Consider the following 288358-nt stretch of genomic DNA (forward strand, 5'->3'; position numbering starts at 1 on the left):
TTCCCTTTTCCCTAACATTTCCCATGTGTGTTTGTCCCCTTGGTAACAGAATTTAAACAAGTCAAAGCAGCAGTTCATTGGGTGCACAGTCAGCATTATTTTTCAGTCACTTACCTCCAAAACCATGTCAGAAACCAAAACAGATTATGAGCAAAGTGATGACCGTGAATCAACACCAGAGGTAGAGGTGCCTAGGAGGCATCACAGGGGTGGTAAAGGTGGTCAGCATGTTAGGAAGGGGCCCACCTCTTTGGCTTATCTACAAGCTTGTCCACTTGCAGTGACATGTTTCCGATACCAATCATGTTATGAATATTGCGAGAGAATCTCCCAAATTCAACACCACAAGGAATTGGTCCGCTTGTTTGTCCTACATTTGCACAATGGGCATGTGAATCTTGCAGGAGTGGACTTCACATTGTCACCCGAGATTTTTGCTCAAGCAACAGGGATATCCAATATTGGAGAAGAGTGGAACAAGCGCCAGCAGTTGGACAGATTTCGTTATGAGCCATATATTAAACCTGTATATATGAGGCACCTAACTGTTGTTTTTCCCTTCAGATTCTTAAGAGACGAGTATGCACCTTTGATGAGGATCATCATTCGCTATTTCACTTGCGAGGGCAGATTTTCACGTTTATATTCGTACCATATCCGTTTGTTGATGCATTTCACACGGGTACGAATGATGAACATTACATTCTTCATGTGTCGAAATATAGAGAGGATGGTGCCCTTGGTGCAAAGAAAGAGCCCAGCACAGCAACACAAGAGCATCTATCATTATGCACTGATCAAGATTGTGGTCATGCATCAGTTGGCACAACAGGGTATTCCATGGGAGGATTTCATTTCTCGTGACTTGTTCACAGTGCCACAGCCACCTCCTGAGGTTGTCCGTGATGAGGGAGGGCCTTCACATCAGTTTGACATTCCAGAGCCCGAGCATGTCAGCTCCCCTCCATTTGTTACATATCAGAGAGGCAACAGGGCCTTATTTGCATCTGCACGGCGAGTATTATCTTCACACCAGGTGAAAGGGGTCTCGCCTTCTTCATCAGCACAGCGAGTGTTATCTCCACCTCATGTGGAAGGGGCCTCGCTTTCAATAGCAGCACAGGTATCGGAGAGAGGCAAGCAGCCCATGATTGAGGAGGGACTGTCAGGTGATCCAGAGATTGACATTATTGACCTTGACATCAGTTCTCTTAGCTCGGAGCTAAAGGAGATCATTCAGCAACAAAAGGCTGAAAATCGCTTGTTGCAGTAGAAGTTGGAAATGGCAAATTGGACAATCACCTACTTAGAGCAGCGCAACAAGCAACTAGAGGATGAGCACACTCTTGATGAGTTACGGAGGATCGATGAAGACCGTAACTTGGCTCGCAAGAGACTCGGTGATTTGACACCCATTGAGCGAGAGGCTATGCTCATCCGGGTCAATACTCATTTGGAGAAGTTGCTGGCCAAGGCAAACATGGAAAAAGACATGCTCTGACACATGAAGAATCACTATTGGGCTCGAATGCATGTGTGTAAAGCAAGAATGAAGGTACTCAAAGGACGGTTGGCCAAGGCACTAAAACGGAGAAAAAGGCCCAATCCCCTTCATATTTTGGCTGAGGCTTCCTTGAAGGAGCATGGCACTAAATGACACACCTTCAGCTCAAATTTCAGAGAATTTGGAGCAATTTTGGTCATTTTTGAATTCTTTTTGGTCAAAAAACAGGTTTTTGCCCTCAACGCGCGCGCTACCCTGAAGATGGGCAAGTCCATTTCTCAAAAACTCAGCATTTTTGGATTTGTCATGACAAATTACACTTGCTCAGCAATTGCCAAGACATTTCATCAGGTTTTGAGCCCTCAGAAAGTCAAAAAAACATGCAAAAAATGACTTTCTGCCACTTCTTGGACACACAGGACGCAGTCTTGGGAGATTGCAATTTTGGAGGGGCAAATGGACACCAAATTGAGAAATTCCACTTGGGTTGGAAAGTAGACATCCAGACCTTTCCAACAAGACTACTTTTGCCTCATTTGGATGCCGGGAAGTGCCTCAAAAGTTGGCTCAAAGGCGCGCTACGCGTAGAGTATTGGGGCGCTACGCATCAGGGAAATTTGCCAGATTTTCACCTACAGCTCAGCAAAACGCAGATTTGACTAGTTTTGACTTTTTGGAGTGATTTTTCATCCTCCTTGATGTAATTGATATAATTTTATGATGTCATGGCACTTATTTATCTCTTCTAGAAGATTCATTCATAAAAAGTCAAAAATTTAATGAATGAATTGGTTTCCTAGCTTATAGAGGCAAGTTGTTTTGACTGCCTAGATTTTAGTGCTCCGTTTAGAATTGGTTGAAACAGCTCCTAGAAGGATGAGCTCGACCCCTAGAGGCAAGGAAAGGTGTTAGCTTGCCTATATTATGTATTTTCTTAGTCATTTTCATGGTTGGACTCTTGAGGGATAAGCATCTATTGTATTACACTTTGTATCTCTGCAATTTTGGTAAAGGAAAGACCAGGGTTTTGCAGGACTATTTGGGATTCCTGTGGTTATTTGTGTTGATGGTGTGTTTCTCTCATGTACTTGTAAGTTTGTTATGTGTATCATTTTCCTACTATTCTCTTCTGCAAATTAAGTAAATGAAGTGTTAAGGTAGAATTCATGGTTTCTATGCTCTACCTTTAAGTTTGCTTAATATCTGTGTTTTCATCTGTTTAAGGAGAACTCCTTGATGGTTTCTTACTCTCCTTAGCTCTTCACCGGTCATACCTATCCATTCACTTCCTTCAAAGGCATCAAAACAATCTCCTACCTTGCCCCAAAAAGACCTCTGCAAAAACTGTGTCTCATCCCCGCACCCAAAATTGTCGTGCTCAGTTTTCCAACAAAACCCTAAAAGTTTGAAATCAAACTTTCCCTATCAGTTTACTAGCCTAAAATCAGTGTTCTTTATTGGTCATCTCAGTCCTTTGAAGACCTTTTTCCGAGATAGACCCGGAGAGAGCCCTCTCCTGTCCTCGTAAGGCTAGCTACGAGGCTAAGTGGTTTGATGTTGCCTTGGATTTTGCCTTCTTCAGCCTGAGGCCAGATTCGAGCGCTAACAGTTGCTAATCCCAATTTCTTTACAATTGCTTCAGAAATCAAATTTACTTGAGAGCCACTATCAAACAAAGTATCAATCTTTTGATTTTTGGAAATGACTTGAATATGGAAAAGCTCATGTCTTTTTCTCTCATTTTCTTCATTAATAACAGATTGAGCAGAATTACTAGTAGATGCTTCAGAATTTTTACCTCTTATACCTGTGGCTACTATAGTTATTTCATCTCCCGAGTCCCCCAAATCTCTCTGAATAGTTGCAACTATCCTCTTCTTCTTCCCCTCGGGCTTCTTAGGTCTCAGCTCTGGATGCAGAATCCAACAATGCTCATCATCATGCCCCTCCTTTTTACAGTGGGTGCATCAAGCTTTGACTTTTTGTGTAGTGTTAGCCTTCCTTGCCTTCCATTTCTGTTTTCTTTTCTCCTTGCTCTTGCTTATAGTGGGTTGGGATGGTCCCCCAACTTCTGGATTGTCATTCTTTCCTCTAGCCTCTAGATGAGTAGCTTGTACAGATACCTCATCTATACTAGTGGCATTAAACATGAGGATGGTATGCCTCATGTAGCTGTGTAGACCACCAATGTACTTCAAAAGAGTCTCTGGTGAGTCTAGTGAAATACCCAACATCAATGCTCTCTTTCTGAACTCTCGAGTATACCCTTGTACACTTTGCCCCTTCAACTGTCGAAGAGTTTGCCAACTCATCATGGCCTGTTGCATGTAGGCCAATGGATAGAACTGCTTTTTTATTGCAGAAACAAAGTCACTCCAGACAGAGATGGTCTTACCATGGCTTTTCATATCAGCTTGGGTTCTACCTTCCCACCAAACCAAGGTAGTGTCTCCTAGGCGTAGGCTTGCTAGCTGAATCTTCCTCTTGTTCGAGTTTATGTTCTTGTTGTGCCCTACAACAACCCCCCATTTCATAACATTTTTTATCACAAACAATTAACATATGAAATGGGTCCCTTTTAAAATTTTAATTGGCATTAATGAATTTGTTCGAAAAAGGTATGATAATCAAATGAATTTGTGAATAAAAACCTTTTTGAATAAATAGCAAGCAATTTTTGGTTAAGTCCGAAAAAACAATCGCAAGATCGCTTGTTACTTTGGTCCTTTCCGATGCGATATCGCTATCGGCCATCGGCGATAGTCAATGCACACACAGAAAAAGCACATGTCTTTTCCCCGATGTGGCGTAATATCGGTGATCAGCTTTCGGCGCTGCCTCTTATGAAAAGCGTTTTAAGCCACCCCCGATGCGATATCGCTATCGGTAGTCGGCAGAATCCCATACATTTTCATAAGACGTTCGGATCTTTTCCCCGATGCGATGTGATATCGCTATCGGTAGTCGGTAAATCATTTGATATACATCTAGGGATCATGTTCGCGCGCTAATACGATGCAATGTCGCAATCGGCATTCGCCAAGATCTCTCCCAAACGATAATATCACTCACATCCCCGATGCGATGTGATGACGCTTAATGATGACCAAAATTCCTAAAAGGTGATTATTTCAAAGCTTCAAAGTTATATTTAAATCCGATTTGACAAAAGCACAGATTTCAAAATGCCGTTAAATGCAGGGATAAGGTAATGCATGCGTATTTAAAGCTTTGCCCCTTCGATTTAACGAACATTTACGATTAGACCTTTGAAAAAATCTGTTGCACGCTTTAAGGGGTCATTCAGTTTAATAACTAAGTAATGGTCATTTATGGAGCTGCAGGCTGTAAAAATCACCATCATTGCATCTGCAGTGCCTTCTCAAATCATTAGATCCGCAGCCACTTTTAGAATTAATCTCACCACGCTTCAAGTAATATATCTATCCTGTTATGGATTGTCATTGTTATTTCCTTGTTACGATTTCTCTTGCATTTGTGTAGAATTCAACCGTCAAGAGAAGCCTGAACATGATGGGAAAGAAATTCAAGAAGGTTGCAGGTTCTACTGTAACACCTGTCTCAGGTCAAGCTGCTATAGTTTCAAAGAAAGGCTTAATCTCAGATACTACATGCACTGGTCTTCCTAGCACTACATGGTAGGGTACATATAATCTGTTAGAGGCTGAGCAACCAGAAAAAACAGTAACTGAGGCTAGTGTGGATGAACTAAGGAAGTCCGAGGCAACTCTCAAAGACTTGGCCGACTCCTTTTTGCACAGAATAGCAGCCAGAGAACAAGTCCTACCTTACACTGATGTGGTACGCTGGGCAATTGAGGAAATTACCCTCACTGATAGAACCTTTCATACAAAGGATGGAAGGATTTTCAGATCCTTCAAGCCTGAGGACCTGAGGCGGATGTATCATTTGCCTGAACCTGAGCTAGTCTATAACATAACCTTTGTGGGGAAGTTCGCGAACGAGAATGAATCACCATCCGAACCTCTCCGAGATTGGAGGCAGAATCCAGCCAAACACAAGCATGAAAGTTCGGGTAAGTACTACAATGCTTCTTTGGCTTCTCCCTATTGCTATGCTGGGATTATGATGTGTAGATTGTGGGGATTACATGACTCTGCTAATATCCATATTGACATGGTTCCCTTAATGGAAGCGGCCGTCAATAGTACAATTATGGATTGGGCCACTATTCTGTCTGATAAATTGGTCATAGCTGTTCGTGAGTTTAGAGCCAAAACCAGAGTCACCGAAAGGAAAATCCCACCCTTTTATTACTCTGCTTACATTATGGATACCCTGTGTTTTAATTCTGAGTTTCCTGTCCTTGGTTGGAGATGGACCACCCATGACCCAACACCCATTCACTTGTACCATCGGAAATTATGGAAGCCCTCTTACAAAGACCATTTGTATCAAATTTGCAATGGTTTCATGGTGCCCGTCCACTATTCTATTTTCGACAGACCCATCCCAAGAATTTCCTATGAAGCTTCTTTTGACCTACCAGCCGTAGCACATTGGTTCGGGGAAGAACATTTTACCTATATTAGAGTTTTTGGAAGCAAGGCTAGGCCACACGTTCTCCCTCTGTACATCCCAGATAAATTGTTAGCCCGGGAAATCTCCTACCAGATTATGTCTGAGAGTGTCACACAAACTCTCAAAGATGAGAAAAAGAGAGGATGGCCCTCTTTTCCTTTAAGAATTGGAGTTTATACGCTACAGAATTACAAGCATGCAGAAAAGGAAGCAGCAAAACTCCAAATGATATCCCTGGCTTCTATTCCAAACAGACTCTATGATCCAAAAAAGACTGCTTTCATTGCCTTGGAACAGGCCAAAATGTCAAAGGTTGTCCATCAAGAAGATCAGTTTGATGACCTGTTCGTGAGTGCCGATTCAATAAGCCAAATCAAACAACTTGCTGCAATGAGATACGAAGATGTGGAGTTAACTGAATTTAATAAACTTAGAAAGCAAAGGTTGCAAACTTTGCCTCTAGATTTATTATCCACAACCCCAACATCCTCCTCAAGCGAGCCTGGTCAGCAGCAAATACATCCACCTCCTGTTACAATTAAAGAGTATGATAAACAACAGGAGGAAAGGCAAAACAAGCTGCAGGCAGAGAAGCATAAAAGGGAGCAGATAGAAAGGCAGCAAAAGGCACAAAAGGATCAAGAGCAAAGAAAACAGAAAGAGTTAGAGCAACAGAGGAAGAGGGAAGAAGAAGAGAAAGCAAAGAAAGAACTGGAAGATAGGCAGAAAAAGGAATTGGAGGAGCAGAAGCAGAGAGCACAAGAGGAGCAGCAGCAGAGAGCACAAGAGGAGCAACAGCGGAAGGCATTCGAGGAACAGCAGAGGATTGAACAAGAGAAAGAACAGAGTAAAGCCCACACAGAACAGAGTGAGCAAATCTCTACCGATCCTGAATTGATTAAAGAATGGAACCAATTCGATTCCATTATCAGTGGTAAGGAAGCCCCCAAAGACTCAGACGCCTCTAAAACAAATAATGCTCCCGATACTACTTCTTCTCAGGTTCTAGAAGGAACCAGCGGCCCACCCATGTTACAGAATGTTGAGGTAATCACTCAAGACCCATCCGATCAAATTGATCTCCAGGTGGAAGAAATTCCTCCCCTAGATATTTTCTACAGCCCAAAGCATAGAGCCGTTGTTAGGCGCTCTAGGAAAAGACGAAGGCTTGATCAACCTTCTATTTCTCCTGAGCAAACAGTCACGGGCAATGTGGTCTGGAAGGGGGAATTAGATCCCTCTGAAGATCTGACTAATCTATCGCAATTTGCGTGAGCTTATTCAGCAGCAACTATTGACAAAGCATCAGAGGTAAGTCTTCTGTTGAAGACTAAAGATCATGAAATATATGCATTGCAGGCAGAAATAATTGAGGCAAAAAATAAGGCAGCGCAGGTAGAGGAACAGTTGCTGGCTCAACAGCAAGAAAACAATTTGTTAACCCAGCAACTGTTAATCGAAAGACAGAGGATAGACCAAAGTGAGGTTCAGAAGGCAAAAGAATTATCAGAGGCATTATCCCAGTTAAAAGCATCAAATGAGCTGATGATAAAATCTAAAGACGAGCAAATAATTCAGCTATCAGTACAGCTCGAAGGTATCAAGGACGCCCAAAGTATTGATGATTTCAGAGCAGAGGCAACTTGAATAAACGGCGCATTAATATCTCAGATCAGGCTCTTGTGCCAACAACTTGTTGACACTGAGTCATTTTGTGAAACATCTACAGTAGTGTGTGAGCAAATAGAAAAGGCCAGGAATAAGCTAGATCAGGCCGAAGATGACATATCAGAATATATTGAGTGGCAAGACACTCCAGAAGGGAAAGCGGCAAATTTATCCCGAATCCATGTAACATACAAGGACATACTCTTCATGGAATGGAACACTCAGGTAATGAAAGCGGAAAGGGCAGCCTCAAGATGTAAAATGATTGCCAGCAACATGATCAATCTAGTCAACGACACACTGTATCTGGCAAACATGATTTCCCAGTGCACACCTGGAAGCATAACAACAGCAAATATGCTGGAGCTGAGAAATTACCCTGATCTGGAGAAACAAGGACGGTTAATCGCCGGAGTAAATACTTTAACCGCCGACGCATACTGGCTCTTTCTGATTAAACCACATTCTCAAAGGTCGGCTCTTAACTGTTTAACAGATGCCCTCCGTTATCTGATTTCCGACATTCAGGATGCCACATATGATGCCCAGCTAACTTCACGCCTCAACACTCCACCAGAAGTAGAGCCAATGCTGGCGATATGTCAGCGAAGGAGTAAAGGCAAAGAGACCTCTGAATGAAGCATCGCCGCCGACTGCCAGATCGCCAGGAAACAAGATGATATTTGTTAATGCCAATTTAGTAGCTTTTCAGTTTTTAGATATTTAGATATTTAGATTAGCGTAGTATTTATAGATCCTTTCATTGTTTTGGAAAGGGTCGTAAAATTTTGTAAAAGACTTAAAGGCTGAAGTTTGCACTATTGTGCTTCAGTCTATATCCTTTTGTGAAACTCGACCGATGGTTCTTAATTTTGCTTAGAAGGCTGTTTTATGCAATTGTGCACTACTGTCATTTGCTTGGAATGCTTTCTGGTTTGAAGGAAGGACCGCAACATAGTGATTAATATACTGGATTGATCAAACAGCTTACATGGTACTATTATCTGTATCTGTCCTCTTTTCTATTATATGAATTGTTGTGTTATTATCTTTGCTATTGTTGAATACATGTATGCAATATAACAGCAAATCTTCATTTCATATCACTATTGAATGTTTTGTGATTTGTTATCTCTCTTACTCATGCGTGTAGCAATAATATAAATGACTAAGTGTAGTAATTCGCTATTATCGCTCTGCATAACTAATTATGCAGAGCAATCTTAAAATGATTTAAACATCTATGCTTTAGTGTTAGAGTCATCTATATGCCTGCCATTAAGCACAGATTATCAAACGCTGCACTTCATAAATCGATAAGTCCCGGGATTAGATTATAGTTATTATATTTCTCTTTTAGTTTAGTTATTTACTTATTACCACCTTATATCGTAAATCATTCATCCATCCCGTTTACTTATAATTCTTGGGAAACTGGTCCCATTATCCCCAGTCGGAGCCACTATCCCAAACGGAAAAGGAGCTGCACTAAGGTCCGGACCGGGTGGTTTCCCCGATGTTGTTGCAACGAATTTCGGGGCATCAACAGTTCTGTACCCTGCAATACACATCAATTTGTCTAATCCAATTGTCCAATTTTTCAACATTTAGCTCTCCATCATATATAGGCAAATCAAATTTAACATCTAACTTAATCAAAGATGCTTTCTTATTATGTACAGGGCTATTAGGAGGTGTGAGAAAGTTTTCCTCTTTCCCCTTTCCTTTGGAGTTGTCATGGAAGTGAGACTCATCTTCTTCTTTCTCTTGCTTAGAGCCTGATGCATCTTCCACCTTTTGCTTTCTAAAGTCTCTGTACATTTCTTCAACCATAGACTTTATAGCTAGGAAACTCTCTATGAATTGAGGGTCTGGCCCCATAGAACCTTCTTCTGACATGGTCTTTCGAGGATAGACTCTTCCAATTTCAGGATTAGTTTCCACCAACTCTCCTTCTCCTAATTTGAGCTTTGATCTTGTGAGCATTCACAGCTATACCAACACAAGCTTGTCTAACCTTACAACCTTAAGCTCTGATACCACTTGATCTGATATTCACCCTATGAGTGCCATCAGTTAAAGATTTATTAAATTAAGGTATTACAGATTCATGTGCTTGTCTGTGTTCTGTGTTATTGAAACAACGGATTGATCAGATTTCCAATACACAGACAATAAAATGGAGAGACAACAAAGAAATACAGTAAGCAACACAAAGACACAAACAGTTTTAATAAGGAGTTCACCCTATTCTCCAAGGCTACGTCTCCGGTCTAGCTTCAGTGGTGGCCTTGTTTAATTGTGTCTTTCAGCAGAGAAATTACAATACAAGGACTCAATATGAATTCTCCTAAAGCAGATTTTGCTTGGCAAAGTGGTTCTTGGATTCCCCAAACCACTTGGAGTACACAGACTCTTCTTCTTCCTACCAGCTCTGTGACCCTTGGTCTACAGTGGAAAGAGCCAAATGTGATGCTCAGTCCGGACAGATTCCTCTATGGGAAGGCTTGAATCTTCAAGCTCTCTGGTGCTCAGCGTTGCCTATGGTCAGCTCGGCCCTCTGTCTCTTCTACTTGGCTTTACTGTTTTCTGTGTTCAGTCCTCCTCTCAGGGTTCACTGTTCACTGTCTTTCTTGGTCGCTTGGACTCTTCTTAATTCTGATTCCAAAACCAACTCTGACTGATTTGACGGTCTTTGTTCATGGCTTTAGCCATTCGATCCCTATGCCTATTCGGTTCCTCTTCCGCCTATGTCGATTCGCCTTCTACAGCTACGCTTGGAGTTCCCTGCGTTCGGTGTCATCATGAACGCTCAAAGGGTGGCCACTTGTCCTCCTCTAAATGGCGCCAGCATGCTTCGTCGGTTCATTTCTTCAGTTACGCCGTGGATGAATCTTTCCTCCACCGTGGCGGTCAAACGGATTCCAAATCCCTTCTAGAACGCGGCTTAATTCCCTGTCGATTCCGCTTCCTCCGTTGGGCGCGATCTCAGCGGTCCAATCTGAGCCCTCCAGATCCGATGTCATACGCACGTTTCGAGAGGTTGACTTTCTCAACCGATAGCGCGCGATCAACGGCGGTTTCCTCTCACCTCTGCTTGCCACACGTCGATCGATGTATGGAATCGCTCCGCTCGCATCCAAAACCTCTTACCGTTCAAGGGCGCTCCGATCAATATCGCCGATTTCCAAAGCGCGGGTCCTGCCTTTGTACTTTAGCGCTTTTACCTTTTCCGCCCGTGGTCCTCCGGTTCCCAACGTGGCCGAGTGCTCGGGCTTCCTCCATTTTGGCCCTATTTGCCCAGCGATATCAAAATCCACCTCCGTTTCCCGATCCGGGGCTCCCAGGGGCTACTTTGGCCTCCTACGCGGTCTCCATGGGCCTCGGTCAGCGCGCTTTGACCGAGGTCCTCGTTCCACGTCGGCTACCATGGCCATTGGTTCAAGGTGTTTTTGATACTGTTTTGGATTTCTTTAGAGATTTGTTCGACCTGATTCAGTGATGGTTCTCGACAGTATTTCTATGGATCCAATTCGGATCACTAAGAGGGAGTGTTAGTTTTTGTAGCATCGGATGTGTTCTAGCCACGAAATTTAGTGGAGAGTGAGATATCCAAAATCCAGAAATTGTTTCTGGAAATTTTGCCTAGAAGTGTCTCAATTAGATTATTAACCGTTTTTTTATATTTCCTAAGTCTATAAACTTAGGGAATATGGTTAATTAATCAGTATTAATTGAGATAAGGTGAGAGTCGTCTATAAACTTACACAAATCAATCCAAAGATGATCCTAGCCATCGATTGTGTTTTAATTTTGGTTGTTGGTGCTCAAACAATGGATTATAAGAGGAGGTCGATTTGGTGATGGGAAAATCGATTTCCATAATAGCAGCAGTCAGTTGCCAGAGTGCCAGAGATCGAAGTAGTGAGTGAGGGGCAGGGACGGTGATCCGGGAGGAGATTTTCCAAATCGGGAGAGGCAACAACAAGTGACAAAAGTGATCCACGCAGAATTAGTGCAGAGACTTCGCAGAGGCTGACGCAAAGCAGTTCGATTTAGCTGAGGAGGTCGATTCAACTTTCAGAGGCCGCGAAAGTCTTCCAGAGTGCCGGAGAGTCACTTCGAGCAGCAAAGGCAGGTTAGAAGGCTTACTCAGAGGAAGTATCGAGCCACACATGTGAGAGACAGCACAAAGGCAGTGTAGAATGGCTCACTTTGGAGTTTGGACAACTAATTTTCTATAGAAGCCAATATCAGGATTGCTTGTGGGGTGAGAAGATTTTCTCTCTAATTATTTCTGTGAGATATTTGTTGATTGGATTGTTAGTTGGGAATCCATAGATTGTACTTAGATATTCACTGATGCATAATAAAATAAAAGCCTCTCCTATTGCACTCATTTTCCCACATTGGGTTTCTCTGGGACTTTTGTCCAAAAACAACGTGTTATTTTTATGTGTGTTAGCATTTCTCAGTTCCATCACTATTTATTTTTCCGTTGTTTTATTTGTGAAGGTTGTAGTGTGTTTCTTTCGATGTTGTCATAGCAATAAACTGAATAATTAAATTATCAGTTAGAAGAAATAATACTAGTTGCTACAATAGGATTTTGGTATTGGAACTTTCACATGCTTCACCTAATTGCGAGGGAGAAAGGGAGAAAGGAGAAATTTTCTTTGAATTTGATGCAATAATCCCAATGAGGTCACTAGCCAAGGGAAACCTAGGGCAAGAAATGGTCCTCGAGCTAGGGCTTGCATTATCTCGAGATCCCACCGTCAGATTTGCTTTAGCTTGCATTATCTCGAGATCCCACCATCAGATTTGCTTCAAATTTGAAGGGCCCCTAGAGCAATCTCCAGCGCAGTTGTGGACCAAAAATCGAAGTATTTGGATGGCCAGATTATGAGATAAGTGATGCCCTAGGTGACCTATGTAGGTTAGTGTTAGACCTAGAAAGAAAGAGAGAAACATGAGAAAAATATGCTTTAGGGTGATCAATTATGGAAGACCAGAGCCTATTCCTTTGGGAGAAATGGACTCAAGAATATTCCAATGATTACGATGGTTTCATTCAGTCAAAGAGGCCTCTAAAACAATTTCGCATGACAACTAGGGCATGAGGAAAACTACTTCAAGGTCTTTATACCTCAATGTGCAATATGTGATGACTTGTCAAGATAAATTTCAATGAAATATCTCTACGAACATTCACTTATTAAAACATGGCCCATAACATGATGCAACGCTAATAAAAGACAAATTTATACCCTTTCATCCAAGAAAGGCAGCAAAATTTCGGCTTAGTATAGCAAAAATCCCAACAACATTTACGTGACATAGAAAAGAATGACAAAATAGCATTAAAAGAGCACTTACATGTGAGAACAAGTATATCCAATCATCATCTACATGTGAGAACAAGTATATCCTATCATCATCATATGCCAATATAAAAGCTCCAAAGCAAAAATCAAGATATCCAAACATCAAAATTCATCCATCCATCCAATTTTGTCCTTCAAAGAGAATAGTGAAAATCTCACAAGAGAATATGATCAATCCAAGTGATGATGATCAAATCATTCCATCACACTTCTATTTATACACTTCCTAATTAATTCGATTTAGCTAATTAGGCCTAATTTAACCCCTAGAATAAAATAATGTGTACAATAACACTAAATTTTGGTGAGAAGCCCACCAAATAGCTCAATAATACATGAATAACCCTCTCAAGAGGGTCGAAAGATCAACTGAGTGAGTCGTTGGGCCTTTGAGGAGGTCTAATGAAGTGCAAAGGGTGTCATCATGTAGAAATGGACTCCCAACATAGTGGACAAGGGGTTGGCCCCTTGTTTTCCAAGCAAAACCTTGTGGTGCTCCCAAGTACGTGTGGGGGCACAAGGTCATCCTCATGGATCTCCAAATGGATTGGAAGTGCTTGTAGACCATTTGTAAGTGTTGGAATGATGACATAAGCCCTGCCTCTGCAGCAAGGAACAATCCTCTGGACCCTGGAACATTTGCCAAGTGTATGGTGCATCTGTGGAGTCAGTTGGGCATGGTGAACCAGATGCATCATCCTCGTCCAAAATGTGGAATAGGAGCAATCAACGAATGTTGTTTGGGATCCATGAAGTAATCTTGGCTATGGTGGAGGCCCATGGCTCTCAATGCTCACCCTACAAGTGCCAATGTGGCCCTCTGGAGGGCTAGGACCCCGTATAGGGAGACTAAGTCCCAAATAGCAATCCACTTGCAATCCTGCATAAGATCCAATGCATCCCCTTGCCCTCTAATACAACAAATCATTAGAATAATAAAGAGTTTATAAGACATGGAACTAGTGGGGCACTTCATGGTAGCATGCCCTTCCATAGTGGGCTTTGGCATGTATAAGTGTCTCCAAGCTCAATAGGGGGTTAGCCAAGGACCCTATTAGGTGGTTTCAATTTCTAAAGGGGTTGACATTTCCATGGTGCATTCTTGCAAATTATTTAGTAATGGAATGGAGTGAAGATCATGGGAAACATCCAGGCCACATGTCAAGTTGCAAGGGTAGCTATAACAGGGGAAGCCCATCCCTGGGTATATAAGTTTAGCAGGGAGCAGACCATTGCACATGAGTTACCCTGGCCTTTTTTTTTCCACCCTTCTTATATGCCTTTTTCCTTTTATTTATTTTTCTTCATAACTGCTCGTGGCTCGAGGTGATGGAATGTATGATGTGTGAGATGTAGTAGTGAAACTGAATACCCCCTTAAGGTGGGGCAGTTCATTGCCCACCAGGGATTGGGACAATCATGGTTCCTTAATGGTAAAGGGGGTGCATCTAGGGCCCATAGGAACCAAGGTGATGGTCATGCGTAAGGGGTAGAGCTCATGTTTGTCTTTTTCCCACGTCCTAAATCTGTATGTCCTGACCATCTTTTGCATTTTGTGGTACATTTCTTATTGAGAGTGGTCAAATTATGCTTTTACTTTTCTTTTTAGTTGCATCAACTTCCGTGCCATTGTTCCAGGCCTGATCCAAGGTGTGGACAAGGGGAGGGGCAAGCTAACCCTATGTGGACCAGGATGAGAAAATAGATGAATGGGGGTAAAATGAGTGGACGGGGAGTGATGTAGGTGGTATCGGGAAGCAGGACCATGCAACCAAAATCGGTATTTCCCATGTAGTTCCAACCCAAAAGCCAAATAGTCGGTAAAAGAGACCCCACGGGACTAGGATACAAGGGTAACCACGAAATTGGGCAATGGCGAAGAATATAAGCTTAACACACTCTGTGCGCCGAATCGCCCCACCAATCTATGTCCAAAAATGCCCATGACAAGTAAGCAAAATTACTCAACTATACCAATGAAAAGCCATACATTTGGGGTCAGAAAGCCCACCTTCAAACATACATTTAAGACAAGTGGTTGAGGGACCACATGACCGACTCATGTGGCAGAGAAAATGGCACATCGAGCTATTTGGTGGCTATAAGGGGCTGTTGGCTTCCGGCTGAGGACCATCTAGGAGAAATATTTTCTCCCATACACACTACCCACAAGTGGTGGGTAACATATGGTTCCAATTGGGACATGAGCTCTCAGAAAAGTGCGCGAAGCTACTCGAACGGAAGGTCATAAGAACACCAACAATCTCTTGGTTATTGTAGACCTGTCACCTGCACATACAAAGACAAAGCACACGGGGCGGCATGATTTTGTGGTGTCTTATGATCACCCATGCTTAGTATTAGGCCATAAAAATCAACACGAAAGAAAAGATACGCAGATTTAATCTAAATGCCACTTAATCTATCATGAGAAATATCATATGATGTTAGTTCTAATATAAAATCAACATGCAATGCATCCTATCCTAACATGCATATAGTAAGGCTAATACTAAGTGTAATCATAAAGCTAGTGCAACCAACATACCATAACATCAATATACATATTCTTGCCAGTATGATTACTCATGTAGCAAATCCCCAATCGAACGCAGACACAATCACATGGAGGATGAAGCGGGTGGGAGGTGGGAAAATATGATTTCCATGCGAGGTGGGAGGAAGTCGTAGGAGGAAAATAAGTCAATCTAAAAGTGCAGGGATTTCCCTGCATGATCACTTTCAAGAACTCCCTATCACAATCATTGTTTACAATATTATGCTTTGTAGATGCCACAAGATCGTGATGAGAAGGAAGTGAAGGGGAAGGGAAAGAAGGAGTGCAACAAATAGGTTTCTCAAGGTGATGGTTACATTGGAGAGGGGAGGTCATGGAGTGATCAAAACCCTGGGGATGTGTCCAAGGAGGTAAAGTATAATCAATGAGGGGCTCTTCCTTGACACTATACTCAGAAGGGGGAAAGGGCTCACGGTCACTTGAGATCACATGAAAAGGGGTGAGGGAATCATTTGATGAAGACTCAAGATGATGAAAAATAGAAAATGGCAAAGGGGAAGGTGAAGTCTCAGCGGGATCCTTTTCCTGAAAATCCAACTCTAGAGGCTCAAGTGATTTGAATATACTCCTAGAATCACAAGGGAGGTAAGTATGAGCAAGGTCCTTATCAATCCTTTCATTGTTGGTATCAAAGGTAGGGTCTTCCCAAAAAGGACAGTCAATCATCTCCAATTTCTCCCTTTCATGCAAGGGAAAATGATAATTCTCCTTTCCAAGGGTATCGATGGATATGTCATCATAAACAATGTCCGATAGAAAGGGAGGAAAACTCTCAACCTCATCCTCCTTGTCGGTGTCATAAATGGGAGCATAGTCAAATTGAGGACCAACAATTTCCCATTTATGCTTTTCAATATGGAAATAACCTCCAATGTCATTTTTCAAGGGGCTAATGGGATCACCTTCCTCGAGGTTCTCAAAAGGAGAATCATCGGGAGCAATATCCTCGAGAAAGGCAAGGTTAGTCTCAATTTCACTTTTCATAGACTCATCCTTCCCAACACGTGTTTTCAAAGTCATCTTGTTCATCATGTGGACCCAATGAGGACTCATCTTCCTGCTCATCACTAAGATCCTCAAGGTTATCTCCAACTCCTTCATCTTGACTAATGAGACCTTCCCTTCGGAGGGCTTCCTCTAGGCTCTCACAAGTAACTTCATTAGATTGGAATTTGGGTCCCTTATACTCTATGAATTTGTTGAGCAACTCAATAAAAGATGAAATGCTTTTAGGCTCACACGAGTCAAGCCAACCTTGGTGCTTGTATTCAATAGAAGCAATAAATAACTCCATGAGGTTGTCTAGATGAACCACACTAACTTTGGAAGCATGCTTAATAATCTTTGTTATGTGGTCCATTACCGTAGATGGATCACCCTCGAATTGTGCCATATTTTTCATGAATTTCCAATCCAAGTCATTTGGGTATCCTGGAACCCATGTGATATCCAAAGCAGAGAACCATTTATGAAGCTTTTTAGAAGCCGTTGATCTTTATATATTGGTATCATGGGAGTCGCCAGGGTGAACTAAAATTGCCTTAACAAATGCTTGCTTCACCCTACAAGCATTGACTTTGAAGTTCAATGAAGAACTAGGGCTTCGTTCTTCCAATGGAGTCATCAATAATGATATGTCAATGTGTCATATGGGGAACAAAACACACGTCTCGTGTCCCTAGCAGCGGCGCCAAAATGTTACCACTCAAACTAGCAAGGGTCCTAGGAATGGGGTGCTATAGGGCAACTACTAGGTCAATGGCACCAATGGAGCGATAGCCCACTATCACCTCAACTAAGGCTCCCTGCTCTTTATGGAATTTCACCGATGGGGGAAGACCAGGTAAAATGAAGATCACAAAGATGAATGGATCAATGATAGGGTGAAAGGAAATCCTAGAATCCTATTCACAAGAGAGGCTCAAATGTATGGCTTACTTGCTTGGAAAGCAAGATGAAAGGCTCTCTAAGAAGGGCTTGGGGGAATTCCAAGGACTAGGGTTTGAGTATATGACTTGTCAAGGAGATTCCCAGCCCCTAAAATCCTTTCGGAAACTTGGATTCCAAGTGGTCTTTATGGATTGATCTTTAAAATGTTATGGGACAACACGAGGCCAAGTGGACCCAGAATTAGGTCAAGGGGATGGAATTGATCAACCAAGGGTGTACTCGACCTAATTGAGGGGGAGAAAGGGATTAAAGGAGAAATTTTCTTTGAATTTGATGCAATAATCCCAATGAGGTCACCAGCGAAGGGAAACGTAGGGCAAGAAACGATCCTTGAGTTAGGGCTTGCAATATCTCGAGATCCCACAGTCGAATTTGTTTCAAATTTGGAGGTAGTTGTGGACCAAAAATTGAAGTATTTGGTTGGCTAGATTGTGAGATAAGTGATGCCCTAGGTGACCTATGTATGCTAGACCTAGAAAGAAAGAGAGAAAGGTGAGAAAAATATGCTTTAGGGTGATCACCTATGGAAGACCAGTGCCTATTCCTTTGGGAGAAATGGATTCAAGAAGATTCCAATGATTAGGATGGTTTCATTCAATCAAGGAGGCCTCTAGAACAATTTCGCATGATAACTAGGGCATAAGGAAAACTTCTTCAAGGTATTTATACTTCAATGTGCAATATGTGATGACTTCTCAAGATAAATTTCAGTGAACTATCTGTAGGAACATTCACTTATTCAAACATGGCCCATAACATGATGCAACGCAAAAAGAACGACAAAATAACATTAAAAGGGCACTTACATGTGAGAACAAGTATATCCAATCATCATCAAATGTCAATATAGAAGCTCCAAGAAAAAAATGAAGATATCCAAACATCAAAATTCATCCATCCATCCAATTTCGCCCTTCAAAGAGAATAGTGAAAATATCACAAGAGAATATGATCAATCCAAGTGATGATGATCAAATAATTCCATCACTTCTATTTATACACTTCCTAATGAATTTGATTTAGCTAATTAGGCCTAATTTAGCCCCTAAAATAAAATAATGCGCATAATAACACTAACTTTTGGTGACAACCCCACCAAATAGCTCAATAATACATGAATAAGCCTCTCAAGAGGGTCGAATGATCAACTGAGTGAGTCGGTGGGCCTTTGAGGAGGCCTAATGAAGTCCAAAGGGTGCCATGATGTAGAAATGGACTCCCAACATAGTGGAAAAGGGGTTGGCCCCTTGTTTTCCAAGCAAAAACTCATGGTGCTCCCAAGTGGGTGTGGGGGTGCAAGGTCATCGTCATGGGTCTCCAATGGATCGGAAGTGCCTCTAGACCATCTGTAAGGGTTGGAATGATGACATAAGCGATGACTCTATAGCGATGAACAATCCTCCGGACCGTGGAACATCTGCGAAGTGTATGGTGCATTTGTGGAGCCGGTGGGGCATGGTGAACCAGGTGCATCATCCTCGTCCAAAAGGTGGAATAGGAGCAATCAACGAACATTGTTGGGGATCCATGAAGTAATCTCAGCTATGGTGGAGGCTCATGGCTCTCAACGCTCACCCTACAAGTGTTAATGTGGCCCTCTAAAGGGCTAGGACCAATATAGGGAGACCAAGCCCCAAATGGCAATCCGCCTGCAATCTTGCATAAGAACCAATGTGTCCCCTTGCCCTCCAATACAACAAATCATTAGAATAACCTAGTAAAAGAGCTTAGAAGTCATGGAACCAATGGGGCACTTCATGGTGGCATGTCCTTCCATAATGGGCTTTGGCATGTATAAATGTCTCCAACCTCAATAGGTGGTTACCCAAGGACCCTATTAGGTGGTTTCAACCTCTAAAGGGGCTGACATGTCCATGGTGCATCCTTCAAGTGGTAAGTGGCAAATGATATAATAATGGAATGGACTGGGCATCAACGGAAACATCCAGGCCACATGTCAAGCTGCAAGGGTAGCTAGAACAGGGGAAGCCCATACCTGGGCATATAAGTGTAGGAGGGAGCAAATCGAGGCACATGAGTTACTTCGACCTTTGTTTTTCCACCCTTATTCATATTCCTTTTTCCTTTTATTGATTTTTCTTCATAGTTGCTCAGGGCTCCAGGGGATGGAGAGCATTATGTGTGAGATGTAGCAGTGAATACCCCCTTAAGGTGGGATGGTTCATTGCCCACCAGGGGTGGGGACAACCATGGGTTCCTTAATGATTGAGGGGGCTCATCTAGGGCCCATAGGAACTAGGGTGATGGCCATGGGTAAGGGGTAGAGCTCATGTTTTGTTTTTGACCACGTGCTAAATTTGTATGTCCCAGCCATCTTTTTGCATTTTGTGATACATTTCCTATTGAGAGTGGCCAAATTATGCTTTTACTTTTCTTTTTAGCTGCATCAACATCTGAGGCATCATTCTAGGCCCGACCCAAGGTGTGGACAAGGGGAGGGGGAGGCTAACCCTATGTGGACCCAGTGGACACATGTGGACCCGGATGGGAAAATAGATGAATGGGGTAAAAGAGTGGACGGAGAGGTGGTATCAAGAAGCGAGACCACGCAACCAAAATTGGGATTTCCCATTTAGTGCCAATCCAAAAGCCAAATGGTCAGTAAAGGAAACCCCATGGACTAGGATACAAGGGTATCCATGAAATCGGGCAATGGAGATAAGAATATAAGCCTAACCCACTCTTTCCGTTGCATTCCCCCACCAATCTATGTCCAAAAGTGCCCATGACAAGTAAAGAAAATTACTCAACTATACCGATGAAAAGTTATACCTTTGGGGTCAGAAGCAATGTTTTAAGACTTCGACTCCGACTCCGACTCGGCTAAGGATCGACTCCGACTCCGAAACGGTAATGACTCGGCCAGATCGATTTCAATGACTCGATAGTTGTAAAAAATACATTAAATATTTATTTTTTTATAAAAAAACATAATTTTAAAGATTTTAAACATAATTTCAAAGATTTTCATTCATGTTTCCAAACACACAGCATTATAATATAGATGGAAGACAACATATGATCAAAGTAGGCTCATGAACCAATCCATTATATCAAAATGGTACCCAATGGCAATACATAGTCAACTGTCATACATGATCGAAGACTCAAAACAAAAAACACATAACCAAGGAGGCTAGAAATGGCCTCTACAACAAAAGTAAACTGTGACGGTGACTAGACTCCAGTACTAGTACTACAGTATTACTAGCTAGTAGCTACTGTCAGAGGAGCCAAGATCATGTCGATCAATCTCTGGATCATCATCATCAGAGTCAGACAGGGGGCCCCATGGCTCCTCCTCATCATCATCATCCCCAACTGCAACTGTAGAAGTGGTACCACTAGCAGGCTGTGCAACTGCAGCAGATGCAAGCTGAGATAGAGTAGATATGCGGCTGCGCTTCTGTCGTGGCTGAGCAGAGGAAGCACCTACAACTAGAGTCCTTGCTGGTTGTGAGACTGAGGCTGGTGGATTGGGATTTGCATTCAACTGAACAGGTTGAAGTTGAACAACATGTTCAAGTTCAACTGATGTCTCCATATCTAAATCTATATCAAGATCCTCATCAGGATCAAACTCTGCTGGACAACTCTCCACTACCCAATCTGATGTTGGATCAATGTCTTCCAACACAATGGGATCTGAATCAGGTCTTTTGTTCAGCAAATGGTTTCGTCTGAGCCGAAGGTTGTATTGGACATAAACTAGATCATTTAACCGTTTTTTATCCGAACGGTTTCTCTTCTTTGTGTGAATCCTCTCAAAGACAGCCCAATTGCGCTCACACCCAGATGCACTGCAATTTTGACTCAAAATACGAATTGCAAACCTTTGCAATTCAGGACAATGGCCACCAAAGGCCTCCCACCATTGTGCTGCAAAAAACATAAGAGTGTAATGAATTAGCTCAACAAAATTACAAATTATATCTAACTTTCAAATTATAAACGATTTAACAAACTTTAAAAAAAAAGTAAAACTATTAAGAATTTGAAAATTGAAATTTTTGTTTACCTGGCTCATCTGCTTCTCTTGCAATCTTTGCTAGGTTCTTCCCAAAGGTACCTGTTGCATTGCTGAAGATATTGGCCTGTCGGTGTATCTCCAGCTGATTAGACTCCAATGGGATCATGCGTTCAATGCAATCAACCAGTCCATCTCTGACCTCCCCCCTCAAAGCTCCTGACTCCTTAGCTTTATAATGATATCGTGGGTTCAAAAAATACTCAGCTACGTGTATAGGGCGATGGAGTTGATTGTTCCATCTTTCATCAATGATTGCCCAAATGGGCCCATACTTTGCCACTCTATCCTTTTATAACGTCTTTATTTGCTCCTTTGCTTGATCCATAGCCTCATAAATGAAGCCCATAGCCAACCTTTCCCCATCCACCAACCGCAACACCTTAACTAGTGGCTCAGCAAGCTTCACAATCTCTGCTGCGTTTCTCCAAAAAGTTTCTTCATGGACTTTCATTTTCAATTCTTTGCCTTCTGGTTTGTTAGACCAATTGCTTTGATTCCATTCATCACTGGAAAACATCTTTTGCAAATTTCTATGTTGGGAAAGCATAGATTACAATGTCAAAAAATGTGTAGCAAATCTAGTGATGGCAGGCCTAATAATATCCTTGCCCCCAGTGTGTTTCCTCATGAGGCTCAAAACCAATGTATGATTGTAGATAAATTTTGTTATGCTTTTGGCATGATCTATAGTGTTTTTGACCCAATCTAATTTTCCAATATCCTCAAGCATGAGGTCTATGCAATGTGCAGCGCATGGGGTCCAAAAGATGGTCTTGTGTTTTTCCTCTAACAGTTTACCAGCAAGAACATAGTTAGAGGCATTATCTGTGATGATTTGAACAACATTAGCCACCCCCACCTCCTCAACAACCTGATCCAATAGCTGAAACAACAAGTGGCCATCTTTTATCTTATTAGATGCATCAACTGATTTTAAAAACATGGTTCCCTGTGGGCAGAAGACAAGAAAGTTTATGATGGTACGGTTTCTTTGATCAGTCCATCCATCTAACATGATGGTACACCCTGTTCTTGCCCATGAGTCCTTGAACTCTTGCAAATACTCATTAATGGATTGAATTTCTTTCTGCAAACGAACCCCTCTTAGCTCATGCATAGTAGGGCCTTTGAAGCCTTTTCCAGCAGCATGTATGGCATCAAACATAGGCTCATAATATGGTGAACGAGCAGCATTAAAGGGGATATCAGCATCATACCACCATCTAGCTATGTAATCACAAGCAGTCTCCCTCAATTCTTTCTTCCAATGGTCATCTAAAGTGGGCTGCATTTGAGTTTTACTAACTTCAGGACCATGTGCATCTGATGGAGAGGAGGGAGTGAAATAACTTTTGATAGTCACATCATCCTTTTTCATTGACATTCTACCCTTTCCCTTATCTTGAACAGAACCAAAAGAGGGAGGAACATATCGGAAAGGGTTGGATGTATCAGTTTGAGGGATAGAGGAAGAACCCTCAAAATCATAATGGGGGTTGGCAGCCATCATTTTTTGTATCTCCCTCTTCCTCCAAATTTCAGCCTGTATGTCTCTTTGCCTAGCATTATCTTCTTTAAATTTCTCAAAGCTGGCCAACAAATTCTTCCTAATCTCCCCAATTTCTGGTGAGGTACATGGGGTAATTTGGCCTCTAATCCCTGCCAAGTGTTGTTTCAGCCTATTAATGCCCCCAGGACCTTCCTTAATTTTCCTATGGCAAAATTTGCATTGCATTTGACTATAAACCATTTCAACATATGCCCAAGCAGGATCTCTTGCTCTAGGTGCCATTTTTTGACTAGGAAATGAAAGCAAACAATCTGAAAATGAAAAAAAAAACCTTGATTCAATGTTCATTTATTTGACAAAAAAAACTCTCTAAGGTTTCTAGATATGCACCTAAAATTTACTAAGCAAAAACAGATTTATAGAGGTGAAAAAAATACCTCCAGGCACAAACTGCCTCCTCAAGCTTGCTCCAAGAATCAGCTCTTCAATGCTGCTCCAAATGGCTACCCAAGAAGCTCCTCACTCCAGCTACAATGCTCCTCCAAAACAAGCTCAAGAACTGCTCACTAACTCTCAAAGAAGACTCTCACTCAAATGCATAAGATTGTTGTGAGTGAATGAGAGCACTTGGGTGTGTTAAATAGGGTTTGAGGGGGGGGGAAATGGACCCCAAAAATCATTTAGCAAATTCATAGACCTATTTGGAGTCCAAACCAACCAAAAAACCATTTTAAAATCCATTAAAGTTTTACAAATCTGTTGTTTGACGTGTTGCTGAGCGGTTTCATGTGACTCGGCCGAGTCATATCGGAAATGGCCGAGTCGGCCGAGTCATGGGTGACTCGGCCGACTGAACCGTTTCCATGGCCGGGTCATAACTTGGGCCATTAACTCGGATCAACCCGGCCGTTTCGGTTTCGAAACGGTCGTTTCTTAAAGCACTGGTCAGAAGGCCCACCTTCAAACATAAGTTCACGACAAGTGGTTGAGGGACCACATGAGCGGCTCAAGTGACGGAGAAAACGAGCACATTGAGCTATCTGGTGGCTACAAGGGGCTGTCGGCTACTGGCTAAGAACCATCTAGGAGAAAAAGATTCTCCCATACACACTACCCACAGGTGGTGGATAATAGGCATGAAGAATATTAATGCATGTTATTTGAATATATTGAAATTCATTTTATGTATTTTAATATTCAAGAGTTGAAACAGTTTTGGATTCGAAGAGACATGCTTGGAATGCAAAGAGACAAGACTTGTCATTTTTTATTCATGTATGGAATACTAACAACAATTAAAGTTTGTTTATAGAATATGTGAGGTTGGAAGGCTGAAATGTTAGACAGTTAGATAGTATGTGAAAGTTGATTGCGTTATTGTGAGTTCTTGTTACCTGGTGCAAAGAAGAGCAAATGTGAAGCATATTTGAGGAGGGGGAGAAGCAAAGATTGAGATGGAGCTATGCAATGTTATAGACCATTTAAACCAATAAATTATAGTTCGTATGTATTAGGGGATTGTAGTTTCCTTTCAAGTTGTAGCTTGATAAACAAGTTGGAGCTTGTTGAGGTAGGAGCTTCCTACGGGTTGTAGCCTACAAAAAATTTGTGGGAGTTGGAGCTCCCTTGCAAGATGAAGGAGAATTGAGGTAGCAACCTCCTATAGATGGAGCCTATAGAAAATCAAATGTAACAAGGAAGTAGGAGTTTGCCTTTGCATCATAACAATAACAAAGTCATGTTTTTCTCCCTTTATGGGTTTCCACTTATATCTGGTGTCCATATGTGTTGATGTGGTGTTTTGGTTTACATATTACTTGTTCACATATTAAATCTGTTGTATATAATGTGTTAAGTTGCTCATTTAATAGTTTAGTTAATCATTGAAAAGAAAAGAAATTTATGTCCATGAATGTACTACACTGATCTAACCGCCCTCCCCCCTCGCCCCTTCCCTTAGATTAGTCAAGTTTCCATCAATAATCATGCATAGAAAGGGTCCAATATAATTATACAAATCCACCTTTATGTGGTACGATGACAATTATTCCAACAAACATGGAAAAAATACTCCATATTGTTGGAAAATGTAACTATGTTCGATCTTCAATAATGTACTTGAGTCATCATGTAATGTACTTGTCAAAAGAATAAAGAAAAGAACTTTTATTATTATTGTTGTGACTTATTAAAGCATGAGTTTCATGCTTGGGTCACCATGTTTTAGGTCAAAGTCCCCATTGAGGTCTTCTAGGATTTATTCTGAGTCTATAGAATTATTATACATTTAAAGAGATCCTTATTGGGCTTTTGAATCATGTAAAAAGGTTAAGTATTGAGTCAAATATGAATTATGTAACCTCCACACCATGTCGGCCTAGAAGAAGATCAAGTCGGCCTAAGGACCCTATTTGACCCCACAAGAATCCTATAAAAGGAAGCTCATCAAATTCATTTGGGGGATCATTCACACACAAGTTCGAGTTCTCTTGTAGTTGGGAAAAAGTGTGAAATTCTCTTGTAGCTGGGAAGAAGTGTGAAGTTGTCTTGTAGCTGGGAAAAGGTGCGAAGTCTGTTGCTGAAGAGTCAAAGTGAATGCGAGTTTGGGGAAGTCTAAGGAGAGAAGGAAAATCGAAATTTTGGTGTTTCTCTTTCTCTATTTCGTGCTCTGGATTGGGAGATCGAAGTCTTCCAAGTTTGTCTAGTGTCAGAAGCTTCTAGTTGTCGTAAGCTACTGCCTAGACAAAGTTGTTGGAAAGAAGTCAAAATTCTGGGAGGCTAACTTGGTGCAGAGAGAAGGTCTTGTCTTGGTCTAGGTGAAGAGTCTCAAAGAATGCTATTGAAAGGAAGAATTATCTTGACTGGGTTTTCCCCTCGAAGGGGGTTTTACCCTGGCATGTGCCTAAATCTAGTGTTTATTGTTTTATGTGCTACTGCTTTTGGTAATTGCTTGATGAACTAAAGAAAGAAGATTTAAAAAAATTGTAATAATAAGAAACATCACAAGTAATTATTAAGAAAAAGAAAATATTTTTCCTTTTTGATTTTCTAACATGGAATCAAAGCTTTGGTGAAGAAGGAAGTAAAAGGCAGTCTCAAGCACTTGATCAAGGATCCATTCAAAGGGGCTATCTAAGGGAAGGAGTCTATTATATTCAAGAAAAATATCTAACTCAATCAAGGGTGAGAACAAACTTAAGGAGCCTCTATGATCCGAACTTAAACAGGGACGCAACAAATTACAAATATAACCATAAATACATAGATGCAGCCGAAATCACACTTCATTTCATTAATATCAAATACTGAAATATGCTTACAAACAGAATGGAAATAAGACTAGCTCAGGTGATGGTAGCTTATCTTTGAGAAGAGATGTGGTGGCTACATGCCTCTGAATTGTGTTACAATGAGGCTCGAATGCCTATTTATTATTGAGAAACAATGGAAAACCCTAAACATCCAAAAACCTAGCCCTAGGAGATGAAACCCCAAAACTATGGGCCTCATTTGAGTAAATCGGTATATCAACTTCCCAAGGTCAGAACTTTGGCATATGATCTTCGTTTGACACGCACAATACCTTGTTAGAAAGATCTATTTGAGCACTACAACTTTCGGGGGCCAACATCTATGAAAGACCAATGTTAGCCCCAATTTTCCCAAAAAAAACGTCGTTTAGGGCCTCAAAACGGCTCTTGAAGTTCAAGACCTGAAAAACTGCCAAACATAGTAAATTGTGCTATAATTAAGAAAAGTGAAAAACTGAAAGAGACAGTGGTGGGGGTCCAAGTGGAATAGGCGAGTGGCCACCAACATCCACTTGGATCACTCTAATTTCAAGTCTTGGAAGAAGAGGACTGACCTAATCCTCAAAAAGAACAAGATATTGGACTTGGTAAGAGGAAATGTAAAGAAACCTACAAAGGTAATGCCAACAAAATGAAATACAGGGAATTAGAATTGGTAGCCATGACTCTAATGGTAGAAGGGATAAAGGATAATCTTGTCCCATTCAAAGCTAACATCGATCATGCTCAAGAAATGTATGAAGCCTTGTCGAAGTTGTTTACTATTAAGAATATTGGTCAAGTAGCAAGTTTGAAGAATGAACTAAGAACTACGAAGATGACTAAAGAAGATATTGTGGCAACCTTCTTTGTGAAGATAGCTAGACTCAGGGATGATCTCTTAGCCATCGATGAGATTGTTCCGAACAAAGAGCTTGTTATCACTACTCTATTAGGATTGCTACCCTCTTGGGGTGCATTTGTTGAAGGCCTCAACAGCTGAAAGGTAGCTCCCACCTTTGAAGAATTATGGACCGCCTGCAGTCAACTAGAACTAAGGATCTCAATGGTTACCAATCTTGAAGGAGTATCAAATGCTTGCAATGCTCATCATAAAGGAAAGAGATCGAAGGGACCAAGGAAGAAAGTTGACATGTCTAAGACAGAATGCTATCAATGTCATAAGAAGGGTCACTACAAAAGCGTCTATCCCGAGAATCCAAAGAAAAAGAAGAGAGGACAGGATCAAGCCAACTTTGTTGAAGGAGACTCAAAGAAAGTCAAGCCCGAAGAACCCGACATTAGGGACTTACACTACTAAGTCCTTTTCTTGTAGCTTTAGATATTTTGTTTTATATGTTTTAGAATTTATAGGTTTTTAACATATTTTGAAAATAAATTTTTGTATTGTTCTATAAGTTTGTAGGTATCCCTCAAGCTTTGGAGGGATCCCCCAACAACTCCCAAAGATAAGTATTTCATGTCTTTTCAGTTTTGGGTTCATGTATTCATTTAGTTTTGATTATACTAAATACTAATCACCATTCTCCCTCTATTGTCTTGATTAGGAAAAACATCTGTAAGAAGTATGAAGGAGGATCTCTCAAGACAAGGTTCATTAAGAAACTAAGGTATGCTTTAAATACATTGATATTGAAAGGATTATTCATTTGATAATCTATTACTAACTTTGTTACGACTAGCTGTATTGAATCATAATGATTCTTGTCTTGGGTGATTCATCTCTTGATAAATCTACCCACCCCACTCATATTTTTAACTGATTTTGGAGAACCCTAGACAAGTTTTGAAAAACCCTAACCGAAGGGTATGTTAATATGAATGTCTGAAAACCCTAAACTGCCTAGGGTGATTGTGAAATGATGTTTGAAGTTTTTATTAATGATGTCATGTTTAGGATTTTGGTATCATCGGGAAATCCTAACTTGTTAGAGTTGAATGATAAGGTCTAAAATCCTGAACCTTTGAAGTTTTGGTGATTGTTGGATTTGCTATGTTTCTACATTGAAACCCTAGCTCATCAGGGTTTGGTGAAATGTGTAAGAAAGACCCTTGTATTTTCTTAGAAATGTTTTCCTTGGTATGGCTGTGTTTGTCTGATCAAACCCTAACGTAATCAAGATGGTTGTGTGTCTAACTCTTATTGATCATTGTGAAGTTGGGTTTGACTAACACATGATATGAAATATATTTGCATGATGATGAAATCTAGGCATGTATAGATATGTCCTTTTTGTCAAAACCCTAGCTTGGTCTAGGTCAGATATATTAATGTTGTTGGACATATGATATGCTTATGAATGATTATGAATTCCTAGATATATGTGTTGACCTAGTTATTGATGGTCATAAGTCTTAGGATTTAATGGAAATCCTTGTCTGAGATTCTAGGATGATGATATTTGGAAATCTAGGGTTTTGTAGCTAAACCCTAGTGAAGTTAAATTGTCTAGTATGTGTGATATAACAATCTGAAATTTATTAAATGATTGTTGAAAATGAAAATCTAGGATTTTGCAGTTAAATCCTAGTGGCAACATTGTCCAGTATGTGCAATGTAACAATATGAGATCTATGTATTTAATGATTGTTGAGAATGTGTAAATGGAATTCTAGGGTTTTGGAGTTGAACCTGAGTCAAAGTAAAGTCTCTGAAATATGATAATTTAAGATTTGTGTAAGATTGTTGAAATTGTGAAAATGGAATCCTAGGGTTTTGAAATTGAAACTTAGTCAAGTAGAAATCTCTGATGAATGATGACTATATCATAGTTTGAGATTGTTGAAATTTGATCTTCGGATGCATTTGATGGTTGATCGGAAATCTAGGGTTTGCAACTAACCCTAGTGGAAGCTGGTCATGTTAATGACAAAGCTGGGATTGACTTTGATTGATTCATTTGTATGAAATCTAGAATTTGTATAAATCTCTAGTGACAAGTCTAACATATGAATTTTGAAAGGTCGTTAGATGCCTTGTAGATCTTTATTTGTGTGAATTGTTTCTAGGGTTTGCTATATGTTGAAGGAAGGTATGTCATACCTTTGGAAGAAACATTGAAACCCTAGATGGAATGAAAAGTGTTATGAAGTAGTTTATGACAAAGTCCCTAGCAAGATGTTGAAGAGTATATGTCTCTAGCTTGTAATTGAGCTTGGGTATCTATTATGTATAAAGTTGAAATGCTTCTGTGATTATGATATGACTAACTTCATGCTTCTATAGATTTGGTTGTACCCAATGTTGCACGAAGCGGGGACAAAGCAAGGACGTTTTTTGGAAGCGGGGACGCGGAAACGTCATTTTCCAAAAATCTAGGAAGCGAAGCATCCGCGGAAGTGTCTACTATATATATATATATATATATATATATATATATATATATATATATATATATATATATTATTTTTATTTTTATTTTTTTGCATTTATACTCAAAACAAACATCCCAAATACCAAGTTAATTGTAGAAGACATGAAAACATGCATAATTTTGCATAAATCAAGATAGATATGGCGTCCATGATTCCATTGTAGTTACTAGTATGTACAACAATCATCTATAATCTAGCGATTACAAACATACATCAAATTTTTAAGCATATTATAAAACATAAAACATTTAAGCATATTATAAAACATAAAACATAGAGCATATTATGAATTATCTTGCAAGTGAGCAACTGTCAACATTTTTCATGTCCAAAGTTCAAATAATAATGTTTACAAAATATGTCACTTGGTCACTGCCAAGACATAAAAGGTTCAAAATTCAAATTCACAAGCCTACAAGTCTAATGAGTAATCTATGACAAAAGTAGTAGATTGTGAATATATCTACTAATCTCTCCTCCTTCCACCACGAAGAGAACGTGGCAGCGGGCCTCCACGTGGTGGCAATGAAGAAGATGGTGCCTGTGGAAGTTGTGGTTGTGGCACTGAAACTGATGAAGAAGAACCCCCTGCTATTGGTGTTGAACCATGGAACCTAGGAACCAAGGGACCAGATGGGGGTGGGGTGGCATATCAACACAATCATCATCATCCTGGAATCGCTCAAAAAATTCATGCAAAAAAAAAACTAGTTAACAAAAAAATTAAAAACATGAATTAGAGAAATGCTTTATAAGGAAAAATTGGAAAATTCATACCACAATGGACATACCTGGATAAGAGCATCCTCTAATTGCTCTAATCGCAACACTCCATCCTCAAAATTGGGCTCCTCTGGATTCTTGTCCCAAATCAACAAGTCTTTATTAGACTTTGCATCTTCACAATAATGGGACAACAATCGCAAGTTGTAATGAACATAAACCAAGCTCTCTGCCCAATCTAAACTCAACCTCTTCCTTTTAACACTGTGGATGAAAGAATAAGAGCTCCAACACCTCTCTGCAGAAGAAGTGTTTACCACCTGTGATAGCACCCGCAATGCTAAAGTCTGTAGAAGTGGAGAACCCCCTCCATGCATGTTCCACCACTCAAGAGAAGAAAAAGACTCTCGATCTTTAATTGCATGCATGCTCCCAAATGGACCAGTGTTAAGCGTATAGTTGCTCACCTGTCTCCGTACCAATGCAGCCTCCTCCTCATCAAGGATTAATTTACTCAATGCAACCATATATTTTCTGTGAACCTCTTGATCTTGGTGTGGTTTTCTCCTGCTTCCCCCCCAGGTGCTGGTGTTGAAAGCCATGATGGATGATAGTATTTAGGTGTCAAAACATATGCTAATGCATGCAATGGAACATTTAGCATTTCCCATCTGTTTTCCACCTCTGCACGAATATAATTGTACAAGGTGGTACCTCTAGGCTCAACAATGTCTTTAATCTGCCCCAACATGCTATCCATTTGCTCATACACCTCCCCAATTACTGGTCGATCTGAATCTGCAAACTTGATCATGTAATAAATTGGTTTGGTGAATTGCAAAACATATTTAACTTGTGCCCAAAAGTAACTGTCAAGAACAGTGTCCTTGACTGCATTAGCACCATCTATGTCAGTGTTAATTTCATCCCATGATTCAGCACACACCAGATTAGTTAAAGCTTGTCTCACCTTCACTAGCCGCCTAAAGGTGAGGTACTAACTAGCAAATCTTGTCTTTGCAATTTTAAGCAACTGCAACTTGGAGTAAGTGCCATAGAAGTAGTTTACCCTTGTATGCCCTGTGATGAATTTAATGAGTTGCTTCCCTCTCCTGTAAAGCTCAGTAATCCACCCACATTATTTGTGCTTCACAATATCATGCATCAAAAGGTTCAATGTGTGAACTAGGCACCTAGACCAAAATATGTGTGGATAAGTACGCTCAATAATTTTTCTTGCTGCCTTACAATTTGCTGCATTATCTGTGATCACTTGAACCACATTATTCGAGCCAACATCTTTGATTGATTTCAATAGGAGATCTGCAATGTTTTGTGCGGATGCAGTGATGGAGGAGTCATGACATGTAATAAATACTGCACCACTAGAAGAAACACCAAGAACATTTATTAAATGCTAGTTTCTAATATTTGTCCACCCATCTAATACAATGGATACCCCAGAATCTATCCACTCATTTGTAAAACGTGTCAAAGCTCTTTCAACCTTAGCTTTTTCTCTTTCTAATAACATTGTTCTAGCTTTCTCATAGTTGGGGGCCTTGTATCCTTTTGGGGCTTCATTGATGGCCTTTACCATTTCATGCCAATAGGGAGAGCGAAGCACATTGAATGGTACACCGCAAGCACAAAGAAAACAGACTATCTTTCCATCCACATCATCCCTCCCAGTAACATTAAGGAAATCCCCTATTGTTCTTCTACCTCCAGAGCTTGCAGAAGTACCACGAGGAGATGAGCAGCTACCAAATTTAGAGGTTGCACTTGATTCAGAATGAGTTTCTTGTTTCTTGTTTTTTTGTTGTGCAGCCTCTTCTATTTGGATGTATTTTCTTCTTTCTTCAGTTGAAATGTTTGGGCAAATTTTATCCCCACAGGACCCTTTTTTCATCACTGTCCAACACCCCACAAAGATGCCTCCTCACACAGGTATATGAACCACAATATGGTTTTCCTCCATGACAACCATGAGGGCACACAAATTTGTAAGTTCCACCACCCTTTCCCCCATCAAGTTTGGTCACATAGTTCCACAAGGGTGTTAATGCAGCTTTCCCATCTTGTGTTTCAGTGTCCCCTTCAGGTTCATCCCATTCCTCTTCAAACCCTTCCTCCATATCATACAATGGGTCACTCATATTGGGACCATTGTCCTCTTGTGTTTCTTCCCTTCTATTCCTATTCCCCTTTGCCATCATTAAAACCAAGAGTGGAATGATACATAGAAGCCTAAAAAACACCATCTTGGAATATGGATATAGGTGGTGGACAACCTGCGAGTAAAGGAGCAAGTAGAAACAATGGGAAAGAGTAGGAGAGGGAGGAAAAAAATACAAAAAAAATGTCAAAAAAATAAGGGAGTTTGGGGTTTGAACTTACCTCTTTAGCTCTTGTAGATGAAGTCCTCCAAGCTCTTGCTCCAAGCTTCTCCTCCTTCTCCTGGCTCCTCCTCCTTCACTCCTCCAAGCTCTCCTCTCTTCTCTTCTCCAACTCTCATAAACTCAAAGTGAGAAAATGAGGAATGAATGGGGGCTTTATTCCCTTCATTCCTCACCTTAATCTCACCCTAACACACCCCCTTTATGCTAAGTCAACATAAATTAAAAAAAAATAAAAAATAAAAAAATGAATTTTTACCTTGCGCGCGGCCTCTTCAGGAAGTGTACGGGAAGCGTACGCTTCCTCCTCCAAAGCGCCACGCTTCCGAGGCCCGAAGTGTCGTACGAAGCGTGCTTCGGAGGCCTGGAAGCGGCGCTTCCGACCCACGCTTCCGAAATTCCAGGATGTGGCAAAAAATTTCGGAAGCGTGCTTCCAGCGAAGCTTCCTAGGCACTTCCACACAGGACGCGCTTCTAGGCTTGGAACCGGGGGGGGTGCTTCGTGCAACATTGGTTGTACCTGTTATCTAAGTTGTGCAAGTACACAATCTTCAATATGTTGAAGATTCTCGTTGATGTGATAAGCATGATGGGGATGATGATAACTCTGATATGGTTGGAAGCCACGAAAGATTCTCCGATGACAAAAAGAAGAAGCTGATCACCCTAAGAAAGCATGAAAAGAAGAGAACTTCCTAAGATTAAGAGGGAGTCCAGATAAAGATATACTTTCCAGTTGAGAGGGAGGGCATAGCTTGATGTTAAATGAAGAACGAATTTCAGAGGATGTGTTGTTGCATGGAAGTAGGAAGAAAAACATATGATTGAGGAATCTTTTGTCAAATATTCGGTTGATAGTCCTACTATGGAAAGTTGAGAAGTAACATCAAGTTGTTTGAAAGACCCTGGAGGTTTGTATTTGATTATGTACATGTGAAAGTATATTTTTGATTGGGGTTGTGTTTGTACAGGTAAATCTCTCGAAGTTTTTGATAACATATTGGTTTTCAATCAGTTTGATTAAGAGAGATTGGTCATTCTTGATCTGCTGAATCAAGGGGTGTTGAGGCTTTGTGACATCTAGGACATCTAGCGGGCACATTGTGTTGATGTCTAGAAGTTGGAAAAGTGGTGTTAGTTATTGAGCTCTGTTTTGGATACACACCTGGATTTTTGGGTTGATGGTTAGCAAGTAAACTTGGGGGTACCTAAAGGGGCTAAAAGCTTGAGTCCATCTTAGTCCCACCTGGTTAGATTGCCTTCGTCAAGAATCTAGTCCATGGCATTGTGGTGCCTAAACTATTGAGTGACTGTTTGGATGGATTGCCCTGGTCAAGAATCTAGTCCACGACATTGCAATGCCTAAAGTTCTTCATGGTTCATATAGTTTGAGGTCTTCCATTGTAATTTGTACATTATGAATAGTAATACCTCCCTAGTTAAGAGGGAGTGTTGGAAACTGTAACTATGTTCGATCTTCAATAATGTACTTGAGTCATCACGTAATGTACTTGTGAAAAGAATAAAGAAAATAACTTTTATCATTATTGTTGTGACTTATTAAAGCACGGGTTTCATGCTTGGGTCACCATGTTTTAGGTCAAAGTCCTCATTGAAGACTTCTAGGATTTATTCTGAGTCTATAGAATTATTGTACATTTAAAGAGACCCTTCTTGGGCTTTTGAACCATGTAAAAAGGTTAAATATTGAGTCAAATATGAATTATGTAACCTCCACACCATGTCGGCCTAGAAGAAGATCAACTCGGCCTAAAGACCCTATTCAACCCCACAAGAACCCTATAAAAAGAAGCTCATCGAAATCATTTGGGAGATCATTCACACACAAGTTCGAGTTCTCTTGTAGCTAGGAAAAAGTGAAAAATTCTCTTCTGTGCTCTGGGTTGGGAGATTGAAGTCTTCCAATTTAATCTGTTGCCGGACGCTGCTAGTTGTCATAAGCTGCTTCCTAGTCGAAGTTGCTGGAAAGAGGTCGAAATTCTGGGAGGCTGACTTGGTGTGGAGGAAAGTTCTTGCCTTGGTATAGGGTGAAGAGTCTCAAAGAATACTATTGAAATGAAGAATTATCTTGACTGGGTTTTCCCCTCGAAGGGGGTTTTGCTCTGGCATGCGCCTACATCTGGTGTCAATTGTTTTATGTGCTACTGCCTTTAGTAATTGCTTGATAAACTAAAGAAAGAAGATTTAAAGAATCGTACTAATAAGAAACATCACAAGTAATTATCAAGAATAAGAAAATCTTTCTGCCTTCTGATTTTCTAACACAAAATATACTTTATCAATTACAGAAATACATCCTTTCAAACAAAAATATTTCAATGAAATGAATTTATAAATTCAAGAATTATATAATTAAGCTTACAATCCAAAGTATTTCAACTCATGATCCCCATATCTTGTGTTTTTCTATGACCAACCAATACTTTGCCTTCACTCAAACTGTAACGAATAAAATATATATAAATAATGTAAAATAATGTAAATGATAATAAGCATAAATAATTATTAGTTAATTAGTAATTAGGTTTAAGAGGCATGTCTATATGAGACATGACTCTTCATGAAGAGACGCTTGATATATAAGCAAGCCTTTCGTTTTCATTGCAAATCATTCTTATTCTTATTCATATATTTAATATAATATTTATATCCTCATGGATATCTTGATATTCCAAGTCTTTTGAAATAATTAATTTATAAAAGGAACTTTGTTTGCTTCATTTGGTATCAAAGCAGTTTGGTCCTCTAGGTTGCTTAACCGGTGCACAGAGCTCGTTCTCCTATCCAAGTCTTTGGCTATCAACTCTTTGTCAAATTCATTGTTGTTGCAGTTCAAGCGTTTCGCTAAATATTTGGGAGTTTCTCCTTTTCTCCGTTTTTCTAGGCCTTTGGCCATAAAAAAAATTAACCAAAAAAAATACAAGTAAATAAATTAAAAAAAAAGAAGAAGAAAAAAAGATAAAAGAAAAAACAAAACGGATACAAAATCTCATACCAAGTATATTTAAAACTTTTTACGTGGAGAAGCCCGTGATTTTAAAAACAACCCATGTTAATTGCCCATGGTATTTCAAAAGTAAAAAAAAAAAAACAAAAAACAAAAAGAACAAAATCTCATACCAAACTTTTTACGTGGAGAAGCCCGTGATTTTAAAAACAACCCATGTTAATTGCCCATGGTATTTTAAAAAGTTAAAAAAAAAAAAAAAAAAAAACAAAAAGAATACGTTTTACTTTTTACGTGGAGAACATTTTAACGGAAGTTTTAAAAACAACCCATGGTAATAGTGCATGGTATTTTAAGATCGTGATTTATGTCATATGAAAAGACCTCACCTTTAAATTTATTAAGTGGGGTGACATTAGAAATTTATCAAGAAAGTAATTAAGTATATAAAAAAAGGGACCAATTTATTATTATATAAAAGAAGTGAAACTATTATTATTATAAGTTAATAAAGTTATTTTGAAAAGGGGTCTTAATATAAAGAAATACATATATAGAGGGCAACAATATAAAGGAGTATTTTTTTTAATAAAAGGGTATTCGAGTTTTTAACAATCCACATTAAAGGAGAATATTTGGAAAATATATATAGAAAAAAAAGGGAAGTAATTTAAAAAATATTTAATGTTCAAGAAGCAAAAATGGAGTCTAAAATGAATGCCATAAGATTCCCAGAAACCTTACCCAGAGACAGTAAAGCATTATTTAACATTAAAAGAACTCTCGCAAGAAAAGATGTTATTATTTCTATTTCTCCACAGAAGATGCAAATTATATAACACCTAAAATCGCAAACCAACTAGTGATTCCAGAGTCCAATATAACTGAAAAATTAGACTTTTTTCGTAATAAAATATATGACATAGCCAATTTACAGTTAAACATTGAGGATTATACATTTGTATCACAATTCTCAGTTCAGACCCCATGGAACAATCAAGGCGACATTATTTTGGGTTTACTTTGGATGGAAACTCTAGGTTCCTTTATTCTAAATACAAAGAAGAAGCTTTTAACATTTTCTTACAAGAAGAAGAAAATAACGCTCCAAGATTTTACACTAAAACCAAATTCAGTAACACCAAAAGATATCTCAGATATTTCAAAAGTAATGTCTCGAGAAGGTAAAAATGTATTACAAAATATGTAAAAAGAAATTGACAAAACCAATGTTGACAAAAATGAAGAAGTTTCTCGATTTAAAAACCATAGCGAAAAATTACTGTTGCAAATTAAGAAACTTAAGAAGGACAAGAAGTCATTAGAAAACAAGGTACAACAACTTATCGAGAAAGAAACATCAAATGTAGGAATTCAAGTTGATGACAAAACAACAAATACCGATCGAGTGAATATGACAACTCAAGAAGACAAGTCAGCGAAAGAAACGACACGCTTAGATGTTGCAGTTCAAACAATGGACATCCCAAGTGAATGTTCCATAACCAATTCAACAACATCTTTGCCAGAAGAAAATCTAAAAACTCCATATCGACATCTGATTCACGAGAGTAGACCAATCAACCATGCTACGTATCCGTACCATTCAGACCAGAAACAACAAATTGATGTTCTAGATAATCATGATGTAACCTCAATCCAGTCTTGTGCTAACAAGTTGTTACAAAATTCCAGTGATTAGAATACTACATAGAAGATTAATCTAGGATGGTCTGATCCCTTCTCAGTGCGACAATTTTGTTTGTCACTAAGAAGATTATATCAACTTGTATCGACGAGGATGACTATTCCGAGAGAGAAAAACGTTCGAAGCCGAAAAAGAGATCAAGCCTTTTTCATCGACAAGCTTTGAGGACAAAGCTTTTTGAGGAAGAAGACAATGTAACAAAAAAATATATATAAATAATGTAAAATAATGTAAATGATAATAAGCATAAATAATTATTCATTAATTAGTAATTAGGTTGAAGAGGCATGTCTAAATGAGACATGACTCTTCATGAAGAGACGCTTGATATAAGCAAGCCTCTCATTCTCATTGCAAATCATTTTTATTCTTATTCATATATTTAATATAATATTTGTATCCTCATGGATATCTTGATATTCCAAGTCTTCTGGAATAATTAATTTATAGAAGGAACTTTGTTCGCTTCACAAACCACCCCATTCCAAGAATTATATAATTGACCTATATATAACTGAACTTTCAATCCGAAATATTTCAATTCAAAATTTCCATTCCCTGTGTTTTTGTGTCACCAACCCATACCTTTCCTTTGGTCAAACCACCTCCATTCCACTAGAAAAAATTATTTTCTCAATTGAGTAAAAAATATATAGTGTGAATGTCAATTCAACTCGAAACTAAAACCTTTCTCACATGGAAGATATGGCGACTTAACCAAACAGCCAAATTGGAGTCTTCAACAAGGTACCCACCATCTTTAGACAACACTGTAAGAGCATTGAGACCTACACAGAGAAGAGACTAGGCATCATAAACCAAAAAATGCAATGCCAAGTCATCTTCCATGATCATGTCGTCTTTTCTTATAACTAGGTTCCTGCCAATCATCATCATCCCTGTCGTTGGATCTGTGACAGTCCCTCTCAGCATTCAGTATATGTTGGCGATTATAAAAGTGATGGCGGTGATGATGACTATAATACCTTTTACTATCATCAGAACCATCTCTGCTTCTGTGTCGAATACAGCCACCATCAGAACTATCCATGCTTCTGTATTCATTGCGGCCACCATTAGAACCATCCCTACTATGGTAGTTATGCCTATTAATGGTGATTCTTCCATTGTCAGGACGACTTGAAGCTTGAGACCAGCTGCCTGATGATCTTGGGGAGTGCACTAACTCCTGCAGAGGTGAGTTTGGCAACTCACCTTCCTCCCTCTCATCATCAAGACAATCTGCAGGGAACATCTCTTGTCGTCGATCAGGAAGATCTGCTTTATCAGAAGAACATTCTCTTATTTTACTATCCCTGCTTCTGTATTCATTGTGGGCACCATTAGAACCATCCCTACTATGGTAGTTATGTCTATTAATGGTGCTTCTTCCATTGTCAGGACAACTTGAAGCTTGAGACCAGCTGCCTGACGGTCTTGGGGAGTGCACTAACTCATGCAGAGGTGAGTTTGGCAACTCACCTTCCTCCCTCTCATCATCAAGACAATCTGCAGGGAACATCTCTTGTCGTCGATCAGGAAGATCTGCTTTATCAGAAGAACATTCTCTTGTTTTCCCCTTACCCTCATTAGACCGCTTTCTCTTTAGTCCATGTCCACCTCTATCTACATGTTCTTGTCTGGTTTTTAAACTTCCCTGCTCAGATCTGTAACATGATCTAGACCGAATCTCCATTCTTTTTTCTTTTGCTTTCTCCGCTTTGAGAGCAGCCTCTAGCCCACTTTCCAGCTCAAACTCGATAAGAGCATCTTCATCTACAATTTCAGACTCTAGAATTTCAGGTCTTGAATCTCTTTCCTTTCTACGAGACTTCCTCCTCCTTTCCAAAGCTTCACTGACTTTGTCTTTATTTATATCACTAATTTGAATGGAAGAAAACTGGTCACTGCCATTAGATTGAATCCTACCTCCAGTTTCATTTCCCGGCCCACTAGCATCAAGTATATTCACCTTCCTTTGTTCCAGTGTCCTTTTTTCTACTTCATTAGCTTGTGATTGTCTAAAAATTTTCTGGTCAGAGAATTTTTTATTATTGTGCCCAAGTCGATTAGCAAAAACAGCAGGTTTCCCCATGGACTTACTGTTAACAGGTAGACCAATGTCTTGTGTTGAAATAGATTGAATCATGCCTCTGGTTTGATTTTCTAGTCCGTCATTGTGAAGCTTATAACCCTCCCTTTCTTCTAGAGTCCCCGTGTCGCCTTCATTAACCTTTAGTCTGCTATATCTATTCCCATTAAGGTATTTTTTAGTATTAGGCTTATGGTGATTGACAGAAGAAACAGTTTTTCCCGTGCATCTGCTGTCAACAGATGGACAAGTGTCTAGGGTTGAATCATCTTTACCACAAGAAGAACTGTAGGCATACTTAAGAGAATTTTTATCATATTCACCAACAACTGTCTTTCTTCTCTGACCTGTTTCCTTTGCTTGAGGCACTTCAAATCCACAGTCAGCTTCAGCTGTAGAGTAAATATTACAAAACTGAGAATAGGCATTTCTAGATGGAGTAACCTCACTATTTGATTGAGATTTGCCCGCCATCTGAGAGCTGCGGACACCTGAGCTCCCCGCTGGTTCGTTTGCATGTGAAGCAGTGGCATTATAGGCTTGCTCATACAGCTCAAGAATTTGGTTGATAATTTCTGCATGCATAAATTAGAAACAGACGGCATCCTTTATCTACTATATACATCAGATTAAACTTTTATGCAAACAAGCCATGCAACCAAAAATGTAATACGACATACTGTCTTCAAATGGCTCTCCTTGTGGAAAACCTCGGATAATGGACAAACAAATTAAACTTAAAAGATAACCAAACAGGCAATAAAAGCTAGAGATTTTCAGCAACAAACCTTCTAACTGTTGTGGAGTCACTTTAAATTCCTGCCACCAAGCCACCCAACCATCAAATGGCAGCTTGAGCTTCAGAAATTTAGCTGTAAGGTAGATCACCCCAGCCGCAATTTGATGAGGTTTAAATTGCAGGCAGAGAGATGTCCGCAGCCTGCACACCCAACATAAGTGCATCAAGAGGTTCATAGAGACTCCAACAATGGTAAGACAATTTTATATCCAGAGGCTAACATACCCATCATTCACGAAATTCAATGCTACTTGAATCAGAGATTCCGAGCGAAGTTTGAATTTCATAAGTGCCAAAAGAACTGGCTTATAAGGAAGACGCACATTCAGATCAAAACCCAAATTCGTCAGAACCACCGTCTCACCAAGCAAAACTAGCTGCTTTTGTTGTTCATAGAAATCCTGCATGAGAAATAGAAATTTAAACTCAAGAAAAGGCCTCATAGAAAAGAAAAAGAATAATTATTAAATTGCCTTCATAGAGCTCAAGTTTAATATGAAGAAAATACTTCATAAACAGTGAACAGGGATTTGGAAAAGAATGATGTGAAATTGCACAAGTCCAGGATGGGAAAAAAGGGCACCGGCTATTTACCTTCTCCTTGATGCTTTGCAAATATATAGGATTTTTTTTACTTAAGATTTCCCATGAGACAAGAATCACATCCCTTATACGCAGAGGTGTTTCTTCAACCTTCGCAGCAAGGACCATGCAAACTGTTGCAATTATCTGCAGTAGAACCAATTCTTTAGATAACTGTTTAGTGTTTAGATACAATTCATCCTATGCTTCTACTTAGCAAATAACTGACAGAATATTTTAGAAAACTCGGTTACAGACAAGCAATAGAGAAAATATGTGAATGATAACAGAAAAAATTTTAAGCTCCTAGAACACTAACAAAGGTAGTTCCTGTCCAGTAATACAAGATAACAAATAACACAGGCGATGAAAAGAAATCCTATAATCGTTGCAGTGTCAGAGCAAAGTATAAATTCAGGATATCTTCAAAGATTGACCTACGATCAGGAATCAGGATATCATCAAATTCGCGTTCGAGAACAAGATGTGCCAAAAACAGCATTTCGATGCCACTACGGACACTTTGAGTTTCTGGTTATGCCATTTGGACTAACCAATGCTCCCGCCACATTCCAATTTTGTATGAATAACATCTCTAACAAACAACTGAGGAAATTATTACTGGTATTTTTCGACAACATCCCCATATATAGCAAAACATGGGAAGGCCACTTGGGGCATCTGGACGAAATTTTGGGCATAATGAAAGAACAGTCACTCTATGCCAAGGCATCAAAGTGCGACTTCGGGATGACGGAAATTCTTTATTTGGGACATAATCAATGTGCAGATACACCAAGAGAAGATTCAAGAAATTTTGGATTGGCCAACGCCCAAGAACCAGACAGAGTTATGAGGATTCTTCGGAATTTGTAGCTATTACCAACAGTTCGTCAAAGGATTCTCACAATTAAGCGCATCTCTGGCAGATTTGACAAAGAAAGGAGCATTCAGGTGGATGGAGGAATCAGACAAGGCATTCAATAAGCTCAAGGAAGTAATGAGCTCATGTCTGGTATTGGCAATTCTCGATTTCAGCCAATTCTTTGTATTAGAGTGTAATGCATCCGAATAAGGAATAGGAGCTATACTGATGTATAAGGGACATCTGATCGCATTCGAAAGCCGGAATCTCTAGGATTCGAAGAGGCTTTACTCCATATATGACAAAGAGATGCTAGCTATTATGCACGCTTTGGCAAAGTTCAGGCAATACTTGGTAGGAAGCAGGTTCATAGTCAAGATAGACCACAACAGCTTACATCATTTCTTGGAACAAAAAGACCTGAACAAAAAATAGCATAAGTGGGTAAGTAAGGTCCAAGCTTATGATTTTGATATTGAATACGTAAAGGGTAAAAAGAATGTTGTGGCTGATGCACTTTCCAGAAAACCAGCAACATGTTCCCTCATGGAGATCACCGAAGATTGGAAGGCTCACCTATTGGTAGAATACTCCAAAAACAAGTTTTCCTGTGCACTAACGGATGGACTCATCCAAGATGACAGGTACAAGATAATTAATGATATTATTTTCTATAAAGACAGGATATATTTGGTCCTTGAATCCATGCTCAAGGAGAAAATCTTGAAGGCTACACACGACATACCATTAGTGGGACATCAAGGGTTCTTCATACAACAAATCAGGGAGCAGTTTTCATGGAAAGGTCTCAAAGATGACGTATTAAAACACATCAAGGAATGTGTAATATGCAAAAAAAAATATGTAACTAGGTTCAGTCTTCATAAGTATGAGATGTATTCTTCTAAATATAAAACGAAAAAGAAATTATTATCATTATTGGAGCATGGGTTTCATGCTCAAGTTCTTTTATTTTATAGGTCAAGCACCCATTGAGTGCTTCTAGGATTTGTCCTAGGTATAAGAGTCATTATCATATATGGAAGACCCTATGGGCCCATTGTAAATTGTAAAGAAAATTTATTTTTTCTTGAAAGTGTCAAAATACCTCCAAGATCAAGTCGGCCTAAGGAGCTGTCAAGTCAGCCTACATGAAGAGCCACGTCCACCCTTGAGAAAACCTATATATAAGAGGAACCCATCCACCATTTGGATCACTCACTCACTGATCTCTTATGCGAAGAAGCAGAAGAAGAAGAAGTCAAAGAAGGAAGTGCGAAGAAGAGGAAATCGAAGAAGCCGAAGTGTTTCTGGGTCTTACCTATCTCTCTTGGGAAGATCGAAGTTAGGGTTTCTGCGCTGGGATCTCTTGTGGTTCGATTTTTGAAGCAGAAGAGAGGGGAAGGCAAGCGAAGGTCTCTTAGGGCATCTTAGTATCCCTAAGACTCAAGACAAGGCAAGCGAAGGTCTCTTAGGGCATCTTAGCAGCCCTAAGACTCAAGACAAGGTAAGCGAAGTCAAGAGGAAGGCTATTAGAGGGAGATCGAAGTCTCCTAGAGAAGCAGCTGCAGTTGCAGTTGTTGCTGGGGAGTAGAATTTTGAATCTACAGGGAGGTCGAAGATATTGCAGCAGGAAGTTGTGGCAGACTTGATCTTGGAGGGTATTTGTCTGAGTCTCTAGGTCATGGTATTCGTCAATTGAAAGATCTAAGCAAAGAAGATATTTACAGGTTTTCCCCTCAAGAGGAGCGGTTTTGGCCCTGGCTTGCAGCCTATATATTGTCATTGTTCTTACTTTTTTGGTAGTTGTTTGATGTATTGCACATTGGAATAATAACGAACAAAGCCAATAAGTAGAAGATAACACAAACAATTATCAAGTTAAGAGAATTAACATATTCATTGCCCTATTGAATTCTCAATATGGTATCAGAGCTTTGGTCCTCTAAGGGCATCATGAAGATTTCCTCTACAATGAAGAAGTTCATCAAGAAAATTGCAAGCCATCTCAAGAAAGGCATCAAGGGAGCATGGAGTTTCTTATTCTCTTCAAAGAGGGTATCATTCAAAGAAAGGATGAAGGTCTATTCTTGGCTCTCTCTAGTACATTCCAAGACGAAGACATCTGAGTAATTGATAGTGGTGCATCAAGGCACATGACTGGCTGGTCCCACCAATTGAAGACCTTATCAGAAGGAAAATTCGCTTACTCTATGGAACTTGGAGACAATAAATCTATCTAATGAAAGGTATTGGATCAACTTCCATAAAACTCGAAGATGAAGCAACATCCACCTCAACAACATTCTATTTGTTCCAAGTTTGCACAAAAATTTACTTTCTATTTCAAGTTTAGAAGATAAAGGAGATAGAGTAGCCTTCATTGATGGAAAAATAGTTGTTTGGGGAAAAGACTCAAGAATAGATCAAGCAAAAGTTATTGGTATCTGAGAAGGAAGGCTTTACAAATTAATATCTTCTATAAACCAAGCCCTAGTTCACACTGAGATTAGTCCATGTGAACTTTGGCATCGAAGGTTTGGTCATATACACTTCAAAATACGTCCAACTTTAAGTTCCATAGTAGATGGAATCCCAAATCCAAAGGAAGAACATGAAAGTGTCTGAAAGGGATGTGCATTGGATAAGAATACCAAGAGACCATTTGGAAGGAGTGCTTCGCGGTTGAAAGAAATCTTGGATCTCATTCACTCTAATGTGTGTGTCCCTATGACTCCAAAATCTCTTGGAGTCCATCTATACTACGTCACATTCATAGATGATCATTCAAGAAAGAACTGGGTTTACTTAATGAAAACCAAGGATGAAGTATTTACAAAATTTCAAAATTCAAGGTTGAAGTGGAGAACCTTACAGAAAGAAGAATCAAGATACTAAGATCTGATAATAAAGGAGAATATACATCCAAAGAGATTATAGCATTTTGTAAGGAGTCTGGGATTAAGAAGGAGCTGACAGTCCCATACAAAATCCTGAACAAAATGGAGTCGCAGAAAGAAAGAATGGATCTATTGAAGAAAGTGTAAAAGCAATGTTACACGATCAAGATCCACCTAAGTTTCTGTGGGGAGAGGCAACTAAGACAGCGGTCTACATTCAGAATCGATGTCCTCACAGAGCTCTAGAAAACAAGACTCTAGAAGAAGTGTTCACTGAAAAGAAGTTGTCTGTAGATCATCTCCGGATCTTTGGGTGTCCTGTGTATATTCATATAACAAAGGACAAAAGAAAGAAGTTGGATCCTTCCGGTATGAAAGATATATTTGTTGGGTATAGTAACTGATCAAAAGCTTATAGAATCTATATGAAAGATGGACCTCACGTTGAAGTTAGTCGTGATATCATATTTGATGAGAGTATAGCATTCAAGAAGTCAAAAGAACTTTCTATAGATTTTGATGATGAAGAACTTCCGATATTTGAGGAAGAAGTTGACAAGAATGGAGAAGAATCACACCATGAAGATGAAGGGCCTAGTGAACCTGTTCAACCCATGGTCATTCTAGGAAAAAGGAAAAGACCTAATTGGTTGAAATCAACATTACTTGATCCAGAAGGTCGTGGGGCAGCGCAAGGATCATTTAGAGAAAGTAAGAGACCCAAGAAGTATTATGGGCATGCTGCATATGTGACAAAATTGATAAAAGCAGAACCATCCACATTTGAAGAGGCTATAGAACATCCAGAATGGAACAATGCCATGAATGAAGAATATCTATCTATAATGAGGAATGGAGTCTGGGAGTCGTACCTAGGCCCAAAGATAAATCTGTGGTTACTTCCAAGTGGATCTATAAGATCAAGCATGCAGCTGAAGTAAGTACAGATAAGTACAAAGCAAGATTTGTGCTTAGAGGTTTCTCTCAACTTGAATGCATCGACTATTAAGAGACATTTCCTCCAACAAGAAGATATACAACAATTCGATCATTAGTCTCTATGGTAGCATCGATGGGATGGAACATCCACCAAATGGATGTCAAGACTGCGTTTCTGAATGGCAACATAGATGAACAATTTTATATAGAACAACCCTTAGGATTTGAAGTCAAAGATAGTGTTGATTTGGGGTAGCATCGAATGTGCTCTAGCCACGAAAATTGGTGGAGAAGCTAAAGCACATGAGATCTCCAATACCTAAAAATGGTTTGGACAGATTCTAAATAGTTTGGGAGATACTAAAATAATTAATATTTTTAATGGAGTCCCTAAGTCTAAACTTAGGGAAAATAAAATATTAATGTGAATTAATATAAAAATGTGTTAGAAGGGTTCAAAAGTCATGGATCAAGCCAGAATTAATCTTAGCTGTTGATTAGGGACTTAAACTCGTCCGTTGAATTGTCAATGAGAAAAGTATAAGAGGAGGCTTGAGGGTCACTTGGAAAATACACCGAGTTGATCAAGAATTCGATTTTCTGGGGCAGGGCTTGCTGAGGAAATCAAAGGAGTGATCAGAGTTGCAACTGAGAAGCAGTGAATACAGGAGCAAAGAAGCAGAGAGGGTACCGAAAGCATCAACGCAGAAACCAGGAGCGAGGGACGCAGAGCCATCTAGAGGCCATGCAAAGCCAGTCAAGGCCCACACAGAGGCATCTAGGAGCTGCATAGTGCCAAAGAGAGCCAACGTGGGTGACGCAGAGGCTCTAGAGGCTGACACAAGGCGAGTTGGGGTGATGTTGGGCTGATACTGGTCCAGAGAAGCTGATGCAGGGCAATTTGGGGTGACGTTGAGCTAACGTTGGGCCAGAGAAGCAGACGTCGGAGATTTCGTGGGGCAGATTGGAGCTGAGAGCTATGGGATTGTTCATCCGGGGTTTTAGCTGAAATATCTATCTCCGACTGAGAGTTACTACTGTCGAGATCATTCTCCGTTGGGTGAGCCGGTTTGGCACCCAGATTGTATTCTAAAACTGCTTAATAATAAAAGCCTCAAATAGTTGCACCGGTTTTCCCGCATTGGGTTTTTCAGGGGACATTAATCCAAAAACAACGGTGTCACTTGTGTGCTTGTTTTTCCTTCAGTTGATGATCTGTAATGTGTTGAGCATGTACTTGTATTTATTTTCAGTATTTACATTGTAAATAACTTGTCAATTAAACAAACAAGTAGGCAAAAATAAATCAGAATGTACATGAAGGATTTCTAATAGTTAGACTTAGAAATTCCAACATGGTATCAGAGCGTGGTTGTAGATCACAGGAGAACTACAGGCATCAACCGAGCAGAGCAGAAACAGCTATCCTGAGGGACACAAGTTCTTCCTAGCAAAGAAGCAACAAGGAAGAGGTGACGCAGTGCTTGCGTCATCAAGTTTGAGCCAAGAGGAGGATCAACGCAGTGGCAGAAGGGAGCAGGTCTGACCTACGCAATGCCCGGTCATCTTTCTCAATCAGGAAGGATTGACGCCCGTGGCCAGGAGGTGCGGATTTTGCTGGTGTCGGGATTACGCAGAGCCTAGAAGCTCTAACCTTCAGTTTGTTGAGGCATAGGAGGCTGTGGGTAAGTTGTGGAGTGAATTTGGTGGGGTACTGTGGTCAAAACTGTACCTAACAAGGCAAGACCAAGGAGGAGGGAGTTGCTGCCGAGGATTTCTAGCCAAGAAATCGAATCAGTGGTGCAGCTGCACTAACGATTGGAGTGGGGGCATCTTAACATTGGCAGAGGGATTTCCAGGAGGGAAATCGAGGCTCAGAGGGAGTCACACTGAGAACTTCCAAGAAGGAAGTAGAGGAGCAATGAAATGGCAGTGAACGGGGGTAAGAGACCAGGACAGACTGGACGGAGCCTCAAACTTCGTAGTCTGGAAGGCCAGAATCTTGTCCATTCTAGAGAGAAATCGTCTCAAACACTTCACTTTGAAGACGATAGCGATCCCAGTTGACCCGGTTGAGAATGACAAGTACGAGGAAGCAATGGCGAAGGCCAAGAGCATCATCCTTAACGGGGTCAAGGACCATGTAGTACCACATATTGCCGAAAAGGAAATGGCAAATGCGATGTGGGAGGCCCTAACGAAATTATATCAGCATACTTCCGTGCAGAGGAAGATGCTACTAGAAAATCAGTTGCGGTCATACCAGATGCAGAAGGGAGAATAGATCAACACCTTCCTTGGTCGATTGAAGGAGATCCGGGATCAGCTGACTTCCATAGGGGCCACACCGGATCAAGAATTGATGGTGAGGACAACCCTGAACGCAGTCTCAAAAGGCTAGGAGGTGTTTGTCCAAAGCATACTGGGCAGGTCGACCCTTCCAGATTGGAAGGAACTGTGGGCAGCTCTTCACCAAGAAGAGATCAAAAGGCTGACCAAGGTGAGAAGCAGTGACAAGGGGGTCAGAATCAAGAAGGAGGAAGAGGAGGATGTTGCCCTAGCATCTGAGGGAAAGCAGGAGAAACAGAAGAAGAAGGACCTCTCCAAGGTCAAATGCTTCCACTGTGGGGAACTGGGTCACTATGCGAGCCAATGTCCGAGGAAGAAGAGCAAGGGAGAGGCTTCCGAGACCAAGGCTATGCCAGCAAGGGCGGAGAAGGAAGTGGATATAGATGATGATTGTGCCATGAGTGCTCACATCCCACTTGAGAGGAAGTGGGGAGACATCGAGTTGTAGTCAAACAGACAACAGGCGATGAGGGGCAAGATCCTCAAGGTACCCAGCCTCTTGGATTATACCTTGCTACGGAAGCCCCAAAGAGGAGTAGCAGTATTGGTGGATGTCAGTAGAGACGGATGCGGATGGAGCGACAGAGGGAGCTATAGTGCAGGATTCCCAGGACAGCGTGAGCCAACAGTGAGAGATGCATGGAGTTGTTGCAGCAGTGCAGAGGTCAGAGAAGGGGCACTTGTTAGCGACAAAGGGAGTTTCAGCATCATGGGTGTATCTAGCCTGACAGAGATGTCAGAGTTGGGAGATCAATTACTTACTTCTTAGTAACTGAGTTGCAGTGCAGCAATTAGCAGTGGCAGTGCTATGGGCAGCACGATGCAGCATGATGAGAGGGGTTGTCGTACGGATGCAGCAGTGGCAATGGCAAGGCCATGGGTAGCAATACACGATGCAGCAGTATAGAAGATGTTGGGTAGCAGGCCTAGCATCAGCACCAGGACTGATGTCGATGATCAGGGTGATGCTCAGTGAAAACTATTATTAGAGCACAGTCCTCGCTAAGAGGGAGTGTTGATTTGGGGTAGCATCAGATGTAATCTAGCCACGAAAATTGGTGGAGAGGCTAAAGCACATGAGATCTCCAATACCCAGAAATGGTTTGGTCATATTCTAAACACTTTAGGAGATATTAAAATAATTAATATTTTTTTTGGAGTCCCTAAGTCAAAGCTTAGGGAAAATAAAATATTAATGTGAATTAATATAAAATTGTGTTAGAAGGGTCCAAAAGTCTTGGATCAAGCCAAAGTTAATCTTAGCCATTGATTAGAGACTTAATCTCGTTCGTTGAATTGTCAACGAGAAAAGTATAAGAGGAGGCTTGAGGGTCACTTGGAGAACACACCGAGTTGATCAAGAATTCGATTTTCTGGGGCAAGGCTTACTGAGGAAATCGAAGGAGTGATCAGAGTTGCAGCTGAGGGGCAATGAATACAGAAGCAGAGAGGTAGAGAGGGTACCGGGAGCATTAGCGGAGAACCCAGGAGAGAAGGACGCAGAGCCAGCCAAAGCCTACACAGAGGCAGTCAGGAGCTACGCAATGCCAGAGAGAGCTAGCATGGGTGACGCAGAGGCTCTAGAGGTTGACATAGTGCCTCCAGAGGCTAACACAGGGCGAGTTGGGGTGACGCTGGGCTAGAGAGGCTGACACAGTCCCTAGAGGCAAACGCTGGAGATTTCGTGGGGCAGATTGGAGCTGAGAGTTATGGGATTGTTCATCTGGGGTTTTAGCGAGAATATCTGTCTCTGACTGAGAGGTACTACTGTCGAGATCATTATTTGTTGGGTGAGCCGGTTTGGCACTCAAATTGTATTCTAAAACTGCTTAATAATAAAACCCTCAGATAGCTACACCGGTTTTCCCGCATTGGGTTTTTCCGGGGACATTAGTCCAAAAACAACAGTGTCACTTGTGTGCTTGTTTTTCCTTCAATTGATGATCTATAATGTGTTGAGTATGTAATTGTATTTATTTTCAGTATTTACATGGTAAATAACTTGTTAAATAAACAGAACATGTAGGTAGAAATAAATCAGATAGTACATGAAGGATTTCTAACAGTTAGACTTAGAAATTCCAATAGATAGGAAGGCATATGTTTGCAGATTGAAGAAAGCATTATATGGCCTTAAGCAAACACCAAGGGCATGGTATGCTAGAATGGATGCATACCTACAGAGAATAGGCTTCACAAAAAGTTACGCTAACTCGAACCTTTATATTAAGGTTGTAAATAATGAACCTGTAATTATTCTTTTGTATGTAGATGATCTTCTCTTAACGGGTGTATAAGGTCAAATTGAAGAATGTAAGAAGCAACTGGAAACAGAATTTGACATGAAGGATCTTGGGCTGATGCATTACTATTTGGGACTAGAAGTCTGGCAAGGACGGAATGAAATCTATTTGGGTCAAGGAAGGTATTTGATCGAGATTCTCAAGAAGTTCGAGATGATGGACTGTAAACCTATGACCACTCCGATGATCACAAACTTGAAGAGACTAAGGAGTTCCCAATCAAGCCTTGTGGATCCTTCTAGGTATAGAAAACTCGTTGGCTCATTGATGTACTTGGTGAATACTTGACCAGACATATGTTTTGTAGTAAATGTACTCAGTCAATTCCAAGTGGAGCCGAAGCATGATCATTGGATAGCAACAAATCATATTCTGACATGTCTGAAAGGAACCATCAACTACTGTCTGAAATATGATAGAAGGAATGATGACCAACTGATTAGATATACAGATTCTGACTGGGAAGGAAGTGAACAAGATGGAAGAAGCACTACAGAAGGATGTTTCAGTTTAGGATCCTCCATGATCTCATGGATGAGCAGAAAGCAAGACATCGTTTCTTTGAGTAGTGTTGAAGTTGATTATGTTGGAGCATGTGAAGTAAGCACAGAAGCAGTATGGTTAAGGAAGCTACTATCCAACTTGTTTGAAGGACCGATGAATCCTACAGTGATACTTTGTGATAACACCAATTGTATTCATTTATCTGAGAATTCAGTGTTTCATGGAAAGACAAAGCACATCAACAACAAGTATCACTATATTCGAGAGCTAATACAAAATGGTGTGTTGCAGCTATGGTATATTTCCAACGATGAACAAGTAGTTGACATATTGACAAAATCACTTCCGAACAAGAAGCTTGTATACTTAAGGGACAAGCTTGGTTTGGTGGATTTCTCCCCCTTAATTGAGAGGGAGAGATAGACACTATATTCTTGTCTTCACTTGGGAAGAAAGAATTGAGGATTGGGTAACCATCTGGCATTCGATACTCTTTGAGAATGTGGTGAGGCATTCAAGACAAGAGTAGTCGTGGACTGATATTCTTTGAGGATTAGCTATCCAAGATAAGAATAGTCCAATAGGAGGTCATACTCTGTGAACACCCGGATGCAATATGTACCTTGGGAGACAATGATGATGGTGTCTATACATCATTGGTCTCGCTAGCATTGTGCTCTAATCTTGTGGAGAGATAGATTTGTTAGTCAAGGCCTTGCTATGTGATAATGTTGGTTAATATGATGCTAGACAGATGGGTTACCAATCTGACACTTCTTATGAGATCTCTTCAGATTGAGAATGACCATGTACCTCATATGAATACCTCCCTAGTTAAGAGGGAGTGTTGAAAAAATGTGTAACTAGGTTCGTTCTTCATAAGTATGAAATGTATTCTTGTAAATATAAATTGTAAAAAAAATTATAATTATTATTATTGGAGCATGGGTTTCAGTTTAGGATCCTCCATGATCTCATGGATGAGCAGAAATCAAGACACCGTTGCCTTGAGTAGTGTTGAAGTTGATTATGTTAGAGCATGTGAAGTAAGCAGAGAAGCAGTATGGTTAAGGAAGCTACTATCTGACTTGTTTGAAGGACCGATGAACCCGACAATGATACTTTGTGATAACACCAATTGTATTCATTTGTCTAAGAATCCAGTGTTTCATGGAAAGATAAAGCACATCAACAACAAATATCACTATATTCGAGAGCTAATACAAAATGGTGTGTTGCAGCTATGGTATATCTCCAACAATGAACAGGTAGTTGACATATTGACAAAGTCACTTCCAAACAAGAAGCTTGTATACTTAAGGGATAAGCTTGGTTTGGTGGATTTCTCCTCCTTAATTGAGAGGGAGAGATAGACACTACATTCTTGTGTTCACTTGGGAAGAAAGAATTGAGGATTGGGTAACCATCTGGCATTCGATACTCTTTGAGAATGTGGTGAGGCATTCAAGACAAGAGTAGTCGTGGACTAATATTCTTTGAGGATTAGCTATCCAAGATAAGAATAGTTCAATAGGAGGTCATACTCTGTGAACACCCGGGTGCAGTATGTATCTTGGCAGACAATGATGATGGTGTCTATACATAATTGGTCTCGCTAGCATTGTGCTCTAATCTTGTGGAGAGATAGATTTGTTAGTCAAGGCCCTGTTATGTGATAATGTTGGTTAATATGATGCTAGACAGATGGGTTACCAATCCGACTCTTCTTATGAGATCTCTTCAGATTGAGAATAACCATGTACCTCATATGAATACCTCCCTAGTTAAGAGGGAGTGTTGAAAAAATGTGTAACTAGGTTCGGTCTTCATAAGTATGAAATGTATTCTTGTAAATATAAAGTGATAAAAAAAATTATTATTATTATTATTATTGGAGCATGGGTTTCATGCTCAAGTTTTTTTATTTTATAGGTCAAGCACCCATTAAGTGCTTCTAAGATTTTTCTTAGGTATAAGAGTCATTATCATATATGGAATACCTTATGGCCACATTGAAAATTGTAAAGAAAAATTATTTTGTCTTGAAAGTGTCAAAATACCTCCAAGATCAAGTCGGCCTACATGAAGAGCCACGTCCACCCTTGAGGAAGCCTATATATAAGAGGAACTCGTCCTTCATTTAGATCACTCACTCACTCATCTCTTATGCAAAGAAGCAGAAGAAGAAGAAGTCGAAGAAGGAAGTGCGAAGAGGAAATTGAAGAAGTCGAAGTGTTTCTGGGCCTTATCTATCTCTCTTGGGAAGATCGAAATAGATCTCTTATGGTTCGATTTTTGAAGCAGAAGAGAGGGGAAGGCAATCGAAGGTCTCTTAAGGCATCTTAGTAGCCCTAAGACTCAAGACAAGGCAAGCAAAGTCAAGAGGAAGGCTATTAGAAGGAGATCAAAGTCTCCTAGAGATGCAGCAGCAATTGCTGGGGAGCAGAATTTCGAATCTATTGGGAGGTCGGAGATATTGCAGCAGGAAGTCGTGGTAGACTTGATCTTGGAGGGTATTTGTCTGAGTCTCTAGGTCATGGTATTCGTCAATTGAAAGATCTAAGCAAAAAAGAAATTTACAGGTTTTCCCCTCAAGATGAGAGGTTTTTGCCCTAGCTTAGAGCATGTTGTCGCACAAAATGTCTAGGCACCATGACAACGGCTCAGATCGGGGGTTGTCACCCTGATCCCCAATCTCTCTGTTTAAGTTGTCTCCCTACAGCAGGCTAGGGGGGTAGACCCTATGGAAAAATGGAATGAAGAAGAACTAGTTGGGAACCAACCAGTTTGGGAGACACAGTGAAGCGATCAAGTACTTGATTAAGATTTAGCAAGACTTTAGGATTTGATTAATTTTAAGCAATTGATGCCAGTGCCTTATGGAGTCAACTATCTTGCTAGGAAATTTAAGACCAAGTAATTGATTTGCAACTGCTGCTTGGATGAATGACTATCTTATATGAAGTGCAGATCCTAAAGCTAATATGAGATGCAAGAATCTTGGTTAACTTTAGTTAAATGCCTATCCAAGTTTTAACCCTTCGATTCTTTCTATATTGAGCCTAATTTCGTAGTATTGGCAGAAAGAAGATAAGGTGAAGCACACTAAGGTGTGATTAACGATACCTCTACTGAAAATCTAACATACCCAGTGCCTCCGGCGCTGCAGAGAGTTGTGGCTCTGACGACTGCAAGGTCATCGTTTTAAGTACTATTAAAATCAAGCTTCTCAAGCAAAGATGACTGGATACCTATCTCTCTATCGACCAAGCTTATGCTTGGAAGTAAATTTTAGTTATGCAGAACTAACTTAATATGCAAATGCATGAAATGATTAGAAGATGAAATGAACTTAGATTCAAGGATGAAAAGTGCTTATGCTACGATCTGATTCAGAGTTATATATCAAAGCCTTTAATTGTCAAAATGAATGTTCACTTCACTAGACCAAGATTGAAAGATAAACTTCTTAGCAATATCATAATTAGACCACAAGCTTACTTCAAATATTCTAAATTCTTTCAAATGCAATTATAGTGCAAAGAGAACAAAAGCGTCTTCACAAATTAATATCAGATGCTTGAAAAATACTCATCTTATGAAACAAAAGATATGCATTTTATCACAATTCCGTGACAGAGTACATAATTTTCAGAAATTAGTTTTTAAGACAGCAGTAAGAAAAACTTTATGACAGCAGCAATATGACAATGAAAACAGTAAGCTATCAATGATATCTTTATGCCAAAAATTTACCGAAAAGTTTCCAAACTTGCCCACATGAATTATAAAAAAAATTCAGCCTATTATGATGTGATTTCCATAATTATATCAGATCCGATATACTTATTACAACCAACAATTAAAACATGAAATAAGCCTAATGATGAATGTCCAACTCAAGAAATTAATTCCTTAATGTATTAGACAACTTAGGAACTGATTTTAGGCTAACCCACATGAAGTTTTGCCACTGTTATATTTCAGACTTCAGAAACATAATTATTCAGAGATAACAGTCAACCAAAATGTAGATCCAAGCCAAATTCTTGATACACATCAAACATAAATGACTTATTAATGTATTTAGCAATTTTTTTAGTTAATTTCAAACCACTTAGATGTGTTTTTCACCACTATTAGAAAGGTATACGACTGCTGTAGCAAACAATGAGGAAAAAGATGGTTCAGAAATCAAACCCTTAGGCTCTAGGGCTTGAAGATCACTTGCCCAAGTTGCCAAAAAAATTTCAATACCTGAAACACAAATTTTCTGCAAAAACCCACCAATGATCAGTTTCAGAAAACTAAATATTCAGATCAAAAATGGAGCAAGGGGAATCTAGGGCCAATGAAAGCTAGCACTAGGCCCAATAGAACTAGCGTTGGGCTAGGAGAAAGCAAATATGGGCTTAGGAGCCCCAAAATTTTCTTGGTTGATTTCTCAGATCTATTCCTGCAAACAATCTTTGAGCCCAGATCTTGCCCTCCAGGGTCTAGAACTAGCTCAGATCTGAAGATTTTCTTGACTGATTTCTCAGATCTATTCCTGCACAACTGAAAAGAGAAAAACCCAATACCCAATATGTACAAAAATAGAGAGAATCCCAAAAACCCAAGGGTTAAAATTCAAAATTATGTTACAAAATTTCAAATCTACACAAATAAATAACAGATCTATACAAATAATCTACAGATCTATCAGATCTGAAGAGTATGAGTCCAACTCCGCTCCTAGATCTGACAATCTAAGGCTCTTAATAGCCAGATCTATCAAAATTTCCACAAAATATTTAAAAGATTTTGAAATTTTAGAGAGGTACTAGCCCAAAAACACCCTGCAAAAAAAAATAAAATAAAATTATTGTTAGATAAATCCTGAGCCTTATATGAAGTAGGCTCTTCAGAAAATATGTGTTGAGAGTTGGTTGGTCCAATCAAAGACTATCCCAAAACGCTTAATGAGAACCTGAGAGATCTTCTACAAACACTAGATCAACCATCAAATCAAATAGAGAAATAGACCAACAATAAAATTCTAAAGAAATAGAGATACCTACTACTTCAATCAAAATTAAAAATGTTACCCTAGATCCAACAAACTGAATAAGGTACCTGTATTCAGATTATTCTAAGAGAGCTATTGACTGATAGTTTCCACATAATATTAAGTAGAAATTAAAACAATGTTACCATAAATTCATGAAGAGAAACATTACAACACGTTGAAACCCCAAAGACTTTTGCATTAATTCAAAAAAGTATACAAGAGAGCTTGAGAGCTTAGTACACGATCCAGAGATCGGATGGATCAACTGACAAATGACCTCCTATTTAAAGATAAATCTTCCAACGACTAGTTCGAGTGATCCTTGTCAAAGCAATCTCAACCGTTGATGAGGATTAAAATTTCTTTTAATCTCATCTGTCGAAATTTTAAATTCTTGAGGAAATTCGAAATTTTCAATTAAATGCATTTTAATTAACTCAAAAATAAAAATTTTGAGTTAATTTCCTCAAAAAATTGACTTTGACTTAAACCCCAGGGACCAAAGGCTTAAAATTTAACAAAATAATTAATTTACCTTAGTCTCGGGACCTTTTAAAATTTGAATTTTAAGGACCAACGAATTTTGCCTTTGGAAAATTTAAATTTACCTAGGACCTAAAATTAATTAAATTTCTGGCTTAAGATTTTAATTAATTTTTTGCCATAAAATTTCATTAATTAACCTAAGAGGGTATAAATTATTTTTCCAACCCTCAAGACACTTAACATCATAAGGGGGAAAACCCATCTGAAACAGACCCTCACAGACTACTCATTTCTGCAAAACAAATATAATCCAGCAGACCAAGAAATTTGCAATAAAATAACCTAACCAAATAATTAGGATTATTCCCAAATCACTTTTACATAGACTCAATCTATAACCCTACGATTCACCTAAGATCCCAGTGACAAAATACATTCCGGATTTGGGGTAAGACGGAAGGAAAACTTTGCCGATCATTCGAGAATGGATCGGTGAGAAAAAAAAACCTCCCAGAATGTAGGTCGTCACCAAAAAATTAGGTTTACCTAGGCAATTACATACATGACACAAATCTGCTGAGATTATTTACATCATATACATGCAGAATGGGTTTACATTATAACATGAAGATCAGACTGATGATGATAGTTGAACGGTACGGACACATCGATCAAGCGCCATCCCTTTTGCACAAAAAATGGGTGTACTGCTATGGGTCGTTGACATGTAGTGGTCAACACAGCCTATATTCTATGTCACTCTTCTTACTATTTTGGTAGTTGTTTGATGTACTGCACCTTGGAATAATAACAAACAAAGCTAATAAGTGGAAGATAACATGAACAGTTATTAAGTTAAAAGAATTAACATATTCATTGCCCAATTGAATTCTCAACACAAAATAAGGTCAAGCACACAAATGTCCTGTGTATATTCATATACCAAAGGACAAAAGAAAGAAGATGGATCCTTCCGGTATGAAAGATATATTTGTTGGGTATAGTAACTCATCAAAATCTTATAGAATCTATATGAAAGATGGACATCACATTGAAGTTAGTCGTGATGTCATATTTGATGAGAGTATAAGATTCAAGAAGTCAAAAGAACTTTCTATAGATTTTGATGATGAAGAACTTCCGATATTTGAGGAAGAAGTTGACAAGGATGGAGAAGAATCACACCATGAAAAAGAAGGGCCTAGTGAACCTGTTCAACCCGTGGTCATTCTAGAAAAAAGGAAAAGACCTAATTTTGTTGAAATCCACATTACTTGATGCAGAAGGTCATGGGGCAGCGCAAGCATCATTTAGAGAAAGTAAGAGACCCAAGAAGTATTTTGGGTATGCTACATGCATGAAAAAATTAATAGAAGCAGAACCATCCACATTTGAAGAGGCTATAGAACATCGAGAATGGAACGATACCATGAATGAATAATATCTATCTGTAATGAAGAATGGAGTCTGGGAGATCATACCTAGGCCCGAAGACAAATCTGTGGTTACTTCCAAGTGGATCTATAAGATCAAACATGCAGCTGATGGAAATATAGATAAGTATAAAGCAAGATTTGTGGGTAGAGGTTTCTCTCAACTTGAAAGCATCGACTATGAAGAGACATTTGCTCCAACAGCAAGATATACAACAATTCGATCATTAGTCTCTCTGGCAACATCGATGGGATGGAACATCCACCAAATGGATGTCAAGACTGCGTTTCTGAATGGCTCCATAGATGAAGAAGTTTGTATAGAACAACCCTTGGGATTTGAAGTCAAAGATAGGAGGGCGTATGTTTGCAGATTGAAAAAAGCATTATATGGCCTCAAGCAAACACCAAGGGCATGGTATGCTAGAATGGATGCATACCTACAGAGAATAGGCTTCACAAAAAGTTACGCTAGCATGAACCTTTATATTAAGGTTGTAAATAATGAACCTGTAATTATTCTTCTGTATGTAGATGATCTTCTCTTAACAAGTGTAGAAGGTCAAATTGACGAATGTAATAAGCAACTTGCAGCAAAATTTGACATGAAAGATCTTGGGCTGATGCATTACAATTTGGGACTAGAAGTCTGGCAAAGACCGAATGAAATCTATTTGGGTTAAGGAAAGTATGTGATCGAGATTCTAAAGAAGTCGACATGAGGGACTGTAAACCTATGATGATCACGAACTTGAAGAGACTAAGGAGTTCCCAATCAAGCCCTGTGGATCCTTCCAGGTATAGACAACTCGTTGGCTCATTGATGTACTTGGTGAATACTCGACCAGACATATGTTTTGTAGTAAATGTACTCAGTCAATTCCAAGTGGAGCCGAAGCATGATCATTGGATAGCAACAAAGCATATTCTGAGATATCTGCAAGGAACCATCAACTACTGTTTGAAATATGATAGAAGGAATGATGTCCAATTGATTGGATATACAAATTCTGATTGGGAAGGCAGTGAACAAGATGGAAGAAGCACTATAGAAGAATGTTTCATTTTAGGATCCTCCATGGTCTCATGGATGAGCAGAAAGCAAGACATGGTTGCCTTGAGTAGTGTTGAAGTTGAATACGTTGCAGCATGTGAAGTAAGCAGAGAAGCAGTATGGTTAAGGAAGCTACTATCCGACTTGTTTGAAGGACCGATGAACCCTACAGTGATACTTTGTGATAACACCAATTGTATTCGTTTGTCTGAGAATCCAGTGTTTCATGGAAAGACAAAGAACATCAACAACAAGTATCACTATATTCGAGAGCTAATACAAAATGGTGTGTTGCAGCTATGGTATATCTCCACCGATGAACAAGTAGTTAACATATTGACAAAATCACTTCCGAACAAGAAGCTTGTATACTTATGGGGCAAGCTTGGTTTGGTGGATTTCTCCTCCCTAATTGAGAGGGAGAGATAGACACTACATTATTTTCTTCACTTGGGAAGAAGGAATGGAGGATTTGGTAACCATCTGGCATTCGATACTCATTGAGAATGTGGTAAGGCATTCAAGACAAGAGTACTCGTGAACCGATATTCTTTGAGGATTAGCTACCCAAGATAAGAATAGTCCAATAGGAGGTCATACTTTATGAACACCCGGGTGAAGTATGTACCTTGGGAGACAATGATGATGGTTTAATGAGAAATATTTCGACGAAAATCACACTGTAATATTTTTGTCGACACGTTTCGAACCAACGAGTGTGGTTTATCGTCAGGACAAGTTGAAGTGTAGTTCAAAAGTTAGGTGTTCTCAACATGCTAGCTACTCATGCACTAAGGATCTCTGATGAAAAGAGCCTAGAAAAAGAGAAAACTCATCTCCGTAATGTTTTTGCTAATAATGGTTATAGTAGGCACCTCGGTGCCAAACTTTCCTCAAAACCAACAAGTATTCAATGGTCAAGAGAGACCCTAAAGAGCGGGTCTCAGGGGTTCATCTCTCTTACATCCAGGGGACGACTGATAAGATTGCTAGAATTCTCAGGAAGCATAATGTTCCCTCCACCTTTAGACCCCTTAACACCATCCGTAGCTCCCTTAGATCGGTTAAAGACCCAATTGACCCCAAGGACATGAAAGGTGTTGTTACACAAAATATTGTCACCATGACATTCTGCAATCAGTGTGAGTCTATCACCACTCATACTGTCCTCCTTTGCAAGTCTTAAACCTCAGCTCTTCATGTCAAGCCTTAAAAATGAGAGAAAGTCCTTGAAAATCTCTAAAACTCTGGTTCCGCACTTTCTCTTAGCATTACCTGCGGTCCCGCACCCCTTGGTCATGTTCCCTGCGGACCTGCCCGCTCTGTCTCTAAAGGAAAGGGTGCGGACCCCTATAAAAGTCAAAAAGGCGCAAGTACATTCTTAAAAACTCACTTTGGGTTATTTCTGGAAGCTTCTAGAAGGAATCTTGAAGTGGCAAGTTCGTTCCTTTGATGTTCATGCATCCCATAACTAAAGGAGCTAACCCCTTGATGTGAGGAGCTTATCCCTTTGAAGGAGGACTCTATCCCTTCATAGGTGGACCTGGTAACTTCCTTCCTCTGCACTATAAAAAGAGGCATTGGGCTGGTTACTAGGGAGGTTTAAAGCTGAATATTTTTTAGGGTAAATGTTGTTGGAATTTAGACTTCCTAATTGAGCTTGAGAGGAGAGATTACATACCTTTTGATCTCTTTGGGAAGAGAGTGAAGCTTGTCAAAGTAGAGGAGATTCTTGTTGGACCCTGGGAGGTGCTTGTACAACATCAAGGCACCAAGGTTTAAAGTTCTTCTTTGTTTAAAGTTAATACAATCAAGTTCATTTTTCTCAATAAGCTGTCTTATATGGTTTATTTCATGAATTCTTTGATCATCATGATAAATATGGTTTATTATATTGGCTATGCAGGTGTTATTTGATGTGTGCTTGTTTTTGTTTGCAGGTTCTTTAAAAGGAAGCTCATTTGGACAGTCAAAGCGTGGCTGCCACAAACTAGCATTGGACTTGAGGTAGGGTCTAAAACATCTCTTAGCTTTTATTTATAAATCGCAATATTTAGAGAAAGATAGAATTTGCTTGTCTTGCTTGTCGCTAGATATCAGTAGATACTAGGGAGATCGGTCTTGTCCGCAAGAACGATTTATCCGGCCGACAAAATGGCGACCATACTGGGGACTTGAATTTTGGTTTTTTGCCTTTACTTTTACTTTGACTTGAGAAACTTTTTCTCTATTTCTGGTTTTTGCTTGATGTGTGTGGGATTGGGTAGTTTTTTAGATTCTGAATTGTTTTTGTTTTTCACGCTTTTGAAAGAGGACCGCACATTCTGTTTGTAACACAGTGCGAACATCCCCGCACTGTTGCTTTACTACACAGAGCGGTACCGCATCTGGTTATACCGGAAGCCTGCGGACCCTGTCAAAATCTTTTGAAAACCTAAATTGTTTTTGTCCAGTTAAGTTTAGTTTTTATTTTCGGCTTTTAGTGTCTACCCAGATCTGCATGTGCTCTGTCAAAAAGCCTTGTTTATGAGTTTCTTTCAGCAAATTCTTCATCTCATCAATCTCCATTAAGTTAATTGGGTGTTTTGAGAAATTCCTAATTTGATTTCCTTTGGTCATTACTTGGAGGTTTGCCTCAGTTTTTTGTGTACGAGTGTTAATCGCCTTTGAGTGTTTTTATTTTTTGATCTTTGGAACTCTCACCCAATTTTCTTGACTTGCACTTGATTGGTTCTTAGATTACATTAGAATCGTCTTGTGTTTGAGAATTCTCTTGTATAGATCACATTTGCATAATTAGAATTCTCATTTTCAGAATATGAATGAAAAATGTGCATAGATTACATTTGCATACTTTTCAAGTGAATTGTGCATAGTTTACATTCTGAAAAATCAATCGTAGATTTAGATCAGTTTTCTTTGATTTGAATTTACATATTTTTATGCTTGTTTTAAACACACAAAAATAAAAATAAAAAAAATTGTTTTGGAATTGGTTTGAACTTTGCATTAGTTTTTTTTTATGAAATTAGTGCATTAGAGAATTTGTTATATTTTTCTCTTAGTGATCAATTTTTTGCATTATTGGAAGTGAATGAAAACTCTCTCCTTACTTTAGTTAGGATTCATCGAATTCAAAAGATTACATTATCATATTCGATTGCATTCAATTTTGGGTCAGGTCATAACACCATTGGTTTCATATCCATTTACCCTTTTGAGTAATAACAGCCTAAATAACACAGTGCTTAATTAAAACTCATCTAGTAATTTTTACATTTTTAGGGCTCTTTCCACCAATCTAGCTTAAGCTAGTGTCTTGGAATAGGTTTTAGTTAACTCTCCAAGACAGTAAAACAAACAAGTAGTCGATCTTGCGGTAGGAAAAATTCCAATTGTTGCATGTATGCTATGGGAAGCTCCTCCTAAAGGAGTCAAGCACGAGATCATACTTGAACCAGTGAGGTAATCAATCCTTCCTCATTGGGAACGATAGCAGATATACACGTATTAAAAACGGTAAACCTCGGATTGACCATTGTCGAGGAGCCTGGGGTCACTTGTTGGTAAACCTTGGATTATGTCAAGGAGCCTTCAAGGGGATTGAGCTTTGTTACTCTGCCCTTGCGTGTGTATCGGATCATAGACTGTTCCCCCAGGTATATTTGTTTATGTTGGTAACCTTAGTGGCCATAATCTATAGGATTCTTTCCTAAGGTGACGGTGGAGGGAAGATCCCACTGTACCTGGAGCAGACGTCGACTAGACTCACTTGGACTCTCTGGGGGTTCTCTTCACTCGAGACGGTTTTGTGAAGAAACTTGTGCCAGTCTGTTTCATTAAGCAGGTTGTCGGGGTAACTATTCCAACCGCCTTTTTTGTATTAAATTCTGCGACGTTGGATATCATCACCAACTAGTGTTTTTGGTACGGGAAGTTACTGTTTGTGTGTGGTTTGACTCCTAGATTTGATAGCGCGTGTTAATTTGTTTGTTTTTAATTTTAGAGACCATAGGTGTGAATTGTGAATTTTAATTGTTAGGTGTGAATTGTGAATTGTTAATTTTAGTTTTAAATTGTTAATATAATTCACTGAAGTTGAATATAATGGCAACTGTTCCGGAATTTACCAACCAAGGAACTCCTCTTAACGAAAATCTTAGTACTTTTCCTTACTTTGGAAATGTTGGTCCTCCTTATATGGCTACTTTGTCAGTACCTGGATTTACAATAGGTTTATCGATATGGTTATTTTCAACTTCGTTGGCCCCAAATACTCCAATTGTTCCACCTCCACCGAATGCTTCACCTCAACAGAGTTCACCATCTCAACATCACCAACCTTCTGTCAACCCTTTACCTTCTTCGCCTAATATTTCTTCCTCTTCGCTTGGTAAAAGCCTTGATGCTAGTAACTAGGTGGCTAAGATGAAGAAGAAAGGGAAGAAGAAGAAGCAAGATAAGAGAGAAGTCAACCAACCAACGATGGTTGTAAGTGTTAGTTGTGTTGAGGAAACCTCCAACATGCATCGTAAACCCAAATACCCTTGCAGGCTTTATAAGGGTGACCAGTTCCTTATCAATTGTCCTAGTATTCCAAAGGTCTTGGAAGTATGGTCAGAAAAATCTCATCAACTTTCCATTGATCCATCAACCAGTGATAGTCAGGTTCCTAGAAAAAAGGGTAAAGTTAGGTTTCCTTGTAAGTTATGCGAAGGGAGTCATCAAACTCACATTTGCCCTCACATGGATGAAGCCTCAAAATTGTTGGAAAACCTTACTGTTCCACAGCAAGAATTTCCAACTAGTTACCATAAACTTTCTCCCAACCTACTGTCAACTGACGGAGTGATTGATCTAATTTCAAGTACAGTCGATCCCACTCTTCCATTGGAGAGTGAAACTCATATCACTCAGGTTGATGATCCATTAGTTGATCAAGTGGTCGATTCAATTTCACATTCGATCGATCCCACACTCCCTTTAGAGACTAAACTTCATACCGCTCAGGTTCTTCTTGTTACATCAAATTCTTCTACGTCGGGGGGCATTTCACCTGTTTCTACAGAACCCCCTCCAAGTACTGAGGTCTTTTCTTTTGATTGGAATAAACTGACAGAACCTCGTCTTCCTTCCTCCATCCCTTTCCAAATCATTGTCAAGGCTGGTGGTAGGGACATACACCGCACACAGGTAGATGAAGGTGCTTCTGTTAGTATTTTATCCTCAACTGCTTGGAAAGCTTTGGGTTCCCCTCAGCTTGTGCCTATTACGCAGAATTTGAAAGCTTTTAACAGAACCATTAGTGAACCTTTAGGGATCCTTCCTATGTTTTCTATTACCTTGGAAGGTAAAACTGTCTGTATTGATCTTATGGTTGTTCAAGGTCCCTTGGATTTCAATTTACTCCTTGGGCGAGACTATGTTTATGCAATGAAAGTTGTCGTATCGACACTCTTTCGCGTGATGTCTTTCCCTCACAATGGAAATATTGTGACTGTAGACCAACTTTTGTTCCCTAGTCTTGTTTCAACTACCAATAATATGACACCCCTAAATGTTCCTGATTCTAAAGTGATATCTACCCCGCCACGGGTTAATTATGCGGCAACTGGTCCCATGTTTTCAGTTACCGATGCAAGTGAGCCTCTCACTGTTTGCTCGTCTTCCTTTGATTTAGATCCGGTAATTGACATGGAAAACTCTATGGGATTACTTGAATGCGATGTTCTTATCCCTTTTGAGTCCCTTGACATATGTTCCTTCCAGAGAACTATTCTTCCTTCTGATGAAGACCTCTTGGAAGCCATGATCAAGGTGTGTCCATTGACATGTCTTTCTTCCAGTTGGAAGCCATAATTAGTTGGCGAGGATAGTTTTTTTTCCTGTATCAGCCTTGTTAAAAAATGAAACAAGGGTTTCAAGGAAAGTTCCTTTTACTGTGTCGACCTCGTTAAAAAATGAATCAATGAGTATGAGGATAGTTCATTGTCTTGTGTCAAGCTCGTTAAAAAATGAATCAAGGATTTTACAGCATAGTTCCTTGTCTTGTGTCAAGATCGTTAAAAAATGAATCAAGGATTTTAGAGCATAGTTCCTTGTTAGTTAGATTGTAGAGAGTAGACTTGAGCATAGTTCCTTGTCTTGTGTAAAGCTCGTTAAAAAAATGAATCAAGGATTTTATGAGCATTGTTCTTTGTCTTGTGTCAAGCTCGTTAAAAAATGAAACAAAGAGTTATGAGCATAGTTCCTTATCTTGTGTCAAACTCGTTTAAAAAATGAAACAAGGGTTTTGAGGATACTTCTTTTCCTGTGTCAACCTCACTAAAAAATGAAACAACTCCCTCTAGTCTTTCCAAGATCTTGAAAGTAAACCTTCATTTCATCCACCTAGTTGAATACAATGAAGCTTGGGGGGCATGTACCTCGTTTTGCATCATTATGCTAGGGGCATGTGAACCTATAACAAGCATGGTTTTTCGTTTCAAGCTTGCGTAAACATGAAACCGAATCCAAGCAAAGTTCTCTATGGTTCAAGCTTGTGTAATAATGAAACCATACCCGTTTTACATCTCGTGATTGCCTTTTTTATCCGCTAAATTCTGTTAGATGAGCCTTGGTTGTTTTCATTCCATCGCCACCATCTCTTTGGTTGATCATATGCTTTCACTTGGTTGTTTACCCTTCCTGAGGGACCGCATTTATAAGTGGTTTTATTAGCCAGCCTCTTAACCATTACATGTTTTGAGCAGTTCCTCCATTGCCGAAACCAGTTGCTACCCTTTATACCACTCGTTCCTCTAGGACGAGTCCTCTTTAAGCTCTTTTCTGACTCGTAGAATATGAAAAGATTGCCAAGTTTTTCCTTTTTAAACTCGCTAAAACGGAATTAAAATGACGATCCACTTACAGCTCTTTTCTGACCGTATAAACATGAAAAGGTTGCCGGATTTTTGTCGTTTCAAATTCGATATTGGTTATAAAACGACATGTCGTTGATCGCTTTTTTACTTTTTCGGATCAGAGACACTAATTATGAAAAGTACTCCTTGATCGTAATGGTCAAGCGGTTCTCTCAAGTATTATTTTATACTTTTTCGGGCTTGGGAGACACAAATTTACGAAAAAGGACAACCATGGAGTTTTCTTAAGTTTTTCTTCTGACTCCCTAAAATTGAAAAACACCGAGTTTCTCCTATACTGGACTCGTTAAAATTTAACAGTAAAGGACCTGTTCAATTTCAAACAGGAATGGACCACTCCTTCTTAGGGTTCGAATTTTAAACTAAGTTGGACTCATCTTAAGGATGAGCTTATAACCAAGCAAATGTTATTCTCCTCAAGCTTGTTAAAAAATAAAGAGTAGTTGCCAAAAATGGTGGGGGAAAAGAGAGGAAAATGAACATGTTTGTTATACTTTGTGTCTCACAAAAACATTTGACCACTCTTGAACATGACACTTTTTATTCACCTAGGTTGGGAAATCCTTTGCCTAACAGTTAATCAAACCATATTGAAAGTCTTCAGCCGGTTTCTGGGTATTAACTTTGGGTCAATTGTCACCAAACCATCTGCAGTGTCGTTATGTGTTCAAGAGGTTAGTGCAAATAAACCATTCATCTGCAAAATATCTGTCATCCATCTTAACCATCCCTGAGTCAGTCCTTGCAAACATATTTCTTCAAACTTGATCTATGATTTCGTGTTGTGGGCTTGCCTACGACGGATCGCTTTCTATCGACTTCAGCTCATTATCTAGAAAGATGATCTAGAAATCGTCAGTACCTTGGAATCTGCATGCCTCAATGGCAGGTTTCTTGCCTTCGACGACAGGTTGCGTCATTGACCTTCGACCAAAGGATTCCGTGACATGTTCAACATCAACTCATCTATTCACATTTCATGGATTGTACTGAGTACTTTGAAAGCCATTGACATTACTGGTGATTTCTCTCACACTTGTTAACAGTTTACATCATTGACTGGTAATCAAGTGGTTTCTACCATGTTCGACTTCGACACATTCATTCACATGGATAGAATCATACTAGTTCGGAAAGCAGAAATCAAGACCCTGGATCTAGTTTCCACCATCCAGGTTGCGAGGAATTTTGTTATTCATTATACAGTGGACTATTCATAAACAGATGGTTGCGCCCATACTGTGTCTACATATGTCTATACTTATGATGTATTACAAGATCATTCCTATATTAGAGCAGTTTAGTTAGTTTTCTAGTCAGTTTTGATCTGAGTATGGGAATGCCTACCTCAGCAATGATATGATCACATATATATATTTTGTGTTGAATGTTTTTACAGGTTCCAACCAAGCTCTCCACAGGATGATCCTCGAAATGATAAAGTACTTCACTCTTCTTAGATGACAAATACTATCTATTACAGACTTCACACTTTAGGGAGCAATCTGTTACACAAAATATTGTCACCATGACATTCTGCAATCAGTGTGAGTCTATCACCACTCATACTGTCCTCCTTTGCAAGTCTTAAACCTCAGCGCTTCATGTCAAGCCTTAAAAATGAGAGAAAGTCCTTAAAAATCTCTAAAATTCTGGTTCCGCACTTTCTCTTAGCATTACCTGCGGTCCCACACCCCTCTGTCTCTAAAGGAAAGGGTGCAGACCCCTTTAAAAGTCAAAAAGGCACAAGTACATTCTTAAAAACTCACTTTGGGTTATTTCTGGAAGCTTCTAGAGGGAATCTTGAGGTGGCAAGTTCGCTCCTTTGATGTTCATACATCCCATAACTAAAGGAGCTAACCCCTTGATGTGAGGAGTTTATCCCTTTGAAGGAGGACTCAATCCCTTCATAGGTGGACCTAGTAACTTCCTTCCTTTGCACTATAAAAAGAGGCATTTGGCTGGTTACTAGGGAGGTTGAAAGCTGAATATTTTTTAGGGTAAATGTTGTTGGAATTTAGACTTCCTAATTGAGCTTGAGAGGAGAGATTACATACCTTTTGATCTCTTTCGGAAGAGAGTGAAGCTTGTCAAAGTAGAGGAGATTCTTGCTGGACCCTGGTAGGACCCCATATGTTCATGTGGGACCCCATATGTTGGTGAGACGGGTCGCTCTATTAATGAAAGGATTAATGAGCACTCAGCTGACATAAAACATAGGAGAACCCGGTCTTCCACCCTGGCTGAACATGCGGAGAAGATGAAGCACCATGTATGCATTGAGGAGACCCGTGTTATTGCCAAGGTGGCACATTTCCATCACCGGAAATTTAGGGAAGCCATAGAAATTGAAAAAAGGCCAAGAAACCTCAATAGAGATGACGGCTGGAAAATTAGTAGTTGTTGGATCCCTGCCCTCTCCTCCTAGCCGCTTCCCCATTTTTTCCCTCCCTCTTCCTCCCCCCCGTCCCCTGCCCGGTTTCCTTGTTTTTCCCCCCCTTGCCTTGTTTGATCATTGTCCTTTTTTCCTTCTCGTCTCTCTATTTTCCTTCACTCCCTCCAGATATATTTATATATATCTTTCTTTTTTTTTTTTTTTTAATAGGTTAAGGTTCTGTGAGTTTATTCTTACAAGAAACTAATTTGTATAATAACTAATTAACTATTTATTCGGAAAGTATATATTTACATTTTATTCCATATTATATTAATGATTTTAGGTTTTGATTTAGTACTCCAGATTAGTGTATATATATATATATATATATATATATATCCTTATTATATCCTTGATTTTGTTTTTTATAGGTCTATTTCTTACAATTTCTATCTATGATATTAATAATAAAAGAAACTATCTTGCATAATAACTTATTAACTATTTATTTATATATTTACACTAAATTCAGAATGCATATATTTACATATTATTGATGTAATGTTTTTGATTAGTATTCCATATTAGCTATTTTTAGGTTATTAATGAGTGATGATTGGTGGTGTAAGATAAAAAAAAATAAACAAATAAATAAAAATAAAAAATAAAAAACACCTCCATGTTAATTTACTAACCTTTTATTTATTTAATTATAATAGTAACAACTATTTTACAAACTTTACTTTTATTCAATTGTTGGTAATGAATATAACAATAACATTAATAACTTTCCTCTCCCTCGGTACAGTAGAGTTGACCAGTCAAATTTAGCCGTTTCTTAGTCAAATTGTCTGGTCCAATATCGTTGTTTCCTAGTCAAATATAGCCGTTGGAAGATCTGCTCCCCCTATTTAACCTGTAGCCATGTTCTGGTTCTTCAACATGTCCTGACGATGAACCACACGTTGGTTCGAAACGCGTCGACAAAAATATTACAATGTGATTTCCGTCGAAATATTTCTCATTAAACTTGATATGGATCACAGAAACTTAAATTCAACAAATGATGATGGTGTCTATACATCATTGGTCTCGCTAGCATTGTGATCTAATCTTGTGGAGAGATAGAGTTGTTAGTCAAGGCCTTGCTATGTGATAATGTTGGTGAATATGATGCTAGACAGATGGGTTACCAATCCGACTCTTCTTATGAGATCTCTTCAGATTGAGAACGACCATGTACCTCTTATGAATACCTCCCTAGTTAAGAGGGAGTGTTGAAAAAATGTGTAACTAGGTCTTCATAAGTATGAAATGTATTCTTGTAAATATAAAATGAAACAAAACTTATTATTATTGGAGCATGGGTTTCATACTAAAGTTCTTTTATTTTATAGGTCAAGCACCCATTGAGTGCTTCTAGGATTTGTCCTAGGTATAAGAGTCATTATCATATATGGAAGACCTTATGGGCACATTGTAAATTGGAAAGAAAAAATATTTTGTCTTGAAAGTGTCAAAACACCTCCAAGATCAAGCCAGTCTATAGAGCTGTCAAGTTGGCCTACATGAAGAGCCATGTGCACCCTTGAGGAAGCCTATATATAAGAGGAACTCGTCCCTCATTTGGATCACTCACTCACTCATCTCTTATGCAAAGAAGCAGAAGAAAAAGAAGTCGAAGAAGGAAGTGCGAAGAAGAGAAAGTTGAAGAAGTCAAAGTGTTTCTATTGATTTGGGGTAGCATCGGATGTGCTCTAGCACGAAAATTGGTGGAGAGGCTAAAGCACATGAAAGCTCCAATACCCAGAATTGATTTGCGCAAATTCTAAACACTTTGGGAGATATTAAAATAATTAATATTTTTAATGGAATCCCCAAGTCTAAACTTAGTGAAAATAAAATATTAATGTGAATTAATATAAAACTGTGTTAGAAGGGTCCAAAAGTCATGGATCAAGCCAGAGTTAATCTTAGCCGTTGATTAGCGACTTAATCTCGGCCGTTGAATTGTCAACGAGAAAAGTATAAGATGAGGCTTGAGGGTCACTTGGAGAACACACGAAGTTGATCAAGAATTCGATTTTCTGGGACAAGGCTTGCTGAGGAAATCGAAGGAGTGATCAGAGTTGCAGTTGAGGGGCAGTGAATACAAAAAGCAAAGAGGCAGGGAGGGTACCGAGAGCATTAGCGTAGAAGCCGGGAGAGAGGGACGCAGAGCCAACTAGAGGCCATGCAGAGCCAATCAAGGCCCACGCAGAGGTAGCCAAGAGTTGTGCAATGCTAGAGAGAGCCAGCATGGGGACGCTGAGGCTCTAGAGGCTAACGCAGTGCCTCCAGAGGCTGACACAAGGCGATTTGGGGTGACGTTGGGCCAGAGAGGCTGAGGTAGACCATGGAGATTTCGTGGGGCAGATTGGAGCTGAGAGCTATGGGATTGTTCATCCGGGTTTTAACCGGAATATTTGTCTCCGACTGAGAGGTACTACTGCCGAGATCATTCTCTGTTGGGTGAGCCGGTTTGGCACCCAGTTTGTATTCTGAAACTGCTTAATAATAAAACCCTCAAATAGCTGGACTGGTTTTCCCGCATTGGGCTTTTTCGAGGACATTAGTCCAAAAACAACGGTGTCACTTGTGTTTGTTTTTCCTTCAATTGATGATCTATAGTGTGTTGAGCATGCACTTGTATTTATTTTCAGTGTTTACATGGTAAATAACTTGTTAAAATTCCAACATGGTATCGGAGCGTGGTTGTAGATCACGGGAGAACTGAGGGCATCAGCCGAGCAGAGCAACAGCACCAGAAACAGCTGTCCCAAGTGACAAACGTTGTTCCTAGCGAAGAAGCAGCAAGGAAGGGGCGATGCAGTGCCTGTGTCATCAAGTTTGAGCTAGGAGGAGGATCAACACAGTGGCAGAAGGGAGCAGACCTGACCTACGCAGTGCCCAGTTATCTTTCTTAGTCAGAAAGGATTGACGCCCATGGCCAGGAGGTGCGGATTTTTCTAGTGCCCAGATTGCGCAGAGCCTAGAAGCTCTAACCTTCAGTTTGCTGAGGCATAGGAGGCTGTGGGTAAGTTGCGGAGTGAAGCTGGTGGGGTACTGTGGTCAAAACAGTACCTAACATGATCCGGATTTAAACAGGAATGCAATAAAATACAGAGATAACCATAAAGACAGATATGCAGCGAACATAATACTTCATTTCATTACTCTAAAACACTGAAATATGCTTACAAACAGAAATGGAAATAAACCAGCTAGGGCGATTGTAGCTTATCTCTGAGAAGAGATGTGGCGGCTACATGCCTCTGAACTGTCTTACAATGAGGCTCAAGGGCCTTTTTATTATTGAACAATAAGAGAAAACCCTAAACAACCAAAACCCTAACACGAGGAGATGTAACACCAAGAGTTTGTGGGCCCCGTTGGGGTGAGTTGGACAGCCAACTTCCCGGGGTCGCGAATTCATCATATTATCTCTGTTTGAAAGAAGCCCTGGTGGGGATCCAAGTGGAATTAGCGGGTGGCCACCAATATCCACCTGGATCATTCCTCCCCCCTTAGGAAGCAATGGTCCCCATTGCGTTGAGTTCCTCCATGAGATGAGGGAACTTCTGCTGAACTTGGTCCCTGGTGAGCCACTTGCCCTAGTGAAGGAGTTGGCCTGCTTTGACATCTCGATACAATTGGATATTCTGCTGGAAAGTGTGCTTGATCTGTTTGTCCATGATCCGATCAGTTGTAGCTTGTTCCATGCAATCCGGATTTAACTCTGTGGGTGTGAGTTGTTCTGCAATGTCGGATGTGTCTAGTAATGGTGGAAAGTATGGCCGAAGGCGGTCCACGTTGAACACTGGGTGCAGGCCAAGGAATGGGGAATGCTGAGCTCAAATGCATTGTCTCCCACAGCCTTGGTAATGGTGTAAGGACCATATCAGAGTGGTTTGAGTTTTCGATAGGCTCTAGTAAGGCGTTCCTTTTGCAAATGCAACCAGACTTTGTCGCCCACTTGAAACTTGTGTGGCACCCAATGTTGATCATGTCGCTGCTTGTACTTGGCATTTGATTTCTCCAGAATGTCATGGACCTGCTGTCGAATATGTTGGATGTGCTCAATGAAGTTGTTTGCCTTATCTGTTTCGGACTGGACATGAGCAGAATCTGCATGAGTAGCTGCAAATGGCATGGCCACATCGATGGGACATAGTCGCTGGAATCCCAAGCCCACCTGAAAAGGGTTGTGACCAGTCGAGCTGTGGAGAGCCCGGTTGTAGCTGTGTTGAACATAGGGGAGGCTCTCGTCCCATGTGCGTGGATGCTTTGAGTTGTACATGCGGAGAATGTGTACGATCACCCTGTTGACGACCTCTGTCTGGCCATCAGTTTGGGATGGAATGTTGTGGACTTAGTGAGTTTGGTGTCCAGCATCGACCAGAGGCTAGACCAAAATGTACTGAGGAATCTGCTGTCCCGATCTGAAATGATAGACTATGGGATCCAAAAGTGTACCCACACTCGTTTAAAGAAGAGTTTAGCAGTGGCTTCTGCTATGATATTCTTCTTGCAGGCCGCCATAATGGCCATCTTCGAGAACCTGTCGACGACCACAAAAACACAGTCATTTCCATGCTTAGTGGAAGGAAGGCCTGACATGTAATCTATGGAGATGGATTCCCAAGGTCGACTAGGGGTAGGTAGCAGGGTATAGAGGCCTTGCTTCTTGATGGTCGGCTTGGCAATGGCACAAGCAGTGCATGATCTGATGTACTTCCCGACATCCTGTCGAAGATTCGGCCAATAGAAATATTTCTGCAGTACTGCCACCATTTTTTCGACCCCAAAATGCCCAACAGCCCGACTGTAGTGTGCTTCCCAAATCATCTTGGCACGCTCGCTTGAAGGAACACAAAGGTGACCCAGGTGGCATAACAGGTCGTCCTGGAGGTGAAAATCTGGAACATGCTGACCCTCCAAGAGTGTCTGGTATGTGTGGCCGAATTTCGGGTCGCTTTTGTAGAGCAGTGGCCAATCAGAAGTCTCATGCCCATAAGAGTTGAGCACGGTGGTTAACGCCATGATCGGTGGTCGACTAAGGCAATCTGCAACATTATTGGTGCTGCCCTTCTTATACTTGATATTCAAATGGAACTGTTGCAGGTATGTGGACCACTTCTGATGGCGATCATTCTGCAATTTCCCTTGGGTCTGTATGAACTACAGGGGTCGGTGGTCTGTGTGGATGACCGTTTCCTTCCCCAAAATGTAATGCTTCCATTGTCGGCAGGCCTGCACAATGGAATACATCTCTTTGTCATAAGTGGGATACTTCTGGACTGTGTCTGAAAGTGTCTCACTGTGATATGCCACTGGATGCCCATGTTGAGTAAGGACTGCCCCAATAGCATAGTCAGAGGCATCTGTCTCGACCTCAAATGGTTGTTGCAAGTCTGGTAATGCAAGAACTGGTGTTGTGCAGAGGCGATCTTTCAACTCTGTGAATGCCTTCTGTTGAGATTCAGACCAAAATAATTTTGCTTTCACTCCTCCCTTGGTGACTTGACTCAAAGGCCAAGTGATATGAGAAAATCCCAACACGAACCTGCAGTAGAAGTTGGCAAGGCCTAGAAAGCTGCGAAGCTCTGTTAGAGTGGTTGGAGATGGCCAATCCCGAATGACTTGGATCTTGGCTGGATCCACATGCACCCCCGTTCATCAATAATGTATCCCAGATACTGAACCTGGGTCATGCCAAAAGTGCATTTCTCCAAATTGGCACATAACTTGTGTTGTCGCAGTGTTTGGAGAACCTATCGGATGTGGTGGAGGTGCTCTTCCCAAGTCTTGCTAAAGATCAAGATGTCATCCAAGTATACCACTACAAATGAGTTGATGAATGGCCGCGAGATGTCATCCATTAGCCTCATGAAGGTTGCAGGAGCATTCGTCAATCCGAAAGGCATAACCAACCATTCGAAAAGGCCCTCCTTGTATTTGAAGGCAGTCTTCCACACATCGGAGGGTTCAATTGGTACCTAGTGATATCCTGACTTCAAATCACTCTTGCTGAAATATTTTGCCCCCTTTAGTTGGTCCAAGAGGTCATCAATCCGTGGGATTGGGTACCTATTATGGACAGTGATCTTGTTCAGCGCCCGATAGTCAATACAGAGTCTCTAAGTCCCATCCTTCTTCTGTACCAGCACGATCGGGCTCCCACTGGGCGATGAACTCGGACGGATGTGACCTTTTTGCAGCAGCTCCTGAATCTGTCTCTTGATTTCATCGTTCTCTAGAACAGAGCACCGATAGATTGGTCCATTGGGCAGCGACGAACATGGGGTCAGATCAATGGAGTGCTTGACCTGACAGTGCAGAGGAACCCTTGCAGGGGAGGTGAAGATGTCCTCATACTCCTCCACGACCTTGTCCATCTGTAGTTGTCATGCGGAGGGGCCGTGTTTGGAGGTCGTGACCACCGTCTTCTTCTTTTCTTGAGGGCGTATCATCAGGAAAACAAATTTCTCAGTTTTGGAAATGAGCTTACTGCATTGTTTTGCAGTAACCAAAGAGATGGTGGTAGGCGGTGCTACCTCTGGTATCCTGTACAACTTATTTCCCAAAGTAACAATAACAGCACGGGGCCTTGACTCATACACAGCATGTCGCTTCCACAAGTATGGTTGTCCTAATAACACATCACAAACTTCAAGGGGGGCAATGTCACAGAATACCTCATCCGTGAAGGGCTTAATGTTGTATGGAAGGCGACACTGTTGACTCACGCGAAAATCCTGTCCTTCGTGCAGCCACCTAATGGTGTATGGTTGTGGATGTGTTGTGGTCAGTAAGCCCAGCCGTTTCACGACCTCTGCCGAAATGAGGTTCTTTTGGCTCCCGCTGTCGACAATGAACTATAGCGGGGAGCCCTTTACCCACATCTGGGAGTGGAAGAGACGCTCCTCCTCCTCCGGATCTTCAGGTTCCTCCTTCTGGATCTTCGTGGTGGCAACGGTGGCGTTGGGCTCCACATCGATAATCTGCTTCCCTTTGTCATTCCCCTTATCGGGTTCTGACTCAGAGTCAGAACATGCATCTGATTCTGAAACCTTTAGCTCAGCCACTAGTGACTGCTTGGCCCGACACTCACTTGTGTTGTGAGTGGAGCTCTTATGGAACTCACACCACTTTCCTATGTCCTTTTTCGGCTTCACGACGCTGTTCTTTGCTTGCAGCTTTGGCGAGTTGTCTTGGGCCGCCCCGCCTTGGCTTTGTCCTTTGTTCTGCGGTTTGGGGGCACCTTTCCTTGGTTTCAGATTCGCAGACCCAAAGTCTCGCTTCTTCTGTTTAAACTTTTGCTCGACCTTGACGGCATATCAGTGTGTTGTGCCGAGCAAGGAGATGTTCAGGAATTCTATTTCTTCTTGGATGTACTTGTGCAGGTAGCCACGGTATTTGAGTACCAAATGCTGCTCTGTATCCTTGATACCCAACTTTGTGCGAAGGGTATGGAAAATATTGGTAAACTCCGATACGTCTTGGTCCCTTCCCTGTCGCAGCGTGGTCCACTTTATGTATTGATCCTCATAGCTTCCGACAGGGTAGTACTGCTCGTTGATGGCATCCCGGAATGTATTCCAAGTCGGTGCTACTGAAAATAGTGAGCCTGTACTTTCATCCTTCTGCTCGCAGTAGGTTTCCCACCAATCCTTGACGTGGGGCGCTGCTTTGAGAAGAGCAAAAATAATCTTTTCCCGACTGGAAAAATCATGAACAGAAAAATAACCCTCTAGCACATTTAACCATTTATTGACGGCATCTGCGTCTATCTGACCCTCGAATATAGGGATTTCAAAATTAACTTGTACCTTAAATGGTGTGGCGTTTCCAGAGTTGTTGTTGGAAGCCGATGCGTCACCTCTGGGTAGCCACTGAAGGATTTGGGCAAAGTTGTCAATCATCGTGTTCCTTTGTCGCTCGAGGGCTTCTTCGAGCAAGATTTTGATAGAATCTCCTGCCCCCTCGTCTTTCTTTTCATCCGCCATGGGAGGCCGTCGGGATTTGCGAGGATGGTCTTGCAAAGGTTCAACCAATTCAAGCCCTAACTCCTTATATCCCGACCTCGTTGGGGACATGCAAAGAAAAAACAAAGAAGAAAAGCAGACCGCTCTGATACCACTGATCCGGATTTAAATAGGAACACAATAAAATACAGAGATAACCATAAAGACAGATATGCAGCGGAAATAGTACTTCATTTCATTACTGTAAAATACTGAAATATGCTTACAAACAGAAATGGAAATAAACCAGCTAGGGCGATGGTAGCTTATCTCTGAGAAGAGATGCGGCAACTACATGCCTCTGAACTGTCTTACAATGAGGCTCAAGGGCCTTTTTATTATTGAACAATAAGAGAAAACCCTAAACAACCAAAACCCTAACCCGAGGAGATGTAACACCGAGAGTTTGTGGGCCCCGTTGGGGTGAGTTGGACAACCAACTTCCTGGGGTCACGAATTGGTCATATTATCTCTGTTTGACGCGCATGATAACCCGTTGGAAAGATCTCTCCGAGGACTACGACGGAAAAGACGATTTTAGACAGAAAATCTCTGGCAGTAGTAGGGCCTCAAAACGGCTCCGGAAGTTTAAGACCCGAAAAACTGCTAAAAATAGTAAACTGTGCTATAATTAAGGAAATTGAAAAACTGAAAGAAGCCCTGGTGGGGATCCAAGTGGAATTAGCAAGTGGCCACCAATATCCACCTGGATCATAATAGGGCAAGACCAAGGAGGAGGGAGTTGTTGCCGAGGAATTCTAGCCAAGAAATCCAGATCAGTGGTGTAGCTGCACTAACAATCGGAGTGGGGGCATCTCGACATTCGCAGAGGGGTTTCCAAGAGGGAAATCGAGGCTCAGAGGGAGTCACACCGAGAACTTCCAGGAAGGAAGTAGAGGAGCAATGAAATGGCAGTGAATGGGGTAAGAGACCAGGACAAACTGGACGAAGCCTCAAACTTCGTAGTCTGGAAGGCCAAAATCTTGTCCGTTCTAGACAGGAATCGTCTCAAGCACTTCACCTTGAAGACAATAGCGATCCCAGTTGACCCGGTTGAGAACGACAAGCACGAAGAGGCAATGGCGAGGGCCAAGAGCATCATCCTTGACGGGGTCAAGGACCATGTAGTACCACATATTGTCGAAAAGTAAATGGCAAATGCGATGTGTGAGGCCCTGACGAAATTGTATAACATACTTTCGTGCCGAGGAAGATACTACTAGAAAATCAGCTGCAGTCATACCAGATGCAAAAGGGAGAACAGATCGACATCTTCCTTGGTCGATTGAAGGAGATCCGGGATCAGCTGACTTCCATAGGGGCCACACCGGATCAAGAATTGATGGTGAGGACAACCCTAAACGCAGTCTCAGAAGACTGGGAGGTGTTTGTCCAGAGCAAACTAGGCAGGTCGACCCTTCGAGATTGGGAGGAACTGTGGGCGGCTCTTCACCACGAAGAGATCAGAAAGCTGACCAAGGTAGGAAGCAGCAGCAAGGGGGTCAGAATGAAGAAGGAGGAAGAGGAGGATGTTGCCCTAGTATCTGAGGGAAAGCAGGAGAAACGAAAGAAGAAGGACCTCTCCAAGGTCAAATGCTTCCACTGTGGGGAACTGGGCTACTATGCGACCTAGTGTTCGAGGAAGAAGAGTAAGGGAGAGGCTTCTGAGACCAAGGCTGCACTAGCAAGGGCAGAGAAGGAAGTGGAGGCAGATAATGACTATGCCATGAGTGCTCACACACCACCTGAGAGGAAGTGGGGAGACATCGAGTTGTAGCCAGATGGACTACAGGCGATGAGGGGCAAGATTCTCGAGGTACCGAGCCTCTTTGATTATACCTTGCTATGAGAGCCCCGAAGAGGAGTAGCAGTACTAGCGGATGTCAGTAGAGACAGACGCGGATGGAGCGACAGAGGGAGCTACAGTGCAGGAGTCCCAGGACAGCATGAGGCAACAGTGCGAGGTGCATGGAGTTGTTGCACCAACGCAAAGGTCAAAGAAGGAGCACTTGTCAGCAACAAAAGGAGTTTCAGCATCGTGGGTGTCTCTAGCCTGACAGAGATGTCAGATTTGGGAGATCAATTACTTACTTCTCAGTAACTGAGTTGCAGTGCAGCAACTAGCAGTGGCAGTGCTATGGGCAGCACAATGCAGCGTGATGAGAGGGTTTGTCATACGGATGCAGCAGTGGCAGTGGCACGACCATGAGTAGCAGTACATGACGCAGCAGTACAAAGGATGTTGGCCAGCAGGCCTAGCATCAGCACCAAGACCGATGCCGGATGATCAGGGTGATGCTCAGTGAAGAGTATTACTAGAGCACAGTTCTCGCTCAGAGGGAATGTTGATTTGGGGTAGAATTGGATGTGCTCTTGCCACAAAACTTGGTGGAGAGGCTAAAGCACATGAGATATCCAATACCCAAAAATGGTTTGGGCAGATTCTAAACACTTTGCGAAATATTAAAATAATTAATATTTTTTATGGAATCCCTAAGTCTAAACTTAGGGAAAATAAAATATTAATGTGAATTAATATAAACTGTGTTAGAAGGGTCCAAAAGTCATCGATCAAGCCAGAGTTAATCTTAGTCGTTGATTAGGGACTTAATCTCGGCCGTTGAATTGTCAACAAGAAAAGTCTAAGAGGAGGCTTGAGGGTCACTTGGAGAACACACCGAGTTGATCAAGAATTCGATTTTATGGGGCAGGGCTTGCTGAGGAAATCGAAGAAGTGATCAGAGTTGCAGTTGAGGGGAAGTGAATACAGAAGCAGAGAGGTAGAGAGGGTACCGGGAGCATCCGCGTAGAAGTCAGGAGAGAGGGACGTAGAGCCAGCTAGAGGCCACTCAAGCCATTCAGGGCCCATGCAAAGGTAGCCAGGCGCTGCGTGCTAGAGAGAGCCACCATGGGTGACGCAGAGGCTCTAGAGGCTAACGTAGTGCCTCCAGAGGCTGACGCAAGGCGAGTTGGGGTAATGCTGGGCCAGAGAGGCTGATGCAGTCCCTAGAGGCAGACGCTGGAGATTTCAGGGGGCAGATTGGAGTTGAGAGTTGTGGGATTGTTCATCCGAGTTTTTAGTCGGAATATCTGTCTCCGACTGAGAGGTACTACTGCCAAGATCATTCTCTATTGAGTGAGTCGGTTTGGCACCCAGATTGCATTCTGAAACTGCTTAATAATAAAACCCTCATATAGCTGCACCAGTTTTCCCGCATTGGGTTTTTCTGGGGACATTAGTCCAAAAACAACGGTGTCACTTGTGTCCTTGTTTTTCCTTCAGTTGATGATTTGTAATGTGTTGAGCATGTACTTGTACTTATTTTCAGTATTTACATGGTAAATAACTTTTTAATTAAACAGAACAAGTCGGAAAAAAGAATCAGAAAGTACATGAAGGGTTTCTAACAATTAGACTTAGAAATTCCAACAGTTTCAGGGCCTTATCTATCTCTCTTGGGAAGATCGAAGCTAGGGTTTCTGCGTTGGGATCTCTTGTGGTTCGATTTTTGAAGCAGAAGAGAGGGGAAGGAAATCGAAGGTCTCTTAGGGCATCTTAGTAGCCCTAAGACTCAAGACAAGGCAAGCAAAGTCAAGAGGAAGGCTATTAGAGGGAGATCAATGTCCCCTAGAGAAGCAGCATAATTTCGAATCTACTAGGAGGTCGGAGATATTGCAGCAGGAAGCCGTGGCAGACTTGATCTTGGAGGGTATTTGTCTGAGTCTCTAGGGCATGGTATTCATCAATTGAAGGAACTAAGAAAAGAAGAGATTTACGGGTTTTCCCCTCAAGAGGAGGGGTTTTGGCCCTGGCTTGTAGCCTATATACTGTATCACTATTCTTACTGTTTTGGTAGCTATTTGATGTACTGCACATTGGAATAATAACGAACAAAGATAATTAGTGGAAGATAACACAAACAGTTATTAGGTTAAGATAATTAACATATTCATTGCCCTATTGAATTCTCAACACAAAATAAGGTCAAGCACACACGTGTGTATATTCATATACCAAAAGACAAAAGAAAGTTGGATCCTTCCGATATGAAATATATATTTGTTGGGTATAGTAACTCATCAAAAGCTTAACAATCTATATGAAAGATAAACATCACATTGAAGTTAGTCGTGATGTCATATTTGATGAGAGTATAACATTCAAGAAGTCAAAAGAACTCTCTATAGATTTTGATGATGAAGAACTTCCGATATTTGAGGAAGAAGTTGACAAGGATGGAGAAGAATCACACCATGAAGAAGAAGGGCCTAGTGAACCTGTTCAACTCGTGGTCATTCTAGAAAAAAGGAAAAGATCTAATCGGTTGAAATCCACATTACTTGATGTAGAAGGTCATGGGCAGCGCAAGGATCATTTAGAGAAAGTAAGAGAACCAAGAAGTATTCTGGGTATGTTACAGACATGAAAAAATTAATAGAAGCAGAACCATCCACATTTGAAGAGGCTATAGAACATCGAGAATGGAAAAATGCAATGAATGAAGAATATCCATCTATAATGAAGAAAGGAGTCTGGGAGATCGTACCTAGGCCCGAAGACAAATTTGTGGTTACTTCCAAGCGGAACTATAAGATCAAGCATGCAGCTGATGGAAGTATAGATAAGTATAAAGCAAGATTTGTGATTAGAGGTTTCTCTCAACTTGAAGGCATCGACTATGAAGAGACATTTGCTCCAACACAAAGATATACAACAATTCGATCATTAGTCTCTCTGGCAGCATCGATGGGATGGAACATCCACCAAATGGATGTCAAGACTGTGTTTCTGAATGGCACCATAGATGAAGAAGTTTATATAGAACAACCCTTGTGATTTGAAGTCAAAGATAGGAAGGCATATGTTTGCAGATTGAAGAAAGCATTATATGGCCTCAAGCAAGTACCAAGTGCATGGTATGCTAGAATGGATGCATACCTACAGACAATAGGCTTCACAAAAAGTTACGCTGACTCGAACCTTTATATTAAGGTTGTAAATAATGAACATGTAATTATTCTTCCGTATGTAGATGATTTTCTCTCAACGGGTGTAGAAGGTCAAATTGAAGAATGCAATAAGCAACTAGCAGTAGAATTTGACAAGAAGGATCTTGGATTGATGCATTAGTATTTGGGACTAGAAGTTTGGCAAGTACCGAATGAAATCTATTTGGGTCAAGGAAAGTATGTGATCGAGATTCTAAAGAAGTTCGACATGATGGACTGTAAACTTATGACCACTTCGATGATCACAAACTTGAAAAGGCTAAGGAGTTCCCAATCAAGCCCCGTGGATCCTTCCAGGTATAGACAACTCGTTGGCTCATTGATGTACTTGGTGAATACTCGACCAAACATATATTTTGCAGTAAATGTACTCAGTCAATTCCAAGTGGAGCCGAAGCATGATCATTGGATAGCAGCAAAGCATATTCTAAGATATTTGAAAGGAACCATCAACTATTGTCTGAAATATGATAGAAGGAATGATGTCCAATTGATTGGATATACAGATTCCGACTGGGAATGCAGTGAACAAGATCGAAGAAGCACTACAGAAGGATGTTTCAGTTTAGGATCCTCCATGGTCTCATGGATGAGCAAAAAGCAAGACACCGTTGCTTTGAGTAGTGTTGAAGTTGAATATGTTGCAGCATGTGAAGTAAGCAGAGAAGCAATATGGTTAAGGAAGCTACTATCCGACTTGTTTGAAGGACAGATGAACCCTACAATGACACTTTGTGATAACACCAATTGTATTCGTTTGTCTGAGAATCTAGTGCTTCATGGAAAGACAAAGAACATCAACAACAAGTATCACTATATTTGAGTGCTAGTACAAAATGGTGTGTTGCAGTGATGGTATATCTCCATTGATGAACAGGTAGTTGACATATTGGCAAAATCACTTCCGAACAAGAAGCTTGTATACTTAAGGGACAAGCTTGGTTTGGTGGATTTCTCCTCCCTAATTGAGAGGAAGAGATAGACACTACATTCTTGTCTTCACTTGGGAAGAAAGAATGGAGGATTGGGTAACCATCTGGCATTCGATACTCTTTGAGAACGTGGTAAGGCATTCAAGACAAGATTAGTCGTGGACCGATACTCTTTGAGGATTAGCTACCCAAGATAAGAATAGTCCAATAGGAGGTCATACTATGTGAACAACACTTGAGTGGAGTATGTACCTTGGGAGAAAATGATGATGGTGTCTATACATCATTGGTCTCGCCAGCATTGTGCTCTAATCTTGTGGAGAGATAGAGTTGTTAGTCAGGACCTTGCTCTGCGATAATGTTGGTTAATATGATGCTAGACAGATGGGTTACCAATCCGACTCTTCTTATGAGATCTCTTCAGATTGAGAATGACCATGTACCTCTTAAGAATACCTCCCTAGTTAAGAGGGAGTGTTGAAAAAATGTGTAACTAGGTTCGGTCTTCATAAGTATGAAATGTATTCTTGTAAATATAAAATGAAAAAGAAATTACTATTATTATTGGAGCATGGGTTTCATGCTCAAGTTCTTTTATTTTATAGGTCAAGCACCCATTGAGTGCTTCTAGGATTTGTCCTAGGTATAAGAGTCATTATCATATATGGAAGACCTTATGGGCACATTGTAAATTGTAATGAAAAATTATTGTATCTTGAAAGTGTCAAAATACTTCCAAGATCAAGTCGGCCTAAGGAGCTGTCAAGTCGGCCTACATGAAGAGCAACGTCCACCCTTGAGGAAGCCTATATATAAGAGGAACTTGTCCTTCATTTGGATCGCTCACTCACTCATCTCTTATGCAAAGAAGCAGAAGAAGAAGAAGTCGAAGAAGGAAGTGCGAAGAAGAGGAAATCAAAGAAGTCGAAGTGTTTTTGGGCCTTAACTATCTCTCTTGGGAAGATCAAAGTTAGGGTTTCTGAGTTGGGATCTCTTGTGGTTCGATTTTTGAAGCAAAAGAGAGGGGAAGGCAATCGAAGGTCTCTTAGGGCATCTTAGTAGCCCTAAGACTCAAGACAAAGCAAGCAAAGTCAAGAGGAAGGCTATTAGAGGGAGATCGAAGTCCCCTAGAGCAACAGCAGCAGTTGCTGGGGAGCAGAATTTCAAATCTACTGGGAGGTCTTGATCTTGGAGGGTATTTGTCTGAGTCTCTAGGTCATGGTATTCGCCAATTGAAAGATCTAAGCAAAGAAGATATTTACGGGTTTTCCCCTCAAGAGGAGGGGTTTTGGCCCTGGCTTGTAGCCTATATATTGTGTCACTATTCTTACTGCTTTGGTAGTTGTTTGATGTACTGCACATTGGAATAATAACGAACAAAGCTAATAAGTGGAAGATAACACAAACAATTATTAAGTTAAGAGAATTAACATATTCATTGCCCTACTGAATTCTCAACACAAAATAAGTTCAAGCACACACGTCACATCCCACAGGTTTACTCCAACCCTTACCAATTCCAGAACAAAAATGGGAAAGCATGTCAATGGACTTCTTTAGAATACTGCCCAAAGTACAAAGCAAAGATTGCATCTACAGAGTGGTTGACAAGTTAACAAAATTTGCACATTTCTTTGCGATTCCAACTGATTATTTGGCCAAGTAGGTAGCAAAATTGTTCTTCAAGGAATTCTTCAAACTCCATGTGCTACATAAATATATAGTCAATGATCGGGCTAGCAAATTTATGGGTGCATTTTGACAGGAACTCTTTAGGCTAGTGGGAACAAAATTAACCCCTGGTACTAGTTACCACCCGCAAACAGATGGCCAGACAGAGATCGTGAATAAGTGGATTGAAGATTACTTATGTAACTATATAACTGGTCAACATAAAGCATGGATCAAGTGGTTGTACCTCGGGGAGAATTGTTACAACACCACATATCATTTTTCTATTGGGATGATACCTTTAAAAGCATTGTAAGGCTATGACACTTCATCCTTTATTGACTTGAATTTTGGAGTTAAGAGGATATCATTGGCTAAAGACTAGATACAAGAAAGTCTGGACATTCTCAAGATACTTAAAGAAAAAGTGCAAGTTGCCCACATTAGGGGAATTTTGAGGTCTAAAATGGGCCTCCTAAGAAAAATGTACAAACAAAATAAACTCTATAATTGCAATCACGTTTTTCATGTATTTCTCATTTTTCGTATAGTAGGGTCTGTCGAAAGTATGCGACATGTGTACTCCTTGGATGAGGAATCATATTTTTCATCCAATGAGTGTTTCCGCTCGAAATTTGAGTAAACCCATAAGGAGATGAGTTGAAAATACGGGTTGAAAAAATAAATTTTCTTTTTTCCCTCTAAAATTTGATGATGTAATCTAATCATATATTATTATTTCCACTATTATTTTATAATTTCCTTAGGAGGCCCATTTTAGACCTCAAAAATCCCCTAATGAAACCAGTAAAATTTCTATGCAGATCCGCACCGAACAGAATATAGCTTTGAGGTAGGAGACCTCGTTTTCTTGATGTTGCAACCGTATAGACAATCTACACTCCAGAAAAGTGGTGCAGAAAAGTTGAAACCAAGATTTTATGGACCTTACAAAGTTTTTCGAAGGGTCAATAAAGTGGCTTATGAGTTAGAAGTACCAAGAGAAATTAGAATTCATAACATCTTCCTATATCATGTCTCAAGAAGTTTGTCAGGAAGCAGGTCACTACTATCGAACTGACCCCTTTGGATGAATGAGGACAATTGGAGCTAATTCAGGAAGAAATCGTGGCAGTACGAGAAAAGGGATAGAGAGGCAGAGTAATTTCAGAATATCTTATTAAATGGAAAAATATACCTTAAGAAGATGCCACATGGGAAGGGGAACGGATTTTACAGCATCTGAATTTGCAATTGCTCGAGGGAAGCAATTTCAGGAAGGGAGGTGTTGTCTCTCCCAAAGACAGCCTTGGATTTCTTACAAGACCAGTGCCTGGGCGCATCTAAATTCTATGTATCTCATATGATCCTCAAGAAACCGAAGGTATCATATGCATCTTCTACACAAAGTAATTACAAATATACACATAACAGCATGGGTTGGTTCCTTCATCCAAGGATATAAGCCATGTCTTTCTGGTATCCTTTCACATATACAACTCACAAGAATAAGACAAAAACAAGTGGAGGTCGAGTAATCAAGGACTTATAGTTTAATCAGATTTTGCAGAATAATGAAAGAAGAGAAAGAGAATACTAACTCATCACATAGAGCTTGAAACATCAAGAGTTCTATACTTATCTAAGCTAAAGATAGACAGGTGGATGTAAGAAGAGTGAATGATATGATTTCAGGAAGCGCACATTTAAAGATATAACCTCAGACTTGCATACAGGCATATGTATTAACAAGTTAACACCAATGAATCTATAAGAATATAAGAGATATTTCTGGCAGCTACAATTGCTTGAAACCAAAGAGGAAGTGCGAACATAATGGAAGTTTAACAAAGAAACAACACACTGTAATACTCAAATATGGGAATCAACACTATTTCATTCATATTCAGAAATATGTAGATCTGGAATCCATACAACTTCAGAAGCACATTTAGTTTTTTCCTAGAATTCAGAACCTTTCTTCAATGTTTCTTCCTCCCTTTTATAATGAGAGGGAGGACAAGAAAATCAATTACAGAAAATATCTTTCAGGCTGAAGTTACAACTGTCTCTATGAATCAGTGTCTCAGCATGAATCCTCTAACTATTACAGTGGGGGGATTCCTTTCTTGAAAGAAAAACAGAATAACAATACAATGATGACAACAGCAAAACAAAATTAGTCCATCGAAACTGAAATGATCGTTTCTGGAAATGTCTTCATGCCACTCCTCTTTGCTAGCCTTTAGTCCTGGCGTGTTCCTGCTAAGTCATGATTGATCCTCTCTCGGCTGGTTCCTGGTCACTGTTTGCCTTAACCGTCGACCTATCACACCCTTTTTCCCTTTGTCCTGCGTTATCGGCGCCTCGCTGAAGTGTGACAGCTAATTCTCTCAGTCGCGGGCCTTTAATGTTAAAAAACGAATCAAACAGGTGGGTGCCTTTAATTTTCCCCTTAGTCTCTATGCTTTCAGCCCCTTTTATGAATTTCCCCATAGGACCACAGGCAGAGACAGAGGGATTTTCTTTGAATCACTTAAGGTCCTCAATAAACGCGCAAGGGGCCTTTTTCTTTATATCACAATATCCTTCACCGGCCGATTTCCCAGACCCGAAACTTTTATAAACTGCAGCTCATGAAATATCGCATCTGGGGCCTTCGCCCGATAAGCCCTAAAAACGCCAAAAACGAGTGACACGTGTCCACTGCCATGTCATCCGCAGATCAGCTCAGTGGACCAATCAGAGGCCGCCATGTGGCCCCCTGGAGGAGAGAGAAAAAGGTCGGCCAAGCCTTGATTTGGCAAGGAATTCCTTTGGATTTGATTTTCTCGGCCCCCCAGCAATGCAACATTTTATCGCCATATCAGTGGTTGGCAAGTCGCTTTAAGTTGACACTCCACCGAATCGTCGATTGTCGATGCCACGTGGAGGAGAGAAAAGGGGAGGCTCGACCCTTCGTTTTGAAATCCATTCATGTGTTACACTGTTTTAACCCTCCCCCAACGATTCAACGTTATATTGCAGAACAGTGCCCCCGCTGATAACAATTTTTCTGTGCCCCGGGAATCCTACTGATGGTCGATTCCAATCTACCCGGGACCCCGATTGCACTTCATCTCCACACTTAGCCATTTTTTGGGTTTCCTGACCTTTCCAAGGCAATCTTCAACAGGCTCTAACTTTTGAACCAGAAGTCCATTTTCGGACTTCTATATACAAATGGAAAACTTTTTCTGAGCACTTGGAAATGGAGAGAGTCTGGATAAGCTCTGATCGCTTCTGTGGCCTAAGGAATGGCTTTAACTTCACTACTCTCGGGCAACCTTGACCAATGAAGCCCACAATGCAATGAGTGACAACAGGGGGATTGTAATGTCCTCTCCCAATTAATTGGCTAAGGGAGGACAAAATAGCCTATCCAATCCCATAGGCTATAGTCTTGATAAAGGGGTAAAACCCAATTTTTTCGATGTTGGGGCAACAACATTGCGTAAAACTTGGGTCGGCTAAGGCAAAAAAGCACAAAATTAGGGGTTGCATTCACAACCCTCACATTTAGGAGCCCATGAAGGAATCTATAAATAGAGGAGAGTTGGAATCAAAATGGCATAATCGATTTGGATTAAATATATTTGTTTTCTTGACTTGAGGCTCTAAGGGTTTTATGACTTCTCTGTACTAATTTCAATGGTGAAAGATTCCACCCTAGTTAGTCATCTTTCTTCATTGATTTTTCTATTATCATCTGTCTTGGCAAATTGTGGAATGTGGCATTGAACAAGATTGTCTGTTCCAATAAACCTAGGAGCATTTCCAGTCAAGTTGGTTACTAGTTGTTGGACAAATTGAGGCATTCTAAGGTAGTGACGATACAAATTGAAGGACTGAGTCATTCTAGATTCAGCAGCCAGGTATCCAGCCCTCCTAGGGCTGTGGATCAATTCTGAAGGAGCGAAGTATTCTGGGCCACAAGGCCGCAAGTCAGGTTCGCAGAGCCGCAGGTTAGTGCTGCAGACCAATGTTGCAAGGCCCCGGGCCAATATTCCAATAGCGACAAAGGTGTTTGAGGGCACGAACTGTGTTGCAATTCTCTCTGAAGTGATCCAAAGACAGTCTAAGGAAGCGACTAGTCAACTTCTGAAGTAGAAAAATGGGGTGCCATTGTTATTCCTAAAACAACCAGCAAAGGTTTCTCCATGAAAGTGGAAACTTGGAGCAAGGGAAACTGAATCAAATATTTAGTTTAGTAGCTACAATACTAATCAAGTTACAATTAGAAGTTTGTCTACTAGATTTGATATTAAAATCAGACATGTACTAGTGAAATTTTTGGTAAAGTGGATCTACTATTCTAGGGAAATCAACTCTAGCTCATTGTGATTGTTGAAGTGTTGTATCACTATTGGATATCTTACTTGTTGTTGGGGAAATCTTATACTATTCAAATGAATGGATGTATGTGCACGGTTATTGTTTAACTTTTTGGCATATATATATTGAAGAAACCTTAGCCTAAATAGAACCCTAGGACAATTTTTTTTATCCTAGGACACTACATTGGATGACAAGATAGGTGGTGCGGTGCAAAGATGAGGGTGGCGATGGTGGATAGGGAATGCAATATGGGAAGGTGGCGATGGCACACAATGGCAGTGGAAAACATGAAATGATGACATGACAAGGCAACGAAGAGGTTAGACTAAACCCTTCTCCACACAAGTCGAGACACGCAAGGTCATGACGAGTGGGGGTCGATGAAGGTGGAGGTCGAAACATGAATCGAACTGGGGAAGTCTAGACATGAATCAAACTGGGTATGCAAGTCGAGAATAAAGGAATAGAGTAATGGCAACTAATATGATGGTATGATCGTTGTGGTAGGGTGATGTCAACACGCTGACTTCGATACCACTGTAACAAGAACACTTGTATATTTGCAAATAAATAATTATTATTATTGAATAAGAATATGAATTGATGACTTTTTTACAACGAGGACCCCTTGTTATAAAAATTAAGCGGGTACCTTTTCTTATGAAGAGACGTGTCTTTTCTATTGGTCTTTTATAGCTATAGAAGGTCTTCTACACTGGCTTGGTGTTTTAACATGTAGAAGAAGTTCGATTACCTCTTTAGATGCTTGTTTGGTGGACTAAGTGACTTTATTATTTCTTTCCTAAGGTTAACCTACAAAGTACAATAGGAAAAGGTACAACAATTAGAGTAATTAATTATTGTGGACTATTAAGCAAAAGTTCTAAAGATAAATAATAAAATTATTTAAGTGACTTAAATTTAGTTTAGCCATTGATCTCAAGAGAGGCTTAAGATCTAATCCTATCCATTCAGATTAGGGTTAGGGATTATTTTCTTAAAGAAATGATAAAGTGAATCTAATGGGTGGGTGAAAACACCACCATTATGCACATTGAGAGAGTGATTTTTTCAAGAGTAAGGTAAGAGGCTCTACGTGACTAAAGAAGATTGAGGAGAAATTGTTTGGGGTGATTTACGAATAAATTCAAGGGAAGCTTTGCAAGAAGAGAGACTGAGTTGAGGGGCCAATTTGTTGTGGAGGCCAAGTTATCTCCTTGAAACGATTTGACAAGTGTGCAAGCCGTATGATTTCTAGATAGGCCATGAGTAGGGGAAGAGGGCCGAGAACACTCCAAGGAGGGCAAATTTGTCTTGGAGTCAATTCCAGTTCAATATTGAGTTTCTGGGAAGACATAACTTCCAAGGGGGCCAAGTTATAGGTTCCCCTTCAATTGTTATTTCTTTGAGTAATTTTCTCTATGTCAAAACTCAATATTTTCCAGATTTAATATAAGCGAAGGAAAAGTGATTTGGGTAAAATTCCTGTTGTTCTTGTGGTTAATTCGCTTGTAATTTTTTGTTCTGCTACATTTTATTTGTGAAGTTAAGAAATACGAGAGTATTTATTTTCAACAATTCAAAATTTTATTTGTGTAATAAAATAATTTTCTAGGTATAAATAATTGTTGGGTAAGATAAATGACCTAGTATTGAAATTTTACCATGGTATTAGGGCACTAGAAACTCTGAAGAAGGAGATCAGGAGGACAAGGGTTTGAAAACAACAACAACAACAACAAAAAATTTAATTTAAGCATTTTATGGCCAAAGTCAATCTGGTGACATGGCATCATTGAGCTTGAGGTATGAAGATATAGGTTGGAAGGGGCCAGCCACTTCAGTCCATGGAAGCAACGTGTAACCATTGTCTTAAAGACTAATGGTCTATAGGAGTTTGGAGATCATGAGGTTCCAGTTCCATCAGATGTTGCCCTAACAGTTGAACATAAGTTAAAAGATGTGAAAATGAGGGGTATCATCTTGGATTCTGTGAAGGATCATGTGATTCCTCACATAATAGGGAAAGACACAACACATAAGATATGGACAACCTTGACTAGTCTATACCAGAGTACAAATGAGAACAGGAAAATGGTGCTAAGTGAGAAGTTGAACAACATTCATATGAACAGATTAGAGACCATGACCTTTTATCTCACTAGAATCCAGCAGGCTTCTGATGAGCCACCAGTTATGGGAGAAGCTATGAGTGATTCAGAGCTAGTGAAGGTAGCTTTGACGGGTTGTGCTAAGCAATGGACCACCTTTGTGGAGGGGATCCTTGCAAGACAACAACTTCCTGATTGGAGTCGATTATAGACGACTTCATCCAGAAAGAAATATGATAGAATTCAGTAACTGGTGGACAGTGTAGGAGTGGAGATGGGGAAGAGGAACTTGCTCTTGTTACGCAAGCTAAAAACGCCAAGGGGAAGGCCAAGCAGAACCAAGGTGGAGAAATATCTTCACAGGGAAAGAAGGAGAAGGAAATGAGAAAAGTCAAGTGCTTTTCATGTCACAAATTCGATCATTAAGTCGAACAATGTCCAAACAAGAAGGGCAAAGGGAAGACATCTACGGCAGCCATAGCATAAATGGACGAGCTAAACGAGAAGTTTGAGAAGAACTTTTCCTTGGTGTCATGCCTTTCTAGCACCATTACGAGAGGAGTGTGGTTTGTGGATAGTGAAGCATCTCATCACATGATGGGATCTTGAGCTATCTTCACTAGTACGACCAAGAAGCCTAGAGATCTACATGCGAAGCTTGGCAGCAACACTAGGTATACAATATGTTGATTTCTAGTAGCATCGGATGTGCTCTATGTCTCAAATTTTGCAGGGAGGCTTAGGCACATGCATTCTCCGATACCTAGAAATCGTTTTGGGAAATTCCACCCGAAGACAATTTTATTAGAATAATTAATTATTTTTAATGGGTGCCTAAGTCTGAACTTAGGAAATTAAAATAATTAAAGGGTATTAATCTAACTATGGGTGAAACTTCTAGAAGAAGACAAGGATCAAGCAAAACTAATTTAAGCCATTGCTTAGAAGTTAATATGGATCGTTGGTTGTCCAACAGAAAGATATAAGAAGAGGCTTAAGGGGCACTCGGAGAACATACACAAAGAGAAGATCAAAAGTTCAATTTTCTGAAGCAGAGCAACTGCCGGAGAGATTTTCGATAGTGATTTTTCACAGAGAGGGGCAGGTATAGTATCCAAAGGGAGATCTTTCCTGGTCGAAAAATAATTAGCAGAGAAGGCAAAGAGAGATCCAGCAGTGGCAGCGCAGAGCTAGAGAGGCTGACACAAGGCCACGCAGAGGCAGCACAAAAGCCAAGAGGGAATCCAAAAATCAGCTAAAGGAATCGATTGCAGAAGCCAGAAGCCCGGGTGTGGGTTCGGGAGGTGAAAATCGAATTCCCTGAGCAGCAGATTCATCCGCTGAAGGGGTGGCGTTGTCCCTAGAGGGTGTGATGCTGGGCTAGCGCAGTGACTGCGCAGAGGCAGCCACGGGCAACTCATTTAGTGGCTGGATCAGCCAAGATTTCCAGTGATAGTGTGAGGTAACCTCACTTGTCTTTCTGTCAATGATATTCTCTGTAACTGGATTATCGGGAAGGCATCCAAAGATTGTATTCATAAATTACTACTGCATAATAATAAAAACCCTGAGAGTTGTTGCACCGGTTTTCCCGCATTGTGTTTTTCCAGGGACATTTGTCCAAAAATAACTGTGTAGATGTGTTGTATCTCTTTCATGTTCAGTTTTTTATTTCTGCTTATAATTTAAATGGCATAGATTGCAATGTATTAGTTTCGATATATATTGTAGGAAATAGTAAGTAACTTGATTCATAAATTAACAAGTAGGAGAAACTTAATCAGTTGTTGCAGTAGAAATTTGGGCATCCAAATTTTCACATGGTATCATGGCTACAGGTGAAGCAAGAGAGCAAAGCCGGAAGAACCCAGCGCTGAAGAGAAAGAGGACGAAGTGTTGCGTAGGCAACAAATCGAATCCTCAAAGGGATTGCGCAGTCCAGGGAAAAAATTTCGAGGAAAGGCTCTCTCTGAGTGATTCGCCAGAGAGGTAAGACTTCCAAATCAAAGTTTTCCAGTGTTAGAGGGAGCAGTGCAAAAGCTTCAACGAAGAGGAGGTTTCTAGTGTGACGCAATTTTCTAAAAGCAGTTGTTGGGCAGAAAGACATCAGAGGGAAGAGAGACACGGTTGAGGGAATTCTTCCTCAAAGGACTTCTAGCCAAGGAATCTGAATTCTCACTTGTTGAGCAGCAGCAGAGAGGGGCAGATCTACAAGCTCCAACAGGGAGTGCGTAGGCCAGTCTAGTGCTACGCAGAGGAGAGAGGAGGTTATTTGACTTTTTCGTTTGGCAAGGATGGCAGCCAGTGGGTTGAGAGATCAGGATCGGTTGGATGGTGCATCCAACTATGTGATCTGGAAGGCAAGGATGTCGTGCCTTCTGGATGAGCATTTTCTCAAAACCTACGTCAACAGCATGGTAGCTGTGCCTATGGATCCAGATCCTCTCAAGAAGTACAAGGGAGAGATGGCAAAGACAAAGCGAATGATCCTCAACGGAGTGAAGGATCATGTAGTCTATCACATCATTGGCAGAGGGATTTCCAAAGAGATGTGGGATGCATTGTCGACGCTATATCAAGGATCTTTTGAGCAGCGGCAGATGTACTTAGAGCAGAAGATGAGATCTCTGCAAATGCAGAAGGGGTAGCGTATTGATCCATTCCTCACTAAGCTTCAAGAGACCCAAAATGAGCTAGCAGTTGTGGGGTCTGTTGTCGCACATAGTGTCTAGGCACCATGACAACGCTCAGAGTAAGGGTTGTCACTCTTGATCCTTACCCACTCCGTTTAGACTCTCTCCTAGGCAAGTCAAGGGGGGTAGTCCCTAAGGTAAATGGATGAGAAAGTCTATGGAACACAGGCTCTAGGAGATTTCAATAATGAACAACCTGATGAATTTAAAGCAAGCCTCGGTCAATTACGATAGATGGATTAAAATAAGACACAATTACAAGATATAAATGACTACAGACCCGTGCCTTTATGTTGAATTAACCATAGACTAAGTAATAACAAGTCATCCAGAGAAAACTTATAGATGTGACAAAGCAACGATCATGAACAATTAATGTAAATGCCCAAAACTTTAACATGCAAGAGATTCCATATTTAAAATGATCTGCATTTAATGGCCCAGATTTAGATTTAATCAACTTTCTCCTATAGCCAATATATTTAAAACAATTATCGCATCTTAGAGAAATATCAAAATGCATTCAATCACAAAATAATACTAAGGAACTTTAAATTTCAATTTTAATTATTCCTTAGGCAATAACTTCAATGTGATGAATAAAGAAGTCAAACTGAATCAAAGGTATAAAATTTTAAGATTTTAATGGGCAATAGGCCACATTAAAATATTTAATGTAAAAGCTCAAATCCCCTTAGTTTAGTTTATTTTCGGTCACAAATTTAAAAAAAAAAAATGATTTTTTTAATGTTTTTCAAATCTTTAGGATTTTTTGTCCGCATGGGGTAGTTCAAGTGGCAATAGGCCATGGAAATGAAGTCTCAGCGAACCGGAGATCTTGGGTTCGATTCTTGTGCTACCCTCCCTGGAAATGGGGTGAATAACGGACATGTAAAAACTCGAAAATGAGAAGGTCCCACCTAAACTTACAAAAAAAAAATCTTTAGGATTTTTTTAATTTTTATGATTTTTTAAATTTCTTATGAATTTTTTTAGAAAATTTTTAATGTTTTTTATGTCCAAAAATCAAATAAAAAATTAAAAAACAAAAGGCAAAATCAAAATCATAAAAATAGAAAAATGTAATAAAATCAAATAAAAGAGGAAAAATAAAAAAGCCAAAACTAAAAATTGAACCTTTTAAAAAAATGAATATAACTAAAGCATAGAATAAAAAATCAAATAATAAACTAACCTAAATCTAGACTAATTCATAACAATGAAAATAAAAAAGGGAAAATCGAACTAACTAAAACCTAAACCACGAATATACAAATAAAAAGAACCTAAAATTATCTATCCTAACCTAATGTACATGTATACAAATTAAAAAAAAAAAATGAATTTTTTTTTGTTTGATGCTGTGTAGGTAACGGAGGAGGAGCAACTCGACAGCGAAGGGGTTTCGAGCAGCAGCGAGGATGATGAGGGCAGGATGGAACTCGAGAATTTTTTGCAGGTCGACGGATAGAGGTGGCTGGATGTGGAAAGGGAGCGATGGTGAGAGCAGAATGGATACGCAGCAAGGAGAAGAGCGCTGACAGGGGCAATGAGGATGGAATGCAAGGAGCTGCGTGAGGGCTTGCAGGTCGAGGTTAAGGGCTGCGGATTTGATGGGCAGGTAGAGCAGAGGAGAAATGGAGGGTAAGGCTGTGGGGGGCAGGGCGTTTATGATAGCGTATGGAGACAAGTGGATAGGGATTGAGCTATAGAGATGGACAACGGATGGCAACCAGAGACACAGGTAGCAGCGGTTTGAGATGAAGAAGAATCTGCAGTTCACGGCGAAAGGCTGTGGGCCTAAAAAAAATTCAAAATTCTTCTACAACAGAGAAATTGAAAAGCAGAGAGATTTGAAAACCCCGGGCAGCATACAGGAAACCAGAGAAATGAAGAAAAATCCTAGATTAAAATGTTATACCTCAGCTTTAAATTTAACACTTAAACCCCCGGTGATCTGATATTCACCCTATGAGTGCCATCAGTTAAAGATTTATTAAACTAAAGGTATTACAGACTCATGTGCTGGTGTGTGTTCTGTGTTATTGAAACAACGGATCGATCAGATTGCCAATACATAGACAATAAAATGGAGGGACAGCAGAGAAATACAGTAAGCAACACAAAGACACAAACAATTTTAATAAGGAGTTTACCCTATTCTCCAGGGCTACGTCTCCGGTCCAGCTTCAGTGGTGGCCTTGTTTTGTTGTGTCTTTGAGCAGAGAAATTACAATATAGGGACTCAATATGAGTTCTCCTGAAGCATATTTTGTTTTAGCAGGGTGGTTCTTGGATTCCCCAAGCCACTTGGAGTACACAGACTCTTCTTCTTCCTACCAGCTCCGTGACCTCTTGGTCTACAGTGGAAAGAGCCAAATGTGATGCTCAGTCCGAACAGATTCCTATATGGGAAGGCTTGAATCTTCAAGCTCTTTGGTGCTCGACGCTGCCTGTGTCAGCTCGGCCCTCTACCTCTTCTACTTGGCTTTACTGTTCTCTGTGTTCAGTCCTCCTCTCAAGGTTCACTGTTCACTGTCTCTCTTGGTCGCTTGGACTCCTCTCAATTTTGACTCCAAATCAACTCTGACTGATTCGACTGTCTCTATTCATGGCTTTAGCCATTCGATCCCTATGCCTGTTCGGTTCCTCTTCCGCCTGTGTCGATTCACCTTCTGCAGCTGCACTTGGAATTCCCTGCGTTCGGCGTCATCATGAATGCTCAAGAAGTGGCCACTTGTCCTCCTCTAAATGGCGCCAGCATGCTTCGTCGGTTCGTTTCTTCAATTACGCCATGGATGAATCTTTCCTCCACCGTGGTAGTCAAACGGATTCCAAATTCCTTCTAGAACATGGCTTAATTCCCTGTCGATTTCGCTTCCTCTGTCGGGCGCGATCTCAGCCATCCGATCTGAGCCCTCCAAATCTGACGCCATACGCACGTTTCGCGCGGTTGACTTGCTCGACCGATAGCGCGCAATCAACGACGGTTTTCTCTCACCTCCGCTTGCCACGCGTCGATCAATGTATGGAATTGCCCCGCTATCATCGAAAACCTCTTACCGTTCAAGGGCGCCCTGATCAATACCGCCGGTTTCCAGAGCGCGGGTCCCACCTTTGTACTTTAGTGCTTTTACCTTTTCCGCCCGCGGTTCTCCGGTTCCCAATGCGACCGAGTGCTCAGGCTTCCTCCGTTTTGGCCCTGTTCGCCCAGCGATGCGCGACATCAAAATCCACCTCTGTTTCTCGATCCGGGGCTCCCAGGGGCTACTTTGGCCTCCTACGCAGTCTCCATGGGCCTCGGTCAGCGCGCTTTGACCGAGATCCTCGTCGTTCCACGTCAGCGGCCATGGCCATTGGTTCAGGGTGTTTTTGATATTGTTTTGGATTTCTTTAGAGATTTGTTCAACCTGATTCAGTCATGGTTCTCGACAGTCTTTCTATGGATCCAATTCGGATCACCCGGACTGCAAAACGCTGAATAATATTCCTCCAAAATGATGTTGATGAACCCCAGAGATGCAGATTTTACCCTCCAGGGCCTAGATATGGACTCTATATAGATTTCTCCTTCAGATCTGTAACTGCAAGACAACGAGAAACACCCAAACGATATATAAAATGACCGAAAAACTAAAACCCAGAAAACCCAAGTCAGAAAACTGAAAATAATTACATATCTATGTACATGAATGGTAAATCTATTAGATCTAGGGAGTGTGAGTCCAACTCCGCTCCCAGATCTGATAGTCTGAGGCTCTCAACAGCCAGATCTGTCGATTTAGCACAAAAAAATAATCATAATAATAATAATAATTTTTTTTTGAATTTTAGAGGAGGTACTGAGCTCAAAACCCTTCATGCATCACACATAAAAAATATCTTATGATAAGCCTGGGATCAAATTAAGCTGCACTCTTCAGAAAACACAGATCAGGAGTTGGTTGGTTCAACCGAAAACTTCCCCGAACGTCCGATGATCTAAAAATCAAGACTTTCCTGCAAAACTCAATTCAGCAATCAACATAGAGCGAGAAAACAATAATAAAACTCAGACAAATAGAGATACCTGCTATTACGTTCAGAATTTAGATTATTATTCAAACCCCAGCGTCTAAGCAAAAAAAATTTACGTATGAAAATAACACATCTTACAGTATTTCCACGAAGAGTAACATCGGTGAAAATTAAGCCCAAAGTCTTCCTTTATTATTCGAAAAAGTTCACACGAGCTTTTCGCTTAGTACACGATCCAGAGATCAGATGAACTGACTCACAAATGACCTCCTATTTAAAGATAAATCCTCCAACAGCTAGTTCGAGTGATCCTTGTCAAAGCAATCTCGACCATTGATGGGGATCAATATTCCTTTTAATCTCATCTGTCGAAATTTTAAATTCTTGAGGAAATTCGAATTTTTCAATTAAATGCATTTTAATTAATTCAAAAATTAAATTTTTGAATTAATTTCCTCAAAATTTTGACTTTGACTTAACCCCAGGGACAAAAGGCTTAAAATTTAGCAAAATAATTAATTTATCTTAGTCCCTGGACCTCTTAAAATTTAATTTTAAGGACCGACGAATTTTGCCTTCGAAGATGAAAAGCATGATCCAAAAGGTTGCAACTGCGAAGATCAAGGAGGATGAGTTCACCATGATAGCCCAGGGATCTATAGGAGGGAGGTGAGGAGATTTAGAGTTGTAGTTCAAAAGACCTACAAATGGGCAGGATCCTTGAGGAGCCCACCTCATGGATGAATTCCTTGCTACAGAGCCCAAATCAGAAGTAGCGGGTTGGCAACAATGCAGTTGGCATAGAGCAGAGGTCAGCAGCAGCGCAGAAGCTTCAGAGGGTCAGCGTAGAGACTAGCAATAGTCAGACTCCAGCAACGAGATGCATCATACTGAACACCTGTTCAATAATTTGGGATGTTTTTCTATTGCTGATGCAGTAGCAGCAGCAGTTGGAGAAGGTTGCAGTGCAAATGCAGTTAGTGTTAGTTTTTGGTAGCATCGGAAGTGCTCTAGCTTTGAAAATTGGTGGAGAGGCTGAGGCACATGAGTTCTAAAGAGCCCAGAAACCGTTTGGTGAAATTCCACCCAGATTGCATTTTATTAAAATAATTAATATTTTTAACGGGGTTCCTAAGTCTAAACTTAGAGAAATTCAAATATTAATGGGTATTAAAAAAATATGGGTGAGAATGATCTAGAAAGCGGATCAAGTCATATTTTAATCTTAGCTATTGATTATAGACTTAATCTCAACCGCTGAAGACTCAACAGGAAAAGTATAAAACAGAGGCTTGGGGTTCAATTGAAAACACACAGAGAGATTGAGGAAATCAATTTTCTGAGGTGAGAAGTTCTCAGGAGGAAAATCGATTGGGGAGATCTTGCAGAAAAGGGGCAGTGAGAATCTAGAAGAAGGACTTCCCGGAGAATACTGACAAAGAGGCGGAGAGAGCTTGCAGAGAGACAGCGCAGTAGTCGGGAGAGCTAACGCAGAAAAGTTGTCTGTCACGCAGAATCCATAATTGTCAAAACAGCCAAAACTGCCAGGAACTGTCGAAACTGCCGAAACAGCCGGGAGAGCTGACGTAGAGGCGGCGTAGTAGCCGAGAGAGTTGACATAGAAAATTTGTCTGTCATGCAGAATCCAGAACTGCCAGGAACAGCCGGAACTACCGGGAACTACCAGGAACTGCCGGGAACAGCGGAACTGCCGAGAACTACTGGGAACTGCCGGAACTGCTAGAACAGCCAGGAGAGCTAACACAGAGGGCAGAGCAGGTGACGCAGTGCTGAAACAAAGCCAACACAGAAATAGCCGAGGTTAGCCAGTCTTGTGCCAGATCAGCCGAAATTCTGCGAGGTGAAGTGAGGTAAAACTCACTCAAATTTTCCAGCAGTATTTTTTCTGTAAAGGATTGCTAGATAAGCATCCTAGATTTGTATTCAGATATTTCTCCTGCATAATAATAAACCCTCAAAACTGTTGCACCAGTTTTCCCACATTGGGTTTTTCCGGGGACTATTGTGTCCAAAAATAAGTTGGTCCTATGTATCTTGTTCTTTGCTCCGTTTTCTGTTTCATGAGATCAAATATTTAATTAGTGTAGGTTGCAGAAGTAATTTGCTTCAGTATTCAGAAGAATAACTTGATGAATGTAATTTAAAAATCAAGTAGATGAAGTAGATTTAGATTTGTTGTAGTAGGGGTTCCTTTAGTGAAGGAATTTTCACATGGTATCAGAGCATTGATTTTGAAACAGGAAGAGCAGATCCAGTGCTGAGCAGTGAGGCCAAAAGCTACACTTGGCAGCAATTCGAATCCCCTTGAAGGGATTGCGTAGTCCTTGCTGGGAAGCAGATCCGAGGAAATCTCTCTCTAAGTGAAATGACAAAGAGGTACGATTTCCAGTTCGTGAGTTTGTAGAGGCAGAAGGAGTGATGCAGAGCCTCAACGCAGTGCTTGAACGGCGCAGTTTCTGCCAAGGCAAAAATCCACTAGAAAAGAATGAAGACGCGTAGAAAGGGAATTTTCTCCTCAAAGAACTCTCTGCCAGAAAGTTCGAATTTCTCACTTGCTGAGTAGTTGAGCAGTGCTAAGCAGTGACTAGAGGAGTCAGTTTGACAATTGGGTGAAATGGCATCGCATGGGATCAAAGATCAGGATAGGTTGGAAGGTGCTTCCAACCATGTCATATGGAAGACCAAAATCTTAGTGTTCTGGAGGAACATGATCTCGAGACCTACGCCAATAGTGTTATAGTTGTTCCTGCTGACAATGATCAAAAGAAGTACAAAGCTGAGCAGCGGAAGGCGAAAAGGCTCATTCTCGATGGAGTTCAAGATCATGTGGTCTCACACTTGCAGGGCAAGGATAGAGCTCGGGAGATGTGGGAAGCCTTGTTGTCTGTGTATGAAGGCTCTTCTAAACAACGAAAGAAGTATTTAGAGCAGAATTTGCAGCGAACCTTGATGCAAAAAGGAGAAGGGGTGAACCTCTATCTTCAACGTCTTCAAGACACTAGAGACCAGCTTGCTGCAATGGGGTCCACTCCTCAACCAACCGCGATGGTGAGGATAGCCCTGAATGGAGTCTCGAATGAATGGCAAGTTTTTGTCCAAAGCATATTGGGCAGAGAGAAACTACTTTCAAGGGAGGAGATGTGGGCGGCTCTTCAACATGAGTTAAGGAGGGACCTAGGGAAGGTTAACCTTAGTGGGAGTGGCACAAAGACGAACGAGGAGGAGGAGAACGCAGCTCTAGCATCAAAAGGACAGCAGAAGCTGAAGCGAAAGAAGGAAATTTCAAAGGTGAAATGTTTCAGTTGTGGCGAGTTGGGCCACTATGCATCCCAGCGTCCTTTGAAGAAAAAGGGCAAGGATGAGAAACATGATCCAAAGGCTGCTTCAGCAAAGATTGACGAGGATGAGTTTTCCATGAGTGCCGACGCATCTCCAGGAGGGAGATGGGGCGATATTGAGCTGTAGTTGGGAGGACTACATGTGGGCAAGGTCCTTGAGGAGGGACACCTCTTGGATCAATTCCTTGGTACGGGAGCCCAAGATTCAGCAGTAGCGAGATGGACTTAATGTCAGATGATGCAGTGGAGTGTTTGGAGGACAGATGCAGTGGCTTGGGACCAGAGGCTGATCAGCGCAGAGCAAGGTTGGCAGCATTGCAGATGGCACAGTGCAGAGGTCAGCAGCAGTGCGGAAGATTCAGAGGGTCAGCATCAATCAGATTCCAATGTTCATTGTATTATGTTGAACACAGTTAAGTTCAACTAATTTTTGGATGTTTTTTAGTTGCTTTTCTCAACAACTGAGTTGCAGTACGGATGCAATGTTAGCAGTGGTAATGCTAGCAGCATAGTAGATGCAGCGTTTGAGAGGGAGTTGTAGTACAGATGCAAAGGTGGCAGTGGCAGTGTCATGGGTTGCAGTACACTAGTAGCAGCAGCATAGTGTTGGTGGCAGCAGCAGTGCAGAAAAGGGGTGCTTTAGAAACAGAGCAACATACAAGTGGACATTGTTACTAGAGCACTTTCCTCGCTAAGAGGGATTGTTAGTTTTTGGTAGCATCGGAAGTGCTCTAGATTTGAAAAATGGTGGAGAGGCTAAGGCACATGAATTCTAAAGAGCCCAAAAACCGTTTGGTGAAATTCCTCCCGGATTGTATTTTATTAAAATAATTAATATTTTTAATGGGGTTCCTAAGTCTAAACTTAGGGAAATTATAATATTAATGGCTATTAATCAAATTATGGGTGAAAATGATCTAAAGGCGAATCAAGTCATGTTTTAATCTTAGCCGTTGATTAGAGACTTAATCTCGGCCGTTGAAGATTCAACCAAAAAAGTATAAAATGGAGACTTGGGGTTTATTTGAAAACACACACATAAAGATTGAGGAAATCGATTTTCTGAGGTGAGAATTTCTCAGGTGGAAAATCGATTAAATAGATCTTGCAACAGAGGGGCAATGAGAATCCGAAAGGACTTTCCAAAGAATACTAACAGAGAGGTGGAGAGAGCTTGCATAGAGGCAGCGGAGTAGTCGGGAGACATGACGCAGAAAAGTTGTCTGTCACGCAGAATCCAGAATTGCTGAAACAAATAAAATTGTCGGGAACTATCAAAACTGCCGAGAACTGCCAGAACAGCCGGGAGAGCTAACGCAGAGGCAACGCAGTAGCTGAGAGAGATGACGTAGAAAAGTTGCCTGTCACACAGAGTCCAGAACTGTCGAGAACAACCAAAACTGTTGGGAACTCCCGGAACTGCCGAAACTACCGCGAACTACTGAAACAGGTAGGAGAGCTAATGCAAAGGGCAGAGAAGGTGACGTAGAGCCAGCGCAGAAATAGTCGAGGTTAGCCAGTCTTGTGCCAAATCAACTGGAATTCTACCAGGTGAAATGAGGTAAAACTCACTCATTGGGCTTTTCCGGGGACTATTGTGTCCAAAAATAAGTGTCTCATGTAGGTTGTTCTTTGCTCTATTTTCTGTTTCATGAGATCAAATATTTAATTAGTGTAGGCTGCAGAAGTAATTTGCTTCAGTATTCAGAAGAATAACTTAATAAATGTAATTTAAAAATCAAGTAGGTGAAGTAGATTCAGATTTGTTGCAGCAGGGGTTCCTTCAGTGAAGGAATTTTCACAGTTGGCAGTGCCAGCAGCAACACGGATACAGAATTAAGAGGGATTTGCAGTACGGATGCAGTTTGACAGTGGCAGGGTCAGCAGTAGTACAGATGCAGCATTTGCACAGTAGTTGATAGACAGGATATCATACATCAACAACGCAGAAGGAGATGTTACAGAACAGAGTGATGCTTCAACAGGGTGCATTGCTAGAGCACATTCCTCACTAAGAGGGAGTGTTGATTTACAGTAGCATAGGATGTGCTATAAGTCTCAAATTTTGCAGGGAGGCTTAGACACATGCATTCTCCAATACCCAGAAATTGTTTTGGGAAATTCCACCCGGAGATAGTTTTATTAAAATAATTAATTAATTTTAATGGGTGTCTGAGTCTAGACTTCGGAAATTAAAATAATTAAAGGGTATTAATCTAACTGTGGGTGAAACTTCTAGAAGAATACGAATATCAAGCCAAGCTCATCTGATCTATTAATTATAAGTTAATCTAGGCCATTGGTTGTCCAACAGAATTATATAAGAAGAGTCTTGAGGGGCACTTGGAGAACATACACAGATAGAAGATCAAAGTTCGATTTTCTGAAGTAGAGTAGCTACCGAAGAGATTCTCGATAGTGATCTTTTGCGGAGAGGGGTAGGGATAATATCCAACAGGCGATCTTTCCCGGTCGAAGAATAATCAGCAAAGAAGGCAGAGAGAGATCCAATAGTGGCAGGACAGAGCTAGAGAGGCTGACGCAAGGCCACGCAGAGGAAGTGCAAAAGCCAAGAGGGAATCCCAAAATCAGCTAAAGGATTTGATTGCAGAAGCCGGAGGCCGAGGTGTGAGTCCAGGAGGTGAAAATCAAATTTCTTGAGCATCCAAATGATCAGCTAAAGGGGTGAAGTTGTCCCCAGAGGGTGTGACGCTACGCTGACGCAGTGAATGTGCAAAGACAACCAGGGAAGCTCATTCAGTGGTTGGATCAGCCAATATTTCCATTGATAGTGTGAGGTAACCTCACTTATCTTTCTGTTAGTGATATTCTCTGTAACTGGATTGTCGAGAAGGCATCCAGAGATTGTATTCATAAATTACTACTGCGTTATAAGAAAAACCCTCAGAGTTGTTGCATTGGTTTTCCCGCATTGGGTTTTTCCGAGGATATTTGTCCAAAAATAACTGTGTAGATGTGTTGTATCTCTTTCCTGTTCAGTTTCTTATTTCCGCTTATAATTTAAATGGAGTAGACTACAGTGTATTAGTTTCAATATTTACAGTAGGAAACAATAAGTAACTTGATTCATAAATTAACAAGTAGAGAAACTTAATCAGTTGCTGCAGTAGAAATTTGGGAATCCAAATTTTCACATGGTATCAGAGCTGCAAGTGAAGCAAGAGAGCAGAGCCGGAAGAACCCAACGCTGAAGAGAAGGAGTATCGAAGTGTTGCATAAGCAGCAAATCGAATCCCCAGAGATTGTGCAGTCCAGGCCAGCAGGGAAAAATTTTCGAGGAAGGGCACTCTCTAAGTGAGTCGACAGAAAGGTGAGACTTCCAAATCAAAGTTTGCCAGTGTCAGAGGCAGCAGCGCAAAACCTCTGAAGAAGAGGAGGTTTCTGGTGGGACACAATTTTCTGCAGGCAGTTGCTGGGCAGAAGGACGTCAAAGTGAAGTGAGAGACAAGGTTGAGGGAATTCTTCCTCTAAGGACTTCCAGCCAAGGAGTCTGAATTCTCACTTCAACTGATTTGTCGAAATCGGAGCAACAGATATAGGGACGCAGCGACGGTGACCAGGCATCTGACAGATGAGCCAACGATGGAAGATGGTTAACAACAGGTGATCAAGGGAATAGGCGGCGTGGGTAGACAAATGACAGTGCGCAGGTAGAAATGTCGACAATGAGCTAGCGGCTGCAATGGCGGAGAGCCACAAAATGAAGATTGCAGTTGTTATGGCGGCAACTATCGAGGAAGGGGGTCGTCCAGAACGACCAACATTAACTACGTTGTCCAAGAACTACAGAGCAGGCAGCGAGCAGAGGAACGGGAGCCCGCTCGCCTCCAAACCCAGCACTAGTTCGTGGGCTTGTTCTCTCGACAGAAACGTCTCGCTGCCAAACGACACAAACACCACAGATGATGGCCTCTGCCGGTCCAGCCAATCCAGCAGATCAGAGCCCTCGCGGGTGTCCGGGCTGGGCTTAGACGTGGGCATGAGCGGGCCGACAGAGAGCACGGGAACTCCGATAGCGCCCTGGAAATAACGAATATACTTATCTTCCTCTTCAAAGCAGGATTTCACGGCCACCGCCACGCATCCTTGAAGGCATTTAGCCATGCGATTGACTGGGGCAACATGACCAACTATTCCTCTGTGCATATCTATCAAATCCTGCGCTTCGTACAGCCTGAATGAGATCGCCGAACACGGAAATTTGTACGGCAAAGTTGCCAGCTCCTCGACAGTGTTTTTCTGGCTAGAAAACCTGGATGGGTGGAAGCGATTGCGGCTTGCCGCATGTCGCCGGCGAATACACCGAGAAATAGACGGACGATACGTTCATCTCAGCAGCGACGCTCTGCGTCCAATACTGCACGAAGTCATGAACAAGGTAATCTAGCCCACAGAGGTAATCAAATTTAGGAATGCCGAGAGCACCGTAAAGCATAACGTGCAAGATGCGCACGATACTGGCCCTGTCGCTCAAGTCTCCACACTCAAAGTAAAACACATGCATGATGCCACAAAATGTCTGGTAAAAGATTGGGAACGGTCTGTCTGGGCTAAACCCTAAAATCTCCACCTGTTTAACTATCTCACGACACAAATTTAGGGTTGCACGGCTTTCATCTCCACCCTGCAAGTTTTTGATCCCTCTCAGTGTTACTTGGGAGCGGGAGTGAAAGTGGGGAGCGGGAGCGAAAACGGGTGCGGGAACGACATTTTCAGTAGCTCCCGGTTTGGGAGCTAATCCCGGAGCGCTTTTTATATAATATATATATTTTTTATATTTTTATATTTTGATACATATATGTCAACAAAAACCTGAATGATGAATTAGATATAAAAAACATAAAAAAGCATAGATTGAACCATATAATAACAATCATCCAAAAGTCATAATCTTCATCAACCACATCCACAAGTTAGTAACATAGTAACATACAACATATTGAGTCTCATGATTCATCAATCTTAAAGTTTCAAGCTTTCAAAATTCAATATATAACATTTATCATCATTGATCACCAAAGTTTTACTTGTAAGCTAAGTGTAACCATTACAACAAATAATATCTAACATGAAATGAAATGTTATAAAATGAAATGAAACAACTTTCAACTTTCATGAAGCATCATATTCATAATTCATTACTAATGAGTTATAATTGCCAACTTCAAACTTAAATTGTCATATATTGTTTAAAAATATATCATAATAAGTATGAAAGAGTCAATAGTTATAAAAACTACTAGAAACTAGAAAAGACAAGTAAATCCATTATCTATTGCTTATGCTTGGGCCTCTTGCCACCACGAGAAATGTCTAATTTTTTAGTCTTGTTGGAAAATGAGGATCTTTGTCATTAATATCACCCTCTAAGCATTAATATCCAGAGGTACCTTTGTCATTATCTCTGTATCTGTATAGGGATCTTTGTCATTAATATCACCCTCTAAGCATTAACATAAGATAGAAAAAGCATAGCATGTCAAGTCAAGATTTTGTTTGAGTGATGCGTACATTTTTAGGAGGGTCATGATAGAGGAGTTCAACAACCAATGTCACCAACATCAAGGTACATAGAGGGATTGGTGCTCTTGATTAAATACGAGTTCCATACCCTAATACATGACAAAATTCAATGGAAACATTGCAATCCTGAAATCCTGAAAAACTGATAACCCCACTGGATTTTGAATGAAATCTAAAATGCTGCTTTCTGCATATGAAATCCAATGAGGTCGGAACCACTCTCAAACATCCTGAGTCATTTCATGGTAATGTTAAAAATTTAAGTAAAAGGATAAAAATGAAGATTAAGGAGAATGTCACTTTTACTTTAAGAATTTAACATTACCATGAATCGCATATCAATACTAGAGCCATAGACTTGATCATTAAGCTGCTCCACTCAAAACTTATTTGTTTCTTTGAAAAAGAATTGCATTTGGAACATCATTGCAAAAAAAAAAATTTCAAAAAGGCAAAACGCTCCCGAAAAGGCAAGGAGCATCTTTTTTTTTAGGGAGCGCACTCCCGACCCGCTCCGAAGTCGCTCCCACCCGGAGCGCAGATTGGGAGCGGGATTGAGGGGGGGGAGGCGCTCCCCGGCAACACTGATCCCTCTTATGTCAAAAAACCTGGACAACGCTCCCACGAGCATGCCGAATACATTCACAAAATGCAACAGGGATGTGTTGGCGGGACTGTTCTCGCAATGGAGGCGAAGAACATTTATACGCTTCCCAAGGGCTCTCGAGTCTTGAGGGATATGAATATCGACTCCAATCATGTCAACTAGCAAAACGAAATAGCCTGCGATGTTGAATCTGTTTTGCCCTAGAAAGCGCTCTTCTAGGCAAGGCTCAATATCGTGTTCTTCTAGGTGGGGTTGTGGAAACCAAATAGCCTGCGATGTTCTGTGGAAGGTTACTATGCCATTGTAAGGGTTTTCATAATCGGTGTACTCATCTTCATTCATGAAACTTGTTTCTCGATTCAACCAAAACGCATCATAGTTTTCTGCATTCTCTTCCATCAGTGGGACCTCAACGTGCCCTTTTATGGAATTCATGCCTTCCTTTTTAGCACTTTCATCATAAGCCATCTTCACCAGAACTTCATCATTAATTTTGATTTTCATATCATTTTCTTCTTCTTCATTTTCGTCTTCATCATCATCACTATATTGTTCCTCATTGTTATGATATTGTTCATCTTCTTGTTCTTCAAGATAGTCCTCATCTTGATTTTTATCAGCTTCACCTTGTTTTGTTCCCTCACTTTCGCTATCATCTTCCTTATTATTGATTTCCTTTAGACATACTTTAACTTCTGCACATGATTTTTCTAAACACTGAAATACTTCTTGAATTTTACTAAATTGTTCAATGTAATCAGGATATGAACGTAAGAGCACATTGTGCGGCGAACGACGTTCAAAGGCCCGTATGATTATATCGTGTGCCATGCTCTAATACCACTGAAGCATAAAAACTATGCTAAAACACAAAAACTGATAGCTTGAAAACTTGAATGTAAAAATACACATAGGTATTTGTAATAATAATATATATATATATATATATATATATATATATATATATGTATAAGATGATGACTGTTACAATGAGGACCCGCATTTATATACCTAAGCAGGTGTCCTTTCGTGACTAGGCATGTCTTTTAGACATGCCTTTTCACTTAACTTAATGGCTATTTAACATAGTCGATATTTGATTATTTAATATTTATATTTATTTATTTTATTTTATTGTTATGAATTATATTCATAACAATGTCCCATGGCTCTGATTATGTTTTATCTCCAGCCATAAATGTTGCTCTACCAGTAAAATACCAACTCATCACCTCTCTCCAGTCCAACCCTTGCCATAGACCAAGGTCAACCTCACTATGATGATGCAGGCCTAGTGCAATTGGTATGTTGATAAATTGTCAGCCTACATCCCACTACTGACTAGACATGTAGTGTCCCTTATATCTAAGGGCCCCAACTGTACTATGCCCTTGACTAGGAATGATCCCCTATCAATATGATTCCAACTCATGATCTCCCACCAATCTATCCCGTGGGAAGGATTGAATGCATGGACTCTGGTTCATGGAACAAGTCTAATATGATGATGTTGGTCCATGCTCAACTCATGCTGCTCCACCCGGTCAATCAACAAGATCTGTCCAACAAACCATGCCTCTCTCTCTGTAATGGACAAAAGTGGATAACCCGTGTTGCAAGCCCTGTCTATGTACTCCTGGTGAGGGTTGCTAGGAAATATTGCAACTCTATAGACTTCCACTACACCTATCTGCACCTCATCAATGGTTAGGCCCAACGATGTATGCACCACTATCTCCAAAAGATCCTCCCTCATCTGACTGAAAACTCCACGCTCCTCCAATCTACCAACCTCCTGCAAAACAATCCCGTCAAACTCCAGCACATCCTGACTACAGGTGTCTGCAAGTACTACAACCCTGTTGGTTGTCTATACATTTGTCTGCTCCTCGGCAATGGCTAGCCCAGCGGATGGTTGCTCATCCTCCTCCAACATGCGCTCAACATGAGTCACTCGCTGACCCTCCAAAAATGGCCCATCTTGCACACTATGCATAGCATCCTCCTCATCTAACTCATGCCCCACCATATGTTGCTCATGATGAATCATCACTGGTGACTCATCTCCATGAATGTCTCCCCTAGAGTCTATTGACTACTCATCATACACACAGGGATATATATTTGGCCTGTTGTCAACAACCACATATGACTGCTCATGCTCCTCAGAGGCATCCTCGTAAGAACCCATGGACTCAACCATAAAAGCAAAATCCTTATCCGGAAAGTCAGAAGGAACCTCCTCCTGCTCTAACTCTGACATATCTTCCGTGTCACTCATGCATGAGTGATCAGGTTCCCAAGGTTCCTTGCAAATGAAGCAAAGACCCTTCCTCCTCAACTCGTTCTTATTGCATGGTTGGTCACCACAAATCCTACGCAACTCCTTGGTCAATCGTCTCCTGAACAATTTTACATTTTTTTTAAACCAACCTTTCGGCTAATTCATAAGCAGTAGGTGAGACCATCTGTTCCTTCCTCCAAATGGCCAACAATTTTTTACTGCAACTTTCTACAAATTGCCTCACAGTCTCCCGTACATGAAGATAAAATGGACTGCATGTTTGTTTGGACTGTGTTAGGATGATGTATTTTAATGTTGAGGAAGTTTTAGAACATTTGCAGGATCAAGACATCACACTCCAAATCAAACATGAGGACATAAGATCTAACCATGGCCATGATTTCTAAAATTTTCAGCTTCTTGCCATAGGTAGGGCCCTCACTGTTATCCAAATTTTGAAAGGTCCCTACTATCAGTCTCAAGACTCTCCTCATAATGTCATCATTGTAAGGGGGTATAGGTGTGGTCAGCATCATGATACTACTAAGAAAGGAGGCAATTGGAAGTTTAACCCCTTCATAAGGGTGCTCTAAATACTTGTGTTATACTAAGGCAAGCATGGCTGGTTTTAGAGCCCAAATCAAGCTCTTCCCATCTAACTGATCCACCTTGGAGAGGAGTGAAGCAAGTTCTTATAGCTTGAGAAGGGCTTTTATTGTAAACCCGATGAATCTCAAATCAGTCCCAAGTGCAAGAAGTTTGTATCGCATCTCATGTTCTTCCTGCAAATTCTTTGGTTGCTCTTGCTGAAAAATAGCACGTATTTCCTTTGAAAAGGATCTGTTGTTTGTTGTTGCTAATTTATTAAGGGCTTTTGTGAAGGTTTCATCCATGTTTTAGTCAAATGATGTCAAGTACATCAAGTAGTACATAATAATGACCAGCTGACTCAATACATAGACCTCTCACAACATAAGCATTCTTGTTTTATGATAGGATGCATGCAACCTCTAAAATTATCAAACTACTAAACCCTCGCAACATACTCAGCCATATACATCAACACAATGTATCAAGATCTCTTCGACATAAGACTCATCTATAGGCAGTGATACAATATACAATACTAACAACCTTTTAACAATTCAATGACAAGCTCCTTGCTCAACTCTTCTTGATGCATATACTAGTAGCACATTATCACATACTCTTCTCCATACACCAATGACTCAAACAGTTAGCAACATACAATATCAACTCAACTTATCAAGCCATCTAAGCCCATAGAGACAATAGTTATGAAAAAACCCTCAGCAGATCACTCATATACTGCTTATGACAACACTTCAAATGACTATACTCGAAGGACAACTACAAGGCTCATACAACAATACAACAGTAGCATATAGGACAGCTTCAACAATAATGCTCCCACATAACAGCACTGTAAACAACACTTTAATACAAAAGTAATACAAACCGATGCTCTAGCTAGTTATATTCAGTTATGCATGACATGACTCCGATAGCAAAATAGTGTTATAACTTTCATACATTCAATCAGTTCACACAATATTTCAAAGTTCAAACAAAAAGCAATGTTCTAACAACTGTGCAATAGGGAAGTCACTAAAAGACACTTGTATTACCATTTCAACACACTAGTGTCATGGGAACGACTCCTCATCAACCTTGATCAGCACACAGCGTTCTTCCCCTTAATTGTCTTGCCTCTTACACGCACAATTATTCCAGATTATAGCTCTGTCATTTGCATTTCTCAACGACCATAGCTCTTCAATGTTCCATCGCAAAGGCAACCAGCTTATACATATTCTGTCTCTGCACACTGCTCGGTATAATCTGCCAGTCGAATCTCATAGTCGTGTGGCTCCTCGTGAAAGGCTACAGGTGCAAGGCGTTGGAAACTAGCGGCATACAATTTAAAATTTATCTGTGCCCGAGCCTCCAATTGATCTGACACTGTAGCCACCGGTAAATCTAACGCACAACACTGAGCTACACCATTTGTTAATTATTTCAGCATTGACCAATCCCGTAACTCCACGCACTCTGAGATATAATTTTTGGTTTATACATGTTTGAATTGTCGAGAGCAAACCAAATCTATCTGTCCTTGTTCTGTCAACATATCAGAACTGAGCTACAGATGCGCACAAGCTGAAACTGGAATCGATATTTACGTGCCCAGCATTCTCATAATGCAACTTCAACAGATCGACTTTTAATGAATTGCCGGTTCGATTGGTCAAAACAAACTCGGCTCTCAATCAGCTATTGTCACTGTTTTGCGTTGATCTACCCGCCGCTATGTTCCTCAGCTTCCTTAATCAGGTACACTCAGTGGTTGCATCAGACATTCTCAACTCCTGTGAAAGATCCGCTACAGAGGATAGTAATTAAGTTTACTTGGATATGCACACTAAAGTTGCACCCTTCTCAACAAGAATGTTGATGGCAGGACAACTGAACAAATATGGTCATTTATACCGTCTGTTTGTCCCTCTCGATTTGAGGCACCAACAAATCAATAATGCTCCTTAACACAATCTTTGAGAATCAAATTTTGAACTGGTGGATGCTCGATGTATCAATACCTTTCCAGCTACAAGTGTGTCCCGACTCCCATCAGATCGCACACGCCTCTACTTACAGTGATCTGATCCCTTTTGCAATGGTGTCATGGCTCTTGAACTGCTTCAGAAGTATGGCATTCGACCCACTAATTTGCCCAGGAAAAATATGGCTCATGGCCTCCTCAATATAATAAAGTACTCACTTTTGAAACAAGTGCTCTCAGAATTTACTCGCACGCAACAGCGTGGCTTGGGCCTGCATAAATCAATCACACACCAGTTCGGCCTTGATTTATGAATACATCGCCCTTATATTATTCCTCAAGTCAATCCCCGAGTTTGATCAAGAGATGGAGGTCAAGACTCAACACAACTCCTAAAATAGACAATTCGGCCACAAGCCACTCGTTCAATACATTCGACTGCAGGTGCTTCAACAACTATGGAAAATTCATCCATTTGTGAGAGTTCACTTGAATTGAAAGCTTCACTTGTTATGTTACACCTCCACGAGCACTATGCAAAAGATTAACCAACCCTAGGGTTTGAAAACCTGCACAAACCATGACCTTACAGGAGGAGGGGTTGAAACGACAGATAACCGACAGTAGGAAAAGACATGCAAGCTGCAAATGGGGGGGAGAGATCCCCTCCTACCGGAATGTAATAACTGGAGAATCTAGTGGGAAAACCAACAAATAGCCAAGTTCCCAAGAAGCGGCAAGCCCCAATAATGGCCCTGTCCTTGGAGCGAGATGGCAGACAAGAAGTAGAGGGCAGTGCCTGCCATGTGCAACAGAGAAACCCAAATTCGTAATACCTCTTAACAAACTAGAGAGATACCGCAGCTACATGAAGGACCACGCGATGATATGCAAATTCATTGGCGTCTGGCCAACGGAGAAGGACCTGATCAAATGGATCCAGCAGAAATGGCAACCAAAAGGCCATGTAGAACTCAAGCTGGGAGCCAGAGGCTTTTTCATGGTAATCTTCTCAAACCTGCAAGATAAGGAAAGAGTTTTTGAAAACGGTCCATATTTTCATTATAATGCAGGATTGTTCATGAGATATTGGGAAGAATGCTACAACCCTGATAAAGAGAAATTCTTGGCAGCCCTTGTCTGGGTACGACTCTTTGGTCTTCCAATGGATTTCTGGGATCCAGAAATACTGGAAGGAATCGGAAATTCAATAGGAAGATTTGTCAAAATCGCAGAAACCACAAAAAGGGGCCGCTATACCTCATATGCTAGGATTTGCGTGTATATGAATATTTCAGAGCCCATCCCTGAATCAATAGAACTGGAATATCATGAAGAAATCTGGCAACAGACCTTGGACTATGAGCATATCTCGTTCCGATGCCGACTGTGCCATGAGTATGGCCACTTATTCAAAGAATGTCTGTTGAACCAAGAAGAACAGTCGGATCTAAAAGAGAATCAAATGAAACCCCCACAGGAGGCGAATGAGGGGTTCCAAGAGGTCAAGCACAAAAGGAAGACCCCGAAAGGACAACAAAACCCAAGAAACAACAACCAAAAGCAAAAGACCAGTAAAAATAGATATGAGGCATTGCAAGAAGAAGAAGAAATAGAAAATGAGACAGAAATAATGGATTACCAGGAAAAAGAAAAAGAAAGCAGCCCGAGCAAATCAAAAACAACCCCAAAGAGGAAAGCCCAAATAAATCTGACAGAAAAAGAAGAGTAGAAACGAATCGATCTCACCATAATGGAAGTAGATATAGTCAAGGGGGAGGAGTTAAGTATGGAAGAAGAAGTTCTGAAAAAACTATTAAATGAGTGGAGGCATTTGGATGAAAGATTCATCCCAGAGGACCAAAAGAAACTGTACAAGGAAACCTTTCAACAATATAAGGCTAACCAAGGACAGAGACAAGTAGAGATAGCAGAGCAACTGGGCATGCAACAAGAAAATTCACAGGAACAACAAAATAGAAGTAAAGGAGGGAAGAAAAGAGGGAGGAGAAATCTACAGGAGTCAATCCAAATAATGGGAGAGATGTTGGTAAACACTGGAAGGGTAGTACCGCTATCAGTGGTATTCCAACAACTTAATAAAGTTAACCAATGATAGTACTATCATGGAATATAAGGGGCCTTAACAGCCGAGGAAAACAGAGATACCTACAGGATCGGTTGAGAAAGGAAAAGCCTCAAATAGTTCTCCTCCAGGAAACAAAGATAACAAGAGAAAAATTAGAGGAGATCCTATGGAAAATGAAACCAAGATATGAAGTAGTAGCATTGGATGCAAAAGGAAGTGCAGGGGGCATCGCCATCTTATGGAACCCGACAGAGGTAAAGGTAGACTACTGGATAGGAATGCAGAGAATCCTTACAGGTCGCTTCCGAAATATAGGGACTAAAGAATGGATCATAATCTCAACAGTATATGGGCCGCATACTCCTGCAGAGAAGGAAAACTTTATACAAAGCATAAGGACTCTAAGCTAAATGTAGAAATTTCTCATTTCCCACCCCGGTTTTCAGTTTCTCCTTATTTCTCCCATATAGTTAAATGCCCTTTCCCATAACCATACATTTAACAAGCTGGAAAAAATAAATTTGTTGAAAACACAAATTCTGGAAATTTTACAGAAAACTGGAAATTGCAGAAATGAAAATCAGCAGTAATAAACAGCTATTAAAACACATTTAAACACTGAGATTTTTGGTCAATGTGACCCTGGAAAAACCCCCTACAACTCTTGGGGAAAACCAGTATGAGAGCTCTTCTTTATTTCTGGAAAATGCCTTTTTACAGTAGGAGAAATGTTCAGCAAAAAATCAACAAACAGACTTTTACAACTTATCTCAACCTTGCTGAAACACCGTTGCTGTTACACCGCTCTCAGCTGTTGTTACACCGTTGTTGTTGCTGTTACACCGCGGCTGTTGTTGTTACACCGCGGTTGTTGCTGTTACACTGCGGCTGTTGCTGTTACACCGCGGTTGTTGCTGATACACCGCTTTCGACTGTTGAAACTCCGCTTTCAGCTGCTGAAACTCCGCTTTGCTGTAACTCCGCTTTCAGCTGCTGAAACTCCGCTTTGCTGTAACTCTGCTTTCAGCTGCTGAAACTCCGCTTTCAGCTGCTGAAACTTCGCTTTGCTGAAACTCCGCTTTCAGCTGCCCAGAAATCTTCCTTGCTCTCTTGCTCTCCTTCTCTCAATCTGCTCATGAAAGAATTAATGATCTTTTCCTCCTTTTCCTCCCTTAACCCAACCCTAAGTGACTTTTGGGTGATCCCTAAATCCAATGGCTGAAATAGATTTAGATCAATGGTTGAGATTAGATGCTCATTTAAATCTCACTTTCTATTTTTAATTCACCCCACTTTAATAAAGACCCACTTAGTCATTTATTTCCAAAGTCACTTTTCCTTTCTAATTTTTCATTGACTTTATAAAAGTCACTTTAAAATTAGACTTAGTAACTTTATCACTTAAAGTCACTTTTAAATTAGATTTAACTTTATAAAAATTATAAAGTTACTTTAGGAGAAAAATTAAATTCTTTTGGACACTTTTCCCTAGGCCAAAGATCAAAGCCTAAGGGAACCACCTGTCCTCCAGTACCAAATTTGAACACTCCCTCTTACCGAGGAAGGTGTTCCTCACCACACCCATCTTGTCTCTGAAATAGACATGCTTGCCCCGTGGTAAGGCTTTGGTAAGAATATCTGCAACCTGCTCATCAGTGGAAATATACTCAAGCTTCACAGCTCCCTTCTGAACATAGCCTCTGATGAAATGATATCTGATCCCGATATGCTTTGACCTGTCATGAAATACTGGATTCTCCGTGAGTTTAATGCAACTCTGATTATCACAGTAAATCACTGAAGGTCTCAACGGCTGACCAAATAAGCCAAACAACATCTTGTGAAGCCAGATGGCCTCACAACTAGCTAGACTGGCTGCCATATACTCTGCTTCCGCTGAACTTAGTGCTACTGACTGCTGCTTCCGGCTGAACCATGACACTACTGTTGAACCCAACCCAAAACAGCACCCTGAAGTGCTCTTCCTATCAGAAGCACAACCTGCCCAATCAGAATCAGTGTATCCTGCCAATCTCACTCCATCTCCTTGCCTGTAGTCCAGACCATAATCCACTGTCCCCTGCAAGTACCGCAAAATGTGTTTTGCAGCCACCCAGTGAACCTTCCTAGGCTCACACATAAACTGACTCATCGTGTTGACTGCAAAACAAATATCTGGTCTAGTGTTGACCAAATACATCAAGGAACCAATCAGCTGCCTGTACAATGTGGGATCCACCAACTCGGAATCCGAAGCATGAAGCTTCTTCCAGTTGCTGATCATCGGTGTCGACATGGGTCTACAATCCTCCATGTGGAATCTGCTAAGGATGTCCACAATATACTTCCCCTGCCCCAGGAAGAAATGCCCCTCCTCCTGCCACACCTCCAAACCCAAAAAGTAATGCATCAAGCCGATGTCCTTCATCTCAAACTCCGCCGCAAGATCTCTCTTGCAGTGCTCTATGAGTCTCTCTGCACCTGTAATGACCAAGTCATCCACATACAGCACCAGAATGAGAGGCTCCTCACCAATCACAATAAAGTAAAGGTTCGGATCTACCTCACTCTTTGTGAAACCCATCCCCTGCAAATATGTATCTATCCTGGAGTACCAAGCTCTGGGAGCTTGCTTCAGGCCATAAAGGGCCTTCTTCAGTCTGCACACATGGAACTCCTTCCCATGCACCTCAAAGCCCTGTGGCTGCTCAATGTACACCTCCTCCTGTATGAAGCCATTGAGAAATGTGGTCTTCACATCCATCTGGTGGATCTTCCAACCCATCTCTGCTGCTATCGATATAATGGAGCGGATCGAAGTATATCGAGCCACGGGAGCGAAGGTCTCCTCATAATCAACTCCCTCTACCTGGGAGAACCCTCTAGCCACAAACCTTGCTTTGAATTTCTCAATGCTGCCATCTGCAGCATGCTTTACCTTGTAAAGCCATCTGGAAGTAACCGCGGATTTGCCCTCATGCCTCGGCACCACCTCCCAAACATCATTCTTCATGATAGAAGAATACTCCTCCTGCATGGCCTCTCTCCAGACCTGCTGGCTAGCTGCCTCCTCATAGCTAGAAGGCTCAGAGTCAAGGATGCTGGTAACCATCGCCATATAACTACAAAACCTCTCAGGTGGTCTACTCTCTCTGACCGGCCTCTTCGGCTCAGCAACAGATGTGGCATCTCTCAAAGTGTCCTGAAGCCACTTGGGCTTCCTCTTCCCTGAGCATGCTTCTCCCATAGGAGAATGAAACTCCTCCTCCTCATCACCATCAGTAGCCTGGACTCCTGACTGTCTGTGTGTTGTCCTCCTGCCTGCACCTGAACCTGTAGAAGCTGAGGTACCGTGTGAACTGTCCATCAGTGGACTCCCTAGTGAACTGCTCTGCATGCTGCCCGGAGCACCACCCCTCTGGCTCAGCGAGCCACTGCTCACTGATGGACCTGACATCCTCATAGATGTACCTTCGGATCCTCCTGATCCCTGCCCACTGGATCCCTGCGACTGACTCAACTGCTGCTGAGGGTCTGGCTGATCCAGATACTCTAACTCCCGTGACCTCCTAAAGGCCCTGTCCTCCTCGAACTTCACATCCCGTCTGACAACAACTCTCCTCTGTGCAAGAATGTAAATCCGAAAGGCCTTTGAGGTCTCACTGTAGCCCACAAAGATACCCTTCTCTGCGGTGGGCTCTAATTTGGTCCTCTTCTCCTTGGGTATATAGGAGTATGTAATGCATCCAAAGATATGAAGATGACCAATATCAGGCTTCTTCCCAGAGAAAGACTCCTCCGAAGTCATGTGCCCCAAGGCACGATGCGGACTCCTGTTCTGCAAGTAAACAGCTGTGTTGCAGGCCTCTGCCCACAAGAACAATGGCAACCCCTGATCATGTAACATGGCTTTGGCAGCCCCTATGATGGATCTGTTCTTCCTCTCCGCAACCCCATTCTGCTGGGGGTTGTAAGGAACAGTGAACTCCCTCCTAATGCCTGCCTCCGCACAACAGTCAACAAACTCTCCAAGGGTGTACTCTCCTCCATTGTCCGACCTCAGGGACTTGATCTTCCGACCTGTCTGTGTCTCCACAAGAGCTCTAAACTCCTGAAACCGCTTGAAGACCTCACTCTTGGTCTTCAAGAAATAAATCCAGGTCCTCCTGGAGTGATCATCAATGAATAAAACATAGTACTCATATCCACTCAAGGAAACATGAGACATCCGACCGCTCACATCAGAATGAATCAAATCAAGTATCCCAGTCGCTCTGCTGTCACTGCTGGGAAAAGGGGATTTGGCAAACTTGCCCATCGCACAACCTCTGCAAGTATCAAAGTGATCAGTACTGAAATCTGGCACACCTGTAGTGATCTCCCGCAATGTCCTCAAGGCTCCATGATACATATGTCCCATCCTGCGGTGCCAAATCTCACACAGCTCAGAACTGCTAGCTCTGTTGTCGGTACTACTGCTCAATGCCAAAAGGGGCTGGAATGCAAACTTGTACACCTTTGCATGGCGTACACCTATCACTCTAGCTGAATCAACTGGAGTGCCCCTGGGATACATCAACACCTGTCCTCCCCTGAACAGTACCTCATATCCTCTGTCCTCCAAAGCTGAGACGGATATGAGGTTCTTCCTCATCCCTGGCACATAAAGAACCTCTGACACCTTCAAGGGAGGTTTGGACTCCCTCTGAAATGTCACTGTCCCCACCCCGACTGCTCTAACAACTCTGTCATCACCGAGTACTACCTCAATATCAGTGCCACTCTCTGAAAGCTCTGAGAAGTACTCCTGGACTCCTGTCATGTGACGTGAAGCCCCACTGTCCACATACCAGATACCTGAAGATGCTCCACTAATCGAGGGAAAAGCATGCCCCCTCTGAACCTGTGTGGCAAGTGATCCTGCACTAGAGGACTCACATGTAGTGAACGCAAACTCCCGGTCAAAACGACCTACAAAGTCCTCAATCTCTGCTGAAGCTGCCACGTCCTGGTTCTTCCCCTTCTTCTTCTTCTCCGGACACACAACTGCATAGTGTCCCATCTTCTGACAATTCTAACACTTCACCTTGAAATAGTCCTTCTGTGTGTTCCCCTGTTTACCTTTACCTTTGCCTTTGCCCCCACCACTGCTTGTGGAAGCCTGCTTCTTCCCTTTGCCTTTCTTGCCTCCTGCCACCAGTGCTACGTCCTCATCCTGCTCAACTGGCTTGGCTACCCCAAGCTGTTCTTTCCTGATCTTTGTCTGAATGCAATCATCCCAAAACCTCTCCCATGTGGGAACACAAACCCCATCAACAAAGTTCAACCATGAACGGGGGAGGCCATTCACTGCAATCCGCACCAACTCAGTGGGTGGAATGGCCTCTCCAATCGCTTCCAACTCATCTCTCACATTAGTAATCTTTGTGAGATATCCAGCTGCACTATCATTACCCATCTTAATGTTCTTCAGCTTCTCCTTCAGGAGCATTTTCGGTTCTCATTGGTACTCTGGTAGAGATTGGACAATGCTGTCCACATCTCATGGGCATTGCTCTTTCCTCTCACATGAGGAATGCAATGGTTTTTGATTCCGTCTAGAATCAACCTCTTACCCTTGTTGTTCTTTCTATTATAAGCTGTCAACTGAATTGCATCAGTAGGCACAACAACAGGGTGTTGTGCTATATGCACCATGATATCCCAGACTTCTGCCTCCTCAAAGATACTCTGCATTCTCTCCTTCCAAACGTTGTAATTTGTATGCCCATCCAACCTATCCTCCACCCTCAATCCCAATGACATCCTGCTGTCCTAAAACTGAAAAATAGCACTGCTGTGGTAAAGATAAAACTCTTGTCTATGAAAAATCAGCTTGCTGGAATTTTCTGAGTGAAAAATCAACAGCTGTAATTTTTCTTTTTGCTGTCCCAAACTACCCTTCAGCACTCAAGCTCCGATACCATGTAGAAATTTCTCATTTCCCACCCCGGTTTTCAGTTTCTCCTTATTTCTCCCATATAGTTAAATGCCCTTTCCCATAACCATACATTTAACAAGCTGGAAAAAATAAATTTGCTGAAAACACATTCTGGAAATTTTACAGAATGCTGGAAATTGCAGAAATAAAAATCAGCAGTAATAAACAGCCATTAAAACACATTTAAACACTGAGATTTTTGGTCAATGTGACCCTAGAAAAACCCCCTACAACTCTTGGGGAAAACCAGTTTGAGAGCTCTTCTTTATTTCTGGAAAATGCCTTTTTACAGTAGGAGAAATGTTCAGCAAAAAATCAACAAACAGACTTTTACAACTTATCTCAGCCTTGCTGAAACACCGTTGCTGTTACACCGCTCTCAGCTGTTGTTACACCGTTGCTGTTGTTGTTACACCGTGACTGTTGCTGTTACACCGCGGCTATTGCTGTTACACTACGGCTGTTGCTGTTACACCGCGGCTGTTACTGATACACCGCTTTCGGCTGCTGAAACTCCGCTTTCAGCTGCTGAAACTCCGCTTTGCTGTAACTCCGCTTTCAGCTGCTGAAACTCCGCTTTCAGCTGCTGAAACTTCGCTTTGCTGAAACTCCGCTTTCAGCTACCCAGAAATCTTCCTTGCTCTCTTGCTCTCCTTCCTTCAATCTGCTCATGAAAGAATTAATGATCTTTTCCTCCTTTTCCTCCCTTAACCCAACCCCAAGTGACTTTTGGGTGATCCATAAATCCAATGGCTGAAATAGATTTAGATCAATGGCTGAGATTAAATGCTTATTTAAATCTCACTTTCTATTTTTAATTTACCCCACTTTAATAAAGACCCACTTAGTCATTTATTTCCAAAGTCACTTTTCCTTTCTAATTTTTCATTGACTTTATAAAAGTCACTTTAAAATTAGACTTAGTAACTTTATCACTTAAAGTCACTTTTAAATGAGATTTAACTTTATAAAAATTATAAAGTTACTTTAGGAGAAAAATTAAATTCTTTTGGACACTTTTCCCTAGGCCAAAGATCAAAGCCTAAGGGAACCACCTGTCCTCCCGTACCAAATTTCAACACTAAATGCATGATAAAAAACTTTGGTTAATAGTAGGGGATTTCAATTTGATAACCTCTCTGGAGGAAAAAAAAAAAAAGGAGGGATAAGAAGAGAGGAACCTGAAATGGAACAATTTAGGGATCTGCAAGAAGAGCTCCACCTTATAGATATCCCTACAATTAATGGAACTGCAAGAAGAGCTCCACCTTATAGATATCCCTACAATTAATGGAACTTACACCTGGAATAACTGAAGAGGAGGAAACCGCCAAATTGCGTCACGGTTAGATAGATTTTTGCCAACTGAAAACTTAATAAGTAGAGATGTATATTATGAAGCACCAATCCTGCCATGTATGGGATCTGACCACAGGACGATTAGACTAGAAGTAGACTTGAAACAAGGGCAAAACAAGAGACTATTCCGGTTTGAAGCCTTCTGGCTGCGCGATCCGACCTTCTTAGAAAAAATAAAGGAATGGTGGAGATCAAGCACGGAACAAGGGAGAAATAAAATGCATACATTCCAGCTACGCCTTAAAGAAATCAAAGGCAAAACAAAAAAATGGAATAAAGAAGAATTTGGTAATATTCAACAAGACCAGGAATTGTTACAGGCAAGGATGAAAAGGGTGCAACAACAGATAATAACAAATGGTCGTTCAGAATCCTTAGCGGAGGAATAAGGACAACTACTGAATAGTGATCCAAATCGGATCCATAAACGACTGTCAAAGAACCCTGACTGTATCGGGACGAAACAAATCCTTGAAGAATCCAAAACAGCAATCGGAAACACCCTGAACAAGTGGCCATGGCAGCCGGCGCGGAACGACAAGAACCTCGGTCAAAGCGCGCTGACCGAGACCCATGGAGACTGCGCAGGAGATCGATGTAGCCCCTGAGAGCTCCGGAACGGGAAAAGGAGCTGATTTTCGATGCACGATTAGCGCGCATCACTGGGCAAACAGGGCCGAAAGGGAGGGGATTTAAGCCCTTGGTCACGTTGGAAGCTGGAGAACCGCCGGCGGAGAAACGAAAAGCGCCAACGTACCAAGGTGGGACCCACGACTTGGAAACCGACGGTTTTGATCGGGGCGCCCTTGAACGGTAAGAGGTTTTGGAGAAAGCAGAGCGATCACACTCAGCAATCGACACGTGGCAGCGGAGGTGAGAGAAAAAATCGCCATGATCGCGCGTTATCGGTCGAGCAAGTCAACCGCGCTCGACGTGCTTATGACGTCGGATCTTGAGGAGCCCAGATCGGACAGCTGAGATTGCGCCCGATAGACAGAAGCAGAACCAACAAGGAATTAAGCAGCGATTTAAGGGGATTTGGAATCCGTTGACCACCACGATGGAGAAAGAATGTATCCACAACATAACCGAAGAAACGAACCGACGAAGCGTGTTGGCACCAGTTAGATGGGGACACGTAGCTACTTCCCGAGCGTTCATGCTGACGCCGAACAGGGAACTCCAAGCACGCAAGTAGTAGGCGAATCGACGTAGGCGGGAGAGGAACCGAACAGGCATGGAGATCGAATGGCGAAAGCCATGAACAAAGACAGTCGAATGAAGATTTTTCAGAGAGGAAGAATAGAGAGGAGTCCAAGCGACCAAGAGAGACAGTGAACAGTGAACCCTGAGAGGAGGACTGAACACAGAGAGCAGTAAAGCCAAGCAGAGGAGACAGAGGGCCGAGCTAACCACAGGCAACATCGAGCACCAGAGAGCTTGAAGATTCAAGCCTTCCCATAGAGGAATCTGTCCGGATTGAGCATCACAAGTGGCTCTTTCCACTGTAGACCAAGGGTCACAACGCTGGTAGGAAGAAAAAGAGTCTGTGAACTCCGAGTGGCTTGGGGAATCCAAGAACCACCCTACCAAGCAAAATCTGCTTCAGGAGAACTCACATTGAGTCCCTGTATTGTAATTTCTCTGCCGTAAGACACAATAAAACAAGGCCACCACTAAAGCTGGACCGGAGACGTGGCCCTGGAGAATAGGGTGAACTCCTTATTAAAAATTGTTTGTGTCTTTGTGTTGCTTACTGTATTTCTCTGCTGTCTTTCTACTTATTTTCTGTGTATTGGCAATCTAATCGATCCGTTGCTTAAATAACATAGAACACACACCAACACATGAGTCTGTAATACCTTTTGTTTAATAAATCTCTAACTAAGGTCACTCATAGGGTGATTATCAGATTAAGTGGTATCAGAGCTCTAGGTTGTAAGGTTAGACAAGCTTGTGTTGGTTTAGCTGTGAATGCTCACTAGATCAAAGCTCAAATTAGGAGAAGGAGAGTTGGTGGAAACTAATCCTGAAATTGGGAGAGTCTATTCTCGGAAGACAATGTCAGAGAAAGGTTCTATAGGGCCAGACCCTTAATTCATAGAAAGTTTCCTAGCTATAAAGTCTATGGTAGAAGAAATGTATAGGGACTTTAGAAAGCATAAGGATGGGGATTCATCAGGCTCTAAACAAGATAAAGAAGAAGATGAGTCTCATTCCCATGACCACTCCAAAGGAAAGGGGAAAGAGGAAAGTTTTCTCACACCTCCTAATAGCCCTGTGCATGATAAGAAAGCATCTTTGATTAAGTTAGATGTTAAATTTGATTTGTCTATATATGATGGAGAGCTAAATGCTGAAAAGTTGGACAATTGGATAAGACAAATTGATGCGTATTGCAGGGTACAAAACATAGACTCAAACAAGAGTAAGATTCAGCTGCAAAGCCTACGCCTACGAGGCACTGCCTTGGTTTGGTGGGAAGGCAAAACCCAAGCTGATACACAGAAGCATGGTAAGACTATCTCTGTCTGGAGTGAATTTGTTCTGCCATCAAAAAGCAGTTCTATCCATTGGCCTACATGCAACAAGCCATGATGAATTGGCAAACTCTTCAGCAGTTGAAAGGGCAAAGTGTACAAGGGTATACTCTAGAATTTAGAAAGAGAGCATTGATGTTGGGTATCTCATTAGACTCACCAGAGACTCTTTTGAAGTACATTGGTGGTCTACACAACTACATGAGGCATACCATCCTCATGTTTAATCCCATTAGTATAGATGAGGTATCTGTACAAGCTACTCATCTAGAAGCTAGAGGGAAGAATGGAAATCCAGAAGTTGGGGGACCATCCCAACCCACTATAAGCAAGAGCAAGGAGAAAAGAAAGCAGAAGTGGAAAGCAAGGAAGGCTAACACTGCACAAAAAGGCAAAGCTTCATGCACTCACTGTAAAGAGGAGGGGCATGATGATGAGCATTGTTGGATTCTGCATCTAGAGCTGAGAACTAAGAAGTCCGAGGGCAAGAAGAAGAAGATTGCTGCAACTATTCAGAAAGATTTGGGGTCAGACTCGGGAGATGAAACAATAATTGCAGCCACAGGTATAAAAGGTGAGAATTCTGAAGCATCTACTAGTAATTTTGCTCAATCTGTTATTGATGAAGAACATGAGAGAAAAAGGCATGAGCTTTTCCATATTCGAGTTGTTTCCAAAAATCAAAAGATTGATACTTTGTTTGATAGTGGCTCACAAGTAAATCTGATTTCTGAAGCAATTGTAAAGAAGTTGGGATTAGCAACTACACCTCATAAGAAACCATACCCATTAGGATGGTTGAATGATAAAGCACAACTACAAGTGACTAGACAGTGCAAACTCAAGTTTTCTTTTGGGTCAGCATTTGTAGATGAGGTTGAGTTAGATGTAATTCCTTTGAATATATGTGGAATTGTTTTAGGAAGTCCTTACTTGTATTATAGAAAGGCTATTTTCTATAGAGTTGAAAACAAGTATCTACTTGTTAAAGAGGGAATCGAATACTTTATAAGAGCTCATAAGCTCAAGAATAATTATACTCTCATAAACTCAGGACAGATGAAAAGAATGATAAATTCATGCAAACAGTTCTTACTAATGGTTGTAAAGGAAAAGAAAACTGATAAAATCAATGTATTTGAGGGTTGTAATTCTGATCAGCAAGCTGATATAGAAAAGATTGTTTCAGAGTATGATGTCTTGTTTCAAGAACCTCAAGGTCTACCACCCAAAAAGGGAATAGTACATGATATTATTTTGCAGCAAGATGTTCCTTTGCCTAACATTGGGATGTACAGGTTATCTGCTTTAGAGAATGTTGAAATCAAGAGGCAGGTGCAGGAGTTGCTCGAGAAAGGGTTCATCAAGCCCAGCACATCACCATGTGGGTCACCAACCGTTTTGGTGAGAAAGAAAGATGGCTCGTGGAGAATGTGCATTGACTACCGAGCACTGAATAAAATAACAATCAAAAATCGTTATCCCCTTCCTCGTATAGATGATCTTTTAGATCAATTGAAGGAAGCTATTTATTTCACCAAGCTGGATTTGCACAGTGGATACCATCAGGTCAGAGTTGCAGAGCAAGATGCATGGAAGACTGCTTTCAAAACAAAGCAAAGATTGTATGAATGGCTGGTTATGCCTTTTGGCCTAACTAATGCCCCTGCTACTTTCATGAGATTAATGAATGATGTACTCAGACCTTTTCTTGATGATTTTGTTATTGTGTATCTGGATGACATTCTGATTTTTAGTAAAACGTGGGAAGAACATTTAAAGCATGTTAAGCAGACATTAGATGTTTTGAGAAGAGAAAAACTTTATGTTAAACTCTCCAAATGTGAATTTGGCAAAACCTCTCTAAATTATTTGGGTCATATAGTAGGGGGAGGTGAATTGAAATAGATCCCTCTAAAGTGGCAGTCATCATAAACTGGCCTAAACCTAAGTCTGCTACAGAAGTGAGAAGCTTCTTAGGGGCAACACAATATTGGAGGAAGTTCATTTCAAATTTTTCCTCAATTGCAGCTCCCTTACATGCTTTGACAGGATTGAACAAGGTGTTTCAGTGGGGAGGCAAACAACAGAAAGCCTTCGACACCTTGAAAGAAAAGATTAGTACAACACCTGTACTAGCACTGCCAGATCTACAAAGACCATTTGAGATCCAAACTAATGCCAGTGACTATGCCATGGGCGCAGTGTTGACACAGCATGGTAAACCCATATGTTATCATTCTGAGACTTTTAATCCTGCAGTAGTTAACCATCCTACCTATGATAAAGAATTGTATGCATTAGTTTAGAGTGTGAAAAAGCGGAAACAGTGATACATACTGATCATCAGCCACTTCAATACCTACACTCCCAAACTAAATTCAGCAATCAAGACACTACAGATGGATGGGTTTTCTACAACAGTTTCATTTGGTCATCAGATATAAAAAGGGCATACATAACAAGGTTGCAGACATGTTGTCTAGACCCATTATAAATGCATCTACCATACTTAAGCATAATTCTATGCTGCATGAAAGCTACATAGAACAGTATGCTCAGGACATGGACTTTAAAGATGTATATGCAACTTTGAGTCAAGGCAAAAGAGTAGAAGAATTGGACTATCATGTGAAGGACCGACTCTTGTATCATTGTGGGAAACTTTGTATTCCACAAACTGAGAGAGTAAAGATAATTAGGGAAGCACACACTTCTCTGATATCAGGTCACTTTGGGGTAAGTAAAACAGTTGCACAGCTGCAAAGGTTCTGTTATTGGCCGAAAATGAATGAAACAGTTTCTAGATATATAAAGGGGTGTGTTATATGTGCAAAAAGCAAGCCCATCAACAGAAAACTAGGCTTATACACTCCATTACCAGTTCCTTCTCACCCTTGGGAAAGCATTTCCATGGATTTTATTGGAGGACTGCCCAAATATAGGAAAGGTCATGATTATCTATATGTTGTTGTGGATAGGTTCAGCGAAATGTGTATTTTGATACCCTGTAGTAAACAGATTACAGCTGAACAAACTGCAAAACTGCAAAATTGTTCTTTGAACATGTATGGGTTCATTTCGGATTACCCACTTCTATTATATCTGATCGAGACACCCGATTTGTGGGGAAGTTTTGGTCTAGTCTGTGGGAACTAATGGACACCAAATTAAAGAAAAGCACAGCTTTTCATCCACAAACAGATGGCCAAACAGAAGTAGTTAACAGGATAGTGATCTAGTTACTGAGAGGATATTGCAGCAAACATCCTAAGCTTTGGGATGAGCACTTGTGCTATGTGCAGCATGCTTACAATAGAGCCAAACACTCTTCTACACAGAGATCTCCTTTTGAGACCTGTTTTGGTTTCATACCAAGGTCTCCTTTGGGATTTGTCGTTGGTAAAGATACCATGGTTGATAGACATAGTGATGAGGACAGGGCAACTAGGTTCATTAAACAGATCCAGGAGATCCACCAGGTAGTACAGGAACAGCTAGAAAAGAGCTAGGCCAAGTACAAGGCTAGGCATGATAAGCATCGGATGGAGCATAGTTTTCAAGTTGGAGACCAAGTCTCGCTGTATATCAGCAAGGACAGGATGCAAGGTGAAGGTAAAAAGCTAAAACCTATCAGGTATGGACCCTTCAAGATACTTGAGGAGATTGGTGAAAATGCTTTTTGCCTTGATCTTCCAGCTTACATGCACATCTACTCAGTCGTGAACGCAGATTGCTTCAAGTTGTTTGAACCAATGTTGTGAAAATCGTGATCGGGATTAAATCGGCGCGGGGAACAAATAGGAAAAATCGGAAAAATCGGGAAAAAAATCGGAAAAAATTGGGAAAAAATCGTTTGGTACAAAAATATTCATTTTTTTTCAATTTTTTTAATATCTAAACCATCTACAACATAAAATAAATACATTGACACATAAATATGATAAAAAAACTAATATATAAGATGTTTAATATCATTTCTAGCGCTAAAATCACACATAACATTGAAACATGTCCTGAATAGTAAGTCCTAACTCCTGAGTCCCAACTCAGCGTCAAAATATCAACAAAAAATATGATAATGTATCTCATCATGTCATAATGTCATATACAATAAAATCAAAGTCTAATCCTATTGATTTCCTCTGCCCCTCTTGCGAGAAAATGCCACAGCTTTCCCTTTCCCTCTAGATGTAGATGCTGGTGCCTGTGCTGGTGGAGATGGCAGTGGAGTCTGATGTGCTCTAGAAGCTGAAGAACTAGAAGTAGGAGCTATAGGAGGTAGACCATGTCCTCTACTGGTAGCAGGGTTAGCCCGGGCAGGTGGTGTCACCTAGAAACATTACAATCTCCCAATCCTGAAATCTTGAAAAACTGATAAGTCTGCTGGATTTTAAATGAAATCTAAAATTCTACTTTCTCCATATGAAATCCAATGAGGTTGGAACCACTCTCAAACATCCTGAGTCATTTCATGGTAATGTTAAAAATTTAAGTAAAATGATGAAAATGAAGATTAAGGAGAATGTCACTTTTACTTTAAGAATTTAACATTACCATGAATAGCATATCCATACTAGGGCCTAGACTTGATCATTAAGTTGCCCCACTCAAAAATTATTTGTTTCTTTCAAAAAAAATTGCATGAAAAAACCCAAAAAAACATTATAAAACTATGCTGTCGCGACCCCTGGCGATTTTTTAAGTTTATATCGCGATTTTTTCGTTTTTATCGTGATTTTTCAGTAAAAATCGACAAAAAAAAATACCAGCGATTTTTTCATACAAAAATCCCAATTTGATTGGCAGAAGGAAAAAATCGCGATTTTTTCATTAAATCGCGATTTTCACAACACTAACTTTGAACCTTCAATGATTGAGGACCCTGAAGAGTAGAGTCAATTGCCTTCTGTTGATGACCTGCTACCTGAATATCTTAATGAGTTGCAGGAAGATACAGTGCTGGACAGGAAGGTAAGGACGACGCGTAGTGGACAGGTGGAATACCTCAGGATTGGGCTTAAAGGTTCGAAGCCGAGCAGTGCGAAGTGGATTGAGATTGGACAAGTGAGACAACAGTTTCCTCACTTAGTCGATGCTTGAAGAAAACCAACTTTTGGTGGTCCAAAAGCTTTTCAGTAGGGAGGCCGTGATCCAAATCGGATCCATAAACGACTGTCAAAGAACCCTGACTGTATCGGGACAAAACAAATCCTTGAAGAATCCAAAACAGCAATCGGAAACACCCTGAACCAGTGGCCATGGCAGCCGGCGCGGAACGACGAGGACCTCGGTCAAAGCGCGCTGACCGAGGCCCATGGAGACTGCGCAGGAGGTCGATGTAGCCCCTGGGAGCCCCGGAATGGGAAAAGGAGCTGATTTTTGATGCGCGATTAGCGCGCATCGCTGAGCAAACAGGGCCGAAATGGGAGGGACTTAAGCCCTTGGTCACGTTGGGAGTCGAAGAACCGCGGGCGGAGAAACAAAAAGCGCCAACGTACCAAGGTGGGACCCACGACCTGGAAACCGGCGGTTTTGATCGGGGCACCCTTGAATGGTAAGAGGTTTTGGAGAAAGCAGAGCGATCACACTCAGCGATCGACACTTGGCAGTGGAGGTGAGAGAAAAAACCGCCGTGATCGCGCGTTATCAGTCGAGCAAGTCAACCGCGCTCAATGTGCGTATGACATCGGATCTTGAGGAGCCCAGATTGGACGGCTGAGATTGCGCCCGATAGACAGAAGCGAAATCGACAGGGAATTAAGCCGCGATTTGGAATCCGTTGACCGCCACGGTGGAGAAAGAACGTATCCACGACATAACCGAAGAAACGAACCGACGAAGCGTGCTGGCACCAGTTAAATGGGAACACGTAGCTACTTCCCGAACGTTCATGCTAACGCCGAACAGGGAACTCCAAGCACGCAGGCGGTAGGCGAATCGACGTAGGAGGGAGAGGAACCGAACAAGCATGGAGATCGAATGGCTAAAGCCATGAACAGAGACAGTCGAATGAAGATTTTTCAGAGAGGAAGAATAGAGAGGAGTCTAAGCGACCAAGAGAGACAGTGAACAGTGAACCCTGAGAGGAGGACTGAACATAGAGAGCAGTAAAGCCAAGCAGAGGACACAGAGGGCCGAGCTGACCACATGCAGCATCGAGCACCAGAGAGCTTGAAGATTCAAGCCTTCCCATAGAGGAATCTGTCTGGATTGAGCATCACAAGTGACTCTTTCCACTGTAGACCAAGGGTCACAGAGCTAGTAGGCAGAAAAAGAGTCTGTGAACTCTGAGTGGCTTGGGGAATCCAAGAACCACCCTACCAAGCAAAATCTGCTTCAGGAGAACTCACATTGAGTCCCTGTATTTTAATTTCTCTGCCGTAAGACACAATAAAACAAGGCCACCACTGAAGCTGGACCAGAGACGTAGCCCTGGAGAATAGGGTGAACTCCTTAAAAATTGTTTGTGTCTTTGTGTTGCTTAATGTATATCTCTGATGTCTTTCCACTTATTTTCTATGTATTGGCAATCTGATCGATCCATTGCTTAAATAACACAGAACACACACCAGCACATGAGTCTGTAATACCTTTTGTTTAATAAATCTCTAACTGAGATCACTCATAGGGTGATTATCAGATCAAATAGTCTGGAGGAAAGGAGGCAGCAAGAAGAGATCCTGTGGAAACAAAAATTGAGAGTTCAATGGCTACGGGTGGGAGAAAGGAATACTAGATTCTTCCACAAAGCAATGATACAACATCAACAGTATAACACGATATTTTCATTATTAGACCAGGAAGAAAATCGCCTAATACAAAACGAAGAGATGGAGAACTTATTGGTCCATCATTTCCAAAATATAATGACAGAACCAAATCCAGATAGGACAGAAGATATAAACCAGATAACTAGGCACATCCCTCAGCTAGTCAACAGGGACCAGAACCTAGCACTAATGAAGGCAATAACCATGGATGAGGTGGAAGAGGGAATCAAAGGATTAGAAAAGAATAAAGCACCGGGACCAGACGGCTTCACCGCTGAATTTTTCTAGGCAACATGGCCGATTCTAGGAGAAGATATCCTAGAAGTAGTGGAGGATTCCAGACGAACTAAAAAGATACACCCGGTCCCAAACTCAACCTTCCTAGCTCTTATTCCAAAATCTGACCACTCTGAAGAGCCCCAGGGGTTTAGACCTATATCTTTATGCAATGTAATATACAAAAATTTGTCAATAATAATGGTCAATCACCTCAAACCGATCCTCCCAGGTCTAATCTCCCAAGAGCAGACTGGTTTTGTTAAAGGAAGGCAAATTGTGGATGGGATAGTAACTGCTCAAGAGGCAATCCACTCCCTTAAGAATCTCAAAGCCAAAGGAATGATGATAAAACTAGACCTATCGAAAGCATACGATCGGTTAAGCTGGACCTATCTCCAAAGAATCCTGAAAGCCTTTGGCTTTGACCCCCGATGGATAAATTGGATCTATTCTTTGATATTGACCCCTGTGTTCTCAATTCTCCTGAATGGAGCACCGACAGAGGCATTCAATGCAACAAGGGGGCTAAGACAAGGAGACCTGATTTCCCCTTTCTTGTTTATATTAGCAGCTGAAGGGCTAGGAAGATATGTTAAAGCAAAGGTGCAAGTAGGAAAATTTAAAGGTCTGCGCATGTGGGGAAATGACTTGCCATTAACTCATCAACAGTTTGTTGACGACATCATGATGTTCTGTCAAGCTACACTCAAGGAAGCCAGGGCCCTGTTAGATATCTTGCAAGACTTCATGAATGCCTCAGGAACGCAGATCAACAAAGAGAAGTCGGATATCTTCTTCTTCAACACAATAGCTCAATCCCAAGCATTCCTGGCAAGAATAATGGGATTTCGCATAGGAACCTTCCCGTCGAAATACCTGGGGATTTTGCTAGGTCTTCACCTGATCAAAGTGGCAAATTGGAAGGTACTCCTAGCAAATATTCAAGGACGGCTACAGAATTGGACATTCAGGACATTAAACATGGCAAGTAGAGTCATACTGCTAAAGGCAATGCTACAATCAATATGGATCTACTAGCTCTCAAGCCTAATAGTCCCTAAAATAGTATGCAACGAGATGATCAATATCTTCAAGAAATTCTTGTGGCAAGGGCCACAAACAGCGAAAAAATGGGCACTATTATCTTGGAACTGGCTAATTAAACCAAACAAAGCAGGGGGGCTGGGCCTCCGAGATCCGTATACTCTAAACCAGGTAATGGGGGCTAAGTTATGGTGGAGATGGATATAGGGAGGAACAGATCTATGGAAAGAAATATGGGGTAGAAAATATGGGATGCCTAGATCGACAGAAGGACGATTGAGAATCCAGGAAAATATAAAGGGGTTGGCTATATGGAACCTTGCAACAAAAAACAAAGGAACTGATAAGAAACCATAGCTTTTGGGAAATCAGGGGAGGAGACAAAGCTAGGTTCTGGCAAGAGGCTTGGCAGCAGAGAGAAAAATTATTCAGTAGGCCATATCTAGCAGAAATATTCCTAAATACAAACAACCCAGCAAATCAGACAGTGAAAAACTTCTGGGAAACGGAGACAAGAGTACAATGGAGAAAATGGGAGAGAAAACAACATTGGCCAGAAACACTAGACTCTATACAGTGGGCAACCTACAATAAGGAGATGGATTCCAGAAGAATAGCAATTGCAAAAGGACCGGACATTATAAGGTGGGGATACAGAACAAAAGGTATGTTCACCATCCAAGAAGGATATCATCTGCAAGCAGAACACCAACAACAGCAAGGGTTACCCATATGGGAACGCATATGGAAGGACAAACTGTGGCTGAAAATAGCCTTCTTCCTATGGGTGGTCCACCATGGCCGAGCCCTAACATGGGATCAACTACAGGTAAGGGGGATGTAGGGCCCATCGATTTGTTGCACATGTGAAGGACAAACGGAAACAATGGAACACCTTCTAAATGATTGCAGTAACAACAAAGTCCTATGGCAGAATCATGAAAAACTATTTGGCCATACGGACAGGGATTAATCAAGCACAAAAACAACAATGGAAAAATGGCAAAAAAAAAAAAACCAGAGCTCCACCTTGAACCGAGCCTGGAATATCTCCCTAGGATTCCTGCTATGGGCGGTGTGGAAGGAGAGGAATCTGAGAATTTTTAAAGGGGAAAAAGAACAGCAATGGAGTTATGGGAAACGATAGTACAGAACATTAGGGAGACGATTCTAGCAGAGAAATGGTACCCATATGAATGGGAAACCATGCCACAGGAACATCGAATAATGGAAAGGTTAAATATGAGTCCACGAATGTTGATGCCTAACTCCTGGAAACAGAAACCTACTCCCCGAGAATCCTCAGTCCACTTTGTGTTTCCCCTGGAGGATTTCATAAAACTAAATTTTGATGGTGCAACGAAAGGAAATCTAGGTGCAGAAGACTCGGGAGGAGTGTTCAGAGACCACCAGGGCAACACAATCCGAATGTTTGCAATGGATTGCGGAATAGCGAGCAACAATGAAGCGGAACTCTATGCGCTTAAACAAGGGTTAGAAATAGCTCGAAGAGAAAATTTCCAGAAAATAGTGGTGGAAGGAGACTCGACACTGGTTATAGACATAGTGAAAAAACTTCAACAAGAAACCCAATGGGAAAAGATAAGCCAAAGTTGGAGAACGACAAGACTAGTATAGGAAATAGGAAACCTGATACAAGGGATAGACTACATCATCTCGACATATATCCGAATATCAGGGAACATGGTAGCAGACTGCTTAGCAAACTGGGGATGTGGCAAACCCGGAAGCAACTTAGATATATCGAGCGAAGAATAAATCAAACAGAAGGATTGAATAGTCTCACGGAAATTCTGAGAAAATACAGGGAAAAGGGACAGAATCCCCGATCGGAGTGCGGAGGGTAATGGATGCCAGAAGGAAGGAGGGCAGGACAGCCGGCAAAGGGAGACGAAAAATAGAAGACAGCAAGGGCAGCCAGAAATGGTAAGGCGATGATGGAGGACAATAAATGGATGGGAAGTGGGCACCTCGACCGAGGACCACACATGAAGGAAGGGGAGGAGGAAATGGAAGCGCGGCAAGTGGAGGGTACCTCGGTAATGAGGATAGGTAGGTGGGAGAACAATTTAGGAAAAAAGGTGGCAAGGCAGAAGGAAAATTGCATGTAGCAAGCTGAGGAAGAACGAGTGGACGGAGTACCTCGTGAACGCCGAGAGAAGGGGCGTGATGACCAGCAACCAAAATTCGTCTGCAACACCTGGTATGTAATTACAGTTCCCCCGTGTGTCGATAGAGTAACAATGCCATGCAAACTGAGAAGAATTTGGAAAATAAGAAGAGAAGTAATGAATGTACTAGGAAAATGTTGGTTATGTGCTAAAAAAAGAGTATTTGGTCTTTCATTCAAGAGAAGGAATGAAAAATCCCGAGTGTTCAAGGATAATTGTTTGTTAACATGGTATGGGTTCGAATTGATAGCTTTCCTGGAAGGGTGGGAGGGAAAAAAGAACCTCGTAAGGGATCTGGCTGGTCCAGGGGTAAAACAAGACTGTCGGGACTCGGAGATGCTAAAGTAGTGGTAAATTCCGTGTTTCCCTCTGTAATTTCATGTGGATAATGTCATGGTATAAAGGGATGGTTCTCTTGTATGGGTGGGAGGGGAAAAAAGGGTACTGCGAGAGGCCTACGGGAAAACCGAACCTGGGGAAAAAACAAGAATGTCTGCCAGTAGGAATTGCTGCAGAATTGAGCAGAAGAAAGGCCTGGAGGCCTGTGCGAGATTTCGGGGGAGCTACTACCCCCTGGACCTAGGAGGGGCGAAAGCTAGGCACCGGAATTGGCAAAAAAGCCAAGGGAGGATAGCATGGAGTCGGGTGGGAAACTCTCAGCACAGGGATAGAAATATAGAACAGAGGGATAGGAAAGGGCTAACTCCAGACCAAAAGGGCAGTGCAAGGAAGGAGAAAGAGCAACTTGGGAAGTCAGTGGGTAGTGTTGGCATTCTAGGGAAGCCGCAGCACAGAAAAGCGAAGAGGGGGTCCATCCTAGTGGTGGAATGGCTGAAAAAGCTCAGCTCCCCTGAAGACAGTAAGAAAACCTCTAGCCCACTAGACCATGAGCGAGGAGGGGGTTACCTGGGGAACGGGAATCAGGGGGAACATAGAGCGAAGGAGCGAGGCTATAAAGAAGTGGTTGCAAACCAGCAGCGATGGGGAGAATGAGAAGAAAATTGGAAGTGAGAAGGCCAAAACACAAACCAAAAAGCAAGGGAAGAACATTATGGATAAAATTATTCTTGATTTTAATGTTTTATTATTGGTTCACATTACAGGTAGTATTAATTCCAGTGTTCACCAGGCCCCGAAGCTCTAGCAATTGAAACAGGTAAGGCTACAAGAGTGCAAGGACTGTAGGAAAAGAAAGAAGAAAAAGATGGTAAAAGAAGGCAGGCAACAAGGACGAAAAGGGAGCAGAAGAGTAGGAAAAAAGACAGAACAGAAAATGAAAGGCACGGAGGCATCAATGAACAAACCATAGAGAAAAAGGGGAAGAAAAACTGGACAAGAGAGTATGCAGAATTTAATCAATGCCTACTATGTAGGAACCCCGACAGAAGTAAAAGCAGTAATAGCTGAATGGGAAGGGGAGTTAAATGCCAATATAGAAAATGAAGAAATCCCAATAGCAGATTGGGAGCCAATAATTCAGGATCTAGGCCATACTCGAGGTTGCCAAACATTGTTTAGGCAGACCATCCAACAATATTGGGTAATGAAAAACCTTTTGGCCAAAGCAATGATAACTTACAAGGACAGAGAAGAGCCAAAAGTGGACAGGCAAGAAGAACCAAGCCTAAAAGATCTCCAGAAGGAAATCCAGTTAGTTCAAATGCAGCAATATCATCACAATCTTTGCTTGAAGAGAATGGAAAAGCAGATCCAGACACTGCTGCAGAGTGAAGCACCCGGGTCATGTGTGAAAGATCCGGCTCCAGTAGAATCATCAGATGATTGAAGCAGAAATCCAGATAGTTAAATTTTGTTATTATGTCGAATAGCGTTTACTTTTCAAGTATGAAGTTGTTGACATGGCGAATTTTGCTATACCAACAAGGGGAACTAACCCGATCATAGACCACAATTAGATCTGCTTAATTTTGTGATGGCTAGCTCCAATGAGTTTTAAAGGATCCCGTAAACTGTTAAAAGTGTTGAGAGATTGCTTCCTTGAAGAAGACTTCAATTAAATCAACAAAAGAAACAGCTAACCTATATGTATTAAATCCTATCTATGCTAATTCTAACTACTCTAGTTGGTCCTAACTATCATAATCTATCCTGCAGGAGCATAACAAAAAGAGGTTAAACATCATATATAGATTCCAAGGCAAAATGAATCAATTACTGGTTCACATGAGAACAAGGTTGTATTAAATCCTAATTGCAATCCAATTACTTATACAGGAATACACATTCCTTTCAATACAAATAACACTTGCAACTGATGTTTAACAAAGTTTTGAATCAGCAACCTTTCATGAGTTAAGCATGCTATTGAATTATATTCAAATAACCAGAAATAACCATGAACTATATGTTATCAATATGCACAAAGCAAAACACATTTATCATTATGCCAGCAACAGCACCCTGATTCCAAACATATAAAAGAGGAAGAGAATAGATCTGAAACAAAAGGCTCCTTTTAGACCCAAATAGTGTGCTTTATTCATAATAAATCAAAAGTTGATCCACCCAAAAAAAGTCCTCCTCTCATCTTCGGAGGTAATACTTATGCAGAAGCCCACTGACCCTCGGTCTCCCCTAACTTTTCACCTCCCTCCTCTTTTCAATATACAAATTAAAATATACAGGCCTAGAATAGTCGGTGTAACCGCTGAAACGTAAAGGCCACATCTGCTGAAGCGTTTCATTTCCTGGGGAAATGAATAGATGCCAATTGAAAAGAGGAGGTATGTGTGTCATTTCTTCATGATAAGGCCCAAGACCGCATAACCTTCAGAACACACAAGTAACACATGGAAACATAACCGACAACGCCTAAAGCCAGATCTTTAAATAAAACATATTCGCATATATAAACTTTTCGGATCCGCTCATGCATCTTTTATCTGGAGCCATACTTGATGCTTATGCATTCGTTCTTCGACCTCACTTGCCTTCTCTCGGTCCTCGCCTGCAGAGATAACCAACATCAGCTATACTTATGAAAATATGATAGAAATGCTTAAAAAACACAAATCTTGCCTTCATTAAACGTTTATAACATCAAAGGACAAGTGTGAAAGAATCGGCCCCTGTTTTTTTAATTCACGCATTGATTAAGTCCCGCAAGCGTAAACTCGATTTACATTGAAAATCATCGCATAACACATAACCAGATCCGAAATCCGGACTTGAAATATTATAGACGGGAACCTATACCCTATCGGGTCCGCTAATCGCATAGCACCTTATGTTTAAGCTTTGGGCTTTGCCGATTGCGACTTGTGATTGGCCGGACCCGAAATATATGTGTCACGGTTCATAATCCACTCGGGTCCGCCACATAAGATTTCCCTTTGAAAACCCCAAGCACAACGTATTATCGCAATACACGGGAATACACAGGAAAACCCGCAGCCGACCATAAGGCCAGACTTCAAATGTTATACACCCGGATGAATAATAATCGCCAGGTCTGCCATATCACAGCGTACCTTATGTATGATCCCCAGATCCTGCTGATTGCGATATGCGATTAGGCCGGACCCGAAAATATATATGTTATATTTAATAGTTTGGCGGGTCCGCCATATCGCATCACGCTATATATATATATCAACGTGCGAGTGCCGACTGCAATATGTGATTAGAGATAGGCTCCAGACCCGAAAATATATATGATGTGCTTAATAATATCGACGGGTCCGCCATATCACAGAACGCCTTGTGTATGGGCCTCGGGTTCTGCCGATTGTGGCTTGCAATTGGGGAGCGGACCCAACATATATATGTGTCGCATTTAATAGTTCCAGCGGATCCGGTATATCGCAGTGTGCTTTATGTATAAGCCCCGGACCCCGCCGATTGTGATATGCAATGGGGCTCCGAACCCGAAATAAATATATATTATGGTTAACAATGTCGTCGAGTCCGGTGATAGTGGTGCGCAGTGTTGATTGCGATAAGCGGAAAGGGCAAGTTATGCATGCTTTGCAAAGCGAAAAGAGTTATAATGGGAAAAGATATGCGATGGACGGTTTTGAGGGGTAAAGAGTGGGGGTGATTATATGTGTGGGCATAGGGCACCATGAACGTTTATGAGGATTTGAAAGAGTCTCGATGAAGAATAGGAATGAAGGGCTAAACTGGGCCATGAATGAACCATCCAGCAGAGATTTATTAAAGGGGGTCTTGGCCATTAGGAATTGAAGATTTGACTCGGCACAGAGTTTAATTCTTTGGGATAAAAAATAGATCATTCGGAGAAGTGAAAGATCAAACTTCTAGGGGACCCATTCAAATTTGCTACCAGAGCATGTTTTAATAGGGTGGTGGTTGTGGCCACAACAAATGGCGAATCGTTGGGTGAACCAGTTATTCCTGTTTCCAAATAAACCTTGGATCAATAGAACATTACAGTGTTAAGATAAACTTAAAATGCAAACTGTATAGATGGACAAGCATGGGTCCCACTTCAACATTAATTGCTTCAGGTGGGATAAAGACAAATAGCTTCTACTTACTGATAGGGTTTTGACAGGCATTCTCCAATGGTAGTATTATGGGATTTATTGACCTTCCTTTACCTGTTTTCTACTTTCAAAAATCCTTTCAGGTCCATCACTGGTCTGCCACTACCTGTTTAGGTGTGTACCTCAGCTCTTTATTGCTCATCAATCTTGATGTAGATATGTTATCTGCACTTTGTGTGAGAATTTTAGTGCTTTACTTTTGTGTGATTGAATGGGGCGCAGTCATGGATCATGCCATATTTTTAAACCGCTTAAGCAAGGTTGGGTTTGTTGCGTCAATCGGTACTCTGAGCCCAACAATAATCCCTACTCTAACCGGCTTCCCAAACAACCTGTCCTTCCAATTTCAGGCACAAGGACTCAACATTTCATTTTCTTTTGCATAAGTCCTTCCAGTTTCAGGCACAAGGACTAGAGCACAATTGGATTTGCCACAGGGTATATGACAGTGAGCTTAGCCCATGAAAGGAGGTTTACTTGTAGATGACAGGTATTGGAAAACTTAGTGTGGTGGATGGGACCAATGGAGAATAAGTGCAAACCTTACAAGCAAGTATAGGCTAGGTCTGAGTGGGATTTTAAAATGCAGTGTTCCGCCATGCCAGTCCAACTGTGGTTACACATTTTTCGTTTTATAAAGATGCCCCTACATGCTCCAGGTGTCTAGGTTATCAACAAATCTTACCTAGTTCCCAACAGATGCTAATGAGTGGCTTCGTTTTGAATTCCACAGCTGATTTTCAAGTTTTCGTGGGCTCATTGAAAGTTTGTTTGATTTGCAAGGTAACGATGGATTTAGGATCAACAGACTCATCAGCAGGTTAATGAGGGAGGCAAAAGATGAAGGTAGTGAATGAGGGCAGTCTGAAGAGAGTTATAGAAGTGAAAACGAGAGTGGAGGACCGAAATCCGTTGGCTGAAAAGAATTGAAATTCAAAAGGAAAATAAACTTTGCATAAAACAGGAAAGGACATGATGAAAACGTAACTAAGCTAACAGCAAAAAAGAAAATGAATCCTAACCTACTCAGGAGGTAACCACCATGTGGTGGCTACTGGAAGTATCTCTTAAGATGCTGGGCATTAGCAGGGAGTTTTTCAATTTCTCCCTGTAAAGTTTTCAGTCTGTAAGTTCCCTGACCAATTTTTTCTTCAACTTGGAACGGGCCCAGCCATAAGTGTTGGAATTTCGTGTGCTTACCTTTTGGGTCACTCAGCGTGTCCCATTTCAAGACTAGCTCTCCTACTTGGTAATCCTTATCTCCTGTCAGATGACGGTCAAACCACCTCTTTACAATCATTTGGTGATTTCTAAATTTATTTCTAGCTCTATCTCTCAATTCCTCCAACCTCACCAGTTGGTTGATCCTTTCTTGAAGTAAGGTTGAAGGGGTCCCTCTTGAGGCTTGGGAGAGCTATAAAGAGGGAAGGATAACGTTGGGAGGCAAGATGGCTTCCTGTCCATAGACGAGGAAGTATGAGGAATTTCCTAAGGCCACTTTTGGGGTGACCCTATCGGCCCAAAGGGCGTTTGTTAGAGCGTTGTGCCAATTCCTCTGGTTGTCGGCAACAGATTTACGGATTATGCGGATGAGGTTTTTATTTGAGGACTCTGCAACTCCATTTCCCTGGGGGTAATAGTTTGATGCATACCTTATGTGAATTGATTTATCAATAGAAAATTTAGTCAATTTCAGTGATGAAAAGTAAGAAGCATTGTCAAATATGAGAGCGTCAAGGATGCCAAACCTGTTGATAATAAATTTCTCAATAAATGATATTACCTCGTCTTCGTTTACCTTCCGAAGCGGGATGGCTTCGGTCCATCTGGTGAAGTAGTCGGTCACCATGAGTATATACTTATGCTGTTGTGAAGAGTTCGGAGTGATCTCGCCTATGACATCTAGGCCCCATTGCTGGAACAGGCAATAAATCATAACAAGCCTGAGGGGAACAGCGGCTGGCTTCCTTTCTCGTCCTATAGCAGTTTGACATACCTTGCATTTCCGAGCGTAGGCATGCGAGTCTCTGAACACCGTGGGCCAATAATATCCAGCTCTTAATATTTTGTGAGCGATGGTCTCTCCACCATAGTGACCATCTGTTGGGCCATCGTGCATTTCTTTCAAGACATGATCAGCATCGTCCTTTTCCAAACACCTCAGCCAGATTCCATCGTAATTTTTTCTATATAATGTGTCATTGGCCAAGTAATACTGATTAGATTTCAACCTGAGTGCTCTCCTTCGTGATGCATCCATGTGTTTAGGACATGCTCCCCGTGTTAGATAAAAGCGTATGTCATAATACCATGACTCAGGATCCAAAAGGGCTTCTAACGTTTTGCGCTCATACATCAGCGTCTCATTGATCCATAGGGGCTCCTCCCTGAGTTCTACTTGTTCATTTTGCATGCTCTGCGCTTCTAGTTCTTCAGATGTCCCTTCTTTATCCGCCAAGGCTTCTGCTGCTAGCCTGCACAATCCCTGCCCTCGAACTATCTTTGTCAGCTTAATCTCGAGGTCGAATTCTTGAAGTGCGGTTATCCAATTCCCTCTCCGTTCACCCATTTCTTTCTGCATGAAGAGGGCTCTTACAACAGGATGGGGAACGATTACTTTAGTCTTGACCTTTAATAAATAAGGGCGAAAGTGTTTTACGGCTTTAAAAACCGCAAAGCCTTGTTTCTCCACGTCTGGGTAGTTTAGTTCTGCTCCCTGAAGATTAGAGCTCATATAAGAGATAGGGACTTCATTGCCATCATCGTTTTTTTGGGTGAGGATTGCGACATATGAAACATCAAAGGCGAAAGTGTACAATAAGAATTCCTTGTCAAAATTGGGGTTGACCAACACAAGAGCTTCTGCTATGGCCTCCTTAATTCGTTGAAACGATTTCTTGGCTTCATCGCTCCACTTAGACATAGCGTCTTTCTTCATCATGCGCTGCATGGGGCGCACAATTTCTGCGAAACCTGAGACAAATTTCCTAACGAAATTAATCTTCCCGAAGAAAGATTGCATTGCCCTTTTATTTGCAGGGGGTTGTATTCTCATGATGGTCTCTATTCTTTCGGGATCGATAACAATCCCTTCTTTAGAGAGGATGTGACCCAGTAGTTTCCCTTCTGTAACTGCGAAAACGCTCTTCTTGGGATTCAACGATATTCCATACCTTCGGCATCTTTCGAAAATTTGTTTCAAGTGATAGATATGATCCCTTTTGTGATACGAATACACAGTAATGTCATCCATGTACACTACTATTGATCTATTAATCAATCCTCGGAAAGCTATGTCCATAGCTCTCTGGAATGTGGCGCCCGCATTAATAAGTCCAAAAGGCATTTTACGATATGCGTAAGTGCCCCATTTAGTGTTGAAGGTTGTCTTAAGTTGATCCCCATTAGATACCAACACTTGATTATATCCTAAAAACCCATCTAATAGGGACAACATTTCAGACCCAGAAACGCACTAAAGAATGTGTTCGATAGAAGGGATAGGATAGTTATCTTTCTGCGACGCTTTGTTCAGGTTTCTGAAATCGATACATAGCCTGATGTCTCCATTTTTCTTTCTTACTGGCACGAGATTGGCTACCCAGCGGGTGTGTTTGACCGGAAAGATGATTTTAGCATCCAGCATTTTGTTTAATTCTTTCTTCACCAACGGTTCTAGGCTTGGATGCATCTTACGAAGCTTTTGTTGGTAGGGCTTAGCCTCCTTTTCCAAAGGAATTACATGCTACATAACGCTGGTATCAAAGGTTTTTAAGTCTCCATATGTCCATGCAAAGACATCCTTGTATTCTTTAAATAGCTTGACAAATGCAGCCTTCTCTTGTGGAGAGCACCCCAAGCCCAAATTGACATTTTTTGGGTCTTCTTTGGTTCCAAGGTTGACCGATTCATACTTCATGGATGAACTATGCGTTTTGTAGTTAGTCGGCTTCTTGAATTTATCATGCAGGTCACACAAGTGCTCCATCTTGACAACTAACTTGGGAATTGTATTGGACTGATCTTTTTCCTCATCTTCCCTCTCATTCATAAGCTTGTCATGCTCTTTTTCATCAATGATTGCATTCTTGAATGTCTTCTTGCAGTGTAAGAACTCCAGGATTTGCTCTGATCTTTTTCCTCATCTTCCCTCTCATTCATAAGCTTGTCATGCTCTTTTTCATCAATGATTGCATTCTTGAATGTCTTCTTGCAGTGTAAGAACTCCAGGATTTGCTCGTCATCTTCGAACACCTGCCAATTTGAGATGTTATCAGGCACGGATGGTCTGAAAATCAATTCAACATAACATTTATTCTTCTTTAATCTAAAATCAGGCAAAAGTTTTGCAGCCATACCAGCCATCAGATCAGCATCTTGGTTTTGTCCTCGAGGTATGTATGTGATATTAAAAGAATCAAAACTGTCAATTAAGTTCCATACCTCATGTTGGTATCTTACCAGGTGTGGCGAACTGTGTATCCTCTTCCTTACCTGGTCCACATTTATCTGTGAGTCACCAAAAACTTTAAGATTTTTTACCTTCATATCAATGGCTTTTTTCAGGCCTTGCAGCAAGCCTTCATATTCTGCCGTGTTGTTGGTGCACGTGAACTCCAACCGGCTGGCCATCAGATGTTGGTTCCCTTGTGGATCAATGAGAATGCTCCCAGCACCTGCACCTTCAAGGCACTTAGAGCCATCAAAATAGAGTGTCCAAAATATAGAGTCTAATGTTATATCAATTGAATTGCTTCCTACGAAATTAGTTATATCATCTACTATATTACAGGGTGGTTCATCAGTTGGGCTACAGGGGAGAGCTTCCAACTGTGTGTTTATTGGAGTTTCTTTAATTGTTTCTGCATGGAATTCTCCAAAACAGGTTTCCGTGGCACAAACATTGAAACTATAATTCCTAAGGATAGAGTTGGTAAACATTACAAGTTCATTGGGGCCGTTTGATTCCATCACCACATACTTCATGTATCTTTCACGATCAACTCTCAGCATATCACCCTTCCCCTTCTGAGGCAGCAAGAGATGGGACCAATCAGTTGAGAAATATCCATTCAGTTTTGCTGACCAGTCCCTACTAAGCAACATTCCATAAGCCTCGGGTATATCGACTACCACTATATCAATGACTTCTGTGTATTGTGGTTTGGCACCCATCCGAATTAGCACATCTGTCAATTCTCCAATTACTTTCACATTCGTTCTGTCCAGTTGCATAATTCGAGTTCCAGTTTTCTCGGGTACTGCATGAAGTCTTTTAGCAACAGCGTAAGGCATAACAGTGGACGAGGCACCTGAATCTACCAAGCAATTGTATACGTTCATGTTAAAGATTTCAAATCTGATAAGGAAAGGTGGAGTCATGGATTTTGATTTCCTTCCTATCATGGCCGCACTGACATCTTGGGGGGTTCAATTCATTTTTGACAGAGTGGCCTCCATAGCTGATGGTGTTTGGGTTGTACTAGGGGTACTAACAAGTCTAGACACCGACTTCTTGATTTGGCTGCTCAGGATGGTGGGAGTTGTACAATTCCGCTCATTCATATCTTTCAAGAGCAGATCTCTTTGTTGCGTTAACTTCAACAAATCGAAGTATGTGACATTAGCCCTAAATTTCTTAAGATCATCCACAATGTTGTAATCAATGTTATAAACAAGGTAGGGCAAAGTAAACATACCAGTTTTGCCGTTCTTAGGTGGGAGTTTACCATTCTAAGTCACCTTCGTTGCAGTCGGAGATGTATTCTCTTTCTCTGGACAGTTTGCAACTGGAGTGTTCTTGGACTCACCACTAGGTCTACCCTTCTCAACAGGAACTTTGGGAGCGGATGCCTTCAAAGGGCGAACATCTTTCTTTATCTGGTCTACAGGCTTCATCACACCCGCAAGTGGCCCTTTACTTCGTGTGTGGATTTCATTAGTGTGGATTTCTGTCGTATTATCTCCTTCGTCGTCATCGTTCTCATTTGTATAGAAATCCCACAGTACATTGATTTGAGATTCTTCATCCAAGGGCTCTTCTACTTGGTATTCTTCCTCACTTTCTTGTTCTGGCTCCAGCTCCACTATAGGTTCTTCTTTGTTAAGGAGCGATCTGATGAGAGCCAGCTCTTCCATATTTAGGTTCCCCTCATTGGGTGGAGCAGGCAATGCAAGTTGACCATGACCACCTTCTGTCTTCTTACAATAGAAAGGTTTGAAAGGTTTTTTGTTGTTATAATCTCCTCCATTCCCACTAGTACTCTCTCCAGAATTCCTTTTTATATCAATGACTGTGTTTGTCAATTTCTTAATGATCTGATGCAAACCTTCCACATCTGTGTGTCCCTTTCTTTGCCCTCAGCCACTTTGTTATCACTCCCACTATTCTTCTTGGATGACTGAGAGGCTTTCTTTCCTTCGGTCGTATGATGACATGTTGTGAGACTAATCATTTCATTCTCGAATTTATTGCTTCATCAATAACACCTTGTAAGGTTTGTGCGTTACTTCTCTTGATCCACATCGTAGTGGGGACAGGGAGAGTGGTGATGTAGAATTCCATGAGCACCTCATCATTGGGTCTGGCGTTAGTTGGGATTCTGTTGAACAAAGTGTTGAACCGGATGTTAAAATCCTTGACCTTTTCTTTGGCTTCCATTTTTAAACGGGATAGTTCTAAAACTAAGGCCGCAGGTGTTTTGTCATCACCAAACTTGTCTAAAAAGGCCTTCTGAAAGGCACCCCATGAGGTGATCGATCATATTCTCAAGCTAAAGTACCATGTGGAAGCCGTACAAATCAATGTGAAAGGGAACAAGCGACATACCACATCTTCATCGACTACCCCCAACATGCGCACGGCTAGGAAGAAAGAGTGAATATGGTTACCAGCGGTGTCTCCTTGCTCAGGGTCGAATTTAGGCAATACTCTTTTTGCGTTCTTGGGTAAGGCATGTTGTTGCCCAGGTACCACTACGGCATCCTGTGCAAGCCAGGGAGGGAGTGCTCCCAGAGGAGGTGGAGGTTGATTCCCACCTGGAGGAGGTGGTGGAGGCTGATTCCCACCCGGAGGGGGAAGTAGAGGTTGATTCCCACCCGAAGGGGGAACGTTAGCCATATTATGGATATGGAGGTTCTGGTTGAGGGTTTCTTTGAGGCGTTCTTTGCTAGGATTTCCCAAATCGAACCAGGGATTACCTTCAGAGGGGGAATCCTCAGGAATTTCTTCCCAAGGAGTGTCGATACTTTGCAAAGAGTCTAGCACAATATCTTCAAGAGAAGGGGCTGCAAATGTCTCTTCGCTTATGGGAAGGATCCTTGGCTTTCTTTTAGCTATCAGAGGTAAGGAATGGAAGATGGGAAGCTGAGATAGGGAGCGAGCGTAGGCACGAGTAAGCACTCTGACTGGTTGTTCCTGAGTGACAGGATACTCCCACAGTCTCTCTTCTTTGGGTGACCCAGACACGGGACTGAGAGGGATCTTTGTTTCTTCGAAATGAGGCTCTTCCCAATGGGTGGAATGATCTTTTCGACCTTTACGATCCATACATTAATCTTTTTGAATCCATGCATGGAATTTATAGATGAAATCTTGAAAAGCTATGGACGGTGGTTCAGGCCCTCCTAGCGCAAATTTGTTGACATGGCGAATTTCGCTATACCAACAAGGGGAACTAACCCGATCACAGACCCCAATTAGATCTGCTTTCGTTTGGGATGGCTAGCTCCAACGGGTTTTAAAGGATCCCGTAAACTGTTAAAGGTGTTGAGAGATTGCTTCCTTGAGGAAGACTTCAATTAAATCAACAAAGGAAACAACTAACCTATATGTATTAAATCCTATCTATGCTAATTCTAACTACTCTAGCTGGTCCTATCTATCCTAATCTATCCTGCAGGAGCATAACAAAAAGAGGTTAAACATCATATATAGATTCCAAGTCAAAATGAATCAATTACTGGTTCACATGAGAACAAGGTTGTATTAAATCCTAATTGCAATCCAATTACTTATACAGGAATACACATTCCTTTCAATACAAATAACACTTGCCATTGATGTTTAACAAAGTTTTGAATTAGCAACCTTTCATGAGTTAAGCATGCTATTGAATTGTATTCAAATAACTAGAAATAACCATGAACTATATGTTATCAATATGCACAAAGCAAAACACATTTATCTTTATGCCAGCAACAACACCCTGATTCCAAGCATATAAAAGAGGAAGAGAATAGATCTAAAACAAAAGGCTCCTTTTAGACCCAAACAGTATGCTTTATTCATAATAAATCAAAAGTTGTTCTGCCCAAAAAAAATCCTCCTCTCATCTTCGAAGGTAATACTTATGCAGAAGCCCACTGACCCTCGGTCTCCCCTGACTTTTCACCTCCCTCCTCTTTTCAATATACAACTTAAAATATACAGGCCTAGAACAGTCGGTGTAATCGCTGACACGTAAAGGCCACATCTGCTGAAGCGTTTCATTTCCTGGGGAAATGAATAGATGTCGACTGAAAAGAGGAAGTATGCGTGTCATTTCTTCATGATAAGGCCCAAGACCGCATAACCTTCGAACCACACAGGTAACACATGGAAACATGACCGCCAACGCCTAAAGCCAGATCTTTAAATAAAACATATCCGCATATATAAACTTTTCGGATCCGCTCATGCATCTTTTATTTGGAGCCATACTTGATGCTTATGCATCCGTTCTTCGACCTCACTTGCCTTCTCTTGGTCCTCGCCTGCAAAGATAACCAACATTAGCTATACTTATGAAAATATGATAGAAATGCTTAAAAAACACAAATCTTGCCTTCATTAAACGTTTATAACATTAAAAGGACAAGTGTGAAAGAATCAGCCCCTGTGTTTTTTAATTCACGCATTGATTAAGTACCGCAAGAGCAAACTCGATTTACATTGAAAAGCATCACATAACACATAACCAGATCCGAAATCCGGACTTGAAATAATATAGACGAGAACCTATACCCTATCGGGTCCGCTAATCGCATAGTCTTATGTTTGCACTTTGGGCTCTGCCGATTGTGACTTGCGATTGGCCAGACCCGAAATATATATGTGTTGCGGTTCCTAATCCCCTCGGTTCTGCCACATAAGATTTCCCTTTGAAAACACGACCACAACGTATTATCGCAATACACGGGAATACACGGGAAAACCCGCGGCCGACCATAAGGCCAGACTTCAAATGTTATACACCCGGATAAATAATAATTGTCAGGTCCGCCATATCACAGCGCGCCTTATGTATGATCCTCGGATCCTGCCGATTGTGATATGCGATTAGGCCGGACCTGAAAATATATATGTTATATTTAATAGTTCGGTGGGTCCGCCATATCGCATCGCGCTATATATATATATATATATATATATATATCAACGTATGAGTGCCGACTGCAATATGCGATTAGAGATAGGCTCCGGACCCGAAAATATATATGATGCGCTTAATAATATTAGCGAGTCCGCCATATCGCGGAACGCCTTGTGTATGGGCCTCGGGTTCCGCCGATTGCGACTTGCGATTGGGGAGTGGACCCGACATATATATGTGTCATGTTTAATAGTCCCGGCGGGTCCGGTATATCACAGTGTGCTTTATGTATAAGCCCCGGACCCCGCCGATTGCGATATGCGATGGGGCTCCGGACCCGAAATAAATATGTGTTATGGTTAACAATGCCGTCGGGTCCGGTGTATAGTGGTGCGCAGTGTTGATTGTGATAAGCGAAAAGGGCAAGTTATGCATGCTTTGCAAAGCGAAAAGAGTTATAATGAGAAAAGAGATGCGATGGACGGTTTTGAGGGGTAAAGAGTGGGGGTGATTATATGCATGGGCATCGGGCACCATGAACGTTTATGAGGATTTGAAAGAGTCCCGATGAAGGATAGGAATGAAGGGCTAGACTGGGTCATGAATGAACCATGCAGCTGAGATTTATTAAAGGGAGTCTTGGCCATTAGGAATTGAAGATTTGACTCGGCACAGAGTTTAATTCTTTGGGATAAAAGCAGATCATTCGAAGAAGTGAAAGATCAAACTTCTAGGGGACCCATTCAAATTTGCTACCAGAGCATGTTTTAATAGGTTGGTGGTTGTGGCCACAACAGAAGTATATAGTAGATATAGCAACAAATGTAGCCTGGGTGATAAGAATTAAATTGTTTAAATTTTGGATAGATTTTGAGGCGGATCGGAGGCCAATAGACCTGGTTTCCTGCGGGCAGGTTGAGGCCCGTGTCTTGTTAGGTCAATGATGTCATGTCTAGTTTTAAGATTATAACTCCTACAAAGATCAATAAGTCTAGTATGGCAAAATTGACGAGAAAACTCTCAAGCTAGCAAGAAAAGTAGCTCTGGTACCACTATAATATCCCAAATATAAACTTAGCAAGAAATTACTTCAGAAAATTTAGCCCTCAACTCCATAAACAATTTACAGAAACTAAACCACAAAATTTACATCAAAAACTAGAAATGGAATCTACAACTGAATAATAAACAATATGAATGTGCAGAAGAATTTAGCCTTATTTTATTAATATGCAACAGATATCACATGCTAGTACAATAATATCGATGAAGCGATGGCCTCCCAAGAAATTTGCAACAAACTATATCGGGCCTCCAATAATAGTTGAACTATTGAATACAACCTGTGAATTCTAGATGAATTCACCAAGTGGAGAGATGGGTTCTCACCCACTCTCACCGAATCATTTGAGGGTTTTTGTCCTAGGGCTACAACTGAAGTTGGGGAAACTTGGTTCTCCACACCTCTCCACAAGAAAATACTCAACTCCAAGATGTCCCAAATGATCTCCTCCTTTCAAAGATTTGATGGAACTCTCTCCGGCCTTCTAGTAGCAACTTATTTTATTATTTTTATTCCTTTTCCCTTTTTGGCCTTTTCTTTAATTAAGCATTTTCCCTTTTTAATTTTGATTAATTAAGTGACTATTTAAAGTCACTTGTATTCTGAGAAAATGGTAAATCGCCCACCAAACTCTCTCTGGCCAATGAAAGTGACTCCTCAACATCCCATCCTATATATCTTCTCGTTCTGATTCCAACGAGCTATTACACCAAGGGGTTCCATCAGATATTCCTTCTGAAATGCCACCACAAGAGTAATTAATTAAGTCAAACCCAATAATAACCTCGTTTTACGAAAGTTGTCGGAATCAACGAAACAAGAGGTAAGTTGTGCAGATGATGGAAAATTCCAAGCAAATGTTATCAGATCCCATAAAAACTCCTCAAAACCTCTCCGGAACTCCTGATGCCATAGTCCTGCCCTTGATCAGGCCATCCCGCGCCCTGGGAATCCACCGTGGCTGTACTATAGAGGAAAATAAAAATGGGGACATTACATTGTGGCATCCTCTATGAAGTAAACTCCCACCATACCACTATTCACTTGCACCTGTTGATTGATGGGTTGGCCTAGGAACAATTCCTCCCTTTGAGGTTGGAAGCACCTAACAGGGCCTCTAAATAATCCTCTCATACCTAAGCACGGTAACTTGTTTACAAACCCTAAGCTCGAGAGACATTTGAAGCCAATGCTTGTGTGAAGTACTCTTATGCCTTTTGCATTAAATATGGTCCAATGTAATACTTTTACAGTTTCTTTACCTATGATGATGATCTCACTTGATTTTGGGGGTATATTTCAGATGTCTTCTCCCAGGTATAGCTATTATCCCTTGAAGGATCGATTGAGACTTCTCCAACACATTAGAGAAGATGTCCAACCCCACTTGATGACCAATCAAGGCACCATAAATGTGCCTTGACCTTGGGATTGATCTAGCATTGACAATGATCCTTTCCTCTCCCTCCAAAGCCTAAAACACTACTCAATGAAGCAAGGACATTTCCAAGAGAGACAAAGACCACAAGACACCCCTAGGCTAGTCTTGCACCTTCTTGATGGATGTTACCGTGCTCATGGACAAGTTGGATGATGATGATGATGATTGGAGATCCCTTTGGAAGAGATAGTACACCTTTCTTGCACTGGATTTGTCAAAGTTCCAAGGAAGTGGAAGTGCCAAATTTTTTCAACAAGATCAAATCATTTGTCGGCAGTCTATATGTCATTGTAAACCCATTCTCCAAGTTATCTAATGTAAATGATCCTAGTAAGACCTTGAATATATGTAACAACCTAGGTAAGCCTATGATTTTGATGACGAATTTCATCCTAGGAAGTTTTTTAACCTCGTTGATTACCTGTGTTTCTAAACACGGCGAAATCAAAAGAGTTTTTTTCCTCCAGGTTAACCCCCAAAGCTAGGGTGAAATTTATTGTCGAAATCTTAGACGACTCTTAGTGTTTTTAGTTGAGTCTAATGTAAAAGTGATTTGGGAATAATTTAAGCTAGTTGGCTTAATTATTTTATTAGAAAGCACTTGGTTTACTAGATCATATTGTGTCGCAGATGGGTTACGTGTCGCAAATAGGTTATGTGTCGCAGATGGGTTTGGTTGTAAATGTAAAATCTTATGTATTAAAAAGTGGAAAATTAATTAAATCCCCTCATGTAAATTAATTAATTTTTCTGGCAAAATAAAATTAAATCCTAAGCCAAAAAATTAATTAATTAGAACCAAAATTAAATTGTTTTAGGAAAATTAATTTTCCAAATGAAAAAATTTGTGGGTCCTAAAGGAATCAATTTTTAAAGGTCTTCCACCAAGGGAATATTGTATATTTCAAGAAAATTTGGACTCTTGAACCTTGGCGGTTAAGTCAAAGTCAAAGTTTTGAGAAAAATAGCTCAAAATAATTAATTTTGAGCTAATAAAAATGGAATTAAATGATAAATTCGAAAATTCCTCAAAATTAAAAAATCAAAGGCCAAAATTAAAAGATCTTGAAGTGTTTATCAACGGCCAATATTATTTTGACAAGGATCAAAGAAACTAGCCGTTATTTTTCCACTTGGAAGATAAATCTATAAATTAGAGAGTCATTTGAGTCTCTAGCATCTTGATCTCTGGCTAGAAAATTTCTGCTGAAGCAACTTTGTAACTATTGTCCCGCTGAGAACTATTTTTCAATCAAAATAGACTTTGGGGTGCAATTCAAGGTGTTCTTTCTTATTGATTTGTGGTATGTGTTGACTACGAGCATCTCTATGTTGTGTTGAATATTGGTAAGATTTTTTTTTCATTAGATGGAGATAGAACCATATTATTGATACTTGTGGGCTAATCTTAGGCAGTTTGATTCCCCATGTGATCTGACAAATTATTTTGAGATAAATTCATAGTGCTTGCACGTACTTCAGTCCTTGGCCTCCAAGTTCACAAACTTGGGCAAGAATCATTGTTGCTTGGATTCCAAAAATTTATATGGTGTGTTAAATTTTCGCTAAAGCTATAGTATACATTGGGGTTTCTAAAATATTTTTAGCCATTCTTCAAAGGAAAAAACTCCATAAAAATATTTTTCTCAAAAATTTAAAATTTTTTAAAACCCTTGTATATTTGTAGATCTTGTGAATAATTTTGTAGATCTAACTTGTAAATTATTTTTTCTAACTTGGGTTTTGGGAATTTTTAGTATTTTTGTATATATTTGGGGTTTTGGGGTTTTGAATTTGTACATTATTTGGGGTTTTGAAATTTAAATATTTTATATTGGCTATTTGGGTTTCTATTTTTAAATTTGTTTCGGGATTGAGGAAGAAATTGGCATTGGAGACCTTAAAAACCCTAGACATCTAGGGTTTTCAGGTTATTTTTGCAGGTTGCTTATTTTCAAATCGGGGAAAAAAACCATTTTTTGAGAGCCCTAGCCCTTACCCAACCTAAAAGGCTAGTGTTTGGGATCTATTCTGCAAGCATTAAGAAGGCCATAAGCCCTACAAGGGCTAGATCTCATTGCAAACAAGAGTTTCTTCAAAGGATTGGCATTTTATCTCTCTGAACATTTGATATTTAAGAAGAATTGATCAAGGGTTTTCCCCATCTTGGGGTTTTTCCCTAGCTTGAGCCAAATTCTTGTGTTCTCTTGTCTTGGCTTGTCTTCTACATTTTATTGTTTATTTTCTATCTACAGTTACTTTCAATGTGATTAATGGTTTACGTGATTTCTATTGGAAAAAAAAAAGTAGAAATTATCATTGGGCTAATAAAAGGACACTGAAGTAATTGTTGCAAGCATAGAACATACCATTGTTATCTAAAATTAACACCTAGCCTTATGACATCAACCTCATAAGGTCTAGAGTGAAGACATGGGCTTAGTTGATGGAGATATCTTGATGAGGAGGGTTTTGTTTGATGACTAGACACCTTGTTGATGAGGAAATGGCTTTGAGTGATAAGCACTCATGTGAGCCATCCTTCGCACATTTTGATAGAGATGTTCACTTTAAAAGATGATGTCACCTTTGGAGGCCTTTCACTCACACTTATTGGTTAAAAAGAGGCCAATTGTTATGTTTTATCATTGAAAGAGCCATCTTTTAGGTCAGCTTGTGACCTACTTGACTTGTAATCACTTAAAATATTATTTTTAGGGATTTTCGTCTATTATTGCCCTAAATCGACTTGGTTGCCTTCATATAAATAGAGGTAAGTCGATTTGGGAGGATCATTATCGCACACACACACACACATTTAATCCCTTACGAGAAAGTGCACACTAGCCCCTTTTTTCTCTTGGATGCAATGGATCACTTCACTTTGGAGGCCATTTTATTCACACATGTAAGTTAAAAAGAGGCCAATTGTTATGTTTTATCATTAAGAGAGCTATGCTTTAGGTCTGTTTGTGACCTACTTTATTTGTAATCACTTAAAATATTAATTTTAGGGCCTTTAGTTTATTATTGCCTTAAATCGACTTGGCTGGCCTCATGCAAATATAGAGAAGGTCATTTGGGAGGCTCAATGTCTCACACACACATATAATTTCTCTTGTGAGAGAGTGTGCACTAGCTCCTTTTTCCTCTTGGACACAATGGATCACTAGGCTAGTAAATTGTCTTGGGGAAGATAAAATTGCATGGATGGAATTTCTTTAGATTGATGAAGTGGTGCCATGGTAAATGGTGCTATCTTATTCTAAGTATTTTTCTTGCATTTTGTAAATGTTGTAGAATTAGGGTTTTATGAAGTCTTCATGATATGTTGAATGCTTTATGACTCTAAAATGTCGTTTTGCAAGATTTGTCACCAAGTATCCATCAAGGAAACTTAAAATAGCAGTCCTTGACTTTAAATCTCCTCTTTTGTGAAAGCCACCAAGGTTAGATTGAGAGGTATTCCTCTCTCTTGCTTATTCTTCCACTTTTGACCTCGCCCTTTTGACCCCATAAACCCAATTGATAAAAGGCCTAATCTTGGTGTGTTGATCATTTTCTTGGTAAACTAGGGTTAAGTTACGGAAAAATCTACAATAAATAGCATAAAATACCTTAAATGTCATAGTATTAGGGTTATGGTTTGCATACATTAAATTAAAGGAAAATACATTATTTTATGTATTTTTCTTCCATAAGTCTAGGGTTGACGTCTGTTGAATTTTGTAGTGTCGGTCTTCATAATTAATATTTTAGCCCTTGAATTATATAAGACATGTTTTTCATGTCATTTTAGCCCTTGAAATATAATTAATACAAGACATGTTCTTCATGTCGGTTGCAAAAGAGAGAAATTTTGAATTTATAATATTGAATTTTGGCCCCAAAACATGAAGTCGGCCCTTCAAGAAGTTAGGTCAACCTGCCCCTTTGGTTACACCCATTTGACCTCCTAGACAAGTATAAATAGAGGCTTTGACCTCCTCCAAAAAGGCAATTCAATCTTCATTTGTACAGGACAATTCAAATCATCTCAAGCAAATAAGAAGGATGAAATCTGGGGCTAAATAAAGAAACAAAATCTAAGGAAGACTGAAATCCCTGAGGTAGAAGATAGTCATTTGATAAGCAGACTGAATCTCTGGGGCGAACAAGTTCTTGGGTGGAGTACCGAATCTCAGGAGACCTATATCTTGGGCAGAAGGCCGAATTATGCACAAACTTATCTATGGCAGTTTGACCAAGTTTGACCATAATGATTATGCTGGTCAGGTTGACCTTGTTCTTAGCTAAAAGATTTAGATGTATCTCTTGAACTTAATGATTTCTCTGAGAAAAAGGTTGTTGGGCTTTTCCCCATGTGAGTTTTCCCAATGTAAATTCTTGTGTCTCTTGTTTGGCTGTCTCTTTATGATCCTATTGGCATTTTGTTTCTACTATTGAGATCTTCTATGTAAGAAATCATAAGAAGTAATTATCAATTTAGAAGATCCCTAAAAATTCAACATGGGATTAGAGCATGGTTGAAAGAGAAGCCTAGCCAAGCCAAGCTTGCTTTGAAGGAAAAAGAATCCATAGTCACTAATCTCTGTAAGAAGTCTGCCCTAGTAGTAACCAATTTGAGTTTCTCTTTTCTTTGAAAACCTTAGATAAGAGCTCTCAAATTAGGGTCAAAATTCTCAGAAGGTTGAAAGGCCTTAATCAAAATTTTAGGAAGGCCAAAAAGGCCTCAAAAACTGGTTGCAGTGGGCCGAGAAACTTAGGTGTGCCTCAAAAAGTTTGATCATGACCAAACCCCTAGTTGAAGGCTAAGTTCCATCTTAGATGGATCGAATGATCACAGATAGGCTGAAATTACAATTTGAGATTTACATAGCTGGAAGAGAATACAATAATCAATTTTTGAGGTCTATTTGTGAAACCTTAGAAGAATCAAGGAACCACAAACTCTAACAAGAAGAAATCTAATGCATCTCTGGAAAAAGTTAGCAAAGTTGTTTGTGTGTAAGACATACTAAGTTTGTTTGCACTTTGATTGTTGAAGGATTGATGCTACTCAATATTGATTGATCTATTTTGCTCAACGATTTACAACTATGGCAACCTTGCTCAACTTTAGTGATTAATAAAGAAAGCCTCCAACATTAAGTGTACATCGTGTATATTTGTGGAGATTGATCACATATATAATCATTGGTATTGATGTTTCCGTAGTTGATTCTAAGCCTGCACCTTTCTAATATTCCTAAAGGAAATTTACAGTGATAAACAAAGCAAACATAGCAAAACATACACACACAAATTTCACAACACATTAGACCCCCCAAAATGCCATAATCTACATTGAGCTGAGCCGTTTTATTAATATAAATGTTGGGTACAAGATAAGATCAAAATGCATGCACTTGGGCTTGCCCAAGGCAAGCTAACAATGCCCAGGTGATGAAATCAGTTGCTCAAACACAAGTGTAGTTGTCCCCAACAAAGCTCTGCGTTGCCCCTCTGAATGTTACAAATTTCATAACTATGGGCCTATAGCTCGCGATTGCAGGTTCAAGATGGAACCTTTCAACCCTAACATCACGTACAGGAAGGCCTGGAGAAGAAAGCAAATGGAAGAAGATCAAGTGAATGAAACAGTCTGTGTGGCCATGCTTTCAGGTTTTGTAAAAGCAAAAGATCGTGATGAATCAACAGGTATATTGTAAGATGTCAAGGTTCAGGATGATCCGGCTGAAGAGATCACTCATACATTATTCTGAAGAATCCAGCATGTTGTCTCCCTATTCGGTGAATTTTGAACAGGGGGAGCCTATGTAACAATAATTGCACCTTCAGAGATATATCATTTACAGGTTAACAGATGATAGATGATAGATAGCATAAGCAGTGATAGTAGCTTTCAGCATCCTGGGCAACTTCAGTAGATAGCAGCTTCAAATTGACAAGTCATGAAGAGAATTATAGAAAGATTCAAGTAGACTCAGATGTGTCGAGTCATGCAATCATAGCAAGCTAGGGGAAGAGAAGCAATCAGAGAGTAAGCTAGTCTATTGCAGGAACCATCAAAGGAAGATAATTGGTCACGGGGAGAACAACAGTTGAAGGAAGACAAATCCACAGTGATCACCATCTCTTTCAAATTGGCAGACATGGAGAAAATCATATCATTAGAGGAATTCATTTTCGTCAAAAACCCTTTGCCATTGATGTCAAAGGGGGAGAGAAATCAAAAAGAAGATCATAAGCATGAAGTCAGGGGAAGCAATAATCACAGGGGGAGTATGTGTTGCCATCAATGACAAAAGGGGAGATTGTTGAATGGTGTTGTCATTAACGCCAACATTGTCCTTGAACACTCTTAGTATTTGTTTGGATTGCATTAATTGAAGCTTCAAATGACAAGAAGCCAAAGATGGCCCGCATTTGTTGAAAAAAATTTAGGATAAAGATAAGTGAATTTGCCTTAGAGACTATCGTCAACTAATGCTCCTCGTTGTTAAAATTGGCAACTAGGGCCAAACTCCATGTGGGTCATCTTATATTATGGCAGCGGATATTTTTCTTGGATTCCTCCCGTCGAGAGGTGTAGGATTGATCTAAAGATCATCCGATTCCGACATGTATTCATGGAGATATGAATTTATTTGTGTTATGGGACAATTCGTCATGGTCGACCAGCAACCAAATTGCCCCCACTTGTGCTCAACATTTTATAATATATAAAGAGGTGGCTTGCTAGTCATTCAGTCACACACTCTTCTTGTGATCTCTTCCTCTCCACTTGTCTTTGGGTTTTGGTGGAAGGAGGAGTCACTAAGAGAATACGCTGCCCTACGAAGAGATGCCCTAGATCTGAATGCTGTCATGGGAAAGAAGGATCTACGCAGCCCTAAAAGAAGATGACCTAGCTTCTAACACTGCCCTAATAAACACAGTTAATGGAGGAAGTCTCAACACTGTCTTAGAAGAGAGTTCAAGCCCTAAACGTAGTAAAAGGGAGCTTCTATACGAAGCTCAAAAAGGACCCCTATACACAGCCCAGACAAGGAAATCTAGACGTCATCATATCCAGCCCTAGCTGCAGTCCTATGCTACCCTAGCTACTGTCCTAAAAGGGTGATCTAAGCTGCAGAAGAAGAGGCCTTAACCAGCAACATGTGAAGGCCTAAACCATTGTTCTAAAGAGCCCTAATTGCTGATCAAAGGGTGACTATTATACACAGTCAAGAGACTCCTATACGCTCGCAGAATTAATGACCTAGCCACTATTGTTTAGAAGCAGATCTGTGAGGATCATTATGACTACGTGGAGGCTGTCTCATATTATATGAGAGCCAGTTTAATTAAGGCAAGCATTATGTTGGGACAGCAGAAGGAGTGCAAGGTGATCTGCAGATTGTTGGATAAGTATAGGAGCTGGTGTTAGCCCTATACTACCTCATAGAGCAGCAACTAAGAATAGGAACCTCGCTGCAGTAATAGCAGCTTGTTTGGGTGCTTACTTGAGGACTGGTACCTGCTGTAACTTACCATGACCCATGATGGCAAGTGAAGAGTGGTCTTGTGAAAGGCAAAGCTATTGTTAAGGGCAAATAGGCTGCTTTGCATTACAGCAAAGGGAACAGCTTTCTCTTGGAGGTCAACTATATTAATAGAAGGCTGCTCTGAACATAAAAAAAGACAGCCCTTGCTAAATACAATATTTAGAAAGGAATTCGTGTTAGACTCTCTCATAAAACAATAATAAATCCAAACATAAATTAATTAATTAAATATTCCAAGTTAGGAATTTGTGCCTAACTCTTGGGTTGTTCCTCTAAGATAGGAGTTAGTTTAGGTAACTCCTATATTGGTGTGTCTGGTGAGAAATTATCTCAACCAAAGGAGAAATTATCTCAACCAAAGATGTCCAAGATAGCACGCACTATCTTGAGACCAATATCTCTCATCTATTTATTTGTAACACTATTTCAATTATTTGGATGTAAGAATGAGAGTGAGAGAATACATGAGGCTTCAGCCTTTTTCCGTCAATATTGTGTCTCTGGTTTTTATATGTGATTTATATATTTTTCTGAGTTAATGTCATTTTCATCATGTGGTATCAGAGCTTCTGATTGTTGGGACCCTGTGACAAAGCTTGAGTGTTAAAAATTCTGTGTGCAACGAAGGAGAACCAAATGGCGGCATGATCCCATTAGGACTCCCACGTCTGCCAGCTAATTTATGGTGATTACTGAAAACGGGGTTCTTTGAAAGTCTAGGACTAGTGTTGTCAGCTGCTTTTTTAAAAGGTACTGCAGGCGGCACAACCTGTGTGGACGATCTCTGTGGCAATGACGTTTTGGGGGAATTCCGAGCATCCTGAAGTGCAGGCCAGCAGTCTTCTCCTCCTATGACTTGCACCAAATCCTCTGGCTTGCTGTGATCGTTATCACCACTGCCTGAAGGACCAGATTCCCCAGATTGCTGGACTCGGCCTTCTATTTCTTCGGAATTGGCAGAACTGGCGGCGGCAGCAGACGAGGGTTGGCCCCGGACCACATGTAACCATGAGGAAGAGCTTACCTTCCCACCATTCACAGACTGGCATGGGATTGAGCTTGAGCTGGGAATCGAATAGAAATCCGAAGAGATTGAGGTTGTCGTCATTATACAAACTCTAGCCCTCACAAACAAATTCTGTTGACCGGAGTCGTATAGAATTGCAGTCAGATTTTGAGTTCAATTATACAGCGGCATATCTTTTTTCATGGCTATGAATAAGGGTGAGTAAAATCTCTGGTATTTATGGGGAAGTGATGTTTCAATTCTTCAGAGGTTATTTTGTTTGATAATTTCATGTTTCGTTGATATCTTGGCACATATTCGGAGAATATTAGAAACTCTGACACATTTGATAGTTGCAAAGAGGAGCTCGTGTTGGAGAAAAATCAAAATTCAAGAGATCATGCCCTCTGTCGATCAGTGATATTCTCTTCTGGAGGAAGTCACTGTATTTCTACATGTTGTACGTGGAGATTGCGTGATTGAAAAGCCTGGTGCTGACTTGAAGTTCAATTCACCGATTAGATCCGGAGCTGAGTCAGATTTTTGTTTTTTTCTTCGCTATGGGACCCTGTTTACAAAGAGCAGCCGAAGTTTAATACATTTAAACCTGCGTGAAGGAGCAATGGAGATACGACTGTGTTGGAGTACGTGTGCTGGTGAGTGGATGTTGGTCAAAGTGCAATCTTCATTCCATAAACTTTACTCAACTCTTTTATGGAAAAGTCAATAATTTTATAAATTCATTTTTATGTTTTTTCATAATGGAAGACCCTTTATAAATACAACCAAAGTGGCGTATTAAAAAAAAAGGGTGTATAATTTATGAAAGAGTGTGGGTTTGGAGTGATAAGTTTTTTAGGGAGACGTGATTTTTTGAGAGGCTTGAAGTGATTTTATTGAGCAATAAGGGGAATTATGTATATATTTTTTAAAACGTAGCATATTAAAAATCAAGGGATCTTTTTTGTAATGGAGGGATAAGGTGTGTTTTTATTTTTGAGTGATAAGTGAGTGAAATAATAAGGTATATTTTTTAAATGAGTGATTTTTAGGAGAGATAAGGAGTGGATAAAATCATTTATTTGTAATGGAGAAATAAGGCTAATATTTTGTAATTTTGGAGTTATAAGAGAGAAGTGAATATTTTTATTTCTGGAAGGTTGGGGCAGTTTTTTGAAGACAAAAGTTTGCAAGTGTGACATTCTCATTGCTTGAGAAGGTGAAGGTTGATGTAATTCACTATTTAATAAAAACATTTTTTTGTGGTGTTTGTGTCCTAGATCCGCCCGAAATTGAATAAGGGGATCTTAGGCACACGAAGAGTGTGTTGATGATGGTGCATGCTTCATGTTTTTTGCTTATGATTTGTGTCTAGTTTTGACACATAAATGATCTCATTTCATGCACACATAAAATACAAAGAGCAAGCACAACACCTATATCGAAATAATTGCAAGGAAGGATAATTAAGCTCCACACATACAACAACTCATCAAAGTTTTCAACATCGACATTCTACTTCAACAAGCAAATTCAATCAAGTTAATGAATTTGTAAACTTCACTGTTTCAAAGCAAAGTCTACATCAACATTCTTGCAAACAAATTTAAGAACTTGTGAATAAAATTCCAATTGAATTGTACGGGTGCATTCTCGGTTGAAACCGACACCCACGTCTTGATTTGATCATAAGTCAAGCACGTTCATTCTCTTCAACTTAGTCAAATTAAGACAAGTGAATTCCTTGTTTTATGTGAGTCATTAAAATCATTGTAAGTTTTTTGGGTGCATTTTCGACAGTGTTCGACACCCTGTCCATGAGTTTTAACTCCTTGACACAACCATCACAACAACCAAAACAAGTTCAACTCTAACACCAATCAAGCAAGTTGAGTTCTTCATCAAGCGAGCGTGAATTCCAGAAAGTTCTTACAAGTGTTCTCAGCAATTACAATAAGCCACAAATCAAGCGAGCGTGTCATTCAAGTTCCATAGCAAGCGAGCCTGTCATTCAAGTAAAGTGAAACAGTTCCAAGCACGACATCTACGACAAGAGAGCCTGACTTCAAGTAAGCAAGTTCAGATGGCGCAGCATATTCAGTTGTTGAACATTCTTCACAGTTTGATCATCTCCAGTGATGAAGACATGGTGCACGTTAGCAAAGAAACTCTTGCTGATATTTCACGGCATCTACAGCAAACGCATGAAACCATTGAGTTTCTTCAGCTTGAGTCCCAACTTCAAAGGAATGAATTGCAAGAAAAGGGTGATACTTTCAAGTCTTTGAATCATCCAGATGATAAGTCATTCATCCCAACAACTTCAAGTGTCGAAGTTGTTCATGATCAACATCAAATTTCTTCCAAACCCATCATCAAGCCCTGGGAAGAAATTCAAAATAACAAGAATAGACGTGGCTTAGGATATGTCCCTGATGACACCAACTTAAAAATCCCAGATTATTCCAAGCCAATTAAGTTCGTGAGTGCAGGATTTCTTGAACCACTCACCTCAGCAGGTTCTGAGAAAGTTGTAGACAAACGAAATTGCATGCAACCTGAAGTTCATGTTCAACCGAAATGCTCTCATTGTCAACGAGCCGGTCATATGGAAGATCAGTGTTTTGATCTCCATCCGTGTTGCCATTGTGGCAAGCCCAATCATTCCTCAGCAAAATGTCGCAACCACCAAAAATCAGGCAGATTGAAGTTACATTATGACTGGATTGATCCTTGGGAAAGGTCATCCACAGTCAAACGGTTGTCTCAGTTCTACAACCGACTACAATCTTACATAGTGCAGCCAGCAGTGAACAGATGATGGTACTCTCATGCAGTTGAATGAGGGAGTACAACAGTGAAACTCTCCTACACCTGAAGGGGGGGAGTTCAAATATATTTTGGAGCAGATTGTCTCTCCTTTCAGCTGACAAAGGGGGGAAACTGTCAATGAAATTGACAAGTGGTTGTCAGACTGAAAGTCTCGACAACATCAGTGAAGCAGCCAGTGGGCATCTTCATCAACCAGTGGGCATCTTCATCAGCCAGTGGGCATTTGTCATCAGCAGTGAGCATCAGCAAATTCGCCAGTGGGCGATCGACAGCCAAAGCAGCAGTGAGCAGCTTTCATCATAGCAAAAGCAACATTGAGTTGTTTTTCGACATCATCAGCCAGTGGGCGATCATCATCAGCAAATACGCTAGTGGGCGTTCATCAAGTTGTGTCAGTGGACACCGGATGTTGTTTTCAAGCAAAGGGCAGTTGGATCCTTTTGCGGCTTGGCACATGATGGAGTTGTCAAGCGTCCTTCAGAGATGAATCAAGCATGCAGCTGATTCATGTTCTCTTCAGATTTGAGTTTTTTCCAGCATCCAGTTTTGGCGGTTTTTTCAGGCAATGTTTTTGAGGATCAACATGAGAACTTGGAAGATGGTTCTCGTTTTTGGATTTATCATTGAGGGGGGGAATGTTAGACTCTCTCATAAAACAATAATAAATCCAAACATAAATTAATTAATTAAATATTCCAAGTTAGGAATTTGTGCCTAACTCTTGGGTTGTTGCTCTAAGATAGGAGTTAGTTTAGGTAACTCCTATATTGGTGTGTCTGGTGAGAAATTATCTCAACCAAAGGAGAAATTATCTCAACCAAAGATGTCCAAGATAGCACGCACTATCTTGAGACCAATATCTCTCATTTATTTATTTGTAACACTATTTCAATTATTTGGATGTAAGAATGAGAGTGAGAGAATACATGAGGCTTCAGCCTTTTTCCGTCAATATTGTGTCTCTGGTTTTTATATGTGATTTATATATTTTTCTGAGTTAATGTCATTTTCATCAATTCGAACGGCCGACTGAGCTCTGCAATGGCTCTAGGGTTTGGAGGGTTGACAGCCCTAATGCCTTCTTTTTCTTCCTCTTACAGATTGCAGCAGAGCGGCAACGCGCTACAATGGGTTCTGGAGTATCTGGTAGCTCCCTCCCCTGCAGATCCGCCCTTCAAAACATATCTGGTCCACGCTCGCTCCATTGCAACCAGCGTTCTGCGCTTGGCAGGCCCTGGCGCGGCGGATGTCTTGCCGACTGGGGAACTGGATCTGAAGAGAATCGGGACCAGAACCCTGGATCACGCCAAAGGATTATGCCAGAGTAGATCCATTCGCGAGTTTGAATCAGAGATGGTGGTGGGCGACGCCAGAAACGTCCTGTGCGAAGCCGGGAACAGGCATGGCGTCGATATCTTTGCGGTGGGCAGCCATGGCTACGGAGCAATCAAACGATCCGACATAGATCAATCAGATCAGGTTCTCAATAGACAAATCGGCCAAGATCTTGCAGATCTGACACCCCGAATGGAAAATCGCTATGGCAGATCTGCTCTAGGAAGTACAAGAAGCCTTGACACTGGGTCTAGGCAATTCTTTGACTCCTTTCAGATCCAAATTTCTCAGCCTACAGGCAGAACCATCCTACAATGGGTCAGTCCTTTAGATCTGGTGCTGGATCTCAAACTGGATCTAGAACGGAGGATTGGGATCCCTTCAGGCCTTCAGAGATTTCTCTTTCAAGGTAAACAACTTGAAGACCTTCTTCCCCTCTCTTCTTACAGCATTACCAGGAACAGCTCTTTGGTGGTAACCTTCGCCTGAGAGGAGGTGCAGCGAGACGGCCATCCTCTGCTCGTCCCTTCTCATACAGAGATGTGGTACACTCTGAGAACCCCAAACCCCCGGAGGCTCTTACACCTAAGCCCTTTCTGGTTGATAAGATAGATGAAGTTCCCTCTATTGAAATCTCCCATGAAGAGCTTGCAACCCAACTTCAAGAATTTGGAGAAAGAGCCATCATTTGCAAATTTAACGGACTGTGGCCGCGTTCTCAGGATCTCTATGCATGGATCCATGCAAACTGGACTCATCATTGTAAGATCAGTTTATGTTCAAAAGGTTACTTCATTGTTCTATTTGATAACAGTAAGCATTATGAAAAGGCCTTAGAAGAAGGCCCTTGGTTCATGGGAACTGCGAGGCTCTTCTTGACTCCTTGGTTCCCAGATTTTGATCCAGCAACAGCAGCCTTTACCAGGACACCTGTATGGATCAGGCTTCCAAACTTACCTGCTCACTTATGGCATACTCGTGTCTACAGAGCTATAGGCAACACCTTGGGCAGTTTCCTTATGGGAGACTACTAGCGGGAATCCAAAGGTCTCTACTCATATGCCAGAATATGTGTGGAGTTAGATTTGAGCAAAGGACTACCAGACACTGGATTACGAAAATACTGCATTCTGTTGCCGCCATTGCCGCCAATCAGGGCATTTGCAGAACACCTACCCATCCCGCCCGGCAAAAAAGAATAAGGATAACCTCTCCAAGCCCAAGTCCAAACGATGGGCTCCTTGCTCTCCACCTCCAATCGAGGATTCTGATTCCTCCAGCTCTGAAGATGAAGGTACCGATGCGGAAAAGGATCAAGCCCCTCATTCTGTGGTCCCTTCCACCAATGGTCCAGCGCAGTCCTCCGATACAGCCACCGCTCATAAACGTGTCCACTTGACCTCCTCCTTTGATTCAGAAAAGGAGGGCTCCCCTGTGGAGAGCCCCAATCTTCAAGTTGCTATTGCTCATTCATCCCACGAAGGTTGGGTCGAAGTCAAAAAAAGGAAAGGGAAAAAGCTTCGTGTTGAGACTTCAAACTATTCTTGGTAGAAGTCAGTCTTTTTCTTGCTTCCAGCCATACGCTGTAGCTTCTTGCTTGTTTCACTTCTTCTCCGGAACCGAGGTTGATAGTCCTATCATTTCCGGTTGACGGTTTTCTGTCTCTTTTGATTGTATCTTCTTGTACCATATTTTTATCAATAGAATTAGTCCAATTCAAAAAAAAAAAAAGACAGCCCTTTCCTTGGAGATCAATTGTGGTCAAATTTGGACAGATTTTGGGACTGTTAGGAGTCTGCACTTTGGACCTGTTGAAGGAGTCTGTAACTATAGCCTAGCTGCTCTGCTAGGCTGCAAGCCAAGACAGCCCTTTCCTTGGAGATCAATTGTGGTCAAATTTGGGCAGATTTTGGGACTGTTAGGAGTCTGCACTTTGGACCTGTTGAAGGAGTCTGTAACTATAGTCTAGCTGCTCTGCTAGGCTACAAGCCATAGCAAGCAGCTAAGGCTGGTAAGATACAGTATTGCATGGGCAGCATGGTGCAGTAAGGTGCATGGAGCAGCATGGTGCAGTAGGGTGCATGAAGCAGCATGATGAATGGTGCAGCATAGTGCATAGTGACAGTGGTGCAGCACAGTGATGCATAGTGCAGCATGATGATGAAGAGCAGCATGATGAGGTACAGCTCAGTGATGGTGCAGCATGGTGCAGCGCAGTGATGATGGACATGGTGATGGTGCAGCACAATGATGATGGACATGGTATGATGGTGCAGCATGGTGCAACACAGTGATAGGTACAGCAAGGTGATGGAATCACCTGTGTTCAGATCAGCTACCTCATGTGACATCTTCTTAGAGAAGATCTCTGCTCTTATTTTGACAAGTCAAAGTGTTGACTTCTAATGTATATGTACTATCTCTCTCTCTTTGCTGAACTATTGAAGAACATAAGAAGAATTGATCAAGGGTTTCCCCACATTGGGGTTTGTCCCTGGCTGGCGCCACATCTTGTGTCCTCTTGTCTTGGCTTGTTTTCTGCGATTTATGTTTATGTTCTATCTGCATTTTACTATCATGCTAAATGTGATTGCTAATCTGGAATTGATATTGAGTTAATATGGAAAATTGAAGTAAATTTGCTCTCAGCATAGAACATACCTAAAATTAACACTCGTCTTGCCAAATCCAATGGTATATAGCACACCTTTAGACTCCACACGATTTGAGAGTAATGTCAAGTCAAAGTTAATGCCCCCTTCACATGGTCAAAAGCCCCAAACAATGGATGATGTGGTAATTCATAATTGGCTTGGACATGACTTAAGTGTTAAAAACTTAAATAATATTCTAAAGAGGTTAAAAGTCCATTTGACCATGGAGGGTAAAAGGAAAGTCTATTAACTTATCATGCATAAAAAATTGGAGGACAAATTATTTCAAATTTTATTGGTCCAAATCTTGGTGGGAGTTTTTGAATTATTTGAAATTAAATTTAAAAAAAAAAAAAGTTCTTCCCTCCAAACCCTAAGTCAGCTGACACTCCTAGACTTTCATCAAAAACTTTATAAGACTCATATGATCCTCATCAAGAGTCAAGAAACTCGTTGATTTCTCTAAAATCATCTGCGGCCTTTTGAGGAGAAAATTGAAGATCAGTCAAAGACACTTCAGCGAGAGGTTATGGCTTATGGTTTTATGAATTCTGGTATATTGGGATTCGCTAGATGTTTTTCTTATGTTTCCAATTAGATCTAAAGATTAATATGATGAAACCTTGGACTGTTGTAAGCTAATTCGGTATATACAGATATTGAAATCTCTGTGGGACGAACTAGGGTAATGATATGATGATGTCGTTCTAAAAATTCGCTTGATCTGGGCTATCAAGCAAGCTATACTCCTACGGCTCCTTCTATTTTGGGCTATCTGATTGCAGATTGCAGCCTCACCTAATCTGTGGTTTCTTTTATGCATATTAATGGCTGAAGTGTTTTCAAATTCTGCAATGATCTGAATTCGGGTGATAATTTCTGAGGCTACCTGTGAAGGAATTTTTGTCCTCCCATCAGGGCTAATTTGAGCACTATCTTACTTTTGACCTTCTGAGAGCTTTTTGATGCACAGATCTGCGAAATCTCTGACACAAGTGGCATTTAGGGCATCATTATTGCGGTCAGTTGGAGAATTGTTGACTGAGCGAATCGACCTTCTTGGGACCCCTTCTCCGTGGAATTAAATTGGCTAAATCTAAGGCATATTGGAACACATTCTAGGCATTATTCTATGTCCTATTCCAAGGCATACAAGAACTGATCTGTGGGTTACGTGATCCTCCTTTCTGAAAGAAAATTCATAAAGACCAATAAGGGGATCACACTGAAGCTTTTGGAGCCTATTCTGAACATTCAATTGTGAAGAATTTGGCATCTATACCTGGCACGTCTGAGGCACATCTCTGTAGCATTTTGGATGCTTATCTTATGTGAAAATATTTGCAGCCTCCCTGACTAGTAAAGCCTATTTAAAGGAGGTTGAAGGTCTGGATATTTTGGGCATATCACTTACATCTTTTGGATCTGATCTTCAATACAAAACTGTGCAAGAGGAAGTTTGTAATGGTCGAGGTCTTCTATACATCTGAATTCACTTGCTATCAATAGACCTGGTCATGATTCTCGGTCTCCCTTTTAGAGCAAAATAGCGGCATCTTCATAGACCTGGAGCAAAGTTTGTAACTAATTCAGGGCACGTTGACAGAGATTTATGTGCAGACTACAGAACAATTGAGCATAGGTTTAATGGTGTAAATAGGAGCTGAATGAACCTGCGAAACTTGAGCTTGCCAGAAGATCTATGATATTAATGAGATACGTTGTTGTAACTGTTGATGTCCTTGAAACTAACCAGACATGTGATGGAGCCCTTAAGACCTTTATAAGTATTGTAGAGTGCTGTTACAGCAATGGGCCATCAACCCTTAATTGAATTCAATCTTTTGGCCACAAACATTGTATGTTTGGTCTGATTATTGGCTCAGAAATAATTTAGTCCGCAAACTGCCAGGTGTGAACCAAGTGGGCATAAGGTGGATAGCTCATAGTACGTTGAGTGTGGATCCCACAATCAATGTCTCATTTGTTATATTAAAAAGGCAGGCTTAGCTTTGGAAACTATTTAAATAGCCCAGTTGATATTATGTGAGGTCAAATTTCCTTTATGTTAAACTGAGTGCAATTTGTTGAACAGTTTACAATTGTCAGTAACTTGGTTGGAGTATGATGGTTATCGAATTGTAGAATGCATCTTGGAATTGTTAGAATTATGAATTTATAGAAGTCATTATTGATCTAAAAATGAGAACTGGAAGAAGAATTGTGATCAGAATTACGAGACGGACCTTGTTGATATGATTACAGAGATTTGGTTTGATAAGAGTGACAGTGGTTAAAAAATATGCAGTATTGTGGCAATGTCATTGGAAAATAGCAGAGACTTATTGGCATGACTAGAGTGGTGTTAGGCCTCAAATTTTGCAGGGAGGCTTGGGCACATGTATTCCAAAGAACCCAGAAAGCGTTTTGGGAAATTCCACCCAGAAAATTTTTTATTAAAATAATTAATATTTTTTAATGGGCCCCTAAATCAAAACTTAGGAAATTAAAAACATTAATGGGTATTAATCTAATTGTGGGTGTAACTTCTAGAAGAAGACAAGGATCAAGCTACAATGAGCTTAGCCATTGATTAGTTTTTAATCTGGGTCATTGAATGTCAACGAGAAGATTATTTAAGGGAGCTTGAGGGTCATTTAAAGCACACTGAGAGATCAAGAGATCGAATTTCTAAAGTGAGAAGTTCTCAGAAGGAAATTCTGATCGAGTAGATTTCTTGCAGTGAGGGGCAGTGAGTATCCGGAAGAAGGAAGTTTTCCTAGGCCAGAGAGTACGAGGAAGAGAGAGGGCAGAACAACGTCCAGAGAGAGGTAGATGTTGGCCCACGCAGAGTTGACGTAGCGGTAGCACAGGCCTTAGAGGGAAATCGAATTCCTGCAGAGGAAATCAAGTTTCAGTAGCTGAGGTGTGAGACCAGGAGGCAGCGATTCAGATTTCTAGCCAGCAGAGGGTCTAGAGAAGGAGCAGTGTGATACCTAGCAGGGGTGATGCAGGAACTGTGTAGGAGTGACGCAGTTCTGTGTAGAGGCTACACAGAGGGTACGCAGAGGCTCCAATTCAACGTGATCAGACTCAAATTCTCCCGGTGAGAGCATTTCACCATTTGTTTTGTTCAGTTTCTCTCTGTATCGGATTGCTAGTTGAGCATCCAAGAATTGTACTCAAATCTACTACTACGTAATAATAAAACCCTCAGATCTGCTGCACCAGTTTTCCCGCATTGGATTTTTCCGAGGACATTTGTCCAAAAATAACGATGTCATTTGTGTTGTATTTTCTTTCTTGCTCAGTCTCTTGTTTCCGCATATTAATTAATTGAGTGAAAGCTACAGTGTATGTATTTCAATGCTTGTCGTAGGAAAATGCAAATAACGTGTTCATGTAAATCTAACAAGTAAGAGAAATATCATCAGTTGTTGTAGTAGAAATTCCGGTGTAGGAATTTTCACATGGTATCGAAGCTGCAGGTGGGTCAAGAAGAGCATAACCAGAGAAACCAGCTCTAAGCAGAAGAGGGAGATCGAAAAGTTGCGAGAGGCAGCAGTTCAAATACCCAGACTCCATAGGGGTTTGCACAGTCCTAGCCGGGAGAGCCGAATTTCGAGGCAATCTCTGTCTGAGTGAGTTGACAGAAAGAAGGGCTTCCACATCGAGATCTTGTCGTGGCAGAGGGAGCAGCACTAAAGCCTCAGTATGAGGAAGAGTTGGTGGGACGCAGTTTTTCTACAGGCCGTTTTGCTGGGCAAAAAGACGTCAAAAGTGAAGAGAAGCAATGTGAGGGAATTTTTTCCTCATAAGACTTCCCGCCAAGAAGTTGTTTTCTTACTGGCTGAGCAGCAGCAGTAAGAAGCAGAGAGGAGTAGTTCGACAGTCCTCGTGGCAGAGATGGCAACCAATGGATTGAGGGATCAGGATAGACTAGATGGAGCATCCAACTATGTCATCTGGAAGGCAAGGATGTCATTCCTTCTAGATGAGCATGCCCTCAAGACATATGTCGAAAACGTGGTGGTTGTACCTGTAGATGCAGATCCATTGAATAAGTACAGATCAAAAATGGAGAAGGCCAAGAGGATGATCCTTGACGGAGTGAAGGATCGTGTAGTGTCATGTTGCTAGCAAAGGAACTGCTAAGGAGATGTGGGATGCCTTGGCAATGCTATATCAAGGATCTTTCGAGCAACGGAAGATGTACTTGGAGTCGAAGCTGAGATTTGCTTAGATGCAGAAGGGAGAGAGTGTGGATCCATTCCTCACGAAGCTTAAGGAGACCCGTGATGAATTGTCTGCTGCGGGGCATACACCTTAGGATTCAAAGTTGGTTAGACTGGCCCTCAATTCTATCTCAGATGAGTGGAAAAACTTTGTCCAAAGTATCCTGGGCAGAGAAGCATTGCCAAAATGGGATGAGATGTGGGCAGCTCTAAAACAAGAGGAGCTAAGGAGAGACTTAGTCAAGGTTAAACTTGATGGAAGCAGCAACAGTGGGTCGAAGCCCAAGGAGGAGGAGGATAATGCAGCCCTTGCATCGAAGGGGCAGCAGGAGCAATGGAGACGTAAGAAGGACGTCTCGAAGATCAAGTGTTTCAGGTGTGGTGAGATGGGTCACTACGCTACTCGGTGTCCTCTCAAGAAGAAGGACAAGGATGAGAAGTACGATTCGAAGGTTGCGCCCGCGAAGATCGACGAGGAGGAGTTCGCAATGACAGCTGATATACCTCCAGGAGGGAGGTGGGCTGATTTAGAACTGTAGTTCGAAAGACAAACACATGGGCAAGAACCTTGAGGAGTCCACCTCTTGGATCAATACCTTTCTACGGGAGCCCAGTTTTGTGGTAGCAGGATGGACTAGTGTTGGATGGTGCCGAGGAGTGTCGGGGAGAGAGTAGCAGTGGCTAGGAGCGCCAGAGACTGAACAGCGCAGAGCAGAGTTGGAAGCAGTGCAGATAGCACATAGCAGAGGTCAGCAGTAGCACGGTAGATTCAGAGGGTCAACACAGAGACTAGCAGCAATCAGGATTCAACATTCACATGGTATCATACTGAACACAATTAGTTCAGTAATTTTGGATTTTTTCCATTGTTGATAGAGTAGCAGCAACAATTTGCAGTGCAGTGGCAGTTCGCAGTGGCAGTGCTAGCAACAGCACAAATGAAACACTTGAGAGGGAGTTGTAGTACGGATGCAGTGTTGACAATGGCAGTGTCAGTAGCAGTACAGTTGAAGCAACAGCGCAGTAGTTGGTGGACAGCATGTCAGACATCAACAGTGCAGAGGACGATGCTTTAGAGTCAAAGTAGTATGCAGCAGCGTATATTGCTAGAGCACATTCCTCGCTAAGAGGGAGTGTTTATTTGGGATAGCATCGGATGTGCTCTAGGCCTCAAATTTTGTAGGGAGGCTTGGGCACATGTATTCCAAAGAACCCAAAAAGCATTTTGGGAAATTCCACCCAGAAACAGTTTTATTAAAATAATTAATATTTTTTAATGGGCCCCTAAATCTAAACTTAGGAAATTAAAAATATTAATGGGTATTAATCTAATTGTGGGTGTAACTTCTAGAAGAAGACAAGGATCAAGCTAAAATAATCTCAGCCATTGATTTGCTTTTAATCTAGGTCGTTGAATGTCAACTAGAAGATTATTTAAGGGAGCTTAAGGGTCATTTTGAAAACGCACCGAGAGAGCAAGAGATCGAATTTCTAAAGTGAGAAGTTCTCAAGAGGAAATTCTAATCGAGTAGATTTCTTGCAGTGAGGGGCAGTGAGTATCTGGAAGAAGGAAGTTTTCCTGGGCTAGAGAGTACAAGGTAGAGAGAGGGAAAAACAACATCTAGAGAGAGGCAACCCACGCAGAGCTAACGCAGTGGCATCATAGGCCTTAGAGGGAAATCGAATTCCTACTGAAGAAGTCGAGTTTCAGTAGTCGGGAGCAGGGTGTGAGACCGAGAGGCAGAGATTCAGATTTTCTAGCCAGCAGAGGGTCCAGAGAAGGAGCAGCGTGATACCCAACAGGGGTGACGCAGGAACTGCGTGGGAGTGACGCAGTTCTGCGCAAAGGGTATGCAGAGGCTCCAGTTCAACGTGATCAGATTCAAATTCTCCCAGTGACAGGGTGAGAGCATTTCACCATTCGTTTTGTCCAGTTTCTCTCTGTATCGGATTGTTAGTTGAGCATCCAAGGATTGTACTCAAATTTACTACTGCATAATAATAAAACCCTCAATCTGCTGCAACGGTTTTCCCACATTGGGTTTTTTCGAGGACATTTGTCCAAAAATAATGGTGTCATTTGTGTTGTATTTTCTTTCTTGCTCAGTCTTTTGTTTCCGCATATTAATTAATTGAGTGAACACTGGAGTGTATGTATTTCAATATTTGTCGTAGGAAACTGCAAATAACTTGTTCATGTATATCTAACAAGTAGGAGAAATATCATCAGTTGCTGCAGTAGGAATCCGGAGTAGGAATTTTCACACATGTGAATGTATTGCAAAAGTTTGAATACTTAAGGTGATGATGTCTATGTTACAACTAGGGTTTGAGTAGGTTTTTTTCTACAGGTTGAGATGACGACCAGTTAGGGCTTGGGCAGAGGAAGAATTTTTTTTCGAGCAACTAGGGTTTGTCATGTTGTGTAGAAGCAGATTTGAGAAATGTTAGGGTTTGACGTGCAGATTGAATAGAGGGAGAGTTGATTGACAGAGATTGTATTGTAGTTTCTTGTATTGCAATTTCTTTTGTATTGATATCAAACACAGGTGGATCCAGTCTGAAAATTATGAAACGTGGTTTGTCATGGTGAGCTAAAGGTTGTAGCCTTCAAAGCAAGTGGTAGCTTGCTAAGCAGGGTGGCAAGGTTGTGCAAAGCCAGAGAGTGAAGTCTCCTTCAGGTCGAAGCCTGAGAACACTTCAAGGTGGCAGAGCTATCCTAGGACAAGTTGGAGCCTGTGCAGGGTGGTGTAGCATCCATCCAGTAGCAGTTGGAAAACCAGGGAGTTAGTACTTCCTTCAGGTCGGAGACTATAAACTCAGTCATCGAAGCATCCATCCAGTAGCAACTAGTAAACAAGGTGTTGGTGCACCTGTCAAGTTGTAGCCTGTAAACCAGGTGGTTGCATCCTCCCTCAGTTGTCGCTAAACATGACGGAAGTTGGAGCTTCCTATTGATGTACATTTTATTGAAGACAAATATTAAGAAGCGTTAGATGGTTTTTATCCTAGAGGGGTTTCCACCTAAAAATCTATGTCTATTGTCCTTATTGTTGTGCATTGTTGACTGGTGTTGATAATGTTAATGTTTATCTTAAGCTAATAACAATTAATGCTCTCTGAAGTTAAAAATATACTAATTGATAAGAAACATTGATTCACATGGCCTGAACATAATCAGCCCTGCCTCGTACGACCCTACTAGCAATCTCAGCCTCTCTCAAAGAAGACACGACCCTCTTGGAATCCTTGCAGCCCCAATAACTCGTCCCCTCTGTCTGCAGAAAAACTATAGAAGAATTCCTCCTAATCTCAAAAAAACTGGAAGAATACTAATGAAAGAAAATATTCACATATTCACTACTTCAACTATTGTTGAAACCCTCGCTGATGTCATTCTCAATAACCATGATCATGATCTCCAAGGTTGCCCATCGATTTTTTGTATAATTTCTCATTGAGAAATCAATGTCCAAGATCTATATCTGAAATGATCTAATCGATGTCTAAGATCACTTTGAAACTTTACTAGAAGTCTCTAGAGGAAAATCAACCATGTCTCAATTATTACTAATTAATTAATCTATTTTTTTAAGTTAGAAACTTAGAAAAATAATTAAAACTGATTAATTAACTTAATTAAGACATTTCCATTCAAAAAATAACTTGGACTTGGAGATATTTTTTGCGCTTGTGTTCCTAGCCTCACTGACACAACCTAAGGCTAGAACACCTATCTGAGCTACATCAACCAACATGCTACAGCCTACAGTTTTCAACTTCCAAAACAATTTTAATACCCTACTTTAGATTTCAACTTGAATGAAATACATGAATTTCTTCATATAGATTGCATCCAAATTTGGCCTTGACCAGCCTAGATCCATCTTAACTCCAGATCCACCAAGTGCCAAGAGGGATCAAATCTCTTTTCACTTTAAAAAGGGTTTGCAGCTCAAGAGATTTGATCCCTCTCAACACTTGGTAGATCCAGGGTTAAGATGAATCTAGGCTGGTTTAATTATTAATTATAATTATAATTATTAATGATAATTATAATTATAATTATTATTTTATTTTATTTTTATTTTAATGTAATTTAACCGAATCAAAATGTTTTATTAATAATTATAATTATTACTTTTTTATTATTCTTTTTAATTTTATTTTTATTTTTATGTAATTTGACCGAGTCAAAAGGTTTAACAGAATAGGATAGGACATTACAACATCTCTTCCATACTGGGCTGGAAAGCGCATGTCTGCACAATAATAGCCTGCAGCATGGTGAATACATGTAGCAGTTTTATGTTTTAGGTTTCAGCTTGGCACAAAGAAGAATTTTGTTGATTTTTGGACCACGAGACCTCCCTTCCTTTCCAACAGCATTATTACAGAGGTGAAGACAAAAGTGTGCAAAGAAATTAAGTATCCTCGTTGACTTTACTAATGAAGAGATATATAACGGCAGTTCCTGAGATTTCTTGCTGCCCATAGTATTTTGTCATGCTTGTAGTAAACGCATGTTAGTCTATAGTCCACCCAATTATTTCCCACATGACATAGGTGCTGCTTCCATCGTTTGTATGTCAAATATCATGCAAATTAAAAACACAAACTGAATGTCTCATATTCTTTGCCTGTCACTCCAGTTATCTCCCCACTGTAATCCAGCCATCACTTGAGAAAAAAAGGAGAACATTTAAAAGGGAAAATTCATGTATGTGCTATATGGTCCAGCAAATTTCCATGATACTGACCCTCTAAAATAACACTTTAAGCGTTGAAACCAAAAGACAGCACAAGACGTTATCCCCATACAGATCATGAGTAGCTCTGTACCACTTTAGGTCATAGAATCGATTTACTAAAGCAATATCTGGTCTTATCGGTAGGAATGTCAAGATTTTTCACACCAAACAACAGACATAAAAAATTTCCAACTTCCAAAAATTTGGACAAATTTGTACAAGTAGTTAAACTGGATAGTATTGTTCCAAAATAAGTAAACATTGCCTATATCATTATTGATTCTATTAGGAATTATATACAAAAGGTAAATTACCTAAAAAAAGTCAGTGAATTAATACAATTTGTTGAAAGTGCAAGCTAGGAAAACCAAGACCTTGAATCGGTTCAAGATGGGCTCTCCCCGTTCATGGTGATAGTAGGTTTAGGAAAAGAGCCTACTGTCACATGTTCTGAAAAGTGGATCTGACTATTTTGTTTCCAGGAACCAATTAACCACAGTATGAGTGAAAAATCCGAATTGTAAAAACTTAAAAGACTGTCTCCTTGACTACCATGCGTTGTGTTGATGAGACCTAACTGAAATATAATATTGTTGATATAATAGGACCTGATTAAAATACAGAATGTTAATATTCCACCTGCCACCCAACTACTTTCCTATATGATTTCTCAAAATTCTGCCCTGACATCTAATTTTGATCCCATGAGAACTTAAAGGGTTCAAAATATACATTCGCTCAAAGAAAGAAAGTAGCAGGATCTGTAAAATGGAAACTAACTAAGCAGTCTAACAACATGAAAAGAAGAAAGTAACTTCCACTTACGTGTCTATCATTTTTTGCATGAGATTGCCGATGGAAAAATCTATGGCACAAGATTATGGCTGTCGCAATGGTTACCTGGGAACTGAATCAACAATAGACAGTCAGGATCTCTGCACACAGCAAGACATAGAAGAGAGAGATAACTAAAGTCTATCTAGCACCTTGCAGTAAGAGTATAGTTGCAAGACCAGGATACTTATGAATTACGTATTCCAAATCATGAACCCAATTCAATTAATCGTCCACAGAACAATGACATAGTAAGATTTCTTTCTTAAGCTACATACACAACAACAAAGCACGCTTCATACCTGGAATTCAATTCATCAAATTTGGTGATAGATATTACTTACATGTTAAGTTTCATTCCAAGATCCTGAATAAAGGCACTATATGACCTCCGAAGGTATGTTTCCTCTCTCAAATCAATGCCATCCTTTCTTGAAGGGGAGTTCTCAATTTCTTCTCTATTAAAAGTCCATTCAGATATCGAATGATCAGGCTTCTCAAATTTTGCAGGTGCCATGGTGGATATTTCACCTCCACTAACCCCAACATTGGAAGGTTCCCCCAGAAATAAGTCTGCCATAACACTGTTCTCTCTTCCTTCTTTAGATGAGAAGCTCCGGTCTGAATTTTTGTGAATACGCTCTTGTGGTTTGTTTTATCCCAGAAGATTTATGAATTTTTTGAAGCACCACCACCAGTAAAGAGTCAGCCAGACTGCAGTTCCTGGGAACAATGATGGGAACAATATAGGTCACCAGCAATCACACGTTTATCTTCATATTTTCCTCTTTGGTAAAGACTATGAAATACATTAAGCTCATTTTAATCTTTGGCATGCTCCCAAGTCCTACCATCTGAGAAGCCTTCCACCCTCATGTTTGATTTGATATTTTTGACTTGGGATAGTTAAAGTACATGACAAATAACTGAAGCACTTAAGCACCAGGCTTGATGACCATAACAGTCAACTGTAAAAGTATACACAATTTTCACTTCAAATATAGATGAATAGTTTAACAAATGATACACATTTTGATGCAAAAGTAACATAAATGTAACTGAATAGTTTAACCACATGTATTAAACATGTCATTCAATCTTAATTGATAATCCGTGAAACAGTTCCTCCCATCTAAAAACTGATAATCAAATTTGAGTTACCGGACTCTTTGGGTCCAAATCGACTTCAGCCACTCGCTTTACTTTTCGAGAAAACCAAGTCGTGTCGTGTCAGATTGACTTGGGGAATCTATTGTCAAAGTTCTGGTTTATCACTATAGCAATTCGTTTAAAGTTAAAACTTCAACACTTCAGTCATCATCAGGGCAAAAAGAAAAATGGTAACAATATTGCAAGTGGACAAGGAGGGGAGAATATACAGAGTTGATTGGACGAAACATTAAATCAAATTTATTAAATAGAAGGGCAAGACAGATAAGCAAAATCTATATTGCAACAATGGCCAAGCAGACTCAGCTATCCAACTTTGTAAGACAGTTTGACTTGCCCGACTGGCAAAACAGATTGGCCATCTCTGTAAAAGACGGGAAAAGGTAGCACTCACTTTGCTTGTTTGTCAAATCCAATTCGACAGCAGACAAACAGCAGACCTGTCAGCTGTCCAAAATCCATGGTGTTCTGTAATATCTAATAGCATTTATGTATCTCCAAGGGTTAGCTTCATAAGTTGAACCATCAAACCAAGGCAAGTGACCAACCAGAGAGCCTGGTGCTCTGAGTAGTATTGAAATTGTGCATTGAAGTTCTCCTAAATTAAGCCCAGATGACTTTGAATAAAAGTAATTACAATATTGAAACTCAATAAGCTAAGTCCTTGGTGGATTATAAAAGATTGTTTCTGATTTAGAAATATAATTCAATAATAATAAAACTATACAAATTATCTGAATCGATAAGCTTCCATGAACAATGCAAATGCTAAAACTTACGCTCAAAATTCTCTGTCCAGTTCTTGACAAACTCTAATTCGTTAATATCGCATAAAGGGGCAGGCAAAAAACTAAGTAAAAAATAAAAACAGCATCAAATACAAATGGTAACAAATTTTTTGAAAAAACGGAGCCCGACTTTCAGGAGTGTCGTTATAGGAAAGAAAACGAATGCCGGCATTTTAATGGTGAAAATATTATATCCAAATGAAGTTATGGGCTAAAAATTGGAGTGTGCAACAAAATGAACAGCACATTACAGAGAACGTGCATATAAACAGAAAACACAATTTCGAAGAAGCAATGGAGATGAATAAATGCAATACAAAAGACAATGCTAAGCCAGGAGAAATGAAGATGAATAAATGCAAGACAAAAGTCTTGGGAACCAGAAAATTTGAATTGAATTGCCTATCAAACAAAAGGGCCTATGCATGAAATTATTCAATTGCAATGTAGCATGCAAATGCAAATGCAAGACCAGGAAAATGGGTTGCATACCTTGATGATGGGAATGAGAATGAAATTGGGCTAGCAATGGCAGACCATCCGAGGGAATGGAGGAGATGTCTGCCACTGCCATATATATATTCAAAGAGATGACCATACCCGCCTTGTATACCCTGCCGCACTTCAAAATCTCACACCTCACAAATGCTGCCATTCAATCGTCGTTGAATTGCAACCGTTTCCAGAGCGCTAAGATCGCTATGGGTAATTATTTTATATTGTAAATGATGGCTGATTTTTCCAATTTGAAGGCCTGTTTTCCAATTCGTAGGCTTGCTTTCGCTTCCGAGTCCATGTGTGACCACGTCCTTCCGTTACTTCGCTCGTTTATCATTATGCGAGAACGTGTATAGTTTTTGTATAGTTTTTTTGACTTGTGATTCTGACCCACTATTCCAATAGACCATCTTTTTCGTTTGGAGATTTACACTGTTTTTGGTTTTTCAACTACAAGTTGACATGATTTGTATTGTCTGGGTATATGAAATGAAATTTTAACGTCGAGTAGATTAGATACGGTATATGGGTGGCATTATGCTAGAGTTGGGTATTTAATATGGTACATAAGATATGGTCTATGGGTGACATTTTGTTAGGGTTGGGTATTTAATAGGGTACACAAAATATAGTCTATTGGTGGTATTATGTTAGGGTTGGGTATTTAATATGGTACATAGTTTTGGGGTATTTAATATGGTAGACTCTACGAGTTTTTGTTGGTATACTATTTCAATATAATGATTTAACACAATATACTATTTTTTGGATGTTAAGTTGATGATATATTTTTTATTTTCATTTATTTTGGAAAAAGTGGTATAAGGAAAAGTTTCATTTATTTTGGAAAAAGTGGTATTAGGAAAGTTTAATGGGTTAGATTATTAAGTACTTTGAGCATCATTTATGAGGTTTCGAGGTCCATACCTCAAGTTGATTGCCTCTACTATGAGCCTCTATGAGCCTCAATTGGTGTACCTATTGAAACAGGTGTTATAATCAATGCCAACAAGTTTACAAATGTGTTATCTACCAATGAGGGGGAAAGTGCCCAAAAAAAAGTTGAAAGGATGTAAGTTTTATTATTATTAATGATACATTCAATATTAATAGAGTTCAGCTTCTGTGATCCATATCAATTTAGAGAGAGATTTTTCGGCGAAAATCACATAGAAAATCATTTGTCGACTCGTTTCAAACCAACAAGTGTGGTTCATCATCAGGACAAGTTGAAGAAACAGATCCAGCTAAGCAAGTTAAATAGGCAGAGCAGAGACTCCTGACAAACGACTAGTTTGACTCAAGGATCGGGGTCAAAAATATTTTATTAGCTTAGTTAGTAAGAATTAGGACCAAAATATAAATTGAAGGGTAATTTAGTTTACAAATTTTAATAAAAATTAGAAAATTAGTTAAATAATGGACCCTAAAGGCAATATATATAAAATAATATTATTTAAAATATAAAAATTATAAAATAATAAAAGATCAAACAAAGGTCAAAAGGGGAAGGTTAGTTAAAAATATTCAAAATAAAACAAGTAAATAGATACATAAAAATAAATTATAAATTATAAAATACTAAGAAGCCTCAAAACGAGGATAGGTTAGTTAGGAAAAAAATAATAAAATAAATAAATGGATAAATGAAAATTAAATTAGAATGAAAAAGTAAATAAATAAATAAATTAGTTAAAAAAACATAAAAATAATAATAGTAAATAAAATAATAAAGATAAAAAATAAAAATAAAATAATCAAATCAAAATTAAAAGCCTATAAATATTATTAAAAATTATGGAAAAATTAATGGAAGAAAACCACAGAGGTTAGAAAAATAAGTCAAAAATGGTAATAAGGTAACGAATAAATAAGAATAAAATAAATAGGTTAGTTAGAAAAATTAGTTAAAAAGTCTGAATAAATAAATAAAATAAAGACAAAACAAATAAAATATAAGAGGGTAGGTTAGTTAAATAAATAAATAAATTCAGAATAAAAATACTAAAATTAGTTAAAAGGACTCAAAAAATAAAGGTAAAAATAGAATGAATTAATAAAAGTAAATCCATAAAACATAAATCAGTTAAAATAATAATAATAATAATAGTAAATAAAATAATAAAGATAAAAATAAAAATAAAATAATCAAATCAAAAGTAAAAGCCTATAAATATTATTAAAAATTATCGAAAAATTAATGGAAGAAAACCACAGAGGTTAGAAAAAATAAGTCAAAAATGGTAACAATGTAATGAATAAATGAAAATAAAAAGAATAAAATAAATAGGCTAGTTAGAAAAATTAGTAAAAAAGTCGGAATAAATAAATAAAATAAAGACAAAACAAATAAACAAAATATCAGAGGGTAGGTTAGTTAAAAAAGTAATAAGCGAACAAATAAAATAAGAATAAAAATAATAAAAATTAGTTAAAAGGACTCAAAAAATAAAGATGATAATAGAATGAATCAATAAAAGTAAATCCATAAAACATAAATCAGTTAAAATAAAAAGGTTAATACTAGATAAATAATAAAAATAATAATAATAAAAAGTAAATAGATAAAAAGAAATAAACCCTAAAGAAGAGGGCGGAAACCAACTAGGAAGAGAGAGCAGGGACCCAACATCTACTGACTTTCCAGCCATCGTCTCTATTAAGATTGCAAGGTCTTTTTTCAATTTCAAGCGCTTCCCTAAATTTACGATGATGGAAATGCGAAACCCTAGCAATAACACTAGCCTCCTCAATGCAAACATGATGATTGGTTTTCTCAGCATGTTCAGCTAAAGCGGACGACTTTCAAAAGCAATGGGTCTTTCATCTTGCATTAGAACAGCACCAATTCCATTTCCTGAAGCATCACATTCCACAATAAAGGTTTTTGTGAAGTCCTGTGTAGCTAAGACCGGTGCTTGGCACATTGCCTCTTTAAGATGTTCAAAGGCCTTTGTTGCTTCCGGAGTCCATGAAAATGCATCTTTCTTCAATAATGTCGTTAGAGGTGCTGCTATTCTCCCATAATTCTTAACAAACTTGCGATAATACCCTGTCAACCCAAGAAATCCGCGCAAATGCTTTATGGATATGGGGATTTTCCATTCCTTAATGGCTTTAATTTTGCTAGGGTCTACCTTAACTCCTTCATGAGATACAATATGACCCAAATATTCCACCTCCTGGACTCCAAAAAAACATTTGGATCTTTTGGCATATAATTGTTTCTCCTCTAATAGTTGTAGCACCCTGTCAACATGTTCAACATGATCCTTCCAAGACTTGTTGTAGATAAGTATATCATCAAAAAATACTAACACAAATTTTCTAAGGAATGGTTTGAAAATTGAATTCATCAAACCTTGAAATGTTGAAGGTGCATTGGTAAGGCCAAAAGGCATGACCAAAAATTCATAATGACCCTCATGAGTTCTAAATGTCGTTTTCAAAATGTCTTCATTCTGATTTCTGATTTGATGATATCCTGAACGAAGATCCAACTTGGTGAAGTAAATTGATCCATGCAATTCATCCAGTAATTCATCAATGACAGGAATGGGGAACTTATCTTTAATAGTGAGCTTGTTGAGCTCCCTATAATCCGGACACATGCGCCATGATCCATCCTTCTTGTGCACCAATACTACTGGAGCAGAGAAAGAACTTTGACTCGGTTGAATTATACCAGCCTCTAGCATTTCTGCAACCATACGTTCAATTTCACTTTTTTGGACATAGGGATATCTGTACGGCCTGATGTTTGGAGGAACACTTCCTGGAATCAGATTAATAGCATGATCATGATCACGCATAGGTGGGAGACCTTTGGGAGTCTCAAATACCTTGGAATGATTGTCCAGGAATTTTTGGAGGTCTGGAGAGATAGATGATTCCAATGTGGAAACATCTAGCGAACATAATTGTGCAATTACACCTCTTTGCTCCTTTTTTAGAAGCTTTGTCATGCCATTAGAGCTTATTATCTTTCCTGGTTTCCCTGCAATACCCCTTAATTCAACTTCCTTTCCTTCCACAGAAAATTTCATGAAAAGTTCTTGAAGCCAAGTCCTCCGCTTTAGCTGAACATGCTGAGAAAACCAATCATCATGTTTGCATTGAGGCTAGTGTTATTGCTAGGGTTTCGCATTTCCATCATCGTAAATTTAGGGAAGCACTTGAAATTGAAAAAAGACCTTGCAATCTTAATAGAGACGATGGATGGAAAGTCAGTAGATGTTGGGTCCCTGCTCTCTCTTCCTAGTTGGTTTCCGCCCTCTTCTTTAGGGTTTATTTCTTTTTATCTATTTACTTTTTATTATTATTTTTATTATTTATCTAGTATTAACCTTTTTATTTTAACTGATTTATGTTTTATGGATTTACTTTTATTGATTCATTCTATTATCACCTTTATTTTTTGAGTCCTTTTAACTAATTTTTATTATTTTTATTCTTATTTTATTTGTTCGGTTATTACTTTTTTAACTAACCTACCCTCTTATATTTTGTTTATTTGTTTTGTCTTTATTTTATTTATTTATTCCGACTTTTTTACTAATTTTTCTAACTAGCCTATTTATTTTATTCTTTTTATTTTCATTTATTCATTACATTGTTACCATTTTTGACTTATTTTTTCTAACCTCTGTGGTTTTCTTCCATTAATTTTTCGATAATTTTTAATAATATTTATAGGCTTTTACTTTTGATTTGATTATTTTATTTTCATTTTTATCTTTATTATTTTATTTACTATTATTATTATTATTATTATTTTAACTGATTTATGTTTTATGGATTTACTTTTATTAATTCATTCTATTTTTACCTTTATTTTTTGAGTCCTTTTAACTAATTTTATTATTTTTATTCTGAATTTATTTATTTATTTAACTAACCTACCCTCTTATATTTTATTTGTTTTGTCTTTATTTTATTTATTTATTCAGACTTTTTAACTAATTTTTCTAACTAACCTATTTATTTTATTCTTATTTATTCGTTACCTTATTACCATTTTTGACTTATTTTTCTAACCTCTGGTTTTCTTCCATTAATTTTTAATAATATTTATAGGCTTTTAATTTTGATTTGATTATTTTATTTTTATTTTTTATCTTTATTATTTTATTTACTATTGTTATTTTTATGTTTTTTTAACTAATTTATTTATTTATTTACTTTTTCATTCTAATTTAATTTTCATTTATCCATTTATTTATTTTATTATTTTTTTCCTAACTAACATATCCTCGTTTTGAAGCTTCTTAGTATTTTATAATTTTTTATTTTTTATTTATTTTTATGTATCTATTTACTTGTTTTATTTTGAATATTTTTAACTAACCTTCCCCTTTGATCTTTTATTATTTTATAATTTTAATATTTTAAATAATATTATTTTATATATATTGCTTTTAGGGTCCATTATTTAACTAATTTTCTAATTTTTATTAAAATTTGTAAACTAAATTACCCTTCAATTTATATTTTGGTCCTAATTCTTACTAACTAAGCTAATAAAATATTTTTGACCCCGATCCTTGAGTCAAACTAGCCGTTGGTCAGGAGCCTCTGCTCTGCCTATTTAACTTGCTTAGCTGGATCTGTTTCTTCAACTTGTCCTGATGATGAACCACACTTGTTGGTTCGAAACGCGTCGACAAATGATTTTCCATGTGATTTTCGCCGAAGAATCTCTCTCTACATTCAATATTGTCATTTTTAATGTTGTTGAGGGTAATCAAACTTATAAAATGTCATATATTTTGTTGGTGTAGAAATCACTTCGACATGTGTCAAAATTCCATTGTTACCTAGGATGCATTTGGTGGTAGGATCATTGTAAGTTTATTGATTAAGTGCATTACAAATCAACACAAGGATATGTCACAAGGATGGACTTTTCATTCCATGTAAGTCTTCATATACCATTTCAGAAGCCTAATTGTCACAACCCTATAGAGACCTACACAAATCTAGCAGCATTGTGAACTCCTAGAGCATGTGGCACCAACTTTTTTTCCTTTTGCAGGTTTTCACAACACAAAACTATTTAAATTTGGGCTATACATACTCTTTCTTTAGTTAAGTATGTGCATAATATATTTACAGTTCTCATGTCATACAATCACAATAGTACGTTATTATGAGTATAATATATATAAAGATAATATAAATAATAAATCATATAATAATAATTAATTAAATATTAATTAGTTACTAAGGAGACATGTCTAAAAGAACATGATCATTCATGAAGGGGAACCTACCTAGGTATATAAGTGGACCCTCATTTGTAACATCGATCATCTCATATCTCATACCTCTTGTACATTCAACATTTTGTATAAAAATATATTACTTGTCTTGTGATGGATACTTTGATGCTCCAAATATTTTGAATATTTTGGCGTGTATACGAACTTTGTTCGTTACAATGATATCATAATCGTGTTCTCTAATCCCAACCATTGGCCAAGTTTTTACCGCATACTCGAAGATTTTGTAGTTTCTCCTATAACTCGAAAGCGAGTTCGATTTTGGCCTTTGGCTAGTAGAAGTGAAGTTGCATTTTGGTATACATTAAAAAAATAATATAGATAATAAATAAGGCCCTAGGCCATTAACGAGGAAAAAAAAATATTATAGAAAAAAGGAAACAAATAACAAATAAAATAAAATAAAAATTATATAAGAAAAAGAAGTCAAAAAATAAATAAATAAATAAGTTATATAAAATATTAATTAAAAAAAGATAAGGAGGAGGAAAAAAAGGGTTGCAACAATTGCCCAATACACCTATCATCGAAACCAATCAGCCACGCAACTACCAACAGGTTGTTGACCAATCATTGCTTGACCAACCACCACTCCCCACCGTGCCGCAACTTGCCTTCACCATTGCAATTCATTGCATGACTATCAATGCCTCATAGCACATTGCATGATTGTGTTATCACCTGCCCAATCTATGCCATCATCATCACAACAAAGACTGGCCTTCATTTTTCATAAAATAGGCACCATAATTTGTGAAACCCCAAAACATTGTCATGAGAATAAAAATAGGGTCACATCGATTGGAAAGAGCAACGCAAACATAGATAGGTCAGTAAATAAAAATAATTTAGCCATCAATTCCTTGTGCAATCGAGTATACTTTGCAATTGTACCATTATCGTTGGTACTCAGCCACATTGTCGTGTAGGGAGAAAAGACCAATGTGAACAATTAGTCAAAAATTTGATTGGGCACAGATAACCATACGGAAAAGACTCTGGTGTTGAAGTCGTCAGGTGCATTAGCAAAAATAGTTATAATGTGTTTTTACATCAGTGATTTGAAGGGTCGCAACCTTATATGTGTGTGTCTCGAGTCCTAGTAGCACAATCGGTTGAGAAAGGGTTTTTTTAGTAAGGCGGTATGTGTTCAAACCTCACCGGGCTACTAAGCGTGTGCGCTGGGAGGAGACGTCTGACTTACAAAAAAAAAAGAAATAATTATAATTATAATTATTTTTCATTGTACTAATAAAACAAGTGTTAAGTTGTGGTGATCATAATATCTATTTGTCAAAACAATTATTTTCATAGTATACTGGTGGAAAGTTATAGAAGTGACTAAAAAATTATTAGATTTCTTTTTCCACGACTTAGAAAATCTAATCTAAAAAAAGGGAATTATCAACCTTATTTATCAACCTTATAAATGATATCTCATGCTAATTAAAAAGGTTGATAAAGGGTATTTTTAAGGGAGGTGTGTCGTACCCATATGAATGTTGAAAATAACAACAAGAAATGATAAAAATAGAATCCAAAATATTCCAATTTTAATTTGTCCTTGAATTCAAATTGTGAATTCAAATTCAAATTTAGTCTCACCGACTACTTTGAAATAATTAATTCATTCATTATGGGTTAATTAGTTGGAGAAATTCAAGTTAGAAGTCTTTCTGCATTCATGCAACAATTATCCCTTAAGTTAAGGAGATTATCCCTTAATTAAGGAGATAAGATTGAGTTATATTTTCTAGCTCAGTTTACTGAGTTAAGTCCAGTTAAATTAGTTCCAAACTATTTGAGGAATTAATTGTGAGTTATCAATCAGTTGATGCATGCATGCACTCAACCAGTGTACTCCAGATAACTGAAGATTCCCTCATCAGAAACTCATGCATGTCTAGTCTGAGAAAGACCCAGTTGAGCTAAATGTCAAGGACAGTGTACTATCAGTTGCATGTTTTCTCCTATAAAGGAAACTCATTCATGCTGTCAAGGTAAGGTTCCTTGAGGATTGCGCAGTTTTGACAGTGTGTTAGAGCAGTGTGTGAGAGCAGTGTTACACTGGGTGAAGGAGATCATCCCAAAGGTAACTACGCAAGGAAATAGGAGCTTGGAGGGCAGAGGAGAAGGCTTGTGAGAAGCTTTTTTTGCCTATGAGCATCGAGGAGGATTGTACTGAGAGCTGGATAGCTGTGAGAGCTAAGGCTTTGTATAATTCTGATGTATTTCCACCTTGTATGATAATACAGATAGTGGGGTTTTTAGTTTAGGCTTTCCCCTGAGTATTTTCTATATTTCATGTGCATTGATTCTTCTTCTTATGGTTATATGTGTTCAAACCTGATTCAGCTCGATCTTTAAGCTTGCGCAAGTTTGATAGTAGAAGTAGATTATAGTATTTTGCTTTGGTATATTGCATTATCGAGTTAATCTACATTCAGATTTTCTACATAGATCTCAGAGGTAGATTTGTAGAGAATTTGCAGGAAATTCTACATGGTATCAGAGTTGAGTTTATCGGAGCAGTGAACAGTATACGAAGAAGAGAATTCGAAGTTTGAAGTTCGAGGTTGCAGGGGCAAATCAAATTCTTATCATACTTCAAGGTTGGCCAATGGCATTCTATGGCTTAAGACTCGAGTATGCCTTGGAAGGCAGCTTGAATTACATAGCATGGAAATATCGCATGGAGAATGTATTAGAAGACAACGGCTTGAAGAATTTCATTGATCAAGAAATCCCAAAGCCAGGTTCAACTAATGCACAAGAGTTGGCTGAGTGGAAGAAGTGTGTGGCGAGGGCGAGATGGATCATCCTTGAGGGAGTTCAAGACCATATTGTCTCGAGTCTCCATGGGAAGGATACTCCATATTTAATGTGGAAGACATTGAAGGACCTCTACCAGAACAGTAGCGACCAGAGGAAATTGGCACTCAAGGATAAGCTTCGAAGAATCAAGATGGAGAACGACGATAATATTTCCACATATCTGAACAAGCTCACCACTTGCAGAGATGAGCTTGGAAGTGTGGGAATAACTACTGTCGATGATGATATGGTGGGCCTCGCTCTCCTTGGCCTTCCAAAGAGCTGGAATAGCTACCAGGACTCTGTGAATGATAGACCTCTCATACTGGCACCTCATAAGGACGACCTATTTCTGACAGGTGCAGACGCTCTCATTTGCAGAAGTAAGAGGGAGTTGGATTTCGAATGTGGAATGATAAAATGCAAGCCTGTGACTACCTTGAGGATATTAACTTTTAGAAGTTATATGGTAGTGACGTTGGAACAGATTTGGGAAATGCCTCTGAGTTTTATAAACTCAATCACGTTGATGTTCTTGGTTGTTATCGGGAAATCTAGTGTCTATTCAGAGCTGCTAGTCCCACTAAGACGGGTAGCTATCTTAGAAACAAACAGATTAAAGTCACTTGTTTTTCCTTTACAAGAGAGAGATGAGAAAGAAGCAGAGAGGACCAACCTCAGTCTTCCACTTGGCTCCTTGCTTGTTTCCTTTCCCCTTTGACAAAATCTCGCCATTGCTTCCTTACTTGTCCCGCTTCAAAGAGCACCTGCAGATTCATAACAGCATAATACCATCAAAGCATAGAGATCTTTCACTGTAAACAATATAGGATCAGATATATATTGACCATACAAATGCATATATCAACACAATATTCAGATATACACAAGAATATGGGGAAAAAATCAAATAGCTTTATTAGTAAAAGTAGTAGAAGAGAGGATTACCACCACTTGGTCTGACCCAGCACCATCCTCCCAGCTTGAAAACCCTCTTCACCTCACATAAATCAAGATCACCCAAAAATGTCTTCAAAGAGAAACCAGCAACACCTCTTTGAAAATTACCTAATTCCAACCTTTGGATCTCTGGGATGAGGGATCCATTTATAGATATTTGCAGGGGGGTGAGTTAGCTTTTGGGATTTTGATTAGTGTCATCTCTCTTATAGTTCTTGGTTCCACTTGGATATTTCTTGATCTCCTACTCATCCTTGGGCGAATTCAGGGAGGCAAGTGTCAAATGAGCAGCTTCTAGAAGATTCTCAGGGTCTCCACCTAGAAAACTGCTTGTGCCATTTGCCTACTCTCGCTAATTGCACCCTACAGAAGGGATTTCCAGTATGCATCACACTTTTCACATGTGGCAGGTGAGATGCATCACACCCTTTGCACTGGGTAGTCTGTATGGTCCTGCTTTGACCAGTCATGAGTGGTTTCTCATGGAAAACTTCTGGGAGATGATGTAATCAGCTGACCTTGCTCCTTTAGAGTATGAAACAACACTTTTAGGGACTTAGAAGCCCTTGGTTTATGGACATATGTGATTGGGGTTGCAGTGCCCAAATATGTCTATAACAGTTGCCCCCTAAAGCATGAGGTCGTAAATCTTTTGATGTCGGGTGAAATGCTTTATAATGAGGATCCGAGGTTTTTCGCACTGGAAGGTGACCTGTAATAAGATATAATACAATACATTATCTTCATAATATTTTCATGATCTAGCTGAGGCGGGCATTCCCATGCTCAGCTTGATAAATTCATTTTCATGTACATAAGATAGACAACCGTCTGTGTGCAGACCGATGATTCTGGTAGAACCATCATCCCTTAGTTTGGATGATTATCTGTGCAGCAATGATGTACATTTGATGTCTTTATTTTCCTGATTATATCGCAGCCCGGATGGATGAAACTAGATCCGGGGTCTTCAAAACTCATTCGATCTTCACCCGAAGGTACAAGTTGATCCATGTGAAAAAGATGTTCTGATGTCGAACATGGAAGGACATTGCCTGATTACCAGCCAATGATGTAAGCTGTTAACAGGCGCGAGAGGAATCACTGATGATGATGATGACCCTCAAGGTACCGTAGTACAATTCATGTGGTGCGAATACATGAGTCGATGTCGAACACCACGCAAAATCTTTCGGTCGAAGGCCATCAGTGTAGACCTGTCGCCGAAAGTGAGAAACTTGCCATTGAGGCATGCAAGCTTCAAAGTACTGGAAGGGTTGTCCCTAGGTCGACTTCTTGGATAATGAGCTGATGTCGACAAGAAGTGACCTGTCGTAAGAGGGCATTAATGGATCCCACATCTACAACATGGAACAGAGCAAATGATTTCGTAGAGGTGAAAACGATCTGATGATACAAGGTTCAGGGTGGAGATCATGAAAGAATGAAGCATGAAGGTATTGCAGCGGATGAGACACAAGTTGGGTAGGTGAATTCTCTGAGCGACTTCTCTTGAACATATCGGCGACACTGAAATGGATTGGTAGCGTTAACCCCAAAATTGGATGGTACGGTGGACCAATGGTGATATGACCTGTGAACGGAATAACCCAACCCGACTCAATCATGGTGATGGAGTGAAAGTTTCATGTTCAATTTTCCCCAGTCATTTCTGACCAGTACCTCTTTATTTTTGTCAAGCTTGAGGAGGATAACATATGCTCGTTCTATAATTTTCCCTTCGGGCAAACCCATCGCTATGTTTTAACGAGCCTAGCGACAGTGAAACTAACTTTTGTCTGAATGGACAAGTTTGTCGCTATTTTTTTAACAAGTTTAACGACAAGGATAACTCGGTCCTTTTCAATTTTAGAGAGTCTGAAAAGAGACGGAAATAAAACTCCACTATTCCTTTTTCGTAATATAATCCCTTAAGTCCGAAAAAGTATAAAACAATGCGAAAAGGATGACTTTTTGATAGTTTTAAAGAGCCGAACAAGACAAACACTCGATCTTTTTATGTAATAATCCCTCAGGTCCAAAAAGATTAAAATCTAGAGGAGGGATAGCACTTCCAATCACTTTAACGAGTTTGAGAGGCCAATTGCTCGGCAATCTTTTCATATTTTACGAGTCAGATGAAAAGAGCTTAAAGGAGACTTGTTTTTTGAGGAACGAGTGATGTTTTCAGATAGCAGCCGATTCCAGGTAAGGTTTGGAACTTTCCAATCATGACAGTGTAAAGAAGGTGGCTAATAGGATCACTTGTCACCACTGTTCCTCAAAAGGGGTAAACAATCAAATGGAGGCGAATGATTCGCTAAAACAGAGTGGAGGTGATGGTAAGAACACTACCAAGGCTCAAAAGTTGATGATAATCATTCACAATGGTTATTTACCGGAGGTGGGTTCATTTTTTAATGAGCTTGAGCTCTGGTGGAACATATGCTCATTGCTAGGTTTAATTTTTAACAAGCTTGAACTTCGCATAAAACTGCTCATGCCAGTCGTATAATAAGGATATCTCATCGATAGGTTCATTTTTTAGGGAGCTTGCACCATTCGAAATTATGCTCCGACTCCTTTTATTATGTAAGCTAGGAACGACCGATCCTACGAGTTTAAAGGGTTAAGAATCTACAAACTAGGAAAATAAATGGTCGCTTTTCACTTTCATGCAAAAAGGTTTGCATGCCCCCAGGTATAGTGAAGTAGAGTTTCCCAGGTTACCCCTCAATTTGCAGACAAAACATTTGTTCTATCGAGAAAGGCCTACCTTTTCCAGGTTACCCTTCAATTTGCAGACAAAACATTTGTTCTATCAGGAAAGGCCTAGCTTCTAACAGAGGTATCTTGTTCCGGTCTAATCCCATTTTCCTAAACGGACAGGTGTGTCAGACCAGTCATATATTCTCTGCGGGAAACCTACCCTAGACCTGAATTTTTCCTGTCGAAGCAGACCAGGGTGCATGCCCCCTGGGTTTCAGTCACAACCACTGAATCACTCGCGTTCATCAGGTGGACGGACTGGAGATTGATGAGACATTCCTTGCGCAAAAAGACCTGTTAAGGATGGAATTTGACTATTAGCTATGTGTGAACCGGGGAATGAAAGCTGGTCTACAAGCTGGACCACGCTTCCTTCATGTGGAAAACACATCACTCAAAAGAGTGAGGAAACAATAGTTCCCATGTTATAAATGTAGTCACGCCCAAGGAGTAGATTGTAATCTAAAGGTCCTTGGACTACCATTACGTTCAGATAAATTACTTTCCTTCTGAAAGTTATAGGAAAACTTGGAAGGATCCCTAACGGTCGACTGGTTCCTTTATCGAAGCCTGTCAGATTTCGCATCTCAGGCAAAAGCGATGGCGAACCAAGCACTTTCCAAGCAGTCGAGGAAAGGATACTCACAGAAGCCCCTTCATCTATGATGGTACCAATCATGACCATTCTGTAAGTTTGCACTATGATTCAGAATGGAACATTAGACGGTAAACGGGGTCTACCTAGTAGGTTCCAATCAAAGGAAATGACTAGGTTGCTTGGAGGTGGGACCGAATAAACGGTTGAATACAACTCTAACGAATTCCTTCCTGCGGTAAAGGAATGGGTAGATTGCCCCCATGTTCATCAGAGTCCGTGTTTACGAAAAGAATTTGAACGATGTCGTTCTCATTCTCTTTGGTGACTGTATCATCTGAAGGTAAATCTTCTGAAGCCAAGATGGGGTCGACTGCCATCTCGACCTGTTGACTTTGGTACGATCTGGACTCAGAGGGTTTATCTTCAATGATAAGTGCTTTGACCAACAACAAAGGTGGGTCAGTTGGATTTTCAAATAGCAATGGATTCGGCAAGAGTTTCTTGTATCCAGGAGGGAGTCGTTGCGGTGATGCAGGACGATTATCCAAGACTCTTTTAGCTTCATCCAGGAAGGGACAACGGTGCAGGGCATGATCGCCTTCACACAGTCTATAGGGAAATTTAGATTTCCCTTTCTGTCCGGTGACTTCGTTTTCACTAGTTGACGGTGTACTCTCAACATGATCGTCAGAGGTTGACGACACCAGATTGTGCAAGCGGGGAGACCAATCCCTTAAGATCCGTGGGATGCAAGGACAATCTCGGTGATAGTGGTCTCCTTTGCAGATGACACATGGAGATTTAGGTTTGGATGGTGTAGTGTGTGGATTTTCGCTAAATGATGCACGGTTGCCCCTTTTTTTCGTTGGATCCTTCTTCTTGTTCTCCTTCCCTTTCTTCTTCTTCTCAGTTACGTGGTTTTTAGTTTTACTATATTCACCAAGCGAGGAGGAAGAAGGAGAGGGAGAGACAAATGAAGTAGAAGGTTGTGGGGGAACTCTGGTATCATCTAGTTGTTGATTCTATTGTTCAGGAATCACGGTGCTTAGAACAACAAAGGTCGAGAAAAGCCATACCGACAGGCCAATTGTCAGTCTCGAAAGGGACAATGTGGCTATATGAGGTGCACCAACATCTGCCCAAGAGGAGAAAGGACTAGGATTTCCCACGAGGGGAAATTCTTGGTTGGTGGACTCCATTTTCTCAACCTAAGACCAATGAGGGAACAGTGATGTTATTCTGATTAAAATAAATTTTAGACGCTTTAACACAACTTGCTTTTTCAATTTTTAAGAGTCGAGAAAAAGCTAAAGATGACTCTAGTCGCCTTTGATTTTTAATGAGCCTTAAGTGACAAGTGCTCAGATGGACCTTTTCCTTTAAGGAGTCTGAAAAGGAACGAAAGAGACTACTCTGGAAATCTAAACAGAGGGATACCAAACCAATCGCAAAACTGCAGAATAGTTTTTACGGTACGGCAGTCAATCTTCCCGAATGTTGTGTTCAATGCATTGTGATCGATAGGGCGACAGACACGGCTTCCTAAGGATAAAGGATATTGCCTATTGTGGTCTCCCAATATATACTCGACGGTACGTGGGAGCACAAGTAAGTACTGGCACTTGTCGTCTCAAAGAGGAGGAATCATCCAACCTACGATGAAAGCGACAGTTACCAGGCTTTACGACACCGGAATACGTCTCTAGCCTAGACTTCTAGATGTTGTGTGTTAGGTTCCAAAGCATTTTTATGTTCATTGAATTTATTTTATAGTTGATCTTTCTTAAGAAGTTTGCCTTTTAAGGTTCACCCCGTGATGTAGATATACAATTCCTAAAATGCAATCTAAGATGATAAACAGTCATTTAATCTTCTTTTTGTAATGAAAATGCTAGTTGCTAAGGAAAGAGAAATGTAATTCTTTCAACATAGAGCAGAGAGCACACACTAGATGCACTGTCCTAAATCACAATCAACAAGCAGTCTAAATGCAAATGCACATGCATGTATTTGTTTTCCGCTTTCTTAATGTGTGAATGACAAAAAGAATGCTAAGCACAAATCTGAACTATATCTTCTTTCAAAGCGACAGTATTAACGATTTTCTTTTCAAAAAACAAAAGGGAGACAAGACGACTCTTTACGATTTTGAATTGAAAACTGCTTTCGACACTTGAAGTACTATTAATTCAGATCAAATACAAGAGTAACAGTATTATCGAATATAAAAAAGAGTAGGATTCTTTTCCTTGACTGAAAACGACACTTGCGACACTTTCAAATCCAAAGACGACAGTTCAATTAAGCTACCATTTTGTAATTGAGAACTGTGAATGGCGAAAAATACATAAAAAAAAAAATTCACAAATCTTTGCGCAATGGAGGTTGGATAATGCAAAGGAAGGGGGTTTCAATAGAGATCTACTGATCATAGACAGCAAAATGCCTGAATAAAGCTGAAGAGAGTGAAGAAAAAACCAAAATCTGGAGGCAAAACTAGTCTTGTCTGATCATTGCACCTATAACATAGGGAAACAGGGATGCATCCCACCTATTGCACACGGGAGGGGTGATGCATCTAGATTGCCAAGAAGAGAAGGTGCGATGGTCCAAGGACGAGACTTTAACTTGGTTTTTGGTCACAGTTTGCAGCTTAGTTAAGGGATTTAGGCCGAGCAAATGATAGTTAGTAACTACAAAGTACAGGGGCTGATCTAATGAGGTTACTCAAGCTACCTCTAGGGCACTTAGGATGTTTGCAAGTCAATTTTTCAGTTCATAAACAAAGCCGGAGATTGACTGAAGTAACATTGATCTACTTTGCACTTGCATAGCAAATGCAGTTCGAAGGCTAGATGGCTTAACTTCAGGCCTCGTCTGTGGTCTATGAATCAAACAAATAGAGACAAGCAATCAAACTAATTGGTCCCCAACGGAGTCGCCATTTTGTTATCGGGAAATCTAGTGTCTATTCAGAGCTAGTAGTCCCACTAAGACGGGTAGCTATCTTAAAAACAAACAGATTAAAGTCACTTGTTTTTCCTTTACGATAGAGAGATGAGAAAGAAGCAGAGAGTACCAACCTCAGTCTTCCGCTTGGATCCTTTCTTGTTTCCTTTCCCCTTTGACAGAATCTCGCCACTGCTTCCTTACTTGTCTTGTTTCAAAGAGCACCTGTAGATTCACAGCAACATAATACCATCAAAGCATAGAGATCTTTCACTGTAAACAATATAGGATCAGATATATATTGACCATACAAATGCATATATCAACACAATATTCAGAGATACACAAGAATATGGAGGAAAACTCAAATAGCTTTATTAGTAAAAGTAGTAGAAGAGAGGATTACAACCACTTGGTCTGACCCAGCACCATCCTCCTAGCTTGAAAGCCCTCTTCACCTCACATAAAGCAAGATCACCCAACAATGTCCTCAAAGAGAAACCAACAACACCTCTTTGCAAATTACCAAATTCCAACCTTTGGATCTTTGGGATGAGGGATCCATTTATAGATATTTGCAGGGGGTGAGTAAGCTTCTAGGATTTTGATTAGTGTCATCTCTCTGATAGTTCTTGGTTCCATTTGGATATTTCATTATCTCCTACTCATCCTTGGGCGAATTCAGGGAGGCAAGTGTCAAATGAGCAGCTTCTAGAAGATTCTCAAGGTCTCCACCTAGCAAACTGCTTATGCCATTTGTCTGCTCTCACTCATCGCACACTATAGAAGGGGTTTTCAGTATGCATCGCACTTTTCGCATGTGGCAGGTGAGATGCATCACACCCTTTGCACTGGGCAGTTTGTATGGTCCTTCTTTGACCAGTTCTGAGTGGTTTCTCATGGAAAACTTCTGGGAGATGATGTAATCAGCTGACCTTGCTCCTTTAGGGTATGAAACAACACTTTTAGGGACTTAGAAGCCCTTGGTTTATGGACATATGTGATTGGGGTTGCATTGCCCAAATATGTCTATAACATTGGTGAACTCTGGACATATGTTTTGCAGTTAGCATGGTGAGCTCATATTTGGTTGAGCTTCACTGGATTTATGCCAAGAATCCTCTAAGATATATTCGGGGCACAATCTCTTATGGATTGGGATACACTGCCAGAAATATGAAAACTGTATGATTATTTGAATGTTGACTGGGCAGGCAATGTGGAGGATCACTAGAGCACTTCTTAGTGCTAGTTCTCTTTAGATTCTGCTTCGATATCATGGATGAGCAGGAAGCAGAAATCGGTTTTTATAAGGACCACCGAGACCAGATACACAACTACGAGTATGAACTTGCATGAAGTTGCTTGGTTGTGGAAACTCTTCAGTGAGTACAAATGATGAATACCATTGTGATTCTTTGTGACAACCAGAGGTGAGATTCGATTATTAAGGAATCCCGTATTCAATGATTGCTCCAACAGATAGACATCAGATATGATGTACAGGTCGTTACACTTTGTCAGAGCCTCGAGGAAAGATCAAATTTGTGATTTTCCCCAACAACTTGGAGTCGTCGAGAGATCCTTGTAAAAGGGTCATGCATGTTGCATACATTGAGCTCTGGGAGCTCTGGGGGCTTGCGGTTATTACTGGAGCAACATACGACCACAGGGTGACTCACTCTCCCCTAGTGATGCGCACTGGGACAGGATGATTTGCTCTCCTGTAGACAAGATGATTCGCTCTCCTATGGACAACATGATTCGCTCTCTTGTGGGACAAGATGATTCGCTCTCTTGTGGGATAGGATGATTCGCTCTCATGTGGATAGGATGATTCGGCTCCTGTGGACAAGATGATTCGCTCTCTTGTGGGACAAGATGATTCTCTCTCTTATGGGACAGGATGATTCGCTCTCATATGGATAGGATGATTCGCTCTCTTGTGGACAAGATGATTCACTCTTTTGTGGGACAAGATGATTCACTCTCTTGTGGGACAGGATGAATCGCTCTCCTATGTAGCATGATGATTAATTCTCCTGTGAGGTCTGGATGATGTGTTCTCCATAACAATTGTGTAGCAGGATGATTAATTCTCCTGTGAGGTCTAGATGATGTGTTCTCCATGATGATTCTGTAGTAGGATGATTAATTTTCCTATGAGGTCTGCATGATGTGTTCTCCATGACGATTGTGTAGCAGGATGATTAGTTCTCCTGTGAGGTTTGGATGATGTGTTCTCCATGAAAATTGTGTAGTAGGATGATTAATTCTCCTGTGAGGTTTGGATGATGTGTTCTCCATGACGATTGTGTGGCAGGATGATTAATTCTCCTGTGAGGTTTGGATGATGTGTTCTCCATGACGATTGTGTAGCAGGATGATTAGTTCTCTTGTGAGGTCTGGATGATGTGTTCTCCATGACGATTGTGTAGTGGGATGATTAGTTCTCTTGTGAGGCCTCGATGATGTGTTCTCCATGGCGATTGTGTAGCAGGATGATTAGTTCTTTTATGAGGACTAAGTTCTCCTGTCGAGGCATCCTACCCATGTAGTCTGGGACTCATGGGAAGTATCTCTCATCTGATCAATGAGCAAGGAAATGATGATAGGGACCATAGTAGTACTGATGGACGCATCATTGTATCTACCGTACTCCCTATGCTAGGATTACCTTCATTAATCTGGGATCAATTATACTGGTCTAGGACCAGTGGTATGAGTTGTACCCACTATGACACTGACTTCGAGTCGGTTGAGGATTGGTCTAGGACCAGTAGTACATACTCTGAGACTGACTTCAAGTCAGTAGAGTACTGGTTTGGGACCAGTGGTAGGAGTTGTACCTACTATGACACTGACTTTGGGTCGGTTGAGGACTGGTCTTGGACTAGTGGTACACACTCTGAGACTAACTTCGGGTCAGTGGAAAATGGTATGACATATTCTCGATCAATTATTCTTCTTAATGGTTTAGTAGAGCTAAGTTGAGCATAGCAGAGCCAACAAAGCTGAGCATAGCAGAGCTGAGCTGAGCAGAGCAGAGCTAGCAGAGCAGAGTAGAGCTAGCAGAGCCAACAGAGCTGAGCAGAGCCAACAGAGCAGAGCAAAGCCAGCAAAGCTGAGCAGAGCAGAGCAGAGCCAACAGAGCTTAGCAGAGCAGTGCAAGGCACTGATGGCAGAGATAGTACAGTTGGACATATGGATCAGCAGATGGAGTTCTCCCTAGTTGAGAGGGAGTGTTAAATTTGGAAAATAGGGCCAAACTCCATGTGGGTCATATTATTTATGGCAACTGATATTTTTATTGGATCCCTCTCATTGAGAGGTGTAGGATTGATGTAAAGATCATCTGATTCCGATAAGTATTTATGAAGTTATGAATTTATTTATGTTATGGACAAATTGTTAAGTCAACCAACAACTTATGTAGGCTTAGAAGCCCTACAATCATGTCTATTCAACCTTTACGTTTTAGTATAAATTGAAGAGGACTTCAAGTCATTTCCACACACACTTGGATCTCTTCCTCTCTCTACTTGTCTTTGAGTTTTAGTAGGAGGAGAGATCCTAAGAAAAAGTTGGAAAAGCCGGAAAATCCAGAACTGCTGGAAAAGCTGAAAAATTCGGAACTGCCAGAAAAGCCGGAAAAGCCAGGAAAGCTGGAAAATCCGGAACTGCCGAAAAAGCCAGAAAATCCAAAATTGCCGGAAAATCTGGAATTGTCGAAAAAGTCGGAAACACTAGAAAAGTCGGAAATACCGGAAAATCCAGAAAAGTCGAAAATGCCAGAACTTCTGGAAAAGCCGGAACTACCGGGAATTGCCAAAAAACCGAAGCATCTGTCTCCGAAGGAAGGCAACATGATGTATGAGATCATGGGCAGCATAATAAGCAGCATGATGATATGAGCATGGACAGCATAATGATGCATGATGATATGAGCATGGAAAACATAATGATTATGGGCATCTTGATGATGAATAATACTATGGAAGGTGCAACATGATGAGGAGCATGAAGATGAGAGCAGCTCAGTCATCAAGGCTCAACACATGTGATAGTACGGCAAAGTGTCACACGGTAATGTGCAGCAAATAGACGAGATGAAACACTATGATAGGTGAACGAGTCACCTTAGAGAATCAGTTGAAGCAATATGTCTTCAACTGATCTCATGCCGATATCAAAAGTCAAAGTGATTGACTTCTATTGTAAATGTATTATCTCTCTCACTTTCTCTGCTGAACTTTGAAGAACATAAAAGAAGAATTGATCAAGGGTTTCCCCAGATTGTCCTCTTGTCTTGGCTTGTCTTCTGCGATTTATATTTATGTTCTATTTTCAGTTTACTTTATGCTGATGTGATTGCTAATGTGGAAAAGAAATTGAAATAAATTGCTCTAGGATAGAACATACCTAAAATTAACAAAAGGAGAAACTGTCGGATTGGGAACGACTGTGGTCGGATCTCATGCAAGAGGAGATTAGGAGGAGCACACAAGATGGTTCTTCATCCAAGGATGATGATGAAGAAAATATGGCCTTAGCAAGTAAGGCAAGGAAAGGGAAGCGGATGGATTCCCATTCCAAATCAAATTCTTCTCATGAAGGGAAGAAGGTTGACAAGTCTAAAGTGAGATGCTTTAAATGTCACGAGATGGGTCATTATGCGACTAATTGCCCATCGAATAAGTCCATGAAGGGATCCTCGAAAGGATTGGAAGGTAAGGCATTAGCCTCTCAGTTCGAAATGGACTTTACCCTCATCGCATGCATGGTGTCATTGATGATGGGTTGTGGTTGGTATCTTGACAGTGGAGCCTCATTCCACATGACCGGTGATAAAAGTTTATTCGGTACCTTGGAGGAGAAAGACCTCAAGATGTGTATTGAGATGGGTGACGACGAAAGGTTTAGTGTTTCAGGAGTGGGTACGGTTGCTTTTCAAAGGGAGCATGGAGCTCCTATCACCTTGACAAATGTGAAGTATGTGGCTGGACTTAAGAAGAACTTGGTATCGATCACGATGTTGGAGGACAAAGGCTACGATGTTGTCTTCTGTAAGGGAAATTTTTTCCTTAGACACATTACCACGAGACAGGTGAAAGAGATCGATTCACGATTCAAGAACCTGTATGCTCTTGAGGTTCAAGATGCATGCAAATCCTTGAGGAGCAAGGAAAATGTTAGAGACTTGGTGGTTGGGAGGGAGAGTAAATTACCTCTCAACATGCAGCCCCAGAAGAAGTCTTAGACAATTGTGGAGGAGCCACAATTGGAGAAGTGGATAGAGGGATCACATGCAACCATACCTCTAGGTGTGAGGTGGGGTGATGTGGAGTGATAGTCCCAAGAAGGTTGAAATAGGGGCAGGATCCTTGAGGTACCCAGCCTCTTTGATTAGACCTTGCTACGGGAGCCCAGACGAGGAGTAGCAGGATTGGCTGAATGGGTAGAGACATATGCGGATGGAGTGGCAGAGAGAGCTACAGTGGAGGAGTCCTGAGATTGTGCGAGGCTAGGAGGCTGCAGCAGTGCGAGAGGCACGGGAGTGTTGTGCATGATGGCACAAAGAGGTGTGCAACGGTGCGAGATGTAGGGAGTTGTTGCAATAGCATAGAGGCCAAAGAGGGAGCACTTGTCAATGGCAGAGGGAGATTCAGCATCAGAGGGTGTTTCTAGCCCAACAGGGAGGTTAGTTGGGAGATCAATTACTTACTCAGTAACTGAGTTGCAGTGCAGCAGCAGGCAGCACGATGCAACATGATGAGAGGAGGTGCAGCACGGATGCAGTGCTAGGTGAAAGGACTAGAAGCAACACAGATGCAGCGGGAGGAATCAATGGGATTGATGCAGTCAGAGATTTCGGTTGACAGAGGCAATAACAGTTAGAGACTTTGATGACAGATGCATCATACTGATTCAGGTTGGATGTTTTTTTTGTTTCTAGAGTTGTTGGAGAAACAACACTTGAGAGAAGTGTTGTATGCAGAAATTTCCAAATGTTCAGGATCAGGATCGAGTTGAATTCCTTTCTTGTTGAGAGGGAGTGTTGAAAATAACAACAAGAAATGATAAAAATAGAATCCAGAATATTCCAATTTTAATTTGTCCTTGAATTAAAATTCGAATTTAGTCTCACCAGCTGCTTGGAAATAATTAATTAATTCATTATGGATTAATTAGTTGGAGAAATTCAAGTTAGAAGTCTTTCTACAATCATGCAACAATTATCCGTTAAATTAAGGAGATTATCCCTTAATTAAGGAGATAAGATTGAGTTATATTTGAGTTGTAATTAGTTAGCTCAATTTACAGAGTTAAGTCCAGTTAAATTAGTTCCAAACTGTTTGAGGAACTAATTGTGAGTTATCAGTCAGTTGATGCATGCATGCACTCAACCAGTGTACTCCAGATAACTGAAGATTCCCTCATCATAAACTCATGCATGTCTAGTCTGAGAAAGACCCAGTTGAACTAAATGTCAAGGACAGTGTACTATTAGTTGCATGTTTTCTCCTATAAAGGAAACTCATGCATGCAATCAAGGTAAGGTTCCTTGAGGATTGCGCAGTTCTGACAGTGTGTTAGAGAAGTGTGTGAGAGCAGTGTTACACTGGGTGAAGGAGATCATCCCAGAGGTAACTACGCAAGGAAATAGGAGCTTGGAGGGCAGAGGAGAAGGCTTGCGAGAAGCTTTGTTTGCATGTGAGCATCCAAGGGGATTGTACTGAGAGCTAGCTAACTGTGAGAGCTAAGGCTTTTATAATTCTGATGTATTTCCACCTTGTATGATAATACAGATAGTGGGGTTTTTAGCTGAGTCTTTCCCCTGAGTATTTTCTGTGTTTCATGTGCATTGATTCTTCTTCTTATGGTTATACATGTTCAGCTCTGATTTAGCTCGATCTTTAAGCTTGCGCAAGTTTGATAGTAGAAGTAGATTATAGTATTTTGCTTTGGTAAATTGCATTATCGAGTTAATCTATAGTCAGATTTGCTACATAGATCTCAGAGGTAGATTTGTAGAGAATTTGCAGGAAATTCTACAATGAAGATTAACCTTGAATAAATCAATTAAGGAGTACACGCTGCCATTTTTTTTACAGAATCGATTGGTCAAACTAATAAACGAGTTTGAGGATGATCTGGATTTTTTTTAATACTCTCAAACAAAAATCTTCATTTGCAGGACCTTTTACTGAAAATTATATTTGCATGTGAAACATGAGCAATTGATTCTCTAAATAATACTCCAGCAATCCATCAACATATACAAGAAGCAATAACCATGAAACAATCATAACACAACATGTGATAACGGAGTTCGTCCAGTGTGGATTATGTCTCCAGGCCCTCGGTCAAGAGTGGGGAGGTCGCTTCATTAGTATTTGCAAAAGAATGATGAGTACATGGCAAAATCTTTGTCAACAGAAGGATGAAACTCCTATCTTGAGTGGCAATGTCTCTCCTACAAAGAACTCTCACTCACAGAGTCTTCTCCTTCAACAAGACAAATAAATGACTTCTCATAAAAGTGACATAAATTGACACTCTCACATAAGTCGCAACAAATCCTCTTCATTCCGTTGATCAGATTAAAAACATACTCATCATCATCATAATTGTCTCAAAATGCTGAGACCAATGGTTATAAAAATGACTACTTTTTGGCCAAGTGTCAACATTTCCCTCTTTCAGCATTGTGCTATCTCAGTTTTTGTGCAAAGGATAAAGAGATGATTTTCTACAAAAATTTAGATCTTTTTGTCCTACTGCAACATACAGATATCACTAGAACCTACAACATACATCCATCCTTTTGCTAAAACAAAAACAAGCAAAGTGGTCAAAATGCATCATTATACCTCCCGATTTGACAATGGCCTGAAAATCAACTGCTCAAATGCCAAAATTGATTATGCCATCATGATCCTTGCGAAAAATCGTGAAATTTGAGTATAAGGTTGACCCCATTATGAAACTATCAAATCTGGGCCTCTAGGGAATCTAAAAGATTCCTCTAAGATTCCCTTATGTTAAGGTTCCACGGGGTCATTGTTTTGTCGACCATGGTTTTGTCCCTAGCTTCATAGTTCTATGCGCTCTTCATTTTGGCATGGTTCCTTCATTGCATGGTTCCTCACCCTTATGCCCAGTGCACAAATGAATTGGATTTTTATACATAAGTCTGGTGGATATATCAAAGCCGGGCTCGTTGGGCCATTGGTGGGCACTCAAAATAGGTGGGGGTAGGCTCAGGTTCCAACCTCATGGCCTCCCCATCTGGCACATTGTTTTGTTTAAGTTTGAATGGTGTTAACCATCGGTTTCTTGGGTGGTGTACTTTTGGTTTGCGATCGGTCGGCGACCGAGCAAATTCAAATCTTGTCAGCCCCCATTTAAAATAATGGGGTCATTGTGGCATGCAACAAACCGTTGGACCATTTATATATTTTAATTATATTTGTTAGTTGGGGGGTGGGAGGGTCCATTGAGCCCGCCCCATATATATATATATATATATATATATATATATATATATATTGTTTTTTAATAACAAAAAATAAAAAGTGTCGGTGAGATTGTTTTTAGATATCATTGGAAAAAATTAACATGCAACAAATTGACCGGTTTCGGCTGCCATTTATGGTCAAATTATCTCTTGGTTTATGCCTTTCAAATTTAGCAGATTCTGCCAAATTTAGCCAAACTACCAAAGTTAGTGAGCTTCCAAATTTAGTTGGCAACAAAAGTCCTGCTTCTTTGAATTAAAACTTTGATTGACAATAACTTGCACATACGAAGTTGGATTTGAGTGTCGTCTGTGTCATTGGAATCAAGATGTTGATTTCTTCGATCTAATCCTAGTTTCAATGAAATCCATAGACTTTGATTTTTGAGCCTCTCCAGAGTCACCTAGATCATTCACCCCCCCCCCCCCCCAATTAGGAGTTTTTTATCCTCCAAAAGCATAAACATGACTGCAATCTTGATATGCATAACAGATGCCTCTGACAGGCCACCTTCCCTTTCCTTCACCTTTGTACTTCATAACTTGGAATGACGAAACTGACGCCTATATCATATGCAATCCCCAAACTGCTAATACATGTTCAATTACAAGATCAAAACAAGACTCAAGCAAACCCCATACTCACCGAGAGTTTATAGCACACTCATGGTCAAGTTTACATAAAAAACAAAACCCTTTTCTATCCAACTAAAATGCCAAAATATCACCATGTTGCATTCATAAGTGATGGCAAACACTTCACCACTTTTACAAACATTTTCACAACATGTGATTTACAAATGTGGCCAAGCTCAACTACTTAGAATTGTTTTGATGCCACCATATCCCACCAAACTAGGTGAATGGGTCGTCTTCTTGTATCTAATTCTCTTGTTGAATTGCTTCCCTGACTGGTTCTTCATAGGTGCTTTCACATGCTTCATGTCATTATTTGGTCGTTGCTCTGGATGGAGCTTCCAACATGTATCTCTCTAATGTCCACCTTTGTTGCAATGACTGCAGAAGGTCTTTGTTTCTAAGACTTTCCTGACCTTCATTTTACCCTGATGTGAAGAAGGGTCTTCATGTCTTGGCCTCTTCCTCATTGCATTCTTTTCCAACACTTGGTTATTCAAACCACAAAAGGTACATGGTTTTCTATGCCATAAGTTTTGCTCATCATTATCAATTTTCTTATAATCAAAAGGAACATTAGAATACCGAGACTTTTTATACCTTGATTGGTTGTCTACGGTGAAAATCAGGCGAGAAGAATTTTCCTTAGCTCTTCCCCTGCAATGCTCACTATCATGGGAAGATTGTGATGTGCTCTCAGCATCCTCTTTCCTCGATGGTTTTGGCAATGGCTTGGATTCTTTGTTTGAGGAATCCCTTGCTTCTGCTACCTTTGAACACTCTCCTTCAATGTACCCCAATCCTGCAAATTGAGGCCTTCTTACAACCTCCAATGGTTGTGTAATTCCTTGGCCATTAATACCAAGTCCTCCTCCTTTATACCCCATCTTGGTGAGGAGTCTCATGCTGGTCCTTGAAATAGGTATCTCATTGTGATCCAGGGGCATATTGAAGGCCATCCGCATATTCCACCTGAAACCCCACCATTGTTTCTTTTTAGTTTCCTTAATTGTAGTACAACTTACTATTTTTAGCAGTTTTTCAGGTCTTAAACTTCCGAAGACATTTTAATGGACTAAAATACGCTTTTAGGGAAAACAGAGAGATTGGAAAAGTTCCCAACAATTTACTAGTTTAATTTTGGCCTCCTCTTCGAACTCTTCGAAACGAGGTATTATGATAGCCAAATGAAGATCGCATGTCAAAGTTATGACCCTGGGAAGTTGACATTCCAACTTACCCCAACAAGACCCACAAGTATTTGGCTCTTCATCTCCTAGGGTTAGGTTTTTGGATCTTTAGGGTTTCTCGTTGTTTCTCAATGATAAAAAGGTAACTCAGCCTCATTGTAACATAGTTCATAGTGTTGAAGGAAATGTAACTAGGTTCAGTCTTCATAAATGTACTTTTGATATTTGTATTTATTTAAGAAAATAAATATTATTTTTATAATATATGTCAATGAGTTTCTTGCTCATTGAAATAGGCCTAGAATGTGTTAAAGTTCCATAGGTGAGTCAAATAGTCAAAAGAAAATGTTGAATACCTTAAGGGCATGTTACACCATGTATTAGAGTCAAGAGAATACCTCCAAGCAAAGTCAACAAGTCTCCTCCATGCAACGACACCTACAAAGAAGCAATCTGAGTTAAATAAGTCAAGTCGACTTGCAATCTTCAAGTCGACCTTCAAATCAACCTAAATGAGGGACATACCCCTATATATAGAGGTTGTCCACTCCCTCAAAAGACAACGCATTCCTCTTTGAAATCAACAAAGGTAGGAAGCCGAGAAAATGGTAAACAAGGGACGAAGAAGGGGTCTTCAAGAGCAGCGAAGAAGGGTAGACAACCGAAGTTAAGAGGATTGTTTTCTAGGGTAGAAAACAGTCACACATGCGAGAAATAGAAGTAGCCCCACAGTCATAACTACAACAATACAACAGTCCTAAATCTATCTTTTTTTGGGCTAGAAAGTAAGGTCTACAAGGCCTCCCACTCAAGCGAAGAAAACTCTCTCTCAGGTGAAGGTGAAAAAGCCCTAATTCAAAATGATACCTTCCACACGTGTGAAGGTCTAGGGCTGTTGTATAGCCACACCATGTCTACACCTACATCTCAAGAATGAGCTCGTTTGATTGAAAGAAGGAAAGTGTCTACATAAGTAAAGGATACCATTAAGTATAGAATAGAAGCATCTCATATAGAGCTCACATAAACAAGGCCTATGTACAGTTGGAAGATGGAGGACGAAGTGTTGGGGAATGAAGTGTTAGAAGAAGAAAGACTAAGTGTCAGGGAACGAAGTGCAGAAAGGATGAAGGACTTGACTTGTGCTTGGAGGATATTCTAGTCAGGGGTCTAGGGTTTGACATTGATCAATAAGAAGCTTCAATAAGTGAAAACTTACCGAAGGGTTTTCCTCTCAAGAGAAAAGAGGTTTTGGCCCTGGAAGAGAGACAACATCTTGTGTTCTTGTTCTTATATTTTTGGTAGCAGTTTGATGAAGTACACACACATGCATTAATAATAAGAAGAAGAAGATTAAGCTAACAAGAAAAATGCAAAAAGACTCCACAAATTGTTATCAAGTCAAGAAGAATCACGCTACACCTAATTGCCCTAGATTCTTCAACATAGAGGCATGTAGGTGCCACATCTCTTCTCAAAGATAAGCTACCATCGCGTGAGCTAGTTTATTTCCATTTTGTAGGTAAGCATATTTCAGTTCTTCGAAATTAATGAAATGGAGTTTTATTTCTACTGCATCTCGGTTTTTATGTTTGTATTTGTATTCTGTTGCATTCTTGTATAAGTCTATATCAATGGTATCAGAGCGATCTTCTCTTTGTTTGTTTTTCTTTGCACATCCCTAATGAGGTCAAGGTATAAGGAGTTAGGGCTCGAACCGGTTGAATCTTTGCAAGACCAACCTCGCAAACCCTGACAACCTCCCATGGCGGAAGAAAATAAAGACGAGGGAGCAAGAGATCCTTTCAAAATATTTCTTGAGGAAGCCCTCGAATGACAAAGGAACGTGATGATGAATAACTTTTCCCAGATCCTTCAGCGGCTACCCACAGGCGACACATCTTCATCTAATAGCCACTCTAGAGGCGCCCTCCCTTTAAGGTACAAGTCAACTTTAACATTTCCATATTTGAAGGCTAGACAGATGCAAACGTCATAGATAGATGGTTAAATCTATTGGAAGGATACTTTTCAGTTCATGACTTTTCCAATTGAGAAAATATTACTTTTGCACTCCTGAATGCCACCTGCCATGTCAAGGACTAGTGGGAAACCTACTATGAACAAAAATATGAGAGGGAATCAACATTGTTTTCAACCGCACCCACTTGGAATTCTTTCTCAGACGTCGTCAAGGAACAATATTACCCTATCGGGAGCTATGAAGATAAATACATAAAGTGGACCACACTGTGGTAGGGAAGGGACCAAGACGCGATGAAGTTCAAAAATATTTTTCATGCCCTTTTCATGAAGTTGGATATCAAGGATTTTGAGTAGAATTTGGTACTCAAGTACCATAGTTTTCTACACAAGTACATCTAGGACGAGATAGAGTTCCTAGACATCTCCTCTGTTGGCGCTGCCTATCGATACACTGTCAAGATCGAGTAGAAATTTAAACAAAAGAAGCAATACTTTGGATCTGTAATTCGAAGCAAGGGAAAGGCACCCCCAAGCCACATAACAAAGGACAAAGTCAAGGTGGGGTGACCCAAGAAAGCCTGTCGAAGACGCGAGAAAAGAAAAACACCACGAAGACAACATAAGTGTGTGTCGAGCCAAGCAGTCACTAGTGGCCGAGCTGAAAGCTTTCGAATTAGATGCATGTTCCGACTTTGAGTCAAAACCCGACAAGGGGAATGGAAAAGGGAAGAAGATTATTTATGCGAAGCTTAGTGCCATCGTTCCCACCACTAAGCTCTAGAAGCTTGAGCCCGAAGATCCAGAGGAGGGGTAGCAGCTCTTCCACTCAGAGATGTGGGTGAATGGTTTTCTGTTGCACTTCATTGTCGACAACGGAAGCCAAAAGATCCTCATTTCAACAAAGGTCGTTAAGCAGTTAGGCCTACCGACGACACCACACCTACAGTTGTACACCATCGAGTGTCTTGAGCAAGGACGAGATCTCTGCGTCAACCAAGAGTGTCTCCTTCCCTACCGCATCAAGCCCTTCACAGATGAGGTATTGTGTGATGTTGTTCCAGGTCTTGCACTGTTATTGTTTCTTTGGGAAATAAGTTAAGCAGGATACTAGAGGTAGCACTGCTTACTGCCATCTCTTTGATATCTACAAAGCAATGCAGTAAGATAATTTCCCAAACCAGGAAATTTGTCTTCCTTATGATTCGCCCTCGTGGCAAGAAGAATGTTGTGGCCACAGTGGAGGCCTCCAGACAGGGCTCCTCCACAAGGTAGCAACAGATGGACAAGGTCATGGAGGAGTACATGGAGATCTTCACCTCACCCACAGGGGTACCCCTACACTATCAGGTCAAGCACTCCATCGATCTGACCTCAGGCACATCGCTACCCAATGGGTTGATCTATCGACATTCTGTTATGGAGAACGATGAAATCAAGAGGAAAATTCAGGAGTTGTTGCAGAAAGAGCACATCAGACCGAGTTCATCACGCTATGGTAGCTTGATCATGTTGGTAAAGAAGAAGGACGGGACCTGGAGTCTCTGTATTTACTATCGGGCACTGAATGAGATCACTGTACAGAATAGGTATCCAATCCCACAGATTGATGACCTTTTGGACCAGCTCAAGGGGACCAAATATTTCATCAAGATTGACTTGAAGTTTGGTTATCACCAGGTACCAATCGAACCCTCCGATGTGTGGAATACTGCCTTCAAATCCAAGGAGGGCCTTTTTGAATGGTTGGTCATGCCTTTCGGGTTTACAAATGAGCCCACAACCTTCATGAGGTTGATGGATGACATCTTGCAACCTTCACCAAATTATTCATGGTAGTGTATTTGGACGACATCTTGATCTTCAACTAGAGTTGGGAAGAGCACCTAGGTCAGTTTTGGGGTTAAAAAACCGAAGTTTTGATGTAAATTTTGGTAAAAAGATGTAAAGCCTCCGCAACTTGTGGATGCGGAGTGCGTAGATAGTTAGAAGTCAAAAGGGGTTTATCCCCTTGTCCATGTAAAATTGAGTCGGTTTTGAGATCTACCCATGGTCTGCGGACCATGGGATTGTATGAAGAAAAGCTATAAATTGGTGTGTCTTAGAGAGTCTAAGGCAAGAAAGTAATGAATAATATATGATGGGTCAATAGAAGATAGTGCAGAGAAGTAAGTTTTAGAGGAAGGAAAGGCTCTGCAGCTGAGTGCGTAGAGGTCTAGAGTAGTGTCCACAGCTGAGTGTGCGGACCCCTACAGCTGAGTCCGCAGGGCAGTTTTGAGTCTGTAACCTCATATTGAAGATCAATAAAGAAGACTATTGAAGAAATTCGTGCGTTTTATCTGTTTACTTTTGTTATTTATGTTTGAGATATATGATGTGATGAAAATATATCCTTATGAATTATTGATGTATTAATACGCGACTCCACTAGATAAGTATTATTAACTGAATGCAATACATTTTAAGTATTTATATGAAGATTACAATGCACTATGTTATGATTATTAAGTGCTTGAGTAGGTTTGCATGAATTCCAATCTAGGGTTGTTTTATGGTGCACGTAAGTAGATAACTTGTTTGTTAAGGGTCCAAAAAAGCCAACCGAAAACCTTCGCGGAGGTTTAGAGGCCGTTCAAAGAAAGTTACAATATCAAGCCCTAAGGGCTTATATATTTGCGCAAAGGGAGATCCAGGGCATAAAAGGACATCACACTGATATCTAGATGTTGAAACTTGGTTCCAGCATCCCCCCATACTGCTTCAGGTGAGAGTTTAGTTCGCACTACGCGGTTTGATGCCGAAAGGGCCAGTAGTGTAGGGTTTTGTTTGGCACAACTAACTCTGAACCTAGGTCAAGACCCACTAAGCCAACGAATGGTTCTGTTGTCGAGACTGGGATCTGCATAAAGAGATATGTGATGTCGCATCGCTAGAATCCGACCAAGAATGAAATTGAGAAGTGGTTGGATAGGAAGATCCATGAATTCGTGGTGCAATAAAATAGAAACTCGGGCCTCTCAAAAGGGCAGTGGTTGGACAGGTATTTGTATACAAAAATACACGAAATTTTCTTTTGCACCTTCCCAATTGAACTATACAAGTGGATAGCTAAGTTGGCATCCAAGGAAGGTGGAGGCTCAACGGTCCAATAGTGTGGACTCCGGAGCTAGTGCGGAGGTTAGAAGATTCAAAAAATAAGATCGCACATGTTTTTGATCACTAGCGTGATCGGATTATAGGAGGATTTGTTATAGATTTCACGGTTGATAACTCCGTCTGTTACAGTGAAGCAGAGCGACTTCTTGCTATCAGAGGGATTAAGAGGCTCTTGTGTGAGAAAAGGGTTATGCCATTGCCTTGATGTTTGGATCTACGTGAAGTGGGAATATATTTAGAAATCAAGAGAAAGCAAGTCCTTAATATAGCCCGTTGATTGGACCGCCTTCGAGTGATGACGAGGGAGCGGTCTAGTCCTCACCGCGGAGTGTTGTCTAGCTGATAAGACAGGGTTTTCTGTGGATACATCACCCACCCACTCCACCTCCACCCTGACATCCACATCATACACCTTCACCCACACCACCACTGCCACCACCGCCGCTTAACATGTCGAACTCGATAACGCTGCCAATTTTGATGGGTATAGGAAGTGAGGATACAAACCAGTTCTAGTTTGTTGCAAATGTTATGTGGACCGCGTAGCAGATCACTGATGATAACATCAAGAAGGTGCATTTAGTTACTGCCCTATAGGAACGCGTGCTAACTTGGTTTATTAATTACTATGTTGACCATCCTATAGCAACACTAGCAGAAACTAAGGATGATTTAAACAAAGAGTTTAATAAGCATAAGTCTGACTCACAGTCAGTCGTTGGATTCAAGGAGATCACAACGAGGGCTGGTGAAACACCTTGGGAGTTAGATCAAAGTTTGAAGTGTGTGATCTGCAAAGCTAATATGCAACTCATGGATGACCAACACCGCGAGTGGTTTATAGCCTCGCTTCTGCCCCACCTAAGGATTGCTCTGTCACAACAAAAGATAGGAACTTAGGCGGAAGCCTTGGAAATAGCGATGAGATTGCACGAGACACCTAATCAAGACACAACTTTGGGATTCCAACAGATTCACTCGCAGTTGGAGAACCTCTGCTTGGAATTGCAGAGCTTGAAAAAAGAGAAGGAGGCTAGGCCCGAGGTGCGCAAGGAAGTTTGGTGCCTCAAGTGTAAGAGCCAGGGGCATGATAAAGACCACTGCCTTATCTTCGTGAATTATATTACAGGGGGGGACCAATGCCACTGAGGTAGGAAGCTCCAGCAGGACCAAGTGCGGGTCCCACGCTATGGTGCGCTATCTGTCAGGTGGTTGGAAAACATGTAACAGATAGTTTTCATTTGCTGTAAAAGTTTGTTCAGACGCCCCAACAATTGTTCTGTGATTTCTGTAAATCAGTGGGCCATGATGAGCGCCATTGTCGTAGCTTCGAATTGATGTAGAAAGAACGCCTACCTGTCGAATGTAAGCAAAAACTCGACCTCCGGATCAAGGCACTGGGGGAGCGCATGTAGGATATTGGGGGCAAGGATGAGGCTGAGGGGGACGAGGACCTGGTAGAGGTCACGGTCAGGTTATTTGCTACAATTATGGGACACTAGGGCACTATGCGCAGGAGTGTCAAAATCAGACACGCCCGTCCTGTCAATAATACAGCCAGTTTGACCATACTATCGAAGAATGCCTTGTGTTGGTAGCTAAGATGCAAGAGAAAAAGGCATAGCCTCAGTAACCTACACAGAACTTGTAGATGATGATGGCTGAACCCTGCGAGGAGGATCCAAATGTGAATATAGTGTTGAGTTGTGGAGTAACAAATGGAGACGATAAGGTAAAACAACCTAAAGAGAATGGATGGGTTCGCAAGGCCCAAAAAAGGAAGTTGGCTTCGATCTGGAACGCGCGAAGGAGACGTTTATGGAGGCGAAGAAAAGCTACGCTGAGGCATCTATCTTAGGCAGTCAGAACAAAATACCAAAATCTAGCGTGCCCATAGAGGTTGATCCCTCTATACTCACTACGTTTTTGGAGACCTGTATGAAACTGTTGCGTGATAGCAAGGCTGAGAAGGGGCTACATGAGTTGATAAACAAGTGTTCTAATAAGGAAAATGCTCCTGATGGACACTACGTAGTGAGAAAGCTTGGAAAATAGAATACAAGAACAGGGCGCGAGATGAGGCTCACCGCGAAGATAGGAGATTATGAGATGGACCAGGTTATTTTGAATTTGGGGTCTGATGTGAACGTTTTGCCTAAACAAACATGGGAAATAATGGGGAGACCTGCACTGCAGTGGTCTTTGATTCAACTGAGGATGGCGAACCAACAGAAGATTATCCCTATGGGACGACTACATGGAGTCACCATAGATATAGAAGGTGTGAGCGTGCTGGCTAATTTTGAAGTAATAGAAAATATTGACGACAACAACCCATACCCTGCACTCCTCGGAATTGATTGGGCCATTGATATGAATGGAGTCATCAACTTGAAGAAAAGAACAATGTCGTTCGAAAGGAAATCACTTCGGGTGGTAATATCGTTGGACCCTGCAGAAGGACCACGCTATACTGAACTGGTCCATGACTATGAAGAAAGTGATGATGACTTGGATCAAGTTTATAATATAACTACATGAGATCAAGACTGGGTTAATCCAACCACTGATGGATGAATTGCATGGGATCGGGAAAGTTCTTGTACCTCAAATTCAGATGAAGAATTGGAGCATTGGCAGAATAGGTTGCATGAAGTATCTACGCTACGCTGCATCATGATGACTAAATCGCTACATTGTGTGTCATCGAAGGTAAGAAACTTACTCTATTATGATGGTTTAACTGACATAGATAAGTTTTTGGATGCATTTGAATGAGAAGTCCTAGAGGGTCATCGCTTCTAAGCACTGGATTTGGCTCTACGCCCGCTTGATGGTGGGGTACGCACAAAGACAACTTCGATGAATGGTGAGACTACAAAAGGGTAATGAGGTTACGATTTGGTCAACCTAAACTTCGATTGACTGAGAAATAGGATGGGAGAAATGATCCATGTGATAATTTAGCAAAGTGGACTAAAGTCTATGGAAGAGAGCCACAACCAGAGTGGGTGCACTTATTCTGCCATACTTTGGATATAATCCCTATGAATTTGTCCTTGGAAACGGAGCTCTACCATGGCACCGCGAAGTGGGATATATTAAGGGAAGGATTCTTAATGACCTTTAGTTTTGAATATGGGTTCGAAAGCATTGACAAAGCTCCACAATAGGTTAAGGAAACGATATTAAAAATACCACAGGACGCTTTGGAGTTGGTTCAGCCAGACTGGAGCACCTAGCAGCGCCATGCATTAGAATGCTATAATATGACCGCTGAGAGAGAGGATGAAGATCTAATAAATATCAATATTCCAGAGGTAGAGGTCCATCACAAAGTCAAAGGTCTGCAAATAGAGAACCCGAACATCACCATGCAATTGAAAACCAAATAAGTAAACATTGGTACTGAAGCAGAGCCAAAATTTGCGAAGATTGGGAATTACTGGGATGACGCCATAGTGGATAAAGTTGTTGAGCTACTCCGTGAGTACCAGGATATTTTTCCTACAAAAATTTCGGACTTGAAAGGCATCATAGGTGACTTGGGTGTGATGAAAATTACTTTGAAGTCAGACGCGAAGCCTATTAAGCAAAGGCCATATCACCTTAATCCCAAATACAAGGAAAAGGTCTGCTTGGAATTGGATAAGATGCTAGAAGCAGACATTATCAAACTTGTGGAGGAATCTGATTGGGTGAGCTCGATGGTGGTTCATGAAAAGAAACGGAAGGGAGAAAGAAGGATTCACATAGATCTTAGGAAGCTTAATGTTGCCTGCGTCCATGATTCTTTTCCGACATCGTTTACTAATGAGGTATTCGACAACGTTGGGGGGCAGGAGGCCTACTCGTTCACTGATGGGTTCTCTGGGTACCATCAGATTAAGATAGTGCCAAAAGACAAGAGAAAAACAACTTTCGCAACAAAATGGGGTTGTTTCCAGTATACTGTAATGCCATTTGGACTTAAGAATGTGTCAGCGATATTCTCTTGCGTAGTCATCATGACGTTCATGGAGTTTATTCACAAATTCTTGGAGGTCTATTTTGATGATTGGACAGTGTTTGGTTTAGTAAAGCGTCATGTAGCAAGTCTACGCTTAATGTTGGATATGTGTTGAAGATATCAAATCGTGTTGAACCTAAAGAAGTGTTTATTTTGCATTCCCTTTGGAATGTTACTGGGTCATGTGGTGTGAAAGCAAGGGATGATGGTGGACCCTGCCAAGATCACGGTGATAGTAAATTTGGAGGGCCCAAGGAGTGTTAAACAACTGCGTCCAAAGCTCAGACATATAGGGTATTACATAAAGTTCATCAAGGCTTATGCTCATATTATTGCGCCCATGGAGAAACTGCTGAAGAAGGACGCTACATTCTGTTGGGATGACGAATGTCAACGCAGTTTGGATGTATTGAAGGAGAAGATGGTCATGCGCCGATTTTGGTATTCCCAGATTGGAAAAAGGAATTCCATGTCCATGTCGATGCCTCATGCATTACATTGGGAGCAGTGCTGACGCAGGCCGAGGAAGGAGAGATGGACCACCCTATAGCCTTCGTGAGAAAGAAATTATCGAAAGCCGAAAAGAATCACTCAACGATAGAGCACGAAGGATTGGCTATGTTGTACATGCTTCAAAATTTTAGGCACTATCTATTGGGAAAACATTTCAAGACGTACACAGATCATTCCGCCTTGAAATACTTGGTCAATAAGCCTATTTTTGGGGGGGGGGATTTGTTGATGGTTGTTGCTATTTCAAGAATATGATTTTGTGGTCATTGTGAATCCAGGTAGGTTGAATGCAGGACCTGACCATCTGTCATGGATCGAAACAGGAGAGGAACCTACTAATTTGGAGGTAGGATTGCCTGACGCGCATCTCTTCACGGTGCGCAGCGGATAACCATTTTGCGGATATTATCCACTTTTTGACTACATGGACGACTATAGAAGGGTATACCGGTCAGCAAAAGAAGGAACTAGTGGTGCGCGTGGAAGATTTTTCAGTGATTGCTAGACACTTGTATAAGATGTGTGTTGACGAGATCTTGCGAAGGTATGTACCTGAATTTGAGAGAAATAACATCCTCGTGGAAGCTCATGGAGGGGCTGCGGGAGGACATTATGGAGGAAAGGCAATGGCGCAAAATATTTTGTGGCGCAAAATATTTTGTGCACGGGTTTGTGGTGGCTTACGTTGCATAAAGATTCCAAAGCGTATTGTAGGGAATGCGACGCATGTTAGAGAACAGGTAGACAATCGTGGAGGGACGAGCTACCCCTGAATCCTCAGGTATCATTGCAACCATTTGAAAAATGGGCAATTGACTTTGTAGGACCAATTTAGCCCCCAGGCAAAAGGACAGGTGCACGCTATATCATCACTGTGACCGAGTATCTAACTAGATGATAGGAGGCATTGCTGGTGAAGGATTGTACAGGGGCTACAACAACAAATTTCTTGTTTGAGTATGTGTTAACCAGATTCGGCTGCCGTAAGGTGTTGATGAGTGACCACGATATGCACTTCCTCAATGAAATGATCAGCACGTTGACTGAAGAATTCCAATTTTAGCATCAAAAGAGCACACCGTATCATCCTCAGGATAATGGGAGAGTTGAGGCCTTTAATAAGATCTTAGAGAACGCGCTGATGAAGATTTGCAACACGTAGCAGAATGATTGGGATGTGCGCATACCTGCAGTACTGTGGGCGTACAAGATTACTTGCAAAAAGTTGACAGGACAAACACCTTTTAGATTGGTCTATGGCGTAGAAGCTGTGATGCTTATGGAATATATCGTACCCAGTTTATGCATTGCAACTTTCACAGGTATAGCAGATCGCAAGGCCTTAGAATAACATCTTGCGTAGCTAATGGAGCTTGTAGAAGACAAATTCTTGGTTGGATTCCATCGGCAAGTACAGAAGGAACGTGAAAAAGCATGGCATAATCGACACATCAAGTTGCACATGTTCAAGCTAAATGATTTGGTCTCATTGTATGATAGCAAGTTCACTAAGTTTCCAAATAAATTTCAGATGCACTGGCTGGGTCCATATGTTATCAAAGAAATCACAGATGGAGGCGCAGTTCAGCTCGTGAAGCTAAATGGAGAAGCTTTTTCGGGAAGGGTGAATGGCAACTGATTGAAACCTTATACAGGGGATCTAGCTCAATAACTATACGAAGATAGCAAAGTCTTAGTGCTACAGGAAGTTATAAGGGAGCGCGAGACTATAAACTATGCTGCTAGGCTGGGAGGGCTCCACGGTAGGAGGGAAGCGCAAAAATGGTGAAGTTACAGTATAAGAAACTGCGAGAAGGGAGCTGCGTTATGAAGGGATATGTCGCGCAACACAGTCAGAAAGTGACCGTTAGAGTCATTGTTCATGATTTGATGGTCAGGAGATGGTTAATAGGAGTGGGCAGGCGGCATTTAAGGTTAAAGTCTTTGAAGATCTGCCGCCAAACCAACATTAATGATCGAATTTTGGAGGAAATGGTCAGATTTGAATTCAAAAAACCCTATAAATTACGTGTGTCGGTCCAACATAGAACACTTTGCACACTTGGAGTTTTTGAGCCGAGGTTTCTATTGCTTATGAGTCGCTCATTCTTTCAGGATTTGGTCACGAGCCCTACATTTTCCAATTTACCTGATTTAAACCAGAAATTTATCCTTGAAACCATGTTAGGTCCGAGCCCTGTTGAGATGGTGAGCACTGGGGGAGACATTGCATCAAAAGGAGTTTCTCCAGAGGTGGTGAGCATGGAGGCTCTGGCTCCTGTGCCTATGACACTGAGGTCGCCTAGGCCGAAGACTACACCTGTTAGAGAAACCCAGAAGTCGAAAAAGGATAAGCAGAAGAAACTGGTGTTGAAGTGGGAGACACCCAAAAAACATTCTACCACTCAAAATTAGAAGAAGGACAAGAAGCCCGAGAGGGTTGTTGATTTGGAGGCTGAGGAGGGATAGGGTGTCGAAGACATAGACGCCGAGGGAGTAGATCCTTTCACCAAGTTACTTGATTACATCCCTTTGCACAAAGGGAAGGCAAAGGTCACCAAGGACCCAGATGCTGACAAGTTCGTCATCTCTACACCCCTGTTGCTGGAACAAGTTCCCTTTGAAGGTTCGCACCTTGTGCGGATCATCTGGCTAAAGATGGAGGATTGGGACCTGGCGAACCATGAGAGATTCCCATACCTAGCAACCACAAATCTCATGAAGTGTGTGTACTACCTAGATTCAGGTGTCACCGAGTTGGAGACAGTGGAATGGATCCGCAGAGTGGAAAATTCCGGGTTGTTGAACCTATTGTGGGTGCCCCGCTATCACCGCACTAATATTAACACCACCTGTGGTGGCAATTACTTACTCTCGTGCACGATGGGTGCTTATGGATTGGTGCGCCTATACCCATCACGAACATGCTCATCCATAGGATCACACACTTCCCGCATGAGGGTTTGAATCTGGCCAAGGAGTTTGGAAGAAAGGATGGAGAAAAAGACTCGACGAATAGAATGAAAAAGGAGTTTGAGCTTGTGAAGAAGCCGCGCGACTATTCCATCACGTCCCTCAACGATCCCACGTGCATATTGCTACACAAATCTTGGCAGGAAAAGTCATGAGAAAGTTTCGTGCGGACAAGGTTCCGACGCCTGTGGTAGCGTTAGCTGCACAATGCGTGAAGAGTGTGCATTCTAACTGGTCTCGGTACTTATGCAGTGAGTTCCTTGCGAATTGTCACGAGGTCCAGGATGAGACCAAACCATTCCACTATGTGTGGTTGTTGCTTTCAATCATATTGGTCGCATGGGAGCTGCTGAGGATAGCCAGTTTCCTCCACTGAAGGAAGGGTTGTCTGAGGCTGCGAACTTCACCTCTTTGTGGGCCACGAAGGATCCCGTGTGGATCACTGAGACAAATATCTTCTAGGTTTTGATGGAGTCCAACATCTGCATGGCCATCAACCAGCGCCCAAGGTTGTCCCCAACCTTGTATGAGCAGTTGTCTGTGTACGCAACATTCAAGGCATATTTCCACCGCGTCTACATTCAAGCGCACAAAGACCCGCAACAAAAATGGTACGATTTACCATACTTGGTCATGGATCATGACATTCAAGAGGTGATCAAGCATTGGCCAATAGAATGGTGCGCCCCATCAGACTTGGATGCAGTAACTAGGAAGGGCATGGGCAGCTCAGCTGAAAAGAAGAGGAAGGATGCAGCAAAATAGGCTACGCAAAAATTGGCCACGTAGCAAAAAAAGGAAGCCGTAGAAAAGGCTCGGATGGAGTAGGAGAACCTGAAAAGGAGAAGGTTGAGCAAGAACAACGCGAATCACAAAAATGTGGTAAGTCCGCTTCGCCTGCCACAGAGGAGGAAGAACAATCAGAACAGGGAAAAGGAGGAGTTGAGGGGCAGAGCACCCCATTTTGGCTAAGGAAACGCAGAGAACAACAACAGGAGGGTTCCCACAAGAAGCAAAAACAGACAAAATGCAAGTGGATCCCATCACCTTGATGGATGGTGATCTCAATGAGATCGACGATAAAGTCCTGGATACCACAACTTAATTGTTGAAAAAATTCGAGCAACAGTACATACAGATGTTGGGGAGCGTCCAGAAGGATCTTTGCGAACTGAAGATCCAAACTAGCAGAATATAGGTGGGCGCAGTTCAAGTGAGCGCCGCACAAATGAGCCTGGCACCGGGGACAAGTTAGGTTGCAGAATTGGTAAGGACAGTGGACCTTCGAACAATTTCTCTATCGAAAGAGTCCCTATGCGCGGAGTTGGCTGATGACCAGGTCATATTAAGCACCCTTAAGGACGTTGCGTTGAACATTACAGTGCTCCCCAATGAATTTCTTCGTGCGCTACAAGCAAGAGCAACATAGGAACTGAGAGCTTGGGAGTAGCGCACTCTCAGTTTAATCAGCGAGTATCGGGTGAACAATGAACAATGTTTGCCGAGAAGACACATGTCCTGAAAGAGAGATATACTATCCAGGCACAAAGTTCCAAGCTAGCGGCTACAATAACAGAGGCGTGCAGAACATTGCCAGAGTTGTACATACCCATGGATGCACAACTAGAGGCCAAGATTCAAAAATTAACAGCAGGCATCCGCGAGGCAAAGGTAGAGGTTACGAGAGTTCAATTTGAACTCAACATGAAACTCACAGAGCTACAGCTCAAATCACAGCCTTTGACTCTACCCGAGGTCAGGGAGTAGCGCGAAGTCGCTATAAAAGAAGGAATGACCAAGTTGGATGCCGCAGTCACTGACTACTCGGCCTTATTTGAACAGGAAATGGAATTAGTGATGACTCTGCAAGAATACCCAACCTTGCAGATGCTGAACACTTAAGTTCGCGAGCTACAGAAGAAGTATGATTAGGTCTAGGCGACAGTGCGCTCAATTTCTCCAGCACAACGCCTCACCAAGTTACAGGAATGGAAGCAGCTCCACGCATAGGTAGAAGCAGACCAACAGAAGGAGGTCATGCTTAAGGCCAGGTTGGGACCTTGGTTAGATGAAGCTTACCAAGTAATAACCATCATTCAAGAGAAGCTGAGAGGCTTGCAATAAACAAAACAAAAGATCAAGCTGGTCGTGGAGCCCTTTGATCTTACCAATCTCTTTTGCATGCTTGATAGACCGTCCCTGTCCTTCCATCATGAAGATGAAAAGAAAGGGAGAGAGTGGTTCACCTTGTCTGAGGCCTCTAGAAGGGGTAAAAGTCTCCCAGGGCAAATCATTGACCAAAATTGAAAAGTTAGAGGAAATTACCATGGCCAAGACCCATCTTACCCAGTTGTGATCAAACCCAAAAGAAATGAGAAATTTCCTGATATAGGTCCAGTTCAGCTTGTCATAGGCTTTGGCTATGTCTAATTGCATGAACATTCCATGTTAGAAAATTATATATTACGGAGCAATGGAACACATACAATATTGCAGAAATATAAACACAGAAAACGCATAAAACGAGAGAGACACAGATATACGTGGTTCACCCAGTTTGGGCTACGTCCACGGAGAAACAACCAGTCCTTCCTTTTATATTATCCAGCAAACTGAAGAGATACAACCTACAAAAAATCCGCTGTAACACCCTATTTTCTCTCAATCTCCTCTCTCTTCCTCACTCAGAATACAGATATACATAGACGCAATACAATTCCCTCATATATAATGAGGGGTTTCCTTCTAGGGTAAAAAACCCTAAATTAAACATAACTTCTACCGTCAGATCATCCACCTAATGAACGACCCAGATTGACTAGAAATTACTAGACTTTTACAAGGCAATTTTACATCTATTTTTAGCTTCGGGGGCGCTGCCCCGAACCCCCGCCGGGGGATTGCTGGCCCCCGGACCCCCCAGTCGGGGGGGATTAGCCCCCCCGCATCCCCCGCATCCCCCGCGTGGAGGGGTGTACAGTCTTCCTGGGGTATACATCCGGCTGAAATCTTTGAATACAGAAGATAATTAGGCTCCACACCCAACATTCTAGCCTTCCTGTTGCAAGTCAGAGAATGCACCACCTCATGAGCTTGAATGATGTTATTAAGGATTTGCCTTCCTTCCACATATCTAGATTGTTCCACCGAAACTAGGTAGGAAGAAGAGGTTTGAGTCTATTGGCCACAACTTTTGATATAATCTTGTAAACCACATTGCACAAGGCTATAGATCTAAACTTATTAGGAGTTAGAGCTGCCTCTTGTTTAGGAATCAGGGCTAAGAAGGAGGTGTTCAACGCTTTCAAAATAGTTCTATTGATCCTGGAATCTTCTACTACATTCAGAATATCCTGTTTGACAATATTCCAGCAAGCTTTAAGGAATTCTAAATTGAACCCGTCCGGGCCTGGCGCTTTACCATTCTGCATTTCCTTGAGGACCTCATTAACCTCCTCTTCCGTCACTGGCCTGTTAAGGTTGAAATTATCCTCTCTAGACACCAGCTTAGGTATATGCCTAGTGAAGTTCCTCATTGAGTGCTCTCTTTCATAATAGGTTTCCTTTGCTATGCCTCGAAAGTGTTGAACTAGCACTGCTTCTATTTCTTCATGAGAATTGAGAATATTACATGCCCCGTCCTTGATAGAAGAAATTATGTTATGAGCTATGTTCACCATGGTGGATCTGTGGAAAAATCTAGTGTTACGCTCACCTTCTTTTAGCCATTGAACTCTGGACTTTTGTCTCCAAAATATTTCCTCTTGTTGACATAAATTTTCCCAGTCTTGATGAAATTTGGTGGCTTTATCAGTTCTTACTTCATCAAAGCCATCCCTGACAAGGGTTTGGTTGAGTTCCTGCATTTTACCTTCCACAGATTTCTTTTTATCAAAAATGTTACCAAATTCCTTCTTGTTCCAATCCTTGAGCCTGAGCTTGATGTGTTTTAGTCTTTTCTGAAGAAGGAACATTCTTGTGCCCTGAATGTTCAAGTCTTCTGACCACCATTTGGTAATGTTGTTGATGAAATATGGGCAGGAAATCCATATGTTCTCAAATCGAAAAGGTCTGTTCTTGGGGGTACTAATGCCCTGAACCTCCAGTTGAACCGGCCAGTGATCTGAGCCTCCAAAGGGGAGAACTCTTGCTTCTATTTCTTTACCATTGAGCATAAGGTCCTCAGATATTAAGAATCTGTCTAATTTTGAGGCTACCTGAGACTCTCCTCCTCTTTTATTGTTCCAAGTAAATATGTCGTTACTCGTTACAATGTCCACTAGCTTCTTATTGGCTATAAAAGTTTGAAATGTCAAAGATTCTTTACTTAGAACTCTGGTTCCCCTTTTTTTTCGAAAGTGATTTGATCATGTTGAAATCACCCCCCAAGATCCATGGAATGTCTGAATTTCTATCTTTGAGATCCTCTAGAGCATCTAGAAATTTGAGTTTTCCATCCATTCTTTGGGGACCATACACATTCGTGACTAGGTAGGTTTCCTTATCTCCCACAGGTTGCATGACCACTGATAGGTAATCCCTAGATGCCTCAGCATCTAAAATACCAACTTTTTTAGGATTCCAAAGAGTGAGTATACCTCCTGCTGTATTCTCTGCTTTGACTTCCAGAAACTCAAATCGATTGACTCATTTGCTTTTATTTTTTGAATGGAACATTTAGTTTTCTAGATGAAGATCACATCCAGTGCTTCTTGTTTCAATCTATTTCTAATTAATCTTTGTTTTCTTTTGTTGCCTAGACCCCTAATATTCCAAGAAGTGAACTTCATCATTAAAGATTCGTAAAGGAGTAGCTGGTTAGGTCTTTCATCTTACCTGAGTCTATCATTAGCTTTCCACATTTCATCAATAATTCGTTCTGCTTCTTCCTGCCTCTTTTCTTTCCTAGGTTTCTGGGTGCTAATCCTAGTTTATTTTTCATCGTTTTCACACCTTCACTGCCCCGCCTTTCCTTGTTTCTTTGTCTCTCCAGTTCTATGGTTTGGGTTTTCCAAAGAAACAACTGCTGAAATCTATTGAACTCTTCTGGGGGTAACGAGTCTACCCCTTCCCTAGTTCCTTGATTCAAGAAACCTTCTAGATCTAGGTTCTCTTTCTCAAGAATCTCCTGTAGTTCATTGTCCTCCATATCCATCTCACTTTGGGTCATTTCATGGTCCATCTCCTGTTCTACATCACTCAACACAGTTTCTTTCTGTTTATTCTTATCTTGTGTTTGTTCCCTGTCTTCTTCTTTCCCTTCCTCCTCGGGACCTCCTCCCTTTGCCTGATCTGCATCTGTTATCCCTTCTTCCTCTTTGAGAACTTGGAACCTGTTCTGACTATCTTGTTGCCCTACTGACTTTTGTGTCTTTGGCCCTCTTTTACTTCCTTTTCCTCTATGTGCTACTTTGTGAAAGCTTTCAGGATATTTCATATTATTTGGTTTACTCTTATTCTCTATTTTACTGAGAGGGAAATCTCTGAATAGGTGCCCATGCTCATGGCATTTGCGACACCTGAATGGAATATGTTCATAATCTACTGTTTGCACCCATTCTTCATCAAATAATTCTAAGATTACCTCATCCGGTAGAGCTCCAGAGAGATCCATCTCCACACATATTCTGGCAAAGGAAGTATACTTTCCCCTTCTAGTGGCCTCAGAAGCTTTGACAAAATGTCCTAACTTATTTCCTATGGCAGATAAGGATTCCGTTTGCCAATAATCAAGAGGTAGAGAGTAGAGTCTTACCCAAACCGGGACTGAAGTAAAAGTTTCATGCTCCGGCACAAAATTCATAATCCATGGTTGCATATATAGGCCTGCTGCTGCATAAAAGTAGGGTCCTCCTTCAAACACTCTGTCTTTATCTTCAATGTTTGAAAATACCACAGTGAAGAAACTCTTTGACCCAAGATGTAGGTCAATGCTTCCTTTTGGTTTCTAGTGGTATTTGATACACAGTTGTAAAGCTTTTTCAGTGGGCCATATACCCATGAATTTACAAATGATAGCATATGTCTGCATGTGGTCCCTATGCGCTTGTAGAGCCGGATCATTTAAAACGACTCTGGGAGTAACCACAACTTTGGGTTTATATGGTTCCATGTGTGCTTTGTTTTTTGTTCTCTCTTCCTTGTCTTCTTCCTCCTTTTCCGTAGTGCTATTATTCTCCCTCAACTTATTACCCTCTTGTTCCTCTTCATTATCTCTTTTCCTTCCTTCTGAAGGTCCTCTATCATATTCCATTGGTTTCTTACCCCTGCTGGCCACAACCTACTTGTAGGAGGGAGTGGAGCTCCCTCCTCTATGACCTTCCATGGAGAACAATCTCTGCAAAAGCCTGAAACCCTAGCTGATCGCCCTGTGCTCCGATCTACCTGTATAACTCCCTAGAGATCTTGTTCAACTTCATTGTCATCTTCCATTTTCATTTTTCCTTTCTTATCTTTTTTCATTTCACAAATAAACCCTTCTTCAATGCAAATTATTGAGTCCATAGTCCTTTGAGTCTAAAATCCTTGCAAAACACCTTGAGGCTTGCATGCCTTAATGGCAAATCCTCATGCTGACGAACAATGGGAATACATAATGTGCCTTGTTCTTCGGAGCTTCTAGGTACTCGAAAACAACAAAATTATTCATACTTAGCAAGATGTGTTTGTGGATCTTGACTCTCATTGTCATCAATGGTGAGAGTTTTCGTGTTGACCAGTGGCATCCATTAATGACCACTAATTCAACAATTTCTCGCTACATTCGACATCAGAACATTTATTCACATAGCAGGAATTGTGCTAATGAGTTTTGAAGACATGAAGACTATCATTTTCAGAATTTTGGAGTAAATGTAGAAGATATGCAGCTACAAAACTAGATGGTAGCTGCGAAATTAGACAACAGCTGCAGAATTAGACGACAGCTGCAGAATCAAATAACAGTTGCGGAATCAGATGGCAGCAGCAGAATCAACACTATTCCGCAGCAGATTCAGCAAGTTTTAATAAAAGCAAATAAAAAGTCATCTTGAATCTCTTCTCCATGACTTGTCCAACCACTTGAAGAAGATTATGATCAGAATTTTGCAGCCACCACACATACAACTCATCCATTTTCAAAGGGTAAGTTAAGGTACGTCATTTTCTAATTTTTTACCATAGAATTCCTTGAAAAGATATAATGATAATTTTTGGAAAAAAACATTTCTCTTCCTCATGTCATAAAATTTCCAATATCATCAATTGGGGGGGATACATTCATATTCATATTGCCATATTCATATCACATTCAAAAGCCCACATACTTTCAAAAGATATTAACTATTACATTATTGTTATGAGCATACAAAGACATTTCAAAAGTTTTGAAAAGATAATTGGATACAAACACAATCATGGTTGTCACACAAGAGCCAACCATGTTGCAATTCAACTAAAATACTTTGCAAAAGTATGAAGTTATCAAATTATATCATGCAAAGTTAAGCCAAAGCTCAAAGATAAAAAAAATTAATGTAATAGATTGCATGAGGACATGCAATAGCTTAAGTTGGCGGGTATGTTGGGCCTTGAAATTGTCATTCACTTCCATTACATTTTCACTTATATTTCTATATTGTCATCTTCACTCCACCTCTATTTCATTTTACCTCCATTTCATTACATTTACCTTATCATTATCATTATTGGGTCACATTTATGTTTTTCCAAACTTGATTAATTCTTAGCATTTTAAAGTGAATTTATGGTTAAAAATTAGAAAATAATGTGCATATGTTTATACCTAACAAGTGGGATGAGATTGTTGATATGTGTAAGTCAAAAGGAAGCTTCTAAAATACCCTTATGTGGCCTTCGAAAAACAAATTCGAATTTGAGTGTAGAAGATCATGGGATCATGAGGATATGCGTCTCATTTCTATTTGTATTGAAACTCTAAGAAGACATGTGTCTTATCATTTCCTATTTTGATTGTAACTCTAGAGATATGGGGAGAGATTCATGGACTCTCATTAATGAGATAACTTCTCATCCTTTTGTATAAATAGGGGAAGTTTTATCCTACCATTTTCATGTGTAAAATTGGAGTTATGCTCAAGCTTTGAATACAGAATTAGATTGTGGCACCTTACTCATGAATGTTCCTTCATTTTGACTTGGTTTTGCTTACATATGGAGCATCTTGATTTAACATCTCTCACACTTTTAGACCAGCTACCTAAAATGTGTGAGGTTTAATTGCTTTTATAGATTAAAGTTCATTTGCTTTCTTACTATTAGTTTTAGAATGACTGTGTAATCTTTGCTTTTCTAAAAACATTTCAATATGAAAAATTTATGTATTTTCAAATTGGATTAAGTTTGAGGCAAGAGCTCATAGTTATTGAGTTTCCTTTCATGTTCTATTATTTACTTTCTTAGATCAAACTATCAATTCATTGCATAATTGAATAAAAGATTAGGCCAAGAAAGTGACTTCAAATTGGGTGATTGAATGTTCGACGTATGCAATCATTGAGATTTACTTTTTCGTGCTTTTATATTTTCTTTTAAGATCCTCATTTAATTGCATTGACTGATATTCCTAAAAATCATTCTAAGAAATTGATGTAATCATATTTCAAGATTGAATGGTTGAATATTTAATACATGCAATTACTGAGTTATTTTCTGCACACTTTACTTGCTTTACTAGGACATTAGAAGTTAAAGTATAAATAGTTGCTTACACATCATCTCAAGAAGGTAACACTTCATAATTGAATGTTGGAGTAACTAAGTATACATTAGTTGTTTTTGATTTCACAGGTTAGTTGAATTTCATTTTCATTATTTGATTTCATAGATTAGATGAATTGGTTTTCGTTATTTTGTAGTTAGATTGATATAAACTGAAAGACAATTTCTAGCACATATAGTGCATGCATGCTTCACAAGTTTACGAAACTCATACGTTGACAAATTAAATGACAGGCAATCACTTTGCCCCAACAATGCCTATTTGTTATATTTCTATATTTTGTCATGATTGTGTTATACATGTATCACATTGATTTGTTGATCTTGTAGATGAGGTGTCCACCCCAAATTATGCTAAGGTACATTGGTTTATTGTGATTTGGTTTAGCTGACATGATATACCTTGCAGGAAGAAATATCAAAGATGACTAGAAAGATGGTAGACTATGGTTCCCGAAACTCTCCCTATGGATCACATGAGTAGCATGGTGTTGGGCACTCTTCTGATTTGGTAGACACATTGAGAAGCTTAAAGGCATAAATAAGGAGTTGTAAGGCAGACAATGATAGAATCATACAGGCACATGAGAAACAAGCATAGGTAAATGCGGTGATACTTCAGAGTTTGTCAGATTTGCAACGACAAGGACCACTTCGGGTCAACCATGAGCAGAAGAAAAGAACTAATGGGGCATATGGTTGTAGGTATCGTGGTGGTCACAGGTTGGATAGAGATGACACAGTGAGATATGGCAGGTTGTTGGACACTCCAGATAGGAGAGGGGATGGACATAGGCACTATTCTAGTTCTGGTTCAGATAGGCACTATGATCATCATTATTATCACCCTTACAGGAGGAGTGATAGGGGATATTCACCGGATGAGTTTAAGAAAGCAAAGCCACCTACCTTTAATGCATAGATGAAGAAATCACAGGATGCAGAGGCATGGTTTCTTGGTATGAGGAAGTTCTTCAGGTTACATGATTATTCAGAGAACATGAAAACCATAATAGCTACATTCAGTCTTAAAGGTAAAGCAAACATTTGGTGGAAATATGTGAAGAATCTCAGAGATACACACGAGGAGGACTTGAATTGGAATGAATTCGATCGACTATTCAAGATGAAATACCTATCAAAGAGATACTTTGATGATAGGGCAAAAGAGTTCTATGAGCTAAAGATGGGATCAATGACAGATGAGGAGTACACTAGTAGGTTCTTGGAGCTACTGAGGTATGTGCCTTACCTCGAGGAGGAGAAGGCCAAGATTTAGATATTCATTAGTGGATTGTCGATTGCATTCAAAGACAATATTGAGTTCAATGAGCCTAGATCATTGGAGGAGGCCGTCCGAAAGCTAAAGCATTTTTATGAACAATCGAAGTGCAGATTTGAGACTAAGCTGGACTAGAAAGGTAATGCAAAGAACAAAGGAAAATGGGATAAGAAGTGAGCAATACCTTAGGGTACATTTAATAAAGAGAATGCAATGCCATATAATAAGTTCAATGCATCCGACAGAGTAGAACAGTTTCATTCCGAGGAGCATAATAAGGATGCAGGTTGGAAGCCTATAGAGTGTTGGAATTGTGACAAAGATCACTGCAGGAGAGATTGTCCACAGAATCAGGGTGGTAGGCCTCAGATATATTTTGCATAGGAGGCACAAACCGTTCAGTATGTTGGTCAGAGTGTTCCTTGTATCTATGCAGCGCTAGATAATAGACATGCAGATCATCAAGCATCTAGCATTGAGATGGTGTAGAAAATCATGTATATTCACAAGCTCATGCAATGTACTAAAGCACAAGACAAGAATCTGCTTCTACTTTCAATCAGCGGAAGCTAATAGATCGATGAAAACAATATGAATAAGAAGAAGGTAAATCAATGGCACATAACACAAGATGTATCTAGGGAAAGCCACTGCTCAAACCCTGTTATCTATATTGCATATATAAGAAATATGAGCGAAGATACAAAGCTTGTTCTCAATAGAACAATTCCGCACAAGTATCCTCAACTCTCTCACCTCACAAGCTAGCTCTTGGCCAACACTTAGCCAATTTTGTAGCTCTCCAAGCTCTTAATATCTTGCGTAATTCTTAGGATGAATAGCACGTATTTAAAGGGAATTCATGCTTCCAAAAATATGCAATCCAAATATAGGATCAATCTCTGATGCATGCATGATATTTACACTCTAGTAAATAATACCACTGATAGTACACTGTCCCTGCACTCTAGTCTCAACTGGTTCTTTCTCATAATCGACATGCATGAGTTTCTGATGAGGGAATATTCAGTTAACTAGAGTGACACTTGTGGATGCACTAGTGCACCAACTGACTGTTAACTCTCTATTAGTTCCTCAAATAGTTTGGAACTAATTTAATTGAACTTTACTCAGTAAATTGAGTGATCTAATGTCCACCTCAATTTAAACTCATATTGGTCTCCTAAAACTTAGGGAGAAAATATACACGACTACAGAAAGACTTCCAATTGGAAATTCCTAAGCTAATTAAGTTAATTAAACTTAATTAACTATTTACAAGTTGCTATGAGAATAGAATTTGATTTTAATTCTCAGTTTAATTCAAGGACAAATTAAACTAGAATTTCTTGTTGCCATTTCTCAACACTCCCTCTCAACAAGAAAGGGATTATCAGCTACCCCGATCCTGTCTATGTGAAACTCAAATTTACATCTTGACAATGCCTTTGTCAAAATGTCAACATCTTGCTCCTCCATGGGAATGTACTCTAACAACATAATCCACCTCAATACACAATCTCTGAGATGATGGTATGAAATATCAATATGCTTGGACCGACCATGAAAAATTGGGTTTTCAGAGAGTTTGATACAACTCTAATTATCGTAGTAAATCATAGTTGGATCCATCTGCTGACCAAGCAAACCAACCAGTATCTTCCTCATCCAAATGGCCTCACATGTTGCGTGAATCACAACCGTGTACTCTACCTCTGCCAAATTGAGTGCAACCGATCTCTGTTTCCTGTTGTACCAGGAAATTGTCGCTAACCCAATACTAAAGATCCCTCCTGATGTGCTCCTCCGGTCAGATGGACTCCTTGCCCAATCTGCATCGGTGAATCCTTGAATCTTCACTCCCTCTATCCGTCTGTACCATAATCCATACTGAGAAGTGTCCCTAAGTTATCTCAACACATGCTTTGTAGCCTTCCAATACAGCTTGGTAGGCCTAACCATCATTTGACTAAGCTAGTTAACTACATAGCACATATCGAGTCATGTGCTCACCAAGTACATGAGTGAACCCACAAGATGCATGTAAACAATATCTTGCACTACTTCCCCTGAAGTATCATCCTTCTTCCTCCAGTTACCTACTAAAGGAGTCTCCATGGTTTTGTTTCTCTCCATGCGGAATCTCCTGAGTATATTGTCGGTATACTTGCCCCGAGACAAAAACAAATCCCCATCTCCTTGCCATACATCCATGCCAAGAAAGTGTTGCATGAGCCCCATGTCCTTCATCTCAAAATCTCTTGCAAAGTCCTCCTTGCAAGACTTGATCAACTGATCATCACCTATTAGTATGATATCATCAACATAAATTACAATGATCAACAATTTACCTTCCACCACTATGTGGTATAGGTTTGCATCTACTTCACTCTTCGTGAAGCCAAACTCGGTGAAGTAGCTATCTATCCTGGTGTACCAATCACGAGGTGCTTGCTTTAACCCATACAACGCTCTTTTGAACCAACACACAAGTGACTCACGGTCAAAGGTCTCAAAAGCTTCAGGTTGCTCTATGTACACCTCTTCCTCAATCATGCCATTAAGGAAGGGTGTCTTTACATCCATCTGATGTATCTTCCAACCATTTGTGATGATAGTGCCAATATAGATATGATTGACGAGTACCTTGTAACAGGAGAAAAGGTCTCATCATAATCAATCCCCTCTACATGTGAAAAATCACGGGCCACAAATAGACTTATGCTTCTCCACATTACCATCTGCAGCTTGCTTTACCTTGTAAAGCCAACGGGAGCTCACCATTGACTTGTCCTTCGGTTTGGGACCACATCCCAAACACTGTTATGAATTATGGACTCATACTCCTCCACCATGTCATCAACCCAAACCGGATGTTGCACTGCTTCCTTAAAGGAAGATGGCGATGTCACAACACATTCTCCCATAAGAACCATGTATCCAGCATACCTCGTAGGTGACCTCCTCTGCCTGCGCTGAGAAATGGGTGCTCCCACATTCTACCATGCATCATCTAACAAGATGTCAGCCTCTCTAGTGAGCTTTTTTCCCTCTCTAGAATACTCTGCCTGAGTGGATGCTTCCACTCCTAGATCCTCTGCATGTGGCTGCTCCACATCAATCTGAGGCTCCTCAACCTTAGGAGCTAAAAGCTCCTCATCCGCATGTAGCTCAAGTTCCCTCTCAAGGGAAACTCGCATGGTCTTCTCCTCATCGAATCTAACATCCCTACGAACAATTGTCATCCTATTGGTCAGCAAGTACACCCGATAGTTGTGAAGTGTATCAGTGTACCCCAAAAATATCCCCAACTTTGTTGTCTTCTCAAGCTTCTTCCATGCATCTTTGATCACTTGGCAATATATCGATGACCCAAAAATCCTGAAGTGACCAACATCTGGCCTCTTACCGAAATAATCCTCCTCTGGTGTCTTCATATCAAGTACCTGGTGTGGGCTATGGTTTTGAACATAAATCGTTGTGTTGCATCCCTCATCCCACAAATGTAGTGGTAGGCCCTGATCATGAAACATCTCCCTTTCTACCCCTACTATGCTTATATTCTTCCTCTTGGCCACCCCATTCTGTTGAGGGTTATGGGGTGCCATCAACTCTCGTTTAATCCCTTTCGTTGCACAACAGTTCTTAGCCTCGTTTGAGACATACTCACCACTATTATCACTTCATAGAGATTTAACCTTCTTTCCCAACTCTTTCTCCACCAATTCTTTAAACTCACAAAACTTTGTGAAATTTTGACCCTTTTTCTGCATAAAAAATCCAGCATTTTCGAGAAAATTCATCAACAAATAAAACATAATACTTGTGTTTGGTCGTGGATTTTGTCGAGAATGGTCCACACACATTTGAATAAAATCGCTCTAGAATAGCCTCTTCTTGACTATCTTTTTCGTGAAAGGAAGACTTGGTGTATTTTCCCAAAGTACACCTCTTGCATGTAACAACTTGCTCAAGCGTACCTTTGGAAAGACCAGTAGAGATCCGTTGCAATATCTTCAACGACCCATGATGCAAGCGGCCCAATCGCATGTGCCACAACTCACCAACGTCTCGGCTCTGCACCCTTTCTTCTTTTGTGCTCAAAGAAGCACACTCCTCTACCTCCAGCTTATAGAGATTCTTCAGTCGAATCCCTATCTTCTTTACTTGACCCGTGGCTATGTGTCGAAGGAACGCCTTTCCTTTTGAGAAGATCACATCATAGTCTCTATCCTCAAGCATGGAAATAGATACCAAATTCTTCTTCAGCTCGAGCACATACTTAACATTCTTCAAGGTGAGTGGAGCCCCATGCTCCCTCTCAAAAGTAATCGTGCCCAATCCAGTAACACTATACTTCTCGTTGTCACCCATCTTGATATGCATCTGGAGATCTTTCTCATCTAGGTCACTGAATAAATTTTCGTCGCTAGTCATGTGGAATGAAGCTCCATTGTCTAAGTATCATACACTTCCCATCATTGATGACACCATGCATGCAATGAGGGAAAATTCCAATTTGAATTGAGAGGCCAAAGCCTCACCCATCGCTCCTCCCGAGGACTTCTTCTTGGACTTCTTGAGTGGGAAATTTGTAGCAAAATGACCCAGCTCATGACAGTGAAAGCACTTAAATTCCATCATGTCTTTCTTCTTACCTCTATGATAAGAATCAGATTTGGAATGGGAAGCTTTCCCTTTCCATTTCTTCGCCTTAATCGCTAAGGCACAATTCTCTTCATCATTAGTCTTTGATGAAGAGTCATCCCTAGTGTTCCTCCTGCATCAAATCCGACAGCTTCTCCAGACCATTGATAGAGTCATGATAACTATGTCAACTCTTTAAGAGTCCTAGAAGAGCAAGGCTCACCATATCATCCTCGACAACCGTGATTCCAACACTTCCAAGTTCATCACGACATTGAGTGAACTTGGTCAAGTATTTTGGAATAGTCTTTCCTTTCTCCATTTTCATTTTTCGAAGTTTTTCCTTCAATGCCGATTTCCTTTGGTCACTGTTGCTCTGATACCATGTAGAAAATCCTGTAGATTCACAAGCTCATGCAATGTACTAAAGCACAAAACAAGAATCTGCTCCTACTTTAAACCAGCGGAAGCCAATAGATCGATGAAAACAATATGAACAAGAAGAAGATAAATCAATGGCACATAACACAAGATGTATATGGGGAAAGCCACTGCTCAAAACCCCGCTATCTGTATTGCATATATCATAAATATGAGTGAAGATACAAAGCTTGTTCTCACTAGAACAATTCCACACAAGTATGCTCAACTCTCTCAGCTCACAAAATAGCTCTTGGCCAAGTTTTAGCCAATTTTGCAGCTCTCCAAGCCCCTAATATCTTACGTAATTCCTAGGATGAATATCCTACATTTAAAGGGAATTCATGCTTCCGAAACTGCGCAATCCAAACATAGGATCAATCTCTGATGCATGCATGATATTTACACTCCAGTAAATAATACCATTGATAGTACATTGTCCCTGCACTCTAGTCTCAACTGGGTCTTTCTCATAATCGACATGCATGAGTTTCTGATGAGGGAATCTTCAATTAACTATAGTGACACTTGTGGATGCACTAGTGCACCAACTGACTGTTAACTCTCTATTAGTTCCTCAAATAGTTTGGAACTAATTTAACTTAACTTAACTCAGTAAACTGAGTGATCTAATTTCCAACTCAATTTAAACTCATATTGGACCCCTAAAACTTAGGGAGAACATATACATGACTACAGAAAGACTTCCAACTCGAAATTCCTAATCTAATTAAGTTAATTAAACTTAATTAACTATTTACAACTTGCTATGAGAATAAAATTCGATTTTAATTCTCAGTTTAATTCAAGGACAAATTAAACTCGAATTTCTTGTTTCCATTTCTCAACAGATGGACGGTAAGCTTTTTGATCAGGTTGTTTCTATTTTTATTGGCCCTCGATCTCATTATAGTTATGTTAGTCCTCACTTGGTGGATAAGTTTGGTTTGAATAAAGAAGTGCATGCACAGTCTTAGTTAGTGCAGCTGGCTACAGGTACAAAGAAGCGATTTCATCATTGGGTAAGAGCTTGTGCATTTGATTTGAATGGTATGCCTACCTCAACAAATTTTAATGTATTACCATTGGGATCATACAATATGTTTTTGGGCATGGATTAGTTGTACCTTCATAGAACCAAGGTGGATTGTTATGACAAAGCCATTGAGTGCTTGGATGAAAATGAGGAACAAAGAGTTTTGCAAGGTAAGAAGAAAGCAACATCAGTTAGGATGGTGACAACTATGCAGGAAAAATGTAGTCGCATAAAAGGGTGTGTGTTATTTGCAGCGCACATTTCTAGCGACAAAGGTAAGGAGGTTGAGGATGCATATGTTTTGAGCAGGTACCCAGTTCTACAACATTTTTTGGATGTATTTCCTGAGGACATTTCATAATTTCCACCTCACAGGGCAGTATGCTTTTCTATTGATTTGGTGCCACGAGAAGCTCCAACATCAAAAGCACCTTACAAGATGAGTACACCTGAGTTGGTAGAGTTGAAGCTGCAGTTGAAGGAAATGTTCAACAAGGGATACATTAGGCCAAGTGTATCACCATGGGGCGCACTGGTATTGTTTGTGAAGAAGAAGGATGTTACTCTTAGACTGTGCATTGACTACGTGAAATTGAACAAAGTGACCATCAAGAACAAGTATTTGTTACCAAGGATTAATGACTTGTTTGATCAATTAGAGGGGATGACATTGTTCTTGAAGATTGATATGAGATTCATATATCATCAGGTTCGCATTAAAGAAGAGGACATCTACAAGACAACTTTAAATACCATGTATGGGAATTATGAGTTTGTTGTAGTTCCATTTAGTTTGAATAATGCTCCAACTGCTTTGATGTGCTTGATGAATAGTGTGTTGCATCTATATTTGGATAAGTTTGTTATTTTGTTCATGACATATTCGTATATTCTAAAAATGAGGAAGAGCATGCTGAGCATTTAGGAGCAGTATTGAGATTGTTAAGAGAGCATCAATTATATGTTAAGCTCACCAAGTGTAGTTTCTTTCTGACCGAAGTACACTACTTGGGACATGTGGTTTCCAAGGATGGCATAGTAGTGGACCTAAAGAAGATAAGAGCTATCATGGAGTGGGTGGCTCCTAGGACTATGGACGAGGTGAGATCCTTCATGGGATTGGCAGGTTATTAAAGGAGGTTCATCAAGAACTTCTCACAGATTGCTTATCCTATTACATCATTGCAGAGGAAAGGTAAGAAGTTTGAATGGACATAGGAGTGTGAGTCTAGTTTTGAGAAGCTCAAGCAGTTGTTGACACATGCACCAGTGTTAAAGATTGCAGATCCAGACAAAGAATTTGTAGTATGTACAAATGCTTGTAAGAAAGGACTTGGTGGAGTCCTTATGCAAGATGGATAGGTGGTATGCCTTGAGTCATGAAAATTGAATGAGCATGAGCAGAACTACCCCACACATGATCTTGAGTTGGCAATGATCATATGTGCATTGAAGATGTGGAGGCATTATCTTCTAGGCAAGAGGTTTGTATTAATGAGTGATCACAGTGGTTTACGATATCTATTTGAACAAACGAATTTGAATGGAAGGCAAGCTCAGTGGTTGGCCACGATCAGTGAGTTCGATTTTGATATTAGGTATATCAAAGGTAAAGAGAACAGGGTGGAAGATGCTATTAGCAGGCGGATATAGGTAAATCACGTAGCAGATATGAGCTCCTATGGAACAGACTTATAGTATAGGATCTTGCAGGCAGGTCAACAGGATGTCAGGTATATGGAGATCATGCACAAGTTGCAGTAGAGTATAGGTAGTGGTATAGGTACAAGTACATGTGGTGTTACAGGTGTAGGTGCATGTAGTAGTATAGGTATAGGTACAGGTGCAGCTGCACAGAATGTGGATTACCGTCTCACATCAGATGGATTGGTCAGGTTTAGGGGCAGAATATATGTTCCAGACAGTAGTGAGATCAAGAGGTGATCTTGACAGAGTTTCACATGAAACCATATTTAGGTCACCCAGGTTATCAGAAGACACTGACAACAGTGAATAAATTCTATTATTGGCCGAATTTCAAGCTAGGTCCTTGGATTGTTAGCAGGTGAAGGCAGAGTGTAAGCATCTAGGTGGACTGCTATAGCCGATTTCTATTCCAGAATGGAAATGGGAGGCCATTTCCATGGAATTTATCACAGGTTTTCCAAGGACAGTGAGACAACATGATGCCATCATGGTTTTTGTGGACAGGTTGACAAAGGTTGTGCACTTCATTCAAGCAAAGTCTACATTCTCAGCTAGCAATGTAGCACAGGTGTTCATCAGAGACATGGTCAGATTACATGTTGTTCCAAAGAATATTGTTTCAGATAGGGATGCAAAGTTCACTTCCAAGTTTTGGAAGGAGTTATTTGCAGGTTTAGGCACAGAGTTGGTCTTCTATACAACTTATCATTCGTGGATGGATGGACAGATAGAGAGATTCAACAGGATATTGGAGGACATGTTGAGGATGTATGTGACGCATAAACAACAGAAGTGGGAAGAGTACCTTCCATTGGTAGAGTTCGCTTATAACAATGGGTACCATGAGTCACTAAGGGTGATTCTGTTTGAGGCATTATATGGGTGGAGTTGTAATACTCCCATCAGTTGGAGTGATCTAGTTAACAGGGTGTTGATTGGACCGGACATGTTGGCAGACATGGAGCGAGAAATGCAAGTGATCAAGAAGAATTTGAAAGCATCATAGGATGGGAAGAAGAGCTATGCAGATCAAAATAGGTTGTTAAAGGAGTTCCAAGTTGGAGAACATGTGTACTTGTGCATCAAACTGAAGAAGAGCTCCTTGTGGATGGAACATGTGCTAAGATGGCACCACGGTTTTGTGGAACCTTCAATATTATTGAGAGGATTAGGCTAGTAGCCTATTGACTTGCACTACCTTCGACGGTGAAATTCCATGATGTTTTCCATGTGTCATTGCTTAAGAAGTATTTTAAATATGTTAATCATGTGATTGGATGGTTTGTATTGCAGGTGGAACCAGAAGGATAATTCCAACAGGAACCGCACTGCATTTTGCAGATAAAGATGCTCTTGCTCTAGAACCGAGCAATCGAGAAGGTTAAGGTGTAATGGAACCACTTTGGGCCTGATGAAGCTTCATGGGAGATGGTAGATCGGATGCAGGCTATGCATCCATCCAGCTTGTTTGTTGGGTGAGCAGATGTTTTGGTATATCTTTGGTATATGTCTTTTGTATGTGTTTTTGGTACATGTTTTGGTGATGTTTGGTATATGTACATATGTATATGGATGTAAATACCACCATGAGATACGTTATAAAGCTCCAACAAGCGGTATGGGTGTCATGTCATTATGATGTTATATTTTTTATGTTGTCATCTTGGTTTTCTTCTCAGTAGGGTGATCATTGTAAATATTGCATCGAGCTAAGTTATAAAGATCCATCGGTAGTATATTTTTCTTACACTAGTCTTGTGGTTATAGGTGTTGTTGAACACCGAGGACGATGTTCCCCAGGGGGGGGTTCTGTAACAACCCTGGTGAAAATTCCATGTAATAAAAGTAATAAAGGCAAAATAATAACCATGGTTGATGGGACACTTATTCCAAGCTGAATGTTGGGAAAGACATCCTAGTGTGCGTGTTGATTTTGGTTAATATGGCTAAGGAAATGGCTAAGGCTTTGGAAAGAAAAAATGGCATTTTGGCACATTTATTTATGAAAATAATGGAAATTAGGATAAAAATGAGGTGAAAGGTCACAGGTTGCATGTGAGGAGGAAAATGAAGGAAAATAATGGAAAATGAAGAAAATAGAGCCTTATTAATAAAAAGGCTTTTGAGTATCAGTTCACATACTTTTGTCAGTTCAGTTTTGGAGCTCTCTCTATTATCTCTCTCTCTCATTCTTGGACACTTAGAGTTTTCTTGGAGCACTCTTGGAGAGTGTGGCATACTTGGAGTTTTGGAGCAAGAAGGAAAAGGAAGAGTAGGAAAGCACAAGAGGACGTTAGGATCAACAACTATATAAGATTTGACTTGCAGGTACTGAGTTGCATGTATGTTTTCCTCACCATTTTTGGCATGCATGGCATATGCATGTGATTTATTGGTCATGATTTGTCACTGGCATGGAGGATTTCCTGGATTGACAATGGATTTGCCTAACCTTTCCATTTCCTGGATAGCCGTGGTGTTGTGGAATTATTTATTTGTTTACTGGTTGGTTCTCAATTTTCCTTAGCTTGGGTTGAGTTACTAGTTCCTGGAAGCCATGGTTGGACAAACGCTCTGGAAGCCCTGTAACAATTTGGGTTGAGTTACTAGTCCTAGAAGCCTTCGTTGGACAAATTCTCTGGAAGCCCTTGGTGGGTTTAGTTACTAGTCCTGGAAGTCATAAATGGAAAAACGCTCTGGAAGCCCAACTATAGTTGTGGGTTGAGTTACTAGTATTGGAAGCCTTGGTTATAAAAATTCTCTGGAGCCTTGGAAGGCTTGGGTAGAGACCGATTTGATGATGGTTTTGTGATGTCTGACCATGAGGTGGAATCACTGTTTGATGGGTTGAGGTGGTTGGCCTCTAGAAGCCCTGGATGGTTTTGGATCGATGTGTTTTATGAGATCCCACATTCATGCTTGGAATATGGCACGGGGGTGAATGGATGAAGAGAGATTTGGCTCTTCCATTCTACGGCCGGGTGGAACGTAGTAGTCCCACCCCACGTTTGGATTTCACATCATCAATATGAGGTTATTTCTCCTTGTATTTCTATGAGTATTATACTGATTTATATGTGGATCATATGGTTGTGATTTTCTTGGTATTTTTGTTTCTATTTTGATGGATATGTATATGTTTTATGACAATAGCTATGTATGGATCTCATCATGTTTTTACTTATAACTGAATGAACAATGTAGCTATGACCTAATGGATTAAACTGCAACTAAGGTGTTGAGGCATCAATGCTTCTTGGTTATTATCAATATGTTATTTACACATGTAGATTACATATTTTTGATATGTTTGACGAAATTCCTATCATGGCTAGTAGGGATCCAGTTAAGGGCTTGTTCAAGTAATTACACTTGTTTCATCATTTCCTGATTATCTTTCTATTCTGAAGGTTTCATTAAATTCTGGGCAGTGATATGGGTGTTGGGCTTGAAAATGTGGCTCAAATCTCGGGGTTGTTGGCACAACACTGAGAAAAATAGTCCCTGGACATTGGCATGCCTTGTCATGAGAGCATCCATAGCCTCCTAGATGTTGTCAGGCTCATATCATGGGAGTGTTTGGGGGTTAAGTTGTCTAAAATCTCAGTGGGATCCAGAGGTTGGTTACCAGAAAGGTTGGGATGGTTCTTACGAGTCTTGTTTCTGAGGTTGAAGGTTTGTATGGTGTGTTTCCATCAATTCCACTTCCTTAACGTGACTTAGGAGTTCGAATCTTATCATAGTAACTTATCATCACATGTTTACCCCAGTTGGCTGGTTTCTTGGGTAGATGTGGGAGGGGGGTGTTACAACCTCAACAAAACTGTTGAAAAATAAACATACTTCCCATGGAGCTTTATAACTCAACTCGTTGCAGTATTTACAGTGAATGAACTGCTCAAAAGAAAAACATCCTGACAACATGACAAATATATCATTTACTGGAGCTTTATAACATAGTTCATTATGGTATTTACAATAACCACATATACACATATGCACATTTTCTAAACCCACAAATAAAAGGATACAATGCCTGCATCCGTAACGAGGGAATCCAGAGACTCACACCTCCACCCTCAAAGTAATACCAGGATTCACCTCCTTCCCAGGAAGTCCAAAATCCACTATCATAGTTAAAGCTACATCCAATGTCTAGCTCTACAATCCTACACCACTTGTCCTCTCAGTGAACAGTTACCAACTCATTGTTCTAGGGCGTACTCCCAATGTGCATCTGATTCCATTTGACGATGCTAATGACCAAAACAAATTCATCCCCGACTTTCCTTTCTCTGCTACACAGTCCCTCAGGCAATTCGGTTACCCCTTCCATGCAGTCACTCACCTTCCAAGTTCCTCGACATCCCCTATCCTAGACGATCCATCCCTTGGAAAGGCTTCCTCGCATCAAAAGGTCAAACAACCAAGGCATATACCTGCCTCAAAACCATCATATCGGTCATAGCATGCTCATGGAAATCAATGGACACTATTGGGTACTAGTGTCCCACAATGGCCCTGCTCCTGAAGTGCTTTACCAACATATTGTTGCATGTTCCAATTCCTTTTTTCGTTGCTGCTAATGCTTGCAGTCAATTTCAACCACCCAACCGGGCATGTTCATGCTTTCCTGTACCAAGCACAAATGTTCCATTATATTCAAATAAATTGAAATAACTTCAAATTGTACCTCATTGGTGGCCCGTCAACAAGGTACACTTGCAATTTTGTTTCCTTCCTATCACAACAAGTAATTAGCATCTTTGACCAAATCATCATATATGAACATATCACATCAGGTTAGCTCAAAACAAAACAATCATAGATCAAAATCACGAATCACATGTAACCATCATAAACTAGAATCATAGATCACACACATAATAAAACTAAACTAAATATTGATACATATTTTTAACGGGAAAAGTGTCTATTCAAAACGACCCTATCCCACTGAGGTGTGACAGTGACCTCAGAAACAAATAGGGAAAATACTTTCGTATTCTCCTTTAGTCCTTTGATCCAATCTCTCTCCTCTTTGACAACGTCCAGCTACCTGCTCCCTTACTTGCCCAGCTTCACCAAGTTCCTGTAAGATCACAGAAGAAGGAAACTACACAAAGACATGGATTTATTTTCATAAATAGCTTAGGATCAGATTTAAGCTAAACATACAAATGTAAACAACATCAATGATATACAAGCATGTAGGAGAAACTCAAATAGTTTTATTGATAAAACAAGAAGATCCAGGAGGAGTTACAACCGATGATTCCTGATCCAGCATCAACCTCCTAGCATATAATCCCCTCTTCACCTCCAACAAAGCATAAATCACCCAATACTCTGATATCTATCTCAAAACCAACAGCAATTCTCTGCAATGTACAAAATTCCAGCCTCTGGATCTCTTGGTGAGGGATCCATATATAGATGTATGCAGAGAGGATGAGTCAGCTCATGAATTGATTAGTGGCTTCTCTTTGTTAGTTCTTGCTTCCAATTGGAGACTGAGAGCCTCTTACTCATCACTGGTCGAATTCAGTGAGGCAAGTGTCATTGGAGAAGATTCTGGAAGCTTCCATTGTCTCTCCACCTCGTGGAATGACTATGCCACTTGTCATTTCCTACTCAACGCACCCTGGTAGTGCATTCAAGTGCGTTGCAACGCACCTAGCCAGTGTATTTGGGTGCTTTGCAACGTAGCTAGCTAGTGGAGCAGCTGAAATGATCCTGATTTGACTAGTTCTGAGCAGTTTCTGGTGGAGAACTTCTGGGAGAAGCTGTAATTTGTTGACCTTGTTTCTTTAGGAGCTGGAACAACACTTTTAGGGACTTAGGATCCCTCGGTTTATGGACATTTCATGCTTAGAGCTGTAAGGCACAAAAATGTCTATAACAGTTGCCCCCTAAAGTATGAGGCCGTTTATCGGGTGAAATGCTTTATTAGGAGGATCCGAAGTTCTTCCAATGCTGGGAGGAGACCTGTAATAAGATACAATACAATACATTATCTTCATATTGTTTTCATGATCTAGCTGAGGCGGGCATTCCCATGCTCAGTCTTTATAAATTCATTTTCATGTACATAGGACAGACAATCGTCTGATGGTAGACTGATGATTCTGATGGAGTCATCATCCTTTTGGTAGGATGATTATCTGTGCTGCAATGCTGTACATTTCAATGTCTTTATTTTTCCTGAATATATATCGCAGTCCGGATGAAACTAGATCCGGGGTCTTCAATCTCGTCCAATCTTCACTCGAAGTACAAGTCGATCCATGTGAGAAATGTTTTGAAGTCGAACATGGAAAGACATCGCTTGATTACCAGTCAATGATGTAAACTGTTAACAAACGCGAGAGGAATCACTGATAATGATAATGACCCTCAAGGTATTACAGTACAATTCACATGGTGTGAATAAAGGACTTGGCGTCGAACACCACGCAAAATATTTCGGTCGAAGGTCATTGATGTATACCTATCGCCGGAAGTGAGAAATTTGCTAGTGAGGCATGCAAGCTTCAAAGTACTGAAGGGGTTGTTCCTAGATCAAATTCTTGGATAATGAGCTGATGTCAACAAGAAGCGATCCGTCAAAGGAGGGCCTTAATGAATCCCACATCAATGAAACGGAACAGAGCAAATGATTTTGATGGAGGTGAAAACGATCTGATGATATATGGTTCAGGGTGGCGGTCATGAAAGAATGAGGTATAATGTATGGTAGTGGATGGGACACGGGTGACTTCTCTGGATGACTTCTCTTGAACATGTCGGCGACACTTATGTGATGGATTGGTAGCATTTACCCCAAATGTGGATGGTATGGCGTGACCAAGGTGATGTGACCGGTGAATGAAACAACCCAACCCGACTCAGGCACGGAGTGGAAGTGTCATGTTCAAGAGCGACTTGCTACCAACAAAGTTTCTTTGAGTTTTCTTCCCAATTTTTCCCCAGTCATTGCTGACCAGTACCTCTTTATTTTTGTCAAGCTTGAGGAGGATAACATATGCTTGTTCTATAATTTTCCCTTCGGGCAAACCCATCACTATGTTTTAATGAGCCTAGCGATAGTGAAACTCGTTCTCATCTACATACAAGTTTGTCGCTATTAATCTTTTTAACGAGTCTAACGACAAATATAACTCGGTCCTTTTCATTTTTAGAGAGTCTGAAAAGGTACGTAAATGTAACTCCAAAATTCCTTTTTCGTCATCTAATCCCTTAAGTCCAAAAAAGTATAAAACAATACAGAAGGGATGAATTTTCGATCGCTTTAACGAGCCGAACAAAACAAACGCTCGGTCTTTTTGTGCAATAATCCCTCAGGTCCAAAAAGATTAAAATCTAGAGGAGGGATAGCATTTCCGGTCGCTTTAACAAGCTGGAAGGCCAAAACTCGGCAATCTTTTCATATTTTACGAGTCAGAAAAGAGCTTAAAGAAGACTCGTCTTTTGAGGAACGAGTGATAAAATGGGTAGCAACTTATTCCAAGTAAGGTTTGGAATTTTCCAATCACGGCAGTGTCACAAGTATGGCTAGTGAAATCACTCTTCGCAGCTGTTCCTCAAAATGGGTAAACAATCAAATGGAGGTGAATGATCGGCCAATGGAAAAGTGGAGGTGACGGTGCAAACCCGACCAAGGCTTTAATGGCTGAAAATGTTTCATTCACGGTGGTTATTTACCGGGGGATAGTTCATTTTTTAACGAGCTCAAACGCGGGTGGAAACATTTGCTCGGTCTTATGTTTATTTTTTAACGAGCTTGAACTATGCGCTAAAACTGCTCGATCTTATGGTCTTGCTTTCCATAAATAACTTTGCCCTTCCAAAGATAGTACTGTATTTTTCAACTGCTTCATCAAACTAGTTAGAAACAAACAATATTTGCTTTTGAAAACGAGATTAAAACGCTAATATTTTACTTCGAACTATGCAAAAGTAATTAAAAGTGCTTTTTACCTCTCATTTTATCATTTCATTTGAACTTGGGTTGTTGGAGCTTTGGAGGTGTTTTCCCCCTCGATTTTCATCAGTTGATTTCGGGAGATTCTGTGGACGATTCTCGACGCCGTCTGGACCAGGTAGGAGCTAAGCCTGAGCTCTTTCATTTCATGGTTTCCTTTTTGCATTCTGTGCTTTATTCCCTGCTTTTCTGAGCCCCTGGGGTTTGATGGGTTCGTTCTGCCATCAACGCACCCTCAGCACATCGAAACCTGCGTTGAATGCTAGCCTGTATGAAGGTAGTTTGACATTCAACGCACCTGGAACACTGCTGCAGTTGCGTTGGGCACAGAAAGGGAATTTGTTGCACAGTTTTTGATGGAATTTTTGCCTGTTTCTCATCAAAATCAGGATCTAACTCCACTCTTGTTTGTTCTTTCAGAGATCTTGGAGCAATATGACCCTTACATGGCGAGAACGAGAACATGAAGAAGAGGACATGATTGCCCTACATGATCCTATTACAGTGAACGCGCTGCGGAATTGTGGCTTGCTGAAGTTCTTCCGCATCTCTAGCATGAGACAGCAGATTAACTTACTAAAGTATTTTCTTGATGCCTAGGATCCTATCAACCAGGTTTTCCAGATTAGGGGCAAATCTATCCCCTTGACTGCAGTAGACATCTATTTCTTGACTGGCTTGTCGAGGTGGGGTGCCCCCATCTCTTTGTCAGGTTCGGCCCGAGGAGGCGATTCTGTGAGAGATTATGTCCGCCAGTATTGCAGGGAAGGATCTCAGCCGAGTAAAGACGACAAGATCATCATCCACGATGTCACTGACAGGTCCCTTAGGACTATCCTATTTACTTTTGGTAGGATGGCCGGTAGTGCGTCTCTTCATGTAGCCAACAGATCCTATATGCAGCATGCCTTGGAATGCCTCCAACCGAAGGTGTTCAATTGGTGCGACGCAGTACTTCTTGTGATGAAAGAACAGTTGACCAAGATAACGAACGGGAGGTTGAAGAACTTCGGGTTAGGTTCCATTTTGACCGCCTTTGCCTTGGAGAAGATACCACTGATGCAGTCGCAGTACATTGCACTCGATTTACCTTCTCCTACTGAACCACGCATGCAGAGATGGGTTGACCATATGTCTAGGCATGCTGGCCAGTCTCAGATTTCCTTTTCTAATACCTACTTCAGGTGGTTTGATCTTCAGGAGATGGTTTATTCTGAGTATCCATATGCTGGCATGGACTTCTGGGGTGATCCATATTTGGTACTGCCGGATGGCGAGCAGTGGGGTGCTATTGGTAAAATCTCTGACCATATTGTTGTTTACTATTTTTGTTTATAATGTCCTTGTGCTTTGTTCTATCAAGACTCTAATCAAACTCATGTGTACATGCAGATGTTGGTCCTGTCCGTCCAGTAGTTCGCCTGAGAGTACCAACTGTTGCCCCAGTAGGAGAGGCCGCCGGAAGGGTTATTCTTCGCGACCTCGATGTGGCCGAGACTCTCACAACTGTGCAGGAGCAGGTTGAGAGCCTTACTCTCGGTATTCCAGATGTGAGGATCGACGAGCTACCTTTTCAGTTACAGCGGCACACTACTGGTGTGCCCAGACGATGGAGTCGTCTCTTACGCATGATCGCACAGGTTGTGACTTGCTATCACGAGCATCATTAGACTAGGGTGCCCCCTAGCATTTTGAGTTTTTGGGTCGCTTGACCGATTTTTTCTTGGTTACATAACATTATATGTAAACCATAAACAGCTATATATATTTTTGATTTTCGGAGTTTTATTCTGGTTGAGTTATGTGATCCACATGTAAAACATTGATGATGTGTTTCTTTATAAATGTTGCAAATGTCTATCTAACACATAGTTTGCTAATGAGTCGGTTAATGTGCTTAAGTTTATGGAAATATGTTGGTATCGAATAAGATCAACCTGTCTTTCCAAAATCTTAACCCTTAGGAACATGCGATAAATAGTTGGGTTTCAGACGGAATATATACCATTGAGTTGTAGTATTACGAGCTGTGAGTCTAGCTTGACGATTAGTCGGCGTATACCATGAGTGATGGCATCAGAGAGAAGTTCTATCAACGCACTATATTCAGCGATATTGTTCGTTGATCGAACAATACATACACCTCTGAAACTTACTAACTCGCCGCTTGGATCAAAAATGGCCCAGGCTGCGGAGGACAGGTTCCGCGAACTACGACTCGCTCCGTCGGCATATCCAACACATGGCTCCAATGGGTTTGACATCTGCAATAAATGTAAAAAGGTGGATTACTCGACCAAAACAAACACGCTAGCGAAAAAAAAATATAACAAAAGCACATTGGTTACTACTAGGCGTAGTAATGCTTGAGGTACAACCCATTACGAGGTTGCGCTAGTGGAATCCCGTCGTAATCCATCAAATCGTAGGCTCCTTTTGCTAACACTCGTTTAACAATATAGGGGCCCATCCATAAAGACTTAAATTTACCTGCTCCCAACTTATCGGATTCTTGGTCGTAAAGCAGGACCAAGTCACCTTCCGAGAAGACATGGGGTTTGAAATTTTTGTTGAATTGCGCCTTGACTCGTTTCTTATGGGCTTCGTTAGCCAACACGGAGTCACGACGAGTTTCATCCAATTGGATTAATTCCAAGAAACGAGCTTCTTCTTCTGAAGTTCCGGGGAGGAGATCAATTGCGAGTTTGAGAGACGAGATTTCACACTGGACTGGTAAGACTGCTTCCAGGCCATATACCAATTGGAAGGGTGTGAACCCGGTTGCATTCCTTACCGATGTTCGGTAAACCCACAAAGCTGAGTACAGGATTAGATGCCATCTTATTTTTTGAACTCTGATCATCCTTTGCAGCATGCGCTTCAGGACCTTGTTGATCGCTTCAACTTGTCCGTTGGCCTGCGGATAATATGGAGTAGAGCTGTCGTGGGATAGCCCTAGTTTGGAAGCTAATTCAACCATCATGTGATTGCGAAAATGCGATTCATGATCTATGACTATAGCCTGTGGTACGCCGAATCTGGCGACTACATGATTGAAAAAGAAAAGGGCAGCTGTTTCACCAGTATTATCTAATGTAGGCATCGCCTCGGCCCATTTGGTAAAATAGTCAACTGCGACTATGATATACCCATGCCCCCCGGTCGAGGTGGGGTTACATGTCATGAAATCGATGCACCATTTGGCGAATGGCCCAACAGAAACTATTGGCTGTAGAGGTGCGGGTGGTCTTCTGGTTTTGCTATCAAAAATTTGACAAGCATGGCAACTTCTGACTGCGGTTATGCAATCTTTGAACATTGTTGACCAGAAGTATCCTACTCGTAAGATTTTTTTGTGCTGTAGCATATCCAGATTGATGCCCCCCACACGCGCTTGAATGACACTCATTCAGGGCTTTTTCGGCTTCCTCATGGGTGAGGCACCTTCTCAGAACCGTATCAACACCACGACGGTAAAGCGTATCACCGACGATGATGTAGTCTTTTGCTTGGTATCGAATACGTTTTTGTTCAGAGTGTGAGGTGTTTGGCCTGAATTTTTGGGTTTGGAGATAAATGATTATATCCCCATACCACTCATTGCTTGTAGATATCAGAAACAAACTTTCATCCACGATTGATTCTTCGGATGTTTCATCGTTGGACGACGATGGGAGATCACATAATAATTCTGCGAAAACTAGAGCTTTATTTGACTTGGATTTCACAAATTCCAGATCAAACTCTTGAAGGATTGCTATCCATTTTGAATATTTTCCCCCCAGCAACTGTCGCGACAAGATATAAGTCATGGGGTTGCAATCTGATAGAATGGTAGTCTTTCGAAAGAGGACATAATGTCGAAATCTTTATATCGCTTGAACAGTTGCAAGCGCTTGTTTTTCAACATAAGAATATTTACTTTCTGTATCATTTAAGTTCTTACTTAAATAATATATTGGATGTTCAATTCCATCGACTTCTTGAACTAAAACCATTGCGATGGTCGTATCTGCTGCAGCCAGATATAGGTTAAAATATCTTTGATAATCAGGGGCGTACATTAATGATGCTTTCATTAGGTAATCTTTTAAAGCATCAAAGGAAGCTTGCGCGACCTGATCCCAGACAAAGGGTACCACCTTTTTCAAAAGACGTGTATAACCTTTAGCAAGTTTGGCGTAATTTGGAATGAACCTCCTCAGAAAGTTTGCTTTCCCTTGGAGTTTTTGAATCTGAAGCAAATTTGAAGGTGGAGGTAAATTTATGATTGCCTGGACCTTACACGGGTCGAGACGAATCCCATCCTTGGAGACTACAAAGCCAAGTAAACGACCAGAACTGACGCAAAATACACATTTGTGCGGATTGAGTCGTATCTTGTAGTGTCGGCAATGTAGAAATATCGCTCTTAAATGCTGCAGATGATCAGTCCGCTTTCGCGAATGAGCCGGAAGGTCATCAAGGTAAGGTTGAACGATGTTTTTGATGTCATGGAAGGCATAATTCATTGCCCTCTGAAACGTCGCCCCTGCGTTCTTTAAACCAAAGGGTAATTTTCGATATGCGAATGTGCCCCACGGACAAATGAATGCAGTCTTTGACTGGTCCCGTGGGCGGATATTTATTTGATTATACCCGGAGAATCCATCCATGAATGAAAAGATTTCGCATCCGGCGCATTCATCAATTATCTGGTCAATGAAGGGTGTAGGGTAGTTGTCTTTTGGACAAGCTTGGTTTACATCCCTATAATCGACGCACACTCTAATTGTCCCTTGTTTTTTCATAACCGGGACAATATTCGATACCCAATCGGTTAGCGGAACCGGGTAGATGAAACCAGCATGGAGGAGTTTTTCAACTTCTGCCTTAATGGCAGTGGCTTTCTTGGGGTGCACCTGCCTTAGCCGTTGTCGTACTCGTTTGACATCTGGATACATCTTAATTTTGCGTTCAACGATACTCGAGTCGATGCCTGGAATTTCACTGTATGACCAAGCAAAGACATCTCTGAATTCTCGAAAAAGAGCATTATATATTTCCAGTTCTGAAGGAGAACAACATTTGCCAACATAAATATTCTCTACAACATCTGTTTTAGTCAAGATATTTATGGCTATAGTCTCTTCAATGTTGGATAAGTTTCGCTCGGAATCCACCGTATTTACAGTATTTGATAGAAAATAAAAAACTGAAGGATGATAAAGGTCATTTTGAGTCTCTTCTTCATAATCCAGAAGAAGGGAATGATGGTGGGAATTATTCCATGGTGCTCCTTCAGTTACCATAGCTTGGAGAATTCCTTCGTCGGTGACATGCACTTGCGACCAAGGATCTAAAGGAGTACCATATTCTCTAGACCTATCTATCCAAACGCTTGATGAGCGTTGATTTGGGTTTGCCTCCCATGCCAGAAACATTGATTGCTATAATATTTCTATTGGGCTTGGGGGCAAAACCATTGCATGATTCATGTTGATATCGTTTTCTGAGATCTTTGTGGAAGATATCATGTTGCAGGTTCCTATCGATGCTACTTCCGCCAGATTGATTGGAGGTGGAAGAGTGAAAGTTCCCATTAGTATAGGATCTTTTAATAGGCCTACTACGATATTCTGAAGCGAATGGAAGCTTCCATGGATCATGGGAATGCTTCCTGTAACTTGAGAACCATTTGGGAGGAAGTTTTGCTGGTCGAAGATTGTAATCCCTCCTTGGAAAGGAAATGCAATATTTCTAAAATAGGTCGACACAACTGCCGCCATGGCATATATCCATGGTCGTCCTAGTAGGATGTTGTAATCAAGATTCCCATCGATGACTTCAACATCTATTTCTATTGTTTTCCCTCCTAGTTCAACTTTCAAGTTATTTAGGATACCGTATGGGGTATATGTCCTTCCGTCGAATGCTTTTAATGTTGTCGCATATCATGACAAGGTTGGAGATCCTAAAGTTTTCCAGCAACTCATCGAAATAATACATGTAGATGCTCCCTCATCAATAATCGTTCGGTGAACAGTTTTGTTGAGGGCTTTCACTTGAACAAGGAAAGCTAATTGAGCTGGTAACTGAGGATCGTACCCTTTGTGGTCGAAGGATACAAGATTGGAATCCTTTGGATCAATCCCACCAATGGCTAATAACAACGCCTACCTTTGGGATGGGCAATTTTGTAGTACTTCAAGAGTCGACATAGCGGATGGCGATTGGGCCAAATCTTCCACTATGTTATAATGCTGCGCCGCTCTAGCGCGGGGATTAAATGTCGACTTGTGTACTACTCCCTTCGGCGGTTTTATTGTCAATTCAGGGATGGTGGGTGGTACAACTTCTGTCGAAGTTGTTGTCGAACTACTTGGTTGATCTTTATCATTGTTGCTCGACAACTTCGGATTCCCGTAATCTTTGCTCCTTGTCGAAATCAAAGCATAATTCTGTTGTTTTGAAATTGACAACATTAGCACTTGAGACGGGGAAGCATTTTCACTTTCAACCAGATTCATTCCTGGATTCGGAAACGGATCAGTTAACACCGCTGAGGTTTTCGAATTCTTAAAGAATTCTTTAAGCTCAGCTCTGTGTGGACAATCTAAAGTCTGATGATCCTCATCGCATATCATGCATGGATATTTTTGTTTCCTATTTCCAGGAGGGTTTGAAGAAGATTTTTCAGGTGATGTTTCATCCTGTTTCTTCTTCTTCCCTTTGCCCTTCTTTTTGTTTCCTGGTTGTTTGGTTTCTTTGCTTCTATCTGTCGATACGGCATTTACTTCTGAAGCAAGAAGTTCATCTTTTGCATTTTGACCTGAAATCTTATGGGCCTTCTTGGATGTAGCCTTTGTCGATTTTGTGTCTGTCGTGCCTATCACGCCATCGCCGGCATGAGAGTCATTGTTCGATTTAGGAGGAGGAGGAATTGAAAATTCCGGTCTAGGGGCGTCAGGTATTTTGTCGTAGAGTGTGCCGGACTGAGTGTAAATCAAATCCAGATATTGTGCACGAGCGATCACTTGCTCTTCTGTTACGACTCCCCCCTTTGCCACATCTTCTGTGATGGAAGGCAGTAATGACTTGATAAACCATTCAGCTAATAGCTGATCGGGAACGTACGTTTTTACCATCCTACAACGACGTCGCCACTCATGTATATGATCAGATATGTGAGTGGCGGTTGTCTGTTTAAAGTTGGTAAGCAGTTCCGTTCCCGTTTCATACCTTATCGGTAATTGAAAATGGGTTAAAAAGGTTGTGGCTAAGGTGCTGAAGTTTTCGAACGAAGCTCTAGGCAATTCAATGTACCATTTTGCCGCTGGACCCGTTAACGTCCTCTGAAAAAGGTGAAGTCTTATCGAATCATCATTTAAAGTGTTTGATGAACACCATAGATGAAATGTCATCACGTGATTCGATGGATCTTCACCCGGATTTCCATTAAATTTAAGAATATCTGATGGAAGTTTATGCGGAATCGCTGGCCACCAAGGGGTGTAAGCAATTGGATCGTTTGTTAACCGGTTTAAATCAGGTAACCCTAAAGTTGCCACGAATGGTAACTGTTGATTCAGGTTAGGTGAAGCATACCCAGGATACGATGGAATCGCTTGAGTAGTTGGTCTTTGCATACCGGCATAATGCATTTGATGCTGGTATGTTTGGTAAGGTTGGTGGACTTGACCATTATAAAATGGTTGATTTTGACCGTTTTGAATGTACGGCTGTCCACTGTTTGCAAAGATCTGCTGCTCAGCACCTTGGTATAATTGTTGGAATTATGGTTGTTGGTATTGCACCAGCCACAGTTGTGAAGCCATGTGTTGTTGCCCGATACTAACCGTTTGACCAAGGTGAGGGGTAATTGTACCCGTCTGGGCCTGTGTCGCCCCACTAGTCGGCGATTGTGGTTGAGTCGCAGGGTCAAGGGGCTGTTGCATTACAACCTGAGAAACTTGAGGTTGACATACAACAGGCAGCGCTTGAACTTGCGACACCGTCACAATAGCTGGCGTAGTCGGTATGTTCGACACAGGTACGCATTGTTGCATCGAATATACAACTCTTGGTTGTTGAGGTAGCATAGGTACCCAACCACTTGAGGTAATTCCAGTATAACCTGAATGCTGTTGTGAACTCCCGTATGGATATCCTCCCGGAGGTGATAATGAAAGGGCACACTGCCCCCCATACGGTGGTAATCCAGAACTCAAGGGAATTGTTTGCCCTTGGGGACCGGACTGCCCAAATTGACCTCCAAATGGATCAATTTGTTGAGACTCAACATAAGAGTTTCCGGATATAATTCCGGATGAACAAACAGGAACGGACCAGACTGTCGAAATAGCCCCTAGATGGGCTCCTTCTAGCGGTTGTGAGCTAGTCGAGACAGATGGTATGCCGGCGAACATTGTCAGAGTGACAGCAGGGAGTTCTGCCGTCGCTGTGTCAGAAGACACAGTCCTAGATGTTGACGGTTGTTCAGACATTTGTAGTCTATCCAAAAGATTACCTAGCGATTCTACAAGAACTTCCGCTGGTGGTAGACTAACTTCTGATGTCGAAGGAAATAGAGTGATCCCGACTCCAAAGTGCGTTGGAGTACTTGCTTGAGGATCTTCTACAATTTCTTCTATCACTATCAAACCAGGTGGAAGGGGAAGACCGTCAGGTCCGTAAAATATTTCTGGTGCCGAAGAGGCAGCGACAGATGTTTGAAGAGTAAGACTCTCTGAACCGGTTATAGATGGAACTGGTTCAGTAACACAAGTGTTTATTCTCAAACTAGGATCAGTACCACTGTCCTTCTATGGCTGTTGAACTTCTTCTGTTGAGGCAGGGATTCCAGAAATGTTTGGAGTAACCGGAGTCTCTGATGTCGTTGGAACACTTGTTCTAACTTTGATAGGAGACTTGGATCCGGTTAAACGAGTTCGCTTTGTCCGTACTGGTTTCGCTTCCGGAGACAAAGACGGTTGACTCGTAAGCCTCCGCGAACGACGGGGTTTCAATTGACTTTCTTCCACGATTGCGGATTACTCGATCAACTAAAATAAAAGGGAAAGTATGTTTCCGTATTAAATGAATTTTAGACGCTTTTGACACAACTTGTTTTTTCAGTTTTTAAGAGTCGAGAAAAAACAAAAGATGACTCTAGTCTCCTTCGATTTTTAATGAGCCTGAAGTGACAAGTGCTCAGATGGACCTTTTCCATTAAGGAGTCTGAAAAGGAACGAAAGGGACTGCTCTGGAGGTCTAGGTAGAGGGAGTACCAAACCAATCGGAAAACTGCAGAATACTTTTTACGGTACAGCAGTCAATCTTCCCGAATGTTGTGTTCGGTGCATTGCGATCAGTAGGGCGGCCGACACGGCTTCCTATGGATAAAGGTTTTATGCCTATAGGGGTCTCCCAATATATACTTGACGGTACGTGTGAGCACAAGTCCGTACTGGCACTTATCGTCTCAAAGTGGAGGAATCACCCAACCATCAGTGAGGACAACAGTTACCAGGCTTTACGACGCCGGAATACGTCTCTAGCCTAGACCTCTAAATGTTGTGCGTTAAGTTACAAAGCGTTGTTAAGTTCATTGAATTTATTTTAGGTTGATCTTTCTTATGAAGTTTGCCTTTTGGGTTCACCACGAGATGTAGATGTAATTCCTAAAATGCAATCTAAAGATGATAAGCAAGCTTTTATCTCTTTTCAGCAATGAAAATCCTAGCTACAAGGGGAAAAGAAAGACACAATCTTTTCTCAAAGAGCAAAGAGCACACTGTAAATGCACTTTTCCTAAATCAAGCCAAACAGACTGTCAATATGCAAATGCACATGTGCATGTATTTGTTTTTCACTTTCTTAATATTGATGCCTAAAAAGAAAGTTGTGGTACAAATTTGAATTCGTTTTCAAGTGAAAAACACAAACAAGCTTTTTTTTGAAATCAAAAGGTAGAGACGATTACGACACTTTATGATTTTGAAATAAACACTTGTTTCGACACTAGAAATTCACAAATTCAAGCCAAAGGCAAAAGTAAAAGCATAATCAACTGTCAACAGCAAATAAACTTTCTCCTAAGATCAAAATCAACACTTACGACAGATCTAAATCAAAGGACGACAGTATGACTATTCTACTTTTGCAATGGGAAACTGTAAATGATGCAACAAACACACAAAAACACATACAGTTTCTTTTATACAACTGAGGCGGAATTAAGGCAAAGAAAAGGGGCTTTTAAACAGGCACACACACTGATCGCTGGCTCCAAAAATCAGAGACAAAACTGAAAAAATTGAGCAAAGAACCTCAGCTACACAAGGCTAGGCTGATCAACGCAGCTGCTACACAGAGAAACCAGATTGCAACGCAAGTTGCCCTCTCGGGAACTGCATTGAAATGCAGGAACTCTTCACAGCACCTGCGCTGGGGAAAAAACGAGAATTCTATCCGGGTTCTGGGTCACGGTTTGCAGTTTAATCTATGGCTTTTGGCCGAGTAAAAGCAATCAGTAATGCACAATCAGAGGGTAGATTTAATGAAGGTTTAAGAGCTATCACAAAGGGTAATCAGATCATTTGTGAATCAGCTGTTCAAATCATAAACAGATCCAGTGAATGGATTGGAGTAGCAGATGTCTACTTTGCATTTGTTAATGGCAAATGCAGTTCGATTCACTACTTCTAAGTTTATGAAACAAACAACAAGAGAAACACAAACAAACTAACTAGACACGATCCCCAGCGGAGTCGCCATTTTGTTAACGGGAAAAGTGTCTATTCAGAATGACCCTATCCCACTGAGGTGTGACAGTGACCTCAGAAACAAACAGGGAAACTACTTTCGTATTCTCCTTTATGAACTATAAACGAAGAGGAATAGGATGAACCAACCTGTGTCTTGCGCTAGTCCTTTGATCCAATCTCTCTCCTCTTTGACAACTTCCAGCTACCTGCTCCCTTACTTGCCCAGCTTCACCAAGTTCCTGTAAGATCACAGAAGAAGGAAACTACGCAAAGACATGGATTTATATTCATAAATAGCTTAGGATCAGATTTAAGCTAAACATACAAATGTAGACAACATCAATGATATACAAGCATGTAGGAGAAAATCAAATAGTTTTATTGATAAAACAAGAAGATCCAGGAGGAGTTACAACCGATGATTCCTGATCCAGCATCAACCTCCCAGCATAGAATCCCCTCTTCACCTCCAACAAAGCATAAATCACCCAATACTCTGATATCTATCTCAAAACCAACAGCAAGTCTCTACAATGTACAAAATTCCAGCCTCTGGATCTCTTGGTGAGGGATCCATATATATATGTATGCAAAGAGGATGAGTCAGCTCATGAATTGATTAGTGGCTTCTCTCTGTCAGTTCTTGCTTCCACTTGGAGACTGAGAGCCTCTTACTCATCACTGGTCGAATTCAGTGAGGCAAGTGTCATTGGAGAAGATTCTGGAAGCTTCCATTGTCTCTCCACCTCATGGAATGACTATGCCACTTGTCATTTCCCGCTCAACGCACCCTGGTAGTGCATTCAAGTGCGTTGCAATGCACCTAGCCAGTGTATTTGGGTGCTTTGCAATGCAGCTAGCTAGTGGAGCAGCTGAAATGATCCTGATTTGACTAGTTCTGAGCAGTTTCTGGTGGAGAACTTCTAGGAGAAGCTGTAATTTCTTGACCTTGTTTCTTTAGGAGCTGGAACAACACTTTTGGGGACTTAGGATCCCTCGGTTTATGGACATTTCATGCTTAGAGCTGTAAGGCACAAAAATGTCTATAACACTTATCCTTTAATCAATCCTTATCTTCTACCTTTTTCCTTATTCCGTATGCACACCAGGTCGGTTTCCACACCCGATAAACACCCAATGCCTTCTCCTCAACCATGTGCACATACACATAGTGTACATCACACTCATACAACCACACACGACATACAACATGATGCAATACAAGCACCTACACTTGACATACCACATATACACCTACACCCAGTGTACAACACAACAAAATACATACAGCTACATTTGGTGTACACCACAACACAATACATACACCTACATCCGATGTACAACACAATACAATACATACACCTACACTCAATGTACAAAACAATACATATACGTACACAAATTACAACACAATGAATACACGTGTCATGATACCAAGACTATACCATGCACATACATAATACCACATGTAAACAACACAACATGTACGACATGCACATAATACTGCATGTACACCAGTATTGCATGTACAATATGTACACATTACCACCTATACACAACACCACTTGCATAATGTGTACACAACATCACATGTACACGACACCACCTGTACAATGTGTACACAACACCACATGTACATTGTACCACCTATACAATGTGTACACAACACGACATGCACGACATGTACACGACACCACATGTACACAATACCATATGCACGACATGTACACAACACCATATGTACGAAATGTACACAACACCACATGCTCACAACACCACTTGTACAATCATGAACACAACACCATATGTACATAGCACCACATGTACAACATGTTGAAGGAAATGTAACTAGGTTCGGTCTTCATAAATGTACTTTTGATATTTGTACTTATTGAAGAAAATAAATACTATTTTTATAATATATGTCAATGAGTTTCTTTCTCATTGAAATAGGTCTAGCACATGTTAAGTCCTATAGGTGAGTCAAGGAGTCAAAATAAAATATTGAAGACCTTAAGGGCATGTTACACCATGTATATAATTGTATTAGAGTCAAAAGGAATACATCCAAGAAAATTCAAAGTATCCTCCTTGCAATGACATCCTTCAAGCAACAAAACGATGAGGAAATAGACAAGAAATAGAGAAGTTTCCGAAATAAGTAGGAGGACGAAGTGTTGGAAGAAGGGGGACGAAGTGCCAAGGAACAAAGTGCAGGAAGAAGGAAGGATCTAAATTGTTCTTGGAGGACATTGTTGTCAAGGGTCTAGGGTTTGGCATTGATCAATAAGAAGCTTCACTAATAGAAACTTACTAAAGGGTTTCCCTCTCAAGAGAAGAGAGGTTTTGGCCCTAGAAGAGATCCAACATCTTGTGTTCTTGTTCTTATGTTTTTGGTAGCAGTTTGATGAAGTACACACACATGCATTAATAATAAGAAGAAGAAGATTAAGCTAACAAGAAAAATTAAAAAGACTCCACAAATTTTTATCAAGTCAAAGAAGAATCACATTACATAGAATTTCCTGAGATTCTTCAACATACTATCAGAGATAAGGTGACACATCAAGGAAATGGCATCTCAAGAACACTCATAAGGTGACTCATCAAGGAAGGACATCTATAAATTTGAAGCATCAAGCCAATAATTATCAATCACTTAAAGGACAAGAAGGCCTACCATCTATCATTCATCAAGGAAGACTACATAGCAAGAAGAAGAGCCTTACATAAAGGCACCTACAAAGAAGAGCAGATCAAAGAGGGACCTACATCATCTACAAGTTACCAAGAAAATCTCATCATCAAGTAAGTCCACGTGGAGAAGGAAACTTGAATAACTTCAATATCCTAGGAAGGTAATCCATCAAGTCTTTTGAGCTTAGTCTCGGAGTATCCACAGTGGATACTCCGAGACTAAGCTCAAAAGAAATGAACCACAGATGCCTAAAATCCAAAGCCATCAAGTCTTCAAGGAGAAATCAAACCCACTACATCAAAAAATATATCAAGTAAGTATATGTCCCCTTTTGAATATACATCATTGTATTTTTGCAAGGAAAGCAACAAATTGGTAGGTACCAATAACTTTCTTGCATGGAAGAAGAGGATTGATTTACTTCTCAAGGAGAATGAACTTCTAGAACATGTCAAAGGGAATATCACTATCCCTGCTAAGGAACAAACCCAAGCCTTAGCCAAGTACAATAAGGATGAGACAAGACCTCAAAGGATTCTAATAGAATCTATCAAGGACTCTCTCATTCCTCATGTCTCCAAATTTGAATCATCAAAAGAAATCTATGATAAACCAGTAGATTTATTCTCAGTAACCATTGTTGGAGAAGTGATATCTCTAAAAAATGAATTATACAAGATGAATATATCAAAGGAAGGAATATCTCCCTACTTCGTGAAGATCTCTGAGATGATAGATCAACTTCAAGAGCTAGGGGAAGTCATGTCTGATAAAGAAATGAAAATTGTAGTACTCAATGCTCTACCCGAGGATTGGGGAAACTTCACATATAGCATATATGCTAAGAAGGAAGCTACCACACTAAGTGAAATGCGATCTTTATGCAAAACATAGGAAACTAGACTCAAAGCCAAGGAAGATGTGGGATCAAAGGAGAAAGAATTTTCTATAATGGCCAAGAGAAAGGGAAAACTTGGCAAATTTGGTCCACGAAGAACAAACAACAAATATGTGTCCAAAATCCAATGCTATGGATACCAAGAATATGGACACTGCAAAAGGAATTGTCCTAAGCTTAATAAGGACAACAACAACAAAAGAAAGAGGGAAGAATCTCACATGACTCTAGAGGTGAAAGAAGAAGAAAATAAGCAAGAGAAGGAAGATCCTCTGGATCTCTACTATGAATAAGTAAAAATATTTACTTAAAGTCTTCTTTCAAAGTTTTTAGTAGGATAGGAGCATGTAGGAATAAAATAAAATTGCATGGCTAGAAACATCTTATAGAATCTAGAAGCATGAAGCACATAGTAGATACTCATGTAGAAAAAAACATTTATAAATGAGAACAAAATGCATGGTTAGAAATATATTCTAGAATATAGGAGCATGATGGACATAGCTCACAATATTCAAGTAGAAGGAGCATACCTAGAATAGGACCTCATCCACAAATAAAGAAAATGGATCATGATTAATAATCTTAGAAGACCTCCATCATCAAAAGGAAAGAAACATTTGCAAGGCAAGGGTCTTTAAGATCCTATGATGAAATCTTCAAAATAAGGTTCTTAAACCAAAGCAAATGTCTCATTGGTAATCCAATTCACGGGATTCAAGAAAAGGATGAAGTGAAGGCAAGCTAAGATGAAGAAAGAAGGGCCACACCAAGGACAACCAAATGAAGAGGAGAATCAGGATGAGGTATGTATGCATCAAAGTTTAGTCAAGTTATTATATGTATATTATTGAGTCATGGGAATAGTTCTATGACATAATCAAGTATAAAAGAATCTCTTTCACCAATGACATGCTCGAAGGCATGTACTACAATGCAATGAAGATCAACAAAATGAAATACTCAGAAAAGGAGTATAAGATTGCTAACTAAGAAGCAAGTAAAGAAGTAAATGTTGACTAGTCCTAGAAGCAAGCAATGAAGACGTGCTCCCACAAGGATCATAAGGTGGTTGACTAATCTATCCAAGAAGAAGAAAATGAAGAAAGAGATCAAGCATGTGAAGAACACCATGATCACTGAGAATCACTATCTGACAAGATACTTTGAAGATATCTCCCTAAAGAAGACATGAAAACTCTAACAAAGGAAGGAAAGACCCTTGACACCTATGAAGGCCTTGAAGATACAAAAGGTGCAGATAATTGATTCTACTCTACAAAGATGTCATGGTGAAGAAATCCATCCAACAAAACTTAATGTTGAAGAAATAATAGGATGAAGTCATTAAGGGCGACTCGACTGAAGAATGAAGACAAGTAAGTTTAATGAAGCATCCATGAGAAGAGAATTTTGTATCATGGACAAGATGACAAAGGAGTAGCCAGATGACAAGAGATATTGATATATGACAAGAAGACCACTTTTCACAAAGGAAGCAATGACACGACAAACCATGAAGGAAAAGTGATCGATGGATGGTTCCCTACTAAAAGGAAGCTCAAACCAATACTTCACAACATCAAAGGAAAGAAGAAGATCAAGCAGCTGAAGGACCCATGAAGAAGAAGTTTTTGATGAATGAACAAGTCCCTAGCTAAGGGGGAGTTATAACAAGTTCCCAATTACAACGTAACTTGGACAAGTACCTTGTTAGAGGATACTTGGGCATGACTTCCGCAATTGAGAGGAAGTGATAGACACAACATTCTTGTCTTCATTTGGGAAGAAATAATGGGAGGATTGGCTAATCATATGGCATCCAATAATATTTTAGGATGTGTAGGGTATCTAAGACAAGAATAGGCAAGAGGACCAATATTCTTTGAGGGTTGGGAACCCAAGACAAGAATAGTCCTAGAAGTTCATACTCAGAGAACACCCGGGTTGGTATGTACCTTGAGAGACAATGATGAAGGTGTCTATAAATCATTCGTCTCGCCAGCATTTTAGCTCATGGTCTCATGAAGTGATGGAGCTGTTATTAAAGGCCTTGCACTATGACAATGCTAATTTATATGATGCTATAACAGATGGATTGCCAATGAGGTTTCTCTTATGTGAATTGTTCAAGATTGAAACATAGCCAAACACCTTGTAATATTATAGGAATACCTCCCTAGTTAAGAGGGAGTGTTGAAGTAAATGTAGCTAGGTTTGGTCTTCATAAATGTACTTTTGATATTTGTACTTATTCGAGAAAGAAATATTAAATTTATAATATATGCCAATGAGTTTCTTTCTCATTGAAATAGGTCTAGCACATGTTAAGTGCTATAGGTGAGTCAAGGAGTTAAAATAAAATATTGAAGATATTAAGGGCCTATTACACCATGTATATAATTGTATTAGAGTCAAAAGGAATATCTCCAAGAAAATTCAAAGTCTCCTCCTTGCAACGGAATCCTTCAAGAAGCAAAATGATGAAGAAATAGACAAGTCGGCGTACTGTCCTCAATTTGACCTAAAGGAGGGACAATCCTCTATATATAGAGGTTGTCCACTCCTCCAAAGACAACGAACTCACCTCTGAAATAAATGAGCAAGAGAAGTCGAGAAAAGAGTGAAAGAAGCCGAGTATAAGGACCCTTAGTGTAGCGAAGAAGTAGAAGACAAGAACGAAGATTAAGGGGTTGTTCTAAGGGTCAAATGCAGTCAAATGTGTGAAGAAAAGAGGCCTCTCTGTGGTCATAACAATAACAACACATCAATCCCATATCTCTCATTAAAAACTAAGGCCTATAAGGCCTCCCACTATAGTGAAGAAGAGACTCTCTCGAGCGAAAACAAAAGGGTCAAAACCTAAGGGAAAACTCCCACACGTACGAAGAACTAGGGTTGCAGTGCTGTCACATCAAGAAGGAGCTTGGTTGGTTAAGAGAAGGAAGGCATCATCTTATGTGAAAGAGTCCACTAAGGATCAAGGAGAAATATATCTTCTAGAACCAAGCATAAGAAGGTATTGTTAGTGCCTAAATCTACCTCAAGCTGAGTAAGGTAGGATCTAGGACAACATCAAACCACGCTTAACCTAGTAGCTAGCCCTACTAGGTCGGGAGAGGGCTCTCTCCTGGTCAATCTCAGCGAAAATATGATCAAAAAGGGCTTGATATGACTGAAATGATGACTGATTTTAGGCTAGGTATGTGTGCAAAAGAGTTTTATCGAATAAAATGATGTTTTTTTTGGCTCAAATGGAAACGCAGATTTTGGGTGCGGGGAATGAGACTCAGTTTTGCAGAGATCTCAATGGGGCAAGGTAGGAAAACTGATTTTGCACTTTAAATTGAATGAGATGGAGAGAATAGACAGGTGAGGAGTTGAAGAGCACAAAAAAAGCTCAGGGATCCTCTTCTAATAGCTAAAAACATCAAAAGCTAAAGTAAACCCTAGGTAGAGCACTCCATTTTCAATGGATTCTACCTTTTCCCTTGTTTGTTTTAGTTAAGAAGAAACAAGATAGATAATGGCATACATAACACATAAGTAAATTCACAATTACAGAAGAAAGCACTATACCAAGACAAAATTCCACATGAATCCCAAAGAGTGCTACAATCCTTGGTCTCAATTCCTTAGCCAAAATGTTGATATGAGTATACAATGAAGCTCCTTGCTTTCTCAAAAGTCCAACCATGCTAATGACTGAAAGATCACAACATATAGAAAAACCATAACTCATCCTAGCCTCTATGGGTCGATATCACAAGTTTAGGCGCTGTTAATTCTAAACTGAGAACTAGAAATCAGGCATTGGAACAGCTTGCCTCTAGAAACTAGGGAACTGATTCATTCAGTTTCAAACAACTTTTTGATAGATGAATCTACCTCCATAAGTGAAAATTTAACATATATACATCATGATCCATCCATTTACATTAAATTACATCATAAGTTTGATATTAAGAAGGAGAAAAAGTCAAACTGTCAAAAGCTAGGCGAAAAACAGAGCATTCTTGGTCAAACTGAGCCAAATTTACCCAATGCACCGCGACAAATTCTCTATGTGTAGTGCCTGTTTGAATCCGCTTTTGGAGGCCTTTCTGGTGTCCAAATTTGCTCCAAGTGTGATTGTTGGAAATTTACTACCTGTCTACTTTCCAACTCAAGTGGAATTTTTGAATTTGGCCTCCATTTTCCCCTTCAAAATTCAGTTCTCCCAACACTGCTTCCTATGTGTCAAAATAGGGGTAGTGAGGTCATTTTTTGAGTGTTTTTGACCTTTTTGAGGGATCAAAACCTATCAAAGTTTCTTGGCCATTGGTAGGCAAGCATATTTTTCCATGCCAAATCCAAAGATGCTGAGTTTTTGTCATTTGGAGGCTCCCATCAAAAGCAAGCACCAGGTGATGCGACGCATAGGGCAGAAAATCCTGTTTTTTGAGCCAAAAATTCCAAAAATGCAAAAATTGCCCCAAATTTTTTGAAATTTGGGATGAGTGCTCTCCATCAAGAGCTATGTTGGGCCAAGGAAGCCTCAGCCAAGGTCTAAATTCTATCTTGCTCCTTTCACCTCCTCGATGCCCTTTTTAATTTTGCCTTCAAGCTCGTGATTCTTGCCTTGCAGACTTTGTTTCTCGCCATGTAATGATAAGCCATATGCCTCAAAAATGCCTTCTCTTTGTTGGCCTTCTCTAACCTCCTCTCCAAGTGGATATTAGCTCTTTCAAGCCATGATTCTCGATTTGCATTGATTTCTTGCTCAAGTGATGTGAACTTCACCTTCCCCCTTTTAGCTGCTTGGCGACTTTCCCGAATGTTTTGCAACTCCATAATCGCTTGCTGATCCTCAAGCTGCTTATTGCTTTGCTCCACGTACTTTATTATACACTCGAATTTGTCTAAGTTGATGGATAAAGCATTGCTCTCCGTCTGTTGCTCTTGGATAATTTCCTTGAGCCTTGAGCTTTGTGGGCCCAAGTCCATGTCATCGTCATGAATGAGAATGAAATCAGTCTCCTGTTCACTCTAAGGCCCCTCATCACGTATTGGCCTCTTTCCCTTGTCCTGAACCTACTGTGCTGATGAAGGAAGTGAGACCCCTTCCACCCCGGGTGGAGATAATACTCGCTTTGCTGTTGCGAACAACCGTCTAGTGCCCTTCTGATAGGTGACAAACACCGGCATACTAGCGGTCTGTGTCTCATGACCCTCATGCTGATATGAAGGTTCACCTGTCTCATGAAAAGCCTTTGGAGGTCCCTGAGGAGCTGTGAAGAACTCACGAGAAATGAAATCCTCCCAAGTGATGCCCTGCAAACCAAGCTGATGGATGACCACAATCTTAATGAGAGCAAAATGGTAAATACTGTTGAACTGCTGCTGAGGAGTCTTCTGTTGTACTAGGGTGGTCATCTTCTCAATATTTCGGCACATGAAGTAGGGGAGATTCATCATCCTCACCCTGGTAAAATGCATCAACAACCTGATATGATAGGCATATAAACGGGAAAACCAGCCCTCACAGCTGAAATACTTCATTATCAGTTTCATCAAAGGAGCATAGGAATCTTTCAAGTACCGAAAAGGAAAAAATCTACTGAGTTGTCTCAAATAACCAGGCTTGATGTATGGTTCATAATGTTGCCTGTCAATTTGCTGCCTTTTGTTCCATTGCTCTCCAATATTAGGAATACCGGTTGCTAGAGAAATAGATTCTGGTGTTAAAGTGAATGTTACACCAGCTAGAGTGGCTTGACCATCATGTAAATGAAGCACAAACAAATGGGCCAACTCATGGTGAAACTGGACTCTAGCAACCATCTCACAGAACTCATAGCAAGACTGGTGCTGGAAACATGTCATGGCGAGAGGGTAGGCCTGTAGCTCAGCAAGGGTAGTAGGTTCCTCTCATATGTGTTTGCCACCCTTATGAGGCCTCCTTGGTGCATGTACCTCTGTTGGAGAGTCACTATGTGTCTCCTCTTCATGATCATATGAAGGGTCAGACTCCATTTTTGCTAGTGAGTGAGCTTTCTTGATGAAGAGTAGGAAATTGATGGTGTTTTTTGATTTTCTGCCACCAAGGGAAAAGTATATGAGGGACTGTGGAGGGAGAGAGTAGGATGGATTTTGGGACTATTAGGACAGGGTGTTGTTAGGGAAATAGGGGATTAGGGAGTGATATGTAAATTTTAGGGACAACATTTAGGGTTTGGGGATTTGTAGTTAGGATTTGGGAAATGGGAATTGGGGATAGGGGTAGATTATTTTTTGGGAATATGGGAGTCAGGGAATGGGGAAATAAACTGGGAAAATGAGTGAGGGAGTGGAAAAATGAAGAGGTTGAAGAATAAATTTGGCAGCAAAATGATAAGTTTCAAACCCTAAGCAATAGTTTCTTGAGAGATGCAAGGAATTAGGGCTTGATTTTTCCTTACATAACCACCATAAACTTTATGAAAAACTCCTTCACTAGCAATGAAGAGATCATGACTTACTTGCACAATGAAATATTTGAGTGTTTTGGGCAATTTGAGGGAGTTGTTGAAGAAATCGGGCTTGGTAGCTCTATGTGTCATGCCTCAAACCCAATGCGTCGCTCCCTTTGTGTGCGCCACGCCAGTTCAGATTTACACTGAGAATTGCGGCCCTATGTGCCGTGCCTGCTGTGTGCGCCACGCCTCTCACCCAATGCGCCGCGCCTCTGAATTCGGGCAATTTCTCTCCAATTTCACTTGCTTTGCTCAAACACGGCCTTCCTTTGCTCACACTTTGTTGCTTGAATGGAAATGAGCTTTTGAATTGAAGAAATGATTTATATACAAGGACCTTTAATTTTTATTTCATAAAAACCCACTTTTACAATGTTTGCAATACAACTTTACTTTTGAACTCTGTTTTTTGAGCTTTTCACTTCATTTGAACCTTTTGATGAACTAAATGACTTAATTTGTCTTGATTTTTGTTTGCTTTGCAGGGGATGGAGCTACTGAGGCTTGGGAAGGAGACCAGGGTTGCCTTTGAACTACTTTACATACAAGAGAACTGAAAATACATGAATTAATACAATAAAATCTAAAATACTCTGTTTTTCCTCAAAATAGAGTTTTGAGGAAAAACACATCTCTGAGAAATTTTTTATGAAATTTATTAGTACTGGAACCTCCTCATGTACCTGCTACCTGTTATTGGACATTTTAAAACCCTTTTTGATGAAACCCTAGACCTAATGATAGTGAAACCCTAAAAGAATGACTCTTGAAATTTTAATGACAAAAGTGACTGCAGATGATCTTGATGGATAAACATGGGTCAATAGGTAAAGGACATGAGGGTAAATGTACAGCAAGCCACTACCTTCAGATGATCCATGTTCCCAGTGGAATGCAACTGACTGGGCGAGACACCTAATATGCAATGCAACAAGAGGATTTGATCTCTGACGGAGGGATGAAGATACCGACACTAACATGGGCTCCAATGAGGATGGTAGCTCCTTGGAGTTGCCAAGAACTATAGATCTCTGGGAAAGCAGGCAGTGCCTTCATCCATTGGGCTATGGAGTCAATAACTTTGACAAATCAAAACCAACTCTTAACCAATTTCAGGACTGAAATGTGACTCTAAACTGACTCAATTTCAAGACTGAAATCGACTGAAAGACCTGACTCTAACACAAACTGAAATCAAACCTAAGTTTTATAGCCTTCACCTCGAGCCCCAAACTGAAGAATGAAAATAGTGTACACTTGCAATGGAATTTAAACAAACCGGTATGTACAATGATAGCAGAAAACATTTACAAATAGTACCGTTTGAGTCGCCGACCATTGACCGGCTCACCAGGATAGTCTTCGCCATTCATTTATTGCAGAAGGAAAGCATTTTGGCCCCTATATGTAGCAATCTTGTAAGGTCCTTTCCAAATATTTTCAAACTTGCCATGTTTACCTTTCTCTTCGTTCCTTGCATCCCATTTCAACATTATGTCTTCTATTTGAAATTTGTCCGCCTTCGCCTTTCGATCATACATCTTTTTGATTCTCTCTTACAGCTTGAAAGTGTTATGAAAGACCTCCTCTCTAGTTTTCTACAAGTGAATCATCTGATTGATTCTCTGCTGCATATGATCATCTTCGCTGCCTGTTTCTTGTAGGAGTTTGACCACCGGGACTGCCAAGGAAGTCGGGAAGACTGTATCCACACCATATACAATCTCAAAAGGAGACATGCCTATAGATTTCTTTTGACTTACTCTATCTGCCCAAAGCACATTGACCAGATTTTTGTGCCAACTTTTCTTGTTCATTTCCAATAGCTTTTTGATAATGTTGACCAAAGAATTATTTGAGGATTCCGCCAATCCATTCCCTTGTGGGTAATAGGCGGTTGAGTGCCCCAAAGTGATTTGATATTTATGACAAAATTCAATCATCCTTTTAGATTTAAAGGCTGCTGCATTGTCAGTGATCAACTTATTTGGATAGCCAAAACGAGACAAAATGTTGTTTTCAAGAAATGAGATAATTACCGAATCAATGGCTTGCCTCGTAGGAATCACCTCAATCCATTTGGTGAAATAATCCGTCGCTATGAGGATCCATTTATGCTGCATTAAAGAAGAAGGATGGATCTCACCAATGAAATCCAAACCCCACTGCTGAAATGGAGCACTTACTTCAATGGGCTTGAGTGGTAAAGGCGGCAACTTCCTCTTACCTTGAAAAATCTGACATTTGTGGCAACGTTCTACTATTTTGTACACATCAGCAAAAATAGTGGGCCAATAATATCCCGCTCTCAATATTTTCTTGGCTGTTGTCTTCCAAAAAAGATGGCCTCCGTAATCTCCCTTGTGAAAGTCTTCCATAACCTGTTTTGCCTCTTCTTCAACCAAACAATTGAGCAAGACACCACCGGTGTCTTTCTAATAGAGTGCATTATTCATGATACAAAACTTTGCAACCTTTAATTTCAGTGTCCTACTTTTTTTCTTAGCCATTCCAGGGGGTGCTGACAAATTTTGGAGTACATAAACAACGTCCGAATACCAAATAGAAAGCAAAAAAAATTCTGATACCTGAGCGGGCAGACTTTCTTCATTTTCCTCGGACATAGCAGCAATGAGATTGATGTCCAAGGCATGCAAATTTGACTCAGCCATTAGCTTAGCCAACCCTTTTCCTTTGATGAGCTTTGTTGGTTTGATCTCCACGTCATATTCCAACAAGGCAGCAATCCATTTGCCTCTCCTCCCTTCTGGATCTATTTGCACTAAGACATCTTTAACAACAACATTAGGAACATAAGTGAGGATGTGAGAATGTAAAATATAAACCCGAAAGTCTTTCAATGCCTTTACCAAAGCAAGGGCCTATTTTTCAATAATATTGTACTTTAGTGTCACATCCCTTATGGTCCTGTTGAAAAATGCTATTGATTTCTCAAGCTGGTCTCTTTTCTGCATCAAGACCGGTGCCATAGTATGATCTGAGGCAAATGAAAACAAAATAAAATCCTGAGTATAATCTGGGCTAATCAAAACCAGAGCTGAAGAAAGGGCTAATTTCACCAAATTAAAAGACTTAATTGCTTCCTCATTCCATCTCACTACACTATCTTTTTTGAGCATGTTTGTGATTTCCCTTAAATGTTCTGCAAGATTAGGCACAAAGCGATGTAAGAAATTCATCTTACTATTGAATGATTGGATTTCTTTCTTACTTCATGGAAAATCAATATTTTGAATAGCTTCCACCCGAGCTGGATCAATACAAATGCCCTCCTTTGATATAATATGACCGAGAAGCTTACCTTCATCCATGGCGAACAGACTTTTCTTTGGATTGAGAGATATACCATACTTCCTACACCGTTGAAATACAATCTTCAAATGATAAAGGTGCTCTTCATTTGAGTTAGAGAAAACTGTTAAGTCATCAAGATAAACAACTAGAAAGACATCTTTTTCATTAGCAAATGTGATATCCATCACCCGCTGAAAGGTTGCACCAACATTTTTCAATCCGAAAGGCATTTTTTCATAATGAAAAGTTCCCCACAAAGTGGTGAATGCTGTTTTGTCTTTGTCATCCTCATGGACCAGAATTTGGTTGTACCCAGAATACCCATCAAGTAGCGACATGCGGGAAGCCCCAACTACCCTCTGAAGTATGTGATCCATCTTTGGCAAAGGATGGTTATCTTTCAAAGATACTTTATTTAGATTTTTAAAATCAATACATAACCGGATCTCACCTGTTTTCTTGCGCACAGGCACCAAATTAGAAATCCAATCGGAAAACCATATGGGAACAATGATACCTGCTTTGTACAACCGATTCACTTCCTTCTCAAGTGAGGGCAGCAACTTTGGATTTATTCTTCTCAGCTTCTGATGAAAAAGGCTTTTGGTTTGGCTTGATCGGGATGATATGCTGAATTATATTTGTGTCATATGACTTCAAATCTGAATAATCCCAAGCAAATACATCAGTAAAAGAATATAGTAAACTGATATACTTTTCTTTTACCTGTGGAGGCAATGCCTTTGATAATTTCACCATTTTAGGATTTTCAGCTGATCCAATGTTCACATCCTCAACTCCTTTATTGGTTGGCAGCAAGCTTGGTTTCCAGGCTACATCATCCTGATCGAAAAGCTCTTCTAAAGGTACTAGACCTTTAGGAATGATGTTGTCTTTTAGCTGCAAAACTTCCATCTGGTTTACTTCTATATCCACCTCACCATCATCATATTCTACATCAATAGAAGTGTCTTTGAATTTTACCTTCATTTTTCAGAAATTTGTCGATCTCATCATCATCTTGAAACACTTGCCAATACCTTTGGTTGTCGGGGACAGCGGGGCGATGCTTCATGTGAATCTCAAACTTGTTGTTTGAATTGATTGGAATTTTCAAATTACTTGCTGCTGTTGCAAGTGAATCCGCAATGACATTCTGAACACGAGGGACACATGTCAAAGTATAATCTGAAAATACTCTCAAAATATCTAGTATCGCATCTCGGTAGGCCCGCATTCGAGGATGCTTAGCTTGATATTCCCCTTTCACTTGCTTGATAACTAACTCAGAGTCGCCATAAACTGAAATCCTTTTAGCATTCAATTTTCTAAGAATTTTCAAACCAACAATTAAAGCCTCATATTCAGCCTCATTATTTGAATAGTCAAAAGCTAATTTATAAGAACAGACCCTTAGATTACTTGGCACTTTGTTTGGGGTGAAAACAAGGCTGCGTATCCAAATGCCAATTCCAGCACCTTCCCTTCCTACTGCGCCATCAAAATCCATGCTCCATAGGCCTACTTCATTCTCTTCCAAATGCTGAAATTCTGTTTGTTTTGTTTCTCCTCCTTGCTGTCCATCAATATGTTGCTGCTGTTGGAATGCTGATTGCTCAGTTGTACTGTCAAGTCTTTATCTTTCTTGATTTAAGACCTCTATGAAATTTTCAGTGATCTCAGGAATGTCTTCTACTTCAACTACTTGGCTATTTACATCATTAAAGCTATCTCAATACAAAACAAATGATTCCAAATCAGTATGTACATAGTTGATTGGATGATTTACCGGTTTCTCCTTGCTAGTGATCATGTACTTCATCTTCTGTTCCCGGTATAGTTTCCTCATCTGACCAAACATGGGAATGGTAGCATAGGAGAAATCAAGCTGCATTGTCCCTTTAATCTTTGCTCCCCAAGATCTGGAAAGAAGCATGCCAAATCTAGGAGGTATATCCGCCACAACCACATCCATCAAAACATTTTTAGCCGGAATCAGATCCAAATTGACCACCAAATCCTTGATAAGACCAATGCACCTTACTCTACTAGAATCAAAAGAGTACAGGTCATGATATTTTCTAGTGACATCCAATCCTAATTTCTCCATGATGGCCTTAGGCATGAGATTATGAGAGGCTCCGAAATCAAACATAACATTGTGTAACACATAACCATGCACCCTGAGACTAATGTAAAAAGGAGCTACATCACTATCTTGAGACTAACCTTCCAATGCTGGACCAAAAATCAATTCAAGTCTATCATCTTCCACATTCACCATATCAGATGACGGATCCAAATTCAAAATCTTAGACACCTGACCTTTGTAGTTGTTGTTCTTCATCAACTCAGTCAAAGGAATAGATATTTTTAACTTAGAAATTTCATTTTCTAAGTTAAAAACTGAAACTTTCTCTACCTCTTTTGCTGAAACCTCTTTCTTTTCAGTTTTCTCCTTTGACACACTAGGCTGATTGGATCTTTCATTTGCTGATGGCATTTTATTGGTAGTAGGATCAACTGTCTCTTTTCCCTTTTTCTGCACAATGGGAGGATCATTCTTTGGCGCTGCTGCCTCCTTCCTTTTCTGAATTGGATTTATGGGCACATCTCTACTCTTGAGGGAATATTGTCATTGCTGGGCTGATAAAGCATTCATGTATCCTCTTTGGTACTCATCAGACTCTTCCTCAAGAACTATTTCATTTGCCAAAATGAAATTTTCGTCCCTTTGTACAGTTGAATTCTCGGAATACTCCTCATCTTCAGTGATAAAAATTGGCATATCATCAGGCGTAAAGAAATGATTCTCTTCTCCAATTACATTATCCTCCTCATCTGATTCTAGACCATGTACAAAATTCTGCTGCAAGGGTGTCTTCACGTGCTGCTGCGCTGCTTGGTCTTGTGTCTGCTGCTCTCTTTATTTGATTCTAAATTGGGGTTGTTGTTGACCACGGAAGTTGGGATTTCTGACTTGTGGTTCAGATTTGTCAATTGTCAATCTGTCAAACATCTTATCCATCTTCCTGAGCACTTGATCTGAAGAGGAAACCTCTTCCTTCATTGTTACCTTCTATTCAGCCTTTTCCTAGCTCTCTTGGAAAAGAGATTAGCTTCAACACTGACTGCAATTTTCTTCATGTCTTCCAAAGTAGCTGGATCTCTTTCTCTTAATTGATAGGCCATATCAGGATCGAAACCATCTAGAAACTTAATCAAAGCCAGCCCCATAGGTGGCTTTATATGATCAGGAATTGCATTGTAAACTGAATTGAATCTAATACAATAATCTTGAACAGACTCACTAACATTTCGCTTGATGTTCTCATATTCGGAAAGGATCTGAAGAGGATTTTTCTTTACTTCCCAGCGATCTAAGAATTGTCTCTGCAGATTAGCCAATGTAGTGATACTTGCAGTCGGCAACGCTCTGAACCATTTCCTCACTTCACCACCAAAGGTTTGTACAAACAAACTCATGGTCACATTTTCTACATGAATCTCATGGAGATCAAAGAAATCAGTCATCCTGTCCACATGTTGTTGAGCTGTAACACCGTGAGGAGTGCCATCAAACAGTGGAATTTTGATTTGATAATCGGCAGGCATATCATCTAGATTTTGAGGCAGTACAAGGGGTGCAAACCGGGTAGCCATTGCTCTTGGTGGATTTGCAATCGGTCTTGGGGATGTTGGGGGAGTGGGTACAACTGGTGTATGGGGTATATGAGGTGGGGATGGGGGTGAAGAAATCTTGGATGCTTGAGGGGTAGAAGGAGTAGACAGAGGTGACACCACTGTAGATTTTTTATCAGAGATAGTAGGTTGCACGGGAATGGTGGGAATGAAAGGAGGTTCGGTGGGAATTTTTGAGCTAGATGCTATTATAGATGACCTAAGGGTTGAAGATGCAGTCTCTAAAAAATCAACGATATTAGAAGCCACAATTGAAGTTTGGAGCTGATTCAGGATATAATCGTCAATTGATTTATTGGCCCTTTCAGTTTCAAGATCTTTAAGAAACTCTGGATTTAAGGCAGTTGAAACAACAACACTTTCAGATTTGGTTTCAAACAAAGACAACTTGAACTGCTCATCAAACTCAAGATCTTCAAGATACTCAAAAACAACAGGACATGAATGAGATTTGAACACAGGAATCACAAAACTTCCTTGGCGAAGGATTCTCGGAATAAGATTGGGATTTTCGTACAGAGGAGGAGGATCAGGATCCAGATTTGCTCTGGTATATCTTCTGGAAGCCAGTGTGCTATTATTTCCAAGAAATCAAATGGACATTTGCAACTTGTTCAGCCTATCGAATCCTAAACTTATCATCCAAAGCTTAGAATTATGAGATGTACTGGGGCGATTTGCAGGTTAGATACTCCATTTATAAGACTAGACCAGAGATTGACTGAAGTAGCTTTTATCTACTTGTGCTAATGCAAAGCAAAAGCGTTTCAAAGGCTACTTGGCTAATCTTCAGGCTCCGTCTGTAGTTTATAAAACGAAGAATACCAACAAATAAACAATTTCTTCCCCAGTATGGTCGCCACTGTGTTAGTGCCTAAATCTACCTCAGGCTGAGGAAGGTAGGATCTAGGACAACATCAAACCACACTTAACCTGGTAGCTAGCCCTACCAGGTCAGGAGAGGGCTCTCTCCTGGTAAATCTCAACGAAAATATGATCAACAAGGGCTTGAGATGACTGATATGATGACTAATTTTAGGCTAGGTACGTGTGCAAAAGAGTTTAAATGAATAAAATGATTTTTTTGTTGGCTCAAATGGAAACGCAGATTTTGGGTGCAGGGAATGAAACTCAGTTTTGCAGAGATCTCAATGGGGCAAGGTAGGAAAACTGATTTGGCACTTTAAATTGAATGATATGGAGAGACTAGACAAGTGAGGAGTTTAAGAGGGAAATAAAGCTCAGGGATCCTCTTCTAACAGCTGAAAACATCAAAAGCTAAAGCAAACCCTAGGTAGAGCACTGCATTTTCAATGGATTCTACCTTTTCCCTTGTTTGTTTTAGTTAAGAAGAAACAAGATAGATAATGGCATACATAACACATAAGTAAATTCACAATTACAGAAGAAAGCACTATACCAAGACAAAATGCCACATGAATCCCAAAGAGTGCTGCAATCCCTGGTCTCAATTCCTTAGCCAAAATGCTGATATGAGTATACAATGAAGCTCCTTGCTTTCTCAAAAGTCCAACCATGCTAATGACTGAAAGATCACAAGATATAGACAAACCATAACTCATCCTAGCCTCTAGGGGTCGAGCTCACAAGTTTAGGAGCTGTTCCAACTAATTCTAAACTGAGAACTAGAAATCAGGCAGTGGAACAGCTTGCCTCTAGAAACTAGGGAACTGATTCATTCAGTTTCAAACAACTTTTTGATAGATGAATCTACCTCCATAAGTGAAAATTTAACATATTTACATCATGATCCATCCATTTACATTAAATTACATCATAAGTTTGACATTAAGAAGGAGAAAAAGTCAAACTGTCAAAAGCTAGGCGAAAAACAGAGCATTCTTGGTCAAACTGAGCCAAATTTACCCAATGCGCCACACCAAATTCCCTATGCATAGCCCCTGTTTGAAGCCACTTTTAGAGGTCTTTCCAGTGTCTAAATTTGCTCCAAGTGTGCTTGTTAGAAAGATCTGCCTGTCGACTTTCCAACCCAAGTGGAATTTTTAAATTTTTCCTCCATTTGCCCCTTCAAAATTCAGTTCTTCCAACACTGCTTCCTGTGTGTCAAAATAGGGGCAGTAAGGTCATTTTTTGAGTGTTTTTGACCTTTTTGAGGGCTCAAAACCTGTCAAAATTTCTTGGCCATTGGTAGGCAAGCATATTTTTCCATGCCAAATCCAAAAATGCTGAGTTTTTTTCATTTGGAGGCTCCCATCAAAAGCGAGCGCCAGGTGCCGCGGCACATAGGGCAGAAAATCCTGTTTTTTTAGCAAAAAATTCCAAAAATACAAAAAGTGCCTCAAATTTTTTGAAATTTGGGATGAGTGCTTTCCATAAAGTGTTGTGTTGGGCCAAGGAAGCCTCAGCCAAGATTTGAAGTCTATCTTGCTCCTTTCGCCTCCTCGATGCCCTTTTCAATTTTCCTTCAAGCTCCTGATTCTTGCCTTGCAGACTTTGTTTCTCGCCATGTAATGATAAGCCATATGCCTCAATAATGCCTTCTCTTTGTTGGTCTTCTCTAACCTCCTCTCCAAGTAGATATTAGCTCTTTCAAGCCATGATTCTCGATCTACATTGATTTCTTTCTCAAGTGATGTGAGATTCACCTTCGTCCTTTTGGCAGCTTGGCGGTTTTCCCGAATGTTTTGCAACTCCATAATCACTTGCTGATCCTCAAGTTGCTTATTTATTTGCTCCAGGTACTTTATTATACACTTGGCTTTGTCTAAGTTGAGGGAAAAAGCATTGATGTCCGTGAGAAGAGAGGTTTTAGCCCTGGTAGAGAGCCAACATCTTATGTTCTTGTTCTTATGTTTTTGGTAGAAGTTTGATAAAGTACACACACATGCATTAATAATAATAAGAAGAAGATTAAGCTAACAAAAAAAATTAAAAAGACTCCACAAATTTTTATCAAGTCAAAGAAGAATCACATTACTTAGAATTGGCCTAGCTTCTTCAACACAACATGCATGCAACACCACATGTACATAACACTACATATCCAACATGTACACAACATCATATGTACACAACACTACATATTCAAAATGCACACAACACCATATGCACACAACGCCGCATATCCAACATGTGCATAACACCATCTATTCCCAACATTGCATATGCAATATTCACACAACACTATATGTACCACCCTGTACATAACATTGCATTACAACATGTACACACACTATATTGTTGTGGCCACCAACAACCCCCCTCCTTATTTAGTATTAGCAATAACACTATGTAAGTGGGGACCCTTAGTCAAAAAATTTTAAAAAATCAATTAGTGCTCATATGTCACTCCTTAAGAAATATCACATTGCGCAAAGAACGATAGGGCATTTTCTTATGAGTCAAAACAATAAAATGCGATATTGCGACGCGAACTCCATCGCATCGCATGCATTAATAAACACTCACGTTGGAAAACCTTAAAATCGCCGATATGCGATATCACATATCGCATGTCGCAAAATCGCATAAAATGCACATAACAATTAAATGATTAAGCGATCCGCGATCTTGCGATATTGCGATCTGCGACCTTTGCGATATTGCGATCAAACAACCTTGCGATCAAACAACCCGATGAAATTGCGGTAATGCGATACTGCGATGAAAATCACATAAACATTCCATCGCAGATTTTCCTAGCTCAATATTCAAGAAAAAGTTTTTCCATGAACCAAGAACTGGTTACGCGCTTTAATGATAATTAATGAATTACACGCCAGTTGTTAATAAAATATGGTTTTGTATTTTTCGAAGAGCTAGTTCACGTCAGATGGCATGTTTTTGCATATCCGTGGCATTTAAAGCTTTCTTGTCATTATTTTTTATCATTACTCTCTCCTCACTTGTAAACTGCAGGAATGAAGAACAAAAGTTACACAAAGCAATGTGCAGGTAACTATGGGGAAAAAGGGTAAGACTCCATTGTTCAAAGATAGAGAAAAGGCACCCTCATAAATAGATACCGCATGCGACAAAGCCGCAGATTCACAAAATACTGCTGAGCCATCCATTACTGATCTTCCGTATACAGCCATAGTTAAATGGGTACTAAGCGATGCCAATATCAACAGACAGTTTAATGTTGAGGGTCAAGAGCTCACGAGGTCATTATTTTTACAAATTTTGAGCTTTATACCCGATAAAGAGGAATAGGTGCAAAAGACGAAAAACGCATCAGAGAAGCCCGGATCAAAGAACGAAGGCAGTTTCCAATGCGTGATTAGCGCCTAGCGCTAATCGCGCATCACTGAGAAAATTGCTCAAGAAGGAAAGCCTCTAACTGCTCAGTCACCTGTAAGCCCAAAAATTGCAAGAAAGCAATGATAAAAACAAACTGGAAACATAAAGCTAAAGAAAATGCAGAAGCAATCCAAAGGGTTAACCAAGTTGAACTGAGATTATTACTGAGCATACACGGTAAAGCCACATAGTCAGTGGATGACTCTCGAGTATATCATCGATTTTGCTGAGAAGATGGTGCCAGCTCTTGCCAATTCTGTTTTCTTAGCTCAACCAAAAGCGGAAGATAGTTAGCCGGCTCTACTCAAGCAAATACTGAATGCTTGCAATGTTAAGGAGCAAATGCAAAAATAGTTAGATACTAGATTTAATTTTTAGAAATAGTTTTGATTTATTTTTGCTTAGAAAAAGGGCGGTCATTTAAACCGCATCCAGAATCTTTGTAAATAAGTTATTTAGTTAGTAGTATTTAAACCCTTCTCATGCATTTAAAGAAGGGTCCAGAAATTTATCAAAAACATGTCCTTAGAACATGCACTTTTGCACCCTCAGAGGAGGTTTTGATGAATGAATGGAACAAAATTTGTTGATGTTTGTGTTAGTGTCGGTCTTGAAAGCCCTCCATCAGTGATCAAATCTCTTTGCATTTGCATTAGTATGTGTCTCATTAGTGTCAAAATTTGCATCCCGTTAGGCATGCCATAATCCTGATGGAGGAGCTGGTCTATTCATACCCCTCTTGGCTTTGCTGGATCAGGTCATATCAGTCATTGAGTTTGTCAAGCTGCTCTTGTTTGGTCTTAAATGTCAAAATTCTAGGTATAGGGTTTTGGTCAGTTGTCTTAGCAAGGTCATGTCTCTGACAGTCTTTGAGTGACCAGCAAGCCAGAGGGAGGATGGTAAACATGTTCCTTTGAAATTTTCATCATGTATAGTTCATTTTTAACCTTGGATTTAAAAACCCTGTTTTTTAAAGCCAAGGTCATGATAATTTTTGTAAAAAGAATAAATTTCCAAAATGTTTTCAAAAAGGCAGCAACAACCCTGGTCCCCTTGCTACAGTCCTTCAGATGATCTCCCTGCAAAAAGAATCAGGTCAAAGCACTCAAAAAGTCAACTTCAGGATAAAGGAAACCAAGAAAATCAGTGTTTTTTAAAAGTGTCAAAATAGACTTTATAAAGTGGGTTTTTGGATGAAATTTTTTCAAAGTGAGATTATAAAAGGTGATGTTCCCTCCTTTCACTCTTATTATGCATTTCAAGCTTGCAAGTGAGATTGTGAGAGAGTGAAAGGCGAAGGAGGCGAAATTCCAAGGGTTTCGGGCAGTTTGCAGGTGCGCGACCCGTCCAGGCTCGTGCGCGACCTGTTGGGCGGTGCGCGACCCGTCCAGCAGTCTCCGGCAGTGCAAAAACATAACGGGCGCGACCCGTTGGGCTGTGCGCGACCCGTTCAGCTGCCAGCTTCCAAAACTTCAAACAAATTCCCTTACTCCTCTTCAAATTTACTCAATCGGTCGAGGTAGGCACTCAATCCATGGTTGTTGATATTGGTGGTGAAAATAATGATGTGTGTCATGATTTTATCTTCTAAATTTGCAAATGAATGGATTAATGTGGCTGTTTGCTAATGTTTGTGAAATGCTAGGGTTTTGTGACTGTTTCAAGTGTTTTTGTCCCATTTGATCCCTTCCTTCTTCCCCTCTTTCATTCATAGTCATGCTTGCATCTCTGTCCCATTTGATTTGTACATAAAATGTTGATTTTTTCCCCCATCCCTAAGCTATAAACCCTACCCCTCTCACAAGCACTCAAAACCCTAATTCCCTCTACCATACACATGCAAAAAATAAAACAAAAAGAAAAGATACATTTGTAAAGAAAGAAGAGAGTCATGTGAATTTAATGTGCTGTATATCTAAAGGCATGTACATAACCCCTATATACCCTTGACATCCCCTTGTACATGAACACTTTCCCTTGATGTGAAAATAATGTGTATGTACTCCTTAATGTGCATGTACTCCTTAAGAACAGAAAAAAGAGCAAAATTTGCCTTATGACACACATGAACTCCTACAAGCAAATTTGGTGTATGGTGTCCCTATGCCCCTATTGATATATGTATCCCCTTACATGTTCATTATCATACATGTTTTGTCCCATATGAGATGTTCTTTGCAAATGATTTCCCAATGTTAAAATTGTTCCTATATGCATGACAATTTGTAAAGTTTCCCTTGAAAATTCCCTGTTATTATCATATATTCCCATTCCTTGTTAAGAAGTTCCCTCCCCTAACATTCCCCTCATGTTTTTCCCCTTGAAACAACATAGAGTTCAGTACTTTTGTAGGCAGAGGCAGCAGTTCAATTTGTCCTTCAGTTTGCCCACCTTGCTCCAAAACCATGTCAGATACCGAGACTTATGAGCAAGGTGATGACCATTCATCATCTACAGAGATTGAGGAATAGAGGAGGCCTCGTAGAGGGGGTAAGGGAGGTCACCATAAGAGGGAGGAGCCTACTTCATTGGCAGAGTTACAGGCTTGTCCTTTGGCACTGAGTTGTTTCCAGTACATGTCATGCTATCAGTTTTGTGAGAGGCTCTCTCAGATTCAGCATCATAGAGAGTTGGCCCGCTTGTTTGTCTTACACCTCCATGATGGACATGTCACTCTTGCAGGGGTGAATTTCATATTGACACCCGAGGTGATCTCAGAGGCTACAGGTATACCGAATGTGGGTGAGGTGTGGTCTAAGCGCAGACTACTTGATTTTGTTCACTTTGAGCCCTATGTCCGGCCATCATTTGTGAAACTGTTGACGGGTGTTTTCCCATTCAGGTTTCTTCGCAGTGAGTATGCCCCCCTCATGAGACTCATCATGCATTACTTCACATGTGAGGGCAGATTTTCACAGGTGTATTCATATCACATTCGCCTGTTGATGCATTTCACCCGGGTGAGGATGATGAACCTCCCGATCTTCCTGTTTCAGAACATTCAGAGGATGGTACCCATGTTGCAGAGGAAGACCCCGGCCCAGCAGTACAGGAGCCTTTGTCACTATGGTTTGATGTAGCTTTGAGATTTGCCTTCTCAGCCTGAGGTGAAATTTCAAACGCTAACAGTTTGCATTTTTTGTTGTCGCTTGAAGCTCATGAGTAGGACTAGTTATAAATGGTACTTTTATCTCTTACCATTTCTGCTTATGTGTTAAAGTGATATACAATTTTTTGTTGTTTATGTATTATTGCATGAATGCCTGAGTTATCATTTGGCACTTTTGTATGGTGATAGCTATTTATTTATGCTTAATGTATGAATAGCTCATTATGCGATATCTTTTTCAAAACTGTTTCGTCTAACTTTTTATGCGAAGTGGTTCATCCTTATTGATTTCTTTTCTCATAATAGCTGAATGATCTTTATTACCAGTTGTTATTTGAAATATTTTTAGATCACATAATAGAAGAATTAAATCCTGGGTTAGTATAGACTTAGATGTTGTTGCTTATTAGATTACAATAGCATAGCATTAGATTAAAGTTATAATTAGAACATCTCAATTAGGAACTGTTAAATCAGGAACATCAAATTCTACACACACACTCATAGATTGGGAAACTGGTCCCATACCACCAGTCGGACCCGCTATACCAAACGGATAAGGAGCTGCCAACCAAGGTCCGGACCGGGTGGGTATCCCCCTTGTTGTAGACCCGATTTTCGAGGCTTCAACATATTTGGCGCTGGAAGGAGGGCCTGAACTATGAATGGCAAGTAAATCTAAATCTGAATACCATTATGAGAGTAAATCACCCTCATCATCTCCCCCGACTTCTCCATTACACTTAAATCCAGAGTTAGAAGTCGCTGGAGTATCAACCGCTGCTACAAACCCTGACATTTCAGAACAATAGACCATTGAACCTCCTGAAGTCGAATCTCTGATTCACAAACATCAGCGATTTTCTATTTCTTCTCAAAGGTCTGATAAATCTCAAGGCAGCGTGACTTCTCAATATAACCCTGCTCATCCCCTGATGAGATTAAAGAGTGAAAATTTTGGTGTTCAACCAACCGAATTACCTCTTCCCACAAGGAAATCCCCTAAGGAGTTCGATAGTGAGACTCTTTCATCATCATCATCCATCTCAACTTCTTCACTGCGAAGTCAACCATCCACTCCGCCACTTCAGATCATTGTCCATCCGTCCATTGGAACCCCCACAACTCCTCCTCAATCATCTGCAATCATAGTATCCTCATCTTCCCAACCACAGGGATCATCTTCCGCACTTTCCTTTGTTAGTAGTTCAGCAATGGCCCAATCTCCATGGAATAACCCTGGGGCAGTCCTAATGCTTGCACCCTTGAGTCAAATACCAGCCCATCCTGAGAAATGGCTGCCTAAGTTTAATCCCGAGGCAGGCATGCTAGCATAAGAGCATATAAACAACTTTATGCTATCCATTAATCTCAATGGGGTTACTAATGAAGATGTTGTTGTTCGACTTTTTCTTATACTCTGCAAGGAACGCCGGATCATGGTATTTCTCATTACCCTTCGGATCTTCACTAGTTGGGACATCTTCCAAGAGCAATTCCTGACCAAGTTTGGTGATGACAGGTCTACGACAATGCTAATCAATGACCTATCGAACCTTAGGGCTGAGTCAAGAGAGCCTATCAAAGATTTCAATTTACATTTCAATAAAATCCTAAACAAAATTCCTACTGCTTCCGAGCCCAACGAAGAAGTACGAAGTGAATGGTATATCACTGCTCTACCATCAAACATAGCAATCTTCGTGGACAGGGCTAATAAAACAAACTTAGCCGAAAACATGAAAGAAGCAATAGCAGTAGAGAAACGTATAATAGCCCTGGAAAAGAAATCTACAATAGAGGAATGGAAATCCAAGAAAGTCACCTTCAAGCAAGACTCCAAGAAGAAACAAACAAAAAATCCATTCGATTTGGAAGGATTGCAGAAAGTTCTGAAGACCATGTCCAATGAAATGGTCAACATCAAAAAGCAAGTAGTAGAAACTTCTTCAAAAAATCCCTACAGAGCTTTTAAAAGAGGCCCTTTAACGGATTCAAAACCACCCAATGCTATTTCAAATGCTGAATCCGAAGAAGAGGAAGAGGAAATTGCCACTAAAGGGAAAACTGATGAAGAAGAAGTTGTAGAATTCCAAGGAATGTGGGATTTCATCCTCCCACAAGAAGAAGATCAAGAAGTATTGCCAGTTAGCACACCAAGTAAAAATCAGCTTGATCCTCCCCAAACTATCCCTAAGCCAAAGAGCGAAAGCTCTGCAATAAAGGATAAAGTCGCAACAAAGAAAACGACATCTAAAGCGACTCAAACCAGCCTAGTCCAAACAGATGCATCAAATCCATCTAAAACATTGATCGTGTCGGATGAAATGGAGTACAATATTATAGAAGATATGAAAAATACTAGGGCAAATATCACTCTTTACGAATTGAGCAAGTTAAAGCATCAACAGAAGATAATGTTGAAAGAATTACATGTTGTGCCAGTTGCACCTTTGCCTGCTGCTGTACTTTCTCAAGCTTCTCATAACATGGGAAGACCTCCAACTAATGTGATCAATAAGATTAATCCAAATGACATCGCTCTAATTAGAGGAAGATCGAGATCTCATACTCCCCCATTTCTCCTTACTTATGAAATTGTCAATAAAAATGTGCACAATTGTTTAGTGGATTCTGGTGCTTCATCAAATATTTTACCAAAGTCCATATGTGCCAAGTTAAACGTTCAACCACAGAAATCCATTGTGCGCATAGTTCAGCTAGATCGATCTCAAGTCGAAGTGATTGGCGAACTAAATCAAGTAATCATAAGGCTGTCATCCAACCCAAAGGTATGTCGAGTTATTGACATTTTAGTTGCTGATATTCTAGAATTTTATGGCTTGATTCTTAGCAGGGATTGGTCAGAAAAACTTCATGGATACTTCGCAACTGACTGGTCGCACATGTGGCTGCCCTACAATGGTAAAAAAAATCAAATAAAAGTTGAACGAGAACTACATCAGAAATACATAGTAACGGAGCTAGAGGGAAAATGAACCAGTAGCATATAACAGTAGCATTATTGGCAATTACTTGGTAGATTCTTTCCTCGGCAAGTTCAATGCTCATACATCACCCTATTTAGAACACTTTGTTTTTTCCCAAGTCGAAAGTTTTTCTCGAACTGATAGTTCAAAATGTATCAATTTTTTAGATAGTCCTGTAAATAAATCTTTGTTTTGGAAATTATTTTTTGATGGTTCTAAATCTAACGAAGGAGCAGGAGCAGGATGCATTCTAATTAGTCCTGAAGGAGATAAAATCATGCTAACATGCAGACTCGAATTTGATTGCACCAACAATACAACAGAATATGAGGCTTTGGTCCAAGGGTTGTACAAAGCAATCGGGTTAGACGTCAAGTACCTTCAAGTTTTCGGAGACTCTGAGATTGTGGTCAGACAAGTACGTAATACTATACATTGCTTATCAGGTCATTTAAAATATTATCAATTCTTAGTTCAAGATCTGACTGAGCATTTTATAGCATTTAATATTTCTTCAATTCCCAGACTCCAAAATGCAAGTGCAGACCTTTTGGCTAATGTAGCTTCTAAGCTTATTCCTTCAGAAGATTTTAGTCCAGATAGATTCTCAATAGAATTAATCTTTAGACCATCTATTCCTGATAACATCACAAATTAGAGAGTATTTAATGACGATCTTGATATCGTAAATTTCCTCACATTTGAAGGATCCTACTCCAATCAAATAATTGACGAAGACCAACATGATCGACAATTGCAACAAGATAGCACTAACAATGCTATACCTAAGTCGGTAGTCAAGTTAGAAGACTTATACGATTTGAAAGATCGTTTTAAAAGGTCTACCAATTCGAAACTCAAAAGTTCAACTTTGAACTATGAATTAGTAAACCTAGGAACTGATGCCAAACCACAAAACATTAATCTAGGTCTCGACCTACCCCCTGAAGAAAAATTAGCGTATATTCGTCTTTTGAGACAATATAAAAATGTCTTTGCCTGGAATTATGATGAACTCAAAACATACGACACTTCCATCATCCAACATACTATTCCCATGATTGATAATGAAAAACCTGTCCAACAAAAGCTGAGAAAGATCCATCCCAATTTAGAAAATCAGATAAAAACTGAACTCAATAAGTTACTGAAAGCCAGAATAATCTTTCCCGTCAGACATTCTAAATGGGTCTCCAATATGGTACCTGTTAGAAAGAAAAACAGAGATATTAGGATTTGAATTGACTTTCGAAACCTTAACAAGGCCTGCCAAAAGGATAATTTTCCTTTACCACCTATGGAACAGATATTGCAGGCAGTGGCGGGCTCAGAATTAATGTCTTTCTTGGATGGATTATCAGGATACAATCAAGTGTTGGTACATCCTGATGATCAATTAAAAACCACATTCATAACTAAATGGGGCACATACGCATATCGAAAGATGCCATTTGGTTTGACTAATGCTGGTGCCACATTTCAGAGAGCCATGGACATCGCATTCAAAGGTTTAGTCAATAAATCTGTAGTAATTTATTTGGATGATATAACAGTGTATTCCAAGAAACGAAGCGACCATCTTAGAGATTTAAAACAAATCTTCCAACGGTGTTTAAGGTATGGAATTTCACTTAACCAAAAAAAATCCTTTTTTGCATTAAGTGAAGGGAAACTTCTAGGATTCATAGTGTCCAAATCCGGAATTCACATCGATTCCGACAAAATCAAAGATATTTCTGAAATATCCTTGCCTCACAACAAAAAAGCCATGCAATCTTTCCTTGGTCAGATCAACTTTGTAAAGAGATTCGTTCTAGATTTTTCACGAATCGTGTCTCCTTTGCAAGCCATGATTAAAAAGAACTCAAATTTTAAATGGGGCCAAGATGAACACGAAGCATTCAACCTGATCAAACAAGCCATTATTAATGCTCCATCTTTAGCCACTCTGAATTTTTCAGAGCCTTTTATTTTATATACATTTGCCTCAGATAGGTCATATGCTGCGATACTCACTCAAGCAAATCAAGAAAAAGCGGAAGCCCCAATTGCGTTTTTCAGTTCAAATTTACAGGGCGCTGAATTAAATTATTCAGACGTGGAGAAACAGGCTTATGCTGTTTTCAAAGCGGTCAAATACTTCATACCTTTTTTGCTCAAAACCCATACTAAAATTATAGTACCGTTTTCAGTGGTAAGGGATCTTCTAGTACAGAAGGATGTGGGTGAGAAAAGGGCCAATTGGGTTACTGCCTTACAGGAATATGACATTGAGATTAAACCAGCAAACATTGTAAGAGGCCAAGGCTTTTGTAAAATGCTGGCTGGAGCGTCGCAAGTTTTTGAAATTCCATCTGCAGAGGTACAAATGTGCGAGGCAAGCCTAAACGATGCAGAGTCATTATACACTGATATCATTTATTATCTTAAGAACGAGTATGCTCCTTCACACCTCGATCATACTAAGAAAAGATCTCTAAGGTTGAAAGCCAAACAATATCAGCTCATATTCTTTTCAGCATAAATTATGATTATGTTCTTCTTAGATGTCTTGAGAAATCTGAAGCTGAAAAAGTTTTACAGGAACTCCACGATGGGCCAGCAGGCGGACACTATGCTGGAGATGCTACTGCACATAAAATCTTGCGCGCAGGGTATTACTGGCCCACGTTATTTAAAGACTCGCACAATTATGTGAGGAAATGTCAAGTCTGCCAAACTACTGCTGGAAGACAAAAGAAGCCATCCTTGCCACTACAACCGGTTAACATTGAGCAACCTTTCAGTCAGTGGGGATTGGACATAATAGGTGAGATCGTTCCTCACTCTTCTAAGGAGCATAGATATATCCTTACAGCTACAGATTATTTTACTAAGTGGGTAGAAGCAGTTCCACTCAAGACGGCTAATGCTGAAAATATCATTGAGTTCATAGATCAATTTATAATCACCAGGTTTGGATTGCCTTCCGCTTTAATGTTTGATAATGCATCATACTTTTCTGGAAATGCAATGACTGAATTTTCACTTAAAAGAGGATTCAAACTTAAATATTCGGCCAATTATTACCCGCAAGGCAATGGGTTGGCTGAGTCTACAAATAAAATCTAATCAGGATTATCAAAAGAACAGTTGACCAAAATCATAAAAATTGGCATAAAGCTTTGATATATGCTTTATGGGCAGACTGAATAACGCAAAATGCTTCTATCAGCACTTCTCCCTTTAATTTAGTTTATGAGAAAGAAGTGGTTCTTCCGACTCATTTGGCAATTCCATCTTTGTCTCTAGTTCAATACATTGATGAAGTACCCACTTCCTCCTTACAGCTAAGACAAATGGAAATAATCAAATTAGAAGAACAACGAGAACAGGCTAAGAAAACGCATGCTCATCATCAAGCACTAGTAAAATCCTCTTTTGATTCAAACATAATGACCAGAAAATATTTTCAGATGGGAGACTTAGTTTTAAAATGGGACAAGGCTCATGAAGAGAAAGGAAAACATACAAATTTTCAAAGAATGTGGCTTGGTCCTTTTCAAATTGTAGAAGTCGTAGGTCCATCAACGTTTGTGTTACAGGATTTAGCAGGTAAGAGAGACTCTTTGCCTGTTAATGGACAAATTCTCAAGGAATATTTTCCATAGAAGATTATTCTTCTATTTTTGTAGAGTAGTTGTTTTTCTTTTCATAATAAAACCAGTTGTGAGTGGTTACATTAGGCATTTGCGAACAAGACACCAATTCTCTTTCAGATTTTGATTTTTCGCTTGTATAAATAGCAAATCTTTTGGAAAATTGATCTTTATTATTGATAGATATAGTTAAAGACTCTAGCCTAGATATGATACTAATTTCAACTTCATAAAGTTTGATGAAAACAACCTTTAGTGAAGAAATTGTTTTATCTCAGTACAATGAAAGGTATCAATAACAAAATAAAGATTCTCTGTAGAATAGCTATTTCCAAAAACTCTATTATTGTCGTCTAGAGCTATCTTAAGGAAACAATGACTTCCTCCCTGCTAAAGAGATCACAACTTTCAGAGGAATAACCCAAGGACACACTTCATCTTGAAGAATAAGAGGTCTCATCACGAGCCGGCTTATCATAATCACAGATATTATAAACTTTCTGACTTTGCCAAATACTATACACCACAACAGGGTAATGACTCAAGATTGTTGCAATCAAAAGACAAGGGGTCTCATCACGAGCCAGCTTGTTCAACAAAGTTATAAATCAAGTGAATGGCTGTGTCATAAATTGGCTACCAAACCAAGACATTGTTCTTTAAGAGTAAAAAGAAAATCAAAGCAATAAGTGTGGATGTGGATTCTTCTTTGAGAGTTGTAGGTTGCTTTAAGTAGGATACAGGATCATTGCTGGGTAACAGGTAACCCTGTCGAGGCTATAAACGCATGCTGGCAGCAGAGGCTCTACCTACGACAAATGAGCATATTTAAAACTGGTTTACAGAGAAGACTTTGTTTTATCTTTACAAGACCAAGTAATGACTGATGTAAATACAAGGGCTAGCTTGAGGGAGCAAATAATCAAAGTTGAAAATAGTTGAAACAAAATGTCATTGACAGGATAGAGCATAATGTACTTTATCTTTCCATAATAAAGTTTAACTTTCTGAAAAATTTTCTGTTTTGGAAGTTTAGAAAATTCAATAGAAAAAACAGAGATAACTGGTTCTTCCAAGTGAATCGCCAATTGTTGTGGCCACTAGCAACCCCCCTCCTTATTTAGTATTAGCCATAACACTATGTAAGTGGGGACCCTTAGTCAAAAAAATTTAAAAAATCAATTAGTGCTCATATGTCACTCCTTAATAAATATCGCATCGCGCAAAGAACGATAGGGCATTTTCTTATGAGTCAAAATGATAAAATGTGATATTGCGATGCAAACTCCATCGCATCGCATGCATTAATAAACGCTCATGTTGGAAAACCTTAAAATCGCCGATATGCGATATCGCATATCACATGTTGCAAAATCGCATAAAATGCACATAACAATTAAATGATCAAGCGATCTGCGATCTTGCGATATTGCGGTCTGCGATCTTTGCGATGTTGCGATTAAACAACCTTGCGATAGAACAGCACGATGAAATTGCGGTAATGCGATACTGCGATGAAAATCAAAAAAACATTCCATCGCAGATTTTCCTAGCTCAATATTCAAGAAAAAGTTTTTCCATGAACCAAGAACTGGTTACACGCTTTAATGATAATTAATGAATTTCATGCCAGTTGTTAATAAAATATGGATTTGTGTTTTTCGAAGAGCCAATTCACATCAAATGGCATGCTTTTGCATATCCGTGGCATTTAAAGCTTTCTTGTCATTATTTGTTATCATTACTCTCTCCTCACTTGTAAACTGCAGGAACGAAGAACAAAAGTTACACAAAGCAATGTGTAGGAAACTATGGGGAAAAAGGGTAAGACTCCATTGTTCAAAGACGGAGAAAAGGTGCCCTCATAAACAGATACTGCATGCGACAGAGCCGCAGATTCACAAAATACTGTTGAGCCATCCATTACAGATCTTCTGTATACAACCATAATTAAATGGGTATTGAGCGATGCTGATATCAACAGACAGTTTAATGCTCAACGTCAAGAGCTCACGAGGTCATTATTTTTACAAATTTTGAGCTTTATACCCGATAAAGAGGAAGAGGCGCAAAAGACGAAAAACGCATTAGAGAAGCCCGGATCAAAGAACGGAGGCAGTTTCCAATGCGCGATTAGCGCCTAGCGCTAATCGCGCATCGCTGAGAAAATTTCTCGAGAAGGAAATCCTCTAACTGCTCAGTCACCTGTAAGCCCGGAAATTGCAAGAAAGCAATGATAAAAACAAACTGGAAACAAAAAGCTAAAGAAAAAGGCAGAAGCAATCCAAAGGGTTAACCAAGTTGAACTGAGAGTATTACTGAGCATACACGGTAAAGCCACATAGTCAGTGGATGACTCTCGAGTATATCATCGATTTTGCTGAGAAGATGGTGCCAGATCTTGCCAATTCTGTTTGCTTAGCTCAACCAAAAGCGGAAGACAGTCAACCGACTCTACTCAAGCAAATACTGAATGCTTGCAACGTTAAGGAGCAAATGCAGAAATAGTTAGATATTAGATTAAATTTTTAGAAATAGTTTTGATTTCTTTTTGCTTAGAAAAAGGGCGGTCATTTAAACCGCATCCTAAATCTTTGTAAATAAGTTATTTAGTTAGTAGTATTTGAACCCTTCTCATGCATTTAGAGAAGGGTCCAGAAATTTATCAAAAACTTGTCCTCAGAACATGCAATTTTGCACCCTCAGAGGAGGTTTTGATGAATGAATGGAACAAGATTTGTTGATTTTTGCATTTGATATCTGCTACTGATGTTGCACTTCTGTACTCTTAGTGGATGTTAGAGCAAAGAGAGATAAATCATTGTCGCTTGAAGCTCATGAGTAGGACTAGTTATAAATGGTACTTTTATCTCTTAACCATTTCTGCTTATGTGTTAAAGTGATATACAGTTTTTAGTTGTTTATGTATTATTGCATGAATGCCTGAGTTATCATTTGGCACTTTTGTACGGTGATAGCTATTTATTTATGCTTAATGTATGAATAGCTCAGTATGCGATATGTTTTTCACAACTGTTTCGTCTAACTTTTTATGCGAAGTGGTTCATCCTTATTGATTTCTTTTCTCATAATAGCTGAATGATATTTATTACCAGTTGTTATTTGAAATATTTTTAGATCGCATAATAGAAGAATTACATCCCGGGTTAGTATAGACTTAGATGTTGCTGCTTATTAGATTACAATAGCATAGCATTAGATTAAAGTTAGAATTATAATATCTCAATTAGGAACTGTTAAATCAGGAACATCAAATTCTACACACACACACTCATAGATTGGGAAACTGGTCCCATATCCCCAGTCAGAACCGCTATACCAAACGGAAAAGGAGCTACCAACCAAGGTCCGAACCGGGCGGGTATCCCCCTTGTTGTAGACCCGATTTTCGGG

The 288358-nt window shown here is 40.4% G+C and overlaps 1 protein-coding gene across 1 annotated transcript; it reads right to left on the reverse strand.

Moving 5' to 3' along the window:
• Positions 1-38533: 38533 nt before the first annotated feature.
• On the reverse strand, positions 38534-176156 carry LOC149266791 (uncharacterized). The gene is made up of 6 exons (XM_089409109.1): positions 175787-176156; positions 175434-175515; positions 41181-41315; positions 40812-40987; positions 40576-40727; positions 38534-40362 (listed from the first exon to the last, which is right to left on the reverse strand). The coding sequence occupies exons 1-6, from the start codon at positions 176020-176022 to the stop codon at positions 38534-38536; spliced, it is 2610 nt and encodes an 869-aa protein (XP_089265235.1). The 5' UTR covers positions 176023-176156.
• Positions 176157-288358: the final 112202 nt, after the last annotated feature.

The sequence above is a fragment of the Pinus tabuliformis genome, chromosome 6 (genome assembly GCF_031772625.1).
Source record: "Pinus tabuliformis cultivar Carrire ecotype Pingquan chromosome 6, CPIR1, whole genome shotgun sequence".
NCBI classification, from domain to species: domain Eukaryota; kingdom Viridiplantae; phylum Streptophyta; class Pinopsida; order Pinales; family Pinaceae; genus Pinus; species Pinus tabuliformis.

Coding starts and splice junctions, on each gene's coding strand:
- LOC149266791 (XM_089409109.1), bottom strand. CDS start 176,022: ATGGCAGACTTATTTCTGGGGGAACCTTCCAATGTTGGGGTTAGTGGA. Junction 175,516..175,786: donor CTTGGAATGAAACTTAACAT/GTAAGTAATATC, acceptor TTGTTGATTCAG/TTCCCAGGTAACCATTGCGA. Junction 40,988..41,180: donor TGCAAAGCATCAAGGAGAAG/GTAAATAGCCGG, acceptor TTTCTCATGCAG/GATTTCTATGAACAACAAAA.